Below are 212,264 nucleotides of genomic sequence, written 5' to 3'. Positions count from 1 at the left end.
GTTTCAGATCGCTCTTCCCTTGAAAATACATGGCCATAGTGCCTTTCAACTAGTTATAACCTGGCTGATCCGGTGTGGCTTCTTTTCAATGTTGGTAGTCCTATTCGTTGCCATCGGCTGGCAGCAAGCGCTGCCAAACAGTGTTATGCGTAAAGCTAAATCGTGACTCTTCGATTGTTTGTTTACGTTCGTAAATTCGCGAATGATTAGAGAGAAGCAATATGGTCGGATAAGATAAGATAAAGTTGAGATAAGGTTGCACATTTTTAATATTGATAGACTACAACACTTACATTCGTTTCGTCACACCGGAAGAGTAAAAAATTGGTTCAATTTGACAGCTCGAAATTGGTTCGATTTTGAGGTCCATCTTTGCATCACCCAGGTCATAACTTTAACGGCTTCAACGTCCATCCACTTCACCAAAACTTCAATGATCGTACTCCACCAGCTTTCTGGCACGTGTTCTAAAAAAGTAGTGATCCTCCACCGGTACGAAGCCAAGTTTATCGAACATGGCTTTCGACGCCGTATTTGTACTGACCACCGTTCCGTAGCAATTCATTCCCACTTTGGCCACTTCCTTGGCGATGGCTTTCGCAACGAGACTTCCATAACCCTTCCGGAGGTGATTTTTCGCCACCTCCAGGGGACCGATGGCTCCCGTTGGCCAACAGAAACTCCACGCCAGCATTTCACCAGATTCGTTGAACAGTCCTGTCGATGCATTCCACGCTGCCAGTCGTTTCAGAAAATAGTCCGATCCCTCGCAACTGAACGGCCAAAGCTCGTTGGCAATGGAAGCATCTTTCAGTTCGAGTTTCTTCAGATACAGTCCTTCCGGTAACGCAATTTCCAACTGCAGACAATCTTCCTTTAGTAGCTCGTACTTTATACCGGGTTCTTCCCATATGAGATCAACATTCAACGATCTGAATACATCCTTCAATACCGATCGCCTGGAGGCGTGCGCACCACAGATCATGTAACTATAATCCCAATCGATCAGTAGGAGAGCCCGTTTCAATGAGTCATTCGATTCCTCCAAGCTGTACAGGAACATCTGGTATCGATCCTGGAATCATGTTCCGGATTACACACGTGACAATTCGAATTTCTGCATGCGAAATACTCACCACAATGAGGTAGGTTCCATTTTCCCGCCAACTGTCGTTCAACCCAAGCACCTGCAGTTGCCTTACCTTCGGATCAATCGCCACCCAGTTGATGTAGTTCTGTATGGTGTTGTACGCAATCTCGTGTCTGGGCCACTCGTGCTTGAACATGTCTCTTAGCTCGGGCCAGTCATCACACGAGATAAGCTTCAACTCGTCGCTAGTGTACATTTCGTCCCGGAAGTTTGGCGAAACCGGTTCTTTTGACACTTCGGCTGCTGCTAGGCGTCCTATGTGGACGGCAGTTGGAAACAAACTAACGTTCCAAAATTAAACGTTGAATTACGCTCGTTTATTTGGCACAGCAGTGCGAAAAAAAACGCGCAGCTGCACGGTAAGAAAAAATTACTCAAAATTAAGTTTAAAAATCTCAATGTTTGGTTCTAGCATTTGAGGTCCGCAATTGAGTGCATCAGAAAAGTGGCGTTGGTTCAAGTTTACTCATGTATGGAGTAATAATAGATAAACTCTAATTGAAGTTAATTTTCTGTTAATCATTGCTAAAAGTTAGTAAATAGTGTTTCATAAAATAACTAACGAAGAATATCTTGAAGTTAAAAAGAACTCAATTTTCAGTTAACAGTACTAAAACCGTCATATTTTCACCGTTGCGTACTATTCCATTTTTTAATGTAAGTCACAGCAACCTGCACTGCCATCGATGCTGTTATTTGTTTGTGCTCCATCGTCTCCGTTTGGGCTCCACTAGTTCATTAATTTGAATCTTTTACTGCAGGTTTATTAAAAAAAAATCAATTTGATTTAGGTTGCCATACATTTGTAGATGGGGCCTCCCTTAGCTCAGTCGGTAAAGGCGCATCTACAAAGCAAGACCATGCTGGAGGTGGCTGGGTTCAATTCCCGGTCCGGTCTAGGAATTTTTCGGGTTGGAAAATTTCTCGACTTCCCTGGGCATAGAAGTATGATTGGACTTGCCACACAATTATACCAATGTAAAAATGGTACAGGCATCGAAAGCTCTCAATTAATAACTGTGGAAGTGCATCTAGAACACTAAGTTGAGAGCACGCAAAAAGCTAATATGCTATATGCAATAAGCTTGAAATGCGAAGAAGAAGAAGAAGAAGAAGAAGACATTCGTAGATTTGTATTTTTAAGAAAGGAAAATTATACATATGTTCTTCCAATGTTGGGTAATAAAATGGTATAAATTTTAACAATTCCATTCTATTGATCGTTAGGTAATGTTCACTCAATGGATTCTTGATCAGGATTACTCAAAATTGAGATTTCTTCTTTAACTTAATTTTACTTAGCCCCACGGAAGCCACGTGTTGAGTGAAAGGAACTGAATTTTGCGTACCCTTTTCTTACCGTGTAGATTAGATAAGTGCGGTGATCTGATAAGGTGACATGACAATTAAGTTCTTTGTAAACATTGAAACAATTATAAAAGAGATAAACTCGTTTGCCTTTTGTTATGCTGTATATCAACGCGCTGAACTCAACGCTCTACAATCAGTAGCAATGATTGAATCTGATGTGCTGGTTCAGATGACATTATTGAACCCTGTTAATTTAAAAAAAAAAAAGTACATGTACCGTGTGGTGCTCGTCCACCGCTTGACCTCCATTCACCGCTCATTTTCTCAAAATTTGCTGAAAAAGTTCACAAAGTAACTTTCAAACATACAAATTATATACTAATTTACTCATTGGTCTTAGCTCACCAAAGTATACCTTAAACATCCCTCTTAAAGATGAATTAGCAAGATTTGGCATTACAGTTATGAGAAATTATTCAAAGATAAAAGTCTGATATGCAGGGCCGTCTAAATCGGGTCATCACTGTATCGGCTTTTGACGGCATCAACGTTGAAGCTCGGCAATCGAGATCCTATTGTAAGGCCACCAAGCACGAATTCGTTTGATGAAGATCTACATCTTTTGAGTATTCTCCACTAATAAACACCAAGTCGCTAGCATCATAACGGGAAAGGAAAATGAGAACCAGTTGAAATCATCCATCTCTTATTGGGCATGAAATATTTCCATAGAATAAAAATATCAGACTTTCTTACAATTTTAGCTTAAGTTTATTGCACCAACCATCTTGAAATGTAACGGTTCCGTTGTTTTTCAGATCATTCTTACCTTTTTTTAGCAGACGATAATATGTGTATCTGATGTCCGTCAAATTCCCAAAATTTCAATTATCATACTCCACCAGCTTTCTGGCACGCGTTCGAACATAGTAGGTATCCTCCACCGGTACGAAGCCAAGTTTATCGAACATGGCTTTCGACACCGTATTTGTACTAACCACCGTTCCGTAGCAATTCAACCCCACTTTGGCCACTTCCTTGGCGATGGCTTTCGCAATAAGACTGCCATAGCCCTTCCGGAGGTGATTTTTCGCCACCTCCAGGGGACCGATGGCTCCCGTTGGCCAACAGAAACTCCACGCCAGCATTTCACCAGATTCGTTGAACAGTCCTATCGATGTATTCCACGCTGCCATTCGTTTCAGGAAGAATTCCGACCCCTCGCAACTGTACGGCCAAAGCTCGTTGGCAATGGAAGCATGTTTCAGTTCGAGTTTCTTCAGATACAGCCCTTCCGGTAGCGCAATTTCCAACTTTAGGCAATCTTCCTTTAGTAGCTCGTACTTGATGCTGGTTGCTTCCCATAGAAAATCAACATTCAACGATTTGAATACATCCTTCAATACCGATCGACTGGAGTCGGGCGCACTACAGATCATGTAACTGTAATCCCAATCGATCAGTTGGAGAGCCCGTTTCAATGAGTCATTCGATTCCTCCAAGCTGTGCAAGAACATCTGGTATCGATCCTGGAATCATTTTCCGGATTACACACGTGAAAATTCGAATGTCCGCACGCGAAATACTCACCACAATGATGTAGGTTCCATTTTCTCGCCAACTGTCGTTCAACCCAAACACCCGCAGCTGCCTTATCTTCGGATCAGTTGTCACCCAATTTATGTAGTTCTGAATGGTATTGTACGCGATCTCGTGTTTGGGCCACTCGTGCTTGAACATATCTCTTAGCTCCGGCCAGTCATCGCACGAGATAGGCTTGAGCTCATCGCGAGTGTACATTCTGCTCTGGAGATTTGGTGAAACTGGTTCTATTGAGGCTGTGGCTGCTGCTGGGCGTCCGATTAGAACGGCAGTTGGAAGCAAACTAACGTGTCGATTTCAATCTTGACTAGGTCCCTTAATTCACCGGCAGCGCGCGAATCATAATCAGCCAACGCAAAATTTCATTAGATACGACGCTATGACCAGGTAAAATGTTGACTTAGGTCGGTGATTAAAGTGATGTGATGGACAACAGCTGATGACATGACAATTAACTTCATTGAGAGCGGTTCCACGCCAAATAGAAAAACAAAACAAAATGTGACTAGACCTTCTCAGATTTTTATGAAACTTTGCATCATTGTTTGTTTTTGACAATCTTTCACATTTCTGCTAAAATTTGGATATTTTGAATGAGGTGTTTTTTTCCAAAATGGCGCATTTGACATTTTTCAATAAATACCGTGTTCAAATCTTATTTATTTATAAAAAAGCTATTCAGAAATGCCAACTCATGAATTTTGAAAACCTTGAACATTTATAAAACTCGTGAAGATGTTATTCAATCAAGTTGCTGCAAAACGATTGTGACTGATATGGGTTGCACACAAGTAACCATAATTGTTCAGTGACAAGTGTGCTGGGCAGTAATATGACATTGAGCCTTAATAATATTTTAATGGTGAAACAATAAATTTGATTCTATTTATTTCATAACAACGATTGAGACCTCGATTAGGGGAGCCTTAAGAGATTACTGATTTCGGATAAGCAATGATTGTTTGTTCATGCTTTTTGTAATGAAATCACATAGCGTCCGTATGTCATAAAACATCTCAAACTTAAGAAAATTCTCAGAGTCAGGTAATTCCATGAATTTTGTTATTAGGTTATTATTTTGATTTTGAACATTTCATTATCATTTAAATCTCAACATAGGAACCAAAATCAAAGAGCTTGAATTTTATAATTGTATGAAGTTATGGCTTTGAAACATGGTAAAGTGCACACAACATAAATTTTGTACATTTAGGACTTAGGAAAATGTTCATGATAGATGTCGATGCACAATTCTTAACATTCTGAATATTAAAATACAATAGTTTTGAGATTCCACACCTATCTTGATTTTATCACTAAAAAAATATATCTCTGATACAGGTTGTATGCATAAATTCTTTAAATATAAATGTTGATAAAAGCCAATGAAATTAGATCAATTGTTATAATTCTGACTACGATAAAATTGAGATCCTTTCTAGACAGTCATTTCATAAAAATTGTAGTACATGAATTTTAAAAACAAATGAAATAAAAATTTCTATAACTATAATATGTTCAACCTAATCAAAACTTTCATAAAAACTGCACAAAATTGATATGCCTGAAAAAAAATTTGGTGAAATTTTGTTCAAAATAAATTTTAGGTGTTAAAAAACAGGTGATGATATGATGGGCTTCGACAAGCTTTTAATCTCCTGGCTTTCAAAATAAATCATTCAAGATCTTGAAAAACTTACCTAAATTCTGAGATTTACAGTATTTTTCGAGGGAAAAAAAACTAAAATGCAAAAATTTCGAAAAATCTAGACATTCGACAAAAAATATGAAAATTCAAGTAATGATTTCATTTTATCATGTTTTTAAGAAACCAGACTTCGAATATCATAAGCATTAGATTCAATTAGCTGGAAAACTTTTGAATACTTCCTGAACAATTTACAGTCTTGAAATAATATTTGAATGTTTAAAAGTTGTAGATCCTCAGAACTTGATCAACCTGAAGTGTTGGAAAAATGTCCAGAGAACTTTACTAATATCTTCGTCTATATGGAGACCTTTTGAATATTTTCTGCTGTCTAGGAAGGATGCATCGAAGAATATTCTGTAACATATACAACGTTTCCTGAACATCTACAATCCTTTAAGTTTTACAAAATTTCCTCAACTTCTACGAAGTTCCCTGAATTTATTCCATATTCCATATTCTCTTTACATCTTTCGTAATTCTATGAAGATATTTGAACATATTTGCACTTCTGGAAAGACATCTATCATCTACAAATATTTTTGAACCCCTGGAAAACTCCTTGAAATTTAACGAAGTTCCCATAACCTCCAAGTAGTTCATGGAGCTTTTTTGAAGCAGGATCTGTGACAAACTGCAACGAAGTTCCCTTAACTGAAACGAGGATCCCTGAAGTTCTTAGAAGTTCATTGGACTATTTTGAGATCTTCTACAAAATTTCCTGAACTTTTTCATTATTCCTTCTACAATGTTTGCTGCACTTCTACGTTTCTCGTGAAGTTCCACGAACGAAATTTCTTAAATTTGTACGTAATTTCAACAACTATTCCAAGTCAATGAGGCTTCAAAAAAGTGGCCGGAAATTATATAGAGATTCCCGAAAGGACTTTAATCGTTATTTTAAGTGCAATTTTATTAATCGCTGTTAAATAGTAACATCGAACTTGACAAGCTTGACAAAATACCGGCGAGTCAAAAAATACCTAAAAAATTCTGAAGGGGGCCTGGCCCCCTTGGCACCCCCATTAGCTACGCCAATGCAGTGAAGACTTCTGCAGTACGATGATGAGAAAAAGCGAAACGGCAGAAGAATATGAAAAACAATGCCTATGCATTCCAAGTTCGTTTTGGCACGCGCGACTGTGTGTTGAAAACAAAGCTGGCTTCACACTCACATAAGCAAGCAAAGCAGCAACTGCTTCAAAACGAACACAGATGAGTGTCGTGATTGTCGGGAATGATCAGATCGGTGATGGATCACCACCGTAGACGACATTCACCAGTTGCTTTTTACTTCTTTCGTCAACTCGATGGATGGTTATGGAAAGTGCTTCGACCAGCACATTGGTAGGAATGTACAAAGCGTTACTACCATCATCTGTTTGACGATCGGGATTGGGAAAGGTCACAACTCTGGAACACTTAAAATTTGTCAAAAACCGATAAAAAACTACTTTTGGTCGAATTTTTGAACTTTTGCTTTGTGCAATATTTTAGAAATTTTTTGAGCAATATTGTAGTAACTTATTATGCAACATTTTAGTAAGATCACAAATATTGTTTTCTGAGCAAACATTACAAAAAATATTACGGGAAAAAGGCTTTAAATTTGACTAAAAATTCTTGTTCTACGATGTTTTTTTTTTCTTCAATTTATTCCATAAATTTATCAGAACTCCAAATAAAATAATTTAAGATTTTCTAACAAACTCTCATCAGATGACCATTGATTTCTCTTAAATTTACCAGGAATTCTAATCCCTACCTAACATATAGTAGAATATTGGAAAATCCAAGATTCACTATTCATCCAAGCATTAGTATTTAAAACATCTAAAATCCTAAAATCTTGGAATTCAGGATTCCAATTTAAAAATTCAATATCTCACTTTTCCATATTTTAATCTAATGAACCATTCACGGTTATAGTTGAAAAATTTAAATTATGATTTCAGGAAGTGTCCATTAGACTGATCCAAAATTAGAAATTTTTACTCCACACCCGAGCAGGAACCGATAACTAACCGATAACATATGAATATCTTAATGTGGGTTGATACCTTATTTTGGTATGCTTGTGGTATAAAACCTTGTTTTGATATTATTCAGTTATCGAAATATTTAGTAAAATATCAAATTAATATCAAAATAACAAAATGTGATCTTTCAGTTTTTAGACAATAACACCTAAAAAAGCTATTGTATTGGTATTAGAAGACCTTTCAAACAGCAAGTTATGGTATTCCCAACAAACAATTTGTGCTGATTAAGAGCTGAATAAGTTATTTTTTAGCTGAAGAAGCATATTTTTGCCTGAATAAGCTCTTATTCCGCTTCCAATGTTTGTTGGGTTCTGGCATAAAAAAGCGTCTGTTATCCGTCAGTTATTATAATAACTAAATTAATTATTAGTTCGTTATTCGTAGAACATTTTTAAGTTATTATTTTTTGTATTTTACCTCTTATGTCAGTCTCGTCAATACCATATTTAGGTTGCCAGTTATGCTATTTTCATACCTGAGTTTGGTATCCATAAGGTATTTTCTCCTGCTCGGGCAGTACTCAAACGGTTCCGAATTGGGTTGTGGCATCTGCATAACAGACGCCATCGAGTTCTGTTCATTTCCAGCAGATCCAGCATTTGTTGCGCCACTGCTGAGTCAAAATTCCCTAGCTGTCGCCAGTCATCGACCCTACAATAAGTGTCGAGGTACTGCATAATCAATTTCCGAGGAAAGGATCTAATTACTAAGCCATTGCACTACGCCTGTTTCCAAGCGACGTTGTCACCATGCGACATGTAACGTGGTAAAGCCGCAGCGCGGTTTCTCTCTTCATCATTTCTCTCCCTCTCTTGGTCGATCTATGTATCGATCGCTGATTGGCTAGCAAATACATAATTACTTCAAATACCTCCAGTTTAGGCTAAGTTAAATTTGAACAATAAAATCAATCTTGCATAAACGATCAACAAGTGAAGTTTAATCATTTAATGAGAAACACAAGTCACAGATAGCAGGATACTTCACAGGGTCCTGATTAGCCTTCCAAAAATTTAACTCATTGAGTAAGAAACTGACTTGGCACAAACCATTTGAAGTTGGTATGGACATTACTGTGGGAAAACCTAACTTTGTGTTCTTAACTAACAATTCACCGTATCAGTCTCCTTCAAAAAATGATAGGGGAACCCGAGAAAAGTAAGAGATCAAATTGAAATCAGAATTTGCTGTTATGATGTAATTTATTTTGAATACTCCATTTGATCTCATTTTGGTTGACTTAACGGTTAACACAGCAAAAATGAGAGCAAAATTTTACACTGTTGAATCAAACGGAAAACTAATTCTGCTTTCAATTAAATCAATTTGATTACTGATTTTGCATTCATAATGTTTGACTGAATACGGGCCTGTCGTAAATGGTTAGCATCCATGTTTATCACGCTGAAAGATTTGAGCTCAAATGTCACCTCGGGCTAGTCACGAATGACCTAAAATGTGTTAAACAAAACAAATAAACAATAATCGTTAGTTCAATGGCAGATGAACTTAAATCAAATTTTAAACAAGAAATTAACAGCAGAGCTTCAAGTTAAGTTGCTTTGATTTAAAAAGTCTTAACTACATAATGAAAGCACAATATGATATCAGACTTCTGTCGCGACAATTGAAATCAAAATGTGTTTTCATTATGATAGGAACTGCAAACTTTAATATCGATTTGCTTTCATTTTGTTAACCGGCTTTGCTCGGGAAACGCTCCTATAGTTGCGGTACGTTAGAAGCATTAGGTTCCTATAGTTGTGCATGGAGACTCAATACACAACTATAGGAACCTTACGCTTCTAACGTACCGCAACTATAGGAGCTTGTAGGAAATTTTCTCAGCTCCAATTTTGTTTCAGACCGCTTAACGCTCAAATGTAAGGAACAAGAGTGATTTATGATTCAAGTCGCTGATGTCTTATGGCTCGTCAAAAATCGTGGCTAAAATGTCACACTGCAGAATACAGTGTTGCCCACAAAACGGGTACACGACGTTAGGCATACGGTCGTTAGGCATACGGACGTTAGGCATACGGACTTTAGTCATAATGTACGATAGACATAATGGACGTTGGGAATAAAGGACGTTAGGCATAATGGACGTTAAGCATAATCTACCCGATGAATTTCAGAAGGATGATAATGGGGACCGTCTATTGAATGCTGACTTCGGTGACAATAACGAAAGAGCCTTAGTTTTTGGAACTCATGAAAACTTGCGACGTCTTGGACAGGCAAAATATTGGGTTACAGATGGTACGTTTGTCACAGTTCCTTGTTTGTTTCGGTAACTCGTCACTGTTCATGGAAGTATCGCTCCCTCACATCAGCAGACGGTTCCGCTAGTTTTGATTCTGATGACAACAAAAACAGAATCGTTGTATCGAAAAGTATGGCAGGAAATCCTGGAAGCAGCAGGTATGTTTTTTGTTATTGAATGTAAAATCACAGAATTCACCATTCTTTATGTCATGAGCTGTTCTTTGAGGAAAACCTTTTCTTCTTTGACAATTGCAATATGTGTGTAAGAATATATTACAACAAATGTGTGATTTTTATTTCTAGATGCGATTGATTTCAAGATATAGTTCAAAACTATGCTGAGTTTTCATTGCCAGATTACTTAACCGCTATCGCTACTAATCTTGGATCTAAGGAAATATGTAGCTACGTCACTTATGATATGATAAATAATGGATTTCAAACTGTGCTTATTAAATAAACTCTGTTTGTTAACTTGTAACATTTTTTGTTTACCATGCTCGAATCAGGTTTCTAGAGTTCCACAGCAGCAAGGTGTTTTATGGCTAACGTCCATTATGCCTAACGTCCATTATGTCTAACGTCCATTATGCCTAACGTCCATTATGCCTAACGTCCATATGCCTAATGGGGTACACTCCCACAAAACAGTTGCTTGATCATGCCATAAGGTTATCGATCTCTTAAACAGTTAATAACTATTTATTTTGACATTTGGCTGCAAAACGATCTTCCGCAAAGTTGTAGCTGAGATAATTTTCCCTAAGAATAAATGTAGAACTTTTTAACAGTGTGATATAGAAAAATACTAGAAGACACTGAACAAAAAGTTTGGTTTTACCATAGTAATTCCCAAATAAACTTCAAATGGTTTGTGCCAAGTCAGTTTCTAATCAAATAAGTTTTTGGAGGACTCGATTTGGAACCGTTTGAGCACTGTGTAGCGAAAATTTCAAATCTTGCATCAGTCTAGTGTCCATAGCCATGATGATAGACTAAAGAGGTGCTGAGGAGACTGCCACAGGCGGAAATTAGAGAGCACACACAGGCTAATGTGCTTGAGGGTGGCCAGTGCATGTCGCACTATCTCGAGAGAGGCCGTCTGTGTCATAGCAGGGATGATGCCAATCAGCCTTATCATTAAGGAGGACGTGGTGTGCTATGACGCGAGGACCGTTCGAGCTGTGTCGACCGCGAGATGGCAATCGGTGTGGAAAACTCCACAAAGGGGAGGTGGACTTACCGCTTGATACCTTCCGTATCAAGCTAAGTCAACAGGTAAACTTCCACCTGACACAGTTCCTGTCAGGCCATGGCTGCTTTAGGAGCTACTTGCATAGGTTCGGACATGCAAGTACTCCCATCTGCCCCAGGTGTGCTGGCGTCGAGGAGACCGCCGAACACGTTGTGTTCGCCTGTCCACGCTTCGAGCCAGTATCGAGCGCTATGCGGAGCGGATACCAGTCCAGATAACATCGTTCCTAGGATGTGTGGTACCACCGAGAACTGGAGCGCGGTGGTGACTGCGGTCACCCACATAGTTTCGGAATTACAACGACAGTGGCGTGCCGAGCAGCAGTTGCCTACTGTCCGGCTAGATCGATAGAGTATTGCTAGAGAAGCGCCATAGCGATACAGCGGCCCCAGGGCCAAGCGCACAGGGTAAGGTTTAGTGGGTCGGGAGTGAAATTCTCCCATCCCCACATCCTGAGTTCCTTCTCAGGTGTCTGTAAGCAGATTCCCCCCTGTATAGTAAAAAAAAAGACTAAAGAGCTGGAGCGTAGTGTTCAAGGTTCATACAGATTAAAAAAAAATATATTTGGATGATTTTCATATAGACACAGAAACTGTTTGAGATCAGCTCTTCAGAATATTATAATAAACCCTTAAAGCCCAGGTTAAGAGGTTTTTAAAATGTGTAACAGTTTTCGAGTCTACAAAATTTGCAAACCTCTAAAGTAATCAAAATATTTTCAAAATCAAATCTTGATTTATAGCTAAATTATTGCTTTTAAAAACCGTAGATGAGAAGTATACAAAAGTATCTCATGATAAGAAATTTTTTAAAATGGTTGAAATGTACTTTTACGTGTTGGTTTAGCACTTTATTTAAAGTTTTATTGATTTTTTTTTATTTTATTGTTTTATGTCTCTGCTTCTCAGACTTCAATGTGGTGTGACAAAAGTAATTTATTTGTTCCGGCCTTATTTCGATGTTTGCTCAAAATTACTGAAAAAAAAATTACCACGTACATATTTTCTAGAAATACTTTATTTCTCCCTACAACTTTGTCTCCCGTTGTCATTTCGATTAGAAGTGGAGAGCTCGTAGAAGGTCGAGTCTGATTGACTTGCCATTTGGCGTGGAACTGCTCTATTGAAACAATTATAAAATTGATTAACTCATTTGCTTTTTTTAACCCAATTTGTTCACTGAGCACAGCTTTCTTAAATCAGTAGGAAAGCTTGAACCTGATATACTGTTCAGAGGACGCTGTACAACATATCATTGAACTCTGGTTACACGTGCTTGTATCAATCCTAAACTATAAACTATCCGAGATGGGAGGCATTAGTTTAAAAGTGTTATTCTCAACTCAACTTAGAGTGACTGAATCAGCCTTCGGCAGTAAATTACAGAGTCGGTTGGAAATGCTAACATGAAGCTTTAGTGTGATAATTTATTAGCTAGAGAATGACCTTTAGAAGAGGGTAGGTGGATAGTTCCGTTAGAGTACTAATAAGCTAATAAATTATCACACTAAACCTTCATAATAGCATTTCCAACCAACTCTGAAAATCGCAAACTTCGCGTATGAAGTAACATAAAAACATTTTGAAATTAAATTACAGTTAAGTGTATCCAATTTCAAGAAATCTACGTTGGTTTTTACAAAGCTGCGTTTCTCAATATATGAGTAACAGTGAAAAAAAAAAACGGTATCGTAATTTAGACCGGTGCACCGCCAAGACACGCCGCCGCCACCGGTGTATTTGGCTTACGCCAACACCGAACGAGATGACCGATGGCCGTCACACCGCCGAAAATATTTATTCACGCCGGTGTTTAGCTGGGACGGGACTTGACAATCAGGTAGCAATTTCGAGTCAATTTGCTGTCAAATCCGAGCCAGTTTCTAATTAGTCGATTTGACAGTAGTAATCGTGGAATAAAAAGGACAGAGGGATTGCATCAGTCTAGCTGGCAGTGATGCTGGAATCAATGTTGACGGCAATGGCGATATTAGTTTATATTTGCGAAAGGAAAGTTGAAAAATTGAGTGCACTGCGTGTTTTAAGCGATGGATATTGTTGTTTGTTTATGGTTGTTTATATTGTGTTAAGCAAAATTAATGTACAAGCTGCTAGACTGCGGTCAAAGCTCCGAATAAAATCCAAGTTAAAATAGAAAAAAAAAAATATTTTACATTCATGGCATCATTGGTCCAATCCGTCAAACACCACGCACAATTTTCCGAAGGGCATTCTTTAAAAAAAACATTAAGAAGAGTGAGAAGCTGGATTGTCAAGTCCCGTAAAAAACACAAGAAAAAAACCAAGTGCTACACTCAAAAAATTCCAGACGTCATCATCTTGTGTCTCACCCTTAATTTTGCGCTTATTGTGAAACACATCCATTTCATTAAAAAAAATGTGCCTCATTTGGTGACATCATAGTTCAATATTCTACAATATTCTACTTTATCGACATCTACTTTACCGACTCTAAAAATGAATCGACAAATATATAAACAAAACTGCCAGAGGCCAGAGCTTTCACACATCTTTTTGATGGGTCTGATTTGGGATTCGATCATGCTGCTGCCGGAGTCTTGGTTCGATATCACTGTGCCAGGGTTGTACTCATATATGAGGCGGGTTGATAGGATAAAGTGACAAGCCTTGTTTCCAATGTTTACCTTTCTGAGTAAGCAATTCACATCGCATTGAAATGCAAAACACTTTAAATCCATTTGTTTTGAACAGTAAAGGGTGTCCACGATGAAATTGCCACACTATGAAATTGCTCTAACTTTTTAACCGTTGGATAGAATTTAATGAAAATTTGGGTGGATTTAGTTCATAGTGCATCCTGCAAGTTTTAAAGTCCTGTGATCAAAACTCGCGGAAATGGAGTCGAAAGAACAGCTCGTGCGTGATAAAATCTTGCGCATTCATCACGAGAACAAGGATCTCTCGCATCGTTCCATCGCTAAAACGTTGGGAATCGCGAATTCCACGGTGTCGCGAGTGATTAAGCGGTTCGAGGAACGGTTGACCACCGATCGGAAGCCCAGAAGTGAAGGAAAAAGTATTCCGTACAACACCAAAAATCACAACCGCGTAGTTGGGGCCTTCAACCGAAATCCGAACGCCTCCGTTAGGGATGTGGCTAAGAAGCTGCACCTAAGCCGAAGTTTTGTCCAGAAGGCCAAAACTAAGGCTGGGCTTCGAACGTTCAAGGTACAAAAGGTCCCTAATCACGACGAGAAGCAGAACAAGTCCGCCAAAACCCGTGCCAGGAAGTTGTACCTCAACATGCTGACGAAAGTTGAATGCTGCATCATGGACGACGAAACATATGTGAAGGCCGACTTCAAACAGATCCCCGGCAACCTGTTTTTCACGGCCAAGGATAAGTTCAGCGTTCCAGAGCATGTCCGCACTCAGAAGATGTCCAAATTTGCGAAGAAATTCCTGGTTTGGCAAGCCATCTGCACGTGCGGGAAGCGGAGTGCACCTTTCGTGACCCAGGACACGATGAACGGACAGGTGTACATAAAAGAGTGCCTCCAGAAGCGGCTGCTTCCTCTCCTGAAGGCCCACAACGTCCCAACAATCTTCTGGCCGGATTTGGCCTCATGCCACTACTCCAAGGACGTGCTGAAGTGGTATGTGGACAATAAGGTCAATTTCATGCCGAAAATGTTCAACCCTCCCAACACTCCGGAGCTCCACCCCATCGAGAAGTACTGGGCGATTATGAAGCAGCACCTTCTTAAACGACCTAAGGTAGTGAAGACAGTCGAGGAACTGAAGAAATTATGGGTTTACATGCAAAAAACGGTTGATTCACAGGTTGTGCAGAATCTTATGGCCGGGGTTAAGGCCAAGGTGCGGGCATTTGCGTATGGACTGTAAATAAAATACGAGTAAAATGATAAAATGAAGTTTAATAGTTATTTTTCAATCCCTGAAAATTTGATGGCAATCGGATGAAAACTCGAATTTTGCGAATCAATTTTGTGTGTGGCAATTTCATCGTGGACACCCTTTAGTGTGATTCAATGTGCCATACACTTGAAGAGATAGTGATAGTGATTTTCAACATTTCAAAGTTTGAAACACTATAAATTAACGTGTACAACACATTGAATCAAGGTGAAATACACTTAAAGTAAATGTGATTGTGCAAATAAAAAATCAAGTGTTTAAACACTTCGATCAAACGCGTGGAATTTTTTGGGTGTAGTTTACACCAATGACGTTTATATAAAGTCCGAGCCAACAAGCTGTTGTTAGAAATGAAAATAGCCGGCGCCGGTGGTGTAGTGGTAAGCGTGACTGCTTTCTCACCCTAATGGGTCTAGGTTCAATCCCAGCCGAGGTCGGTGGGATTTTTCTGAGGCATAAAAATCTCTAGTCACGTCTTCCTTCGGAAGGGAAGTAAAGCCGTTGGTCCCGGCCCATTTGTGCTTGAATGGGTGCGATATCCTACGCAGGTGTGGAAGCTGCCTTCCTGCACATTCGATTGCCGTCAATGGATGGCAATCGATGTCCGTCGGTGATTGGCACTAGATTGCGGAACAGAGACCGAAGTTAAATAAAGGAAAGAAGAAGAAGAAGAAGAAGAAGAAGAAGTAAAAATATTGTAAACATTGCTAAACACTCAAGTGACAACGTCACCCTACCATAACATTCCGGACTGCGAACAGTGAGATTTACGACACTGCCAACAGCTGTTTCGTGTAAAAATATAAACATTGCAAAGAAATACGAACACCCCTACACATTTGCACATTTCACTAACACAACTAAACCTGTTGGCCCGGACCTTACATAAAGGATATTGAGTTAACACCTGTACTAGACAACCTTCACACGTTCACACTCCCGATCATAAGTTTGGGGTCATCCTTTAAAAAAAACATGTCAATGTTTTTTGCTCATTGCGATTTTCGATCTTTATAAATGATTTGAAAGGTGAGTGACATCTAATTCGTAGATAACAGGCCTAATAAATTTTATAATTTTTGTGTACTAAAACTTCCCCTAAAGTTGCAACATTTTCAAATATTCACCATCGTGTCAACTGGCAGCAGTACCAGCGCTGTGTGGACACAGCAATCGACTACGACTTCCAGCGTTCTGGGCTGCCCCACTTGAATACCAATTTCAATAGGCTAACCAAAATTATCCAGGCCAGGATGGTGAAGCTCAGAAATAACGATTTTGACAACAAGATTCGCTCTCTCTCAGATTGTGCAAAGCCATTTTGGAAGATGACCAAAATTAAAAAAAAAAATAAGTCGAGACCGATCCCTCCGCTCTCCTCTGTTGACTAGGACTCGAACTACTCATAACCCCAGTTGAAAAGTCCAATGCTCTTGGTCAACATTTTGTGATTTCACATAATCTTGGCCAGGCCATGGTGAGCTCCCATGGGCTTGCCGTACTGGAGGCAATGCCTAGAGTCGCTGACATCCCCGTAGTAGTGCATGGTGATAGTAGAATATCGGCTGATGCGGTAATAGCAGCTATTAGAAGCACTGAAAATATGAAGGCTGCGGGTATGGATGGTGTAGGCAACCTCGAGTTGAAAAACTTAAGTATTGACTTCTTCAACCATCGTACCGTTATCTTCAACAAATGTTTGTAACTTGGCTACTTCCCTGCATGCCAGAAGTTAGCCAAAGTGATTCCAATACACAAGCCTGACAAAGATCCTATTAGTGAAAAAAGCTATCATCCCATCTGCCTCTTGTCCTTTATCTCCTTTATTCGAAAAGTTGATACTCAGCCTGTTGCTGGAGCTCTCCAACGAAAATAACATCTTACTCAAGAAGCAATTCGGGTTTAGGAAAGATCATTCAACGATCCACCAACGAAGTAGAGTTACAAACATCATCAGGCAGAACAGGTCCGTTTCAAAAACATCTGCCATGGCATTTTTGGACGTTGAGAAGGCGTTTGACAATGTCTGGCATGATGGCCTAATGTTCAAACTGCATCGATAAAACTTTCCGATCTACCTCGTGAAGATCATCAAAAACTACTTGTCGGGCAGATCATTCCAGGTCCCCTCTGATACGTTCAACATTGATGCAGGGGTACCTCAGAGTAGCCTGCTTGGACCTATCCTATTCAACAATTTTACGTCAGACTTTCCTCCCCTGCCGGGTGGTGGTATCCTGTCAATGTTCGCAGATGACTCCTCCATCACCTATAAGGGTCGAGTGATCCGTGCTCTGGCGAGTAAACTACAATCAGGCCTGGATGTTCCGTCCGACTATTTCAAGAGCTGGAAGATTTGTATCAATGCAGCTAAAACACAAACCGTTCTGATTCCACACTCGAATTCACCTTGGCTTGTTCCGCCTGCTAACGTCAAGATGGATAGCACTCCCATTGAATGGTCGAGTGAAGTAGTCTACCTTGGTCTAACCCTCGATAGCAAATTGCTATTCCGATCCTATGTGGACAAGACATCCACTAAGTGTAACATCTTGATCAGGTCGCTCTAACCTCTGATAAACAGAAAGTCCACTCTGTCCCTCAAAAACAAGCTTGCTGTCCACAAGCAGATCATTCTGCCGGCTATTGAGTATGGTATGCCAATCTGGGAGAGCTGTGCTAAGTGCCACAACCTAAAGCTTCATAGGATCCAAAACAAGATCTTTAAGAATGATCCTTAACAGTCCACCGCGAACTCGTAATTCTCAGATTCACCCTACACCCAGCAATAGCTAAGCGAAAATTAAAAGCAGCACTCAGAGAATTGTTCGTCAAGTGGCATGTTTCTCTAGATTAATGATTCACCGTTCATTAGGTTACCGGATATTTATTTCGCATACTATTCTACATAAATTCATTGAAAATCTACAACAAATAGTTTTCTAAACATCTCATCGAACTTAACGCTAACTTATATGATTGATAAAAACAGAGGTGTTTCAGCATGCTGCCTAACTAAATACAAACTCATCTAGAGTAAAATTTAATCAATTTCTCGTTCGGGGAATTCTTCCAGGTGATTCGAGACACTGACAATTTAAACTCAATCTTACTAATCGCATGAGCTATTGCCCCATTTTTATGTTTTACATATGTACTACTTCTGGTCACTAGAAAACTAAAAATAATGGACGAAACAATTTCCCTTTCACAATAAATCCTACGAATACGACTTAAATGCTAGAGATTCTTCTTTTCTTCGAATACGTGTGATTAAACGATTATCGATAGTACGATGCATTGGGTTTTTGTGAAGCAGATATTGGCATCCACATGCTGTGTTTGACTTAAATTCACGTAAATTTATGCTTTTATTCATGCTTAAATGACAAACGTATTGATTGAATTGGAGGATATGGAATTCGAACGATTCTAGACACAAAGCTATGGTACTAAAGTGACTCATCCCTAATAATCCGAGGATGATCCTGAATGCATATCGGTATATGGCTCATTTTTTGCGATAATTCCCAATAAATTTGAACACATCATCTTTTGTTGCACTTGCAGTCATACATGCGGCAGTTAGTAGATCCAATTGACCGGTACCCACTGGTGTTCGTGGCTGAGGGCTTCCAGTGCGTCCGTCACGGCCCGGAATGTGACGTCAAAGTCCTCGTTGATGATGACCATGTCCAGGTACTTGTCGTACTTGCGCTGCAGTAGGGCACTTTCCTCGACGGCAGAAATTAGATCGTCATCCTATGGCGAAGAAAACAACGGTCAATTTAAAATATGTTTTGCATTGGAAACGAACCGTTTGTTTCCCGGCGCATGCGCCCGGTTGTCTGAAAACAATCTTACCTCGTACAGTGATGCCAATGATTCGAGCGTCTTGGCTCGGCGGGAACTGAACCGGATGGAGCTCTGTCTGTCGAACTACAGTTGGCGGGTGAGGATTGGAGGAGAACACAGAAACAGGACAACATTTAGTAAACATGCATGCATGGGTTATTTTCAAGGCACTTTGAATAAGCTTACATTATGATAGCCATTTCTAAAGATGTTAGGGTAAACGCTCCTATAGTTACGGTACGTTAGAAGCGTTAGGTTCCTATAGTTGTACATGGAGACTCCGTACACAACTATAGGAACCTAACGCTTCTAATGTACCGCAACTATAGGAGCGTTTCCCCTACTGACTAACATCTGGGAGTTAAACAGCTTCGCAGTCATGAAGCAATCAAATGGTTTTATTTAGTTATGGCCTGGGTGATGCGTAATAGACATATTGTGTTTACCCAAATTGTGCCATATATAATCAGTGCTGCGTGCTGTCAACAATGTCAATTAACGTAAGATATTGGTCTAGCACTGAATTTCACTTCCGACACAGATATTCGTAGTAAGCATAATATCAGGCGGTACGGCTTTGATATTACCACAAACGAAGTTACAGACGACTAACTGGCGAAGAAATCCATTAAAATAATGTGGTTCACTGTAATAGAATTTTCTTGGAAGCTTGTGCCATCATCCACCAGATGGGTTAGTTTTTTTGTTTTGATTTGAACAAAGTTGATTTTGTGTACAATGATTCTTTGACAGTGTGCAAAGAGTGCGTATCATTTTGTCATTTTTTTATGCATTTCAGTTTTGAGTAGAGTGAATGAGATAGAACCAAAACATTCTAGTACATTTGGTGAAAATGCTAGTTCAATCTAATAGTAGTGTTGCCATGTGGTACAATCCAGTAGTAGTGGTGTTACCATGTGGTACACTGAAAAATTGCAATAGCAGGTTAGTCACCAAAGTTTTCGAGCCGCTCCGTCTGTCACTTCGTTTGTGATATTACTCTCCATAAGATTATCACTGGAGAAAAGTTGAAAATCTAGCTTTTATCCCAATAAATCAATTTTTTTATATAACCGTTGCATTGTTTTAATATTACTGATGAGTTTTATAAAGATCGGTACTCGATTGGCTTAATTTTAGTGGTCCCTTTAGGATGTCAATGTGATTTGCGCACTGACATTGAGGCGAATGATATTGATATTATATCTGTGTGAACTGATACTGACATCAGGTGGCTAATGAAATTCAGCATTTTGTAGGTATTGATATTGATATTTTGCAGCACTGTCCCAGGGCTCGGAAGCTATTAGGTTTTGCACCGTCGGGGTTAACCTCAATCTGATGACAGTTTAGTGGTACTGTTTACGTGGACTTAGCCGATTTTTTCTTGGGTGGATTTTCTCGATAATTTTTCAGACTGCAGTGAGATGTAAACCACATTTCTGTAATGTTCACGAGCAACATCCTTGCAATGCGCTGTTCCTCGACAATTTTCAAGTTAAAATTCGGAAATTTTAGAATTTTTTTTTCGAAAAAACGACTAAGTGCTTGTAAACAGTACCACTGAACTGTCAAAAAGGTTCAGCCGATTAAACTGAGTTCATTCGTGACGTCACGCTGCAGAACCTAATTAGGTTTTGCACTGTCGGGGTTAACCTCAATCTGATGACAGTTCAGTGGTACTGTTTACGTGGACTTAGTCGTATTTTTCTTGGGTAGATTTTCTCTTTAATTTTTCAGACTGCAGTGAGATGTAAACCACACTTCTGCATTGTCCACGAGCAACATCCTTTCACCGCGCTGTTCCTCGACAATTTTCAAGTTAAAATTCGGAAATTTTAGAATTTTTTTTTCGAAAAAACGACTAAGTGCTTGTAAACAGTACCACTGAACTGTCAAAAAGGTTCAGCCTATTAACACTGAGTTCATTTGTGACGTCACGCTGCAGAACCTAATTGACCAATGCACGGGATGAACTGCATGAACAAATTTGACGTTTGAGCGGTGCCGTGTTTACTAAAAATGAACACATGAATAATACTCGCGTAACATTTAAAAATGGCCTATCAACTTATGTACATAAAACTTGTTAGACATTTTTCGTGCGAACCGAAGTACGCCCATGCAAACCAACAACACCATTGGGTAGGGTGAATTCTCGCTTTACCGATAGTGGTTTGGATTGCGTGGGTGATCTTCGGCTAGTGAGAAAAGGGCCTAACAAGTTGTTAATAAAAGTTGATAGGACCTTTTCTAAAGTTACGCGAGCATTACATCATGTGTTCATTTTTAGGCTCTGAACCATTTGGTGGATTATTTTAACTTTTGGTTAAAATTTGACAGATGAAAAGTTATCGATTAACCCTGCTATCCGAGCATGGTTATTTCTGACAGACAATAAGTTAAATTTTGACAACCGTGGCTCGAAAACCGGTCGATCGACAGCATGGGGATTTTCGAACATAGAAAATAACTTTCGAAATGTCACTTTTAACCACGAGTTAAATTTAACTCGGCAAATGGTTCACAGCCTTAGTAAACACGGCACCGCTAAAGTCAAATTTTTTCATGAGTTCATTCCGTGCATTGGTCAATATGATAGCCTGCTGTGTGGAAAATGTTATCATGGACGATGAAACATACGTCAAATTTGACTACAATACGCTTCCGGAGTCCAATATTATGCAATCCGTGATGGTCAGAAATTTGAGTTCATCGAGATAACGTTATTTCTGAGGCACCCTATATATGCCTAATGGGATACATTGAAAGAGCTAGAGCCTTAAAAAATTGAGTCGAATAAAACTCATGCACCCAAACATGCCAGATTACTGTTGACAAAAACTCGTAAGGCCACACACATTGACAAAGCAGATTCATTTCATCAAATCATTTTCCATCGGAAAGATCGAACCATAACTCACCGCCAAACTCCGCACCGATCCACTAGCCGATCTACGCTCCGAGTACAGCTGTTTCAGCTGTTCCATTCCCGGCGCTGCGATGAAGATCACATATGGCATGAACTCGGTACTATTGTGAAGGGTTTTCAACGCCGTCGGAGAGCAATCCAGGACGCACATTTTTCCTAAAAAATTGGTAATTTACACCAAATTATTCAATCCGACAATATCAACATAAAGTTCACCATCCACACCTTGCCGAATGATATCCCGAACCGAATCCAAATGGGTGCCGTACAGATTTCCATTGTGCTCGCCAAACTCTAGGAAGCTGTTTTCCTTGATTTCCTGCTCCATGGTTTCCCGATCGGTGAACCAATAGGCCTTGCCACTTTCCTCCAGCGGTCTCGGTTGACGAGTTGTGTCTGTATTTGGGGACAGAAAAAAAATGGATCAAACATTCAACTTGATTGACATTTTGCACAAACGCACGTGGCAACACCGAGCCAAACTTGTCCGGATCGCTCTGTATCAAGCGATTCTTCAGCGTTCGCCGCCCGACACCGGACACTCCGATCAGGACCAACGTTTTCCGCTTGAACGGGGGCATCTTGGTAACCTCTTCGTACAGCATCAAATCAGCCTTGTCGAAATCATTGTTCTGCTTGGTTTTGTACATTGTCTTGCGTTTCTTCTTGGAAATCTGAAAAGTCGGACGGAATTAGAAGTGTGCACAGAAGTCGAATATCCTCCGAAAGTTCTTACCCTGGTACCGCATATGCTAATTTTGTGAACATAATCCGCCTCCGGTGGTACATACGCCTGGCGGCGTTCCTCCAGCTCCTGCGACGGAATCAATCCGATGGCATTGTCCTCTCCGATGTGCCGAGCCTGCCACCAGTTGGGATCTTTCACGTTGATGATCTGCAGGATGTCACTCCGCTGGAATGCTAAGCCGATCTCCTGACACGGCAGCAGATTGTCCTCCACCGGGTCGTAATCGAACAAGGCACGCATGTAGCACTGGAAGTTTTTGGCGAAGGAATTTCCTTAGTCATGCTACTCAGGATTTAGGTATTTTTGTTTACATATTCCAACTACCCTAACAGGACTCTAAAATGTATAGATCGCATTCTTGAAATTATTTGCTAAAGAATATTTACAACTGTTCTGGAAAATCGGAATCTCAAGAGCAAATAATTTCGTCGATTGCTTCTATGACACAAACTAGCTGATCTAGACCCTAAGCCGTTAAAACTTACATACATACAGTGAAACATTGAAGAAGTGCACTTTTAGCCTATGAAGAGCTAGTGGTTTTCATACTTTGGTAGGGCAGCACACGTGTATCATATGTGCTTGCTATTTGGGTGTCATTTACAAAACCATTTCTCAAAGACATTGCTCTTTTCGTAAAGGTGATTTAGATCCGTTTTTTTATTATTTCTTCATCTAGTGCATCCACGTGACTGGTTGGTAGATTGAATACAAACTCAAAATCAGAACGAAAAGCGCAAACAAAGCTTAATGCTAACGAAAAGCAAATTTCAAGGGAAAACAACAGAAATTCTTTCAAAAGTACAGCTACTGGAAGGAAGGCGATGTTTAAGAAAATTTGGGTTGATCGAAGTTCCATAGAAGATAACCGTAAAAACGAATTGGCAATGCCATTTACTGCCGCTGTCTGTCCCATAGCCAAAATCATTTGACTGTCTTTCCAAACATTGTCAGAACAAGTTCAAAATATGGGTAATTAGCTAACATTTGTATTGAAAAACTTAGTTTTGACAAAAACGACTATGGAACCGACATGCAGCAGTTTATGTGAGTCAGAAAATATCGAACATTTCATCTTTCATATTTTGCAAAACGTGGAATTTGAACAAAAATTGTTGATTTTTCAAATTAAATGCGAATTCGCCGCACCATTCAATTAATTTTCTTGTTGTTACTTTTGCTAGATAGGAACAAACAAATTGATCATCGTTATATTTACTGCCACTATTCGCATAATAGTATGTTAAATGGAATCCCCCAGGACATGGGGATGGAACTGTTAGTTGCTATTTTTTTGCTATTTGCAGGATTTATGCATTGATATCTTTTATTAGCAGGATTAGTAATAAAGGCAGAATTTGTTATAATATTTATTGGAGTAAATTTAATATTTTTTCCTCAGCATTTCTTACGATTAGCTGGAATACCTCGACGATATTCTGATTTTCTAAAGGGTGATACGGTCAAAATTTGGTCAAGGGAAAACGCGTGTAAATCGGTGAAATCGTTTATTTAAAAAATCAAATTAAATTTCTTTTTCAAGTTCAATTAGTATAAAATTCAGGAAAAATATTCAGTTAGGCTTCCGCTTTTCCAAATCCGAATTGCCGGGCCTTATGCTTGACCCCTGCCATCAGATTTTGTACAGCCACCTTGTCCACCTTCTTCGCCGCAGAAAGCCAGTTTGCCTTGAACTGCTGCTCGCCCTTAGCAGTTTTTTTTGGTCTTCTTTAGGTTCCGCTTGACAATAGCCCAGTATTTCTCAATTGGGCGGAGCTCTGGCGTGTTGGGAGGGTTCTTGTCCTTGGGAACCACCTGCACGTTGTTGGCGGCGTACCACTCCATGGCCTTTTTACCGTAATGGCAAGATGCCAAATCCGGCCAAAACAGTACGGAACAACCGTGTTTCTTCAGGAAAGGCAGCAAACGTTTATTCAAACACTCTTTCACGTAAATTTCTTGGTTGACAGTCCCGGAAGCTATGAAAATGCTGCTTTTCAAGCCACAGGTACAGATGGCTTGCCAAACCAGATATTTCTTTGCGAACTTTGACAGTTTCATGTGCTTGAAAACATCTGCTACCTTTCCCCTTCCTTTTGCCGTATAAAACTCCTGTCCCGGAAGCTGCTTGTAGTCGGCTTTGACGTAGGTTTCGTCGTCCATTACCACGCAGTCAAACTTCGTCAGCATCGTCGTGTACAGCCTCCGGGATCGCGCTTTGGCCGTCGTATTTTGTTTATCATCGCGATTTGGAGTCACTACCTTCTTGTAAGTCGATAGTCCGGCTCGTTTTTTGGCTCGATGCACGGTTGTAGACGATACACCCAGCTTATTTGCGGCATCTCGGAGAGAGAGGTTAGGGTTTCGCTTGAAACTACCGGCAACTCTCTTTGTCGTCTCAGCGGCTTTCGGTTTTCGATTTCCCCCCGATCCAGACTTCCTGGCTGTCGACAAACGTTCCCCAAACACTTTAATTACATTTGTAACGGTTGATTTGGCAACTTTTAGCGATTTTGCCAACTTTGCGTGCGAGTAGCTCGGATTTTCGCGATGCGCGAGCAAAATTTTGATACGCTGCTCTTCTTGCTTGGACGGCATTTTGACAACTGAAGAGTGAATTCCAAAATCAAAATAGGAGCAACATTCTACACACACACCCCTTCAAAATGAGGGGTGTTCAGGTTTTTTAAATGCAAAATTGAAAGAAATACGTCAAGTTGATATTGACCAAATTTTGACCATATCACCCTTTAGATAGTTATTTAGCTTGAAATATTCTATCTTCATTAGGAAGAACTATTTCTTTATTTGGATTTATTTTCTTTACATATATATATATATATATATTACAGGTATACCTCTATTTGACGTAACTACCATTTTTGATTCCATCGTCGATTTCTCGCAATCGATCATTCAATCAAGCAAAATAATAAAAGCATCGGACAGACAATGACAACAATGAGAAAACAGGTTGTCTCACTATCATTAGACGAAACTACCTATCATTTGCTTTCTTGTCATTTTCCAATGATCAAGCACTCATGAGAATAATTTTTATGCGGTTTTGACATCAAAATTTCTAACTGCTTTAGATCAACTTAAGCCAGCAACCATATGTAATCGACAGAGTAAATATATTCTTAATATTTCGTCGGTACAAGTAACTTTAATAGCAATAAATCAGCTAGTAATTACGATGACCACAACACTGCACAGTGGTCCAGAATGCAGATTTAGGTGGAATGATATGTTTTGAGCCTGAAATTGAAACTTTAGACTAAAAGTCTCTTCTACAAAGTTGTTCCTTATAGTTATGCCCTCATTTTTATGACAATGAATTCTAAGGTGGTTCCTATTATCATTAAAATCAAAAATCTAACTTATTTGCTCTAAATCGGCCAATTTAAAAGATACAAAAAAATTGTTTTCTACAAAGTTGCTTGAAATTAGCTCAGCTATAACAAATTATAAGAATGTAAACCTTAATTTATTCAAACAAATAAGTTAGATTTTTTATTTTCATGATATTGGGAACCACCCTAGAATTCATTGTCATAAAAATGAGGGCATAACTATAAGGAACAACTTTGTAGAAGAGACTTTTAGTCTAAAGCTTCAATTTCAGGCTCAAAACATATTATTCCACCTAAATCTGCATTCTTAACCACTGTGCACTGTCACGTTCTGTCATGACAAAAGATTCGATGAAATTTTGAAGAAAATCTCTATCATCGTTTTCTCATTGGATGATAGTGACAGAAGTATCGCTGTAAATATCGCGTGAGATCTTTCAATGAAAATGGCATTTTGCCAGCCCTGATTCAAAATATCGATTTTTGTGATTTTATACCAATTTATACCGATTTTTTATTAATCACATGATTATTACCTGCCCGTGCTCAAATTTCAGAGAAAACTATTGTGAGAGAATTTTATCTTTTTGAATATTTCAAATATTTTGAGTCTTTCAAAGGCTCAACAATTTGTTCTTCATTAAAAATTATCAATGCTTTACTCTCTTTCCACTAGCATTTCCATTTCCTCGTCGTTTTTGGCTACCCAGAATTTGAAAAACAGCTGATGGGATTCTCGTCATTCCTGGGAATCGGTAGATAATTTTGAGTAAAAATTTGTTAGCCCTCAAAATGATCAAAATTTATTCATCTTTAAAAATTACTCATGCTTGATACTCCTTCAACCAGTATTTCCATTTCCTCGCCGATTTTTTGGCTACCCAGGAATCAAGAAACAGCTGATGGCTCATTCCGGTAATTCATGGGAATCGATAAATGTGACCAAAGAAGTCCATCAGAATGTTATTTTTTTTTTAACTTTCTTAAGATTATGTAACCTTCCCAATTCTTCCAACTTTCCCCTGGAATTTTCTTCATCCTTACCCCGTAAGTTATTTTCTAATTGTTTGGTTTAACGGCTTTCTGTGTCTAAAACATTCAATGTAATCTGCCCTACATTGCGACCATGGGTTGGGGCTAACGGAATCGCTATCCTGAACATCCGGGATACGTCAGTCGCCGCGAGTAACCATAATAGCGGCAAAATATTCGAAAAATCGCACAGGTTGGCCCATAGACAAAAATCGACTTTCACTATGTTTTGTTTGCGTAAACTAACTACTAAGAAGCGTTTATAGATGCCCCTGCAATGTAAGCAAGTATTGATAAGCTTGAAAAAGCACCACAACTACTATTACAGCCATGTGAACTGTCAGTGTTCAGAGAGGAAAATAAACTCGAATATCGTCTAGAAATTTCACTGTTTTTTAACATACTCGGAAAATTTTTCTACTGCATAAAATCAATTTACTCCCATACAAATGTCAAACGTCACTGATAACAGCGCCTCTGTCAATCAAAGGTGGAACTTTGAAGCACAAGTGTTAGTGAGACTGCTCATAAACAGTGACTGTGTGTGAGACCTAATGTCACCGAAACGAATAATCATAACACTGTATTCGTTATTGTTTTTTGTTTTTCTCTACAAAATTTCACTGCAATTATAATCATAATCCCAGCAAACCGGTAGTTTTCCAACTCCAAACCGAAAAACTTGTCATGGTGGATCAAGTAAAGGATTGAAACTCGGATCGATACCTATTGAAAAGTCACTTTTAATTGTGAACAAGTATCCGAAATATTGTTTATTTTGCCTGTTGGAAGCAATCAATTACAAGGAATTGGAAGCTTCCATCACTATTGAGTGAACTACCGTCATTCAGAAGCTGGTGAAAATTCGAGGATTCAAAAAGAAGAAAGATCCGGTACCTACATCACGATCCCACGGAAGGCGTAGCAGGATCTAATGTCGGAGAAAATAAATATGAAAGGTTGAAGGACTGTAATTCCAAACGGTACGTATTGATAAAGAATATATTTCCATTTTAGATGTTGTCAGGACATGAAACCACCGGATAGTGACCCTCTGTATGCTCTAACAATTCTTGGAATCGACCGACCCCTTCCAGAGAATGATTACAACAGTGTCGGATTGGCCAGCGACAATCAAATGGTCAGCGAGTACTGTGCCAAGTTGCCGAGCGTCACAACTTAAATCCCCCCGCTGTGGCCAGGTGTCAAAGCCGTGCGGAACGGGCATGCATTTTACTAATGCACCATACGAATGCCCATAAATGCATCACTAAAGGGCTTAGGAAAAGTGGAAGATAATTCTGAGATAGCAAACCAAAGAACGAGGAATGATGCCATTGTGAATGTCATCATTGCCATAGTTTTTATTTTCAAAACAAATCTGTTCAATTTCAGCTGGAATTTTACTCATTGTCAGCATAAAGCAAACGTTTCACTTTTTACGACAATCATAACAAAACCAATAATTGACAGCTATTTATTTCTACCTATGTGTGTGAATGCACTAGTTAATTAACACACACCATCATAAACTCGTTCCACTTTTGCTCAGAAGAGGCGTTGCCGTTACTGCCTCCTGATTGATGGCAGAGTTGCCAGTCTTCTTGATTTGTAGTCTTCGATAATAGTCATGTTCAGTAGAGTGTGCTACAATTACCCATTGGATTTATTTTGGTCGAATAGCTTGAGTAGAATTTGATCTAAACATTTGATTAAAACACTATTCAAACTGTGATTAACGATTCAAAAAGAGTTCCACCCCAAACTTTTCATAGAATTGTTGGTAAAATTGTCCTTTACAAGACCATGTATGATTTAGCTGCAAACTTTTCCAACTCTACCAAATGTTTAACCTTTTGTAGAACAACGCCAATTGCTTTTAAATCGGCAGATTTTTAAAAAATGGGTCACATGTGATGAAAGCAAAAGAACGCCATGTTTTTTCCGCTATTTGGCGTCATGCTTATCGGTTGACACACCTGAGCACGTTTTGATCTGGATCTGTCAGAGTGGAAGTACATTGTGCTTCGAGATGCTGTGAACTCCAATCATAAAGATTGTTTTCCAAGTATGTTTCGGTTACAGAGACAGCTGCTATGGTAGATCTTTAAGATTTGCTCAACCTAACAGTTAATGGCATCACTAAAGTAATACAGATAACTCACCCCACAAAAGTAAGATTGGTTTGTAAGTGGGGAATGGATGGTAGTTCTGGTCACAGCATTTATAAATAAAAAATTCGGATTCAAATGCAATCGACGAATTCTTATTCGTAATTGCTATGGTTCCTCTCAAACTCATTGATACAGAAACAGAAGATACTTTGTGACACAACCCCCGACCAGCCTCTACGGATTTTTGCAGACCTTAAATTTTAAATGAGCAAGCAACAGTGGAGTCTTGTATCAGTAAATTAGTTCCATATGAGACATGTGTAGGTGATACCAATCTTCACGTTTGCTATGAATTTCTTTTTACTATGCTGAATGGAAAAGCTTGCAGTACGCTGTCACACGAAAAAGCAGCAGCTAAGTCTTACATTGTTGGCGCAACTCTAAAAGATATGAACCATACGAAAGTCCAAGAAAAAACTGAGAATACAAACAATTTTAGATTTGGATTACCCGTTCTGCATTGTTGGATTAAGTTGTTTGCGTGCCTGCTGCATATCGCATATAGTTACGTGACATTTATTTCCTCACAAAGATTTGTTTACTAACGATTTTTTTAGGATGACGTTTAAAATCTGGCAGGTTCGTGGACAAGCAAATAAGAAGAGCCACGAAGAAAGTAAAAAAGGATTCAGCAACAGTTTAAAGTTCAAATGGGATTAATTGTTGATAAGACTAAGCCAGTATACGGTACTTCTAATGATGGTAACACTGCGCCTAATTTTTTTTTCTGATCCTGTTACAAGTGCGCGTTCATGGTACGATTTTAAGAGTAGTAGCCAGCTGAAAACGAATTGATAGTCCCAAATATCAAACATTATTTCAAGAATTTTGATATCACAAACATTATTTTGAATTAATAAAATGAACTTTGACATATCAGACATTTATGCGATCACTTACTGCACATGTGTCATTCATGCAAATTGTAGCGCTGAACCTCTAGAGAAGCTTTTTCCATAACACCGATGGGGTAAAATTACGATAACTTCATCTTTTTGTTTTTGTCCCGCTACCCCCTACATTCAACGGACTGTGAATCGTTTCAAACTCATAAATTTGTCTTGATTGTGGCCAGTGAAACCGGAATCAGGATCATCCGGGATAGGCTAGTGGCCACAAGTAACCAGAATATTGGCAAAATATTCGAAGAATCGTAAAAATAATGTTTTATAGGCATTGTAACATTCACGTGGGTGAATGTGATAACACAATCTTTAATATTCTAGCCAGGACCAATGGTCCACAATGACTACCAGAGAACCTGGATCAGATTCCGGACTGTGCCAATAGTGTCCAGTGTCTTATTGACATTGTTATATTCACTTGGGTTTGTTATGGAACCAATATCAATGTGACCATGTGTCACAGGAATAATCTCAAACTGTTTTCAAAAGGCATATCTTGCCTTTTTTCCGACATTGAAACCACCACATGATATGGTTATACCTTACAAACATTACCATATTTTTGAACCTATGAAATCGAATTCCAGAACCCCTGATATGTCAAATGAATCAGCACAAATAAATAATATCCTGGTCACAAGTATGAACTCATTCAAATAAGACTTTTGTTAGCGGTATCGAAAAAAAATCGCGATGCTCTATGACTAGTTTCATGAAATGACCACTTTTAAGGTTGATCAACTCATGGCTATTAAGCCTTCTAGAAGTGACCGCAGAGCTCTGGAACCATTTTCATGAATTGACCACTTTAGCGGATATTCCGAATCATCCCGTAGCCTCAGGGTCCATTTTACAGTCACTAGTCAAAATTTATTCTTATCAGACTTCTTTAAGTCTTTTCGATAAAAATTCCACTGACCTCTAGAAACAGTTTCATTAAATGATATCCTTTACGCTTGTTCCGGATGAGCACCCGCAGGGTTCACTTTTCCGGTCATGCCTAAATTAATTCTAGTAAGACATCATCCAAAAGTACTTTGGAACGAAATCACAGTGCTCTAGGACTAGTTACATGCATTGACCGCGTTCACGGTTGCTCCGGATCTTTCGGAAGGTCAACCCGTGGCCCTCCAGCGTCCATTTGTCATCCGAAGTCATTCTAATGAGACTTCTATAAATGCTTACGGAAAAAATCGCGAAGCTCTACGATCAGTAATATTAATTGGTCACTATCAAGGCCGTACCAAATCATCAGAAAGGTCACCCCGTAGTCCTCAGAGTTCATTTTCCTGTCACAAATCCAAATTTATTCTAATGAGTCTCCCATAAGTCGTATCGAAAAAACCGCGACGCTTTAGGATCATTTACCATAATTGCCCTCTTTTACGGTTGTTCTGGATCTTCTGGATCTTTTGGCTGGTCATCCCATGACCCCTCCAGTGTCCATGTTTTAGTAATAAGTCCGAAGACATTCTTATGAAACTTTCATTAGTTGCAACAGTTGTTGCAAAGTTTCCGGTTAGTTAACCCCTCCCCCTCAGTGTCCATTTTTGGAATCAAGTCCGAAGCCTGGAAGCATGCTTTCTCCAAAGGGTGGCCATCTATCTGCTCCACAACTACCACAAAGACAACAGGATGTTATCTCGTCAAACTAAACAAAAATCAGAGATGGGCCCCAATTAGCTCTCATACGTGAATTCGTTAGAGCCGATTTCTATAGCGCGGTTTCAACAAACAATTGTGTAGGTCCATTCCCAAATGAGTAGAAAAATGGCTCTATTGGGGACGGACCTACACAATTGTGTGGGTCAGCTACAGACCCAGAAATTGTTATAGTAGATAGAAAACATAATTTATAGATTTTTTTTCTGGAAAAATCAAGTTTACGAGACATAAATCGAGATACAATCAAGATAGGCGCTTTGGCGTCAAACCAGCCAACCCGCTCTTTTCTTATACTAGACCCTCTTTACTTCAGAATGACCGGAACAGCCATAACTAAAACATACACATTTCCCTCATTTTCCGGATGCGATTTATAGACTCATTAAAACACAACTGTAACCTCATTAACGGATTTCCATAAACTTCCATCGATTCCAGTAGTTGCAAAATTTAAGCTCAATTACAGCAAATCATAAATAATGCCAAACAATTTTGAAAAAAAATTCAATCTTTCCAAAGCAGACATAACTCTTCAAAACTAAAATCACACTTCAACAAAAGAAGAAAAAAAAACGTAAACCCGTCAAAATATTTCGCGCAACTAACAAAACTCCTAAACACTAACAAGCACTCTAAGGCCAAAAACTAAAGCTACACGTAAACAAAAATCTCTAGTAGTTAATAAAGAACAAAACACTCAACTTACCGTCAGCTTCTTGCCCGTCTCTATATTTTTCTTTACCTGTCCACCACCCATCATGATCCGAGCGGATTTCATCTCCTCCTCCAGGCTGGGACCGATCTTCAGCGTGACGGACTCCTTGGCCCGGGAAATTTCAGTCTGTAGCTCTTCCGGTGTGTTCACCTGCACGCCGTTCACTTCCAGTATCACATCGCCGGGATGGAGCAGCCCCTGCCGATCGATCATTCCACCGGCAATGATACGGGCCACCACCAGCTGATCGTGCTCGTCGACTTCCACCGTCAGCCCCAGCGGTTCGTTCGGATTCCTCCGAATCCCCACCATCTTGATCGTTTCCCCGGGCATTCCCCTGGCGGCCGTCGTTACCGTTGCTGCCGTAGCCAGTGAAGAACCTCCTCCTCCTCCGCCTCCTCCTCCGCCGCCGTCTAGTTCCGAACTACCACCGGGTGAAGTCGGCGATGCTGCGCCGCTCGCGGAAGGACTGGGTGGATTTTTCAACCGTTCTACGACGCCTTCGCCAACCTCGTCGTGCGCCTCGATCAAGGCCCGGAAGTGCGGATAGCGAAATATTCGCGCTAGTTCACGGGCATGCGGATTCCGTGACAGACTGCACCGATCGACGAATTCTCGCAGCAGAGGGACGTTGTTCAGCCGGATCGGTACCAACGGTGGTGCTACCTCTTCGAGTTTGTCTTGGATCTGGAAGGAAAGAAAACGGGGGACGCTTTATTAAGCTTGATCGAATTAATTCGCCCGAATGGGTCAAGGTGTCGTTATGCTGCATTGGGTTGTGTGATGAAATCGGTACAATATAGAAAAACTTGAGCGAATGAACCGCGGTTGGATACGGACGATAATTACACAGCAGCAGCAGCACAGAAGCGTGTACGTCTACGGTTGAACGCGGTCCGAACGTGACTCGAAGCTGTGTCTGAACCACTCGGTCGCGAGGAATGTGTGCCGTTTGATGTTGATACGATGCATGATTTCGCGATTGATCGTGATCGCGGTGACACACAAAATGCTAACGCTTGATTCAAGCTATCCAGTCGGTTGTTGTTTTCTGCTCTATGCCTAATAGTTTTTTTTTTTGTTTAATGATACCGAACGGGGCAGTTAAAGACAGATAGGTAGCAGAGACTGAGTGGGCAGAATCACATGATATCGACAATAATGCTCGATGAGTCATGTCTGTAGAATCCTACGTTGCACGTATAGGTAGGTGTAAATGCTCGTTCAACATGGCAGCTGTTTAGTCGTAGGCTTTTGCGAGCGCAGTCTTTGACAAAGTTGTTTTGTATAGAATTCTCAATCTTCGAGTTCGAGTGAAATTTGAGCAATATTGAGATTTTTGGAAAGCAAATGAATAGGATTGATTCGTTTCCCATACAACATTTAAAATTCTCCCGCAAATCGAGATTGGAACCAAATTCGTTCAAATTTTATACCGATATTGGAGACCTCATACGAATTGAAAGAGGTAGTAGGGAACAGGCGGTACTTGGAAAAATGGTCATGAACACAGCAAAACCGTAACCAAACATTACAGATAATGTTAAAAAAAATTGTGATACGTACGTAAATCCTTAAAACGAAGCGATATCGATTAACTTTGCACTGTAAAAATTTGCACTTTCAAAGCACTTACAACTTTGTAAAAAAAATTAAAAAAATAAAAATTCAATCTAAAAATGTATGGGAAAGAAACGCATTTTAAGGGGTTTTGCACTCCATTATTGCTCTATAGTTTCGTCCACTTGGTAGATAGATAATGTTTGTTTTCGACAAAGTTTCTTAAACTGGCTCCATGTGCATTGTTTCCATAAATTTTCATCAATTTTGACCAAACATCAAAAAAAATTATTTTTATCTGAGTATATATCCCCCTTAAGCCAAAATAGTCACTTCTCAAATTAAGTACTCAAAAATGAACAAACATTCTAGAAGATATCAAAATGCTTCACTCAATACTTTCGTTGCAAATAACCAGCAGGACTACCCAACCATTCAAAAACTTAAACTTTTCTTAAATGGCTGTATCTATGTGATGAACATGTTTAAAGCTGCATTTTGTTTAATTATCATTCATTGTGGGGTAAAATTCATAATAATGAATTAAATTAGGCTAGAAATCATTTCTGAGATCCAGAGACCACGTCCGGCCCACAAGCCGTAGGTTTGGCAGCGCTGGCATTGAGCATTAGCTCCAAAGACTGATAAGTAGGAGACGGCGGGGGAAGACGGACACCCTTTGGATTATTGAAATAATCAATTCTTTAGAAAACTAAATGATGTAGAGTTCTTTGGTATAGTATAGTTGATATTGTAAAAAACATTTTAGCTTGATAACTGGTGAAACGACAAAATGAACTACAAAAACAAACATTGTGTATGGCACTTGTTATTTTCTATTTACGGAATTTAATGTTTAAGACCTATTACAGGTCGGACTCTATTATCCGGTGGCTTGAGAAAAAAAGTTTCACTCCGGATAATCGAGACTATTTTTTGTTTTCGTTGCCGCTTATCAAGGACAGTATAAAAGATGATGAAAATAATTGCCCAAATTGAACGTTTTAAAATCATGTTATTCCTTTTTCCTGTTAACAATAACTGGAAAACAACTTTCAATCTTATGTTTCGCGACCAATTTTCATCTCGCTTTATTCAACAATGGCTAAAGTCACCCACAATTTTGAGTGAACCTATGAGAACTCTATGCGCATATCTGATGCTTTGAAGCCACCCACATTGTTGAGTGGATCCATTAGCATTATGGCGGGTCAACTTATCAACCCCCTGCTGTGCAAAATTTGATCGAATTTGTTTAAGATCTGGATTTGCGAGAGAGCTCTACTGTATGTATGGGAAATAGAACAAAGCTGTTCAGATACCTACCTGTCAGAAATTTAAAAGTAGCTCAGACCAAACATCAGATACAGGGGAAATGACCCTAATGTTGGCTAATGGATTAGGCCCATCGCTAAAAATCTGCAATTTATCAATTTTATCTAGATTAACGCGTCATTGGTACGGTACTAATGGCTATTTTTGATCGCTATTGAAAATTTAGTCGATTGCTGAATCTATGTATGGGCCCAAATTAGGAGCATTTAGGCCGACATTACATCCATTTCCCCTATATTAAGTATACTAAGCGGAACAACGTTGTCGAAAACTGTAAATCAATTCGACATCGAGACAAAAAGTTATTATAATTTTACTTTAGGCCAAGTGCTCCGCACGTACCTACAAGCCCTATATACGCCTGTAGGTATGCGTGGAACACTTGACTTAAAGTAAAATTATAATAACGTTTTGTCTCGAAGTCGAATCGATCTGCGATCTTAAACAAAGTTGCTCTGCATAATAATTACCAATCTAAGTTCATGGTTTGGTAAAATTTGATCCATTTTTGAATTTTTGGCAAGCAAATGAAGAGTTTTGTTTCGCTTCATACTAAATTTGAAATTCTCCCGCTAACACAAATCATAACCAAATTAGTTCAAATTTGGCAAATGTTGGGGACCTCAATACAGCTTTAAAGAGCAGTGGGCAGCAAGGGGTTGTGATCCGCCAACATGACCCACCCTCATTTTCATGGATCCAACGAAAAATTTTGATTGGCGTGTACAGGCCTCTTCATGAGGGAGGAAAAGCCTCATATTCTAGGCAGTATCGGTTAGTGCAGCTATGGACGCCGTAAATTTCGAGCAAAATATTATTTAGTAAAAGTGGATGCTGAACTTGTTCATAGCAAGGGGAAAATAGCAGATGGTCCTGAAATATTCTACAATCATCCTGAGGATTTTACTGAGATTTTTAAGCTCCTAAAGATTTTTGAAATAATTTCTAAGCAACATGATATTATGAGAGGATTTATAACAGCTGAGATTAAAATTACTGGGCAGATGTAGATCTTCAGAATATTACTTGATCAACCTGAAGTCCTAAGAAAACAACCATAGGACTTCACGGTAATCTTTGATCACCTGATAATCTTTTGAAAATGACTGGTCAACATGACATTATGAGTGAATATCTAATAAATACCATTTGAATTGATTATAAAGGGCGAACACGAAATTATTGCGACACATTCAACAGGGCATAACTTTTTTACCATTGGGTAAAAATCAACCAAATTTTGCACACTTTCTCATTGATGTGTATTGTGTACATGCTGTCAAACTCGAAGTCGTTTTTTTCGATTCAACGAAAATAGAGGTGAACCAAAGCGAGTTGAGAGAACAAATTCTTTCCAAACACCTGGAATTTCCTGACCTGTCGCACCGGCAGTTGGGAAAAATGTTGAATATTCACCATTCAACCGTCTCCAGAGTGTTGAAGCGGTTCCAGGAGCGGTTGACGTTGGACCACGGCAAAGGAGCTGGAAGAAAACCGGGACCGGAGAACAAAAAGACGGAGGGAAAGGTGAAGCGGATGATTAAAGCAAATCCCAACGTCTCAAGCCGTGATTTGGCTAAAAAGATCGGCATGTCGCAGAGCTAGGTCCAGAATGCAAAGAAGAGAGCTGGACTACATACATACAAGGTACAGAACTTCCCAAACCGCGATGAGCGGCAACAATCGACGGCTAAAACTCAGGCACGGAAGCTCTACGAGAAGATGCTGACACAATATGGCTGCTGTGTGATGGATGGACGACGAAACGTATATAAAAGCCGATTTTATATTTTTTAATTCCGGGGTTGGAGTTTTTCACCGGCAAGAGAAAGTTCGATGTGGACGACAAATTTAAGAAGAAGAAAATGTCGAATTTCGCCTAAAAATATCTCATTTGGCAGGCCATCTGCTCTTGCGGACTGAGGAGTGAGCCTTTCGTGACAAAGGGCACAGTAAATTGCTAGATCTACAAATCTGAGTGCCTCGAGAAGCGCCTTTTGCCGTTCTTGCAGCAGCACGACGAAGCTCCGCTATTTTGGCCAAATTTGGCATCATGCCACTATTCTTAAAGTGTCCTGGAGTGGTATGAGGCCAATTCTGTCCATTTTAATCCAAAGGACATGAATCCGCCAAACTGTCCGGAGCTGCGCCCGGTGGAGCAGTACTGGGCAATAATGAAGCGGGAACTTCGGAAGAGCAAGAAGACAGTCAAAGACGAGAAGGACATGTTAAGAAAATGGAAAAAAAAATGAGAAACTGGTACCGGATGACACTGTAAAGACTTTGATGGAGGGCATCAAGCGAAAATGCGTTCAATTTTACACTCAAGGCTCCATCGATTAACTTTTCTTTTGACTTTTGAAGTAAATATATGTATAAAACTACCCTAAAATTTTGGTTTGATTCTAAACATTATAAGAAAATTGGCATGACATTTTCGGTGTCGCAATAATTTTGTGTTCGCCCTTTAAGATTATTTATATGATTATAATTCAAGTATTGGAAAACTTCAGTCTGCAATAATTTATTATTGATAGGTATTATGTAAAATACCTGACAGATTTTATTTGGATTCCTGAACAGATAACGATCTTCATAAAAGTTCCGGTGAATTACAAGTCTTGAACAAACATCTAGAGGGCTTAGTGGAAATATTATTCAAATGGTTATACAGTCACTTCTACCTAATACGATATTGAAGGAACCAAGGAGTTAGGGAGGTAACTTTGAGAAATTTGTTTGAAGAGAGCGATCCAAGTAGCCTGGATTTCCATAGAATTAGGGTATTTTTTCAAGAGTTCATTGATCGTGTATTATTTTAAAGATTAATTAATTAATTTAGCTTTATTTAGGAGGCTTTCAGCCTTAAGCTTGTTTTTTAAAGATCTTTATCTGCCCAATAATTCAAATCACAGCTGTCAGATCTTCTCTCAAAAAGTAGGTTGATCAGAAATTATTCCAAAAAATTCCAGGTGATCATAGATCTCCGAATACTCCTCAGAATATTTGATTTAAGCTTCAGCTTGATCAGGTATCATACGGAAGTCCTTCAACTGCCCAATAATTCAACTTACATCTCCTAGGTATTTTGCAAGATACTATGTTGCTCAGAAATTATTCACCTTCAGGTGATCAAAGATCTCCTAAAAGTCCTCAAAATATTTGTTCAATGCTTCAGCTTGATCAGGTATCATTGTGAAGATTTTAAAATGCACATTAATTCAAAGCATATCTCCCAGAGGACTCGAGTTTCGAACGCCTTTGGATACGGTTGTGTTTTAAGTTTGTTCTCTGTTTTGTTGTGCATTCGCTTTCATAGTTTTCGGCTACATTTGCCGGATTAGCGGTGGCACTCTACCTCCCGGACGGTTATACGTGTGTGAGTGGTGGTTTTCTCGCTTTTCCGAGAAGTTTAAGAATCGAGAAAGAAAACATGATTCATCATGTTTGCAAGCAATAGAAGATTTGACGCTATGTGCGTTGTTTGATTTTTTCTTCCGGACCAGAAATGTGTGGCATCACGAGTGATAATTTTAGTTTATTTACGCGGTGATAATGTTGGTTTACTCGCAACTATTTTTGAAAAAAAATTAAGTGTTTTGGAACGAAAGTGTACCAAAAGTGCTTCTGAACGTGTTTCACAGTTGGGTGTGGTGAAATTCGTCCATTCCCGGTTGATTGTGAAAATCCGCATCACAAAATTACCCACCGATTCCTTTTGCCGTTCGACGACGACGGGTGTGTTTTCGCGAGAGTGACGTTTATCGGATCCGTTTCTTTGCACGGGTGTGTTTTTTTGTAACTAGCATAAGTGTGCCTGCGATTTGCATTGAGGGCGGTAGCTGGTGGCCATGAACGGTTCCTGGGGAAAGCACTAGATGCGACCCTCCTCCCAAATGACCATATCAATGCAGGAAGTATTACAACAAAGGTAATTGCTATTAGATATTTTTGCAAACAGTGACAGATAGCGGACATTAAGAACCAGTGGAGGTGCCGGGCAAAGGTGTTTATCCTAGACAAATGGTAAGTTACAAATTCGCTGTTGTCGTTGTCGTAGGCACCGTCGTAGTCGGTGTCGTAGTTGCTGTCGTAATCGCCGTCGTAGTCGCCGTAGGCATTACCGTTAGTATATTTAAAATAAACCATCAACCGCTGAAAATATGAATTATCGCGTATTTCTGTTGTTCATTACATGCCAAGTGAAATTCTAGAACGTAATTTCATTTGAATAGTTTGTTTAACCAGGTCTTAAACAATCGTCACGTCGGTCATAGCTTGTTATGATTGCCTGAACCATGCGTAAAGAGAAAATTGAAACATTGAACGTCGCGTGAAAGTGGATCTTAATGATGGTCTCTTTCGTAGCTTTTAGTTTTAGGATTTCAAAGATCATCGGTTGCAGTGGCTTGCTTACTGAGCATATTAAAAATGTATGGTAAGATCGTTTGTTTATCGTGTATTTTGTAACACTTTTCGTTGTTGTCGATGCCGGGTTTGAATAGTTATAAAAACTCGAGTAACGCTATAATGTGATATGAGGGGCTCGGTGGCCTTAGAGCAACCGGTTTTGCTTACTGAGCAGAACATCATGAGTCTAATCTCAAGCCCATCCACATTCAAGATTCGTCAATCGTTTTATTTGTTAACATGACTACATGGTAATAACAGCAACTCGATGATTAAAAAGGAGCTCGTCTGCCTAGTGGCAAACGTTTCTGCTTACTGAGCAGAAGACCGTGGGTGCAATCCCAAGCTCCTTCGCGTTATATGATTGTTAGGGCATCAATTCAGCTTATCGTTTACCAAAACGAACCCTGCTGCAAACCCAACCCTCTTATCCAACATCCCTGTGATTCCTCGTGGAAGTGCAGAGGTGTTCTCGGCTTCCATCAAAGCGAGTGTCACGTCAACACATTCCTACCCCTTCCTTTCTTGACACACCAGTCCTTTCACCAGTTTTTATACATTGAGGATGATTGCTAGTCCCAAACATCGTCTATTGGTTCACTGTGTAATTAGAGCTGGTCTGGCAATAACAGAGTAGCAACCGTGGGCGGTCAATCATGCTCATCCTCATTAATTCAAAGCATATCTCCCAGATATCCTCTCAAGATACCAGGTTACTCAGAAATTATTACAATGACCTCGATCAAAAAACTAAAAAAAAATCTACAAGATATCTGTAAAGGACTTCAGCGTGATCAGATATCATTCTGAACATCTTCAACTGTTCAACAATTCAAATCATATCTCTTAGATATTCTCTCATCATACCAGGTTGCTCAGCAATTATTATAAAGAACAAAGGTGATCAAAGATCTCCAAAATTCAATTGATGATTCAATGATCATAGATCTCCAAAATTCAAGATATGTGTTTTAGACTTCAGCATGATCAGGTATTATTCTAAAGATCTTCAACCGCACAACAATTCTAATCACATCTCCAAGATATTTAAAAAAAATCCAGGTTACTAAGAAATTATCTTAAATAACACCAAGTCATGAGACACCACCTCAGGATAGATTTTCAAGATTTCAGATTGATCAGGTATCATTCTAAAGATAACCAAGTATTCAAAAACCCATATCACATCGCTCAAATGATTAAACAGTCACTTCTACCTAATTCGATATTGGAGGAACCAAGGAGTTAGGGAGGTAACTTTGGGAAATTTGTATGAAGAGAGTCATCCAAGTAGCCTGGATGTCCATCAGATTAGGGAAAAAGCGAGTAAATGAGAGTTCACTGTATATCCAGAGTGATTTATGGATATGTTTTATCACTGATTTTGACCTGTTGGACAATTTATGATGCTCAGAACAAAACCTGGGGGAGAAGAAATCTTAAATATCTGGATCCAAAAGTTCATGAGAATTCTGGTAGCATGTGACTTGAGTTGTTGCACGCAAGGAGATCTTCAGTATAATACCTGATACACCAGAAGCCTTAAAAACAGCAATATCAAGAGGATTACATGGAGAACTTTGATCTTCCAACGTGGCATTATGAGAGAATACCTGAGAGAAGTGAATTTAGAATGATCGATAGTGAAGTCTTCAACAAATATCAAGGTTTCCCTTATATATATTTCAGCTTGATGAGGTATTATCAACAATTAATACGAAACTAACGATTTTAAATTGGCTCACCACTTTAGTAGCCTATTGGTCCCAAGCAAACGATTAACGTACCCTATTCTAGTTGAAATTCTATTACTACACTATGTTTGTTTTGATTCGCTATGAAAGTTTGACAGATAACATCAGGGGTGTGTGGATTCATGCAGAACATGCAGGGGTGAGTGAAATAGCTTGGGACTGCTTGGGACCGTTGTTCTGGTACTGAGTGAGCCAAAAATAATAATGATTTTCTTCGGGACCCAGTGGTCTTAGAGTTACCTCTATGGTATTATTCTGAAGCTCTTCAACTGCCCAACAATTCAAACCACTTTTAACTGATATTCTTTCAAACACCAGGTAGTTCATAAATTATTCCAAATGCCTCCAAGTGATCACACATCTCCAAAAACTTCATCTGCCCAATAAATCACAGCTGTCGGATCTTCTCTAAAAAAAAGTAAGTTGCTCAGAAATTATTCCAAATACCTCCAGATGATCATAGATCATCGAATACTCCTCAAGATATTTGATTTAAGGTTCAGCTTGATCAGGTATCATACGAAAGTTCTTCAACTGCCCAATAATTCAACTTACACTCTTACTGCTTACTGCTCAGCAATTATTATAAAGAACAAAGGTGATCAAAGATCTTCAAAATTCCACTGCCCAACAATTCAAAGCATACCTTCCATGCATTTTTCAAGACACCAGGGTGCTTATAAATTATTCAAAATACCTCTTAGTGATCATAGATCTCCAAAATAACCTCAAGGTATTTGTTTTAGACTTCAGCATGATCAGGTATTATTCTAAAGATCTTCAACCGCCCAACAATTAAAATCACATCTACAAGAGTAAGTCACGAATGACCCAAGAGCGTTAAAGTGACTATAATAATAAAAAAAAAATCTACAAGATATTTTCAAAAATTCCAGGTTACTCAGAAATTATCTTAAATAACACCAAGTGATGAGACCAGAGCTGTAAAATGTCATTTTCAATGAAAGATCTCACGCGGTATTTACAGAGATATTTCTGTCACTATCATCGGATGAGAAAACGAGAGATTTTCTTCAAAATCTCATAGAATGTGTTGTCATGACAGAGCATGACAGTGGTTGCTTGCTTCAATTCATCTAAACCAGTTAGAAATGTTGATGTCAAAACCGTATAAGAATTATTCTCATGTGTGCTTGATAATTGGAAAATGACAAGAAAGCCAATGATAGGTAGTTTCGTCTCGTGATAGTGAGAGGGTCTGTTTTCTCATTGTCACATGACGGCCATGATATTTACCAGCTCTGGATGAGACACCACCTCAGGATGGTTTTTCAAGATTTCAGATTGATCAGGTATCATTCTAAAGATATCCAAGTATTCAAAATACATATCATATCGCTCAGATTTTCTCTCATATGAAACTTAGAAATTATTGCAAAGTCCTATGTTTTAAGATCCTCTGGATATTTTTTCAAGGCTTCAGGGTTATCAGATACTATTGTTCTGAAGATCTCAAACTGTTCATCAATTCAAATGACATCTCTTGGATAATCTCTCATGATGCAAGGTGGAGCAGAAAATATTCCAAAGACCATCCAAGGTGATTCTGGGCTTCTAGTTGATCAAGTTTTGTTCTGAAGATCGTCAACTATGCAACAATTCAAATCAAATTTTCAAATATGTTATTAATTTTATGAAATATTGCGCACAGGTAGTGTTTATGATTACATGAATGAAAAAAAAATCGGGTAGTTAATTTTCCCGGACATCAATAATGAGCAATTCTCACTAAAATCAGTACACTTTTCAAACGAGGTTCACAACAACCATTTTTTTTTTGTACTCATTCAAAAGTTCTAGCTATGAAACTAGATAAATCGATCGGCAAAGATCAAATTAATGGACCCCTCGGTAACTAAGGGCTCTAATAATTTTCAAAAATGCTCAATTTGTGTGGGTTAGTTTATTTCCTTTAAATTCCGTTATAATTGCTTATCTTTTGACAGATACGCGTATTTCGTCTACTACTTGCAGACTTCATCAGTGCCAGGTACTAAACACCACTGAAGAATCCATCTTTTATCTACGAGTTATTGAAAAACGGAAATTTGTGGATACCTGCACAGAAAAAAAATCTGCCTTTATCCAGATTAGATCTGTGCTCTTAAATGTTCAATGAAAATGTTTCAAGACCTTAAGGAAAGATCAAAGAATTTCGAAGCAGTTTTGAAAACTTCAGGGCTATTTTAATAAGATCAGAGAAATTGCAGGAACATTACAGATTTTCCAAGAACAGAGAAGAAGAAAGTCCTCAAAACTTTATAGAATTTTAGAGAACTTTAGAGAAGTTATATGAAATTCGGGATAATTCCATGCACATCGAGAACATTGCAAGAGCTTTAGAAAATCTCGAAAGCCTCAACATTATTTTAAGAACTGTTTGGTAGTTTCATTAACTTCAAGAAAACGTCGGGAACCTTCAACAATTTCTGCGAACTTCGTGTGAGTTCAAAAACAAAAAAAAAATCAGGGAATTTCCAAGGTAGTTAAAAGAACTTCAGGGACGTTCAGAAGTTCCGGGAAGTTTAAAGATCATACTGGTAGGTTATTCCCGGATGATTTTTTGTGTTGCCCGTATTCCTTTATCCAGATTCCCAGAAGCTTGAACATCGGCAGTAAAAATGCTGGCGGCATATGATATCCTTATTAGCGATCTAACGGCGTCCAAGAATCCGGGGGAAAATAATACCCACAAAAAACCATCCAGGAATATGGGTTCCTCACTGTAGTTCCATAGACTTGCAAAAAGTCGAGAACTGCAACAGAAGTTGCCAAACCCTCAGAGGTGTTAAATTCTCTTTTTGAAAGTAACGTCAACTTTAGAGCAGTTCTAAGAATATCACGAAAATTGCAGAAACCTTAGGAAACATCAAACAAAACAAAACGTGTATAAAATTTTGAACTAAGAGACAGGCATATCAAGAATGCTTTACCGCGCAAAAATGTCAAAGAAAAAATCGTGTTGATGAATAATTAAGCTTGCAAAAAATGCCTGGGACCATACTAACCTTCAGATATAGGTAAGGCTAAAATATGAAATTCAACAAAGGTAGGAAAACTTCACGGCAGTTCCATTAATTTAATGTTCCGAAATCTACAGGGAAGTTTGGAAAGCTACAAATAAGTTAAGCTAATTTACTTCAATTTACATCGTTGAAATCCTGTTAGGAAAAAGGATGTCTTTTCAAGACTTGTTTCAAAGAGTGTATTTAACTAGTACCTAAGTGAAACGTAAGTCTCGAAAGAGCTATGTACCGGTTTAATGACTCACTACAGAGTCATTTGCAACGGATAACCCTAGTCAACCCTGAGCCCCACGCCACAACAAATCAACGAACATTTCATTAAAGTTTCAATTTCGCTTTCCTCCCAAAAACCCCTGCAAACAATCGCGTGCTCAACACCGCTTAATCGCTTTTTTCTTAGCACTTTTAATCTATTCGGTGTTTTTGCTTCTCCACTGAGTGCACCTCACACGCTCTTCCCCATTTACAGGGGTACACAATCTAAACGAAATCTGAGAACAGCGGGAAGAAAAAAGCAGTTGCTAAAAGTGAAATTGCTTTCAGTTGAACACGCCGCACCTTCCCGGACTGAGATGAGCGATTTTGATAAGGAAGTAGTGGAAAGTTCATTTATTCCGTTCAATCACGCAATTAGATTTGTAAAATGAACCTTTGGATCAGTAATGTAACAGTCGGCTATTTAATCATGAACCTCCCATTGAAACATCGGAAAAGGATGAGAAATTCGAATTTCCTCATCCTTTCCGAGGAAGTCAGCCGGCAAAATTAAATCAACCATATCCTTTCATTAGCTTTCCATCTCTGTTCACACTCCGTTCGTCTAGAATCAGACGAAAACATGAAATTAATAAATTACTGTTGATTTTCCTCCGCCAGATAAGATCTTCCCGTCGAGGGGAACGACCTTCGACAACAGGAAAACCCGCTCCCAAGGAAAGGAAGAGGAACATTAAGTCAATTAATCACTCCCAGGAATCCCTTCAGCTAGGATAGATCGCCGTCATCCTTTATAATGGGCGATGGGCCACAAGGATTGATTCCGTCCTTTGCGTGCTTGAAGCAAAATAATTCAAACAAAAGAAGAAAGAAGATGGAAGCACCGACGGTACATCTAATCTTCAATGTTCAGTTGTAAAAGCAGGTAAGCACTTTGTTAACACCTCTTGGGACTCACTTGTTTCTCTTTCTTTGGCGTTATTTTTTCTCGTTTCGTCTAATTACCGACAAGTCATCATCTTAATTTCCGATGCGGTCTACCATTAGGGTGGTGCCGAATATTAATGATAATCCAAATCTTAAATGAGAAGTTTGGATATAACTGGGTTTTGTGATTTTTAAGCTGTTGAATTAAATTCAGTTTAATTTTAGTAATTATAAAAAAAAACTTTGCTGTGCTGAACTTGTCAATACCTTTTTCCGTTCAATAGTAATAGAAGTTTTCCTTACCAAAAATATGTTCTTAATAAATTATAATACAACAGGTTGAGACAAACATGAAAAAATCTTTGACGGCTGTTGAAAAGGTTTATATTATTCAAATATAAATAAAAAATGCCCCAAACTCCTCCCCTGATTCTATACTCCTAAAATTAAACCCCTCTAATGTCGAGCAAACCACGAGTATTCGGACGAACACCTACTAGACATAGAATTAAGTTAAATTTGTCCTCCGGAGATTAACCAACGTCTAGCTGAAAATCTCCTTATTAAAGACAACCAACCAACCAGTCAATTTTGTTAAAAACAATGAACAATGTAGTTGAAGATGCTAATTTCAAATAACAGACTAAAGTGATAATTTTTCATACGGTAGATGAGGAGATGAAAGTATAGAGTTGATAGTTCCGTTAGAGTACGGCAGTGTGAAAATTGTGAATAAAGAGTAGAAAGCGAGCAAGGACAACTTTTTAGGATGGTACAAATCGGATTGATCATATCTCTTTACCAAACTCCCCCGTTGGATAGGGATGGTGAGGGGTATTCCCCCCACTACCACTGACAAAAAGAGATGATCGCCGACTCGCTTATGTACCGACGATGTGTTTGAAACAGTTCTATCGATTTTACCGCACTCAAGTTGTTATCTGAAGGAAGGCATCCAGTCGTAGGTTTGGAAATTGCAATTATTGTTACCTCTACCATGGTATGTGATCCTGTCTAGCAGAACTATCAACTCTATACTTTCATCTTCTCATCTATCGTATAAAAAATTACCACTTTAGTCTGTTATATGAAATTAGCATCTTCAACTATGTAAATCGTTGACTTCACGCAGAATTAAATCGAAACATATTATCGGCTCCGTAAAGCTAACGCAATTGAGCCTTCTGAATAAACAAACTTCATAAAAAATAGAGATATATTTGTTTAAATATAAGATAAGCTGGATGAAGGAGAAGAAGAAGAATTGGGAATATCTTTTATAAAATATCTTCAAAAGTCTCTCCAAGATGCAAAATTTGTATTAAAAAAGTTACACGCAACAGATAGTTTTCAGAGGGCCCAATACATTAAAAAAATTGCTAATGCTTTTGTTATGATATTTAGACATGTGGTGACTTTGCCAAAGCTTTTTTGCCTTCTCCTCTTTCGATACTTGTGAACATTAAGGTGTCCCTCAAATAAAATTATATATAAAAAACGATGTTATTTAAAAAAAAATCAATTCTAAGCAACTTTGCTCAAAAATCCCGTTTTAAGATATTATGTTCTCATAGCGATTTTCAGAATTTAATTCTGGTGTATCTTAAAATTCAGTTTTTTTGCACTATCTCTTCTAACTAAAATTTCTCATGAAAGTCTTCTGTCAGAGACTTTTTAAACTTCATTGGATGCATATTTTGTTGCAAAAAAATCTAATTCTCATTTTAAAAAGCAGGGAAATTCACATGTCCGCCCTCAAATGATATCTTTCACTACAACTTTATCGCAAACGTTCTTTCGATCAGAAGTGAGGTTTTTGTGCTACAATTTATTAAAAAAAAACATGAAAGTAAATTACAAACTTTAAAAATGGCCGAATTTTTGCAAAATGTGAATGATTGCCCTTAACACACAATTATGCAAAATTCAATGCAAATGAAAAAAGCCAAGATATTTTTTTCATTTTTTTAATCCTACTGGCCTGGAACTGGTCACCATCAAAACGTCTAATGATTTCATAATTATGAAAAATGTGTTTTTTTATAGCAAACGAGTGACCGCATCACTAAACTCCTAGGAGCTTTTGATTTGAGCAAAATTTAATTATATACATTTTTTTAGAACAGATGCTAGCCAAGCAAAGAATATGACAACTCATTTCTTGACCTATATTGATGAAACAACTATCAAACGTTTGCATATTCTAGTTCTTGATTTTTTACATAACCTTTTCGTACCCAATCTTTTTTCTATAAAATAATAAGATATATAAGGTCATTGCTTGACCAATATTGTTGAAACCAGTGCTGAGATTTGTCATTGTCATTGACAGACTTTTGCGCGATATTGACAAAATTGTGTTTCACATAGTCAATGATAGACTTGATCCTCAAAAAAATCTTTGTCAAAATCTCATTCATTTTTTCGTCAGTGACAAAGATTCACCTGGTAACAGAAAGTGTAATTTCTTGCATTTTGAGTCACATTATTGTTATCCAAGCAGTTCAGGACGTAGATGCTTATTCACTTTAATGGCTCCATATAATTGTTTTGCTCTTGCCATTTAATTTCATTTCAAATTTAGCTAATAAACAAATCAGCACATGTTCGTCACTGACAAAAATGCTACTGACAATTGACATGGTTTGCCTTGACGATGACTGTTAGCTCAAACGAGTGACCAAAGCAGAATTTTGAGTATCACCGTGTAGTGTCGAAATTTTGCAGCACTGGTTGAAACAACATTCAAAGGATCGTAAATTCTAATTTTAGTTTGTTCACTCAACCAGGCGATGTAAGATTTGACTACAATTATGTGCGATTCATCATCGCCGGATGTTAGTGGAGACTACATTAACTGAGGATGAGATATATCGAGCTGCGGTCCAATGGAAGAAAATTGGAGACCAAAAAAGTGTATAAGTGAGAAAAATTAATTATGACGAAAGAAAAAAAAGCACATAACGCCAACTGGACTCGACCCACGATCGTTGCGATTATCAGACCTATGCCTTCTCCAATGCTCTCTCCATGCTTCGGAACATGGAAAGGCTAAAAGCGAATAAGAAGCGCTAATAGTACGATATATTGATTTCGCATACTGCTGAACGGAAATTAGCGAGAATCGAAGCAAGTGTTTGCGTCGTTCTACAATTTTAAAAAAAAAGCTAGGTAGTATAGTTGAAAGCGTAGACAGAACGCGAAAGACAAAAGCTAAAAATCATTGCATCGTCTGCATGGTCAACCTAATCATTCTCTGCGGTATTCGCTGCGGAGGATGATAGGAAATGCAACTAACATTGAAAATAATAAACTTTTGTTTTGCGTGTATGAAAGTTGCCCGTAATTCCGAAAATTTCAAGGGTTGGTTTCTAAAAAAATCTGTCAGACACCACGCTTCTTTATATTCTGGATATAAAACAAAAATTTAACTAAGCCAATAAAAATTCCCAACCCAAAAGGATTTCCTGATTGATTAGAAGTTGTTTCATCAAAATCGATCAAAAAAAATTGATAAAATGGGAGCAATTTCCTGCTTCTAGAATTAAAAGCTTGGGTATGTTTGGGGCCCTCCCTGAGCTCTGTCAGTAAAGGCGCAGCTACAAAGCAAGACCATGAGGGAGGTGGCTGGGCTCGATTCCCGGTCCGGTCTAGGAATTTTTTAGGTTTGAACATTTCTGGACTTCCCTGGGCATAGATTATGATGGTACTTGCCACACAATTATACTAATGCAAAAATGGTGCTGGTATCGAAAGCTCTCAATTAATAACGGTGGAAATGCATCTAAAACAATAAGTTGAGAGCATGCAATAAGCTAATATGCGATAAGCAATAAGCTTGAAATGCATTGAAGAAGAAGTATGCAAAGACTACTTCAAAGACTATCAAGGATATTAAAAAAAAAGTCAGCTCTAGTCGGCCCTAGTGATCTCACCTAATCATAAAACCATAATGCATTGTCATTCGACGGCCTACTGCGTTCTCAGTCAGCTCTGTTGACTAGTAAATTCATAAATTAAATCAGTACTAAACAGAACTTAAATTTCACAATACTGTCCATGGATCAATAGCTCCAAAAAGTTCCAACCTTGAATTTCATCTACATATATCCAATATACACAGCAAAAAAATAATTTTGATATCACGTCAAAGTGGATGCACTACAATCATGTCGAAAATATGGTGTAATATTACTTGCTAAAAAGGACAAAATTATCATTAATACAATGCATGAACTGACATTACGCTGCTTTTACTACATTTGTTTATTTATGTGGTCATAAAAATTACATGAAATTTTCGACATGATTGTAGTGCATCCACTTTGATGTGATATCAAAATTATTTTTTTGCTGTGTAGGAGAACTGTAAGTGAAGTATAAATAACCGAATTTTTAACTTTCGATCTAAAAAATCAATATTTTGACAACCAAGGCTATGATTTTGGCGTCTTGGAACGAGTTTTATATTTTGATGAACAACTTTGTTGAGGACACCATCTCTCCAGAATGAATTATGAAAAGATACTTTTTCAATTGCAGTTAAGTATAACTACTACAGTCAACTCTCTCTCTCTCTACACAGTTCGAAAAAGTAGTGTAAAGTTCTGTTCAATATGATGCACATAAATGGAGCGTCACATATCATATAAGTATACATTATATATCATGTAAAGTTCTGACACATTTCATGCAATGTAGCAAATTTTGTATACAGAAACCCATCTTTGTAAACACCATTGTTTACAAGTTGCTCGGTTGCGTGAAATGAAATTTAAGTTTACGTGAATGAATGTTAACATCACAATTAAAATTCAGAATTTTTATCTGTGTAAGAAACCATCGAGATTTGGAGAGATCGAGATGTAAAACAATAATAGGCTACTAGGCCGTTTGAAGGGACCGATATAACCATCGGCTTATAGAAATAAGTAGTCACTTATTGAGATATAGAACATCGAGATATGAAGAGTTGACTGTATTACCAAAAGATGGCGCATTTTATTCCAAAATTCATTGCTGAAGACACTCATGACTCATTTTGGATTGAATAACTTTGTTCCACTGTATTGCGTTCCTGGACCACTACCAGAGAAAAGTTAGAGATCAAATCATTGAAATCAGAATGTGCTGTTACGATGTAACTTATTTTTAATACTCCATTTGATCTCATTTTGGTTGACTTAACGGTTAACACAGCAAAAATGAGAGCAAAATTTTACTTTGTTGAATCAAACGGAAAACTAATCCTGCTTTCAATGGAATCAATTTGATTACTGATTTTGCATTTATAATGTTTAACTGAATGCGGGCCTGGCGTAAATGGTTAGCATCCATGCTTTTCACGCTGAAAGACTTGATCTCAAATCTCACCTCGGTTTAGTCACGAATGACCTAAAATGTGTTAAACAAAACAAATAAACAATAATCCATAGACAAACAGACATAACTCTCACAAGTTGTTCATCGAACACACATTTAACTGTCAATTTAAATGTTTTTTAGTTGGTAGTACCGCCACCAGAGGCACGCACATTCAATTCCCTATTGAAAAAATATTCAGTGTGTTATATCTGTTTGTCTGTGAATAATCGTTAGTTCAACGACAGATGAACATAAATCATATTTTAAACAAGAAATTAACAGCAAAACTTCAGGTTAAGCTAGCTAGTTGACTGCATAATGAAAGCACAATATGAAATCAGACTTCTGTCGCGACAGTTGAAATCAAAATGAGTTTTCATTTTGATATGAATTCCAAACTTTAATATCGATTTGCTTTCATTTTGTTAACTGACTTTGCTCGGGTAGGCATTGCTTCTATTATTTTTTTTTTAAATAATTTCTATATTTTTGAGAATTTCATCCCTGGGCTAGTTTATCTCACATTTCTGCTAATGTAATAGGACATCTCGTAGTGAACAAAGTTTTTTTTTTATATCTTTATTAAGGAGACTTTCAGGAGAACAAAGTTGTTGAGTTCATCCAGTGTTACTAAAATATGGGTAGCTACCCGAGCAAAGTCAGAGATTAAATTGAAAACTAAATTTGATGTTGCGATGTTGCTGATAATGATTACTCAGTTTGCTGAGAGCAAATAAAATCTTCGTTTGACATCAAATTGAAAACTGTTTCTGCTATCAGTCAGAGCAAACTGAACACTCAATTTGATGTGCATTTTTCCTGTAAATAACAAAACGAATATTCAATTAGGGGCTGTTCATAAACTACGTAGACGAATTAGGAGGGGGAGGTTGGTTGGCAATCATCCACGGCCCATACAAATTTAATTTGATTTGTATGGACAATTGCCTACGCTGGGGAGGGGGGGGGTCAATAATATAAAAAAAAACTGTCTACGTACCTAATGAACAGCCCCTTATTCAATTTGAAATCAAAACTGCAACATCATTTTCAGTTATCTATTTGCTGCAAAAAGATACTACGGTAAGTGACCCAGCTATGGCACTACCCAAGCAAAGTCGGTTAACAAAATGAAAGCAAATCGATATTAAAGTTTGCAGTTCCTATCATAATGAAAACTCATTTTGATTTCAATTGTCGCGACAGAAGTCTGATATCATATTGTGCGTTCATTATTCAGTCAATACTTTTTAAACTTAACAACTTAACTTGAAGTTCTGCTGTTAATTTCTTGTTTAAAATTCATCTGTCGTTGAACTAACGATTATTGTTTATTTGTTTTGTTTAACACATTTTAGGTCATTTGTGACTAGCCCGAGGTGACATTTGAACTCAAATCGTTCAGCGTGAGAAGCATGGATGCTAACCATTTACGACAGGCCCGTATTCAGTCAAACATTATGAATGCAAAATCAGTAATCAAATTGATTTCATTGAGAGCAGAATTAGTTTTCCATTTGATTCAACAGTGTAAAATTTTGCTCTCATTTTTGCTGTGTTAACCGTTAAGTCAACCAAAATGAGATCAAATGGAGTATTCAAAATAAGTTACATCATAACAGCAAGTTCTGATTTCAATTTGATCTCTAACTTTGCTCGGGTTTCCAATTTTTGGCCCTCAAATTTTAACTTAAAAAAAAATTAAGATAGCGCCAATTACCAAAGTTCAGCATCAAAATGACAGCAAATCGTATATCCATATCAATCTAAATTGAAATTTGATTTCAGTTTACGCAATTGACAAATCTAATAACAAACTGTGTAAGCACTTTGTGATACATTTTCTCTTGAAAAATATGCTATTGCGTTTTTTTTTTAGCTTTAGCTGAACATCAAATTGAATACTTGATTTTTTATCAACAGGAAAAAGGCACATCAAATTGAGTTTTCAGTTTGCTCACACTGATAGCAGAATTAGTTTTCAATGTGATATCACAGGAAGATTTTTTTGCTCTCAATTTTGATATTTAAACCGTTTAAATGACCAAAACAACAGCAACCTGAGTAGTCATCACAGGCAAACAGACAAAACTCATTTATTATTTTGCACTGTAAAACATCGTCGCTAAAACATTACCGCCATCTGGTGAGTACACTGTGGTGGGTAGTACGCTGAACAGATGGCGGTAGTGTGTAAATGTCAAACGCAAAGGAATTGACTATGCACGCCAAAGGCTGCGGTATTACCAACTATGATACTTTTTTGTCCGTTAAATGCTTGTTCAATGTACAACTCGCGAGTGTTAGGTCTGCTTGTTTGTGTGATCCTTGGTGTGACCATTATCAGAGACATCACAACATCAAATTTAGTTTTCAATTTGATCCCAGACTTTGCTAGGGTAGGGAACCTCTTGAGCCAAAAACTGGTTCACTTATCTGAAAACAACAACAAATTAACAGCATACCCGAGCAAAGTTAGAGTTAAAATTGAAATCAGAATTTGCTGTTATGATGTAACTTATTTTGAATACTTCATTTAATCTCATTTCGGTTGACTTAACGGTTAACACAGCAAAAATTTTATGAACATTTTACACTGTTGCATCAAATGGAAAACTAATTCTGCTTTCAATGAAATCAATTTGATTACTGATTTTGCATTTAAATGTTTGACTGAATACGGGCCTGCCGTAAATGGTTAGCATCCATGTCACCTCGGGCTAGTCACGAATGACCTAAAATGTGTTGAACAAAACAAATAACAATAATCGTTAGTTTAACGACAGATGAAGTTAAATCAAATTTTAAACAAGAAATTAACAGCAAAACTTCAAGTTAAGATGCTTTAATTTAAAAAGTCTTGACTGCATAATGAAAGCACAATATGATATCAGACTTCTGCCGCGACAATTGAAATCAAAATGAGTTTTCATTATGATAGGAACTGCAAACTTTAATATCGATTTGCTTTCATGTTGTTAACCTCATTCCGTCTCGCACGCTGAGCCGATCAAGTCGCATCGGTCTCGTTGTACGACACTATCATTTAGTTTTGAGTTTTTCCCCACGCGAGGGTTTTTTCTCGCCAAAGTTAATTGGCATAGTGTTTAGACGACTAGTGCGCGAGTGAGGAAGCCGTTAATGATATGCCGAGTGCTTTCATTACGGTCCAGCTTTAACCCAGCATCATCGCAACATCATCAGCAAAATCATCACCACTATCGGTACATCACCCCACCGATAGCAACAACGAAAGAGCGTCATATTGCCTACCGAGTCGACCGAGGCACACCAGCATCGAGGTTATTGACTCTGCAGCAGTTGGATCAAACAATTATATCTCTCCAGTCTGCTGCCGCCTCAGTGCGTTAGGTATAAATCGTGTCGTTTGTATTGTTCTCGCCAGTATAGCATCTTCCTTGTTTCCCTGGTCCAATATTAGATTGGTGTTTAATTAGGGTGATCCAAAAATCCAATTTTTTTTTCGCTTGATTTTTTTTTTCTTCTTGATTTTTTTTTATTATTATTTTTGTATTACTTAGGGTGATCCAAAACTCTGTAAATAGTATATAATCATTATTTTTTTTTATTTTTTTTTTTTTTTGATTTTTTTTTCTTTGCATGTATTACTCGTTAGTAGAGTGAAACTATATATATATATATATTTTTTTTTTTGATATTATTTGAAATTACTGCAATTATTTGTAAAAATTTTTACAAAAAACACCATTGCGGCGATATTTAACCGCAATGGATGAAAATGATAAAGGCGGGGGATGGTCGCTTTCCATCTCAGACGACGAAACTCTTAATTCCACCTCACACGAAAGTCTCGAGGAAGTTGTGGAAATGGAAACCCTTGACGTTCCAGTTGACTCGCTCTCCAGCAAAAATACTGGAGCATATCCCAAGAAAAGGTATCGCCCACAACCCTCTCCCCCACCATCTCCTCCTCGTCCACCTGCACCCCCCACACCATTGCCCCCAAAAACCTCTGCTCTCCCCCGCCTAAAGGCTTACCCAGAAGCCTCGAAAGGCCCATGGGTTGTTTTTTTCCGGCCCAAACAAAAACCTTTGAACATTCCGAGGATCTCTAAGGATCTAACAACACATTTTTCGGCCGTTACCGATATTTTCAAGGTAACACCAATAAAACTGCGCGTTACCGTTGATGACCGGAAGCAGGCTAACCAAATTGTTGCGTGCGAGCTTTTTTCATTGGAATACCGAGTCTACATACCCAGTAGTGAGGTAGAAATTGAAGGAGTGGTCACCGAAGCGAGTTTGACTAGTGATGATTTCTTGGGTCCCGATTCCTTCGGAATCTTTAAAAACCGTGCTCTGCCGAAGGTGAAGATATTGGACTGCCTTCAAATGCAGTCAGTATCCGTAGTAGGCTCCAAAAAAACTTATTCCTTGTCAAACTCATTTCGTGTGACGTTTTCGGGTTCAGCGTTACCTCACTACGTCGCTATTGGCAAGGTTCGGCTGCCTGTACGCCTGTTTGTACCTCGGGTAATGAACTGCTCGAAATGTAAACAACTTGGTCATACATCGGACTACTGCTCGAACAAACCACGCTGCGATCAGTGTGGCGAGCAACATCAAGAGGGCCCTTGCGGTGCTCCACCAAAATGCGTGTACTGCAAGGAGAGCCTGCATACCCTGACTAACTGCCCGAGGTATAAACAGCAGGGAGAAAAACTTAAGCGGTCTCTGCAAGCTCGCTCCAAGAGAACACTAGCAGAACTCTTGAAGAATACCGCTTCATCTTCTCAGACCACACCAAAAAACAGTAACACGTTCTCCATTTTGCCAGTTGATGATCTAGACTCTGACTCAGAGGGCGGTGAGGGTAGTCCGTTTGTCTTTAAAGGCAATACGAGAAAACGAGCAAAACAACACACCACCGAAAAGCCTCGTAAGGCCACTCGTACGGACCACCCTTCCACCTTGGAAAATTCAAGAGGTAACGGAAATACACCGAAACCCATTCCACAGGGTTTTAAACCTTGTAATTATGACAAGAACTTTCCGTCACTTCCAGGATCATCTAAAACCCCAGATGTCCCAGTTTTTCGGCCAGAAAAGCAGCTGAATAATCAGCAAGAACATGCCCCCATGTTCACGTTTTCTGGTATTGTGGATAGCTTCTTCAGTATATTCAATGTCTCTGACTCAACGAGGAGCATTATTAATTTAGTGCTGCCAATGGTGAAAACTCTTTTGAAGCAACTAGCTTCTAGGTGGTCCTTCCTTGCATCGATCATATCCTTTGATGGATAATTCTCCGAATGAGGTCGGGGATATGATCTCTGTTCTTCAGTGGAACTGTAGAAGTCTTATGCCAAAACTTGACACATTTAAATTTTTAGTTAACAACTCACTTTCTGATGCATTTGCCCTTTGTGAAACATGGCTCTCTTCAGACAACGATCTTGCTTTCCACGATTTCAACATTATTCGCCTTGACCGCGCAGATTCGTATGGAGGGGTGCTTCTGGGGATCAACAAGCTCCATTCCTTCTACAGAATCGATCTGCCTTCGGTGACAGGCATTGAAGTTGTTGCATGTCAGGTTAATATTCGAGGTAAATGCCTCAGTATTGCCTCAGTATATCTTCCACCGCGAACTGCGATTTCTCGTCAAAGTTTCTCGGATATCTGCACGGCTATGCCGGAGCCACGGTTGATCTTGGGAGATTTTAACTCTCACGGTACAGGCTGGGGGGAACTGTACGACGACAACCGCTCAACCTTGATATACGACATGTGCGACTTCTTCAAAATGACAATTCTGAACACCGGGGAAGCAACACGAGTAGCCAAACCTCCAGCAAAAATAAGCAGATTAGACCTCTCACTTTGTTCGAGTTCACTATCGTTGGATTGCTCGTGGAAAGTAATTCAAGATCCCTACGGTAGTGACCATTTGCCAATCAAAATTTCTATTACCAATGGTTCATCCTCTACTCGTTCGGTCGACATCGCGTACGATCTTACAAAAAACATTGACTGGCGAAAATTCGCGACCGCGGTTCTTGATGCCAGCCAATCGGTTGACGTACTTCCTCCGCTGGACGAGTACTCCTTTCTCGCGCGTCTTATCATCGATTCTGCGCTGCGAGCACAGACGAAACGTGTTCCGGGTATTTCCGTCCGCAAGCGACCTCCCACCCCGTGGTGGGATAAGGATTGCACCGACGCGAACAGCGAGAAGTCCGCCGCGTTTAAACGGTTCCGCAAACACGGCAAGGTCGGGGATTTCGAGCGGTACACCGACCTCGAGAAAACTTTTAAGGACTTAATTAAAGCAAAAAAACGCGGTTACTGGCGTCGGTTCGTCGATGGTTTGTCGCGAGAGACTTCCATGAGAACACTCTGGAATGTCGGCAGGAGAATGCGAAACGCGTCATCACCGATTAACGAAGACAAGGAGTACTCGGACAGTTGGATATTCAGCTTCGCGCGGAAAGTTTGCCCGGATTCGGTGTCGGTTCAAACCAACGTTCGTGATCGTCCGTCGGGTAATAACGAAATAGATTCCCCGTTTTCGATGGTGGAATTCTCACTTGCTCTCCTTTCATGTAACAATTCAGCTCCAGGAATGGATAGAATCAAGTTCAACTTGCTTAAAAATCTCCCAGATGTCGCGAAGAGACGCTTGTTGAACTTATTCAATCAATTTCTGGAGCACAACATTGTTCCGGATGACTGGAGGCAAGTAAGAGTTATCGCCATTCGAAAACCCGGTAAACCCGCGTCGGATTATAACTCGTACCGTCCCATCGCGATGCTGTCCTGTATACGGAAATTGTTGGAGAAAATGATTCTTTTTCGTCTAGACAAATGGGTCGAGTCGAATGGTTTACTTTCAGATACGCAATTTGGATTTCGGAGAGGCAAAGGAACGAGCGACTGTCTTGCGTTGCTTTCAACTGAAATTCAACTGGCCTATGCGCAAAAACAGCAAATGGGTTCAGTTTTCTTGGACATTAAGGGGGCTTTTGATTCTGTTTGTATCGATGTCCTTTCGGATAAACTCCACGATAGTGGGCTTTCACCAATTATGAACAACTATTTGAGCAACTTGTTGTCTGAGAAATATATGAGCTTTTCTCATGGAAACTCGACAACTTCACGAATTAGTTACATGGGTCTCCCCCAGGGTTCATGTTTAAGCCCCCTTCTTTATAATTTTTATGTAAAAGACATTGATGGTTGTCTTGATGAAAATTGCTCGCTAAGGCAGCTTGCAGATGACGGCGTTGTATCCGTTATAGGGCCAAGTGCACCGGACCTGCAAGGACCATTGCAAGATACCTTAGACAATTTGTCTACTTGGGCTATGAAGCTGGGTATCGAATTCTCTCCGGAGAAAACTGAGTTGGTTGTTTTTTCTAGGAAGCATCATCCTGCACAGTTACAGCTTCAACTAAAGGGTAGAACAATCACTCAAAGTATATCTTTCAAGTATTTAGGTGTCTGGTTCGATTCCAAAAGCACATGGGGAAAACATATTGCGTATGTGAAACAAAAATGCCAACAAAGAATCAATTTTCTTCGTACAATCACTGGAACTTGGTGGGGAGCACACCCGGAAGATCTGATCAGGTTGTACCGAACAACCATCTTGTCGGTTCTAGAGTACGGAAGCTTCTGCTTTCAATCCGCGGCGAAAACACATATCCTGAAGCTGCAACGGGTTCAATACCGTTGCCTCCGAATCGCGCTTGGCTGTATGCACTCGACGCATACGATGAGCCTTGAAGTACTCGCGGGTGTTCTCCCACTGACAGATCGTTTCGCGGAACTGTCCTTCCGGTTTCTTATCCGTTGTGAAGTAATGAACCCATTAGTAATAGAAAACTTTGAGAAGCTGCTCGACAGAAATCCTCAAACAAGATTCATGAGTCTCTATTACGAGTACATGACGCTGGAGATTGGCCCTTCTTCATTCAATTCCTCTCGTGTTTGCCTCCAAGACTTTTATAGTTCCTCTGTAAATTTTGATCTGACCATGTTGCAAGAAATCCGTGGAATACCAGATCACCATCGATCGATGGTTGTTCCCTTAATTTTTGCAAACAAGTACCACCATGTTAGTAACAATAAGAGTTTTTTCACAGATGGGTCAACTATAAACGCTTCCACTGGATTTGGAGTATTCAACGAATTTCATAGCGCCTCATATCAACTGCAAAAACCCTGTTCCGTATACGTTGCGGAACTAGCAGCCATATTTTACGCAGTAGAGCAAATTGCCTCACTACCATCTGATCACTATTTTATTTTTACTGATAGCCTTAGCTCGTTGGAGGCTATTCGATCAATGAGGCCGATGAAGCACTCCTCGTATTTCCTGACCGAAATCCGAGCAAAATTGAGTACTTTATCTAACTGCTCCTATACTATCACCTTAGCTTGGGTCCCATCTCATTGCTCAATTCCGGGTAATGAGAAAGCGGACTCGCTAGCTAAGGTGGGCGCTATGGAAGGCGATATTTTTGATCGACAAATCGCCTTTGCGGAATTTTTCTCAATTACCCGTCAGCACGTCCTCACCAACTGGCAACAAAAATGGAATGAGAGTGATCTGGGAAGATGGTTACATTCTATTCTCCCACAGGTGTCGAACAAGCCATGGTTCAAAGGATTGGACATGAGCCGTGACTTTATACGTGTCATATCAAGGCTCATGTCCAATCACTACTCGTTAGACTCGCATTTCTTCCGAATCGGGCTCGCAGGCAGCAATTTGTGCGCTTGTGGTAGTGGCTATCACGATATCGACCACGTGCTTTGGTCATGCACCCTACATTGTGTTGCTAGATCCGAGTTATCCGCATCCCTCAGGGCCCGAGGAAAACAACCTATGCGGCCCGTTAGAGACATCTTGGCGAGCCGAGATCTCGAATATTTTAATTTAATTTATGTGTTTTTAAAACGGATCGATCTGAGGATTTAGTAGTTAGTGTCATCTTGTGTTCCCCCAAGTTGTTAGCTGCCCATCGGTGTACCCCCATGTTTGTCTTTTTCGTCAGTTGGTCGCTTAGTTCGAGATAAAAAGCACATTGCTCTCCAAACCTTGTGTTCTCAATCCCTACCCTGCCATCCATTTGTTACAATTTGTTACCCCTAACCTCGAGATAGCCGCGAGTAATCGGCCCCCGCTTTACTAACGTTAGTTTTAAGAAATTTTGTCATCCAAACAATGAATATCGGCTCCGCAAAGCTACGGCAAATGAGCCTGGAAAAATAAACGCATTTAAAAAAAAAAAAAAAAATGTTGTTAACCGGCTTTGCTCGGGTATTTAGTCGTAAAGCAAACGTACAGTTAAATGAAAACAATTTTTGCAATAAATTTTGTCAATAGAAATTTGAAATCAAATTATTAATTCAACTTGATGTTGACAGTAAAATTTGATTTCGCTTTACTTTCATTTTGAAGCTAGACTTTACTCGGGTGGATCACCAATTCCCCATTTCACCATATCCATTGTAATACTAAGTTTTGACAAAAACGCACATGGGACCGACTTGCGATGAGCGGCAGCCTTAAACACTGTACAGACTGGAGAGTTATAACATGTTATAACGGTTGTCAAATAATTGCAACACAGAAACCACCATCAAGATAGCGCTATAACATGTTATAACTCTGTAGTCTGAACGTACTATTACGCTCATCGCACGTCGGTTCCATTTGCGTTAAAATGATGACTGACTTATATGCGAATTTAAGGCTAAATTAGGGCTGTTTCTAATCACGATATTCATGATTTGTAAACCTAAATTTGGCAAATAAAATGTTTAGCTTGAAATTCAAATCTTTCCTTTCTATTTCCTCGATATTCTCCCTAACTTGCTGAAAATCCAAAATACTCCATTCACGTCTCCTTTATCAATTTCATATTTTTACCCACGTTTTTCGCTAGGAAAAGTTGACTGCATGGTTGATATACTTATTTTATACCCAAATTGCTGTTTTGCTAAGAAGTTTGAACTCAGCATTTGAATTAACACCGATGCCTTTTGTCATTGCAAGTCCGCAGCGATTATTTCTCTTTTCATTTATAAGACGCAAAAGTGAAAACACCTTTTGGCCTAAATACAAATCTACTGTGTTTCACGTACCTATATGAACCTCAAACTCTCAAACTTCAGGAAAAACCATATTCGGGTAAGTGAGTGCAGAGCTATTAACAAAGGAGACATTTGTGCGACAAATTAAGCATGCCTTCCCAGGTAGACTGTATATTAGAATTGGATTTACTTTCGCTAAATCAATGACTTTTGGAAATCCATGAAACTTCTAGATTGGTTCAACAGTTGTAATTCTAAAAGAGCAGTTACTTATCAACTAATTTGACAAGAATATTGAATAACTCTCATCACTAATTTAACGCACATCTGCTGTCGTGTTTCAAGCATATGATCTGCAGAACAGCATTGCACAGTGGGGCGACACTGTACAAAAACCGGTCTTAATGATTTTTTTTTATTTCAATCGTAACCAACATAGGGGAAATGGCTCTAATGTTGGCCTATGGATCTAAGATTGGGCCCATCGCGAAAAAACTCTGCTATTTAACCATTTTATCTAGATGAAGACGGTACAAATGGATATGTTTGGTCGCTATTGAAAATTTAACTGCTGCCATATATAGGGATTTTAGTGACCATGTTGAATAAATAAGTGACCAAATAGTGACTTATAGCTGTAAAAATAGTGACCAAAAAGTGACCTAAGAGAAGGCGCATCAAATAAATGTTCTATGTTTTAGACTTATTCAATCTCATAGATACTTATGTACGATATGAACCTTTAAAGCGAAAGATTCAATAGAAAGTTTATAACCAAACCTACGTGTAGTTTATTAGTCACGGTGTATACTATCCTCAAAACTCTGGAAACCGGGAATCCTCCGGAATTTTTTTTTTCCTTAAAATATCTGGAAGTCTCAAAGAATTTAAAAAATTCTTACTAAGGATATATTAAAAAAAAAATGAATATTAAAATACAACCATTTAATTTTTTTCGTTATTTTCATTCACACTTAGAACTTTAAAGAATCACAGTGGATTATTCTTCAGTAAGAAATAAATTTTAAAAAATATATATTTTTTTTGTTTTCTGAAGACTACTGTCCTTCTGTGAAGTTTCTGAAGAATTTCTAAATTTATGTGCTCCCGCAATTTTCATGGAATTAGAGCGAAATAATTAATATAGTTCCATGATTTTCTCTGAAGTTGATTATCGACACTAACTTAAATCTTCTTCAAAAGTCTAGACTTTCCTGGTGCCTAAACGATTACTGATTTTCTTTAAAGTTCTCTAGACTGCCCTGAATTTATCAGTATTTTTAAGAACCCGCAACTTTACTGAAATTAATTAATTTGCCTTAAAGTTTCGAAAATGTTCCTTAAGTATTATAATCATTATTAAAACTCGCTTTTCCCTGAACCCCTTATATGCTTACCTGAAGTTCTCTTAATTTGTTTAAAAATCGAGCAAATTTTCTGATATATATTCATAATTCCCTGACGCTTCTGATCAATCATAGAATTCTTGGAATACCATATAATTCCACGGAGCTCCTTGTAAGTCGCTGCAAATTTGCTTAAGTTAATGGGATTATTCTGAAGCTATCTGATCGTCCTCGAAGTATTCGGAACTTCGCTGAATATCATTAAACGATCTAAAAATATCTAAATTTAGTTCTCTGGAATTTCTTGAAGATATCGCTGCTTGTTAGAAGTTCTCGTTTTTTTTATTAATGTAACTTCGTTTATGTTCTCTAATCAGCTTGGCTAAATTTTTGCATTTTTTTTTACAGTTCTTTAAATCTGTATGATATTACACCCTTAACATATTCTCAAGTTTTCCGGATGTTCATAAAATTTCCAGGAATTCTCTCGGAGCTTTGCTGAAGTTTTCGGAAATTCACTGAATTTCTTGAAATTTCTTTAAGGTTTCTATTATTTCCTTGAACTACTTTGAACTGCCCTTTGATTCTCTGACCTGTCTTGATGCTCTCGAAGCTTCCATAAAGCTCTTAGTTCTATTGAAGATCTCGGCTCTGCTCGGAAATAAATAGAATTTCCGTAAACACCTTTAAATTTCTCTGAAATTCTCTGGACTTCTGTGAAGCTTCTGAAATATTTCTGAACTTTACATAAATTCTCTGAAGGTCTCTGTACTTCCCTGAAATTCACGGAACATCTTAAGGGCCTCGATTTGTTTTTCAGCACATCATGGAACTATCTTGAATTTATCTAAATTTACGATTATAGATGTTTAATCTATCTAGCTTTTCTGATGTGCTTAGAACTTCTTAAAAATTTGAACAATACCCCGCTTTAAAGTTCTTATAGCTTCCAGTAAGTTTCCCGTATTTTCGGCGTGTTAACTTCCCTTATGTTCTTGCAGGTTGTTTATAGAGCTTCATTGAAATTCTCAGCATTTCCTTTCATTCTTCAGAACTTCTCCGAAGTTCCTACAATTGTTGTAAAGTTAATGGGACTGCATTGAAGATTTGTTATCTTTCAAAAAGTTAATTACGAACTTGAAATAAATCATTTATTTGTTTTATTTAATTCTGGCACTTTCAATATTTTCAATATCTTGAACTTGTAAATGGAATACGAAACTTCAAGACATTGAATATTTTTAGATCTTAGACTTACTTACTTGGAAAACTCAGGTAATTTTATCCAGAAAAATATGTAGACATCCTGTACATAGAGAAAGACGATGAAACGTCACAACGTAAAGAATAATCAATCTTAAAATAAATTCACACTAAAAACAGATTTTTTTTTTCTTTATTTAAGAGGTTTTCAACCTAAAGGCTGGTTCACCTCTAACTAAAAAAAAAGTTGAAAATAGTGCCTTATTACAAGAAAAAATTACTTTAGTGACGTGGTCTTAAAAAAAGAGACTTTTTAGTGACTGACTTGAAAAAAGTGACCAAGTCACTAAAAAGTGATTCTCTACCAGCCCTGACATTACATTCATTTCCCCTACTTTTTAAGAATTTAATTTCTTCTGAATTCACATTCAAAATGATGTATCAAAAAATTTAATATTTTTAGGGTGGTTTTACAATAGTTCTGTATTGGATTTTGATTGCACATACATCATGTTAAGCTGAAAATAATAATGTCATATTTTTCTGGGTCGATGTCTAGATTTGTTTTAATTTAATTAAACATTTTAGGTGCTCTAAATTACACTGCTGCAAATAGACTTAAGAATTTCATAAGGCTCAACTTATGAACAACTCATATGAATTTCAAAACCGCAATTTATGAAAGATTTTCGTCTAATATATGGTAGCTCTTATACACTGAGGCAAATAGACTCAAGAATTTCATAAGGCTCGACATATGAGCACCACATATGAATTTCATAAGCGTGACTTATGAATGATTTTCAGGTAACATGAAGTAGCTCTTATATGCCTTTAACAATTGCATTTTCCCAAGCGTTCAAAGACGACACTGAGGCAAATGGACGTAAAAATTCCATTAGATCTACTTATGAATTTTAGCCGCAAGAAAACGGTATGAATTTCACTGATTTGGCTTATGAAAAATAATGTTGACAAAAAATAATAAAACTGAGCAGACTGCAAACGAACCATGGACGATGAGATTACGTAGCCTATGTGTTGACCACTCGTATTTCAACGCTAGAGGGGAAATTAAATGGTTATAGGCGTATAAGAGCTACCACATGTTAGACGAAAATCATTCATAAGTCACGCTTATGAAATACATATGTGTTATTCATAAGTCGAGCCTTATGAAATTCTTAGTTTATTTGCCTCAGTGGAGTGGTCAATACACGGGCCCCGTGATCTCAACGTCCATGGTTCGGTTTCAGTCTGCTCCGATTTATTATTTTTTTTTTGTCAACATTATCTTTCATAAGACAAGTAAATGAAAATCATACCGATTCCTAGTGGCTAAAATTCATAAGTGGTTCTTTTGAAATTCTTACGTTCTTTTGCCTTAGTGTAAGACAAAATCAAAACCCTAGGGTGGCACTAAAAATGACCGAAAATATTGATCTTCTTGAAAATAATCAAGTTGAACATAGAAGCACGAACTTGAGCAAAATGTGGTCCAGGTATTTAGAAGGGTATTGAAACCCCCTTTCAAACAGTACAAAACCCAAATTGGCACGATTGGGCGCAGTTTAGATACAATTATAATTACAAATTATTTTCAATGTAAAATTGTGATTTAAGGATATAATAGCCCATGTAAACAAAGCTTACAACGGATTCAAGGTAATAACATTGTATTAATCGTAAGTTTTTCTTGTTATGGATGAGAAAAAATGAATCAATTTAAATTAACTTTTCATAGACATCGCTTTTCTTAAAAGATCAATGTGTCATATATTGGTAAAAAAAATCTTTCAACAAATGTTCATCTTGACCACTATGCACAAAATTCGTACAATTATACAACAATTATTGTCGGATTATCCTGAAATTTTGGATTTTAGGCTAAAATAAAATTAATAAAAATATAGTATGAAAAAAATAATTCATGTAAAAATATTCAATTACGACCGGTTTCACCTCGCTGTGCATTGTCTTCTAGCAAAGACATTCTCAGAACCACCCCATCTCACTCGACAGCAGATTTTTCTTCCCAGGGCCACATGCGAACCGCATTTCATTTTCACTTCCATCACTCACAACCACCGACCAACCAACCGATCGACCATTCACTTCACTTCTGTTTGTTACCACAATTACCATCCAGCGGCGTCTGTTGCAATTGAATGAAAGAAGAAAAAAGGAATACCTACGTTTACTCTCCCTCTATCTCGCACTCTAGCGATCTTTTTTAAATGCAGCCAGGAAGTGTAAAACGCTTTCCAATGAACTAGTTGGAATGCCCTTTTCCCTCGCTGTACAATCTCTGTAAGATATTGGAACCCGAGACGATTGTAAATATGTATGGACCTACCTACAATCGAACTGTGGACTTTCTAAAATTGAGCTTCGTTCCGATGCAAAAGTCAACGTGGAACGGATTCAAATGATTTCTCAGATCTTTGGTGCTAAATGGTACCAAATGGGCACTGTCGAGATAATTACCTCTGGTAGATTGGGAGTTCCGTAGGGAATCAGAACGAACGTGCTACGCAGACGAGTTATCGAAGAACACTAATCCATTGTAAGAGGCTTTAGACCCGTGGTAAGTTACATCCATTGATTGTTTAGGGAAAACAATGTTAACAGTATCGCGTGCCGATACGTTTTATGATGGTTCACAAAAGTTTATAAATAACGTACTCGTACAGGTGTACGAATATGTACAGAATAAGTTTCATACGAGGAATGCCACGAATTTGAGGTTAGGAGTGGTTGTTTAAAGGTAAACAAGTTAATTTATGAGTTAATACTTTGTTCGAAAAAGAGGAACAATTGTTGGCATGGAATTGGACTTGCACAGCCTTCTGTTTGCTCTTGCGCAGAAACAGTTTCGCTCGGTAGCTTATTTGAACTTAGTCACTTTCCGAGCAGGAGACATTAACTTATAATACCAAATTCAGATATGAAAATAGCATAACTGGCAACGTAAATATGGAATTGGCTAGTCTGATAAAAGAGGTAAAGTACCAAATATAATAACTCAAAAATGTTCTACTAATAACGAGCTAATTAATAATTGTGTTATTATAATAACTCACGGATAACCATTGCTTTTTGTATGCCAGAATACCATAATTCTTCTAATACCAATCCAATAACTCTTTTCGGTGTAATGGTTAAAAACTTAAAGATCAGGCTTTGTTATTTTGGTATTAATTTGATATTTTTTCAAAACATTTCGATAATTGAAAAATATCAAAACAAGGTATCAAACATCATTCATATATTCATATATTATCGGTTAGTTATCGCTTCTTGCTCGGGTTCCTATCGCCGGCATACGTCGTCAGTCAAACAACGCATGTAACTGTCACCTTTTGACGTAATTCCACCACTGGTATTACGAAATAGCACAGAGATCCAATTAGCATTATTCAATCTCAAACAAATCTTATCTCAAATCCACCTACGGTGGCAAACCCACTGGCAAAAAGCACCACATTATAATCATATTAAAATTAATCACCTCTCCGAATTGCCCACCGGTTCCACGAAGCCCTACTTCAATCGCTTTTAAAGTGAATGGAAAACCGGTTTCGCCCGCATCATAACCTACCGATCGTTTTGTATCACCGTCCAGAATAGACTCAGTTGCATTCTTTCCTAATATAAAGAGGCCCAACAACAACAACGGCCCATCAAGAACCAGTTTGTCCGCGCGTAGAAAGTGCGCTCATAAGTCTTGACAGGAATGGAAACGCAGAACTGTCGAGCACCTGTTGGAAGGTAATTTGCCTAACGAACCAACCCACCGAGCAATATTTACAAACAATGACTATTAGTCACGTGACGTCAATGGTGTAATAGGGTATACAACTGGTTGTTGTAGATGGCATTTTCGATATGCGTCACATTTGAACATTCTTCGCCAGCAGAACCTGACCTGAGAACAATCGAACGAAGCAATCCACGCTGTCAAATGGGTACCATGGCGACCAACGCCCATCACTGTGATCAATCACGTATGCGTCAGCATGGCACCGTGTGCAAGATGCATTTGTGTGCCTTGTAGGGATAGGTTCGGTTGAACGTGTTAAATAAAAACTGACCAACCTAGTGTGGAGCGAAACAAGCAGCGTTATATCTTGTATTCAAAACAGAGCTTTGTTTTGGTTTCGCCCTGCTACGTTGGACTGTAGCTTGTAGCAGTCAGCAGTCACTTCCATGCACGACGGAGGTGAAGAATGTCAGTGTGGGTGGAGGAATTCTGATGGCTAGAATGGAATGGTCTGTTTGTGCGAAGCGAACAAAACAGAGAATGAGAGAGCACTTGCTTCGAAGGTACACATTGGACAACGCAACATGGGAAAAGGTGAATGACATGTTTATGTGGGCCAACGTAGAACTTCCTGAACAGCTTAAAAATGGTGATGAGTGGGGAAGATGGGGTAAGAACGCCCGGCGAGGTAAGACGGACCACAGCAAGCTCTATATGAAATCCTCATGATTTTTGCAAATTTTCAAAACAGATCATCATTCATTTATTATTCTGAAACATATTGTAGCTCCGGATCTTTGAAAACGTCAAAACAATTAGTCAAAACAAAATTCTAGTTCAGTGGATCCTTTAATGATCTAATTTTAAAAGCAATAAATCTAAGGATTTTTTGGTGAAAAAACTATGTTTTCTGGCATTTGTTGGCATCGATAACCTTAACTAGGCTTTACTTCTTATGTTACTATTTATAAAGGCATGTAAAAATGTATTAAACATGTGAAAATATACAATACAGTTAAAATGCAAACTAGGGGTAATACGGACCTTATTTGACGGGGTAAAAGCAACAATCAATACGAAACTAACAATTTTAAATTGGCTCACTACTTGACTAGCCTATTGGTCCCAAGCAAACGATTAACGTATCCCATTCTAGTCGAAATTCTACTACTACACAATGTTTGTTTTGATTCGCTATGAAAGTTTGACAGATAAAATGAGGGGTTAGTGGATTTTCCTATGTTTCGAGGGGTGAATCGATTAGCTTGGGACCGAAGAGAGTACCAGAGCTGAGCCAAAAAGTTGAGCACGTTATTTCGGGACCTTCTAGTCTTAGAATTACCTCTATGGTAAAAGCCCCACCCTTGTTATTGTATAATGCTTTTGATTGAAACTGAAATGATGTATTTTATTTTTCCTATATAAGAATGAAAACCTGAATTATACACCTATGGTGAGCAGCGACCATTCTTTCTTATTTATATTCCGATGAAAAACTACAAGGTACTGCCCTATGGGGTTGTACGCAATGGTGACGTAGAACTACGTGGTCTTATATAATAAATCTTATTTGTTAACTGCAGCAGGAGCTTGTGTTTTGTGCAGGAATAGGCATTTGAGCGGGGTCCTCTCTGTTTATACGCTTTAGTATGACGTGCTTGGCATAATTGGCCCACAGCAACTCACGAAGAGCTACTGATTCCGATCAATAGCGGTGCGGCTTCTTCTTCTTTATTTGGATGCTCATGTGGGCTGCAGCTCGTTGCTTCCAGAAAGCCCTTCGTTGTATACTGGAGAACACCACCCTTCACCACGCTGTGTGAATAAACACCGTTTGATGAGACCGGATGGAATTCAACTTTGAAATCTGTGTTAGGAAAATAGCTTTTCACATGCAATCGGTGCTCAAAGCAACACTTGCACATTCGTGCACATTCGTGCAATTTTCAACAGTGACATTTTGAAAAATGATAAAGTCTTAAATTTGACAGATGAGTAGAAATATATCTGATCGATATGATTCAATATGATTTTGACCACTTTCCCCAGGGTATTAGAAATATTTCCAGGAGTGGCCAATGTGCTCCTGGACACTCACTATTACTACCATTGATCATATTTTCAAATTCTCATGCGATTTAATGTCTCGCATTATGAGTTTGTAACGATTTTGAATCAAAGCAGTGTTGGCTAAAATCAAGATCAGAAAATCAAAATCAGCTATCTTTCAAAGATCAATATCACCTAAAATTACGGGCACCAATATCACAAGCCATCATTACCATGAAAATCACCCGTCATTTTCGACCAATATCAGCTGTGATTTTCGAAACCCAAAATCAACCAACATTAATATCAACCAAGATCAAAATCACCGAAAATGATAGGTATAAAGTCAGCACCCCGGATGAAATTAAAATTGTGAATTTCAACCCAGTATGGCTTCCATAAATCCAAGATGGAGGACCAAAATCCAATATGCCGGCCTCCGGACAGCAAATATGTACCTTAACCCATGGAATATCTACATGGTATCTACGGAATGGGCTTGATGAGTAGAAGCGTAAAATCAACATCCGCCGCCATTTTGGAATTCAATATGGCGGACCAAAATCCAATTTGACGGCCTCTAAACAGTTTATATGCATCTAAACCCATGCAATATGGGTAACTATGGAATGGGCTCGATGAGCAGAAGTGGAAAGTTGACATCCGCCGCCATTTTGGAATCCAAGATGGTGGACCAAAATCCAATATGGTGGCCTCTAAACAGCGATATGCATCTAAACCCATGCAATAATGGTATCTTTGGAATGGGCTCGATGAGTAGAAGTGGAAAACATACATCAACCGCCATTTTAGAATTCAAGATGGCGGACCAAAATCCAATATGGTGGCCTCCGGACAGCAAATATACATCTAAACCCATGCAGTATGGGTATCTACGGAATGGGCTTGAAGAGTAGAAGCGTTAAATCGGGATGTTGATTGGAATTCAAAATGGTGGACAAAATTCCAATATTGCGGCCTCTAAACAGCCATATGCATCTAAATCCATGCAATATGGGTATCCACGGAATGGGCTCGATGAGTAGAAGCGGAAAAATGACATCCGCCGCCATTTTTAAATTTAAAATGGCAGACCAAAATCCAATATGGCGGCCTGCATCCAAACCCATGCAATATGCACAGATAAAAATACTGAATTTTAATTGTGATGTGAACATTCATTCACGTAGACTTGTATTTCATTTCACGCAAACGAGCAACTTGCAAACAATGTTGTACAAAGATGGGCTTTTGTATACAATATTTGCTACATTGCATGAAATGAACTTTACGTGATATATAATGTAAACGTATATGATATGTGATGCTCCATTTATGTGCATTATATTGAACAGAAATTTAAACTACTTTTTCGAACTGTGTGGGTATCTACCGAATGGGCTGTGAAATCTATATATTTATTTAGTATCTTTTATTTATTTAATTTCTGCATCAACAGGCTCGTAGCCTAAATGAAGGTTAGTTAACACTACTGACTGTCATATACGTAATTAAAAATATAAAAACTACTCGTTACGATTTGTTCTCCAAGAAAATAGAACGGTAAAGTTTCGTCGCAGTAACTCACGTGACATGTGAAAATCAGACACAGTTGCAACTCTGTTGAATAATCTTTGAAGACCGATGATAGCGCTGTGCTAGGCATCTTCCCACGCAATAAATCATAAGCTAGAAAGAGCATTTCCATTTCAAGATAGCATACGCAACCATTAATGCAATTCATTATCATACCCTCTTGACACACATTTTCAACGGACAGTAAAACATGTACGATGTGCACATGTTTTTGCTGACTCAAATTACTTACCGGGTGGCCTTGCGCTGCAGGGCCAAACAGTAGAAACAAAACACCAAACAACTGCATCGATGGTATTGGTAAAACACCAAATTACAATATTTGTCAACACTTCTGTCCCAGACGTCAGTTTCATTCTCTGTCCTACACATTAGTTAATAGAAAAACCCAACTGTAAACCAATGTAACATCATGCTATAAAAACCCAAGGATTTCAAAACAAACGGCAGTCTTTTTACGACTGAACAATCAGAAGCTTCTCAAAGCGATCCTCATTCGAGGACACTGCTCACTGAAGAAAGTTCCCTAATCCAAAAGCGATTCCAGGTCCTTGCGACTGGTGAACACCGCTAACTTGGAGAGTAAATGTCTCCCGGGCTAATCGGGAGTAGTGTTTAACGAAAGGTAAATCGTAATCTGATAGCGCTATGCATGCCGTAGTTAGTTCTAACTCTAGTTAGTTCTAGTTCTAACGGACCCTGACTGCACATTGATGTTCATTTGTTCCATTATAGCTGGGTGATTAACTCGATTCTGCAGAACGTCTGCAACAAACATAGCTCTTAGAGTGTCGCGACGAGTGTTGAACAACGTTCCTCATAGGGGCAAGCTAAAAGGATCACGACACGGTAATCACCAAAGTGCTTAGCGAATGAATCTGCGTTGAACCGACTCCATTCGCTCAACACCATTATGATAAAAAAAAGGTTCCAAAAAGATGCATCATCATATTCTAATGTAGATCGTACAAGAGAACAGTACAACGATTTAAGGCAGTACAAGCCAGTGAAATCCTTAGCTATCCTAAAGATAAACCCCAAAGATCTGGAGGCTTTGTCTACCATGAACGAAATGTGCTGTTTGAACGTCAGTTGTGAGTCCAAGGTAATAAGCAGGTCCTTCACGTGACTTACTCGTTCAATTGAAATACGCAGGAGTGTGTAATTGGGGCTCATTTTTGCGAGAGAGGGTTAGGGACTTGTTATGGTTTACTGTCAATGCAGGCAGAAAAAATTTAAGATCATCAGCGAAAGAAAAACGAGGTGTCTCTAGCACAAAGTTCACATCGTTGAAATATATTAGGAAATTGATTGGCCCGAGGTGACTTCCTTGATGAATACCTGAAGTTGCTGGAAAAGCGATCGAATTGCAATCCTCAATAGACACACTGAGTTGGAGCTCGATAAGATACGACTAGAACCAAGATGTTTGACATCCATTAATCCCTAGCCGTTCCAATTTGGCAATGGTGATAGTGTGATTGATCTTGTCAAATGCTGCTGATAGGTCGGTGTAGATTGCATCGGACTGATGTCGTTCAACTAGGCTTCTCGTAACGTACGATGTGAAGCATAGCAGGTTAGTAGTCGTTGATTTGTTGGAAACGAATTCGTGTTGGTCTTCATGACTCCATAACAACTGATTCGAAGGGTTTGGAATAGCGCACAGCGAGCTGATTCCACGGTAGTTGTGTACATCCTTCCATCCTTCTTATGGACTGGATACATGTGTGCGTTCTTTAAGTATTCCGTCTGGTCGGGGATTGTGAGACGATTTCAGCCTGGGTGCTACCGATGAGATGAGATGAGCATCGACCGGAATTTCTTTCAGTACGTGATCGTAGACGGGCTGGGATGGTATACACTTTCGTTGGTAAACTTGCTGGAAAATTTGCTTGCGAAGAGCTGGCAAATTTCTTCAAGGCTAGATGCAACGTTAACTCCTAACTTCATGGTAGAAGAGAGACCGGAATCTTTACGCTGTTCATTCACGTACCTCCAAAAGCTCCGTGGATTGGACTTGAATTCACACTCAGGTTCTGTTGGTAGTGGGAAAAGCTTTCCAGTGTCGCCTTTTTGTACGCAAAATTTAACCTCACGTAATAGTCTCGAAGGGATCTAGTGTGGTATTTCGTAAACCGTTTTAACGAAGCAGTCTTGATGGATTTTATCTTACACGAAGACTCTTCCTTGCTACGCACGATGATCTCGATATTAATGAACCGTTTTGCGCACATGCCTATCGATAACATAAGACAGAGCATTAGCGGAAGCCCGTGCGGCAATTTCCACGACGGTGCAATCAAGAACACAGCTTCCTGCCCAACAAACACTGAATGTTGAATAAGAGCTTATTCAGACAAAAATATGCTTCTTCAGCTTAAAAATAGCTTATTCAGCTGTTGATCAACTCAAATTGTTTGTTGGGTGGTTGCTGATGCTTGGTAAATAAGACCTCAGCGATACTATTGTGATCAGCTTTCCGGAAAATGTAGGTAATGTAAGGCTTGAAATTTCGAAGAACTATCTGGGTATTGGACAATTCTTCATTTATATGGGATTGGGATTTTTCAATCCTTAAGGGCTACGGATTGAAAAATCTCAATGGCTCATGTGCCATATTAAGTATTCCAGCAATCTGACTTGACCTGGCTGGCCGTTTCTTTATTTATGGGCAGAATAGGATGTATTGACGGTAATATAGAATATATTGACAATACGATTGTCAATAAATGCAATTGTGTAGGGTCCACTTAATTGACAAAAATATTGAAAATACTAGTGTATGATGAGTGTATACAAATGTGCTGGTTCATGATGCTGATTAACCAAAATTGGTGCAATCCGATCAAGTTTGTGCCATAAATTAAAGCGCCAATTTTAATCAGCACCGAAAAACTATTTACATCATGCTAATAACCATGGGTTTGCAAACGACAAGCGCACCAGCACGTGAATCAGCACTAGTGTAAACACCATATTATTTCAATTGCAACGATTAATTCCCTTTATACTTAGATAAAATTTAATTTTAGCTTTTTAGTTTTAAGATATCAATTGTTATACTGAAATTCAGGTATAGAAAACCTCTTTAAAATACGTTATTTCCAAAGCAGGAACAATGTAAACGCACATAGATATATATCATAACAATTAAAGCTGGTAAGTTACTGTAGTAGCTGGAGCACCTAGATTAAAATTAAATGAATTTGGAACAGAGTAATTGTAAAAAAAAATCCCACATATTATAAGGCCAACATCTAAACAGATTGATCGCTAAATAGTATACTAACCAAAACAAAAAAAATACTCAACGAAACAGAAACCATCATTGACCACATCAAATGAGATTAGGCTTCGAACGAACAGAAAGCAGACGGCCGAAAACTGTTAAAAACCTCCAGCACGTGCTCACCTATTCCCAACGCCCTAGCCACCACCACCACAGAGGTGCTGACGAATAGATAAACATCATTAAGATAGGGGCCCTCGGTGCCATTCCGTAGCTTTCGTTTACAACCGAAGAAAAAGTAGACACAGTCTCCAAGAAGGTTAAAAAAAAAAGACCGAAAGCGTAGAAGAAGGTCATTGACTGCTGCACTGGAACGCTCGAGTGCACCGGGAACTCAGCCACTGACCTCGGCGGGACTCAAAACCACACGACGATGGCATTTCTTTCCACCCAAGGCAGAGGAAAACAACTCAACTCGAATCGATTTTTGTTTGGCTTTTATTCTTCTTACTTAGTTCTTACAACGCTAGGCAAGTCTAAATCTAGTAAAACAGAGATTTCTCCTCTTCGTCGGGTGAGAACTTTGCTCCACGCAAGTACGGGAATGGATTAAAAGTAACACGATTTGAACGGTTTCTAAGTTTACACATCCAGAAAAAGGCACATCTTTACAGTTCGTTCGATTTCGATTGTGGATTGGTTAGTAGATCTAAAATCTTACACTAAAAACGCGGACGGACTTAAATGCTATATCGCTACCACTGACAATCACCCCAGCTCAAAGGGGTTCGTCGCTTAGTACTCTACTGATTTACGATTTATTTGTATTCTTCCGATTTTGTATTTTATTTGTATGTTATGTTCGAGTTGCTGGCCTTGTTGGGAGCGTCCGATGAGCGGGCGTTGTACCTAGACTACTCCACCGACTGGCATCGTCGATACGGTGCTGTGCGGCGTCGTTGGACGCGATCCGGCCAGTGAATGAGCTACCGAAGCGTTCAGCGACTGCATCGTTCCCATTCGTAGATGGGCCAGATCTTCCAGCTTGGTCAGATCAGCAAGCTCCAGATAGAGCGTGTAGACAACCAACCATCCGTAAGCGGATGCCAGGATGATCAGGATCCAGATCAGGGTGATGAGCACGTTGTACGCAAAGATCAGATCGTTCACGATCGAGAACAGCAGCAGCGCTAGGACCCGGAAGAGCGTGAATATGGCAAAGGACCACAGCCAAGGAACGACGCGGTTCTCGTGTTCTTTGCGAAGAGCGTGCACCAACATGATGCTGGTCACCAGCACAACCAGTCCTCCGAGTAACGAAAATAGAGCAGCGATCATCAGGGCGTTCCGAACGTGAGTGTTTCCAACGTAGACAAACTCGTACGAAATGATGTAGTACCCGTAGTGGGTAGATCCAGGCGATGCCATCGCCAGGCAATATACATCGAAGATCGCCGTTGCGATCGTAAATATGGCGATGAAGATCGAAAACGTCCCGGTGATGATCGCTCCCCTCTGGATGTCGATGTATTTGTTATTGTGCAGCATCGGTTTCTGGTACCATGGTATCCGGATGGATTTCATCGATCGCGATCGCTGGGAGTGCAGATTCGTTTGCGATCGGCTCGTAATGTGCGAATAGACCGATGGCGTCGACCTGTACGTCGACGGAGTCTTCCGACCGTAATTCATCTCGCCCAAGGCTTCAACTGCAAGCAGAACAAAACAATTTTTCGCTCATTGAATTGCAAGTCACATGCAATATAGGGACGGGACGGAGACCACTTGTTAGATTCTCGCTATGGAACCAGGTACACCAATACAGGCACACCGCGCCGAACAGCAGCACTGATGACGGAGAAATTTACACTTGAACTTGGCACTCTGGGCTATGACGACACTCGCGCGATCGCGACAGACAAACAGACAGACCGTCAGACCGGAAATTGACAGGTAAGGCGAAGCACGTGAGCCTTATGAAATGGAAATGTAAGAAAGCAGGTTTGAACGAAAAAAAAAATATGATAAAATGGCACTTGGCAGTGTGGCATTGGAGAGGTTATTGATCAAACGAGAAATAACAACCGAGACAAAACAACAACAGACATTCAGCGAAAGGCGCGGGCCGGGACGTGGAATAAAGAAAGGGACAGTTAGTAGCAGGAGACCGAGAGCGAAAAAAGAGTGAGAGAGGTGAAAAAGGTTAATGAAATAATCGATAAAAATGTGCCATTCTATCTTGGTGGGTGGGGGGGGGGGGTGAGAGGGGGCAGTATCTATAGACAAGAACAGTCTGTCGGTGAGTGTCTCTCTCTCGGCAAGCAGTTAGGCGGCCGCCCCCAACGAACCAAATGCGAGTCGTTTTGTTCAGCTGTAATTTCTCGTCATCAGAGCTATGTTCTTATTTTTTTTTCAGTGCCATTATTTTTTGTTTTATTTCAAGCGGATGAATCAATTAGAGAGCAATAAAATGTGAATTGGGAGGTTGTATCAATAATAGAGGGTTCAAAAGTGTCGTATGATCATAAACTGCGATTGGCGAGATGGTGAGGAAGATGTGATAGACTATGAGTCAGATTTATTAGGTGCCATAAGGTCTCCATAAAGTGTTGAGGTTCGCCTGTTAACAAGATGTTTTAAAGGTAGAAAATCGGAATTTTTATTCACGCAATAGTAAAACTAACTACAAACAATTACAAGTTTCTGTGGTTTGCGCAAAAAAAAAATAAAGATTGAAAATGATTGATTTTCTGTGCCATGTGCCAACATCGATCTCTGACACCGGTTACTGCTTAATTGATAGTAAAGCGAGAGTTTTCCACATCTTCTGGTTCATTAACGAACGAATGCATAATGTGTTATTAATTATAGCTTGATAAAGCGTCACTTAGGCTTACACAAACGGTCGATCAGACCGACTCAAAATTGAGTCGGGACTACTCAATTTCGTCAAAAGTTGGTTTACTCAAAAGTGAGTTGATTTTTCCGAGATGTTCCAGGAAAAACATCTCGAATATGAGAAAAATTGATAAAGGTTTCTCTATGGTGGTCGATGCGTGGCTTGTTCAGAACGGTGTCCGCTCGAGATAAGCTGCTTCGATATCACTCGCTTTGTCGCAACTGCTTCAGACGTGGAAATAAGGCTTCCGAATGTTCATCTCGCTTTGTTTGCCGAAGCTTTAAGGTGAAGCATCATACATACAATGGTATGTTTCCGACCAGATGGGACATAAGGGAATGTAGAGCAGAAACCTACTCAAGCAATTCAGCTACGGCGGAGAAAAATCCAAACCCGGCTACGGGAGCAGTGTCATCCAATATGACACACCGTCATTCTTCGTCAGTACTGCTTGCTACAGCCGTTGTCTTGGTGGAAAATGATCAAGGGCCTTGTTGAATTGATGATGATGATGATGATGGTCCCACCTCTTACCCCTACAAAGGTTTGAGCTGGACGAGTTATCTTTAAGATAATTAAATATAAACATTTTAACCAGGTTTGCAAACAAAATCGAGCTGGTTACAATTACAGATATAAATGTCCTGTTAAATATGCTATAGGCATCAACCAAAAACATTCAAAGATGTAACTAGTTATCAAAAGTCCAAGTATAGTCCTCGACAATACTTCCATTTACACGTGACCTGGGATTTACACGTTTAAGCTTCCGCAGTGCCAGGACTATATCCAAGGAAACGACTTCCAGCCAACCCTTTACTAATTCAAGGCTTTTGCCACAATTTCCACGTATTAGTCATTTATACCTGTATTCCGCGCGCGAGACTCAACCCATTGTAGACTACTCAAAGCTATTTTTACTATTACTACTACAAAATCAAAAACTAAAAATCCATCATCACCATCGAGGCAAACAATGTAGTTTTTTGTATATGCTACACAAATTACTAAAATGTCTTTATGACAGTCTCCATACAAAATAATCCGTTAGAGATAACTTTGTCAAGATACATGATTTATCCATTCATAAAAATTTAACTGCTCAATAAACAGCTTTTACATGTGAAATGCAGCGTCTCTTGAATTCTGTAAGTGTAGTTGCACGCTTGATGTGTCTAGGCATCGAATTGAAAAGATTTATACCTTTGAAAAATAATGAATTTTGTGAAGCATTATTCAAAAGATATGGTGTTCTTACTTCATTCGCGTTTCTAGTGTTATATCTATGAAAATCACTTCCTCTTTCAATCCGATCACACAAATATCGAGGCAGCAAACCGTTAACTACTTTAAAAATGAACACCATAGTCAAAAACACAATTCTTTGCTTCACTGACAGCCATTGCAAAGCGTCCAGCATAAAAGTTGAGGAAGTGAATCTATTACATCTTAAAATCAAACGCATTACTTTATTCTGCAAACGCTGTAATCTCGATATTTGTGTTTCATTGGCCAAAAATAAAATGGAAGGGCAAAAGTCTAGATGAGGGGAGATGATTGATTTGTATAACTGTATTTTACTACCAATAGTTAAATCGTTTTTCAAGCGACATAGGATTCCATACTTCTTGGCAATTTTCTTGATGGCATTGTCAATATGAGAATTGAACTTGAGTTTGTCATCAATAATCACGCCAAGATATTTAATTTCCTGAACGCGATCAAGTGTCTCATCATCAATAACAACAGAGACATCATCATCTACACGATTCCGCGAAATTACCATGAATTTAGTTTTACTTATATTCAATTTCAATTGTTTATACTTCAACCATCTACTTAGAGAACGCAAATCTTAATTCAAGCGTGAAACGGCTTCTTCTAAATCTTTAGCTGCAATGAATAACACAGTACCGTCAGCAAAAAGATTAATATCACAAAACCGTAAAACTCGTCGCATGTCATTAATATACATAATAAATAAAAGGGGCCCTAATACACTTCCCTGAGGCACTCCAAGGTCATTGTCAACGGGACAAGATACAAAATCATTAAAAACAGTTTTTTGTGTTCTGTCAGATAAATAGCTTTCAAACCATTTGTATGCAGAACCCGAAATTCCAAAGCGCTTGATTGTTCTCAACAATAAGGGCCTATAAATTGTCTCAAAAGCGCGTTTTAGATCCAAAAACACAGCAACAATCGTATCTTTATGCTCCAAATTTTCTTTCCATTTAGCTAACACTAAGTTTAACGCGGTTTCACAAGAATGGCCTTCCCGGTATCCCGATTGTTCCGGTATCAACAAACAGTTACTATTTAAATATTCTAACAGCTGGCCTTTTACAACAAGTTCCAAAATTTTCTCTAATGTGTGCAACATGTTGATGGGACGAAACTCTTCGGCTTTAATCGTCCCAGCAACTTTTTGTATAGGAACAACTAAAGATTCTTTCCAAATATGCGGCACGTGCCCAGATTGCAATGATTGATTTATAAGGTCCCGCAGAGTGTGTCGAATGACATGAAAGCAATCTTGAATAACTCTAGCATTAACATTATCTACTCCAGCCGTTTTTCCTAATGAAAAGCAAATATTTTTAAGTTCATCTAATGTAATTGGGTGAAAACCATTAAATCTACAATTACTATTAATCGGCTGTTTTATTTCGTCCGGTTCATTGATCAGTGAAACGCTCTCGACGAAATAGTCATTAAACTTAGAAGCAATTACTGGTTCTGACTGTTCTAATATGCCATCAAAAGTTATGGTCCGCGATTTACAAGTACTAGGCTTCATCAAAGATTTAAAAATTTTCCATAACTCTTTGCTGTTGTTTTGATGCTGATCAATTTTCCTCTGAATATATTCACATCGAGTTTTCTTAATCGATTGTGAATATTTATTACGTACGACCGTGTACCTATTCCAATGATTATCACTATTAGATCTACAAAACTTTTTGTACCATTTGTCCCTCTTACGTTTAAGACGCAAAAGATCCAAATTGTACCAGCTGTTCAAGTTTTTCAAAGAAACAAACTTTTGTTCAACTAATTTATTGGTACAAGTTTTCAAAACGTTAGTAAGAAAAGCTGCATCTTCATCTAAAGTTCCGGTAACTAATGGAAAATCCACGCTTCTCTCAACAAGATTCGAAACAGCTTGCTTCGAATATTTCCTCCAGCACTTCAATTTTACAAAATTATCGTTATCGTTAACACTGTCTAAGACATTAATTACTAAAGTTTCATGATCGGTTATTTTCAAATCAGCTTGAGTAACTGAACTGACAGAATCAAAATTAGAATAAACATGGTCAATCAAAGTTCTACTGTGCCGGGAAATACGCGTACATTCACTTACTAATTGTTTTAAATTAAAGAAATCAGCTAATTGCTTCAGATGGTTCGAATTGCTAGTATCATGCCAATTAATGTTAAAATCACCCGCAAGTATATTAAGTTTACTAGAATCTAAAAATGTCTCGAACCAATTCTCTAAAATTTCAATAAAACGCTGATTACTTGAACTGGGAGAATGATACAAAACACCATAATTACCCATCTTCATGCCACGTTCAACTGTAATGTCTAAGAACCAATTGCCATCAATAACTTCGTTTTGGCAAAGATTGAATTGAACTGATTCTTTGACATAAATAGCAACACCGCCAGTGTACCTCGAATGTGACAAACAAGCAGCAGCTTTATATCCCGGAATGCTATACTGATCAAAAGATTCAATTTCTACAATATGTGTTTCTGCTAACAAAACCAAAAGTGGACGATTATCTTCTACAATCTGATGTAATGTTACGTAGTTTGTAGATAACCCCGCAATATTCAAATACAAAATCTCTAATTTACTCACATTAAAGGGTGATACGGTCAAAATTTGGTCAATATCAACTTGACGTATTTCTTTCAATTTTGCATTTAAAAAACCTGAACACCCCTCATTTTAAAGGTGTGTGTGTGTAGAATGTTGCTCCTATTTTGATTTTGGAATTCACTCTTCAGTTGTCAAAATGCCGTCCAAGCAAGAAGAGCAGCGTATCAAAATTTTGCTCGCGCATCGCGAAAATCCGAGCTACTCGCACGCAAAGTTGGCAAAATCGCTAAAAGTTGCCAAATCAACCGTTACAAATGTAATTAAAGTGTTTGGGGAACGTTTGTCGACAGCCAGGAAGTCTGGATCGGGGGGAAATCGAAAACCGGAAGCCGCTGAGACGACAAAGAGAGTTGCCGGAAGTTTCAAGCGAAACCCTAACCTCTCTCTCCGAGATGCCGCAAATAAGCTGGGTGTATCGTCTACAATCGTGCATCGAGCCAAAAAACGAGCCGGACTATCGACTTACAAGAAGGTAGTGACTCCAAATCGCGATGATAAACAAAATACGACGGCCAAAGCGCGATCCCGGAGGCTGTACACGACGATGCTGACGAAGTTTGACTGCGTGGTAATGGACGACGAAACCTACGTCAAAGCCGACTACAAGCAGCTTCCGGGACAGGAGTTTTATACGGCAAAAGGAAGGGGAAAGGTAGCAGATGTTTTCAAACACATGAAACTGTCAAAGTTCGCAAAGAAATATCTGGTTTGGCAAGCCATCTGTACCTGTGGCTTGAAAAGCAGCATTTTCATAGCTTCCGGGACTGTCAACCAAGAAATTTACGTGAAAGAGTGTTTGAATAAACGTCTGCTGCCTTTCCTGAAGAAACACGGTTGTTCCGTACTGTTTTGGCCGGATTTGGCATCTTGCCATTACGGTAAAAAGGCCATGGAGTGGTACGCCGCCAACAACGTGCAGGTGGTTCCCAAGGACAAGAACCCTCCCAACACGCCAGAGCTCCGCCCAATTGAGAAATACTGGGCTATTGTCAAGCGGAACCTAAAGAAGACCAAAAAAACTGCTAAGGGCGAGCAGCAGTTCAAGGCAAACTGGCTTTCTGCGGCGAAGAAGGTGGACAAGGTGGCTGTACAAAATCTGATGGCAGGGGTCAAGCGTAAGGCCCGGCAATTCGGATTTGGAAAAGCGGAAGCCTAACTGAATATTTTTCCTGAATTTTATACTAATTGAACTAGAAAAAGAAATTTAATTTGATTTTTTAAATAAACAATTTCACCGATTTACACGCGTTTTCCCTTGACCAAATTTTGACCGTATCACCCTTTACTACTGGAACTTGGTAGCTATTTATTGAAATGTAAGCTGCTTTTTTTCTGATCATATAGTTTTTTATACACAAAACAATTAGAACTAAATGCTGCGTGGTGGACGTCCAGATTTAATTTACGCTCCTTATTAGTTTTTAAACAATTAACGCATTTCAATACAGTTGACGTACACTTAGAGGTGCTATGTTGTTTGCTGCATCTAGAGCATCGTTCGCAATTTTTGCAATCCATGCTTTTGTGCCCAAATTCTCCACATCTGAAGCATCGCAAAACATTAATCGCGGGAACTATCGAGCACCGATCAAACCCTACATTTATTTTTTTCGCACATAACACACATTTATACGTCTCGATATCGACTTCAATCACAACACTAAACTTGTTGTAAGTGAAGCGTGGATTTTCAAACATGTTAACTACTTTTACATCATTAATTGCGATGTCTTCATTTTGACTTTTTAAGAAGTCAATGAAGACATCGGAGGAATACTGATCGCTCATGCCCACCACTTTTAACATTGGCACCGATGTGGGAACAACAGCGTTGTAGTTTTCACCCAAATTGCTTTCAATGCCCTGTTTCACCTCATTTACATTGTATCCTGTTGCACACTCAACAATAATGGAGCCATCTTTCCCGTTTCTAAAGTTACTGATTTTGTGTGTTTTTGGATCCAGGTTTGTTTTCAAAAACTTACGAGTTTCCTCGCAGTCTTGTTTGGACTCTTTAGGTTTAATCACAATGACCGGGCGAGCCTTACGGTTGTTCAGTTTTTTACTTTCAAACTTACTTTTATCATTTTCAACTTTATTTTTACTGATATCCTTACTTTTACCGTCCCCTTGTCCGTTTTTCAAAGCATCCGCGAAACTACATTTAACTTTATCATTAGTAGAATTCTCTTCGTCATGACTATTACTATTACCATCGGGGATTTGACCCGCTTCAGAGGGAATCGGCCCAGATCCACTGCTATTATTCATTGCAACTAAATTTTTGTCCGCAATAATTCTCGAAAATGAACTAGTCATATTTTCCAATTTTTCATTTAATAATATTTCAAGTCCGCCAACGGCTTCCTTCAGGGTACCATTTACATTTAAACGGATAGCTTCCATACCGGTCTTCAACGCGTTATCAATTTGAGCAGCAATCTGATCTCGCATGTTTGTGATCGAGGCCGAAATAGAAGATATTCTCTTCACTTCTTCCTCAATATTTCTAACATGCGAGATCGAATCACTCGGCTCGTCACAACTAGACAGACAATCGTCACACTTGTATAGGAGATTAACATTCTCCATGACAACCTTTGCCGTACTCCTTGTAAGTGTAGTGCATCTCATGTGGAACACACGAGAACACTTACCACTACAGGTTAACGGCAGATCGCTTGCCATTACCCCCGACTCGCATTTTGGACATTCCATTTCTACCTAAACACAGTCAACAGACGCTGCATGCAACAATACACAGGGTACAGAAGAGACAATTAAATTTCGATTTCACCGCCGCAGCTACTATAGGAAAGCAATTGCTTCCTTTCAGTGCGCCGGGGGGATCGAAGAATAAGCAAAATTTTACGAGAACGGCTACTTTTGTAACCTGTTCTCCTACTTATCCTGTTATCAAATACAATTGGGCACGCGTTGCAATCAATCAATCGCGGCACACAACACAATTTCACACGTAATTAAAAATAATTTTTCACTGCACAACAAATTGAACTACACTGTTTGCCGTCACACAGAGCAAATGCAAAATTAAGGGTCAGAGTGCAATTTCATGACTGAAGGATTGTGTCAGCGTTTGAATATCCAACGAAGGCGGTCGGATATATCCGTCCTGGGGATAGGACAATCCAATACGCGGGTAAAGCGTGACCTTGTGACCTTTGCGAAGGTTAAGTCACGAGTTTCCGGATTATCTTGTGATATGGAATTCCTCATCCTGCCGAGGGTAACAGCGAACCTTCCAACAACTGACGTGCAGGCGACAGGTGGGAATTCCCTGAAGGTGTGGAATTGGCAGATCCAGCATTCTTCAATTCCAAGGCAGTGGATATGGTACTCGGAATGCAGTATTTCTTCGCCTTCTTCAATACAGGTAACGAAATTTAGTTGGGAAATGGATTTCCCACACTAACGGAATCGGTACTCGGCTGGGTGGTATCTGGTTTGGTGAAAACTGATCACCCAAATTCAAGGTTCTCCTGTAACATGGCGGTTACAGATAGTATGGATTATTCACCAACGGAGGTAAAGTGCGAGGAGCACTATAGACGTGGTACAGATGGTCGATATACAGTCTCACTTCCGAAGGACGGAACCGTGCAAGCTAGGACGGGCGAATCAAGGTATATCGCATTCCGCCGTCTCCAAGGGATAGAACGACGATTGCTTCGAGAACCAAAGCTGCGGGAACAGTACGACAAATTTATGGAGGAATATTTGGAGTTAGGACACATGCGCAAGGTGGACGCTACTGCCGAAGGAGATGTAATTCGGTGCTATCTACCTCACCATCCCGTAGTTAAGGAAAGTAGACCACTACAGGAGTTTCGCTCAACGATACGCTGCTGGCAGGGCCAGTAATTCAGGATGAACTACGTGCTATGATTTTGCGATCTCGGATCAAGAAAAATCTGATGGTAGCTGATGTGGAAAAGATGTTCCGTTAAATTTGGGTAGACTGGTTGGATGTGGTACTTCAATGCACGCTATGGCGCAAGGATTTCAATGGCAGAGCCGAAACCTACGAGCTCTGTACGGTTACTTACGGCACGAAGCCAGCACCGTATTTAGCAACGCGAACCCTTAAACAGCTGGCGATGGATGGAAAATGCGGGTGAGGATGATTAAGAAACCGCAAGGCAGCTTCGAATTCAACTCGATCAGATGATGGAGAGCGGAGGATTCCGTTTGAGGAAATGGGCCTCTAACTCAGCTGTTGTACTGGAAAGCATACCGGAAGACAATTTAGCGCTATCGAAAGAGGGAATTAAACTCGATCCAGATCCAGCTGTGAAAACTTTGGGACGCTTGTGGCTGCCAACAAGCAACGTCTTCAAATTCCAATTCAAAACCCCAGAGATCAGCGAGAATGAGCAGTTGTCGAAACGGAAATTATTATCCATGATCGCAACTCTCTTCGATCCTCTTGGATTGATAGGTGCAGTTATAGTAACGGCGAAAATGTTCTTGCAGCGTCTATGGTGCTTGATGGATGAAGAAGAAAGGAAGCTAGAATGGGATCAACATCTAGCGCCCAAGGAGTGTGAAGAATGGCTGAAGTTTCACAGACAAATCCCGCTATTGAACGAAACACCGATCAAGCGTAGTGTCGTAGAACCGAAGGCAACATCCGTTTAGGTGCACTTCTTCTCCGATGCTTTCAAGTTGGCATACGGAGCATGTTCATACGTTAGAAGCACTGACGTTTCAGGGAATTGCTGCGTTGCGTTACTGCGTTACGCAAAGTTCTTGAATTTAATTTTGGTACCTACAGTACTGGACAAAATAAATCAAACGCTCAACCCAAGAAAGAACATTACATCATATTGTTGCTATTTGCACGCAATTTCAGCAGTATATTCAGAAAAATTCAAGTATTTCTCATGGTGCATTCAATTAGCTGAATGAAAATTGTTTTAATATTCTGCTATTTTTGTTACAAATTTAAGTAAATATATGCTCACTTTTGTGCTTGGACAAAATAAATCATACACACCTAAGATTTTATTTTTTAGCCATCGAATAAAAATAAAATCTGAAGATTTGGCATCACAGCGTTATATTTGACAGTTCTTGTTCCGGGAAGCGTGCGCATCGCACCATTGTGTTTTGTTTGCGTCATTTGAAAAGTGAAAAATGTCGGGTAAGCAGATTTCGCTCGATGTTAGAAATTTGGTGATTCGCGATCGTGAAAAAGGATCGTGCGACAAGTAATCGTGATGACATCAAAATTGTTCAAATGGCTAAGCAGAATCCGAAGTATTCATCGAGGCATATTGTGGAATTGATGGATCTCAATGTAAGTCGACGTACTGTTCGCCAGCGACTTAATGAGAGCGGTTTGAAAAGCTGTTTGGCATCGAAACGTCCTTTTATCAACAAGCGGAACCAACGGAAGAGACTGGAATTTGGTAAAAAGTACGTCGGAATCACTGTGGACTTCTGGAAACGAGTTCTGTGGACGGATGAGAGCAAATTTGAGTTATTTGGAAGTTGCGCCACTGAAAACTGGCCTGGAATCCAATTACATTTTTCAAATCAAATCGGATCAAAACGCTGGAATGGCCTCCCCAATCTCCAGATTTCAACCCAATTGAGAATTTATGGTCTTACTTGGACAACAAAGTGGATAAAGCATCGGTTTCCAACAAAAACGTTAATTTTGAAGCACTTGAAGCAGCGTGCAAGAATATCGATTCAGGATATCTACAAAACCTCATCGAAAGTATGCCAAGACGGTTGGAAGCAGTGTTGAAAGCAAAGGGTGGTTATACCAAATACTGAGTGTGTTTAAAAGTAAGTTGAAAATTGAATTAAACAAGAATTTTCAATAAGAAATCAGGCGTATGATTTATTTTGTCCAACTCGAAATTCTCCTTTTACAACTTATAAATGATGATTGAGAAAGTCACATAATATATTGAATATTCTATACCTGCACAATTTTAGCGAAAAACATACAGAAGTATTGCAGAACAAACCATTATTGTATTGTTGAATCTACCTGATATATTGAGCTCCAATGAAAAATTATATGTCGGTGATTGAATTTGTTGATTGGTTGGTTGTCTTTATTAAGGAGATTTTCAACCAGACGCATGTGATTTAATTGATTATTGAATATGGAAGATTTGAAAAAATCTAGTTACAAAATTCATGGAATTATGTAACTCGTAGAATTACCGACCATTTCTTAAATTGAGATCATTAAAATCCTTTAGAGATTCGGAAAATATGTAATAACATTACAAAATGCTTGCAAAAACGATCATTGCTTGTTCAAAATCAGGCTCACCCAAGCTTGTTTTGAAATAAATAGTTTCGCTATAATAGGTCATATTATTGAACAAAGAGAATGCACTTCAATCATGTCGAACATATCTCATGTAGTTTTTATGGCCACAAAAATAAACAAATGCAGTAAAAGCAGCGTAATGTCAGTTCATGCACTGTATTAATGATAATTTTGGCAAATAATATTACACCATATTTTTGACATGATTGAAGTGCATCCACTTTGATGCATATCAAAAATTAAATTTTTACTGTGTTAACAAAACAAAAAAAAATCCACTGACCCCTTCCTTTAACATTTTTTAACTACGCCAATGACTACACACTTTGAAATACCTAATCTTACACGTGACGGAATCCATATATGACATAAAGGATGAGACGTAAACAAACATGTCATGTAAAATTAAGTGCTCCGAGATTGAAAAGTTCGAAAGTACGTATGTACGCTGAATTTCGAGTCTATTATGACTCAACTTTATGTCAAAATGTACGCTCTTAGAGCACTTAAAATTACATCAATTTTTGCACAACCTTTTAACCAAAAAAAAACCTCAAATAACTCAAGCAACGGTATATACTTTTAAAACAGAGAACAACCTTCTTCCAGTCAACCAAATGGTTACTGTGTACATACTTCCCCTATGCAAATCACCTTTTCCACCGAGGCATGACCGCAATTTGCAAGATCACGACACCGGAAAAACCGAACACATCTTGCAGAGCCAGCCAAAGCAATAACCGCAACGATAGAAACAAAAGAATCACATCATCGTCGTCATAATCCATCCACATCAACACACATGAAACAAATTTTGTCAATTTTCCTCTTCCCTGCATGGCGGCAAATCTTATCTAATTTCCCCCATTGTTTAATCGTAACTAGCAGTGCCTCATAATTCACTATCAAAACAATTTGCACCTTCAAGCAGAGTGGTGACGAGACGCCACTCAATAAAAATGGAAAACCGCTTATCTCCGCTCGTTTGTGATGCATTTATGGCACAGTGGCATACAGAGATAGAAAAAAAAGCGAAAACTTGCACTTCACAATTATATAACAATAATACAAAAATAGCCTCCAAGAAGAAAACAACAAAATGCAACCCGTACCTACACACACAAATTAAACCAAATCCGTCGGTAGAGGTAGCGGGCGCAGGAAAACAGGTTTTCTCATCTCTTGCTGGGAGCTTGCAAGTCGTTGTAGCCTCCCCCATGGCGAGGGGATCTGCGCTGTGTCGAAGTAGCCGCTTGGGGCACAACTTCCATAATTCAACGAAGACGAAGACGGAAAACCACTACAGCCACTGAGTTGTGTTTTGATTGCGATGAGAAAACCAGTTCTTCGCCAACACACACACAACTGTACTGGCAGCGCTGGAGCCCAGCAGCGCCCAGTTTGGTAGCGTCCCCCCTTTTCTTGGTACTATTGTTGTTGTTGTTGTTGAAGATCGGAAAAGAAGAGTTCACGTCCACCACCATACACCGCGACACAGCATTCCGCACAAATGTGCAGGTGTAGTCGTGTGATGGAACATGGGTGGATACCTTTGCACCAGGGTACTTCGATCCCTCTGCAACCTCATTTGTCCAAAGGTTTTTGGGGGTTTTCTTGGGCGTCAAAATAGCTCATTGTTTCAATTATTTTCGAGTGAAAGTTGCCCTTTTGTATGGAAGACAATTGGATTGACAACGTCAGCCGTTGGAATCGAGATGTCTACCGCTCAAAGCGATGACGTCGTCATCGCTGGGCGTTCCACCCCTTGGCACGTAACAGATCTGACTCATGACTCGCAGGTCGCTATATGCAAATAGCAAACCACTTGCTGATTGGGATTTTCAAATCAGCGGCGTATTTTCTAACCATCGCATTCACATTGGATCATACGACACCTTTTGATATTGATTTTCTTCAAACTCACGGAAACTGGGTTACTCGAAACGATGGTACACACCTTAAATTTAACCTTATTCCGCCCGTTGACACAACTGTGCTCGTTCTGTTCCTTTCCCCACTGTGGTGGTTCTTACTTCGCATTCAGCATACCAAACCGTCCGACAGCAACGTAAAATCGACGAGGGGAATGTATGATAATCACTGCGTACACCGACCAAACATAAAAGAAAACTAAAACAATCAGTCAGTACTAATAAACCGAGGTAGTGGGCAATATATGGTAAAGGTGACGCGAGCACCGAGCGTCGTCAACACGCAACTTGTAACGAACACGGTTCTCTCGAAACTGACGTGCCGAGCTCGCGCGTGTGGTGAATTGAGGCTCCACCACCGCCGCCACAGAAGACTTTTCCAGCACCGCATGCGGAGGAAACGGTCAAGCGAGCTCCCCACCCCTCCGCAGACAAACGCCTAGCATGGTTTACGGTGTAACAACGCCCGAAAACACCCATCGAGCGAGAATCTTTATGCTACAGTGGAACTCACCAGGTGTGCCATGACGAGAGTGGGAGTCGCAAGTGGTGAATTTCCAGTGACTGATCATTCGCTCCCGAGCGATCATTTCAACTCACTCTCTTGTGCTCTTCTGCTTCGCGGAAAGAGCACGATCACCGACTAATTCACCCCCGCTGACTGCAGCTGGGAGGCGAGGTGAATCAATGGAATTAATTATTATTCTCGCATTTAATCATTCAGCGAACACGGGTGCGAATCGTTCTTTTCCCGACGATGAGATTGTGCATACATACTGATGGAGTCAGATTGAGTATTCGGTCAATCGCGAGGTCATATGAAAATGCAATGCATGAGTATTGCATTTCCTGTTCTGATCGTCTGCGGTTCAGTGACGGTGCAAAATATCAACAACTAACCGACAGACTGTATGAGGAATAAAGGAGGATTGGAGTGAGTCGTATATGTTTCATTCCTCGTTGGCAGTCAGTTGCATTGGAAATTCTAATTAAAAACAGTTGGTTCTAAATAATGGAAGCAACCGAACGAAACGCTTCCATATGACGAATACTATCAGCTGTCAAAAATGTGGTAGAACGTGAATTCCCTGTTGCGATTCGGTAGGGGCCAAGAATTAGACCTCCTAATGTAAACTCGATCATTATGCCGCCCATATGTAGAAACATAATGTTTCCAGAGTGTTGTTTCTGATTATAAGAGTATGCGTGAGGTCGAAACAGCATTAAAATTTGGCAAGAACCTATTCGAACCATTTTGGCAACGCTCAACGATGACAGGGAAGAAAGAAAGAAGAACCTGTTTTAATACGGTTTAATGGCTCTGCCGGCGTAAGTCAGACATAGCGAAGAAATGTTATGATCACTGTACACAGCTAAAAAAAGTAGTGTAAATTTCCGTTACTATGATGCACATAAATGGAGCGTCATATATCATACAAGTTTAGAATATAGATCGTGTAAATTTATGAGACATGTCATGGAATATTCCATATATTGTATGCAAGTGTCCACTTTTGTTTGCAACATTTCTTGCAAGCTGCTAGTTTACGTGAAAAGGAAGTTTACATGTATGAATGTTTGCATACATGGATGTTTACATCGCCAGTAAAATTCAGTAGTTTTTGGTGTGTACGTCATCGCTATTTTGGGTTCAGTATGGTAAACTCGGTGCGATCAGAGAATTTGGGCAATTAATCGATTAATCGTCGCATTGCTACACGGTAAAAAGTTGTCACATCTTATCCAAATGTGACTTGACTTAGTCTGTCATGCGGCACTACGAATCGAAGTGATTTATCATTGATTTTCAAGTGATTTGCGTTTTGAAACAAAGTGATTTGTTGTTGAAAAATATATACTGTATAACACCTTTAAATCAAAATGATCATGATTTGAATTGGCAGCACTGCTTTCATCCATTGAATTTGATTAGTTTTGCTTTTGTAAGCAAATGTCAAAACGCACATGCTAAACATTACTCGCGAAGATGGCAAGTCTACAACAAGAGAAGCGAGAATTCTTCATTTCCACCAGAAATAATTTGCATTCTAGAGCGTGAGTATCATGAAATTGATGCTGTATTCAATGATAGTGTATAATAGAACCTCTATTACAAAACATTGTCAAGCTTATCAAATTTATTGCAGAATGTTTCGTCTTGCTTCTACTACAAACCTTGAAATGTTGTTCAATATCACTTAGAAACATGTAATCTGGGTAGTAATATGATACATGTTCTATGGTCATATTTTGAATAACATATAACATGGCTTTTAGTATGAACAATGCAATATATTTATTTATATATTAGATAAATTAGTCAATCTTAAAGTGATAGATTGTTAATATCAGTATGGTTGACATTTCGAGTTCAAAGCACAGCACATAAACAACGATGTGCAATACAATCTAAAATGAAGTGATTTGCTCTTGATTTCATCGTGCTTCGATATGATCTCTTCCAAGGGATCTGCACATCAAATTGCAATGTTTGGCAAGTAGTACAAATTCAACAGCAAATCATTTTACATGAAAATGATGGTTTTTACCATGTACGACGTTTTGCTTTCAAATTACGTTCTTTTAAAAATAAGCATATCCGCAGTGATTCTATATAAAGATTCGGCTACTTTTGGACACAATCGCCAATTATAAAATATTATTAGCTTAAAGAATAAATATATTCCTGCTACTAGTAGTTACTAGGGTTTCCATAATTCCCGGGTATCTTTTACCCGGGAATCGGGATTTTAAAAAAGTGGGGGCGGGAACTAAACAACTACGCTTAAAAATTTGCATTCAAGTTTGTTGCAAATATGTTCGGATATTGAGGAAACACGATCATGGTGTTAGCAAATAAATTAACTTGTAAATGCAATCTTAAATGATGACCTTAACAAAATCAGGTCTGAAATTTTGAAAATGCAGCTAACTAATATGCACCATAACATTCTGTAACAGTTCCCCGTTGATTTGGTAAATCAAGCTCCTTCTGCATTATTTAGTTTTTTTTTGCCGCTGATGTACCGGCTCCGGAGAATGCTTGGAGGGAATATTTAAGTTCCTATTCATGAATTAGATCGAAGACGTCATATCGTGGAAACTGACAACATTGCCAGTATCGAAGTAACTGATACAACAGCACTGCGCTCTAGCGAAGGTTGAAGCAACGCATCGAAAAATTCGCAAATACACCAACCTTTCTTCTGAGAATGGAATCTTTGCTATCAAATTCGATCGGAGCATTTAGCTTTGCGCGGCAGATGACGCGATTGTGCCTGTTTTATAGTAGTCGTATGAGCAAACGGGAGAGTTGCCAGTCTTTTTGATATGTGTCTGCGGCTAGATCCAAAGGATGCAGTGCTATTTTCAGATATTAAAGGAATAGCATAATGCTACGTAGAATTTGTATTGCATGTACAGTTGATGAGTTTACCCTATGTCAACTTTTGATGTTTCAATACGAATTAATTTTAATGACTATCCTTGTATGGAAAATCTGTCAGATGTTCGACTAGAATCAACTTAACTCGGTCCGATTTCAGCCAAAATTTGACAAATCTTCTATAGAGGACGGGGAGAGTATCCTGCGAGTAGCCAATGATTTTTTTTTTAATTCAACATAGATTTCGTGCTTTTAGGTTTCGGAACCAACAATGACAAGCTGATGATCGACGATTGCAAAACACTTGCTTTATTACTTTTCTATTCTATCGAAGCAACCAGATGACTCCGTGCGTTACGATTAAATGAAGAAGAAGTCCACCAAGTTTGCCAAGAGAGAATATATATATATATATTAATATTGTGAAATAATAATTTATTTAAAAAAAATGCAACTTAAAAAAGCTTCAATTGCTTGTGTGAACTTTCCAAATAAAAATCCAAAACTAATATTAATTGATTGTATCCCCTATGGATATACGCGATACATGATTTGAAATCCTAGGGCTTATATAAGCAGTGATCAAACGGATTAAACTGTTCTTGTCCAGTTTTGACCATCGTTTAGAACATCAATTCTCAACGGGGCAACTGTTCAATCTCGTTTAGTGGGGGTTCACCCCCGCAGGTTGAAAATAGAAGGAAAGCGTCGATCGAATGTTCCAAATTCTAGCAATTATTGTTCACCTTTAGAAAAACACATTTGGCGGAAAGCTATCCCATGTAACAAATCTAGAGCTGGTTGGTTATATTAAAAAGGTATAAAGGTTTTATTGCAGCTGCAACCATTACCTACAGCTTTATGACGGTCATTTACAATGCAAATCAAGGAACATTCTTATAGCTATCTACAAAACCCCTATAAAGCTTATAAAAAAACCAACTGATGCTTCTGCTATTTTCACTTATGAAAGGGTTTATGATTGCCTTGAAGTATAAAAAAAAAACAATATGAATTGCCCTTATAAAACCCAAAAATAAATTCTTATATTGCTATACAAGTAAGCGCAATAAAACTAGTTGGCCATGAAACAGTTATTTTAAAACAATTATAAGCATTCAGTTGCAACTTGTCAGAAGTGTAAATGGGCGGTTTATTTTTACAACATAGAAAAGAATCAAAACTTTCCGGTACTTCAAAGCGGAGCGCAAAGAAAATCAACAAAATTGTTAGCATGAGCCCGTTTATTTGCTACAGTCAGCCGCAAACCTTCGTGAATAACTCCAACCAAAAAAAAAAATGCCGCTGCATTTTCTGCGGATGTCACAAAGGAAGCTGTGAAGAGTGTGCCTCCTCTCCATTCTGAACCATCTTCACTTCGAATGGACACATTGCTACACCAAAAATGACTCATGAAGAGGAAATATATAATATTATCTGGAGTCGGAGGATGATACCTACGCCCACTTGCGTAAGAAAAACGTCAGCAATCTCTGTAATTCTTCCGTTCTCGCTCGCATATACATGGGGTGACACTGTCGAATCTCGGTCGAAATACATGGAATGGTGACAGTTCTAGGACAAAAAAGTTCAAACTTTTCCAAATGTTTATAAAATTCATCGGTTGCACCCGTAGAATAGGAATATACATTTGCCCTCAAATAAAAAAAAATAATTGCTCTTGTAAAAAGAAATTAGTGCTCGAAATAAAATCATGCGTTATGCTTTGCTGTTCTGCTGTCATCCAATGTAAGCATTAGACATTTTAAGAAATTGCGCTTGGTGTTTTTCTTGCCTACTGTCCTCTGTCGGTATTTTGTAATTATGAAAATGACATTAGCCTTGGAATAAAATCCAAGAAATTTCAATAAAATAATGGCTAAATTAGAGATCCGAAATGATTTCCAGTGCGCATTGGTATGAATTTATTTATTGAGATCTGTAAAATTAAGATGATTCCATCCAATTCATTCGATTTCTGAAACAATATTTTTTGTTAACTTGGATTATTTTGGAGGCGCATTTATTTAACGCTCATATTATCCCAATATAAATGATAAAGTTTCAAGAGCATATGTTTTGGAACTTCTAAAAAGTCATATATTTTCTTTAAGATTTTCACCTATGTCGCCATGAAACAAAATTGATTGCATGGTGATCTTGACACCAACACTTAAACCTATTTTTACCGCTAAAGATTTCCATTTGGAAAAAAAAAGTTTCAGCAGAACAGAACAACACAAGCTAATTTATGGCGGTTGCTTTAAAGCAAAGAAAACTTAAATTGGATTTATAACTGATTTTCACGAAAGCGTAATAAAACTGCTTGAATACAATATTGCTCTTAAAGAGGCTATGAGAACCTTTTGTAGAGTATGGGGCTTTCTGATAAAAGGTTTTAAGACAGCTTTATTGTGAATCTCAAACATGCTTTATAAACCTTATCAAGAGTGGTCCACTAAGCTGGAAGACGATCTTATAACGAATGAAGTAATGAAATTGGGTTGTTAGCGGAATGCTTTAATAAAACAGCAAAAAAGGTTATCTTCCATTTAATTCCACTTAATTAATTTTGGTATCCATGACAGATACGTATTTCGACTACAATGTGCAGTCTTCATCAGTGTCATTCCCACTAAAGAACTTATCAAAATCTAACCCCCTTAAGTACTCATCCCCTAGGTATAAAAGTCAAGATCACAGGTATATAAATGAAACTACAATGTGTTGAATCGGAACCTACCTAACTAATTAAAACCAAAGATTTAAGTAAGCTAAAGGAGAAAAATCTATTCAACTCTCTAATAAGGAAAATCCCAAAGGCTTGGTAGCCATCATAATGAAGTAATGAAATTGGGTTGTTAGCGGAATGCTTTAATAAAACAGCAAAAAAGGTTATCTTCCATTTAATTCCACTTAATTAATTTTGGTATCCATGACAGATACGTATTTCGACTACAATGTGCAGTCTTCATCAGTGTCATTCCCACTAAAGAACTTATCAAAATCTAACCCCCTTAAGTACTCATCCCCTAGGTATAAAAGTCAAGATCACAGGTATATAAATGAAACTACAATGTGTTGAATCGGAACCTACCTAACTAATTAAAACCAAAGATTTAAGTAAGCTAAAGGAGAAAAATCTATTCAACTCTCTAATAAGGAAAATCCCAAAGGCTTGGTAGCCATCATAATGAAGATTTTTCTCCTTTAGCTTACTTAAATCTTTGGTTTTAATTAGTTAGGTAGGTTCCGATTCAACACATTGTAGTTTCATTTATATACCTGTGATCTTGACTTTTATACCTAGGGGATGAGTACTTAAGGGGGTTAGATTTTGATAAGTTCTTTAGTGGGAATGACACTGATGAAGACTGCACATTGTAGTCGAAATACGTATCTGTCATGGATACCAAAATTAATTAAGTGGAATTAAATGGAAGATAACCTTTTTTGCTGTTTTATTAAAGCATTCCGCTAACAACCCAATTTCATTACTTCATTATGATGGCTACCAAGCCTTTGGGATTTTCCTTATTAGAGAGTTGAATAGATTTTTCTCCTTTAGCTTACTTAAATCTTTGGTTTTAATTAGTTAGGTAGGTTCCGATTCAACACATTGTAGTTTCATTTATATACCTGTGATCTTGACTTTTATACCTAGGGGATGAGTACTTAAGGGGGTTAGATTTTGATAAGTTCTTTAGTGGGAATGACACTGATGAAGACTGCACATTGTAGTCGAAATACGTATCTGTCATGGATACCAAAATTAATTAAGTGGAATTAAATGGAAGATAACCTTTTTTGCAGATCTTATAACGGTTATCAAAAGGTTGTGCTGGAGCTATTAATTTGATTGACGGTTTTATAAAATTGATCTCAAAAACCACTAATAGAGTGCAATAAAACAAGAAATGCTACTTGGGATGAGATGTGATTCTCATACAAATGGTGCGGATAGCCTCCACTACTTCTGACTCAGCTTCGATCAGCCTAAGTTACTTCAGTTATTGTCACACTGTCAATATCCTAATTTCCAAATTAACGAGGGACGGGTGGAAGACTATCAGCTAAATCAAATCATGAAATGTTTCAATTTGCGTGGCATCATTCGATTCGTTCTCATAATAGAAAACATAAACGGGGTAACATTCTTTCACTTGTAATTGCATGTAAGGCATAAAAATAAGGATTGGATGGGTTCTTTAAAAATATTCGCATAAAAATGCTAAACGACATTCTATAAACAAACAAATTAAATATATATAGCAACGGTGGTAACAATCCAATGTTACATATTTCTTAAGTATTTTTAACTATTCCCATGTACTAATATAAGAACTTTCTGTGTACAACGCGAGAAATACAAAGCTTAGAGTGGGATGCCCCTAGACTTTACTTTTCTCAATAACCTTTGGCTCGACCTTCTCCGATTTGCATGAAACTTTGCATAATTGTTTAGTAAAAAAAAAATCACATTTTTCCAAAAATTCGGCCATTTGGATATTGTAATATTTTTCAACATGGCGCCTTTTTAATTTTTCAATTTGAACGACCCAACGTTGAACGTCCCGTTACCATCAGCCGAGGAGGGTAACGCAGAATAAGATGAAGCGTCGAACATCGCAGGATGTCATCGTATAATTCATTAAAGAATCTATAGGTATAAGATCCAATTTAACCATTTGCATATAACATACATATATCATTGATTTTTATTGAAACTAGTTATTTCAAGGTGGCCGGTTAAGTTGTAGTTCAAATAGTTTACGCTTCATTTTTATTCGCTTGAAGTAAACACTTTTAATATGCAATAAATTAATTCGCTTTAGGTCCATTCAACTGCTTACCATGCAGTTTTCGAATGTCAGGCAACCGAGCAATGCGCGCTGCGCCGTTGCTCGCTTTATATATCATTTTCATTAGTAAGCATTTTTCGTATGCCACCGCACGGGGAGACATAGTATCTAGACTAACATTTGAAAGGGGACGGAAGAGCCAAAATGTAAACAAACCATATTTTGCCACATATAGAGAGAATAGTTCACAAACTACTCGATAAACACGAAAAGGTAGAAGAAAATATCACTTCAAATCATCAAAAACGTTTCTTCTTACATGGCGTATTTCCAACTTTCAAATCTATGATGAATCTGGTTGTTACGCCTTGCACCAGAACTACGAATTATATGGTTTTAATATGCCAAATGTTTTGATTCTGTAGTATCTAGTCATGCCCGATTCATTTGAAATGCATCCGATTGATAGTTCACGTGTAAACAACGAACAAAAAGAAGACCAAAAAAAAATCTCCGTGCGTAATTCCACTCTCACAAAATTTGCGAACGAAGAACCAAGGCGGAACAACAAACAAAAAATCCCGAGGGTGTACTTCCACGGCGTATCACCAGTGTTGGCAGTTCAAAGGGTGGAAGATCTGGGGGTAACAACATGTATGAAATTATCAGGGCGTATGATGTTTTCTTCTCAATTTCACGACAAAGAAAACTTTTTTGAGTTTTTAGTGATGCACGATGATAGATTACACTATTAACTATATGTCAAGCTTATAAAATCAACCAGAAAATGGAAAGTCGTGAAATAGGATTAATTTTTAGGTCAACAAAATTCAGAAGCGATTTTCTCGATATGGTCATTTTGGAATTACGCCCTTTTCAAATGTTAGTCTAGGTATAAGCTTGATAGAATAAATCACTTCTGTACATACCATCTACTCGATCGGTTGTATTCTTTGTCGGTCCGAAAGTCATGGAAGGAAAGGAGTCCAAACACGAGGAGGAGATAGTAATTCAACAGCAGCAGCAATTCAACGGTTCACCATCTTTCAATGGATTCGGACCAGTGCATATCATCGCGGCTTGTTTGGTACTATTGGTATTAGCCCTAGCCGCTCGGTTCCTGTGGCGTCTAATCACGCGGGAAATCGAAAGACGAACGATCGGAGTCGGAGTCGATCACTACAATCGTATAGCAGAAAAAACGTAACACAACGTAGGGAAACAACAAAAAAATAAATTGTAGTACGAAAACGTCACTTCTGATCGACATGACGTATGAGACAAAGTTGTAGAAAAAATATTAAGTCTTTCTGGGAAGTACCAATTCCAAAATAGTGTAATTCACAATGTGAAGGCGAACACACAATTGTGTATAGATTTCGTCTACTTAAGCAGCTTATTTTCTTTAAAAAAAATTTAGACCAACATTTGAAAAGGGCAGAACTTTTTTGTCATGATTTTCTTCAAAAAACTGTAACTCAATAATGTCAAGTCCTACAAAAATGTTGCCAAAAGATAATTTGTAGAGAAATAAATGAGCTTTTGAAAAAAAATTAAAAAAAATAAAAGTATTTTTTCTACACTGAAAAAAATAATTTTTAAAACTTAAAATGAGATTTCTCAATAACACATTTTTTTTTAATCTGAAACTTTTGCTAAAGATAGACATACCATTTATGTACAACTCATTCAAACAACCGAAAATGGGCACTTTTAAAGGAAAAAAGTTATTCACTGAATAAATGTTCGCACTGAATAAAATCTATGATAATGAGAGAGAGAAGGATTAGTATTTTCCATTTAATTCCACTACTTTATTTGCTTATTCTTGACAGATACGCGTATTTCGTCTACAATGTGCAGACTTCTTCAGTGCCTTGTACTAATACTCGACTGTCGAGGTACCACTAGTGCACGAAGTAGACACGGAATCATTGAATTAGACAAAAAGACTGTTATAGACTTCTTTGATATGTATTGATATAAGCAGACCAATGCCTGGAATTAACGATTACGTGTCTGAGCTCCGCAATGACCTAAAAGAACGGGTTCAGAAGCGACTTCTTATGATGTCTCTCAAAGAGGCATATACAATATTTGAAGAAACGTATGCGAGTATTAAAATTGGCTTCACCTTATTTACAACGTTGAGGCCTAAACATTGTAAGCTACTTGATAGTAAAGGTACTCATAATGTATGTGTGTGCACAATCCACGAAAATGTAAAATTAATGCTAAATAGTTTAGGAATCGTATCCCAGGAAGAAATAATGGATAAACTGCTTTATAATTTTTCTATTAGGACGACAGAGTGTTATTTTCGAGCTTGCAAGAAATGTGCCACCAATGAAGAAGTTGCAGACGAACTTGCTGGCACTATTAGAAGAAAGTGGTAAAGAAGATGTTATTTTTCAACAGTGGTTTACTACGGAGCGTTGTAACTTAGAGAACATTATGAAACCTGCAGATGAGCTTGCCACGTACTTCGTAGATAAAATTGATAAGTTAATCACTCATGACTTTATTTGTAAAGAACAATCTTTATTTCTAAGGAAAAATCTAAGAAAGAATCTCTAAAAGAAGATGAATTAATTGTAATTTGCGATTTCTCTGAGAACTATTGATTTATTATTCAGAACGCTGCTCAGGGTTACCATTGGAATAACGCTCAGGCAACTATTCACCCTTTTGTGGTTTATTATATTAAGGACAGTAAAGTAGAAAACGTTAGTTTTAAAATAATATCAGAGGTATTGGCTCATGATACAATAGCAGTTTATTTGTTCATTTCAAAACTGATAGAGTTCTCCAAAATTACATTTATGTCAGATGGAGCAGCTGCTCATTATAAGAAAAAAAATTGCCAGCCTATGTAACTTTAAATCAATGCACAAATTGGAAGCAGATTGGCATTTATTTGCAACATTTCATGTCAAAGGTCCCTGGTGGAACTTTAAAACGAATGGCAAAAAGAGCAAGCCTTGCCCAAGAATACGGAAATACTATTACAACCCCACGAGAGCTCTACGACTGGGCAGTTAAACAAACAAAGAAAAGCATCACAAAATTGAATTTCTGTTATATATTTACTGAGCAATACGAAAAAATGTCAGAAGACCTAGAAGATTTGTTTCACCACGCAAAGACGATATCTGGTACACAAAAATTACACAGTTTTCAGCCTATTGCCGATAATCAAATTGCAGCTAAAAAATATTCTAATTCAACGGGTCATCCAAAAAAATTTACTTTGCTGGACAATGTTAAGAAATAATATAAGTAGTTCTCTAAATAAGATAAAATTAAAATAACACCATTTTTTCATACTCTGCCAATTAAACATAAAGGGTGATACGGTCAAAATTTGGTCAATATCAACTTGACGTATTTCTTTCAATTTTGCATTTAAAAAACCTGAACACCCCTCATTTTGAAGGTGTGTGTGTGTAGAATGTTGCTCCTATTTTGATTTTTGAATTCACTCTTCAGTTGTCAAAATGCCGTCCAAGCAAGAAGAGCAGCGTATCAAAATTTTGCTCGCACATCGCGAAAATCCGAGCTACTCGCACGCAAAGTTCGCAAAATCGCTAAAAGTTGCCAAATCAATGTAATTAAAGTGTTTGGGGAACGTTTGTCGACAGCCAGGAAGTCTGGATCGGGGGGAAATCGAAAACCGGAAGCCGCTGAGACGACAAAGAGAGTTGCCGGTAGTTTCAAGCGAAACCCTAACCTCTCTCTCCGAGATGCCGCAAATAAGCTGGGTGTATCGTCTACAACCGTGCATCGAGCCAAAAACCGAGCCGGACTATCGACTTACAAGAAGGTAGTGACTCCAAATCGCGATGATAAACAAAATACGACGGCCAAAGCGCGATCCCGGAGGCTGTACACGACGATGCTGACGAAGTTTGACTGCGTGGTAATGGACGACGAAACCTACGTCAAAGCCGACTACAAGCAGCTTCCGGGACAGGAGTTTTATACGGCAAAAGGAAGGGGAAAGGTAGCAGATGTTTTCAAGCACATGAAACTGTCAAAGTTCGCAAAGAAATATCTGGTTTGGCAAGCCATCTGTACCTGTGACTTGAAAAGCAGCATTTTCATAGCTTCCGGGACTGTCAACCAAGAAATTTACGTGAAAGAGTGTTTGAATAAACGTCTGCTGCCTTTCCTGAAGAAACACGGTTGTTCCGTACTGTTTTGGCCGGATTTGGCATCTTGCCATTACGGTAAAAAGGCCATGGAGTGGTACGCCGCCAACAACGTGCAGGTGGTTCCCAAGGACAAGAACCCTCCCAACACGCCAGAGCTCCGCCCAATTGAGAAATACTGGGCTATTGTCAAGCGGAACCTAAAGAAGACCAAAAAACTGCTAAGCGCGAGCAGCAGTTCAAGGCAAACTGGCTTTCTGCGGCGAAGAAGGTGGACAAGGTGGCTGTACACAATCTGATGGCAGGGGTCAAGCGTAAGGCCCGGCAATTCGGATTTGGAAAAGCGGAAGCCTAACTGCATATTTTTCCTGAATTTTATACGAATTGAGCTTGAAAAAGAAATTTAATTTGATTTTTTAAATAAACGATTTCACCGATTTACACGCGTTTTCCCTTGACCAAATTTTGACCGTATCACCCTTTAACATTAAAATTTAATTTTCTATATCATTCACATTAGGATTGAATACGTCTTCGATATATTTTTTGGTGTACCTTTCATTTGGAGCTTGTTGAGTGAAATCTGGTTGAGAGGTAGGTTTCACATGAGTCTCAACATTTCAATATTTTTCATGTCTACACTAAAAAAAATCATTGATTTTATTCAGTGTGAACACGATAAAGGGTTTGTTAAATAACTTTTTTTTTCTTTAAAAGTGCCCATCTTGAGATATATGAACGAGTTATAGATAAATGGTCTGCCTATCTGTAGACAAAATTTCCGATTGTTAAAAAATGGCATTTTTGAGAAATTTTAATTTTAAATTTTAAACATTTTTTTCTTCAGTGTAGCAATAACATTTTTAATATTTTGGTATTTTATTATGCAAGGACTTGACATTATTGAGTTATAATTTTTTGAAGAAAGTATTAATTTTAAAAAAATCTGCCCTTTTTAAATGTTGGTCTAGCGTTTAAAAAAAAACAAGTATGCAAAGTTGCTTAAGTAGACGAAGTCTACACACCCACAAAGTTTCATTACGGACATGAATGCATCGCGGAGATGTAAAATGTCCTTAATAAACAAACAAACAAAACAAAGTTTCATTGAAATCTGAGAGGGTGTTGCCAATTCCTTTGTCGTGAAATTCACCATAAGCGAAACACGTAAGCGTTGTACAAGTTGTTTACAACTTTTATTCGTAATGTTTTGTAATACTTTAATATAGTCGCTAATAGTTGATTAACCGTAACAAAATGTAGCCAGAACATACCAGAAACTGTAACAGTAGAAATTAGTGTTTCTTTAAAGTTTATTACATTCCATAAACCATAGCCAAAATATTTTAAATAAAGTTAACATAGCTAGTCATTTGTCAGTGAAGTTTAAACTGTTCTAGAAATGGTTATTTTCTATACGGGCTGTGCTCAGAGCTTAAGCTAAAAATAAAATGATGGAGATTTCATGCAATGATTAACATTCATGCTCTGTATTTCTCTGTGAAAAATGCTGTTTGAAATGGAAAACTTTTAAATTTCAAGCCTAAACAGAGTAAAACGTAAAAGGAGCACGCTTCAACCGTTACCAACATTTAGCCAGAAAACGTTCTAATACCACCCAACCATAATGCTGAGCGCTCGTAATTTTCCAACTCCCATCGTCCCAACCCACAACCCTCTCAAAGGTATGACAGGTATGCTCACAGATAAAGTTGGCAACGAGCCTCGAAACATGGTTTCACTTTCAATGCTCGCTCCACCGTAGCACACAGCAACTATTAAAGGCAGACGTCTCGTTCTGAAACATTCACCAAGCGCAATTCCACTTTTATCTGCTGGGATCAGATCCCATCTCTTATATAATACCACAGCGTGACCTTTTACCATCAGATTGTGTGAAATCGTCTCGGCTCGGAAAGGCGACTATGTATGGACCACCCCGCGCAGCATAAATGTTCTTCTACGCCCATAATTGACACAAGCAACTTTAATCTGTATCAGCAGCTCCGCACAGTTCAAAAGGTTTAATTGTTGGTCGTCATAAAGTTATTCGCTCCCGCAGTCGTTCGCCAATGGGTTCATTTGTCTTCTTCGATGGAGCATGGCGACAAAAAAAAAACTAACGGAACCACAAACGAGCTAAATCAATTTAAAGTAATCTGATTTAATTAAAGCCCGTTAAGAGAAAAAAAATTACACACCAGGCACATGGTTGGCAGACGCAGACTTTAAATTAGCAGAAAGGTCAGTGATTCATGCTTGTCGTTCTACGTGACCGCGGCGGAACAGAATGAGTTCTATAACGTCCCAACGCCATGTGGCAGCGACACGCTATGGTTTGGAAAATCAAATTGACCTAACCCAATGCTGCTGCCCAGATGAGGAGCTCATAGGAGGGGGGAGAAATGTAAATGGATGTTATTCGACACACTTGTAACTCCTAAAACGCAACGGGAGGTAAGTGTGGCGTCGCGAAGCGTCGTTTGGTGACGACGGGACGCAACATAAATATATCGTCTAAATGTGTCACTAGTCCAATTAAACCGGTCGGTTTATGAGTGCGTATGGCCGAAATTGGTCCCGGGCCCAGTACAGTGACGGGAATGTTGAGATCCAATTAGCGCTTGGAAGGCAAACAGTTTTCCGCCGTTATTATGGTTTTCGGTAAAAATTGGGATGTTACATTTGGCTATGATGTGTTTTGGCGGGTTAGTTAAGCCGAAGGTTTTTTTTTCAGGTTGGAAAATTAAGGATTGAGTATCCATTGTATTTTCCTCACAGTATATGAATGTATAAAGTGCTCAAAGAACACTTGATTAAGGTCAGACATAAAGATCTAGTTTGAACGTAATGGTCAAGTAGAAGTTAGGTCTAACAAAACCGCTGCAGAGAGCATCCCTATGAAACCCGCTCTCAAATAGAGCTGATGCTGTCCATCGGAAAGTAACAACTCTCGGAAAGCTATCAAGCAGAGCGCTCTTTGAAACCCAACTCGTACATATGTAGGTACTTGAGATTACCCAACTCAACTGGTTGTTCATGTCTAATAAATAATTCAATTAACACATTTCGACAACACACATTTCCAGCATCACACGGCGCATCGCATAAATCCAAACGAAAGCAGCCATTCCGGACCCTTTGCAGACGATAAATTTTCACTGCCTTTGTCGTTGACTGAATGAATTTTGAAGATACCGTTTGTAGGTAATTTATGTATGTGTGTGCACAGAGTTGTGCAATGTTTGCCGCACTTACCTTTATCATTTGCGTAACGGCGGGGTTTTGTAAAATGCCTTGCAGGAATACCAAATCGGTCTCGTTGGCTTCCGATTTCTCGTTCAGATCTTCTAAATTTTCCCGAACATGTTGAAAGGCGGCTGAAAATGACGAAAAGACGAAAAGAAAACGTATGTAAAGCAATTACAATTACGATCCGGCGCAAAAACAACACTATGAATTTAACCGAATCAACATAACTATTTGCATAAAAAATAAAATCAAAATAAACGAAATACCTCTAAACCGATTGTCAGCAGTCGCGTTTCGGAAGGAGAAAAAAAAAGTAAAAATCTTTCAAATACTTCAAAGCCCCGGTAGGAATGTTCACATCGCGCTCTCTCCATCCCCCCTTATGATGGGAAATATCATTTCACACCGTGCGGTGAGACCGCGAGCCAAAAGCCGCCCGCCCGCCTCTACACGAAAATTTAGAACATTATTCAGAGATGATTGTTTGTTTACAATGAAATAAAAAGTAACTATAAACGAAGATACGAACGGCAGGCAGTTAAATCTAATAACCATCCAATTTCCCGCTACCATGCGGCCCGAGGAAAGAGACCGAACTACATTACAGAGTGCGCACCATTGCGAGGATGCGAGATTTTCGTATTCGTTTATTGCCACTTCCGGAAAATCTCTTCGGGAAAATCGACTGTAAAGATTTATCGCCTGTTATTGGAGTGAGGGCTGCATTGTTGCTGTGAAATGTATTTTTTTTATGACTGATCAGAAATTATGACGATTCTTGAATGAAGAGAATGAGTGCCAGAGGAGTCAACTAATCATCTTTATCGAGATGGACACGCTCACGCTGTAGGATATGAGTCAACAGCAGCATCTTAGGTCAGTAGGGCATTGTGGTACAGAGTTAACCAGTCTAGCGCTAATAGCGTGTAAGCTAAAGAACATTACTGTCATCATTAAATTGATTGATGCTATGCTTAAGACAGCCACGCCATCGACCAATGACAAAAATCCCTTTTCTCTTTTGTCAGATGACGAGACTGACTCTGACTTGGCTGAGAAGGGTACTTCTTTCAGTTTTCCGGAAGGTTCTGCACGGTAACGAAAGCGCATCCGTTCGCGGATTGTTGCAAAGAAAGAACCCCAAATCAGTGGTGGAAAAAAGGAGACTTCTACTCCTCCTGGATTCCGCAGAACTGACTATACCCAGGATTTTCCACCTCTTCCGGGGACATCCAAAACCCCTGATGCCCCAATTTTAAGAACAGAAACCCCTTCTTCATCTGGGTTGTTCTCATTTGATGACATTGTGGACGGTATTCTCAAATACCTCAACATTTCTGATCCTCTGAAAAGCACTATCCTCACATTGCTTCCCACTGTGAAATCCTTCTTGAAGCAATTGACTTCAAAATGGCCCCTTCTTGCAGCTATCATCTCCTTCGATGGATAATTTTCCAAACGAGGTCGGGAATTTGATCACTGTTCTACAGTGGAATTGTCGAAGTCTTATTCCGAAATTAGATTCGTTCAAGTATTTAGTCCATAACAATAATTGCGATGCATTTGCCCTCTGTGAAACATGGCTCTCTTCAGAAATTGATCTCCCTTTTTATGATTTTAACATTATTCGACTGGATTGTGAGGATTCGCGTGGAGGAGAGGTACTTTTGGGGATCAAAAGGTGCCATTCCTTCTATAGGGTGAATCTTCCCGAATTCCCCGGTATTGAAGTTGTCGCATGTCAGGCTACCATTAAAGGTAAGAGCCTTTGTATTGCTTCTGTATATCATTACTCCTAGAGTCTCTGTTAATCGCAAACAACTTTTCGACATATGTGCGGTACTTCCCGCTCCATGGTTGATCATGGGAAATTTTAACTCCCACGGTACAGGCTAGGGGGAGCTGTACGATGATAACCGTTCTACTTTGATTTATGATCTCTGCGACAACTTCAACATGACAATACTTAACAATGGAGAAGTAACACGTTTGGCTGGTCCATCCTCGAATGGTAGCAGATTAGACCTCACCTTTTGCTCCAATTCACTATCGTTGGATTGCACTTGGCATGTAATCCAGGATCCGCACGGTAGTGATCATCTGCCGATCAAAATTTCGATTGCCAGTGGGTTCAACTCGTCAGAATCCGTTAACGTCGCGTATGATCTAACCCGTAACATCGATTGGACTAAGTTCCAATCCGCGATAGACGATACAGTATCGTCAGTGGAAGAGCTTCCGCCGTTGGAGGAATATACAGGGTGCGTGACGAATTTTTGCAGTAAATGGCATATTTGAGAAAAAAATACACCAGTTCGTTATTCGAGCAATGAATTTTGTGCGATTTATTTTCTTTCGCAACATATGGAAGTTGTAAGTAAATTTATTCAAAAAAATTGCCTTCCCTTTCGACGACTGTAGTTAGACGCCTCCGGAAACTACAGTATGCACGTTTGAAAATGTTTCGATCCATAGATGTCATCACTGCCTTGATTTTAGCTTTTAGAGACTTAAGTGTGGTGTGAGGGGTTCTATTGGTATCCCGTTGGACGACGCCCTATACAAAATAATCCAACGGATTGATATCGGGACTGCTTGGGGGCCAAATTTCTTCCTCCCAAATTTACGAAATATTTTCCGCAAGCCATTTCTGTGCTTTATTAGCAGTATGAGCAGGTGCTCCGTATTATCACTTTCCCAAGCCTTTTTTAATATTATACACTGTTCTTTCAGACACATTTACCGACCGAATTATTTCTTTCATGCATACTCCGGCGCGCAACAAAGCGACAACGGCTGACAGATTGCTCTCTTGTTTCGACATCTTTACGTTTACTCAACATTGTTTGTTTAAATCTTACACCTAACAGTATAAGCTATCCAGTGGTGCCAAATATATCTAAATCATGATGCACAAGCATGAGAAATTACTATTTGAAATTTACTGCAAAAATTCGTCACGCACCCTGTAATTTCCTCTCTAATCTCATCGTCGACAGCGCACTTCAAGCTCAAACACGACCGGTGCCGCGATCGTCAATCCGTAAGAAAACACCATCGCTCTGGTGGGATCAACAATGCACGGAGGTTTACCGTAAAAAGTCCGACGCGTTTAAACTTTTTCGGAAACGTGGAACACGCGAGCATTTCGACGCATACACATCTCTTGAACGCGAACTCAAGAGCCTCGTCAAGGCCAAAAAACGGGGTTACTGGCGGCAGTTTTTAGACGGATTGTTGCGCGAAACGTCTATGAATACGCTTTGGAGTACGGCGCGAAGAATGCGTAACCAGTCTACTAACAACGAAAGCGAGGAATGCTCGGATCAATAGATTCTTAAATTCGCGCGAAAAGTGTGTCCGGATTCCTTGCCGTCGCAGTTGATTCCTCGCGAAACCGCGAATTCGGTAGACGAAATCAAATTCGATGGTCGAACTTTCACTCGCTCTCCTTTCGTGTGGCAATTCTGCCCCGGGATCTGATAGAATCAAGTTCAACTTGCTGAAAAACCTCCCAGACGTCGCTAAGAGGCACATGTTGAACTTGTACAATCAGTTCTCGGAGCTCAATATTATTCCCGACGATTGGAGACGAGTAAGGGTGATAGCCATTAAAAAGCCTGATAAACCCACGTCGGATCACAATTCGTATCGGCCCATCGCGATGCTGTCGTGTATTCGGAAATTGATGGAGAAAATGATCCTTTTTCGCCTCGACAAATGGGTTGAGACGAACCACCTTCTTTCAGATACTCAATTTGGTTTCCGTAGGGGTAAGGGAACGAACAAATGTCTCGCGTTGCTTTCCTGGGAAATTCAGTTAGCTTTTGCTAAGAAAGAGCAAATGGCTTCTGTGTTCTTGGATATCAAGGGGTCTTTTGATTCAGTATCCGTTGAAGTTCTTTCAAAGAAATTCCACGCTTGTGGATTGTCTCCATTAATGAATAATTTTTTGTACAATTTGCTGTCAGAAAAACATATGAGCTTTTCTCATGGAAACTCTACAGCTTTTTGATTTAGCTACATGGGTCTCCCCCAAGGCACATGTTTAAGCCCCCTTTTGTACAATTTCTACGTTAGAAAAATTGATGTCTGTCTTAGTGACAATTGCACGTTGAGACAACTTGCAGATGACAGCGTAGTGTCTATCACAGGGCCAAAAGAGGTTGACCTGCAAGGACCCTTACAGGATACCTTGGACAATTTGTCTACTTGGGCTATTCAGCTAGGTATCGAATTCTCCACGGAGAAAACTGAGTTGATCGTTTTTTCTAGGAAGCATAGCCCAGCACAACCGAAGCTTCAACTTTTGGGTAAGCCGATCACTCATTCCATGTCTTTCAAATATCTTGGGGTCTGGTTCGATTCCAAATGCACCTGGAGATCCCACATTGAGTATCTGAGACAAAAATGCCAACTAAGGATCAATTCCCTTTGATCAATTTCCTTCGATCAATTACCGGACAACGATTTTATTGGTTTTAGAGTACGGTAGTTTTTGCTTCCAGTCGACGACTAAAACTCACATCATCAAACTGGAACGGATCCAGTATCGCTGTCTTCGTATCGCGTTAGGATGCATGCACTCGACTCATACTATGAGTCTCGAAGTGCTGGCGGGCATGTTGCCACTATCCGTCCGTTTTTTTCAGAGTTATCTCTGAGGCTCCTCACCCGTTGCGAAGTAATGAACCCACCTCGAGCAGGAACGAATATCTCGATACCTTAAATTGGTATAGATGAGTCTGACATAAGAGGTAAAATACCAAAAAATAATACCAAAAAAATGTTCCCACAATACCATTCCAATATCAAATTATGATAATGCAATACCAAAACAATACCATCCAGGTATTCTTTTGGCATCCAAATATCAATTTTTGGTATTCACCAAGTATTTTCCATGTAATTTTTTGGTATTATTCTTTGGTATTTTACCTCTTATGTCATGCTGATCAATACCAAATTTTGGTATCAGATCAGAATGAGGTATTCATTAGTTATTTTCTCCTGCTCGGGACTGGTGATCGAAAACTTTGAAAAGCTTCTGGAGCTAAATCCTCAAACATGTTTTATGACTTTGTACTACCTATATTTAACACAGGATGTCAGCCCTTCAAGAAATATTCCCAATCGTGTAGTCTTCTCCGATTTCGGCAATTCAGTGAATTTTGATTTATCTATGATGCAGGAAATCCGCGGAATCCCAGAGCATCATCGTCCTATGATTGCTCCGTCATTATACTCTGCAAAGTTTGGCCATGTTGATTCTGCAAGAACGTTTTTTCACAGATGGATCTCTAATAGAGGAGTCCGCTGGTTTTGGTGTATTTAATGAATTTCATAGCGCCTCTCGAAAACTTGAAGCTCCTTGTTCTGTATGTGTGGCTGAACTGGCAGCAATTCACTACACTTTGGAAACTATTGCTTCACTTCTTCCAGACCACTACTTTATTTTTACGGACAATCTCAGTTCTGTCGAGGCTATGCGTTCCATTAGGCCGGTAAAGCACTTCTCGTATTTTCTCTTCAAAATACGAGAACTGCTTAGTGTTTAATCCCTTCGCGTGGGATCCCTTCGCATTGCTCAATTTTGGGCAATGAGAAGGCGGATTCACTTGCGAAGGTGGGCGCTATGGAAGGCGACATTTATGATCGACAAATCGCCTATAGTGATTTTTTCTCTATTTATCGTCAGCAGTCACTCGTTAGCTGGCAACATCAATGGAGTGAAGGGAGCTTGGAACGATGGCTACATTCAATTATCCCTAAGGTGTCGAAGTTTGCATGGTTCAAAGGGTTGGACTTGGGTCGAGACTTCATACGCGTGATGTCTCGTCTCATGTCCAATCACTATTGTCTAAACGCTCACTTGCCTTTCTTGTAGGCTTGGTGGTTGAACGTCTTTTTGTATGCAAAATGCACAACTTTTTTAAGCACTTTAATTGTTCTAAATTCAAATTAAATTACATTTCATTTGATTCTACAGGTAATGTATGTCATTATAACAATTGTCATCTTAAAACTTAATATCAAAACTAAATATTATCAAAATGTAAAGGTAATTAAACGTTGCGGATTTGTTCTAAAGTCTCAACATTCTAAATTCTGTTTACCTCATCACTACGGGGATTTCCATACAAGTAGGCCGACAAACATATTTTCATTGTTTTTTCGCAACTTGGCTTCATCTAAAGACATTGCTCATAAACATTTCTCGACATTTAATGACTAGCTTTTGAAAGGGGTTTAATTTTTTATTGTTTTAAATTACAGAGAATAAAATTTATAGAAAAACGGCAACATACAATTGGTTTATACAGGGTGTACCGTAAAAACATGCATTTTTTGTAAATATATTTATTTATTTCAATAAATCTTCTGTAAATAAGAAATACAATAAAAGGCATAGTAAAATAAGTACAATGAAATCAAATTTTTAGCGTTTTTTTTTTTATAATTATTCTTCTGTTACAATATCATCATGCACAAAATCTTCTTCAATTTCATCGACTGCTTTCAAAAATTCCTCCAATGCATTTCAGTTATTAGTGTCAGTTATTGAACAGCTTACAGAATTTTCAAATATCATGAAACTTTTCACGATGTCGGAATAATGCAGAAACACTTTATTCTGTCGTCTTTTCGCCATCCAAATGGAACTGATCAGTGGGTCCGATTCATGCATGGCACGAATGAAGACATCATGTAAATTATCTACTCTTGATCGTTGCATGATGGGTTCGATATTTTGACGAAGGACTACGTCTGTGATTTCTATATGGGGGTAAACTTTGTGAAAACCGAAAATGGAACATGTTACGAAATTATGAAAGATTTTGAACGTTAATAACTCAGTTGCTCCTGGACCAATTTCAATAATTTTGATGCTTTTGACTGTTGATTTTCAACAAAAAAAAACTATTGAAAAAGTGGTAAATGTCAAGCATTTTCCAAAAGTGTCGAAATAACCAACAAATCCACCAATTAAGTACATGCATATGCTGCTTCCCAAACACAGTCATCAGACGAAACATGTTGATGTAGCATTGCGGCTTCCCCAACACTGTCATCAGAGAGTCGTTAGCAGACGAAATAAGTCGAAGTGGCATTCGCCTCCGATCTTCGGGCGTGTGCGAATAGGGAGAATGCAATTGCGTAACATTTTGCACACTGATCGCCATATTTAGAATCGCACGCCCCCAACAACCACATAAAATTCTCTCCAGAGTTGTAATCTTGTAACCAAACTTGGAAGCAGGGGTGCAAGTGATTTTGATCGATTCTCTTCATCGACTTTCTGTTTCGATAATCACTCGACGGCAAACACATTCATTGATAGGTTTGTTGTTTTGGATGATAGAAGAGCATAGCAGAAATAGTGCGAAATAGGCTAGTGAAGCCATGGTCATCGAAAGAGAAAATCGATCAAGAGAAAATCGATTAAGAGAATTGACTTTCACCTCTCTGCCTCAAAACCCCTTAATTCAGTCGTTGTCATAACAATGAAAACTAGCATCGCACCGCTTTAGGTTCTTGGGTTATAGGTACTTGCTGGTTGCAATTCTTCTGTTCGACATTTTCGAATGACCACCAAAAAACATGAAATTACACTATTTTCTAGGGATGCCTAAAAGTTCAATTATTCGATTAACGATTAATCGTAAAGATTTTTCCAGCTATTCGATTAAATGTTGATCGAATTTTCAATTATTCGAGCGCGTATTTCTGCTCGTTTGATTTTGCGCAGTAGAGAAAATAAATAAAAGTACTAATTTATCTGAACAGGCATAGAGATGAGCCATGACGTGAAACAGAATCATAAATTCGCAAAAAAAAAGTGTTAAGCGTCCTTCTGCTAAAGTCTAAGATTTACCGAACTTGTTGAGAGAAGGAGTTAAACGAGAAAACTAAAAAGGGGAGGAGCTTTAGCTGGGTGGACACTGTTATTCTGTGGCCTTCCAACCTGTCACAGACACCTGTTCAACCCTTATCCAGCAGCAGACCGGCCGATACTCTTGCTTGTGCCCAATAATTGAACCGAAGAATATCCAGCTGCACGTCATCATCATCTTTAAGTCTGTACTACCATCGGCCCCAGCGTTGCCAGATTGTTTTAAAGTTTATCGGTAACAAAGTTTTTAAAAAATCGGTATTTACTATTTTAATTTATTTTATATTTTAGCTGTTTTGAAAGCGAAAATTTTAACTTTTGGACTATGATCGGAAAATTCTGAAAGAAAACTCCGGGGAATGTTTGAATTAGCTTCTGAAGGAACATCCAGAGAAAGAAGAAAGAAGCTCTTCTGGACGAAATTTGAGGAAAGTTCTAAGAAAAGTCGGAGAAACATCCGGGAACTACCAAGACAAGAATTGAAAAACTTCTTGTGGATATTCAAAGAAACCATCGGAAAAAAATCGGATGTCACATCCAAAGGAAGCCAGAAAACTTTCAGAAAATGGAAGTAAATTCCAGAAGTAGCCAGTTCTAGGGGAAGCCAAAAAAAGTTCGGAAAAACCTTCCAATAAAAGTCGGAAACCTATGGCTTATGGACACACTTTCAGAAGAAGACGGAAGAAACTTCCTGAAGACGCTGGCAGACACTTCCTTAGGTAGATTGCAAGAAACTTCTGGAGAAATTCAGAAGCCTACAAGGACATAATTCCGGAAGAAAGAGATTTCTGGGGGATGTTCTAATGATCCAGCAAATTTTTCTGATATGCATAAAACATCCCTGAAGACCTAGAAATGCCCCTGAAGTTTTCGGAACATTCCTGAAATACACTTAGGAATATTCCATAATTCCACGGAACTCCTCAAAAGTTCTTGTAATTTTCTTGAAGTTAATGGGGCTGTTTTAGAGTTCTCTGATCATCCTCCAAGTTCTCGGAACCTCCCTGATTATAATGAGGCTATCTGGTATCTGGACTTTCTTGAAGATTACGACATTTCTCACAATTTTCTTGAATTTATTGTATCATTAGCGTTAAAGATCTCTGATCTTCCCAATTTTTAAAATGTTAATTTTTGGCACTACCATTCAAAAGCACGGAACTTCCCATAAAATGCTCTCACAGTGTTCTAATGTTCATGTTACTTCCCTTACGTTTCCTAAATTTGTGGAAAATTGCCTGGAAATCCAATAAAATATCAGCATTTCCTTTAAATTAATTGATCCGTCCTGACGTTCACGGAGATTCTCTAAAGTTCTCTCGATTCTCTGAAACAAATGAAACTTTCCTGAAAACCATTAAATTTCCCTGAAGTTCTTTGAACTTGTGAAGTTTCCAAAATATTTCTGATGTTTTCGTAAGTTCACTGGAGTTCGCTGGACTTTCCTGAAATTTTCGGGTTTTGGAATTTGAACAGAAGTTATTGAAACTATCTTGAGTTTTTCGGAACTTACTCAAAAGTCTAGACTTTTCTGAAGTTTCAGAACTTCTTACAAGTTCCTGCAGCTAGTGTGAATCCGCAATAAAAATCTGGAAACATCCCAGAAGTTCAGGGAAAGTTGAAAAAACTGGTGTGAGAAGAAAGAAGAACCATTTGAGCGATCGCTGCAGATGCAAATAGTTTTCGGGAGGAATCGAAAAATAAATTATGGTGTAAGGTGGAAGAAAAATCCAGGCGAAAGTTGGACGAAAATTCAAGAAGCAAAAAATGAACAAAAACTTTAGGAAGTTAAATAATGTTTAAAAAGTATTTCGCAATTCCCTAGGAATAACCGGAAAGAGCCATCGACAGTTTCTCGATTCATGAGTAGCCAAAAACGGTGAAGAAATGGAAACATTAGTCAAAAGAGTATCAAGCATATGACATTTTCAAAGATGATTTTTTAAAGAATTTTCAGGGTTTCAAAATTTTAGGTTATTCAAAAAGACACAAGTCTGTCAAAGTAATTTAAGGCAATAATAATGTTGACCATTCAAAAAAAATCGGTATAAATCGGTATACAAATTCAAAAATCGGTATTCTAAGGATTCTTATCTGTATATCGGTATCTAGTTCGGAAATCGGTATATCTGGCAACGTTGATCGGCCCTTTTCAGGGCCACCAAGATATTCCAAAAGAGTTAAATTTCTGAACATGTCCCAACTAAAATTCATATCAAAAGGTTCTTTTCAGGGCAATCATTTTTTTTCTCCATGTTGGGTGTATTTATCACTGCGACCATTACTTTCATCTATTGTGATATTCCCCGTTTTTATATTGCTTTATCAGTTATGTCCTATCACTATTTTGTGAAGCGACCGACATAGACTGACCAAAAGCATTTTCCCAGCCAGGTATTACATTTCGAATGAAATGTACTACTTTACTGGGACCTGCATTCCAAATATCAAAGGGTTCTGCCAGCCCCTTATCCAGAAAAATACGCCTTTTATTGAAGATTGCTGCACAAGAGTATAGGAGGTGTTCAGAGTCTTCCTTTTCTATACCACAGAATCGACACATATCCTCTTGAAGTTTTCCTATTAGCTTCAAATGATATTTACATGGACACCGATTTGAGCCAAACTTGGCCAAAATGCTTATTTTGGAATTCTGAGCCAACGCCTTTTTTGATTTTGCTCTCAAGTGCCTAGATCCTTCTGGGCTACAACCCTGGATATTCGAGATTTTTAAAAATTTCCACTTTCAGAAGAGATTACTCCATAACCAAATAATAACCAAATAAGATATTAGAACGTCAGCTTGAAGGGTTTTTTTTATAAATTCTTATATATGTACAAACATTTTGTTTTTGTTATAGTAACTACACACTTAGAAAAATTCATGTAAATTTAGGTGCTCTGAGAGTGACATATACGAGCGTCAATTTTGACACAATTTGAGTCACAACAGGCGCGAAATATAGCTCAATCAAACGTACTTTTCGTCGAGCAACGAACTTTTAAGTCTCGGAGCACTTAATATTACATGACATGTTTGTTTACGTCTCATCTTTTATGTCAGAGATGGATTCCGTCACGTGTAAAATTAGTAATTTCTAAGTGTGTACAGTAAACAGACTGATTACCAGCAGGTATCCAAATTGTCAAAAAATAGCCTATTTTCACCATGGACGGGATTTTTTATTTCTTAATATTTTGAGCTCAAATTTTCACCACACTTTGGAAAACTCTTCTACTTTATGTGTTTCCAAGGGCAAATGATCTGGACAAATAGTTTTTGAGATATGGCCAGATGAGTGAGAGGTAGTTTTGAGCTTTTCTGGTGAAAAATTAATGCTATTTAATAAATTTTTATTTTTTCTTGAATTCCTTCACGCTGATGGCACAATAATATTTTTAATGTAATTTTTCACATGTTCTGGGCTGGATTCTCATTCTTTGAAATCCTAACTACCTCATGTATTTACTTCTGTCCATAATTGAATCCTAAATGTGAAAAATACGTTCCTACGGGATACAGCCAAAACGTGAAGTACGATGAAATCAGATAGATTAGCAAGTATATAAAATTACAGTTGTGGATGACAGCTGCTACTTGGATTAGGTCCTTATTTGAATAATTAATCTCACGAGCAAGAATACTTTATTTTATTATGATTATAAAGATAAATAAACGTTGAACCTTTATTTTTTATTTTTTTAAAACACACTTTCCATTCATGAACGTAACTGTCATGTTCTTCTTCTACGCATTTGAAGCTACTCATAGGAAACAGTTTCAGACTTATAATCAGTCTAAGTATTAGTTTATATTTTTAGGCTTGCAAAAACAAAACAATTTATCTATGTCATTCATTATATTTAGAGATGCTCCACATATTGGACAATTCTACATAGACGAATTTCCAGTCATATAAGTTAGGACTCTTCCTTCTACCATACTAAGGACAAAATCGAAATCAACAAGTATAAACTTGTCGTTCGAAAGTTCAACATTCACTGGCGTTGATTCACTCATTTCCTTTTCTACATCTTGTTTAGTAGCAAGAATTACTTCTTTACTCTTCTTGATAAATTCAAGTATGAATGACCTGCCGAATCGAATACTTTGAGGCATAGGATTGAACCATAAAATATCATTTCAGGTTTCATATCAGGTCTCCGGTTCCGTTAACTCCCTTCACAATTCTTTCTCCGACACCGCCAGACTTCGAGCAATTTCCATCCGCCATCATCAGTGTAACACACGGCGGCTTTTCACTCAGCAAAAAAACTTTCACTATTGGTCATATGGCAAGATGCCCTATTTTCGACTATCCACAAACAATTCAACTTCGCCACTGCACTGACTTTATCCCCAACATGCACTGTTTGCCACCGGAAGGTTCACCATCGCCGTGTTTTTACTTCACGCTCTGCCACTTCCGGAAATCCTTTTTGAAATGGCCCGGATTCTTACAGAAAAGCAAATTTTTTCTTTGTTTAGTTTCTCCGTTTTCAAAACTTGCTCCAAGCGTTTGTGGTAATCATTGATGAGCTTCGACCGAACCAACGTATATCTTCATCCGGACGCACCTCCAGAGCAGATGCAACATCATGGCAATCTTCAGCTTCTTCGTTAGTTCCAATCCGGCATTCGTCAAGTGCTCGAACAATGCGTCCAGCTCCAGCAGATGTTTCCCCAGTCTCGCCTACCTTCGCATCACAGATTCGATTTAAAAGAGACAGTTGTGACGTTGCTGTTGACTACTCGTGGTATACCTTCAAAGAAAGCGTACCACACCGCCTTTGCACTGTCGCAATCCTTTATTAGAACATACTGGCTCTCCTTAATGCACAGTCTCAAAGTAGCACGGGCTTTCCTGTCCGCTTTTCGCCAAGCATCAGTTACAGGCTCCGTTTTTGCATCCACCACGACATGCCAAAGCTCCTCCCGTACCAAAAACATCTCCATTTGGAACTTCCAACTAGCGTAGTTGTTGTTCACAAGCTTAGCAATCACAAATTTGCCCGGATCTTGCTCACAATCGACAATGTTTTTCTTTGACACCACGCACGAACAAAAAAAAACAGCTGAATCGCTAACTACAGACACATCGCGAACAAAAGAACCAAAGTTCGGCGAATTTCACCGCTTAACCGCTCGAATTCCATGATTCCCGACTGGGCCCCCCTGTGGTAACTTGGCACGTTCAACAACCCTTCTGGAACCCCCAACTCCGAAACTAGGCGCTTGTTCCCTACTGGAACCTCCACCTTCCAAAACTCTGTAACTAGGGGCTTACTTCAAAAGCTTCCATCCTCTTTTCCCGGAAAGACGAACCAGCCAGGTGCTGACCGTCTCTATAATAAAGCTAAACTAACTAAACTTCCACGGAAACTCCACACACATCCTATGAGTCATAGCATATGACAACCATATATGGTAATATGCAAATAGTCGCTTAGTTTGATTGCACGCAATAGAGAGGTGTAACCATTTATAATCTTTCAAAGAGCAGCTGAGAAAATCGAATTTGGATCGCAGATTTGCATTAATTTCAACTTGAATTGCAACAATATGGAATGCTCGTATAGTCCTATGGGATTTTCATTTGATATAAACTCAAATGCGACATTCTTATGCTACCTGTGGTTATGTGGGGAATCTTATACGAGTTAATTGATGCTTAATTTTCAACGATTTGATAAGACAAGATTTACGATCAAATCTGTAATAACAATTTCAGTTTCAAAAACCTTGCAACTTCATCCAAGTTTATCTGTGATACGGCACGATACAAAAATGGATCATTGCCAATAGGTCAAAAATTTGCATTCTTTGCTACTTAACTTAAACATTATACGGCGCATCTCATTATTGTATGCGATGTTGACTTTATCAGTAGCAATTTACGATTCTATTTGTACGCTGGTACGGCTTATGGTTGCCTGGGTATTACGAAAAATATGTTATTATGCGACTTGAGTATTTGCAACCAAGCTCTAACTTTGAACCTAACCCCCTCCCATCAGCTTTCATCAGCTTCCGTACAGACATTTTTCGACAGTATCTTACCCAAGGCGAACCAGCCAATGGCTGAAAGCCTTTTTAATAAAGGAAAAAAAAACAGTATCTGACATCCCTGGTACGGACTCCACAAGAACCTGAGGTCTGATAAACTTCGCCTCCGTCTTAAGATTACAATGGACAAGAAACTGATAAGACCGTTAGTTCTATACGTCAACATGGTCAATGCTCGAGGAGGACCTGCGAACACTAGGAGTTTTGAACTACGCGTGCTTTGAATCAACTTAAGCAATGAAATTAATTTTGATATCACATTAAAGTGCATGCACTTCAATCGTGTCGAAAATATGGTGTAATATTACTTGCCAAAGGACAAAAATTATCATTATTACAGGGCATGAACTGACATTACACTGATTTTACTGCATTTGTTTATTTTTGCGGCCATAAAAATTACATGAGATTTTCGACATGATTGAATTGCATCCTCTTGGATGTTCTTTTAAAATGAATGAATCACAAGCTGGCGTAGCTCTATGGCGAACCCAGTAGAACTAGAAAGTCGGTGAAGCTGGAAATAACAATGGTCGGGACACGTTGCGAGACTGGTGGACAACAATCCCGCAAAAATGATTTGTTCCTCGTATTCGGTTGGTACAAGACACTGAGGAGCGCAGCGAGCTATGTGGTTAGACCAACTGGAGAAAGATCTACGAACTGTGGAATGCATGATAAGGAGCCCTATAGATACTCAATCATCCACCACACAAATATTTAAATCTTTTTTGGAAAACTCCTACTTGAATGTTTTCAAGAACCCTAAGTTACAGGATTAGATGATCCATCAATAACATACTCATTGCATGTTCACAAGAAATTTTGAATTTTAAGGGTATCCCAACTCCCAACAAAATCGACACAAATCGGATGTTTTTAAGAAAACGACCTTCTACAACCATTTCCCACTGCTAAAATAGATAAGTCGCAGATGCTTTTAGTGGAAAAGAGTTCATAAGAACAAGCTAAATATTGCTCGAGTGAAGACTGCGAAAATACTTGGAACGAAGCGAAATATCATACACCGTGATCTGTACATTTTTCGCAAACATTTAAGCACGCACTGCTCACGTGAAATCGAGATGACGAGAATACCTTTCCACTTTAAATAAATCAAACGAGTCAACATATTTTGTTTCACTTCGAGGTACCCCTTTTCCGCAGTTTAACCTACATACGAAATGGAGCTTCACCAAGGATTAGTTTCATCCAACAACGAACAACCTACCATCATTGATGAGCAACAAACTTAAAAATAAACCACTTAGAAGTGCTCGCTTATTTCTTTTGCTTTGCTTTCTACCGGTGCGAAGGTACCCACATCACAAATTGACGCCCCGGAACGCACTTTTTCTCAGACTTAAAAGCAAGGAAAATTCAAAACTCACCATTATCGATCTGCTTGGTACTGTTGTACTGCATCGAGTTCATACTGGCCAACAGCTGACGTCTCTCGGCGCTTTCTTTCTTGCCAAAACGAACCATTTCGAGAGTCGCGTTGTTGTTCGTTCGTTCGTTCGGTCGATTTGTTGATTAGATCATTTTCCATTCACACCAAATCCACAGCATCCAGAAGGTTTGCGACACACGTGAGCGATACACAAAAGAAAATAATTCACCAAATCAACAATCCATAGATCACGGGTTTGCGGCAATTTTCACTCTCATCTTCGGCAGATAAACAGAATCTTCAAAATCAACAACATAAGCAACAACTCATATTCACTTCACACTGCACACCGATCGGCATAACACCGGAATCAACTAAATAATCACTCGGAATTACTGGAATAAATCATAATCTGTTTATCGTCTCATCCCTCATCTCTCCAATAAAACAAAACACACACCCATCAATCGCACATCAAACGAACGCAAAAAAAAAATAATGAAAATCAAACGTATTTGCGTGAACCGGAGTGAAAATAGCTGAAATTGAGGAAATTTTCCGCTAAAAATACAACCAACCACTCACAAACTGACCCTCCGTCCGTGGAAGGGAAAGAAGACACCAACGCTCTTGCTCTCAATTAAGCGCCACTTGTCTGCGAGTAATTTAACCTCCACTTGCGTTCTGCCGAGAAGCTATCTGACAAATGTGTCCACTTCACAGACGTTTTCCTGACTTCCGTCGGGTTTGAAGGAGAAAATTCAATTTTCTGCGTACGACTGATCCCCGAAAAATGAAAAACCACACGCGTGCTCGTCGCCAAAGGAAAAAGACGCCCACCACACGCCCGAACCGGTCGAGAAAAGTTTGGATACTGACTAACTAAACGGCGGCGTTGCTGACTTGAACGAACTCTCCCTCAGCTGCTGCTGCTGCCGTTGTTGTTGTTGTTGTTGTTACTGTTGTTGTTGTTACTGTTACTGATGATGCGTCAAATTTTTCGTTACACGCGGTGGAAAATCACGCTTTTCCGACACCCCATCTAGCCGTCCTTCCGACCGACCAACCGACCGACCACACACTCACTCGCACTCGTTTGCTCGGGCTCATGTACCGCATTGTAGTGACGCGTGGTTGGCGATCCTGGCTGGTGAGTGAGTGGGTGACACGGGGAAGCCGGCGGTGGCCTACATATGTAATCAACTGACAGCTCAATCATGAGCTTGGGAAACGCCATCGGAGAAGATGGTTAGAGATTATGATTGATTTTTTTCTAAAGAATAATTCATCTGTTTTAGCTGGAATCGACTGGAATTTTACATCTACCGAAAAGTTAGAGCTCTGGCTCCCGTGCCGTCGGTATTTGACAGTACATGTGTGGTAATAGTGAAAACTTTTTTTATACAACTGACAAAAAGATTGAAATGGCGGAGATGTTTTAAAAGAATTCAAGCACCTGCCACCTGCCCCTACTCCCAAAGTTAGCCGTGACTATGAATGTGTTTCGAAAGTCAACATTGCAGATGTCCAAAATTATCACCTTAGTGAAATGGTCGAAAATGGAATAAACAGGGAAAATGGCTCTAATGTTGGCCTATGGATGTAACATTGAGCTCATCGCTAAAAATCCCCTATTTATCAATTTTATCTAGATGAACGCGTAATTGGGACGGTACTAATGGATATTTTTGGACGCTACTGAAAATTTAGTCGGTTGCTAAATTTATATATAGGCCAAAATTAGGGGCATTTAAGCCGACATTACATCCATTTCCCCTAATGAAACTTTTAAGGGGAAGCTTACCACTCCGTAAAAAATACATTTTGATTTTTCCAAAAATATTGGAAAAGTTGGGCCCATACATAAATTCAGCAATCGACTAAATTTTCAATAGCGACCAAACAAATATACATTAGTACCGTCCCAATGACGCGTTCATCTAGATAAAATTGATAAATAGCAGATTTTTAGTGATGCCCAATCTTAGATCCATAGGCCAACGTTAGAGCCATTTCCCCTAGCAGTATTTTTCGGATATATTTAAGGGATTTTTTGCCACGGTCTTGTTCATCATTGTTTTTTTTTTGTTCCTTTTTTATAAAAAATATTTTTAAATACATTATTTTTAAGTCAAAATGACCAAAAGTTGGTAGTTACTTTTTTATTTTTATTTATTTATTTATTAATTTTTTATATCTAAATTTATTTGTTTATTATGGATTTTTTATTTTTATTTATTGATTGATTGATCTATTTATTTATTTTTTTAATCTTTATGCATTTAATTGTTTCTTTATTTATTCATATATCTATTTATTTATTTATTAATTTATTCATTTATTTGTTTATTTATTTATTTATTTATATTTTCAATTACCTATTTATTTATTTTATTATTTATTGAATTATTTATTTATTTATTGATTTATGGATTCTTTCATTTATTTATTTAATTATTTATTTATTTATTTAGTTATTAATTTGTTTGTTTATTTATTTATTTATTTATTTATTTATTTATATATTTATTTATTTATTTATTTATTTATTTATTTATTTATTTATTTATTTATTTATTTATTTATTTATTTATTTATTTATTTATTTATTTATTCATTTATTTATTTATTTATATTTTTATTTATTTATTTATTTATTGATTTATTTATATATTTATTTTTTTATTTATTTATTTATTTATTTATTTATTTATTTATTTATTTATGCATTTATTTATTTATTTATTTATTTATTAATTAATTTATTTATTTATTTATTTATTTATTTATTTATTTATTTATTTATTTATTTATTTATTTATTAATTTAGTTATTAATTTATTTATTTATTGATTTATTTATTATTTTATTTGTTTATTTTTTCATTCTTATATTCTTTTATTTATTTTTTTAATTAATGTTTCTATTTATTTATTTATTTATTTGTTATTTAGTTTTTTTGTTTATTGATTTATTTTTGAATTCAAAATTTTATTTTTTGATTCATTTGTTCATTTATTTAATATTTTATTTATTTTCTTAATTAATTTTTTTTATATTGATTTATGTATTTTTTTCTTATTTATTTATTCATTTACAGATTGATTTATTTATTTTTAAATATTTTTTTCTTTAGTGATTTACTGATTCATTTATTAATTGACTGATTCATTTATTTATTCTTTAGTTTTTTTTTTTATTTTTTTATTAATAAATTCATAAATTCACATCGACTGATACTGAGTGGTTGCGGTACAAGCACATATCGTCGATAATAGACGATTGTTTTGTATCAGAGAACGCTTGCGCAAAAAGACTAGGGTGAGGAACGGATTCGAAACTCAAATGTCATTAGCCAAATACATCCGTAGATTTTTTCGCAAATTTTCTCACACACGTCTCTTACCGATGATATGTGCTTACCTCTCAGTATGTTCAAACTTTTTTGTTTATGTAAATATTTTTTGACTAATTTATTTATTCATTGATTTATTGATTTATTGCTAACTTTCTAATTCATTTAGTCGTTTTTTTATTTATTGATTCATTTATTTATATATTTTCTTATTTATTTATTTATTGATTATTTTATTTTGTGATTTATTTAGTAATTCATACAAACATTTATTTTTCTCTGATTTTTTTTATTTCTTTATTTATTTATTGCTTTATTTAATTATTTCTATGTTTATATTAAAATATATTTATATATTTATTGAAAACTGTATAAGTAAATCAATTAAATAATATACTGATTTATGAAATTATTTATTTTTTTTTTATTTTTTATTTATATTTCAATTTATAATTTATTTATAAATTTACTTATAAATTTATTTATTTATTTATTTATTTATTTATTTTTTTAATTTATTCATTTATTTGTTTATTTTTTAATTTATTAATATTTTCATTAATTAATTTTTTACTTATTTATGAATTTATTTATTCAGTAATTTATTAATTAATTGATTTTTTATAAAATAATTAACTTATTTGTTAAAAAATGTACTTATTTTTTTATCAATTCGTTTAATCTTAAAATTTTTTTGTATTTTCCTTTTAATAAATTATTTTTTTATTCATTTTTTTTTCCTTTGTTATACATTTATTTATTTCATTTTTAATTTTATTGTAATTTATTTCCTTTTTTATAAATTAATTTATTTAAATTTTTTTTTGAACATTTATTTATTCATTTTCTTATAAAATTATTTATTAATTTATTTATATGCTTATTTGTTAATTTATTTACTAATTTGTTTATGTCTGTTCCCATTTTTTATCTGTCCGTTTGGTTTTTAATTTTGTTTTTATTTAATTATTTATTTATTCATTTATTTTCTTATTTCCTTTTTTTATAATTTAATTTTTTAGTTAGTTTTTTAAATATTTTTTTTATTTACTTATTTGTGTATTTATTAATCAATTTATTTATTTATATATTTATTTATTTAATTTTTTTATTTATTGATTTTTAATTTTTTATTTATTTATTTATTTATTTATTTATAAATTTTCCCATTAATTTGCTTCTTTTTTATCTTTTTTTAATAAATTAAGTTATTCATTTATTTATTTATTTATTTATTTAATTATTTTTTAATATATTAATTAATTTTTTTATTTATAAACTTATCAATTTTTAATTTTTTTACTAATTTATTAATAAAGTAATAAATTTGTTTATTTATTTTATTTTTATTAATTTATTTATTCATTTATTTTTTCTTGTAAATTTTTTTTATTGATATATTTATTTATTTATTCACTTTTTCATTTAGGAATTAATTTATTCATTGATTTATTTAATTATTCATTTACTAGTGTATTTATTTATTGATTTAGTATTTTTATATTAATTTAATTTTATCTTTCATTTATGATTTTTTTTTATTTTTTTATTTATATATTTATTTATTGTATTTTTTATTCATTCATTTATTTTATTTATTAATTAATTTATATATATATTTTTTGATTTGTTTATTAATTTATTCATCTATTTATTTATTTATTAAATATACAAATAAATAAATAAGTAAAAAAATAAATAAATAAATTAATAAATAAAGAAATATATATATAAATAAATAAATAAATAAATAAATAAATAAAATAAAATGAATGAATGAATAAAAATACAATAAATAAATATATAAATAAAAAAATAAAGAAATAAATAAATAAATAAGTGGTAAAAATAATTAAATAAAAAAAAATATATATGTATATAAATCAATCAATAAATACACTAGAAAATGAATACATAAATAAATCAATGAAAAAAATTAATTTAGCTATGAATAAATAAATAAATAAAAAATATATCATGAAAAATAATAATTTAAAAGAAAAATTTATGAATATATGAATAAATAAAAATAAAATAAATAAACAAATTTAATACTTTATTACTTTATTTATTGATTTATTTATTTAATTATTAATTTTTGATTTAATATTAATATTTTTTTTTACCTTTTGTATTTTTCTATTAAGTATTTTTATGATTTTTTTTTTGGTTTATTTTATTATTGTTTTTTAAGTTTTTTTTTTTCTATTTACTCATTATTTTCTTTTCTCTATTGATTATTAACGTATTTATGTACATATGTTTGTGTGGTTTTTTTATTCATTGATTTTATTACAATATTCAATCACCGAAGAACGTCGATTACCAATTGGTTATTAATCACTGACAGCAACCAAGTGCCCAGGAAGGCAAATTTCATACCTGGAACATATCGTGGAAACAAAAGGGAAACTCCAAAAACTTTTGGAACATTCTGAGAAGTTTTGCTTCAAATTATCCAAATCATTCCTCCATTATCTGCAGGAAAACTACAGCAACTAGGAAGAAGTGGAAAATGTTAAATCTTTAAAGAAGATCCAAGTAGTTCAGAGAACCTAGGTCCTACGAGATTTTCAGAGATCTTAAGATTTCATGGAAGTTCCTAAAATTTTATGAAAGTCCATATCAATAAATTCAAGATCGATACATTAAATTCTGGAAAATTTAGAGAGCCCTTACAAAGATCCGGGTATTTCAGGAATGTCCAAAGGACTCCAGAGAAATTAAGAAAACATCATAATTTATTAATAATATTTCGGAAACTTCAAAGAAGTTCAGGGAAGTTTAAAGGTTTTCATGAAAGTTCCATTGATTTCAGGACCGTACGAAGAACTTCAGGATAATTGAGAGAACTTTAGGGAAGCTCGGAGAACATCAGAGAACCTAAGGCCAGTTCAATTAATTTCAAGGACATTGCTGGAACTTTGAAGTTGTTTCGGGATTTTATAAAACTTCTGCAAACTTGCGAGGGCTTCAGAAACATGTCGGAAACGTTTGGGAAGTCACATGAGTATCAGCATAATGTGGGAACATTTTAAGGGAAGCTCCGTGATTGTCATGGCAATTTATTAGAAATGTTAAGGTAATTTCATTATATTCAGGTAAGATTCGAGTACTTTGTGCAGAAGCACAGAGAACCTCACAGCTGACCCATTAGCTTCAGAAAAAATGCAGGAAGGAGTTTCAAGGAGTTCCGAGGAAGTACGAGATACTCCAAGAATGTTCTGTAAACTTCAGGAACATTGCAGGATCTTCATGAGAGTTTAATGGATTTCAGGAAAATTGAAGGAACATTATAAAATATTGGCAACTTCAAAGTACCAAATATTTCAAAGAAGATCATAAAAATTCAGATACTAAATGAAATTTTAAAGGAAGTTCCGAAAGTTACAAAGAAGTTTTCAAAACATTAAGAAAATTACGGAAAATTGCAGAAACTTAAAACAAATACAGAGAAATTCAGAGAAGTCTAGAAAACTTAGCGAAGTTCGGAAATCTTTTGTGCAGTTCTAATAACATCAGGAAAGTCTAGAATTTTTGAGTAAGTTTTAAGATGTTGAAGAATTAGATTCGATAATTCCATTAAATTCAGAAAATTTTCGAGAACTTTATTGAAAATCTAAGATCTACATTAATTAATTCGCAGCGGGTTCAATTCCCAATCCGGTCAAGTTAATCTTCAGGGTTTGAAATTTTCTTGACTTCCCTGGGCAATGAGCATCATTGTGCATGCCACACAATAAACAAATTCATACCTTTGTTGGCAATTAAACCTTCAGGCAAAACACTGTCTAGAAGAGCAACTCAAGTTGAGCAGCCTTCAGGTTTCAATGACTTTAATTTTGCTTTCAGCTGATATTTACATAACAATTGTTTTAAAACCGCTGACGATTTTTCTTGAACTTGCAACCGTCAAAGGAAAACTAAAATGGTGAGAATTGAAAGCCACAGATGATCTTGGCAGCTTCCCATACACATCAATAATAAACAGAATCCAAACCGAGATCAAACAGGAACCTAGTTTGAATCTCTATGAAAAGTTTTATGAACATTAGGAAAATGCGGGAGCGTTTAAAAAAAAGTATCGTAGGCTTCAGGGCAAATTCAAGATTTATGGGAACCTCAGGGAAGATCATTGCAGTTCCCTTAATTTCTGGTAAATTGCGGAAATTTTTCCCAAATTTTCAAGGAATCTAGGTAACTTCAGCGATGTTCAGAAAAGTTCAGAAATATTTTGAGATCCTCACAGAAGTTCAGGGGAAGAAATAGGGGTTCTTAGGATAGTTCTATTAAATTCAGGGCAGTACCAAGAGCTTTAGGAGATTTGGAAGAATTTTACAGAAGTTCCGAGTACTTCAAGGAAGATCAGAAACACCCCAGGACAGTTCCATAGCCTGCAGGGAAATTTAAAATAAAAATTGAATAAGTTTCAAGCACTCCTAGAATTGCAGAAAAGTTTCAGAGACTTTAGAGAAGATCCATGATCATTAGAAAAATTGAGGCAACTTTTGGGTCCAAGAAAATAAAAACGATTTTAAGGAAAGTTTCGTTAGCATCAGGGTAGTTTTTAAACCGAAAAAAACTTCAAGGCAGTTCTATTAACACCTGAAAATTGTGGGAACTTTGAGAAGAGAATTTCAAGGAATTCCAGCGAAAGTTTAAAGATTTTTAAGGATATTACGTGAACTTCAAAATAGTTCCAAAAACACCGATCGGGCATTTCTGACAAAACAAAACAACTTTAATGCTCATTGTTGTTTGATTCCTTGGATCCTGGGAATTCCCGGGAAATCGCTTTTTCCAGGGAAATTTGGAAACCCTAGATGAACCATTCTGTTAGTGCTTGGAGGAAGATATCTTTGCTTATATGGACATTTGTCACTTGAAGATGCTGACAAGTTGTCATTCAACTTTTGAAATATTTCATAACATATTCTCTAAGTCACAATATGTACAATGTAAAGTCATGTCATATAATGTATTGTCCGATTTTTTTTATCAAACTGTTTAACTATTATCAATTGATGGATCACAAATTATGATCCATTATTATTTTCGTTATATTGGCAAAAGTGTATTTTCCTTCATACTCGTCGCTTTTGCCAAACACTTCCGACGTACATTTCCTCGAGCAAAAAGCAAAGCTATCAAGTTTCCCTTCTCGTAGATACAACAGATAGACGATACCTACTTTCCTTTCGGGCTGGTCTTCATATAGGACTGACCTACTGCGCGAAGGGCATCACACGCGACAAACGACGTCGCTACGGTCGATGGCGGAGGTTAAACTTGTTCCGTTTCGTTAGCATTCAAATATCTTTCCGGCAGCGTGCTTATCCGTCGCACCGCCAAAATTGCTATCATCAAGATGCACGGCACATATTTTGATTTGCATTGAGATTTTCCACAGTTATATCCCAACTGTTCAATGTCAAAAGACGTGCATTTTGAAGAAGTTTCCTTGCTTTCATTTGTATACAAGAAGCGAGCATATTTGTGCAAATAAAATCATTGATTCAAACTCGTTGATGAAGCCGTGGCGCGGCATGGTGCCATCAGCGACCAATGTGCTACCAAGACAAGAGCGACTAAATGACGAAAATACTGACTGTGGAGAGGAAACTTCGCTAAGCGTGTTTACAGACGTCATTGTATAGTTTTTCCGAGTAAACACATTTTCCCACCGCCTTGGGCTACCAGCAGCAACCATCCCATCCCATCCCAACCGCCCCAGCACCGGTTCATGAAAGTAAACATCACGAACTTCTGTGGCGGAAAATGCAGCTGCTGAAATCTGACGTAACAGCAACAATCACATTCATTCATAATCGCGACGTCCTATCGATTATAATTGGATTGGACGCCCTTGAGACAACCCACTAGCCGAAGACAAAACACGAAAATCAATTTATTTCAAACAGCTGGATGAATAAAATGTAACAGAATGTGTAAAGATTAAACAATGCTCTGCTGCCAGAAGCCCTTCGTATCCACCCACAATCGATCGGTCCGAAAGTGCGGTCATCGTCTCGCGAAAGAGTAAACCATAAATCTCTCCTCGTGTTCCGTCATAAATTATAAATGCCGAAACAGTAGTGGAAGTGTAGTTACAAAAAAATTCTCCGCTATAGAAACAGTGTGCCTTCAGCTTTCTCCTCTCGGGAAAGATTCTGTTTACATAAGTCAGTAGACTTTTTCTGTCATAATTTATTGAACTTGTGCTTTGATGAACGTAAATTTTCAGCAACAGCAGAGAGGCGTTTGTGTTTACCCGCGGACTGATTTTGAGAAAATGAAGCAACAACAAACGATAATTTCCGCAAATGACAAATGCCGCAAGTTCGGGGAAAGATTAAACTTGTTTGACTTACCAAAGGTTGTTATGCATCGCTAAGTCGGAAACTTTCCACTGGATTTGCGGTCTGTTCCGTTACATGCAACCCAACCGCCGGATGGAACAGTGAACTTGGCATCAGGTTCAGTTTTGGATTTACATTTTGATGTGTGTAATCCAACCCTAGTTCTCCATGGCTTGCATGCACGCAGTTAATGCTTTGTTGCGTTCCTCCATAACCAGTCCGGATCAGCCCAGTCAGTGGTTGTGCAGTAGCCGGCCGGTCAGTCGTTGCGAATGCGAACTGTAAAATCACAGCATAAAGTCCGATAATCAGGCCGGATCTCCCTTAATGCGTACTCGATGGAAAATTAAGCATAGGGTATGTAAGTGGTTTACAGTTTTAACTTTCCGCGCTTATGAATTCAATTTCATGTGGGTACTATCGGTAATGATCTGAAGCTTCGTTCTGCAACAATAGGTTTAGTATGGCTGAAAAAGGGCAGCTGAGACATGAGAATCATTCAAGAGACATTAACACTGCAGGACCCAACCCAAAAACGAAGTCGTCATATTTCACAGCAAAACATTAATTTTGATATCACATTAAAATAGATGCACTTCAATCGTGTCGAAAATATGGTGTAATATTACTCGCCAAAAAGGACAAAGTTATCATTAATACAGGGCATGAACTGACATTAAGTTGATTTTACTGTATTTGTTTATTTTCGACATGATTGAAGTGCATCCTTTTGGATGTAATATTAAAATTTATTTTTTGCTGTATTTAACACGGTTGGCACGAAGTCAATATCCGAGTTATGCGTGAAAAACAATGAAAACAAAATGCTTCTTATTGCAGCAACTTCTTTGCTTGCGAGATAAATTAGGATTACCTATTTTTAAAAAAAATTGCATGAGGATATTGAAAAAGGGTTGTCGGGCTTAGGATTGAACCCATTGCCGTCTGCTCGTCCGACGTCGCATACTGAAACTGAGAGGGTCCGATGAAACAAACAAACGGCGAATCAAGTCAAGGTTCAAGGTTATCCTTGAGCATTTTCTAGTATGATCTCGACGATATCGCTTGAGTCTTTATTTGTAGATTACTGAGCCTCTTCGGAAAGCTGGCCAATTGGAACAATGCAATGATTGACCAAAGACGTCATGAATCAGAATTGTATGCACCGAAACTGGCATTTAATACCACGGGTATAGGTGAACCGCAGAGCAGTAACCAGAAAATCGGTCTGTGTTAATTTTTGATCCAGATGCTAAGACCTAAGAACATATCAATATTTAAATTAAAATATTGGGCTTGAAATCAAAATCCCATATCAGTGCTAACATTTGAAAACGGCGCAAAAGCCATTTGTAAACAAATGGTTTGTGGGCCCTTTACTCGCTACCCGAAGAACGCCCACGCAAACCAACAGCATCGTCAGGAAGGGGAAAATTTCCCCTACCCGATGTTGCTGTTGTGTCGCGTGGGTGTACTTCAAGTAGTGAGTAAAGGGCCCACAAACCATTTGTTTACAAATGGCTTTTGTGCCGTTTTCAAATGTTAGCACTGATATTATTACCTGCAATAATAAACCACATCGTTCAAGGGCTGTTACATGAAGGATCGCAGTAGGCGCAGTGAATCACGAAATGAAATGCAAAGCGTAGAGAAAAACAAAACTACGGAACCCATGGATTGGAGGAACAAATTAACATGGTGAGATCAGTCCAAATACTTTTTACAATAAAAAAAAATAAACTAAATAGAAATGGCTCTAATGTTGGCCTATGGATCTAAGGTTGGGCCCATCGCTAAAAATCTGCTATTCACCAATTTTATCTAGATGAATGCGTCATTGGGACGGTACTAATGGAAATTTTTGGTCGCTATTGAAAATTTAGTCGATTGCTGAATTTATGTATGGGCCCAAATTAGAGGCATTTAGGCCGACATTACATCTATTTCCCCTACGTGCCAGGATTCAAAAGAACATTTTAAAACTGGAAGTGTGTATATAATACTAATATTCAATTGATAGAGGTAATACATACATGCGGGGTTTATTGTAAGTGAAAGTAACCTCGCAATGGGCGTGACTCTCCAGACATTCTGAAATGGGTTGCTGGATCTGCAATAGAGCTATCACTTTCTAACTCCCGGACTTAAAGCTGTCTACAATGACCATAAATGTGACATTGTAGAGAGAGTTCTTCCATAATAACACTGCCGGCCAGTGGGGGTTAGAGAGAATAAACACACACACACACACACACACACACACACACACACACACACACACACACACACACACACACACACACACACAAATCGTTCTAGTGCGACGGGCAGTATTCCCATCATCCGATGATCCAGATCCTCCTGGATTTGGCTTGTCAACAATCAGCCCGATTTTGACCTTGAACCATTTTTCAATTAGCTTCTTTCGAATCTTCATGTCTTCACCATCCTTTCCTTATATGCTACTTTTCAATATCAAGATAGTATGGCACATGGAGAAAGTGTGAAGTGTCCAATGTTTCACAATTCTCAATAAGTATTAAAAAGATAAAAATAAATACCTGAAGAATATTTAGACATTTTCGATGACTGTTTATTGAAATTTAATAATCGAATCTACTTTGGGAATTCTCACTTGTACTAAGTGCCCCATACACCAATTTATTCAACAGCTGGGCACAAACACTGTAAGAAGGTAGGTGAAGCCAGTTCCATATGAAACCCTTCTTTATTGCGAAATGACTTTTATTGAAACTGAAATTATGTTTTTTTCCAGAACAAGTATTAAGTGACATTGACTTCTGTTAGCTATAACAAAGAATAATAATCTGGATTCCTGGAAACCAGAACATGTCCGTGAGTGGCCAATGTGGTCCACCATACACAATTTAACCACCAATGACATTTTTTTAGAGTTCTCATGTGATTTGACGTGTCGCATATGATGGATTTCGAGTTAATATGATTTTTACCACTTCCCCGGGGGTACCAGGAACACGACAGGGTAAATGAGGCCCTGGGCACAAAATATGATTCCTATTGATAGTATTTTCTAATTATCTAAATGTCACAATATAGATTTGTATCGTTTTTGATCATTTCAAGATCTGTGCTCACAGGACTCACTGGAACCCGTTCCGGCCATTTAACTGTGTTCACAGGACTCACTGGAACCGATTCCAAGGATATTAACTTATGATCTATGTGACCATAGTACCATTCATAGGGCGCTTGTTGCGTCCAATTTTGTGCAATGCTTGTCGAATAATCCGTCATTGTCCTTCTTACTCCGCTTTTAAAAGAACAAGTATTTTTTGATCGTTCCAAAAATTGATGCAAAAGCATAAATAATGTGATGAATCAGAAAATTTTATAACTCTTGCCCATAGATAAATGAATGCTTATTCATATGTAGCACAGTAAAATGTGAAATTTTTGCTCATTTTGAGCTACTAAATTTATTGCTTATGGCAGCGGTCTTACCCCGTGTTCCCCTATTTTTAATTTTAATATAAAATATGTAGGTTGCTATTATCTTCATTGCTCATGAAAACAAAGTGATCTGCAGTAAACTCTCTACAACTCGAAACATTGAAACCGAGTTACTTCTTCTTCCTCCTCGAATTTCAAGCTTATTGCTTATCGCATATTAGCTTATTGCGTGCTTTCAATTCAGTGTTCTAGATGCACTTCCACAGTTATTAATTGAGATCTTTCGATGCCTGTACCATTTTTGCATTAGAATAGTTGTGTGGCAAGTACAATCATACTTTATGCCCAGGTAAGGCAAGAAATTTTTCAACTCGAAAAATTGCTAGACCGGACCGGGAATCGAACCCAGCCACTTCTATCACGGTCTTGTTTTGTAGCTGCGCCTTAACCGACTGAGCTAAGAGAGGCCCGAAACCTGTTTGAAACCGAGTTAGCAAAACTAGATTTGTGGATTGTTAACTATATCAGGCCAAACATTTCAAAAGGACATAATTGCATTTATAAACAATGGCTTTAGTCATGACAATTACTGACACCAGCAGGTTAAGAAAGGTTTCCTCTATCAGCTAGCATTGTTAATTTGGAGGGGTGAGTTTTTTTTTGCGAGAAATTGACGGCCAAAGCCATTGTTTACAAAAGCGATTACGCCACTTTGAATATGCTTATTCGTTTTTGTATATATTAAAACACAATAAGGGTATAATGAGAGAGAGAAGGATTAGTATTTTCCATTTAATTCCACTACTTTATTTGCTTATCCTTGACAGATACGCGTATTTCGTCTACAATGTGCAGACTTCTTCAGTGTCTTGTACTAATACTCGACTAGTTAGTACAAGACACTGAAGAAGTCTGCACATTGTAGACGAAATACGCGTATCTGTCAAGGATAAGCAAATAAAGTAGTGGAATTAAATGGAAAATACTAATCCTTCTCTCTCTCATTATACAGGTATTCCACTAAGACGCCCACATTCATCAGGATTCACAATAAGGGGCTGTTCATAAAGTACGTAGACAGTTTAGGGGGGGGGGGGGTTGACAATTATCCACAGTCCATACAAATTTTAAAATTTTTGTATGGACAATTGTCTACGCAGGGGGAGGGGGATCAAGAATCCCAAAAAACTGTCTACGTAGTTTATGAACAGGCCCTAAGAATAGTGAAATAAACATTTAATTTCAAAAACTGTAACAGTCCTGCAAATTACCGACTTCAGACTCTTTGAACACAATTTTGGTGCCATACACCAATAAAGCTTCAAATTGATTTCAATCTGTTTACCTTAATATTTCATAATATACTGCCATGCATAAATCCTAATTCTTTTTTTTTACCAAAACCACCACACTCCCAAGGATACTAACGGATACTTATGATCTCTACACAGACATAAAGACCTAATTGTAAGATTCAAATGAAAGTTGTTGCAAGTGCAGCGTTTGCTGCTCGTTTAGTTATAGCGCATTGAAAAAAGCGCATGTTGGCCTATGGATCTAAGATTAGGCCCATCGGTAAAAATCTGCTATTCTAATTTTATCTAGTTGAACGCGTCATTGGGATGGTACTAATGAATATTTTTGGTTGCTATTGAAAATTTAGTCGATTGCTGAATTTATGTATGGCCCCAAATTAGGGACACTTAGGCCAAAATTACATACATTTCCACTATCTCTCACAAATGAAAACATAACACTTAAGTGTCTTCAGTAAAGTTGCTTGTTTTGATATTTTCTAAAACTTTGCGCAACATACCTAAGAGGTACAACGTGATTATAGAAAAGCCTTAGAACTTAGTTATAGGTACAACTGTCAAAAAATATCCTATATCTCGATAAAGTGAAGTCATGGGAAGACATCAAATACAGAAAAGTTTCTTTAAATAATATTTTCTCTAATTTTTTGGTCAATATATTCTCTATATTTGTTGAAATAGAAAAATTAAGATTCTTGCTTAGGAAAAATTAAGGTTAATATTTCAAAAGTTGCGGAACTGAAAACTATGAAAATCAATGAAACACATCAGAAGGCTAAAATGTTATAGTTATAATTTATTTAAAAAAAATATAGTTGTTATTTTTTATTAAACTTCAGAAATGTTCGGAGTTTTTTCAGAAAATATTGAATCACTCCTGAATAGCTCTACATCACTTCAGAAAGTCTTGATTGTCTTTTGAAAAATTTGGAATCTCTTCTGAATGTACTGAATCAATTCAGAAATCATCGGCATAGCTTCGGAAAGTACTGATCACTTCATAAAAGTTAGGAATCATTTAGGAATGAACTGATAAAAGGGATCCCTTCTAAAAGATCTGAATCATTCCCGATATGCTCTAAATCACGTCGGAAAGTACTGAATCACTTTGTAAAAGTTCTAAATCACTTCGGAAAGTACTGAATCACTTCAAAGGAACTCGGAATGACTTCTAAAAGAACTAAATCACTTCCGAAATGATTGGAATCACTTAAAAAAATATTAAAGTACTTCAGAAAAGTTTTAAATCACTTCAGAAAAAGATAAATTTCTTTTGAAATGCTCGGAATCCCTTCGTAAAGTACTGAATCACTTCATAAATTATTGGAATCCCTTCGGAAAGCACTCATTCAGTTCCGAAAAGTTAGCAATCACTTCGGAATCAACTGAATCAATTCAGAAAGGTTCATATTCTCTTTGTATAGATCTGAATTACTTCAGCAATCTTTGGAATCACTTCGTAGAAATTATCGGTCACTTTGGTAGGAACTGAATCAATTCATAAATGTTCATAATCACCTCGGAAAGGTCTGAATCACTGCAGAAATTTTCGAAATTAAATCTTATTATTCCTTGCATTTCTGAAGCGATTCACAGCTTTCCGAAGTGATTCAATTATGGTTCAGTTTTTACGGAAGTGAAACTTTCTGGAAAGATTCAATATTTTCCAAAGGGGTTGGTATTATTTTATGCAATGATTCAATGCTATCCGAAGAGTTTTCAAGCCTTTCTGAAGTGATTCAGTGGTTTCTGAAATTATTTCAAACTTTTCAAAGTGAAAGTTCTTGCGGAAGTGATTGCAACTTTTTGGAATTTTTCAGTACTATCTGAAGTGATTACAAACTTCGATACATTTCTGAAGTGATTCAGTACTTTCTCATGTGATTTCGAACTTTTCATAAGGTAATCAGTACTTTTCGAAATGATTCAGAACTTTCCGCAGTGATGTCGAACTTTAATTAATCGATTCAGTCCATTTTGCAGTAATTTCGAACATTCCTGAAGTGATTCAATATTTTCCGCAGTGATTCTGAATATTTCTGAAGTGATTAACTACTTTCCGTTTAGCGGCACCGGTGGTGTAATGGTAAGGGTGATATCCTCTCACCCCAGCAGGCCTGGGTTTAATCTCAGTTGGCGCCGCCGGGATGTTCTGAGGCATAACATGTCTGATCACGCCTTCCTTCGGAAGGGAAGTAAGGCCGTTGGTCCCCGGTTCATGAGTTGATGGATCGATAGGTAGGGTCCAGGTGTGGGAGCTGCCTCCCTGGCGACAGTAGCATTGGTGCTAAACACGGAAAACAAGATCGACGGAAAACAAATCAAGGAAAAAAACTACATTCCGTAGTAATTTAATTAAATGATTCAGTACTTTCCAATGTGATTCAAATCTGTAATGAAGCGATTCAATACTTTTCGAAGTGATTTCGATTTTTTTTTGTGATTCTAAACTATTCTAAAGTGATTAAGTACTTTCCAAAGTGATTAAAAACACTTTTGAAGTGAGTCAGTGCTTTCCAACTTAATTCCAAATACTTTGACATATTTTTTTTTGTGATGCTAAACTTTTCAATGTGACGCAGTATTCAAATGAGTGTTGCAATACCTTTCTCGGCGAAACTTATGACGGGTAGTGTATGTACATGTAAGTACAAACATTTTGGAAGTATTTTAAGATTGACCTATTATTAAACAAAGCTCAGTAGTATTTTACTGTTTTGTAAACTTAATTTAAAAATCGAGTTGCAGACATGTGCTAAGTATTAGGGTGGTTCAAAATATCTATATTTCTCCACTCCACTCAGTTGATTCCAAATTAGGTCCTGATCATTCTCCCAAAAGTTGAACTCAATTAGTAGCGCACTCGTACTGCACTGGCATTTTGAAGTTTATATGGGAATTACTATAGGAAAAGTAAACTTTTTTCTTTTCAGGACGATGAAATACCGAAAAGTTTGATATCTGTGAGTAGATGAATTTACGTATTCGCTTCAATCTAAGCAGCGCCCGCACTTTTATTAGCATTTTCTCAGCGTCACGCATACATATGCTGCTTGCTTCTCTAACCATTATAATTGACAGATTTATTCCAAACTATTTGAAAGCGTTTTTACAACGCTTCAAACTACTCAGGTGAGTGTGACTATTGTCGGCAGCCCCTTTTTCTTCGGCAACCTTTTCATTTGAACTGCGTGTTAACCAGCTGTTCTATTATCGGAAACTCGAGATCAACCCCGTTTTTGGTGTGCGTATATTTTATTTAAAGACAAATCTGGGATAACATGACTGCTCAGTCGTAAAAATGTAATCCGAAAGACTAAGAAATTGTTTTAATGCATTCAACAAAGTGGATTGAAGGGAGAATTAACGTTTAAATTTAGGATGCCTAAAACATTCAATGGGTGCTGAAGCCAACCCTATGTGAATTTTTTCATCTACAAATTTGCTGAAAACTGTCTTAAAGATTACGTTGCCTATGTTGAGATCATCAGTTTTTACATATTGAGGATGAGTGCTAGTCCCAAGCATCGTCTGTTGGTTCTCTGTGTAATTATACACACTTTATTTTTTCTACCGAAATCGGCTGTTCAAATCTCGGCAAAAAAAGTTTTACTGAGATCTCAGCAAACATTTCATTTGTTTGCTGAGATTCAGCAAACCATTATCCGAGACTCAGCAATCAAATTTCTTTTGCTGAGATCTCAGTGAAATTTATTTTTGCCGAGATTTGCACAGCCGAGCTCGGTAGAAAAAAACTAAGTGAGAAGCTCATCTGGCGGGTGGCAAATAATGCTCATGCTCATGTACCGTTCCGATTCAAATTTCGGACGATTCAAATTTCGGACACTTTCATTTTTAATTAAATATTACATCCAGTTAGAAACAAAGTAATAATGTTAGATGATCGTGGAGGGCACTAGTCAAAAAAATTTAAAATTTACAAGACATGTGGATCATATTCGACCGAGATAATCAACTTTTAAAAGTGTCCGAAATTCGAGTTTAAGTGTCCGAAATTTGAATCGGCACGGTACATTCTAAAAACACGTATTTTTCAAGCATATTGAGATCCGAATAGGTTCTGAACAAGACACACAACAACAACAGAGAACAATAACAGAGTAGGGTTAGATACTGAAGTATAGCTTCGCGTCCGTCTTCGCTGGTAGTCCATAAAGGCCACGAAGGAGCTCTCCATTCATCGATGGGGTTCTGCAGACGTCGCAAGTCTTCCGAAATGGTGCACCACTGAAGTCCTGCGAGATCATGGAGTACCCCGTCCTGAGTCTCGAAAAGATTCTTTGGTCGTGCAGCTTCTTGAGGTCATTCAATTTTTCGGTGCTTCCTTTGACCTTGCTGATGAAAAACGATCTGATACGGGACCATTTCGTCTTCCATGCTTTCAATATTGTGTTCGTTATCCATCTCCAGACATCCAGTGGCGGAATACTGTCCATACTGTCTGACCGGATGAGCCGTTCCCAGCTAAGTGGTCCACTTCGTGATCCCACAGCGTCCAGGAATCCATGTGTTTCGAGGAGCCTGTGTAACAATGTCCTGGATCCAGGGGTGGGACGGGATATTTCCTTCCGGGTAAGCTTGCTTTCTGTACATACATAATATTTTCTCATTTTCAATTTTGCTCAAGACCTCCATTTGATTGAACGTTAAAAAAAAAACAGTTAATGTTTACGCTTAGGATTCCCCTCACGGATTATCATAAATAGCTGTTGAACGAAAGAGAGATGAGAGAAGCTTTAGCATTTAAATTCAACTAAACCGGTATCTACACCTTAATATGCTGTTGACCCATTCAACAAAACTGGACTCAACTGCCTCATTCGGGAAAGAACATTCCACATGTATCATTTCCCAAAAATCTCAGCAATGCCATTTGTCAGCTCTAGGTAATAATTTTCCTCCGATCATAATAATTTCCCATCACCCTCGTCGTGACATTTTCCCAAAAGAAAGTATGCCACTAGCTCGCATTCTACAAACCGGCAAAATGTTTACACCCACCTCTCATTGAAGAAAAGCAAATTCACACTAACACTTCCAAAAAACGCCTAGTATAATTGACTTCACGCGGCGTTTAATACACTCTCAACCTGCGAAGCAACGGCAGACCCAAAAACGCGCTGCTGCAAAATCTCGCGCCTATCATAAAGAAAACAGGTTCCAACCGTCATCGTTGTCCGCTTTCCACATCAGCATCAACGGCAACAGCAGCAGTTACTAAGAACATTTCGCCAAGTCAGAAACAAAGCTAAATGAAAAGAGACACTCAGAGCCGTAGATCGTAAATAACTTGCAGTTTTGTTGATGGCGATGGCGAGTATAAAAGGAATTGATGGTTTGAAATAAAACTCGAAATTTTATGAAGAAAACTTGTCCGGTGTAAAAGCATTTTAGATGGAACACATTCTTGCACTGATCCAATACCTCCAGAAGCACTCTTATTCTTCACCCCCTCTAGTGGGGAACTGGAGGCACTCCGGAACAGGTTTCCTTTCGTTTCAATCACCAAACTTCGATAAGGTATCTCGGAGAGCGACGGAGGGCGCGCGCGAGTTACAACACAACAATGCACATACACACGATCAGCGAGGTCCGAAAGTCGAGCCCCACTCACCGCCGCCGTCGTGGTGGAGGCTAAGCGTCATCTGAGTTCAACAACACTGGCAAGACTAAATGTGCTCCTCGTGCGCGAGGCCAACCGAGGGCTCCCGTTCTCTCTCACTGACTGGCTCAGCCAGCCACCAACCCAACTAAAGTAAAGAATGCTGAATGCGAAGCAGCGTAGGGTCTGACTCGGTGTTTCTCTGAGCAGCATGCTGCTCCTAGCAAGGAGGAGGATGCCAACGACGCTGATGTTGGTTGCTTTAACTTCGAGTAGGATACTTTAAGGGTTGCCCTTGTTGTAAATCTACACCAGTGAACTTCAACGCATTCTTCTTAAAGTGTTGGTTCATCAAATGGGGTTAATACATATTGAAATTTTGAGCATCCTTAGCCGGCATCCATCCTTGGACGAACATGTGCCTGTAGTGTAATTGATGGTGCCCATCAGGCGAGTCGAAAAACGGTAATTCGAGTACATCGTTGCTTCTGAAGCGTCAGTTAAACTATATATATACAGAGTCAAATACATATGCTTAGCATGACAATGATGTCGACGATGACGGCGAAGACGAAGAAAGTGAATAACGAACGAACCAGATCGAATATCCCAAGACCCAAATGCTGTCGTAGCGAAAGCGTCCCTTTCAAATAGAGCAAAGGCTCGCTCAATTAAAATTGATCGTCTCACCTCGCAGTGGTGAATTCGATCACCACGTACTCACCTCAATCGAACACGCTTTGAAGACTTTATTTTAATGATTAACCTATAGCTTCCAGTGAGTGACCGCAAGGTTTTCCCCTATACCGAACTGACCACAGCACATCAGAAACCAATTACACCGTACAACATGTCTACATATGTATGCCACTGTTTCTCCCTCTTTCCTCTATCAGTTGAATATGTAGCTGAGTTACTGGGATATCACATTTTTATTTGTTCGTTTTGGTCATGACTGTTTGGGAATTGGTTACTCCGTTTCATCACTGTATGCATATCTCTGTTTTTCTTTTTCCAAGGTTTACACGGATGTAAGGCAAGTAAGCAAACATATGGGGTTGTATGGCTTATTCTGCTTCTACTTAGCAAGTGCTTGTAGCCACGAGGGGAATTTTAACGTTCACCTGTTGGAATGTCAACAACATGAAGTTTCAGAGTTCAGTTGCTCTGATGTTTGTTCTGCGTTCGCTTAGATTTCATATTTAACCCTCCAGCGCCCATAGTCACCTAATGGTTATTTTGATGAAACTAGTTGCAAATGAAAGCGATGCTTATCTACTTTCATATGGACTGGATTGGACGCAAAAATCACCAAATGAAAGGTACTATCCCAACAACAAATCGTCTAGTGAAGAAACGACTTCTTGGTCATTTTATTCAACTGCATGCTTAATAGTACTTGTACTATTTTTGTGGGAGTAGAATGACCACTAGCGTCCTACCCCTACATACAGACAACAGAGACAACCTATATTGGTACACCTTGAAATTTGCTTTTGGTTGACAGTTGGAAGTTTTTTTTTTTTGTTCAATTAGCGTTCTAGTTCTGTAGTAAAAGACGCAAATAAAATAGTAGCTTTTTTTTCCCGTAGTTTACGTGTGTTTAATCGTTTTTTCCGAAATTCGTTCCTTTTCCGAGGTTTCCGGTAGTGCTCTGCTCCTTCAGGTTATGAGCCCAGTAGTGAAAAGTGGACAGTTTCATTTTTTTTCGTGGAAAACGGGTGTGCCGGAAGAATCGCGGTTTTTCTTTCGAGAACCTTTTGTGTATCACGTGCAGTGGGAAAAGATGGCCGAAAGCATGAAGGTCATGTTCGCCAAGTTGAATGGCAACAACTACGTTTCCTGGAAGTACAGGATGATGACGATGCTTGAGCGCGAGGAAGTTTGGGACGTGATTGAGAAACCCAAGCCAGAGGAGGTTGATGCCGAGCTCCAGCAGTGGATCAAGGATGATCGGAAGGCTCGTACGACAATTGCGCTCTTCGTGGAGGATAGTCAGTTGCGTTTCATCAAAAAGGCGGCGACTGCTCGCGAGATGTGGTTTAACCTCAAATCGTACCACGAAAAAGCGACTATTGGAAACCAGGCCCTGTTGTTGCAGCAGCTTTGCTCGTTGAATCTGAGTGAAGGTGGAAACGTCGAGAAACACATCGAGGAGATGGAGAATCTTTACGAACGTCTGGAAAATGCTGGTGTGGAGCTTAGTGAGCTGCTGAGAATCATTATGATGCTTCGGAGCTTGCCATCGTCGTATCACAGCTTTGTTACTTCATTGGAGAACCGGCCTCAGGAAGATTTGACGATCGATTTAGTGCTGGCGAGACTTCGGGATGAGTGCAAAAGCGAGAATGTCAGCAGGGAAACGGTGTTAAGATGGAGAAGGCCATGAAGATGGTAGCGAAGCCAAAAAGTGAAACTCGGAAGTGTTTTTTCTGCAATATGCCAGGTCATCTGAAGAAGAATTGCAGGAAGTTTCTAGCAGCGAAAAAGGAACAAGGCCTAAGCCAGTCAAGTCAGAAGGATAGTCCAGACCAGCAAGCGAAGCAGGTGCAAACACAACCGGCGCCGGAGCAGCGGGATGCTGAGAAACCTAGTGAGAAACCCAGCGCTGTTTTTGGAGCTGTGTGCTTCGTCGCAGGAGATGTTATTCCCGGAGCATGGACTGTGGATAGCGGTTGTACGTGTCATATGACCAACGACCGTACTTTCTTCAACGAAATGAAAAGAGGTGTCGTTGTCGATGTGACCCTGGCGGATGGAACCAAAACGATGTCTGCTAGATGCGGTAGTGGAGTGTTGTTCGGTGTAAACGGAGATGGAAACCGAATTGCCATCACGTTGGAGAACGTCCTGTACGTCCCTTCTCTAGAAGGTGGACTGATCTCGGTCCGGAAGCTGGCACTCAAAGGATTTTCAGTGGTGTTCGGCGTAGATCGTTGCGAAGTAAAATCTGCGGATGGCGTTGTAGTGGCAGTTGGTGAAACCGTCGGCAACCAGTACAAATTGAAAACGGCCGAGCAGGGTATGCGTGCGGTGTGTGGAAACCATACCTTGTTGTGCCAACACACCTGGCATAGAAGGTTTGGTCATCGAGATGCGGATGTCATAGAGTCGATTAAGGCGAAAGATCTGGCAAGTGGACTGGAGGTCAAGAGTTGCGGTGAGCAGATAGTTTGTGAATGTTGTCTGAAGGGGAAGTTGACTCGTTTCCCTTTCCCAGCGGTAACTGAACGCAAGTCTAAGCAGCCTTTGGATCTGATCCACATGGACCTTTGTGGCCCCATGGATAATCAAACGCCTAGTGGTAACAAGTACCTGATGACCATGATCGATGATTTCAGTCGATTCTGTGTGGTCTTTCTCCTGAAGTCCAAGGACGAGGCAGCAGGGAAGATAAAGGAGTACGTGCGCTGGACGGAGAATGGATTCGGACGGAAGCCCCGCATCATTAGATCCGATGGCGGAGGTGAGTATACTAGTAACAATTTGCAGGAGTTTTATAAGGCTGAAGGTATCGACGCGCAGTTCACGGTTCCCTACTCCCCACAAAAAAATGGGGTAGCGGAACGCAAGAACCGAGTGCTTCAAGAAATGGCTAACTGCATGTTGCTCGATGCAGGCCTGCCAAAATGTTACTGGGGAGAGGCAGTATTAACAGCAGCTTATATTCAGAACCGGCTGCCTATTCGTGCTGTAGATCGTACTCCGTAAGAGATGTGGACTGGGACGAAGCCGGACCTGACCCGTCTTCGTGTTTTCGGGTGCTCCGCTTATGTCCATGTCCCGGAATGCAAGCGTAAGAAATTTGATCCCAAAGCAAAGAAGCTATTGTTCGTCGGCTACTCGGATCAGCACAAGGGTTGGAGATTCCTGGATCGTGAGAGTGATCGGATCGTCATCAGCCGCGACGCGCGGTTCCTCGAGCTTGATAACGGCTCGGAGCGGGAAGATGCAGTTCAGGAGGACCAACAAGTTCCAGCGGAAATGCGTGAAGAAGATGAAAGTGAAGTGATCCTGGTTTGGAACCAGAGTGATGAGGCAGTTGAAGAGCCTGAAGAGCAAGAAGAAGATGAATCAGTTTACGAGGACGCTGATGATACAAACGAGAGTGATTTCTTCGGTTACGGTGATGAAAGTATTCACGAATCCGGACAAGTGCAGAGAAGGGCACCGCGCTCTACGCGAGGTGTTCTTCCAAGAAGATATGACGATTTTGTCGTTGCGTTGGCATCTCACGACGAAGAACCCGAAGACTACCGGGAGGCGATGGCCTTGCCAGAGTGGCGAAGTGCGATGAAGGATGAACTTAAGGCTCACGAACAAAACCAAACGTGGGAACTTGTGAGATTGCCACCCGGAAAGAAAGTGATTAGTGCGAAGTGGGTGTTTAAACTCAAGCGCGATGAAAATGGAAGAGTAGTCAAACATAAAGCGAGAATTGTTGCGCGGGGCTACTCGCAAAAGTTTGGTATTGACTATACGGATATTTTTGCCCCAGTAACGCGTATAACTACGTTGCGTGCGTTGCTGGCTGTTGCGGGTAAGAATGGACTAGTACTGAAACAATACGACGTTAAAACGGCGTACTTAAATGGAACAGTTGAGGAAGAATTGTTTATGCGTCAACCCCCCGGTTTCACCGTAACTGGACAGGAGGAGATGGTGTGCAAATTGGTAAAAAGCATTTACGGTTTGCGTCAATCGGCACGTTGTTGGAATAAAGCGCTCCACGCTGTGTTGACGAAGAAGCTGAAATTTCAGCAATGTACATCAGATTCGTGTCTCTACGTACGGCACGTTCAAGGCGTTACGGTATACTTGCTAGTATACGTAGACGACCTCCTACTCGGAAGTGTGAATGAAGCAGAGATCAATAAAGTGGCTGAAGATTTGAAGGAAGAGTTCGAGCTTACCTGTCTCGGCCCTGTTCGACATTTTTTGGGACTGGATATTCAGAAAGAGGACAGAATCTACTCTTTGCGGCTTACGGCGTATATTGACAAGTTGGTGAGCCAGCTGGGTATGGATAAGGCACCACCAGTAAAAACACCTATGGATCCAGGGTATTTGTCTGCGAACCATGATAGCAAGCCATTTTCGGATCAGACCTCGTATCGAAGTGTTGTTGGAGCTCTTTTATACTTGGCTGTCAATGCGAGGCCGGATATATCTGTTAGCGTGGGATTGCTTGGACGAAAGGTAGCTGAGCCAAATCAAAGCGACTGGTCTGCAGCTAAGCGGATCGTGCAATATTTGAATGCAATGAAGGATCGGAAGCTGACATACGGACCTGGACAGGAATGGAAGTTGATCGGATTTTCGGACTCCGATTGGGCCGGAGATCAGCGAACAAGGCGGTCTACTACTGGTGTGACATTTTTCTACGGTGGTGGGCCGATATGCTGGGTGAGCAAAGGACAGGATGCGGTCGCACTCTCGTCGTTGGAAGCAGAGTATTACGCACTCACCGTGGCGTGTCAAGAAGCAATCTGGATCAAGCGATTGATGAATGACCTCGACGAACCTCAGGTCGATGCGATTACCATCTTCGAGGACAACCAGGGGTGCATATGCTTTGCGAAGGCCGAACGATCGAGCGGAAGGGTAAAGCACATAGACACGAAGAAGCATTTCATTCGTGACTTATGCGAACGGAAGATTATAGTTTTGGAGTATTGTCCTTCAAGTGAGATGATTGCTGATGCTTTAACAAAGCCGTTGGGACGACTGATGTTCAACAAATTCATTGAACGGATCGGACTATCGACTTAGGTGAAGTCGGTGGTCATTCAGGAGGAGTGTGGGAGTAGAATGACCACTAGCGTCCTACCCCTACATACAGACAACAGAGACAACCTATATTGGTACACCTTGAAATTTGCTTTTGGTTGACAGTTGGAAGTTTTTTTTTTTTTTGTTCAATTAGCGTTCTAGTTCTGTAGTAAAAGACGCAAATAAAATAGTAGCTTTTTTTCCGTAGTTTACGTGTGTTTAATCGTTTTTCCGAAATTCGTTCCTTTTCCGAGGTTTCCGGTAGTGCTCTGCTCCTTCAATTTTTAATAATAACTTCTGTTCAGGCTTTGTTCCCATAAATCTGGAGAATTTATTCAACCACAACATTGAACAATTGGTGCTGTATAAGGTATGCCCAGAAGCTTGTATTAGACTTATATGAGTTGTAACAGAGTTTATACGATAAATTTTTTGATTAATCAGCGTTTATTAGACATCACTGCTGGATTAGCATGTTGAGTAACGTTTGACTAGACATTATTATTATACATTTATTAAACGATTCAACTTTGAGAAAATTAACCCGAAAATAAGAAGGACTGTGACAGGGAAGGGTGTGTTTCTTAAGTGATTGTTTTCATTATTTTTGACGTGGCTCGCACCACATAGATATTAGAAAATTTATTAAATACTTGTACATATCGTTGCATGGGATTCGAACCATGTACCTTCCGATCACCAGCCGCTTGCCTTGTCATCTGAGTTATCCTAGATTTCATTATATGGGCAACTCAATAATCAATAAAAGCTTGCTTGAAAGTAAATACCTATCAGCACTCCCGATCCCAACTCTAGCTCCTTCAAGGCCCTGTGGGAATGATTAATTCATTCATCGTTGTTTTAAATGAGACCAATGTTACCTCTTCACCTCTCCAAGTCGAAAGAAAGGATGCTCGGTTTTATCTTAAAATAGATCAATTCATTCATTGTCCTGAGTCAAGTGATCGATGATGACTATTTAAATTAATTAGATGTAGTACACAAATAAAAAAGGGTTGAGCTTGGGATTGAACTCACGACCTTCTACTTAGAAAGCGAAAACGGTAACACTGATTTTGTCTTGTTGTTAAATCAATTGAAAACAGTCGAATTAAAGTGTCAATGTATGTAAAAATTACACTTATTCAGTTTGTTATTAGATCAAACATTTGATGTTCAATTGGGAAGACATTTAACGCTTTTACAGCTTTTAATAAGTAAATTAATCAGATCAGAGCAAACAGTGGAATAAATGTGCATCTATCGATCTCAATGAGCTTTTTCAGCACATAATTCGACAACTCGTTTTATTCAGCATTGTACACTGTTATACAGCATTTATTCAATATATATGCTTATTTGTGACTCTGAATTGTTTGTTGAGTATAGTTCCACAGAACGACTTTGAAAATTTTGACGTAGGACTACGTCTGTGATTTCTATATGGAGATACGCACTTTGTGAAAACCGAAAATGCAACATGTAACAAAATTATGAAATATTTTGAACGTTAATAACTCAGCTGCCCCTGGACCAATTTCAATAATTTTATCACCAATCGATCAGAATTAGGAATATCATCTTTTTATCCTCATCATTTAAGACTTTCCGCCTTATTACGAGTGTCACTTCACGGTGAAAACGAAGTGAAGTGACCAGTTATCACTCACGGTGAAGTGATTGCCGTGTAAATCAAATGGGAATCACTTCACCGTGAGTTATAAATTGTCACTTCACCGTGAAGTGACATTGGTAATAGGAGCCTTTATCATTATTCAAAATGTCAATATTGAAAATTGCACAAATGTGCAACTGTTGCTATGGTAATTAAAACTATCACCGATTGCCTGCGAAAAGCGATTTCCCTAACACAGATTTTAAAGTTGAATTCCGTCTGATCTCACCACACGGTGTTTATTCAATCACCACGTGGTGAGTGGTGGTGTTCTTCAGTACACAACTAAAACGAGCTGCAGCCCACATAAGCATCCATAGAAGGAGAAAGAAGCCGCACCGCTATTGATCGGAATCAATAGCTCTTCGTGAGTCGCTGTGGGCTATCTATGTCAAGCGCGTCATACTAAGGAGTAAAAACAGAAAGAACCCCGCTCAAATTCCTATTCCTAAACAAAACACAAGCTCCTGCTGCAGTTAACAAACAAGATGTATTATATAAGACCACGTAGTCCTACGTCACCATTTCGTACAAACCCATAGGGCTGCCCAACTAACAATTTTCGCAATGTAAACGCTTTGCTCATTTCATTTATACAGCCTCAAGCTGTATTCAAATGTTATACGATATGAGGAAACCTTTACTCAACTTCTTTACAAGCAAATCTGGCGAACTTAGTCAGCTACTTATGGCTGTTGTGGCGGTTGGGACAAGCTCTTATTGCATATCTATTTACGCTTCTATACAGCTGTTATCCTGCTGTTTAGTTGTGTGTGAACTTGAAAGGCGCTTACTCAACCTTTACCCGATTATCCAATAATCACTACACAGCTTTCTCTTGACGCCAGGTTAAATATTGTTTACGCTTTTTTTTTTGTTAGAGGAATTTATCATGTTTATTTTACTGCGAATTAAATTAATCGAAATTATTTATAAGCACACCACCAAATTATTTCCACTGTACCGGAACCAGGAATCGAACTCGAAACGACCGCAATGGCGAACCTTGATACTACCAACATCGCTACGCCAACACTTTGAACTGACGTAAACAAATTTACATGCCCTTCTACAACAAGATTGCTGAGTAGATGCTTTATAATAGTGCACATGAATCACTTTCCTCGACTAGTTACTTCAACTTTGTAAAGATTTAGAGTAAAAGCTGTAAAACTGCACAAGTCTAAAAATAAACCTAGTTGACTGTAAAATAGCTTCCAAAGTAGCGCTAACACAGTGAATTAGTTGAGTACAGGTTGTTTAGTTATTGAAAAGCACTTTTGATGGTTATGTTATTCAGTAAGAGTTGTTGGTTCTTTAGAAGCCATCAAGTAAGTAATATATTCGCTTTATTAGCTTTGTTTTGAAGCTAAAAGTTGAAAGTTGATTAATATTTGCATAGAAGTTACATTAGCGTTTATTGGACTATATTCAGTGCGTCTGACAAATTGAATAATGGTTGTGAAAAAGTTAAGTTAACGCTCTCCAAAACTATTTTACAAGCTTCTGCTTGTAGCTGTATCTGCAGCTTTGTTTCAGCTACTTTACAGCACAACGCTGGAAAGGTTGGCTTATAATGCTGAAAATGTTAGTTGGGTGTCCCTTGTAGTTTTTTATTCGATCCACGGAGGTATACCCGGTTTGTATGGGCCACGAGACGACATCCATCCTCAAACGAATAATACCCCTTCATATGGCAAATCAAATGACATGAGATTTCAAAAACCAGTTCAATGGTAGTCATTTGAAGTGCTCAGGACCGCACTGGCCACATCCGGCCATGTTCCAGTACCCCCGGAGAAGTGGCAAATTTCTGACTATGGCTAAAATCCATCACACGACACTTCAAATCACATGATAATTCAAAAATCAGTTCAATTATAGTCATTGGGAGTGCCACATCCGGACATGTTCTGCGTACCCTGAGGGAAGTGGCCAGTCTCTAACTAGGGACAAAACCCATAAAGCGATATCTCAAATCACCTCACATCATATGAGCACTTTTGCCGGAATGTCTATTAGTAAGAAAGGTCAGATCTCATCAAATTCAGGTTTTCAACTATGATTCCAATATATCTTGGTAAGAAAGTCAGCATATTTTGTGGTATTCTACGATGCCTTCTATTCAGCATTAATGGCACGTATGTATTAGGGTGGGTCAACTTTACAACCCCAAGTTTCCCACTGCTCTTTCGGGTCTTTGTGCTGGCGTGAAGTTTTCCGGTCCTCGCATTTTGTTGGTTTTGTGTCCCGGGCGCGATGATTTGATTTGGAAAGATTTTTGAAGATGTTTTCCCCTGTTACTTGGGTGCTTGGTGTGCCCTTGCTTCCGTTTGTTGCTGGTGTGACTCGATCAGCGCGATCTATTGTTGAGTTATTGCGATCAGCATAGTCAGCATATGCACGGAGTGGTTTGAAGGGGAAATGAACATGTTCTTGTTCGAGCTTGGTCTGTGGCTGATCGGTGATGAGCATGAAAGCCGGGAGAAATGAAGTGATATGGATGCCAAGTTTATCATAAATAGGGGAAATGGATGTTATGTCGGCCTATATGTTCCTAATTTGGGCTCATACATTTTTCTCTGTTCGGGACCTAACACTACTGCGACCAGTAAATTGATCTATTGTAGTATATCCCGTGTCCTATGTTTAATGTCACTTTCATCTATATAAAATTGATAAATAGCAGATTTTTAGCGATGGGCCCAATATTAGATCCATAGGCCTCATTAGAGCCTGTGATTGTGCAGCTGGAGCCGAACAAAAAAATGGTTTTCATGTCGCTTTGTGAGGGTGGCGTTATACAACAAGCGGAGTGAGGTGAATATTTGTCGGTGCTATGTTGAAGGAGCCGATCTGATTGATCGGTGGTGTGGTGTGTGCTGGAAATGGAGTGATATGAAAAAAAAGGTTTGATCTGCCAAGTTGCCGGGCAGCTATGAATTTGATTGGAGAAAAATATGCATGGAAGCTTCTGAAATACGCTCCCGGACAGTAGGGTAAACGCTCCTATCGGTAGTTGTGGTGCGTTGAAGGCGTTGGAGTTCTGTAGTTGTGTATGGAGACTCCGTACACAACTGTAGGAGCCTAGCGCTTCTGACGTGCCGCAGCTGTGGGAGCGTTTCCCCTATATGATCGGGATACATACATGTATTGATTTGGTGAGTATGTTCCAGTTGAGGTTTGTATCATGATTTTCGTTTGCTTCCCGGGGCGTTTGATCGGTTTGTAAGGTTTGATGTGTGTGATGTCGTGATCGCCGCCATCAAACATGCAGGTTTGACACTCGGTCGTTTAGATTTCGAGGCGTTGTAGGGCGTTGTGTAGTTTTATTTTTTGTATATTTTCCAGTCGCGTGTGATCCGTGTGCTACGCTTTAATTGTATTAAGGTTTAGTTTGAAGTTTCATTAATAATGTATTATTGTACTAATGAGGTACGATATTGTTTTCGAACGTGCAACTGTTGGAGAAATGTGGAATACTAAGATTATTTTACCGAAATCTGTGAAATTTTACCGAAATCTCAACAGCTGAACGTTCGGTAAACAGTTCGGTAATTTTTCACAAATTTCCAGCAATTTTTCACAGATATTCGGTGAAAAATTACAGGAGATCTGTGAAAAATCACCGAACTGTTTACCGAACGTTCAGCTGTTGAGATTTCGGTAAAATTTCACAGATTTCGGTGAAAACTTCATTAGCAAAATACTCTATAAACGCGTTCTATCATTATAAAAGCAATCATAAAACCATTCGGTCACCATATAATAATCATCATACTCATAAAATCACTCCGTTTATAAATTGAACTTGAAGGATGGATGCTCATAGTGAATAAAAGCAACATTTATGACAAGGAATACTCGAAGGATAGACGAAGTTGGATGAATCATTTCAGCGATGTTAATGACCGAAGGGATGTCGGTTTCGGCAAAATGTACTTCTTTAGAAGAACCAGCACGTCTGACTGAACCGGTACCATCAACAACTGAGCAATTGGTGGAGAAGAGTGAAATCACCGTGGCTCTGGAATTCATAAAACATTTTCGAAGGCCCTGGCATCACGCTCAGACTGGTGTTGATCATACCCTATATGAAGCAGTCTTAAAACAGACCAGCCTTCATTAGATCTTGCATATAGCTGATGATTGGAATAGCACCAAACCACTGAAAATATCAGCAGCGATTTTATTCGGTGAAAGGGTCCTCTCTTCCAACAAAATTTCATTCAAGCATACATAAACTGTACTTCGAGAACCATCCGAAAAAAGGGGATCTCTTTCGGAAACGATTCAGCTTCCAGCTGTTCCATTTAATGAAATGCTACAATCGGGAGAAAATCGCCTGGAAGAACGGTGGAGTAAAACCTCGTTGCAATGATCACATAGCGCAACAATCGAAAAATAAACAAACTTTGACGTTTGTAGGCAACTTTGCCACCATTAATGCTACCATAAATTAGAACGGGTTAGGATCAAGCAAAATGGCTTTAGATAAATACAATTCAGTCTGCAAGTTTCCTTCATAAAAGCCATTTAGAAAATTTAAAGCAGCCATTTTGAAAAAAAAATATGATCCAAAATGGCCAAATGTTTGCCCATTACAAACAATTATGCAAAGTTTAATACAAATCGGAGAAGTTCGATTGAAAATTAAATAATGTTTTCGTTATTTTCTCGAGAGTGCTCTGATAATTCATGAGTCCATTTCAAAGAAATTATTTGAAGTGAGTTTTCAAGATAGGTAGTACTTAGTAGTTTTGCCATCTTTGTCTCATCAAACCTACCGATCCTTTTGGCTCAATTGCATTTGGTTTTATGCTTAATTTAAATGCATATCGCTGAACCGAGAAAATTTGATAATTTCCGTGAAAATACAGGAAAAAGTACTAATCTGCATTTGCTGGTGCAAATTTTAGAAATACTTATGCTTGTTGAATGAAATTTCAATTTCGGTAAAATCACTCATTTAACCTAGTAACCTCGGCCTTATCAAGTTCGGCCTATTCATATTAACGTTCTGACCAAATTGTTCATCATAAAAAAATATTGCCCCTCATAGTTGAAGATGCTAATTTCAAATAACAGACTGTAGTGGTAATTTTTATACGATAGATGGAGTAGATGAAAGCATAGAGTTGATAGTTCCGTTAGAGTACGGCAGTGTGAAGATTGTATATAGATATTAGAATAGCGAGCTAGGACAACTTTTAAGGAAGGTACAAATCGGTTTTTTCATCTCTCTTTACCAAACTCCCCCTTTGGAGAGGGATGCTTATTGTGTGCTCTCAACTTAATGGTCTAGGAGAACTTCCACAGTTATTAATTGAAAGCTTTCGATGCCAATACCATTGCTGCATTAGTAATATTGTGTGGCAAGGACGTCTACGTCCCGGGAAGATGAAAAAATTTCCAATCCGGAAAATTCCTAGATCGAACCAAGAATCGAACCCAGCCACCTTCGGCATGGTCCTGTTTTACAGCTGCGCCTTTACCGACTGAGCTAAGGGAGCCCCACCAAACTGTTACTCTCCGGCTACTCTGAAGGATCTTTGTGGGTAGGGAATTATACCAACAATCAATACGGGAATTATACCAACAATCAATACGAAATTAACGATTTTAAATTGACTCACTATTTGTCTAGCCTATTGGTCCCAAGCAAATCGATTAACGTACCCCATTCTAGTCGAAATTCTAGTACTACGCACTGTTTGTTTTGATTCGCTATGAAAGTGTGACAGATAAAATGAGGGGTTATTGGTTTTTCCTATATTTCGAGGGGTGAATCGATTAGCTTGGGACCGAAGAGAGTACCAGAGCTGAGCCAAAAAGTTAAGCACGTTATTGCAGGAATCTTCTAGTCTTAGAGTTACCTCTATGAGTATACTGAGCTCTGGGTCGCTTATTCTGTAAACACTTTTGCCTACTTTGTTCACACTAATCACTCACCTGTGCAGAAGCTCTAGTACGCTTGTCGATAGAAAATCTCTGCTGTCAGAAAGAAAACCAACCAATAGCCATACCCAAGGTGAAAGGAAACCTATAGGGGACTATAAAGAGCGAGACCTGGATACCCCTTTATGGGTACGAATAAATAAATCAATAGAAAGATCTGGGAATGCTCCGGACGTATTAAAAGTTTTACGGTGGTGGTCTCGGCGAAGTACTGGACAGCGGTGGTGTTGCCAAAGGAAAGGCGGTTGGGATAGGCCACCCTCTGGCAGTCCGTTGGCGATGGCACTGGACAAGCGGTCCGGAATAGACCAGTCTATCCACTGCACTTGAAAAAGAAAAACCCGAAGTTTGACAGAATGTCCCTTCGAAGAGGCTGGCAATACTACCTGACAGGGTTCGTTAGCGTTGCCAGATATACCGATTTATCGATATTTATACCGATTTCCGAACTAGATACCGATATACAGATAAGGTTCCTCAGAATACCGATTTTTGAGGTGTTATAACGATTTATACCGTTTTTTTAAATGATCAAAATGATTATTGCCTGCCCGCGCTAAGAATTTCGGAGAAAATTATTGTGTGAGACTTGTATCTTTTTGAATATCACAAATTTTTAGAGCCTTTAAAATTCTAAAAAAAAAAAAAAACATCTTCAAAAATGTCATCGATTAATGTTTCAATTTCCTGCAAAAAACAGTCGATGGCTCTTTCTGGTAATTTATGGGGAATAGGGAAATACTTTTTAAACATTATTTAACTTCCTGGATTTTCTTCAAACTTTCCTCTGGTATTTTCTATTTACGATTCCTCTCGGAAACTTATTTCGACTTCCCTTTGAAGCTCCTTCAGCCTTCGCTCGAATGATTCTTCCCGGAACTTCAGGGATGTTTCTAGATTTTGATTGCGGATCCACTGCGGAAACTTCAGAGAAGTCCAGACTTTTGAGTAAGTTTCGATAAATTAAAGAATGTTTTAATAACTTCTGTTAAAATTCTAAAACCCGGTCCAGCGAACACCAGTGAACTTAAGGAAACATCATAAATATTTTGGATACTTCACAAGTCCAAAGAACTTCTGGAAAATTTAATAGTTTTCTGAAACAGTTCCATTAGTTTCAGGAGAATTAAGAGAACTTCAGGAAGCTCTGAGAACATCAGGACAATCAGATCAGATCAATAAATTTCAAGGAAATCGTAAATTTTAAAGGAGTTCTGAGAAACTCAGGCAATTTCCGAAAACTTAAGCAATGTTCCGAGGGGCTCATGCAAATTTAAGGAATGTAAGAGAAGTTACACGAATATTAGAACATTGTGAGAACATGTTATGGGAAGTTTCGTGCTTATTGATGGCAGTGTCGATCACTTTTAAAAATTAGAAAAATCGGGAAGATCAGAGAACTTCAATGATGATGTTACAATAAATTGAAGAAAATTGTGAGAGCGCTTAAGAAATTTCGTAATCTTCAAGGAAGTCTAGAGACTTTCAAAGTTGATAAGAGATATTCTGGTAGTCTCATTATAATCAGAGAAGTTCCAAGTATTTCAAAGATGATCAGAGTACTCCAAAACATCCGAGGAAATATGGAATATTCATAAGTACATTTCAGGAATGTTCCAAAAACTTCAGGAGCATTGCGGGGTCTTCAGGGATGTTTTGTGACCTTTGAAAAATTTTCTGGATCATAAGAACATCCCCCAAGAGCTTGTTTCTTACGGAATTATGTCCTTGTTGCTTTCGACTGTTCCGTAAGTGCTCTGGCTTCCGCCTTTCTCTAGAATTTTTTTCCAATCTACCTTAGGAAGTTTCTGCCAGCGTCTCCAGGAAGTTTCTTCGGTTTTCTCCAGGAAGTTCAATTAAACTTCTCCCAGAAATTTCATTCGCCTAGTTCTGGAATTTTGTCCAGTTGGTTTTTTTTTTACTTCTTTTGGAAGGTTTTTCCGAGTTTCTTCTGGCTTCCCCTGGAAATGGCTACTTCTGGAATTTATTTCCGATTTCCAAAACTTTTCGGTCTTCCGCGGATGTTTTTCCGACTTCTCTCAGAACTTTCCTCAAATTTCCTCCAGGAGAGCTTCCTTCTTCTTTCTCTGGATGTTGTTTTCAGCTTCCTCCAGAAACTAATTCAAGGATTTTCCAATCATATTTAGTCCAAAAGTTAAAATTTTCGCAAAACGGCAAAAATATAAAATTAATTAAAATAGAAAATACCGATACATACCGATTGTTTAAAACCTTTGATACCGATAAGCTTTAAAAAAAATCTGGCAACGCTGATGTCGACTACATACCTTTGAAAGATTGATGTACTAGCTCAAACCGCTGACAATAAATGGTTCGTGTGGGGTTTACGCAAACAGTGTTTACAGACAAATCAAAGGCTCATGTATATACTATGACAGCTATGGGATCAACCGCCAGTAAGGCTGTCCGTTTTATTACTGGGATTGGTTAAGGCTTGAGGTGCTCACTGGCAGACGGGTTAATTGATTTGCGATTTCTTGTGGAGGAGCCAACAAGTAACATTAAGGAACCAACGGTTACAAAACGTCTAAATATTAAAATAAATACTCTAGAACTACTTTCCTGCGAAATTCCCGCTCTAGACCACTATGCATTGGCTTCAAGATATTAAAACTTCTCAAACAATATTTTTTTTAAGAAATTGTTTAGAGAGTAACCTGTTCAACTTCCTCTTCTAAAGGTGATCCAAAATCTTCTACTTTAAAAAATAAATACTAAAAGCACAAACGAAAATGATCACCTGACAAAGACCAGAAAGCACTAACGTTTATTAAATTACTTCAGAAGAAGCAGCTCCCCTTGAATTAACATTTCCAACCCATAAAGCAATAAACTTTCCGCATACAGCACAGTACATGACCCGTTTACTCCCGAACCGACCGACATATCTTCCGTTGAAACAATCCACGTATAGGTACAACCGAATCAATCGATACTAATCGTTAGCACTGTATGACTTATTCATAACCAAAACATAAGGAAGTCATTGTTCGACCTGAGTGCAAACAAAAAAGGCAACGCGTCTCCACCGCGTTGCAAAGCGACACACAAACTACCCCCAAACGCGTGGCTGTTTACTCCACCCAATTTTAATGAAAACAGAAAGCCTCATCTAGCTACAGCTACATGTACTCACCGTAACCATTGGCGAATTCGGCTATCTTCTCCGAGCTCTTCAGCAGGCCAAAGTTACTCCACAGGTTATTGATTCGCCGTCCAAATGACTTCCTTCGTACCAATTTGCCACTCTGACTGTTACCATTGTTACCGCTACCGGTTGTTCCTTTTGAAGATTTTCTTTTCACCGGTTTCCTAATCTCATAACGATTCGTGTCCGCCGGAATTGATATGGCAGCCGCCTCCGCGATCGTCGCAGGTACATTGCCACCACCTCTAGCGTTGACATTGTTGTTCTCTTCGACGACGGTACTAATCAAAGACGACGGTTCACTTGGTTCTGGATCCGCGATGGGAGCTGTCCCACCTCGATTGGAACGCACTTTTGCGGGTTCCGGTTTTATGTTTCTGCGGAACAGCGATTTGAAACTGTCCACAAACCCGGAACTTTTCCGCGCTTCAACGCTTCGAATGTCGTAGGACTGAACCATTTTCACCAATTACTTATGGAACATTCCAGACACGTTGCACTACACATACTGAACGACGGCCTTCCCCGATGCAGGTCAGAAACACTGCTTTAACCCGTTCCGGTATCCTGGCGGGCCTGGTTCACTGAACTGTACAGGAGAAAATGTAAATTTTCTTCACCCTGCCTTCCCACACACACGCGAGAATGTTGTGCAATTTTTTGCTCTATGCTCCCGTGAATTCAAAACAACACTCGGGCGCGTGGTGCCTGGGTCAATTGCCCAGCACTAGACACAGAGGCCAACGATAACACTCGAAAAAAAAATGAACCACGCTCACGAAACGTTCTTCCTGTTCTGAGTCATTACCCAGCCGCGTCGCGAAGGCACACAAATGGCAACCCATCCGCGTCCGTCGTCGTCGTCGTCGTCCTCCTCACACTACATAACCGACCACCCCCAGAGTACCCACCCACCCAGCAAACACATGCTAATATCGTGCGGTAAATGGACTACCTCCACACTATACACTACACTACTAGTGAGGCGCATATTTCGATTCATAGAGTCTTGAATGAGGGGGGAGGGTTTCTTATGGACCTAGTTACTGCCGTTATTTCAGTTGGATAAAGAAAGTGGCGACTGATTGCTCACCAGGCGGCAATGAGGGGAGCACCAATCAAATCTGAACCATCATGCCAACCGGTGCAAGAGGTGAAGAACCCGAACCTAGAACAATCGGTTACACGTAAATTAGTCTTTTCTTTTCGTGAGTGACTCGATGGCGTTTGCTTTTCTTTATTATCACAATAAGTAAGGAAACGGAACAATGCCACAGTTGCTTAGGTTTTTGGGACGTTAGCGATTTCGTTGTAGAAATTTTGGATGTTTATAATAGTAGCAAATGTATGCTACTGCACGACACGTAGGTTGAGAAAAACATGTTTAAAATATTGAGTCAAAAATAATGTTCATTGGTTTTATAAGTAAACAAATGCCCTATCTGTTTTCCATTTAATTTTTTACCAAATCGCAAAAAAATCATACTTTTCAAGGAAGCCCGAATTGACAACCTTACGCTAATTAAAATTGTAAGCTACTATCAAGTGGTGATGCGTAAAATCGTTTGTACAGCACACACGCTTTGTTTACTCCTAAACGGCTGTCAATCATTTGAGTTTTGAACTTCAGCTTGTTTGATGCGAAAGTCATTTGTTTTTCAATAAAAATTGAATAAGTAAACAACATGGTCTACACTATTAGCTTCAGCAGCGTGACCTCACGAATGGTACTGTTTACAAGCACTTAGAATTTATTTCCGATAAAAAAAGTATTTTAAAAAATGCCGGGGTAAAAGTAGTTGCGCACGAACATTGCAAAACTATGGTTTACATCTCACTGCACTGTGCGAAAAATTATCGAAAAAATCCACCCATGAAAAAATCGTCCACGTAAACAGTACCACTAAGCTGTCATCCGATTGAGGTTAACCCCAATGATGCAAAACCTTATAAGTAGTATAGAAATATTAACCGTTGAGAGCCAAAGTTGACTTTATCAATTTGAGTGTATCATAGAGGGGACATAGTGGTCGGAGAGATGAACGGGACATTTCGCATAATGGAATAATGGAATGATTTAACTTCACTTCTGATTCTGTTTCCAGTCCCGTGGGGAATAACCTTGGAGTGCCCAGGGAAGTGTATTAGGGCCCCTGTTATTTATTATGTATATTAATAACTTGCGACGCATTTGACACTAACGATCATATGTTTAAGGACACCCCAAAAAAAACCATGCAAATATGTTTTGTTTAATGATCTCTCATTTTACGTTCAATTTTCGATCTCCAAAGGTTATTTGAATGGTATGAATGGTATAGCATAAGTTTTTTACTACTACTTTTATTTCAAAATTTGGCCAACCCAATTCTGAGAAAATCAGTCACGATTCTTCAGAGTAAATTTTGAAAAATATTGTAACTTTGGGTGAACTTTTAGCACACAAAATTTGAAAATTATATTGAACAATTTGCCTACGAGGAAAGTTCCATTAAATACCTTTCAAATGATCCAAAGAGAACGAAAATTGGACGTAACATGACAGAGATATGAACATAACAAATTTGGCATGTTTTTTGGGGGTGTCCTTAAACTTATGATCGGGAGTGTACGATTTTGCGACATTAATCTTTTTGCAGATGATACTGTGTCAGGGGGTAAGTCACTCTGCCACCTTGTGCTTAACACATCAAAAACACTCTTCGACACACTGAAATACCATTCAACCACCATGAGAACACTATTTTCACTGGATTTTCTTACGAAAACACTTCGCTGAATGCATGCAAACGATTCTTTATGCTTTCAGCTTCAATTTGACTATGTTTTTACCACTGAGAAAAAGCAATCTAGCAGGGTTTTCTTGAAATGAAACACACGCACTACAAATTGTAGCTGATTTCGAGTTGCCGATAATAGAACAGCAGATTTACATGCAGTTCAAATGGAACGGTTGCCGAAGAAAAACTGGTTGCCGACAATACTCGCTCTCACTAGAGAAGATTGGAGCTTTGTAAAAGCGTTTCAAAACAGTTTTTGACAATTCTTTCGACTGAAATTGTTAGAGCAGCTGGCAGCAAAAGATTGTAAACAAACCAATACTGCATATGTGTGCGTTTCATAGAGAAAAAGGCTGTAGAAAGAAGGTCGCTGTCTCCCTCCAGCAATCGGTAGAATTCCACCGCAATTGGGACATTGAAAAGACAGACAATTTAGCTTCTAAAACAAGCTAGAATATCTGCAACTGTGTATGAATGAAGGAGCGGATAATAATTATCACGTCAATTATTGACTGATAGCTTAAGAGAGGCATTTCTTTCTAGTTTGCTAGTTATTTCATGTACACAATACCAAATCAGAGAGTTCTATCCTACTAGCTGAGGCGTATAAAGAAGTTCGTATTCTTTGCAAAATTTAGAACCAGAGATTGCTTAGAAAGGGGCATACTCGGCTGGGTTATCAGGGCTTGATTGCGACTGGAATTCGTTTGGGATGGATTTGAGAGGGCTTTACTGGTTTGAGCCAGGATCTCAAGCATGAGAATTTGACGGCTGAGGGAGTACTTTTTGAGATCGGAGTCGGACATATACAGCACACTATTTTAGATATGTGATGCGGATAACGATCAGGGATGAGAATTTGAATTCTTGTAAGTTGTTAACGTTGACGTGCGCTTTTTACTGGGATTCCATGCTAACACTGTGCATTTTTAAGTTGGAAAATTTTTGAGGAGGGCAAAAAAAATAATTCTGTTTGTAAACAAATGAGGACGTAATGGTTGCCAGTAATCATTAATTTTCGCTCAACGTTTTGACAGCCAACTTGACAAGCAGAAACACGCAGAAACACTTTCTGACACCCAAAAAATACACAAGAAACACAATCAACACATGCACAAGGTGGCAGAGCTACTTACCCCCTGGCCGTTAATATCTCTGATATTTCCTAAAGCTCTCTAGTCTAACTTCTTCGACGTACTTGGAAGTTCTTTAAAATATCAATTTTCCTCAAGTTATCTCCACATCTATGAAATTATTTTGACTTCCCTAAAGTTCTCTTTCTATCCATGAATTTCTCAAATTTTCTTATAAGTTCATGCAGTTTCCTGAAGCTTTTGGAACCACAATAAAAAACCTGAAGTTTGCCTGAAGTTCACAAATTTCCAGAAATTTTGCGAAACTTTCCTTTTTTCTCGCATTTTGCCTATGAAACTTCCTGAAGTTTACGGAACTTCCCTTATGTTTTCCTGATGATGTTCGTGGAATTGTTCAGAAATTAATGGAACTGCCCAGAACATCTTTAAATTTCTCTTTGAACATGGATCTTCCGTAAAGCTTTCTTAATGTTTTTAAGTTCATTCCCAGAAGTTTTTTGTACTGTCCTTAAATTTTCTAAACTTCTTGGTGGTTTCCTCTATTTAACTGGAATAAATGGAAATGCCATAAAGTTCTCGAAACGAACCTAAAGTTTTAGGAACGTCCCTAAAATTCTCACAGTTTTTCTGATATTCATGGAACTGCCCTAACATTTTCAGAACTTACCCAAAATTCACGTAACTTACTCATATAGGTCTTTAAGCTTAAATTTTTCTAAATTTAATGGAACTGAAGTAAATTTTCTTGATATCTATCAGATTGCCCTGGAGCTGTCCGCAACTTACTCTTAAAGATCTTTTAACTTCCCCACATTTCTATCAATCAGAACTTCTTGAAGGTTTCAACATTTTTTGATACATTCACTAGCTAAATCTCGAGCATCTAGAGCTCAAAAAATCTCACACTAGCGAATAAATCTTTCATTTCTCGCATCTATTTGCATCTCGTATCATCTTTTTGCAGGAAATCTTCAAAATCGTGATAAATCTCCTTTCTATCTACTCAGCGTACGTGCAGCTAGCCACAGCAAAATACAATATTTTCTGCATCGTAAATAGAGTCGTCTCCCTCGTAAAATATGTAATCTAGTAATCCAGATGGGCATCCGAAAATGCCTTTATTGCCCAACTTTTATAAGAGGAGCATACGAAGATCGATATTTCGATCATTTTTACGAATTGACCACTTTTATGGATGTTCCGGAGAGGAGGGTTTCGTGACCACCAGTGTGCGCATGCTGGCCCCAGATTCAAATTCATTCATGTAGCATCACAACAAGTGATTTAAAAAAAATCGTTGGGCTTTTCGGATCTTCCGGAGGACCGTATCTTGAGTACCTAGCTCTGTGATCAATTTCAGTTCAAAGTTCGACGATAAGTTTAGCAACTATCGGTGCGAAAGCCAAAAACGTAAATCCACAATCGTGATAGCAACGACCGGAGCGTAAACAAGTTGCTAACTAAAATATCAATGGCTAAAGTTGTCCAACTAACAGCCCGAATAGCAACGCATTGGTGTGGGTGGTCTAACGGAACAATCTCATTTTTTAATACTTTGTTACAAGGGTGTTATAAACATTATCAACCAATAAAACGTCATCAAAATAGCCTTGTAATAATTTAACAACAAGTGGAATGACCAATGTGCAGGTATTTGAATGTAATATTCATCTACTCTGTATTCGTCCGATTAGTAAGTGGTATATGTCTCCAGTGGGATCCCTTGGCCCTCTTATCATTTTCAACTAAACTGACATGACAAAGAACTGGCATCACTGATAAGTTAGAGTTAAGGTAGCCTGCATAGTGCTTCAGTAGCGCCACCAAAAATGCGAGCACATTCCCTACTAAAACCTTATTTGGGAAGACTTCTACTTAGTATGTGATTGTGAGTGTTTTGTCTGTTTGTCTTTGACGACACGTTCTTCAGCGCTACACACCTAATTTATAATTTCTAATTCTAATGCTAATTCTGACTAGAGTCGGTGTATAATGAGTCACGCCAAGAGTGAAGCCAAGTCTACCTATTGAACTGTCAAATCGACTACCTATCGTGCAAAGTAAATAAACATTACGATGCTATGAAAGGTCTACGAAAGGTATTGCAATTAAATATAAAATAAAATTGAAGAAATCATCATAAACACGCAGCGAGCATTAAATGGTCATGGGATACGTTTGGTTTTGATCAGTAATGAGAATTTCTACTATTTTTTGATAAGATAATTTTACAAAATCACTGATATTATGATTCACTACAGCCGTTATTTTTGGTTCTCGCTAGAAGTCATTTAAAGTTGATGTAGAAGTCCTCTGTTGCCAAGTGAAAAGAAAGGGAATCCTTCGGAAACCGTGATGCGAGTTCAACTGTTTTTCTCTTGGCGTGACTCATTATACACCGACTCTAGTTCTGACTACATGGAAATCAAAACAAAGGTATTGGACATTTTTCCGAGGTGGGCACCACTGAGCAGCTCCGCATTTTATTTTGTTGGATCTCAGTGGAAAACTTGCCAAGATTCAGCTAAAAAATGGAAGTTTTGTCGAGATCTCAGCTAATAAACAATTTTGCTGAATCTCGGCAAGTTTTTTACTAAGATCCAACAAAATAAAATGCGGAGTTGCTCGGTGGTGCCCATCTCGGTAAAAAAAATCTAAGTGCGAATACTGTAAACATAAACATTATAATGCATATCCTATGTGCCATCTTATCAAGCAACCAGCAAAGAGTGTGCAGTCGTTTACAACATCATAATGTGGTTGATAATGATTATGTAAGTTGGATGAAAATGAATTACTATTGAATTAATTGATTATCCTTGTCTTCTTACAGACCGCTCTGGCAGGCTAGATACTGTCGGATGGCAATGGCTACGCCCTTTCGATAAATTAGTCTTGGTCATCGAACACCCCTCACCACGAAGCAGAGAGAAAATTTCTCTCTGATTTAATCACACGGTAAGAAAAAATACTCAAAATTAAGTTAAAAAAAAACTCAACGTTGGGTTCTATCATTTGAGGTCCGCCGTTGAGTGAATCAGAAAAGCGGCGTTGGTTAAAATTTACTCAACTATTGAGTAATAATAAATGAACTCAAATATAAGTTTATTTTCATTGAGGTTGCTTTTATGCGCCTTTAACCATTTCATTTTCACAAGCGTTTATAGACGAGTGGTCAACACACGGGCCCCGTAATCTCAATGTCCATGGTTCGTTTCCAGTCTTCTCCGTTTTATTATTTTTTTGTCAACTTGGTCAACGCCAGGATTACTCAAAATTGAGTTTTCTTCTTTAACTTAATTTTACCTACACTGTAACTAGCGAGTACCCATTAATGGGTGAAAAAGTACCCATTTTATGGTAGTGTATGGAGCTGTCAAAAAATGCGTAAATGAAAATTTCAAATAGTGGGTACTTTTTCACTCATTTCCGAAACCTGTTCAGGGATCAAAAATGGGTACATTTTCACCCATTATTGGGTGAAAAATATCTTTGTTGCACCGTAACGTTGCTCACGTACTTGGTGTACATTGTCGAGTGCCTTTGTTCCGTTCAAAAGTACAGAAAGTAATAAAAATGTATAGCTTAAAGAAAAAGTTAGATGGTGATAGCTTCAAAAAGCTTCAAGGTAAGAAATACTATATGATTTGAATGATTTCTTAGCTTACAACGTTGCATATTTGTTTCATTCCACAATTGGAGGTTAAATTTCTGGAAATTCGACTTCCTGTATTGAAACATACGTCTTGAAAACAAATTGCTCAGGAATCATTGACCCAAAAAAAATGTTTATTTTTACATGAAATTATAATATGGACATTTTTGAAGGCTTACAGTGTCCCGTTTCCAAATGTGGGGCATTTATTGAAGGTTATGTCCATGAGCTGAAACTTCATGTGAAGGAGTTCCACAAATTGAACACCAGCTCAAAGAACTCTATCACATTTAAATGTCGTAATTGTGGAGCTTGGCGTAGCACATTTAAGCATTTGAAGCGACACATTGAACAGGTTCATCCAAAACATATTTCATCTAGTGCAACCATTCCCGACTGCGATCCTCAAAATATGGAAGCTACTCAATTTGATGAAAAGGAACCCACAATGCTAAACTCATCATTTTCGACTATGAGGCAGAATCTGCAAGATAATGCCTCAGCAGCTGTAACTGGATTCCGATGCGATGTTTCCCTCCCGGAACGAAAAATACAATCTTTTATTCAGTTGAGCTCGGAGCTGCTGGATAGTTACCAAAAATATTCCATGGATCTTTTCAGAAAGTTTGCAAACGACACAGGAATTCCAACCGATGACAAGCGTGTGCTAGATGTGCTGGACCACTTGAATATTAATGGAATATTTGCAGATGTCAAAACTCCTGAACAAAACTTGGAGCATTTGTGTGGAAAAGCTATGACAAATGTCCCCGAGCCATTGGAGATCGTTCTGGGAAAATCTAAGGTTAATCGTATTGTTAAATACCATCCAGTAAAAATCCAAAACATCCGAACGGACAGAATGAAGAAATTTGGCTGCGTTAAGAAAAGCTTCTTTACGAAGGACACCATGCACTACATTTCAGTTATGGATATTCTCATACTGATAATGCGCAACAGGCAAGCGAGGGAAATGATAGCGAGAGAAAGGAAATCCATTAGCAGCGTTTGTAGTTTTCTGGATGGAAAATTGATCGAATCAATTGAATACTTACGGAAATACCCGTCTACAGTACGCCTGTCCATACACATCGATGACGTAGAATATTGCAACCCACTCGGTTCCCGTAGAGGAAAGCAGAAAGTTACTGTGATTTCGTTCAAAATTCAGAATCTTGACGATAAAATTAATTCCGGCCTCGACAGGGTGTATACGGTTCTCATGGCTCGCTCTCACTTGGTAAAAAAATATGGGTTGAGAAAAATCTGTCAACCACTTGTGGAGGACTTACTCAGACTTCAGTCGGAAAATGGCATTACGTTCAATCTAGGAAGTGAAGATGGTGAATTTGTTTTGCGGGCTACAGTAGTTCATGTTCTGGGAGATACGGCTGCAGTACACGAACTATTCGAACTTATGCCTGCGCAGTCTAACGTATTTTGTCGTGCTTGTTATATCACTAGGAACTGCTTTCACAGTGGCCGTTACGGAGCAGAATATTCTCCCAGAACTAGAGAGAGCGTTAACCTTGACATCGTAGCAGTGGAAAATAACGCTACAACACCTTCCAAATGCGGCGTCCTTCGAAGATCTGCACTAGATTGTTTGCAATATTTTCACTTCACAGAAAATATTTCTTTTGACCCGATGCATGACATTTTGGAGGGGCTGGTTGGAATGGTTATAAAGGGAATATTGAACTATATTATCAACATTGCCAAAGCTATTACTGATACCGAGATCAACGAGAGAATAAAGAATTTTGATTATGGAGTTGCGGAGGCTAATGATAAGCCTTCAGGGAACTTTATGGCAAAAACTTTGAAGGGAAAGGGTAATATGATCAACCAGTCTGCTTCTCAAAGTTGGAAACTGCTTAGAATTTTTCCGTTCATTCTCTCCGATGTACTACCAACATTTCAAAAATTTTCAAATTTGATTACAGATTTGCTTTTTATTACATATTACTCGTTTTCCACATGCTTAACGAATGAAATGATAGAAATATTGAATTATTTTATTCAAAAGTTTTACGAAGATCTGAAATTGGCATTCCCTAATAAAGCTCCGATTAATAAAGTTCACCACATTTCCCATTATGTAGAAGTAATCAAACAGAGTGGTCCAATTGCTAAAATGAGCTGCTTACAATTTGAAGCAAAATTTAGAGTATCCAAATCACAAGCAAAAACATGCCGTAATTTTCGGAACTTAACGTCAAGCATGGCTAAAAGGATCAACTTGAAACAAGTCAACACAATAATAAATCACGAATACGAAACGGATCAAATAAATATTAAATCATGTGCTCAGATAAATAAGGAATCTCTGGACTATGCATTACTATTATTTGATTTCCCTCAAATCATTACTTTTGTTAATCACCTGGTCATTAATGGTACTAGTCTTAGACCAGGTGTTGTAATTAAATATAATACTCATACAGGACAAAAGTATGGCATAATAAATGCAATTATTGAAAATCATTCCAGTACAGATAAATCTTTCTTATGTATCATTCAGATGTTAAATATCATTGAGTTTGTTCAAAATCTTAATAGCTATAAAGTATCCTTGTCAGATAATACTACTCGAGTATCTTTTCTTAACGTGTTAAACAAAAAGGTGTATAGTCTATGGAATCTGCAACACACTGAACCTGAAAATAGATTCTTGTACATTAGCTTAAAATATACTGACTAGAATTATTATCTTTAACTACATTGCAAGTAAAACAGTAAAGCACTAGTTTTGTATTTCTGTTTAAGTTTATGTTTTAGTTCTAATTGCCCGTTTAGCATCATTTGTAAAAATAAAAATAATCAAATCAATTATATTTTTCCTAATGTTGCTATGTCCAATTGTCTGTGGATAGTAAAAGTTCAGAGCATCGCGTATAATTATAAAATTATTAAATGTAAAATTGCAATGTTGCTATTAATATGACTAATTTTGTAAAATAAGAAATAAAAAGTAGAAGGGTCTGTGCCTAGGGGCACGAACGGAAGCTTGACGTAGGACCACTAGTGGAAGGAATAAATGTGAAGAGCATTTAGTTCTTTTAATTGATCAATTATCTATTATCCCAACTCTTTCCGTTTTGAATTGTAGGCGTACCAAATTTGTAGTAATTTTTTTCAAAGAGAAAGTTGATTAAGAGAATCAATCAAAATCACTTGCACCCCTGCTTCCAAGTTTGGTTACAATATTACAACTCTGGAGAGCATTTTGTGTGGTCGTTGGGGGCTTGTGGTTCTGAATAAGGACAAACAGGCACAGATAAAATTCTATTCCAACTCTTTACTGATTTAAGCTTGATGGCCCTGAAAGGAGCCGTTTTATTGTAGAGGACATCCATGGCCACTTACGATTGGCGTGTTTAGTGTAGTGTAGCACCACGGACCTCATTTTTCAGGAACACCTTCAGCACACCTCGTAGATCAGACCGGAGGAAACATGGAAAACATGTGGCAAATCTACTCATCGCTGAGTTCCTGCACTTTATGTGATTTATGAGTTGACTAAACTCAAATTTGGAACGTTCTAATTCGCCGTGATATCACCTTGAAAGATATCGGCGCCGGTGGTGTAGTGGTAAGCGTGATTACCTCTCACCCCAGCAGGCCTGGGTCCAATCTCAGCCGGCGCCACCGGCATGTTCTAAGGCACAACATCTCTGATCACACCTTCCTTCAGGAAGTAAAGCCATTGGTCTCCGGTTCATGAGTTGATGGGTCGATATGTGGGGTCCAGGTGTGGGAGCTGCCTCCCTGGCGTCGGTAGCATTAGAGCTCAGTACGGAAAACTAAAGAGACTGAATTGGGTAAAGAGGCGACATCTTATCTATTTGACAAGTCTTCTGCTCGATTGGAATAACTTTTCCTATGACTTTGACAGATAATCCATTGTTCCAATTTTGACATGTCGTCTCTTAATAAATTCAGGCTCTTTACGGAAAACAAATCTCGCGTCACTTTTCAATTTGGTCCTATCTACATTGATCGATTCTCTTCATCGACACTCTCCTTCGTAAATAACTCGGCTTCACAAATGTTTCCTGCCGTCTTCGTCGAATTAGATGTTAGATTGTTGTTTATTCCATCGAAAATATCCGGCCGTGGCGATTCAAAGTTGATCAAGGTTGAACAACATAATTTGTACCCCTGCTTCCAGTTTGATTACATGAGCATTTTGTGTGATCCTTGGTTCTGAATATGGACAAACAGGCAGATGAATTCTATTCCTACTCTTTACTGTAATAAGCTTGGTGTCCCTTAAAAGAGCCGTTTTGTTGCCAATGTTGGTGATGATTTAACCTCCGCAACCAAACAGAGTGCGTCTCTGTCACTTCAAAACGTAGATGACATCCATGGCCGCTTACGCTACACACGGATCTCATTTTCAGGAACACCTTCTGCACACCTCGTAGATCAGACCGGAGATACGTCAGACACCGCCACGGCGAGCCAGACGACGGATGGTGGTTATCTCGAAGAATTTGCGTTTGGTTCTGAATATGGCGATGAGTGTGCAAAATATTACGCAATTCCATCCTCCCTATTCGCACGCGCACTTCGACTTGTTTCGTCTACTTACTACTCTCTGACGACTGTGCTGGGGAAGCAGCATATGCATGTAGGTAATTGGTGGATTGGGGCCTCCCTTAGCTCAGTCGGTAAAGGCGCAGCTACAAAGCAAGACCATGCTGGAGGTGGCTGGGTTCGATTCCTGGTCCAGTCTAGGAATTTTTCGGGTTGGAAAATTTCTCGACTTCCCTGGGCATATAAGTATGATTGGACTTGCCACACAATTATACCAATGCAAAAATGGTACAGGCATCGAAAGCTCTCAATTAATAACTGTTGAGAGCACGCAATAAGCTAATATGCGTTATGCAATAAGCTTGAAATGCGAAGAAGAAGAATAAGAAGAAGAAGAAGAATTGGTGGATTTATTAGTTAATTCGACGCTTTTGGACAATGCTGGACATTTACCAGTTTTTCAATAGTTTTTTGTTGAAAATCAACATTCGGAAGCATTGTTTCTGCAATATTTTGCGTAGCAATATTTTTGATCGATTGGTAATAAAATTATTGAAATTGGACCAAGGGCAGCTGAGTTATTAACGTTCAAAATCTTTCTTAATTTGTTACATGTTCTATTTTTGGTTTTCACAAAGTGTACCCCCATATAGAAATCAAAGACGTAGTCCTACGTCAAAAAAATCGTTCTTAGTCTTATTGTCTGTGAAAACAAATCGATATCGATCAAAACAACATTCTACTTGACGTTCTATTCGCGCATGAAGGTACGCAGAGTGCCGTTTGTTTACATATTTTCACATTTTTCACAGAACACAAGTTTACGGATGATTCGCTGAAATATGTGTCGGAGACGGATCTCATAAAAATCGGAATAACTGAGATGGGACCCAGGCTTGTTATTCTGTCAGAAGCAGCCAAGAGGAATTGTCCATCACCAACTCCATCGACGTCCGGAAGTGGTCCTTTAAAAGAAAAAAATGTGGATGAAAACCGTGTTCCGACTGAACCACTAGTCGAGCAAAGAACCGTAAGTGTTAAAAAAAATAAATACAATTAATATGATTACTCAACCTACCATCTTTTGTAATCTAGATTCGGCAGATTTTGGAGTCCAACTCAAAATTTCGGAAAATTTTGTTTTCAAAGCTAGATGCTGGTATCGTACCGCCGCACAACGGCTTATTGCTGATGGTCCGTACTTTATGTGAAGGAATGTTCGCAGGTCAACAGTACGTATATGAGTAGGATAAGTAGTGTACGGGAATATTAAAAATGCCGGTCTTCACTTTCACTGATGAATATATTCGAGCAAATATATGCATTATGTTAAGAATTAGGCTGTATTCAGACAATAGATACTCATAGTATTGCGCGTTTCACACCAAATTGGACTATGTATGTCTATTACTATAAGTGTCTATAATTCAGACCTGAAGTTGTTAAGTAATCAAAAAATAAACTCAAACAGTATACATAAATAAGCTCCGGAGGTAAACACTTTCACAAATTTTCAGATATCCCACCACTGACCAGAAGTTGGCATTGGCTATAAAAATCATAGACGCATTTCCCGTTTTGAAAAAAACAAAACTATCAGAAGTCAGCCCAGATTACGTAAGTTTTCATTATGATAATTCAAGCTGAACATTGCATTAGGTCCTAAGTAACATTGAGAGATTCTCTTCGTCAACTTTCTCTTTGTATCCCCACGGCCATGTAAAAACATTCCCAGGTATTTCCAGCACGCAGATCAATAAAAGAAGTTTTTATCTAGCATCTAATATGACAAACACAACAAGAACTGGTTATGTGCTCAAGTTAATAACGAAAGAGAAAGTCGACGAAGAGAATCGATCAATGTTACTTAGGACCTAATGCAATGTTCAGCTTGAATTTATCAATAACCTACTAATAACCTACATTACATAATCATTATTTACAGTCATTTTTCTTCTGGAAGAACGGAGGTAAAGGACCAGGCCATGAGCATTCCGGGGTCATACAAACACATACTCGAAATGTATGCAAGAACGTTTCACCAAGCAAAAAAAAGTTCACCCGCAAACCGAAAAATAAACAAGTAATCAACGTTTCATCCGAAATAGTTGAGATGGCTCAAGAGATGGCTCAAATCGAAGCAACATCGAGTAGCTTCAACAACATTGCTAGAAGCATGGCAGAGACGCATGACTTGCTCATTATGATGTTAGATGCCAAATCAAAAACTTTCGAGATATTGAATGTTTTCCCGCATTTTCGATCATACAACGGAATGATAGTAAGTTATATTTTACTATTATAGTTTAGAATAGAGATTTTTATTGTTTTACTGTGAGTGTGATAAAACGAATCACATAGTCATTAGTCAATATGATGCTGATCCTATGATGTGACTGAAACATCTTCTGAAAACATGAGTATGAGAACGTCATAACAGCGTCGTAGCTAATGACGTCATAGTGCTGATGAAATCATTGGCTCATGAAATTTCACACTTTATCGCACTCATTCTTTAGTCTCCAGAAATGTGTTTTAACAAAATAAGCTTTTAAAAACCATAAGCATAATTTTCTAATTTTCAGATTCAGAAAGCGTACGAGCGATTGATGCCATCATACAATAAGGAGTCCAATTTGAAGCAAGTATTTGCTAGAGGTCTTCTAGTAAACAGAGGCACTTTTTCGACGTTTCTTGATGGTATGTTTAACCTCGTGTTTAACCTTAAAAATCTATTTGTATACTTTCATATAATTAATCATGTAAACATAACATTACACAGATAATGTCCGAGGATGTCTACGCATTCTCGTTTCCCTCACCAGAAGGGGTGTACGAAAATCTTCCTTGGAGGAGTCTACAGACATCGAAGCAGAACTAGCGGCTCCGATAATTCGATGTATCACGGTAATATATCCATTACGCTAGATTTTGCTGTTGTTAAAAAGACATTTTTTTTTTGCAGGATGCTGAAACAGCTTTACAAGAGCAATTAATGAAGTATGTTGCCTGGAATGTCGATGCTAACGTTGATGTGGCGCCCCATCTGATTTTCAACGGCAACAATTACTTTATTTACGTTGACGCTCAACTCATCCACGGTGGAATTGACTCCATCCGCGCGCTGGACACTCTATTTAAAGTGTTCACTGTTTTCAACATTCGTCCGCCAGCAGAAGTGCAAAAAATTATTGATTTCATCGAAATCATATGTTATGGAATCAAAACGACTAGCACCCGTCAGATGGTCAATCGTTTGGTTTCATCGTTTAAGGAATCCATCCATGCTGACGAAAAAGATGCTGATGAATAATGTATAAATATCATTGTTTTCATTAATTATTGCAATGATGTTCAATAAAAACCAAGTACAAACCAAAAGCATAACCATTAATATGTTATTTTTCATTTTATTGATTGATTTTAAAATAATTGCAAATTCTCAAATTTCAGATTAAGTCCCATAAATAAATTTTAAAAAATGGGTACTTTTTACCCAGTCACGGAAAACAATGCATTCTGGAAATGGGTAAAAAGTACCCCAAGATTTGACGTATAAGCTCTTTACCCATTAGTGGGTAAAGACGTTTTACCCATTTTATGAGTTTACCTACTTTACCGCGAAATGGGCACTTTTTCACCCATTAATTGGTACTTTCCAGTTACAGTGTAGCCCCACGGAAGCCACGTGATGAGTAAAAGGAACTCAATTTTAGGTACTTTTTTCTTACCGTGCAGGGTGGCCAGACCTGCACAGAAAAACAAAACTACCCACCGCTTGGGTTTTTTAAACTCAAATTTGAGTTATTTGACCTCTGCCCGTTTCATTTCCTCTCGCTATTGTTGTCAAAAATAGAACGAAAGATTCGACTCAACCGTCTAGTTCCGTACACGGTAAGAAAAAAGTACCCAAAATTGAGTTCCTTTCACTCATCACGTGGCTTCCGTGGGGCTAGGTAAAATTAAGTTAAAGAAGAAAACTCAATTTTGAGTAATCCTGGCGTTGACCAAGTTGACAAAAAAATAATAAAACGGAGAAGACTGGAAACGAACCATGGACATTGAGATTACGGGGCCCGTGTGTTGACCACTCGTCTATAAACGCTTGTGAAAATGAAATGGTTAAAGGCGCATAAAAGCAACCTCAATGAAAATAAACTTATATTTGAGTTCATTTATTATTACTCAATAGTTGAGTAAATTTTAACCAACACCGCTTTTCTGATTCACTCAACGGCGGACCTCAAATGATAGAACCCAACGTTGAGTTTTTTTTTTAACTTAATTTTGAGTATTTTTTCTTACCGTGTACGAGAAGCCAAAATTGAGTAATATGCGATATACCCAAATTTGAGTTAATTGAACTTAATTTTGGGTAGAAAAAATTGAAAATAACTTAGCGATGGGTAATTTTTTTTTGCCGTGCTTAAATGCAAACTACTTTGAGCCGGTTTACCCAAATTTGGCTTATCGTACGGAACATGGGAGGTGAGTGAAAAGAACTTAATTTTGGGTTGTTTTGAATTTCTGTGTGTAGAGTCGATGTATAATGAGTCACGCCAAGAGTGAAGCCAAGTCTACCTATTGAACTGTCAAACCGGCTACCTATCGAGCAAAGTAAACAAACATTACGATGCTATGAAAGGTCCACGAAAGGTATTGCAATAAAATATAAAATATAATCGAAGAAATGGTCATAAATACGCAGTGAGCATTAACTTGTCATGGGATACGTTTAGTAATGACCAGTAATGAGAATTTCTACTATTTTTTGTTAAGATAATTTGACAAAATCACTAATGTAATGATTTACTACAGCCGCTATTTTTATTTATGGCTAGAAGTCATTTGAAGTTGATGTAGAAGTCCTATGTTGCCAAGTGAAAAGAAAGGGAATCTTTCGAAAACCGTGATGCGAGTAAAACTATTTTTCTCTTGGCGTGACTCATTATACACCGACTCTAGCCAGATCAACCAATTTATCGGTAGTCCTACAGATTTTCGGGATGCCTACCAATTCACAGACGAAAGGTTAAAAACTACCGATTTTTCACTTTTCCTATCGAGAATCACAGATTTTTTGTAATATTGAAAAATGTTCAATACCTATGTTTTGATTTCCATGTCGTCAGAATTAGCATTAGAATTAGAAATCTCGATAACTTTTTCAAAGGGACGTATAAGCTTTTGTAAACAATGCATTTGATCGTCAACTTGGCGTAACTGGTAGCTCGCACACGCATACTAACACCAATATCAATTAGCGGAAAACTTCCCCTATCTGATGGTAGTGTTAGCAGTTACGCCAAATCGACGATCAAATTCATTGTTTACAAAAGCTGGTACGTCCCTTTGAAAAAGTTATCGAGAAATATTGATTTCGCCACGTTTAAAGCAGAAGAACTGAAGGACAGTGTATTGTTTTGGAGCAGAGTCCCCCGCTCACAAACGGTTTCAAGTATCGGGAAAGCCTTCCCTAATAAAAAAAAATAACCATAAAAGAGAGCTAAACAACGTGTTCGGGGTATCATCCCCACCATTTGTGGGATAGTTTACCCATTCGGGATACAGTTCGTTTATGATATTTGTTTATTAGGGTTCTTAAGACGGCCTACCGATAAAAGTTTCAAGAAGCTACCGATAATGAAAAAAAAATATCTGGCCACCCTGCTAGAAATAGGTATGCTGGCACCACAGTCAGTCTCGAAAAGTTTTTTTTTTGTATCCGCGTCGCGTAGACGCGATTTCTAAACGTCTGAAACGTCTAAAGCAAACCCCACACGCTTCAATATATTGACGTGAAGGGGAATTATTGACAATAATATTGATGGTGTGAATTCAGAAATATTGTCAATCTCGATATATTGACGTCAATATAGCATGTATTGACAATACGATTATTGTCAATAAAAGCAATCGTGTAGGGTTCACTTAAGGCGTAGTGTTTTTCCTTGCGATTATTGATCAATTTTTGTGGAATCCGATTTCCCTTAATCCGCTGGTCTCTGAGTAGTATCCGCTGTGTTGTTTTTTTACTCTACTCATCGTCGTAGCGGTTCCGCATAACTCGTCTACAATCCGACAAATACCACTCCTTTCCTTCCATCTGACATGGTGTGCCGTGTCCATCCGAAGATGAACGTTGAACCACAGACAAACAGACATAGCCCTTAGACAAGCGTATTTTGCATGCTCACTAGCACTATCTATCATCCACATTCCCAAGCATTGTTTTGCAATCGGAGCATCCCTCGTTCATGCAATTTTTTCACTAGTTGCGTTTCCCTCGTTCTGTCAACGCTGATAAAAACAAAACAGATGGAAGTCAGAGACGTCGGTTCTACGAAATTTACCGTAGATCTATAGAATTGATTGAATTTTGCAGAAATATGGATTTGTAAGAAAAATTCACAGAAGCTAAGACTGTTTTTAGGGATTTGTTTTGTTTGTTTAGTGTGCTTTTTCTTTTGCTGCAAACAAGTTTTTAAACGAGGTCACTAATTAGTGCTCTTTCTACCACCGTTCATCACTAATGTGTGTACAGCAAAAAATATAATATGTATCAATCAATGAAATTCATGGTGAAGTATTGAACATCAATAACTGGTAAAAGTTGATAGAATATTACCATAGAGGTAACTCTAAGACTAGTAGGTCCCGAAGAAACGTGTTCAACTTTTTGGCACAGCTTGGGTACTCTCTTCGGTCCCAAGCTAATCGATGCTCCCATCATAGGAAAATCCACGAACCCCTCATTTTATCTGTCAAACTTTCATAGCGAATCATAACAAACATTGTGTAGTACTAGAATTTTGTCTAGAATGAGGTACGTTAATCGATTTGCTTGGGACCAATAGGCTAGTCAAGTAGTGAGCCAATTTAAAATCGATAGTTTCATATTGATTGTTGATATTACAGTCATCAATATGATTTGTTCTCGAATTCTGTGTCTTACATCTTACAGCCTAATATTAGGAACGTAATGACTAATGTGCAGCACTTTTGATGTAATATTCAACAACTTTTTTTCTGTATTTGTCAGATGTGGTATGTGTCTCCAGTGGGATGCCTTGACCACTTATCATTTTCAAGGGCTGACATCTACTAACTAGACGTTAAAAAGAACTGACATCACTGATAAGTTCAAAATGTGGTAGCTTGTTCGATGCTTCAGTGGCGCCACCATGACAAATGCAAACACTTTCCCAATTAAAATATTATTTGCGATGAATGTGATTGTGAGTGTTATGTCTGTTTGTCTGTGGTTGAACTAAGGTCGTGCGAGGGAGTTGAAAACCGACTAAATCTTGGGCTAAATGTACGTCATGATGGAAGTACCATAGAGGTAACTCTAAGACTAGAAGGTCCCGAAATAACGTGCTCAACTTTTTGGCTCAGCTCTGGTACTCTCTTCGGTCCCAAGCTAATCGATTCACCCCTCGAAACATAGGAAAAACCAATAATCCCTCATTTTATCTGTCAAACTTTCATAGAGAATCAAAACAAACATTGCGTAGTACTAGAATTTCGACTAGAATAGGGTACGTTAATCGTTTGCTTGGGACCAATAGGCTAGTCAAGTGGTAAGCCAATTTAAAATCGTTAGTTTCGAATTGATTGTTGGAAGTACTTTGATGAGAATTATAACAAAATTTGATTGGCCAACGAAGTAGCCTCCCTGGATATCACTTTCCTTCTTGATCCGAGTGGAAAGTTTGTGAATCTGATTATGATATTCAAGGATCAGTACGTGAAATATGCCAATCATAGCAAAATTATTAAGAAAAATATAAGTCTAATCCAGGCCATGCGTGTCAAGCAAACTATACATTCTGTTGGCGATCGGATACGGACCTACAAGACCATCCTTTCGTGGTTTGCTCGCGTGGAACATATAGGAGAACTGGGGGTACGCCCGTCACCCCAGCCCTTATATCTGAAAACAGTTTTTGAAAAACTTTATGAGCACAGGCCATGTTATTTTTTACTATTGTTGACATTTTGAGACATGTTGGACCCACTGTGAACTGTCAAATGCAAAGAAAACAATCAAATCAAATGTGAGCATCGTTCAGACGCATTCGGCTGTAATTTTTCACTGACAGAACATAAGCAAATAATAGCAAACAAAGTTACATAAGTCTACATATTCTCGCCCGCATTGTTAACTATCAACGGATTTCAACGAAAGGTAAGTTTTAGCAATAATTAATTGATTATCGAGTTGTTTATAAAATTTGTGCCCTTTGGGGTTAGACCGTCACTTACCGATTGGGGTAAGCCCGTTACTCGTTGAGTGGGGTAAGACCAGCATGCTCTTTGAATATCCAAAAGATGGTAAACCAAACTGTCCATTTTATCTAATTAATGCCGCGTAACTACAAAAGAAAAACCTATCTTGGAAGTTGGAGCAAGGAGCAGGAAGGACGCAATCTATAGTGGAGTTTCTGTGAAGCGTGCCTCTAAGGCTTTTGGAATCCCAAAGAGCACACTACAAGACCACATCCAAGGCAAGGTGGCAAAATCAAGGGGACTGGCGATTCCTTTTTGGATTTCTTCCGATATGGCCTATTATCGTGAAATAATTTGCGGTCTAAATCGCATAAAAAAAATTAAGTTTTATTTTGCTTAAGAATTTGTTTGCTATTTAATTATAAAAAGAAAAAAGAAACTAAAAATGACAGATATCAAACACATTTTGTGGATCATTCAACCATTACACATGGAGTCAATAACTACGATTTATACTTGCCTATTCTTAAAACATTTTAATTCTCTCCCTTTATACCGACCTTTGCGTCGATACGGAGGGTAGTAGATTTTAATATTTTTTTAATGTAGAAGAAATAATGTTTATCAGCACTGATGAGTATACATCATGTTGCAGAGCATCGATTATCTAAATTCAAGCACCCAAAGACCACTGACGATAATAGGAGAAGGTATCGCCGAAGCCGGCATTTACCCTATATGTAATATTTTTATCGCTCATCTTTCACTATCTGAATGCATCACTATTAAACCGCCTTCCAATCCAGAAGCCATTTACATGCAACTATAACTTTGAAATAAATCACATGCCACCAAACAGTACTGAAATAAACCTGCTATTACATTCAAGCCCGCACGTCACAACGAAATCAACCATCACCCATCAATCGCAAAAGTCCAAGCCAAGGTCCCCATTCACGCGTTTCTACACTTATCCTTGCGTTATCCTTCGATTCTAATTCCTTTCACGTAACAATCCGACCGAATGCACTGTCCAAGCTAAACTAAACCGCTGTTGGGTGGTCAATTTTCCACCATCAAAAGTCCTGCATTGATTGAGTTCTCATAAAGAGAGACCGGCAACGACTGGACGATGGACTGCAGGTGGGTCGTACGAAGGCCTCATGCAAAACATTCCCGCCAGCCAACTACAATCGAAGAAGAATGGGAAAATCCTATTTATAAACCGATTATTTGCCTGACTATCGATGGTTCTTATTCTTCGCTAGTATTGTGCTCCTTATTGAAAAATGATGCTACTAAAATGAGCATAGAACTCCGCAAACACGCCGCAGACCAATGTGCGCGCTTATATGTTATCCTCATCGTGCGGCGGTGGTTATGCACAACTATCTTGCAAGGTACAATACGGTAGGTGGTAGCGTCCGCAAACACCTACAAATAATGGGGTGTCTTTGTGGCGGTTACACTGGTAGGTCTGCTTGCATGGTGTGTCTTGGACTCTCTTTTGTCAGAGTCTTTTGGCCCATTATCAACTTATCTGAATATGTACCTACCAACATAGAAGCATATACAGCGGGAAAACAGTCGAAAGCAGAAACGAAAGAAGCATAGATTCCGGGCAGGACAGCTTTTCGACTGTTGAGGTATTTCCGGGTCAGGCCAAACGAAGCCAACTTTTCATGGCATTGAATTTCAATCTACATAATGACCTGTCCAAATATTCTTACGAGCGACGGAAAGTGAGAGAGGCATTGATTGTGTCACCTATTGAGCAACTATCAAATGCGAAAGTGTTCAACGGACAATAAGTTGAGGAACAGTAACTTGCCAAAAAAATAACTGAAAGAAAACTGGATCCTCAAAAACATTTGATTTTTTGGAAACATGCAAATTTGGTTGTTTAGGGGCATTGAGGTAAATACATATTCGTTATCTGCATTAAAAATGGAACCGAAATCCAAAATTTCATCAATTTTGGTACACTGGAACTATTTTAAATAAGAACGATTACATTAGGCAAAAACTCATCATCTTAGCGCTCCTTGTTGGAACTTTTCATGGGAACGAGCTGTCAACGGATAGATTTAGTGTCAACGATCAAAAATTTAAATCTTGATTTAAAAATCGAGATGAATGTCTACGAGATCGATAAAAAATATCGTTGTGCTCAGAAAACGAAGCTCTATCAGATGATGTACAAAAATTGGTATATTTTTCAAAGTAAAACAACCCAATTTCTGAATTTTTCAAGATATTTTTAATTTGTTCATTTGGTAAATCTTCACTGCTAAAAAAAATCTTTACGGAGTCGAGTCAATGATCGTTTACATTTTTAAATGGAACAAGATCACTAAATTTTCCATTATGAATCTATCTGATCTATGAAAATTGACAAATATCCAATTGAATTGACTATGTCATTTGAGAACTTTGATCACTCACCCAAAGTAACCATTGGCAATTTATTTTGTGTTTTTAGATATACAAAAGGCTTGGGTTCAATCCCAGTCGGCGCCGCCGGGATTTTCTGAGGCATAAAATCTCTGATCACGGATGTAAAGCCGTTGGTTCCCGGTTCATGAGTTGTGATGGCCCAGACAACCAGAAGTCGTATAATAATGTACAGACAGTATCGTAAATTGCTACAGTTCAAATCAAAATCGCACATAAGAATGGCATACCTCGCATTATATTTAAGTTAAATCATATACACACTCAGCTAAGTATTGCTTGTTCGGTAATGTATTACCGAAAATATTCGGTGAACGAAGAACATTACAGATTTTTCGGTAAGCAGATTTAATTTTACTAATTTTCTGTAAAGTTTGAACGAATCTCCGGTAATCCGATTGTAAAATTAACAAACTCAGTGAAAAAATTACAGTACAAACTGTAAAATGAGACAAACGCCGAATTCGGTGAAAAACTACCGAACATACCGCAAATTTCAAATCAGTTTACCGAACTCTTGTAATTTCTGACTGTCATATCCTGAGATCTTTGTTTATAATTTAATAGTGAAAAGTGCGACCGGTATACTCAATGGCACAAATGTTAATGTTTGGTGATGGACAAGGTATGGAATCGAATTCTTAACGAGGTTGACGTATTCCACAAGTAAATGATTGCTTAATAAGCTCGATTTTTTCCAGGCCTCAGCGATATTGTGTTTTTCGGGCACGATCAGACTCCAGCTGATGTTTCCGGATTGCATTGTGACATAGAAAAAGTTGTTCGAAGGGACAGAATCATCGAATGAATGACATTTCTTATGATAAAATTCTAAACTTTGTAAGGAGAATCCCGAAATTATTACAAAGCCATAATAAACTATCAAATATTCACACAGCAATAGTTTTTAATAAAAATAAACCGAATTTATTATTTAAATAAAAACAGATTGAATATTTTCGTTTTACGAAACAGTTCGGTAAAAAATACCGAACCGTTCGGTAAAAAACAACCGAAACGTTCAGTAATGTTGACAGTTCATCGAAAAAATTGTTTACGGATCGTTCGGAAGTCTTTTCGATTACCGAACTGATTACCGAACGTTCAGCTGTTGAAAGTTCGGTAAAAATTTACCGAATACGGTAAAAATTTCTAAGTGTGTAGAATGCGAATTTCCGATCGATATGCGATGACTCATTTTTCCATCGTACTGCATCTCAAATTAAATCGGATTACATCGTAAGACTTTTCAAAATGAATTTGTTAGTACAGATTAAATCGTATATGATGTTAAATCAACTCGTTTAAAATTAAGTTAAAATATGCACGTATATGGCCTCCACTTTTGTACGTATAAGCCATTTATTTGCATTATATACGAATTGTTTGCTTGTATATATGTTTGTATATCACGAAAAGAACTTTGAATATACGTGCATTCTGGTTGTCTGGGGGGTCTATAGGTAGGGTCCAGCTGTGGGAGCTGCCTCCATTGCGTCGGTACACTAATACAATTCCACACATTTTTATTGACGAATGTTTTTATGACAGGTGGGCAGGAACTCACGGTCTCTCAGTGTTGGTGAGTTATTTGCCGTTAATGTTCACGAAAAGTTCACTATTTTGCCATACAGAAATTCGAAACAAAAATTTTTATGAGCGGATTTGGACAGTTTTTGACCTATTTCATGCGACCGGAAGGTGTATGCTGGTCACAAATGCCGTGTCAAACTGATTTCCTACGCAGTTAATCAATCTTCGATGTAAATTTCACTAATAAACACGAGGAGCATTTCTTATAGCAAAACTTGCCATAACAAAATGGGTATAGTTCATTTTGGTAAACAAACTAACACCAACAATCAATTCGAAACTAACGATTTTAAATTGGCTCACTACTTGACTAGCCTATTCACACAGAAAAAAATATTTTAAAAGTAATAATATTTGACGTAAAATCAATAAGAAATTCATTTTGTTTTGGCTGCAAAAAGAAATCATTATTGTTTCAACAATCCAGTATTTTTGTTTCTAAAAACCCATGGATTGTTAAATCAAAAAGAAAATCTTTTAGAATTTACAAGAGCTTTCATGGTTTTGACGTAAGCTGTAAAATTTGGCAGCTGGGTCAACAACAAAAATATGTTTGTTTTTAAAATAGATTTCTTGTTGATTCAATCTGACAATTCACGCAGTAGAAATAAAAATGTGTTTATTGATGTAAAAATAATATGGCAATTTTTTTTATGTTTCGTTTTCATTTTGAAACAAAATTGCAGAAATTGTAATTGAATTTCTGCCCCCGGTTCATGAGTTGATGGGTCGATATTTAGGGTCCAGATGTGGGAGCTGCCTTCCTGGCGTCGGGAGCATTGGTACTCAGTACGGAAAACAAGATCGACGGAAAAAAATAAAGGAAAAAAAACAGAAAAATTGATTATATTTATCAACTGCAGCTCGAATTGCAGCATACTTACTTAACTCAAGTCTCAAGATTTTCGAAAATCTCGCACTTATTTTCCGAAATTTACAATTAAAAACAATACTTACGTGGAACGCGTAAGTATTTTTATTGTTTACATTTTTGTCCGGGTGAAAACGAGGGAATGGTTGGTAGTTATTTTTGCTTTCATGGCCCAGAGAATGGACACAGCAAATAAATGCTAAATTAAAATTAACTATTGTTGGCTTAATAATAGAATATTGTTATTTTTACAACAGTTGCATTTGAAAAGTGGGTGATTAAAACAAAAAGAATCCTATTTTGAATTTATATGAATAAGTATTATTGAAACAACAAAAAGCAATATAATTTCAACTGGAATTGTTTGCTTAAATACAATTAAAGATTTTTTTGGTTCAATGCAAACAATTTTCTGTCCGTGTTGGTCTCAAGCAAATCGATTAACGCACCCCATTCTAGTATAAATTCCAGTACTACACTATGTTTGTTTTGATTCGATATGGAAGTTTGACAGATAAAATGAGGGTACGTGGATGTTTCCCCGAATAGAAATTGTAATGTAGGAAACATCAGCAGACATCTTCAATACATTAAATTTTAGCGTGTATTGCTGTACCCTTAATGTATTCAGACTTCAGTGTGACATTCAAGTACATAAAAATACATTAGCCTCAAACGTTATACATCAGAATCAAACGTCTTGACGATGTTAAGTTTGACATCAGAATACATCCAATGACAACAGAACCTACACTCAAAAATATTACAAAACGAATATAGATTAAATTTTATGCATTTTATGGTTTTTCAAAATTTATACATTGGTTCGATTAAAATTTTCGTCAAAATTATACTAAGTCCGAATAACGGAGTGGCATTCGATCAGTGTTTACTAAAATGATAGGAAAAAGAACATCTGGATTCTCTTCAGCGCTTCGTGCTGGTGAAGAGCTTCGTCCCGGCGGATTTCTACTGCGCCTGGGCAGCTAGACTGCGTGTGCAAGAGTTCATCCTAATGAATATCGAAATTGTAAGTATTTTGTAAATAATATTCATAGAAAATAAAATAATTTAAAAACCTTCCTTAGACAATTTTAATTTGTATTTGAGTTGCGGAGAGTTGCGATTTAGCGTAACTTTTATACTATTTAGATTTCAATATTTTTTTAGTGTAACGTTACATTAGAATCAAACTTCATCACGATGTAATTTGTTGCACGCATAAAGCACCAGAATACATCCAATGACAACAGAACCAAACGTTACATTAGAATCAAAGTTCATCACAATGCAAATTGTTATCCCTCGGTCCCTCGCCGCATGCGAAGTTTGTTTTGTCCTGAGTCAGCACTACACGGTGAATGAGAACAACCCAAATTTGAGTTTAGTTCACTCATAAATCGCAAAAAGTGCAAGAACTCAGTTTTGAATTAATTTCCCTCATGTTTTCCAGGTTTTTTCCAGGAAAATTTGTCCGAATATGAGAAAAGTAAAGATTGGCTTCTCTGGATTCTCGTCAATTTTCCTAATTTTAGGGCAGATTTTTGAGGATTTCCACAGGAAAACATGCGGCAAATTTACTCATCCTGCACTTTTTTCGATATTGAGTACATTGTACTCAAATTTGCGTTCATCTCATTGGCCGTGTACAGTTTGTTTTCGCAGTGGGAAAAAGTTTGGTTTTTCGACGAATTAGCCCGGGAAAGTGCCGATCAAGGTGACTACATATAGGTGTTCTAATGTGTCAAATTCACGATTCAGCTATGTTGGATTTTTGTATGGAACAGCTACCGAGTTTGTTTACAATTTGCTCTAAAACCACACTTTTTCCCCCGCGACCTCCTCGTCAATATAGTGACAAAGCTGTATCACTATTTATATACCCACCATGGTGCCGATGTGTCCGTCGCGAGTTTCAATGTTTTTCTGCTACACTTATTAATGTAATGTAATGTAATTTTGTTTTTTTTTAGAAAAGTGTATCAGTCCCAAGCCGAATCCCGGTAGGGAGTCCGAAGCTGGATCCCGGCGGGAAGTTTGCAGCCGGATCTCTTTGCAGGTTAGTGAGTGTGTTTACTAAAAGCTACAATAAATTAGAAGTGGACCCCGATGGAAATCCGATGACGGAGCCCGATGACGGGTTCCGTAGACGGATCCCGATGACGGGTTTCGTAGACGGATCCTGATGAAGGGATACCGTAAAGGGATCCCGATGGGGAAACCGAATACGGATCCCGATGGGGAAACCGAATAGGGTCCCAATGGGAAAACTGAATAGGGTCCCAATGGGGAAACCGAATACGGATCCCGATGGGGATTCCGTAAACGGATCCCGATGAGGATTCCGTAGACGCATCCCGATGGGGATACCGAATACGTATCCTGATGGGGATACCGAATACGGATCCCGATGGGGAAACCGAATACGTATCCTGATGGGGAAACCGAATACGGATCCCGATGGGAAACCGAATATGGATCCCAATGGGGAATCCAAATACGGATCCCGATGGGGATTCCGTAGACGGATCCCGATGGAGAAACTGAATACGGATCCCGATGGGAAAACCGAATGCGGGTCCCAATGAGGAAACCGAATACGTATCCCGATGGGGATTCTGTAGACGGATCCCGATGGGGAAACCGAATACGGATCCCATCCAAAGTGTCATGCATTATTGACAAATTGGCACAGCGATTTAAAGGGAGATCTGGAGCCACAGCGATCTTATTGGCATGATTGTCTGGTAGTTCACTCAAAAATGCTATAACAATCGCCAAGCTCGCTGTAATGTCACCAAGTGCCTCGTCACCCACGAATAAGCGCCTATGTCAGTGGTCTAATAACTCTTAGCGCGCTAATGGCATACCCAACAAACAATTTTAGCTGCAGCTTAGCTTATACAGGCAAAAAATAGCTGCATAAGGCAAATTTTGGCTGTATAAGCTAATCTGCAGCTAAAATTGTTTGTTGGGTAGTTCCCGTGCCGCATAGAGAGTTGCCGCAATGACATTAGGTTAGCTAAGGTCAGTTAACGACTGGTGGGAAACGTTTGGTTCTAGCATCGGGAAACATCTACATAAGAAAACATTAGAATACATTTACATATAAAAACATCCGAACAACGTTTAGTTCTAACATCGGGAAACATCTACTTTAGAAAACATCAGAAAACGTTTACATATAAAAACATCCGAACAACGTTTAGTTCTAACGTAATGTACATCAGAAAACATCCTTAAAACGGTTGGTCCTAATGTCAAGAGATTGAAATTTTTGACGTCAGACCAACATTAGAATGGCAAAATTTTGTTCCAAAATATTCTGATGTATACACCATGTTACGTTGCTTAAATACAACTAAATCATAATGTTTTCTAATGTTTGACATCAGGCATACATTTGATTTCGATGCTGATGTAGACATCAAAATCAAACGTTGGGCTAATGTAAATTTCTATTCGGGATCGAGGGGTTTCGAGGGGTGCACCGATTAGCTTGGGACCGAAGATAGTATACCAGAGCTGAGCCAAAAAGTTGAGCTCGTTTCTTCGGGACCTTCTGGTCTTAGAGTTACGTCTATGCTAACACTTCTTCCCACTGTGTCACCTATGTATTAGGCGCCTAGGGGCTGGCTAAACTCGCAGGACAAGAGTTTTTTTAAACATCTAGTGAGTTTGAGGAGTTTCAGCAAGCCTGTCGGTGAGGAGTTTCCTTGGATCTAGGTTGGGAGTGGTATAAGTGGAGTGCCGGAGTTAAGCTTCTTTTTCTGCTGCTGATGGGTTGCGAACCGGGGAGTGGTTAGGGGATTTTCGAGGCGTTGTCGGTGATATTTAGGTAGATTAGTGCGATCGGAATCTATGGGTCAGAGAATGGGACGGCAATCATGGACCAGATACAGAGGACGGAGGGGATGAGTATTCAAGCCGGATACTCTTTGGAGTGTAGAATGGCTAACTTGACCCCGGGGTGAATGCTAGTCCTATCCTCGATGAGTTCTTTCAGACGTTGGTATTTAATTTCTAGAACTGAGAAGCGCATCCCAACAAACAATTCACAGTCACAAATAAGCATACACATTGAATAAATGCTGTATAACAGTGTACAATGCTGAATAAAACAGGATGTCGAATTATGTGCTGAAAAAAGCTCATTGAGATCGATAGATGCGCCTTTATTCCGCCGTTTGCTCTGATATGATTAATTTACTTATTAAAAGCTTCATAAACGTTGACTGTCCTCCTGATTCAGAACCAGAAGTTTAATCTAATAACAAACTGAATAAGTGTAATTTGCACATACATTGTCGCTTGTTGGTTGAGCAAAGCTGGGGCAACTTTTTCCGAATGTAACAAGAAGGAAATAAAAAGGCACCGTTTACCCAAATCTTATATTGTTAAAATAAACATGCTTTTGAATTTTATTCAAACATAAATATTTTAGTTTTAAACATGCTTTCAATTTACTTTGAATAATTCATATGTTTAGAGTATAAACATTTATATTTTTGTTTTAAATGAAATAAAATTCGTATCCGTGAACAATCACTAACGAGACAACCCCATGCCTCTGTCCCATTAATTAATTAATTAATTTAGCTTTATTTAGGAGGCTTTCAGCATTAGGCTGGTTCGCCTCCAAACCTCTGTCCCATTCTTATTTTCGGATTAATTATTCCGTAGTTGAATAATCGTTTGGTAAATGTATGACAGACATACTGTCTACACTGATAAATTGAACTATTCCCATTTTGCTTGAAATTTAATCAATTTGACATTAAGCTCAATTTAATCAAATCGAATGATTAAAAATTAATCCTCTCTTTCTAAACAATAAGCATCTGATATTAATCCCAGTTTAATCATGGTTGATTAGATAGTAGATTATCTTTTTTTGAATAAATTTTAATCATTTTTGATTCTATTTTAATAATTTTTGATTGAATTTTAATCTTTTTTGATTATATATCAGTATGGAAAAAGAATAAAATTTAATACTGGAAAGATTATTTCGAATTTAATCATGCATGACTACTGCCGAAGTAATCACGGCTCGGACTCAATAAGGTGAAGCGGGAAACTGCATACTTTTTAAGCTTTTTTGATTTAATTTATCTTTGAGTGTAATTAAACATTATTTCACATGAGAATCAAGCGCTTATATATATATACACTAGACTGATGCAAATTTTGACATTTTCGCTCCACAGTGCTCAAACGGTTCCAAATCGGGTCCTGATTAGTCTCCCAAAATTTGAACTCATTTGAAAAGAAACTGACTTGGCACAAACCATTTGAAGTTTATATGGAAATTACTATGGGAAATCCAAACTTTTTGTTCATTGTCTTCTTACCTTTTTCCATATGGCACTGTTCAAAAATTCAAAAGCTATACTTATGGAAAATTTTCTCAGCTTCAACTTAGCTGAATGTAGTTGTTGAGCCAAACGTCAAATAAAATAGTTATTAATTGTTTAAGAGATTGATAATCTTATGGCATGATCAAGCAGCTGTTTTGTGAGCAACACTGTATCTTGCAGTGTGACATAGTAGCCATGATTTTTGTGCTCTATTCCAAGCGCCAGAAACACCAATGTTGCCTGCTGAACAGTTGATTGAGCATATTCGTAAGACATTAGGGGCTTGAATTATTGATAACTTTTGATGCTAACATTATATTGAAAAGTGGTTCAGGACAAAGTTGTAGCTGAGAAAATTTTCTACGAGCTAAGTTATCATTTTTTAAAGCAGAGCTATATTGTAAATTGTTAGATGGATATGAACAAAACATTTGGTTTTCCCATAGTAATTTCCATATAAACTTCAAATGGTTTGTGCGAAGTCAGTTTCTTTTCAAATGAGTTCAAATTTTGGGAGACTAATCAGGACCCGATTTGGAAATGTTTGAGCACTGTGGAGCGAAAATGTCAAAATTTGCATCAGTCTAATATACACCTTTATACCATCGCTGTTTAAGGAAGTAATGATGTCTAGTAAACGCTTAATAATCAAAAATTTGATCGAATAAGCTCTGTTACAACTTTTGGAAGTCGAATAAAAGCTTCTCGGCATTCCTTATGTCAACACCAAATATTTTGATGTTGTGGTTGAATAAATTCTCCAAATTTGGGTGAACAAAGCCTGAACAGAAATTATTATTAAAAATAGTAAAAGTATTATTAAGCATGAAGTGGAATAAAGTCGTCAAGAAGTCGTTTCTTCAATAGACAATTGTTTGTTGGGATCTGCTGGATCCTTTTCCGGTCATGTTTCCAGTTACCGATCGTCAGCCACTGCTTGGGGTCCAAGACTGCATCAACTAAACGGAACTGTTTTGCTGAACTGAAGATTATAAGTTGAGGGTGGTTTATGTTGTTACTTTTTTCGAGATTGACCGAATGCGAAAACCACGCGATCATGAAAGTGACAGTAAACATAAATACACTAAAACATATTAGAGTAAACAGATAGATAATTCTAACTTATCCAACATTATCGAAGAATAGTGGATGTGTTAACAACCGGTCAACACTCGTGTTTATTTCAGTTACCATGGGTACGTAATTTGTGATTAGCCCTGGTTCCTTTCAATTTGTCTTATATGTCTGCGTTATCAACTATGTTCAAATCAAAACAAAAATACTAGCCCTTTCTACGCTGCATTTTGCACACACATTATTTTCCTTTCCAGTGTGAGATAGCAGAGCTTGGAATATATACGTATGATACGATTCATCTCGATGATATCTTTTTTTATATATCGGCAGTCATATTAGCGCGGGTTGAGCGTTGGAAATCGCGTAAATGAAGGAGCGCGGATTTCGCGTAAATGAAGGACTCCCGCACGATTAGGCAAACAATTAAACTTGTCAAATACCATACAATATGAATGTTTTTGGAACCGGTGTGACATGTAAATGTAGGAAATGGATGTTTGACGCCATTTTGGAATCCAAGATGGCGACCTATGTTTGCTATAAAACTTTGAAAACTCGTCAAACATCATGAAATATGGGTATTTCCGGAACCGGTGCGGAATGTAGATGCCAGAAATGGATGTTCGACGCCATTCTGGAATCCAAGATGGTGACTTCCAATATGCTAGAACACTATAAATACTCGTCAAATACCATACAATATGGATATTTCCGGAAACAGCGTAGCTTGTAGAAGTCGGAAATGGATGTTTGATACATTTTAGAACTCAAGAAAACTATGAAAATATTAATATTTACGGAGCTAACGTGACTATACTCGTCAAATGTCATACGATGGTGATATATAAGAATTCGGCATGACAATAATAAATCAAAACATATACAAACATCTACTCTACTTAGGATTTTATTTCTCTGCTTGTTAAAAAATGATTGCACGTTGCCTTGAAGTTCATTAAAACATCACTCTTTCATTACTTCTATTATTTGAGTTAAAAATATCTTGTCAAGAACTGGTTGGTTTAGTTTGACAGTGAGAAAATCTTCTAGGGTGTTTTCACCCAAGGATCGCGCTGATCGGAAAACGTTAACGCCAGAGCACTGAAATCACGTTCCACTGATACTTGCGTCGATGGAACGGCGTAAATTACAGCAGCTTCTTCAAAGAGATCCTTTTGCGTGGTTTTCTTCTGTACCCAGTACTCTCAAACGTTGACATGGTGTGGTTGTCGCAATCCAACATCCAACACACTCAACTGTTCTGGAAGCGTTTTGTTTGGGATACATTTTGGGTCTCCGCTTGAACCTGCTAGACAACCTGCAAACATGTCCGCTAAAAACTGTCCAGTTCATCCTGCTGAACAGCTGGCTCAATAAACGTGGCATGCTGAGTGCAAGGTGTTTCCTTCTTCAATGCTGAAATCTGTGCAGATGTATTTAGGATGAATTTCTAAAAGGTAGAAGCTAATAGGTTGACAATTTAATAAAAAAAAATATTAAACAATCCTATATGAAAAGGCACTGCTACTGCATTAAACTACTATCATTTTGATAAAAAAAATCAAACTGATTCTTGAATGTTATTATTCAAAAACCAAACAGGTAAAAATGCCGAAAAGACTCAAAATATATGTGATGCCCTGCATCGAACCACATTATTTTAATAATTGATTTCTTCGCCAGTTAGTCGTCTGTCACTTCGTTTGTGGTTATAATTGTAATTGTATTTATATAAAACACTAAACGCACGACACTGTGCGGTATTGAGTACGCGAAATAATAGCAACAACAAAATAAATACAAACTTAAAAACGAAATTTTAGTATTCACTGACCGAATTCCACTCCGATAATCAGAATTAGTATAATTTTGACGAAAATTTTTATCGTAACAATGTATAAATTTCGATTAACCAATGCATAAAATTTAATCTTTACTCGTTTTGTAATATTTTTGAGTGTATGTTATGCCAAATTGTGACACCAGCGCAAGACCCCTCGTCCAGCATAATTGGCTATGTCGACAAAACATGAAAAAGTATAAAAAATCTCGATGAAATCATTTTGACATTCCTGTCGGCATAAAAGACGTTTTGATGCGGGAAGCGCCGCAGGTTGATGAAAAAAAGCTAAAAATTCAATGAAAGTGCAACAATCGCGCCGTGAAACAAGTTCTTTTTGTCTAATAACCTGGTAAAAAGTTGGATTTTTCATCTGAAAACAGCACGGCAAGTGTGCCGAAGGTTCTAGTAGTGAAGTTTACCGGTTGATTCGCCGTAAATACACTGCCATTGTCCCCGGGAGAACAAGTTCGGTTTAGTGCTTACGGATTCACCCTCGCATTGTTTATCCCGTAAGTTTTGTTGAAATCCTATTTCGAATAATTTGTACGGCGTACGCTAGAAGGATCAACCGTGGTGTTAAGTGTGCAAAAGAAATCACGATCAAAACAGTATCCGAACCGGCGCTGCGTGACAATCTTTCCCACCCACTCGAACGAAAGCACAAACACTTCCGGCAGCGGCAGTGATGCTATGCTAATTATCATTCTCATCGGAACAGTTCAGCTTGGTCGGTTCGTGAGAGGGCTACTGGTGTCGTCGGAAGAGGAGAAGGAGAAGGGCGAGAACTTCCACTACAATCCGGTTTACGTGGTACGTCGCCTTGGAAGTGCAATTCGGACGCTGCTCGGAATGGACGGTAACAAGATGGGCAAGATCGGTTCCAGTGTAACCGCCGAGACTACTATGTAAGAGATTTGAGGGGGGGCAGTGGTTGGTGGAGGTGTTTTATAATGATTGTGTGTTGTTTTTAGTGTATTCAACAAAGACGAAAAGCAACACTGTTTGGACATAGGAGGTCGAAATGTTACCGTCATCGGCGGTAGCGGTAAGCATGACCATGGAAGTTCCAGGGTCAAATTGAAGAACATCGTCGACTACAAGTGGGAACAGAAGAACTACCCCGGAAGACTGATTGCCTGCCACAACGAGGGAAAGCTGATTGCGTATGCTATTACAGGTGAGTGTTGTGGTTTTTTTTTTTTTTATGTGGAGAATTTGTTGGAACCTGGCTTTGTTTTGCAGTGAATCACCGAGCAGCACCGGAAGGAATGATCCGTATCGTACATCTTTCGCTCGGTCAACGTGCCCTGATAAAGGGCATGTCGGGCGAAGTGCTCGACCTTCAGTTTGCCCACATCTCGTCGCAGGTCATACTGGGCATAATAGAAAAAGTTGCCCTGCACGTGCACAAGGTAGACATTGTAAGCGAGAAAGTTGTCTGCACGCTTCTACTAAAGGTGAACGACCCCATCGATACTCACATTCCAATTTGCGATAAGATTTGCTGGTGTCCGTATCTGTCGGACAATGGCTATGTGGATGAGTACGCCAGTCAGCTGTTGGTTTGGACCAGGGGCGGCACCTTCCAGTGCTACAGCGTCAGCTCCGTGGTTCGACATCATGGCAGTGGTGAGGTTGCCGGAAAAGACATTTCCGAAGGTGGATTCAAGTTCCGAGAAACTCTTCCCCTGATAACCGAAGCGATATTCTCCGCCGATGGAACGACGCTGGCCGTAAGCTGTGAGGATGGGGTAATACGATTCTACCAGGTCTATCAGCACACCAACGACAGCAACCCACGATGTCTGCATCAGTGGAAGCCTCACGGCGGAAAACCCGTCAGTAGTTTCTTCTTTTTGGATAACTACACCGAGGAAAGTGGAGAGTAAGTGAACTGGCCTGAGTTGCCTTTTGCAGTCATGTAGCTAATATATCATTTTTTTTTCAGTCAAACCCTCTGGAAACACGCCATTACCTGTGCGGAAAACAACTCCGAGATCAAGGTGTGGTCCTGTGAAACCTGGGAGTGCACTCAGACGATCACATTCGTTCCCTCAATCGAACAACCGCTCAGCTTTAAGGCGGAAATCGATCCCACCTCGTCGTATCTGGTCCTAGCAGATATGACCACCCGAGAGTTGTATGTGCTGCAGGTGCGCAAAGAAACATTCCGCACGGAAAATGGACCTTCCATCACCAACGGAAAGTCCGCGGAAGACAGTTTCAACTTTTCCAAAAGTGAAGGAAAAATCAACGAACATAACTCCACTGTGGCATCGAACGTCAGTTCGACTGCCTCCGCAGGCTCCAGCTCAATTATCACCAAGGCATTCGTGTCATCGGTTGCCGAATTTCCGCTACCCTCGCCAATCCTGAGCTTCGGCATCCTGAACGCAGCAGTTCGCAAGTGTAAAACGAGCGACGCCTATCTGATCGAAGAGCTGGACGATTACGACGAAGAGAACAGTGCCCTATACAGCGTAGTGATCCGGATGTACCTCGTCCAGCCGAAAAGCGTCCAGGAGTGCCACCTGTTCTATCAACCGACCGTGACACTCAGTACGGAGGTCTATAGTACGCTTTCCAGCATCAGCGGCGAGTATCGCAATATAAACCAATCCTCGCAATCGTCCGGTTCCACGAGAATGGATGATCAGCTGAGCATGGCGGCCGAACTGGCCAACAAGACCCTCGGTATCGGCGGTGGCGGCGACGGCGATGGAGAAAATGCATTGAACGTTTCCGATAAGATCGGCGCCAAGGTGAGTGAGTCCGGGGAACTGGGCAGGATGCGTTCACCGAATGTGGTGACGACGACGGTGGCCGCTGTGGCTACCGCTACTAGTTCTAACGGGACGGTAGCGGTTGCTGTTGCTGCAACCAGTAGCAGTGGCAGTGTCGGTAACAACCAACCGAAGCATCCCATTAATCTGATGACACCGGATTCGTTCAGTTCAACCGCCGAGAAGACAGGTACGTTGAGTATTGGCATGTATATGCGGTTTCCCATTTTTTTCATAATATCTTTGGATTGGTTTTCCCCCGATAAATCCGTATTTCTTATGGTATTTTAACGCTTTGTGCAAAGTTTCAGTAAAATCTATCGAAAACTCGAGCATTGCAACCGATATTTCTAAAATTAGCTGTTTTACAAGAGGTTGCTCGTGGAAACCAGCAATAAGTTACATATCTTCATCTACAATACTTTCAAACATAATTTTATCACGTTCTATGTGTGCAGCTATGTGTCATGAACTCAATTGAATATTTTATTTTAATTTAATTTAAACAGTCAATCAAGAAGTGGTATTTAATCAACAGTTCCATCACATAACAATAATGTGGAACTTGAAGCTCAAAAGTTGAAACTTTCTTTGCTTTTGAAGTGTTATAGGGGAAATGACGGCTTCGGCATGACAGACTATTTTCGGCAACCCAAATTGAAACACTATTTTCACTGGATTTTCTTACGAAAACACTTCGCTGAATGCATGCAAACGATTCTTTATGCTTTCAGCTTCAATTTGACTATATTTTTACCACTCAGAAAAAGCAATCTAGCAAGGTTTTCTTGAAATGCAACACACGCACTACAAATTGTAGATGATTTTGAGTTGCCGATAATAGAACAGCAGATTTACATGCAGTTCAAATGGAACGGTTGTCGAAGAAAAACTGGTTGCCGACAATACTCGCTCTCACTAGAGAAGATTGGAGCTTTGTAAAAGCGTTTCAAAACAATTTTTGACAATTATTCTTTCGACTGAAATTGTTAGAGCAGCTGGCAGCAAAAGGTTGTAAACAAACCAATACTGCATATGTGTGCGTTCCTTAGAGAAAAAGGCTATAGAAAGAAGGTCGCTGCTTAGGTTGCCGAGAATACGTAAATTCCCCTACATGGACATCGATCTGTCAAAGTATGTTTCACATATTTCAAACGACCCAGAGATCCGTGGGGATTGTCAACGTTTTCCAGAAATTGCTCAGTTTTTGCTTTTTTACTTAAACGATATTCTATTACGGTGCTACCGTATGCGTGACAATGTTTGCACCATCGTACAAATAAGGTTCACGTTTCACCTGTGCATACAATGCCTTGGTTTTCTTTGCATGCACGTAACTTATAGCTCATACCGTAGTAGGCTGTGTATAAAAGAAAACGATTTACTTAGTTTGACAGTTGCACCATGACGAAGTGGCAGCGTATTCGTGATTTGTCTCACGCGCAAATGTCGCAAAAAGACATTATTATTATTTAGCTTTATTAAGGAGGCTTTCAGCCTTGGGCTGGTTCGCCTCCAACTCGCAAAAAGACATTTCAATCGCCGTGGGAGTGTCCCGGTGGACCGTCAAAAGTGTTTTAGACCGAGAAAAGAAAGGACAACTATCCGCGAAGGTGGCTACAGGTCCTCCGAGGGTTATCACTGCTATCTAAAGGAAGATTCGGGTGAATCCAGTGCGTTAAATAAGGAAAATGGCAAAGGAACACGGTATCAGTGACTTTACGGCACGGAAGATCGTAAAGGTAGATTGCGGGGCGAAGTCGAGGGCACGGAAAAAACTCACATGATTACCAACCGCATCCGTATTTCAACAAGATGGGGCTCCGTGCCACACCTCGAACCGCACTCAGAAGTGGTTGCAGGAACATCTTCCGTTCTGGGCAAAGGATATGTGGCCGCCATCCAGCTCGATCTTAATCCGCTGGATTACTCAATATGGCACGTCATGAAGGCCAAGGCCTGTTCTAAACCCCACCCGAGTACAGCAAGCCGCAGACAAACATTGACCCGTACCTGGAGAGAAATGGATCCAGACTACATTATTAGCAACTGCCGTGCATTCCGGAAGCGTGCGGAGGCCGTAATTGCAGCAAGTGGAAACTCGAAATTTTTTAAATTTTGACATTTCTCAATGAAGCAAACATTATCACGCATACGGTACTTAGCATAATGAGCATCCTGTATTTTAGCCTTAAATTTCTAATTGTTCAAAGTAGCTGATAGTAGGTTCAATATAAGCATTGCAATTAATTTCTTGAAAATGATTGCATTGTTTATTGTTTATTGTTGTTTTACATCAACAGGCTGGATGAAGCCCCAATGATTTTAACCTTATCAACTATGGTAAAAAAAATACTTTCAAGCATGGTCATAACATAAAAAAAACTTTGAAAAACTTATATCTTATAGTCAATATCTTAACTCCTGCCGGCGAAAAACAGAAGAAAACTTTCGACGAAGCGCATCACGGGAGAGATGAAAGTCGAAAACAGATGGAACTCTGTTGAATGTTCTCTGCAGTCCGCAAATCTACGCTCCATAATTTGTGCGACGTAGAGGCAGTCTTAGCATAAGGTTATTGCGAAGCGGTCGGGGTTGAACATTCAGGTCAATTTGCCTCAGGATAGCCTCACAATCTGTCCTTCCTTGTAGGATATCGGCCACGGTTAGGGCTCTGTTTGTGTCTCTTCTAGTCCGGAGAAGTTCTAGGTCGATAAGTTGACAACGGCTTTCGTAACTTGGTAATCGAAACGGATCGTTCCAAGGCAATCTACGCAACGCAAAACGAAGAAAGCGACGTTGAACAGATTCAATTCTCTCGGCACCGTTGTTGTAGTTTGGGTAGCGTCGATCGAACAAGCGAACAATAGAGAGATTTTAGACAGTAGATATCAGTGAAGTTTTTAGCTATCCTAAAAATGAACTCTAAAGTTCTTGACGCCTTATCAACAACATATGCAATGTGTTGCTTGAATGAAAGCTGCGAATCCAAGATCACACCTAGGAGCTTCGATGACCAGATGCACGTTGTTGAAGTACAGTATAAAAATTAACGGTCCCATGTGGCTTCCCTGAGGTATACCTGATGTGGCGAAGAAGCTAGCTGATCTGCAATCTCCTATGGCAACTTTTAGTTGCCGACCGGTAAGATATGATCGAAACCAACTCAGAAGATTACCGCATACACCGAGCCTGCGGAGTTTAGCAATCGCAATAGCATGGTTCAACTTGTCGAAAGTTGCGGATAGGTCTGAATAAATAACGTCCGTTTGAACCCGATCCGACATGCTTTCGCTTATATACGATGTGAGACACAGCAGATTGGTAGTTGTAGAGCGGCCGACAGTAAACCCATGTTGATCAGCACTCAAATACTGCTTGCAATGGGACAGCAACGGTTCCATAATCACTAGCTCGAATAGCTTCGAAACGGCACTTAACGATGTAATTCCTCGATAGTTATCCACAGCTCGTTTCCTTCCTTTTTTGTGGACGGGAAACATGTGCGCAAATTTCCAGCAAGATGGAAATATGCCACCTGAGAGAGACATTCGGAACAGGCGAAGAAGCGGAATTAACAAGCTAGCAATATGTCTCTTCAAAAATAAAGATGGAACTCATCAGGTCCAGGATTGAAGGATGACTTGAGTAGAGTCGCGGCCTTAGAAATCATTTCTGCATTAACATCAATTGCACCCAGCGTTTGATCGTTTACTGGAACGTTCCTGGCAGCCAGGTTAATATCGTCGTCAGTTAGTGTCTCATTAGTGAATACACTGGCAAACTTTTCGGAAAAAAGGTGGCATATATCCTGAACAGTGGCAGCAACTTCTCCGTTGAATTCCATAGACGATGGGAGGCCGGATTCCCTGCGTTGCTCGTTCACGTAGTTCCAAAAGGATTTCGGGTGTAGCTTAAGTTTGCGCTGGATGCCTCGTTGGAAACTTGAAAAGCATTCACGACTGACTCGCTGGTACATGTGATTCAGCCTCACATAATGTAGTTTCAGAGGAAGCGTGCGATACTTCGTAAATCTTCTCAATGCTGCTCTCTTGATTGACTTCAACCTACGTAGCTCTCTCGTCTGCCAGGGAGGGTGAGACACTTTGTGGTGAGTTCTTTTCGGGACGTGTCTGTCAATGACATATGCCAAGACATGTGAAAAGGTTTGCGTTGCAGCCTCAACGTCATCTGGATCAAGGATGTTCTCCCATAGCATGCTAGACAATACATCTATGATGCTACGGTGGTCAGCTCTACGGAAGTCGTAAGAAACCGTAGCAGTATAGTCGCCGAAATCACGCACGAGTTTGTCCTCAACAGTGACAATTAGAGGAGGGTGATGTGGAACTAGCTTAGTTCGTGCACAAGGAGCCGAGGAAATTGATGGAGCCCTGTCCTATGTGCTCAGGAAGCAGAGGTCCAAACTACGACCATTTTCGTTAACTACATGGTTAATTTGAGAAAGCGTCGCTGCACTGTAGTTGTCGAGAAGGCTAATAGCTCCTGCGTGAAATGTAGAGCTATCAGGATCTGGATACAGGAATCCGCTATGAGGTGGACTCCACGAAACGCCTGGCAGATTGAAGTCACCAAAAATGAATATCTCATCAACTGGAGTGGAACTTTCGACAACTGTGAAAACTGACCGACAGTGAGTATCGATGAGTTCATTGTCGCGGACTCGATCAGGTGGAATGTACAGAGCGCATAGAAATAGTGTGCGATCACCCAGATTGATGGCTGTCCAAACCTGCTCCACATTGTTCCATGAATCGTTCTCGATGGCCTTTGCCTCCAACCCGCTACGGACAGCTACAAGGACACCTCCACCAGTAGATTTACGGCTGTTGTTAGGATTCCGATCGCAACGAAAGACCTCGTAGTCAGGACCGAATACTTGACTGGAAAGCGTTCGATAATCGAGCCACGTTTCGCACAGGACAATAATATCGTAGCAACGATCCGATACAGCTAGGCGGTACTCTTCAACATCAGAATTCATTCCACCGGCGTTTTGGTAGAAGATCACGACGTCCTGCTTGCGGCAAGGAATCGAACGACTGCTCTCCCTGGAAATCACAGATACATCAGGCAATAACTGACCATCATCAAGTCTCATTGGATACTCGCCATAGTGAGTGGGTTGGAAGACCCCCTCTCCGCATCCGACAGCAGGTCCGGGAACGACTATGATGAACGAAGGCTGCTAATGGCAGGACTGAGACGGAGGGATTGGGGGCTTCCATGGGGCTTTCTACGGCGCGTTCCGGGTTTCCAGGATTAGGAGTTACAGAGGCATCATCGCAATGACTAACATAGTTAGAATTGCTGAAAATTTGATCGGCATCAGGCAGTGAATAGTTAATATATTGATTGTACTTGCTTGTAGAGGCAAGGTGGAAGACTCCTGATTCATATCCAGCCACAGGTCCAGGACGACTATGCTGAACGCTGGCGGGAATCGGCACGACTGGGCTGGAGTAACCAGGAGCTTCCAAAGAGCGGTCTATTTTGCGTCCCGGAGATGAATTAGGATTGTTCGAACAGTAAAGCGGATGTTGTGAATGAGCAGTATCAGAAGTGCTTCTCAACTGGAAACAGCCGGCAGGTGCTTGAAGCGTTGCACTGGAACACGGAAACTGATCAGGCAAATGACTGTAACTAATGTATGCATACTTGCCTGAAGACGATGCTTGGGAGACCCCACCACCGAACTCGACCGCAGGGCCAGAACGACTCTTACCAACCGCATCCTGGAGCTACGGGTCGAACGATGCAAGAAAATCTTGAACTTCCTTAAACGAAAAAACCCGGTAATCCTGTTCACCGACGAGAGCATGTTTACCGTCGATCCCGTATCAAAAAAATGGACCTGGTGTTCATTCCAGAAGGCGACAAGGTCAACACGGGGGGGTCTACATCGGGATTTTAAGTAAGCATGTTCTTCCGTGGATCAAAGAACAGTACGGTCCGAAGCCAAATGTTGTATTTCAACAAGATGGGGCTCCGTGCCACACCTCGAACCGCACTCAGAAGTGGTTGCAGGAACATCTTCCGTTCTGGGCGAAGAATATGTGGCCGCCATCCAGCCCCGATCTTAATCCGAGGGATTACTCAATATGGCGCGTCATGAAGACCAAGGCCTGTTCTAAACGCCACCCGAGTACAGCAAACCTCAGACAAACATTGACCCGTACCTGGAGAGAAATGGATCCAGACTACATTATTAGCAACTGCCGTGCATTCCGGAAGCGTGCGGAGGCCGTAATTGCAGCAAGTGGAAACTCGAAAAATTTTAGATTTTTTTAAATTTTGACATTTCTCAATGGTGCAAACATTATCACGCATACGGTACTTAGCATAATGAGCATCCTGTATTTTAGCCTTAAATTTCTAATTGTTCAAAGTAGCTGATAGTAGGTTCAATATAAGCATTGCAATTAATTTCTTGAAAATGATTGCATTGTTTATTGTTTATTGTTGTTTTACATCAACAGGCTGGATGAAGCCCCAATAAGTTTAACCTTATCAACTATGGTAAAAAAAATACATTCAAGCATGGTCATAACATAAAAAAAACATTAAAAAACGTAGGGGAAATGACGGCTTCGGCATGCCAGACTATTATCGGCAACCCAAATTGAAACACTATTCGCCGAATGCATGCAAACGATTCTTTATGCTTTCAGCTTCAATTTGACTATATTTTTACCACTGAGAAAAATCAATCTAGCAAGGTTTTCTTGAAATGAAACACACGCACTACAAATTGTAGCTGATTTCGAGTTGCCGATAATAGAACAGCAGATTTACATGCAGTTCAAATGGAACGGTTGCCGAAGAAAAACTGGTTGCCGACAATACTCGCTCTCACTAGAGAAGATTGGAGCTTTGTAAAAGCGTTTCAAAACAGTTTTTGACAATTCTTTCGACTGAAATTGTTAGAGCAGCTGGCAGCAAAAGATTGTAAACAAACCAATACTGTATATGTGTGCGATCCTTAGAGAAAAAGGCTATAGAAAGAAGGTCGCTGCTTAGGTTGCCGAGAATACGTAAATTCCCCTATATCTTATAGTCAATATCTTAACTCCTGCCGGCGAAAAACAGAAGAAAACTTTCGACGAAGCGCATCACGGGAGAGATGAAAATCGAAAACAGATGCAACTCTGTTGAATGTTCTCTGCAGTCCGCAAATCGCACCGTACGCTCCATAATTTGTGCGACGTATAGGCAGTCTTAGCATAAGGTTATCAGTCTGGTTAGCTTCCCGGGAAAACCGTTCTCGTCCATAATCTGCCATAGCTCTTCACGGTCAATAGTATCATAAGCGGCCTTGAAATCGATGAATAGGTGATGCGTAGGGACTTGATATTCACGACCCTTTTGGAGGATCTGCCGCATCGTCCGTCCGCAAAACCGGCTTAATAACTTCCCACAAATCTGCTTGCTAGCCGCGATAGACGGCGAAAGATGATCTGGGAAAGCACTTTGTAGTCCGCATTGAGAATAGTGATCGCTCGATAGTTCTCACATTCTAGCTTGTCGCCTTTTTTTTATATATATGGGCATATTTCTCCCTCCTTCCACTATCAGTCGGTGCAGACAAGTGGCCAACTTATCCGGGTCCATTTTAATAAGTTCCGCTCCGATACCATCTTTACCAGCTGCTTTGTTGTTCTTGAGCTGTCGGATAGCATCCTTAACTTCACCTATCGTGGGAGCTGGCATGTCCCCCTCATTCACTGTACCTCAGATGCACCGTTCAGATGTTCATCGTAGTGCTGCTTCCACCTTTCAATTACCTCACCTTCGTCCGTTAAAATACCCCCTTCTTTATCCCGACACATTTTGGCTCGCGGCACAAAGCCTTTGCGGGATGCGTTGAGTTTCTCGTATAACGATATAGCTGCTGCATTTCTTCGCACTCCAGCTCTTCCAGGCGGCACTTCTTATTCCGTTATCCCGGAAAAGATCGTCCTCGCCCGCGCTGCGTTCTTCTCATGGGGTAAGTCACTCTGCCACCTTGTTTCTGTGCTCACTGTGTGTCACATGTGTGTTTTTGAGTGCCGGAAGGTGTTTGTGGGTGTTTCATCGTGATGACCGAGCTGTCAAAACTTCAACCGAAAAAATATACTTTCTGGCAACCATATCCTCAACCATAGCATAACGCTGAAAATGACAGAGCCCCCTGCGACTCCTTTGCTGTTGTTTAATGAAAAAGCAAAACCGACGGGAAGGTTATTTGGGTTTTTATACGACCGCAGCTCGGTGCATCGGCTTTCAGAGTGAGACAGGCCCTGTCGCTGCAGGAGGAAGACGAATGGGCACGTGCCACCAAGGAACAAGGACCAAGCAATGGGTGCAATTTGCGATTAATTGGTGGGGCCGTGACCGGGCTGCTGCTGGTGAGAACCTACGATTTACAATGAGAAACTGTTCCGTTGCGTTTGTCTTGGTTTTCTTGCGAGACATTTACCTTTTTTAGCATCTGTTCCTCCTGATGCTGCCACTTTCGTGGATCCCAACGGGTTTCGGATTTCCTTTTCTTTGGATTTCAATCCAGATCCAGAATGTTTTTCTTTCCCGGCAGGATGGTACGACGGTGTTTTGCTCGTTTTTTTTTCTCAATAATTAAATGACAATCGAATGTAAACAGTATTTGCAGTGGTGCCAGAGTTGATTAAAAAATTTCCTTATCATACAACGTAATGGTGTTTGTGGGTATTTTAAGTGTGTCGAAGTGTGTTTTTGGTTAGTGTTAACACAATGTGGCAGAGTGACTACCCCTTGGTTCTTCTCGTCCAAAACCGTCTGACACTCCTCGTCGAACCAATCGGTCCGTCGATTCCGCTCGCTTCCGTTAATGGCTGCTTTCACGTTGTTCCAGCAGTCTTCAAGAGGGGCTTGGGTGAGCTCTCCTTCATCCGGCAACGCTGCGTCGAGGCATTGCGCGTAATCAGTTGCGACTTCGGAAAGCTTCAGTCGCTCCAGATTGTACCGTGGTGGGCGTCGGTACCGAATGTTGTTGGCAACGGAAAGTTTTTGGCGCATCTTAACCATTAGAAGGTAGTGGTCCGAATCGATGTTTGCGCCCCGATAGGTCCTGATGTCGATAATGTCCGAGAAGTGCCTTTCGTCGATCAAAATGTGGTCGATTTGCGATTCTGTCTGCTGCGGTGATCTCCAGGTGTACCGATATGAAAGGGTATGCTGGAAGTAGGTACTACGTATGGCGAAATCGATGAGTCTGAGCTGAGGCCATTGGCGTTCGTTAGCTGGTGAGCGCTGAACTTTCCTATAACCGGTCTGAATTCCTCCTCCTGGCCGACCTGAGCGTTAAGATCTCCGATAACGATTTTGACGTCATGGCTTAGGCAGCTGTCGCATTCTCGTTCCAACTTCTTTATCGTCATCGTCACTTGCTAAGTGAGGGCTGTGCACTAGACTGATGCAAAATTTGAAATTTTCGCTCCACAGTGCTTAAATGGTTCCAAATTGGGTCCTGCGTAGCCTCCCAAAATGTGAACTACTTTGTAAGAAACTGACTTGGCACAAACCATTTCAAGTTTATATGGGAATTACTATGGGAAAACTTATGTTTTTGTTCATATCTATCTAACAATTCACCACATCACTATGGTTTTAAAAATGATAGCAGTGATTGTAGCAATTTAACTACAACTTTGTTGAAAACTACTTTTCAATAAAAGTAATTAATGATTCAAGCTACTGACGTCTTATGATTATGCTCATTCAACTGTTCAGCAGGCAACATTGGTGTTTCTGGTGAGAAGAATAGAGCACACATATCCTGGCTACTATGTCATACTGCAGAATACAGTGTTGCCCACAGAACAGCTGCTTGATCATGCCGTAAGATTATCAATCTCTTAAACAATTAATAACAATTTAATTTGACGTTTGGCTGAACAAAAATATTCCGAAAAGTTGTAGCTTAGAAAATTTCCCGTAAGAATAATTATAGAAATTTTCGAAAAAGCAATATGGAAAATGGGTAGAAGACAATGAACAAAAAGTTTGGTTTTCCCATAGTAATTCCCATATAAACTTCGAATAGTTTGTGCCAAGTCAGTTTCTTACCAAATGAGTTTAAATTTTGGGAGGCTAATCAGGACCTGATTTGAAACCGTTTGAGCACTGTGGAGCAAAAATTTCAAATTTTGCATAAGTCTACTGTCCACGTTGATTATGCTGACATTGAAGAAACGGCCTTTGATCCTCAACTTGCACATTCTGCTATCGATAATGCTGATATCAACCGCTTCTGCATTTCGCCCATCACGATGAAAGCTGTACCCAGCTCATGTGTATTGCCGCAGCTCTGGTAGATGGTAAAGGGTGTCCACGATGAAATTGCCACACACAAAATTGATTCGCAAAATTCGAGTTTTCATCCGATTGCCATCAAATTTTCAGGGATTGAGAAATAACTATTAAACTTCATTTTACCATTTTACTCGTATTTTATTTACAGTCCATACGCAAATGCCCGCACCTTGGCCTTAACCCCGGCCATAAGATTCTGCACAACCTGTGAATCAACCGTTTTTTGCATGTAAACCCATACTTTCTTCAGTTCCTCGACTGTCTTCACTACCTTAGGTCGTTTAAGAAGGTGCTGCTTCATAATCGCCCAGTACTTCTCGATGGGGCGGAGCTCCGGAGTGTTGGGAGGGTTGAACATTTTCGGCACGAAATTGACCTTATTGTCCGCATACCACTTCAGCACGTCCTTGGAGTAGTGGCATGAGGCCAAATCCGGCCAGAAGATTGTTGGGACGTTGTGGGCCTTCAGGAGAGGAAGCAGCCGCTTCTGGAGGCACTCTTTTATGTACACCTGTCCGTTCATCGTGTCCTGGGTCACGAAAGGTGCACTCCGCTTCCCGCACGTGCAGATGGCTTGCCAAACCAGGAATTTCTTCGCAAATTTGGACATCTTCTGAGTGCGGACATGCTCCGGAACGCTGAACTTATCCTTGGCCGTGAAAAACAGGTTGCCGGGGATCTGTTTGAAGTCGGCCTTCACATATGTTTCGTCGTCCATGATGCAGCATTCAACTTTCGTCAGCATGTTGAGGTACAACTTCCTGGCACGGGTTTTGGCGGACTTGTTCTGCTTCTCGTCGCGATTAGGGGCCTTTTGTACCTTGAACGTTCGAAGCCCAGCCTTAGTTTTGGCCTTCTGGACAAAACTTCGGCTTAGGTGCAGCTTCTTAGCCACATCCCTAACGGAGGCGTTCGGATTTCGGTTGAAGGCCCCAACTACGCGGTTGTGATTTTTGGTGTTGTACGGAATACTTTTTCCTTCACTTCTGGGCTTCCGATCGGTGGTCAACCGTTCCTCGAACCGCTTAATCACTCGCGACACCGTGGAATTCGCGATTCCCAACGTTTTAGCGATGGAACGATGCGAGAGATCCTTGTTCTCGTGATGAATGCGCAAGATATTATCACGCACAAGCTGTTCTTTCGACTCCATTTCCGCGAGTTTTGATCACAGGACTTTAAAACTTGCAGGATGTAAATAATGCACAATGAACTAAATCCACCCAAATTTTCATTAAACTCTACCCAACGGTTAAAAAGTTAGAGCAATTTCATAGTGTGGCAATTTCATCGTGGACACCCTTTATAACCATCCCTATACTTATGTATCGACGATCTCTTCCAGCAAACCTACTGCAGCGCTACAATGTCTAACTAGCGGACTCTCAATAAATTGGAAAGAATGCGGGTACTTCCCAAGAAATTGAAAGACTTGCAATCGTTAGTCCGTTTTCGTTGCCTGGGTCTATGCCGATTGTTCCGGTCCGTATTTACATTGTTTGCTTCTTGTACTTTGGTTTTTTTTTTTACGGCTGGCTTGTAGGGCCTGCACCAACCCCCATTGTCTCGCCGGAGGACCATCGTGCACAGCACTGTTTAGAGTCCCACGCTGGCACCAGGACGTTGATCAGCCGCTCCTAACATGGATAATAGACGCCGTTTAGAGCCGCACCTCCGTGGTGAACAGACGCTCGAAGACTGCACTCTCCGGAGAGAGGAGTCCCCCCTTCCCTGTCAGCATACGACCAAGGTCCCACCGGGGTTGGTTACCCGATCTTTCCTATGGTTACTCGTACCCCAGCCGGCACCGCGGGAAGGTAGGGATAGGAGTAGCTGAACAAGAGGCTAAGTGGCCACGCCCACAGAGGTCTATTTTATACCAGCAGATACGCGAAGTATCGATGGTACGCATTGTCCAGCCGTTTTCGTTAGATGCATCATTTTTGATTTCTTAATGTAAGCCCCAGTAAAGTAAAGAAAGACGTAGTCCTACGTCAAAACACATCTTATTATTGTATTAATTTATTTGCCCTCTCACGACCTATTTGAGAGATGTTGGACTGTTGGACATACAACGAAAATATGATTTGCCTCAGCGTAATTTGAAACAATAAATCTTAACAAACAAGCACTCATAGCAATAAAACAACCCTGGATTTTCCGAAGCTTCTAACCGTAGTTTTCTTACTCCTTTCAGAGAAACACAAAGCTGATGATACCGTCAATCCGAATGTGCTGAACACCCTCTTCATGCTGGCCAATGTCACCAAACAACAACAGCAGCAGCAACAACAACAACAACAGCAGCAGCAGCTGAAAACATCCGGCGAATCTCCCATCGAAAGCTACAAGGAAAAACCTTCTCCGTTGAATATGCTGAACATCGTCAACAGCACCATGATCGAGGAACAGGAACAAGCCAAGGTTCGAAAGTCGGTTGAACTGCAGCAGAAGGCACTGCTGGAAACCCCACCTGTTCCGCCGATGCCGTCGGCGGAGATGCTGGCCAGTGGCGGTTCTAGTCCCAGCCGGGAGGTGCAGGAAATACTCTCACTCAAGGAGAACGATTGCCTGAATGAGTACTACGACTCGGATAACATTTTGTTGGACGAAACCGACGGAATCGGTGCCGACGATGACGAGTTGAACGATCTGGAGAATGAGATTAACGAAGACGAAGACGAAGATGAAGTGTACAACTTCAAGAACATCGATGATGATGACGACGATGATGTGCTGCAGCAGCGGAAGGTGCAAGTCAAGCCTAAGAAGACACAAACCGCTCAGAGTTCAAAGGAGGTCAAACCGATCAATCAGGAACAGGAACCGTCTCAGGAGAAGGTGGTGAAAAGTGAACCTAGCAACAATATCGATTGGCCAAAAGTACCGGAGGTGCCTCATCCTCCTTCGGCTCAACCTCTACCACCGCCAGGTCCGATGATTGTAACCGTACCGCAAAACAGCAAACAGCTGGACGATCTTACTCAGAAGATGGATCGATTGATGGACGTCGTTCAGGAGCAGTCTCATCAAATCTCCGGTCTACGCTCGCAGATTCATGAACTCAACCGGGCCCGGCTGGAGGATGCCAAAACCTATCATCGGGAAATCAACAAGCTACAATGTATGCTCCCTGCCACGATTAACAATACCTACAAAGATGGTCAAAATTCTCACTCAGAAATTCTGCACATAAAACTAACGGAAACCATGGCCCGGATGCCGCAGGTTATGGTCATGCAAATCGTGGAACATCTGCGGCCGATCCTTGCCCGCGAACTGCAGGTTCAAGTGAGCACGATAGTAGCATGCAAACTGGACAGCCTGATGCAGTTGATCAAGATGGAAATCGGCAGCAAGTTGCAGGCCAGTGACGCCATGTTCCGGACCAACATCGAGAAAATGTGTCGATCGCAGGTGATTGAATGTGCTTTTTGAATGGGGTCAGGAGTGATGCTAATGATGAGTTTTGATTTTCCAGCCAATTATCGACGCATTTGCAAATTCAATCCAATCCGGTGTGAGAAAAGGACTGGAGCAAGTTTATTTGGAATCGCTGCGTACGATTATTTTGCCCGGTCACGAGAAAGTCTCACAGGAATTGTTCCGCCAGCTAAGTCACACCTTCTCTGCCGGGACGAAGGAATGTAAGTACTAGTCGTAGTTCTTTGTAAGGTTGAAAGATTTGAAATCGCCCATTGGGATCGGGGTTGTTTTTTTTTTCAGACATTCAAAAGTTGGACCAATACCTCGCGCAACAGAAGCAAACCACGGACCGAACAAGTGATGTCATCGAGCTGGTGAAAAAGATCCCCGAGCAGGTCAACACCAACACCGACCGTCAGTACAAGGCCAATACATCCGCCCTACGGGAGGACGTCAATCGGGACTTTAAGATGCTTCAGCAGAACCTTTTGAAGGTCATCCGAGAGAACATCCGGCATGAAATCGAAAAAGGACTGGAAGCGCAAGCCTCTTCGCTGGAAGATTCCGTACTTTCGGCGGTACGATCCCAGACACAAACGCCAGCCCCAGCAACTGTGGACATTCACGAACAAATTCAGACACTCCTCGCCTCGGGACAGATCAATCAAGCCTACCACAAAGCGTTGCTATCCAACGACCTGAGCTTGGTGGAATTTACCCTCGAAAAATCGGACTACAGATCGGTGTTCAACCCATGCCCTCTCGAACAGACTGTTCTGCTGTCCCTAATCCAGCAAATTTCCGCCGACATGACCAACCACAATGAGTTGAAGCACAGGTAATGAAACAACTACACTTTCCAAAGCTGAGCAATCCCACTAAATTCCCCTTTCGAAAACAGGTACCTCTCGGATTCGATTGTCGCCCTCAACTTTAAAGACCCGATCACGAAGGAGCACGCCCCGAAGGTGATGCGCGAGCTGATGCAAAACTGTCAAAACTATCTGACCTGCAATCCGGGCCATTCGATTATGGTGACCAGCATCAAATTTCTGATGATTGCCATCAAGGCGATCGCCAGCTCCAAGCGGTTCGATGTCGCTGAAAATAGTCCGCGGACCAGCAGCAAACCGTTTTGATATCAGTGGAAGTAGTCCGCGGTCTAGGTACTGGACAAGGACGACGGCGCCCTAAAGTTTTATATTATTTTTTTTTTTTGGGAGAGCGCATTGAAATTTCTTGACTTTTTCACTTTTTTTTTATATATCTAGACGATGAACCTTTTGCTTCCCAACTATCAATAGTTATCAATTCTACTTGAAGCTATCGAATCTGATCTCTGTTGACTTTTATTTATGGACACACACAAACACAAACACTTTTTGTGTTTTGCAATGTTTGTTTAAGAATGTTTCAATGTGCGCCTCTTTGTTTTTGACTTTAGCTAATTATGTATATGAAAAGCTAAACTATAATCATGTTTCAAATGCTTCCAACTCTCTCAACTTCAATGTTTCTATATCTAAAAAAAAAATTGACGCATTTCGTTTGTTCCTATCTGGAGCTACCTATATACCTAATCCTTTTGGAAGATGAGCAGAACTCTGCGCGTCACCCACATTTTTGAATTATATCCCATCAAAAAAAGGCAATTAATCTTCTACTGGAAAATAAGATCACACGAAATGAAATGCGTTGTGCTTGCCCGTAGTCGCATATCACTTAATACGATACGATAGGACTCCATTCATCTCGTCGGCTCTTTCTCCACTCGTAAAGGAAGTTCCTTTGGTTATTACTGTTGAAGACAATCACATTCGGGATCTCTGTCCTACAATTTCCGGAAAGCCGATCATCGTAGCATTGCCGATGTGCTGTCAAGCATTGATTGGGAAAACATACTCGATTCTGATAACGTCGAAACCGTTGCTTAAACTTTTCCACATGTCTTGGCTTATGTCATTGACAGACACGTACCTAAGAGCGTTCACCAGATTGCATCGCACCTCCCTTGGCAGACGAACGAATTGAAGAAGCTGAAATCGATCAAGAGAGCCGCGTTGAGGAAATTCACTAAATATCGAAAGATGTCACTGAAACATCACTACGTTAAACTCAATTATCAGTTCAAGCGAGTCAGCCGTCAATGCTACTTGCATTATCTGCGAGGGATTCAAAGGAAATTCAAGTCGCACCCGAAGTCTTTCTGGAAGTACGTGAAGGAGCAGCGCAGAGAGTTCGGTCTACCATCATCCATGATATCCACTCCACAGGAAGTCTGCCGCAAGTTTGCAAGTGTCTTCTCTGACGAGAGCTTAACCAACGAATACGTGACTCTAGCAGCAAGCAACGTTCCACTTTCCGGTCAAGCTCTGGGTGGAGTTGTTGTCAACGCTGAAGTGATAACGACTGCCGCACTAAAACTAAAGCCTTCTATCAACCCTGGACCGGATGGTGTCCCTTTAATCTTTCTGAAGAAGCATATCGCTAACTTACTGTCACCGCTACAACATCTGTTCCGATTGTCCATATCGTGTGGCATTTTCCCATCGAACTGGAAATTTGCGCATATGTTCCCTGTGTATAAAAAGGGTAATAAACGGAACGTGGATAATTATCGTGGAATTACATCGTTGTGCGCAATTTCGAAGTTATTCGAGTTAATCATCATAGAGCCTCTGCTCTCCCATTGCAAGCAGTATCTAATTGAAGATCAACATGGCTTCACCTCTGGTCGATCTACTACCACGAATCTACTGTGTCTGACATCGTACATCACGCTAAGTATGGTTGAAAGGTCACAAACAGACGTCATCTACACTGACTTGTCTGCTGTCTTCGATAAGATAAATCACGCCATCGCGATCGCCAAATTGGATAGACTTGGGATTAGCGGAAATCTCTTGAGATTGTTTTGCTCATATCTCGCCGATCGTCAGTTGGTGATAGCCCATGGTGACTGCCAGTCCAACATTTTCGCAGCTACGTCAGGAAAGAAAGTCATCTGGGACCGTTGATTTTCTTACTCTACTCAACATCTACTTACGGATCTGATCGATTGATGATTGTCAATTCCTCCAACGTCAGTTTGAAGCGTTTGCCAGCTGGTGCCATTTGAACCGAATGACACTAAATCCTGCGAAGTGTTCAGTCATCACTTTTACCCGAAAGAAAGAACCAGTTATTTTTCACTATGCTCTCCGGGACACCATTATTGAACGTGTGAGCCATGTAAAAGATCTAGGTGTCATCCTGGACTCTCAACTTACATGTAAGCAGCACATCTCGTACGTCGTCGACAAGTCGTCAAGGACATTGGGCTTTATCTTCAGAACAGCTAAGAATTTCTCCGATATCCATTGCCTCAAGTCACTGTATTGTTCCCTGGTACGTTCCATTCTAGAATATTGTTCTGTGGTTTAGAGTCAGAACAACAACAATGGCACTGAGAGAGTCGAGTCCGTTCAACGCCGCTTTCTGCGATACGCGTTGAGAATGTTACCTTGGAGAGACCCGTTTAATTTGCCCAGCTATGAAAGTTGCTGCCAGCTGATAGACTTGGAGCCTCTTCGCACCAGAAGAGATACTTCAAAAGCCCTGCTTGTCGCGGACACGTTACATGGCAGAATTGATTGCATGTCATTCTTGAAGCAAGTAAACATTAACGTCTAACCCCGAATGCTTCGTAACAATGTTATGCTGAGAATGCCACTACGTAGAACAAACTATGCAATCAACGGTGCAATAGGCGGACTGCAGCGAGTATTTAACCGAATTTCATCAGTATTCGATTTTCACCTGCCACGACTAACACTTCGGAGACGTTTCTCTTCATTCTTCTCCAGGAAATGGAAACAGTCAATGATCATGTTTTAATGTTTTGTAGTTTTAACTTATGACTTTAAAATTAAACCTCTCCCTTGCGTGGAAACATGGTAGCACAGGTGATCTACAAATTTTTGGTCCGTCCCATGTTTGTCGATCTGTCACGTCCATATGATCAACTATTGAAAAACAATTAACATATTATTGCTTTTAAAGAAAAACTTTTTTAATGGATTCCATTATTTTAGACTGTATGGAAAATGTTTTGCTCAAGGACTTTTTTTTCAAAAACACATTCAGGCCTATTCTGCGCGGCGTGTGAGGTGAGGTGACTCGCTGTCACTAGTGAAGTGACAATTCGACAGTGAGCATTCATAAGGGCGAATACGCGATGATCGATTCTCTTCATCGACTTTCTCTTTGCATTGCTACAGCTAAGCGAAACAATTTTCTAGAATTTGTTCAATGCAGAGTAGTAACAGGTTGTATTGGCTATCAAAAGCAACAGCAAACGCAACGAGAAACGTTATATCTAGCGAGTTATTAACAAAAGAGAAAATCGATGAAGAGAATCGATCATCGCGTATAGGCCCTTATGCATGCTCACTGTCGAATTATTGTTACCTCGGGTGAGGTAACTCTCCATTTGATTTGCACGGAGACTTACCTCACCAGAGATGACAATAATTGTGACAATTATTGTCACTTCACTGTCACCTCACCTCACTCGCCGCACAGAATATTAATTCGACAGTGAGCATGCATAAATAAGGGCGTATACGCGATGATCGATTCTCTCCATCGATTTTCACTTTGCATTGCTACAGCTAAGCGAAACAATTTTCTTGAATTTTTCCAATGCAGAGTTGTAACAGGTTGTATTGACTATCAAAAGCCACAGCTAACGCACCGAGAAACGTTAAATCTAGCGAGTTATTAGCAAAAGAGAAAATCGACGAAGAGAATCGGTCATCGCGTTTACACCTCACACGCCGCGCAGAATACGCCTACCTATATACAAACAAGACTCTTGTTGAGTGAGAAGCTCCCAGGAAGTATACAGCAAAAAGGAAGAAATTAAATTGGACAATAATTCAACAGTGAGCGTTCATAAGGATCTATTTGCAATGATCGATTCTCGGTACGTTTGCTGTTGCTTATGATATCCAATACAACCTTGTTCAGCACAGCATTGAACAAATCGACAGT

General features: G+C 38.9%; 6 protein-coding genes across 11 annotated transcripts; 2 read left to right on the top strand and 4 right to left on the bottom strand.

Moving 5' to 3' along the window:
* Positions 1 to 415: 415 nt before the first annotated feature.
* LOC135702984 (uncharacterized) lies at positions 416 to 1,346 on the bottom strand. Its single transcript, XM_065224064.1, has 2 exons — positions 1,137 to 1,346; positions 416 to 1,075 (listed from the first exon to the last, which is right to left on the bottom strand). The coding sequence occupies exons 1-2, from the start codon at positions 1,344 to 1,346 to the stop codon at positions 431 to 433; spliced, it is 855 nt and encodes a 284-aa protein (XP_065080136.1). The 3' UTR covers positions 416 to 430.
* A 1,954-nt stretch (positions 1,347 to 3,300) lies between these two features.
* LOC135702983 (uncharacterized) lies at positions 3,301 to 4,287 on the bottom strand. The gene is made up of 2 exons (XM_065224063.1): positions 4,052 to 4,287; positions 3,301 to 3,990 (listed from the first exon to the last, which is right to left on the bottom strand). The coding sequence occupies exons 1-2, from the start codon at positions 4,259 to 4,261 to the stop codon at positions 3,346 to 3,348; spliced, it is 855 nt and encodes a 284-aa protein (XP_065080135.1). The 5' UTR covers positions 4,262 to 4,287; the 3' UTR covers positions 3,301 to 3,345.
* A 13,840-nt stretch (positions 4,288 to 18,127) lies between these two features.
* On the bottom strand, positions 18,128 to 157,728 carry vari (MAGUK p55 subfamily member vari). Of its 4 annotated transcripts, XM_065224081.1 has the most exons (10): positions 140,419 to 140,515; positions 120,510 to 120,906; positions 105,164 to 105,285; positions 32,630 to 33,325; positions 22,780 to 23,037; positions 22,507 to 22,717; positions 22,269 to 22,439; positions 22,036 to 22,199; positions 19,121 to 19,195; positions 18,128 to 19,018 (listed from the first exon to the last, which is right to left on the bottom strand). In XM_065224081.1, the coding sequence occupies exons 2-10, from the start codon at positions 120,604 to 120,606 to the stop codon at positions 18,842 to 18,844; spliced, it is 1,971 nt and encodes a 656-aa protein (XP_065080153.1). In that variant the 5' UTR covers positions 120,607 to 120,906; positions 140,419 to 140,515; the 3' UTR covers positions 18,128 to 18,841. The 4 variants fall into 4 exon arrangements, with proteins under 4 accessions (XP_065080153.1, XP_065080151.1, XP_065080150.1 ...); XM_065224079.1 differs by lacking the exons at positions 120,510 to 120,906; positions 140,419 to 140,515 and adding an exon at positions 157,159 to 157,728 and having other exon boundaries at positions 32,666 to 33,325; XM_065224078.1 differs by lacking the exons at positions 120,510 to 120,906; positions 140,419 to 140,515 and adding an exon at positions 157,159 to 157,721.
* pasi2 (Protein) lies at positions 75,007 to 89,892 on the bottom strand. 2 transcript variants are annotated; one of them, XM_065224098.1, is made up of 2 exons: positions 89,561 to 89,892; positions 75,007 to 76,235 (listed from the first exon to the last, which is right to left on the bottom strand). In XM_065224098.1, the coding sequence occupies exon 2, from the start codon at positions 76,216 to 76,218 to the stop codon at positions 75,436 to 75,438; it is 783 nt and encodes a 260-aa protein (XP_065080170.1). In that variant the 5' UTR covers positions 76,219 to 76,235; positions 89,561 to 89,892; the 3' UTR covers positions 75,007 to 75,435. The 2 variants fall into 2 exon arrangements, with proteins under 2 accessions (XP_065080170.1, XP_065080169.1); XM_065224097.1 differs by having other exon boundaries at positions 89,594 to 89,891.
* A 12,322-nt stretch (positions 157,729 to 170,050) lies between the features above and the next one.
* LOC135702982 (uncharacterized) lies at positions 170,051 to 172,565 on the top strand. The gene is made up of 7 exons (XM_065224062.1): positions 170,051 to 170,271; positions 170,337 to 170,473; positions 170,759 to 170,858; positions 171,187 to 171,522; positions 171,827 to 171,941; positions 172,024 to 172,148; positions 172,207 to 172,565. The coding sequence occupies exons 1-7, from the start codon at positions 170,125 to 170,127 to the stop codon at positions 172,552 to 172,554; spliced, it is 1,308 nt and encodes a 435-aa protein (XP_065080134.1). The 5' UTR covers positions 170,051 to 170,124; the 3' UTR covers positions 172,555 to 172,565.
* An 18,378-nt stretch (positions 172,566 to 190,943) lies between these two features.
* Positions 190,944 to 208,898, top strand: Ge-1 (Enhancer of mRNA-decapping protein 4 homolog Ge-1). Of its 2 annotated transcripts, XM_065224071.1 has the most exons (9): positions 190,944 to 191,180; positions 191,390 to 191,576; positions 191,643 to 191,848; positions 191,914 to 192,556; positions 192,620 to 193,644; positions 206,002 to 207,221; positions 207,286 to 207,451; positions 207,531 to 208,068; positions 208,132 to 208,898. In XM_065224071.1, exons 2-9 carry the CDS (start codon positions 191,521 to 191,523, stop codon positions 208,367 to 208,369), a joined length of 4,092 nt encoding a protein of 1,363 aa, XP_065080143.1. In that variant the 5' UTR covers positions 190,944 to 191,180; positions 191,390 to 191,520; the 3' UTR covers positions 208,370 to 208,898. The 2 variants fall into 2 exon arrangements, with proteins under 2 accessions (XP_065080143.1, XP_065080142.1); XM_065224070.1 differs by lacking the exon at positions 190,944 to 191,180 and having other exon boundaries at positions 191,199 to 191,576.
* The last annotated feature ends 3,366 nt before the right edge of the window (positions 208,899 to 212,264 follow it).

The sequence above is a fragment of the Ochlerotatus camptorhynchus genome, unplaced genomic scaffold, assembly GCF_037179485.1.
Source record: "Ochlerotatus camptorhynchus isolate MF236.1 unplaced genomic scaffold, CSIRO-AGI_Acam_v1.1 ptg000204l, whole genome shotgun sequence".
Lineage (NCBI taxonomy): Eukaryota > Metazoa > Arthropoda > Insecta > Diptera > Culicidae > Ochlerotatus > Ochlerotatus camptorhynchus.
Note: the sequence above shows the minus strand (reverse complement) of the source record. Positions and strands in the feature narration are given on the sequence as shown.

Coding starts and splice junctions, on each gene's coding strand:
- LOC135702984 (XM_065224064.1), bottom strand. CDS start 1,346: ATGTACACTAGCGACGAGTTGAAGCTTATCTCGTGTGATGACTGGCCC. Junction 1,076..1,136: donor ATGGAACCTACCTCATTGTG/GTGAGTATTTCG, acceptor ACATGATTCCAG/GATCGATACCAGATGTTCCT.
- LOC135702983 (XM_065224063.1), bottom strand. CDS start 4,261: ATGTACACTCGCGATGAGCTCAAGCCTATCTCGTGCGATGACTGGCCG. Junction 3,991..4,051: donor ATGGAACCTACATCATTGTG/GTGAGTATTTCG, acceptor AAATGATTCCAG/GATCGATACCAGATGTTCTT.
- pasi2 (XM_065224098.1), bottom strand. CDS start 76,218: ATGAATTACGGTCGGAAGACTCCGTCGACGTACAGGTCGACGCCATCG.
- vari (XM_065224078.1), bottom strand. CDS start 157,630: ATGGTTCAGTCCTACGACATTCGAAGCGTTGAAGCGCGGAAAAGTTCC. Junction 33,326..105,163: donor CCGTTACGCAAATGATAAAG/GTAAGTGCGGCA, acceptor CTTTCCTTCCAG/ATCCAAGACAAACTCGAAGA. Junction 22,200..22,268: donor TCGGGATATCATTCGGCAAG/GTGTGGATGGTG, acceptor CCAATTTTTTAG/GAAAAATGTGCGTCCTGGAT.
- LOC135702982 (XM_065224062.1), top strand. CDS start 170,125: ATGGGACCCAGGCTTGTTATTCTGTCAGAAGCAGCCAAGAGGAATTGT. Junction 170,474..170,758: donor GGAATGTTCGCAGGTCAACA/GTACGTATATGA, acceptor ACAAATTTTCAG/ATATCCCACCACTGACCAGA. Junction 171,523..171,826: donor GATCATACAACGGAATGATA/GTAAGTTATATT, acceptor TCTAATTTTCAG/ATTCAGAAAGCGTACGAGCG.
- Ge-1 (XM_065224070.1), top strand. CDS start 191,362: ATGCTAATTATCATTCTCATCGGAACAGTTCAGCTTGGTCGGTTCGTG. Junction 191,849..191,913: donor GATTGCGTATGCTATTACAG/GTGAGTGTTGTG, acceptor TTTGTTTTGCAG/TGAATCACCGAGCAGCACCG. Junction 193,645..206,001: donor TTCAACCGCCGAGAAGACAG/GTACGTTGAGTA, acceptor TACTCCTTTCAG/AGAAACACAAAGCTGATGAT.